At 42.1% G+C, this 229,752-nt stretch overlaps 7 protein-coding genes across 14 annotated transcripts; 3 read left to right on the top strand and 4 right to left on the bottom strand.

Annotated features, from left to right (window-relative positions):
- Positions 1-3,948: 3,948 nt before the first annotated feature.
- LOC105017168 (testis-expressed protein 264) lies at positions 3,949-84,656 on the bottom strand. Its single transcript, XM_010881555.3, has 4 exons — positions 84,096-84,656; positions 70,202-70,423; positions 17,161-17,353; positions 3,949-6,790 (listed from the first exon to the last, which is right to left on the bottom strand). The coding sequence occupies exons 1-4, from the start codon at positions 84,351-84,353 to the stop codon at positions 6,408-6,410; spliced, it is 1,056 nt and encodes a 351-aa protein (XP_010879857.1). The 5' UTR covers positions 84,354-84,656; the 3' UTR covers positions 3,949-6,407.
- An 8,023-nt stretch (positions 84,657-92,679) lies between these two features.
- fancd2 (FA complementation group D2) lies at positions 92,680-113,144 on the bottom strand. 5 transcript variants are annotated; one of them, XM_020055542.2, is made up of 44 exons: positions 113,108-113,144; positions 111,329-111,398; positions 111,030-111,167; positions 110,883-110,950; positions 110,689-110,795; positions 110,483-110,534; positions 110,309-110,361; positions 109,270-109,348; positions 109,016-109,140; positions 108,796-108,883; positions 108,455-108,559; positions 108,167-108,267; positions 107,922-108,033; positions 107,787-107,822; positions 107,517-107,663; positions 106,659-106,793; positions 106,404-106,535; positions 106,202-106,309; positions 105,748-105,857; positions 105,367-105,421; positions 105,112-105,231; positions 104,846-104,919; positions 104,287-104,436; positions 104,051-104,151; positions 103,532-103,647; positions 102,334-102,442; positions 102,064-102,165; positions 101,528-101,622; positions 101,280-101,432; positions 100,632-100,748; positions 100,411-100,539; positions 100,218-100,336; positions 99,540-99,650; positions 99,333-99,463; positions 99,151-99,250; positions 98,845-98,967; positions 98,244-98,337; positions 98,007-98,078; positions 97,579-97,617; positions 97,405-97,479; positions 97,105-97,179; positions 96,834-96,980; positions 96,516-96,605; positions 92,680-94,071 (listed from the first exon to the last, which is right to left on the bottom strand). In XM_020055542.2, exons 1-44 carry the CDS (start codon positions 113,108-113,110, stop codon positions 93,988-93,990), a joined length of 4,350 nt encoding a protein of 1,449 aa, XP_019911101.2. In that variant the 5' UTR covers positions 113,111-113,144; the 3' UTR covers positions 92,680-93,987. The 5 variants fall into 5 exon arrangements, with proteins under 5 accessions (XP_019911101.2, XP_010879860.2, XP_010879859.2 ...); XM_010881558.3 differs by lacking the exon at positions 113,108-113,144 and adding an exon at positions 112,370-112,445; XM_010881557.4 differs by lacking the exon at positions 113,108-113,144 and adding an exon at positions 112,025-112,149 and having other exon boundaries at positions 111,329-111,442.
- Positions 113,145-113,151: 7 nt separating this feature from the next.
- Positions 113,152-114,588, top strand: gpx1b (glutathione peroxidase 1b). The gene is made up of 2 exons (XM_010881560.3): positions 113,152-113,501; positions 113,862-114,588. The coding sequence occupies exons 1-2, from the start codon at positions 113,274-113,276 to the stop codon at positions 114,210-114,212; spliced, it is 579 nt and encodes a 192-aa protein (XP_010879862.2). The 5' UTR covers positions 113,152-113,273; the 3' UTR covers positions 114,213-114,588.
- Positions 114,589-116,599: 2,011 nt separating this feature from the next.
- usp4 (ubiquitin specific peptidase 4 (proto-oncogene)) lies at positions 116,600-136,521 on the bottom strand. Its single transcript, XM_010881561.4, has 22 exons — positions 136,321-136,521; positions 134,419-134,546; positions 134,053-134,183; positions 133,847-133,973; positions 133,598-133,743; positions 132,942-133,003; positions 132,668-132,814; positions 132,420-132,537; positions 130,796-130,969; positions 130,352-130,510; positions 127,767-127,991; positions 126,213-126,296; positions 125,817-125,911; positions 125,158-125,340; positions 124,604-124,830; positions 122,875-123,099; positions 122,679-122,749; positions 122,452-122,567; positions 121,905-122,054; positions 119,803-119,906; positions 117,748-117,836; positions 116,600-117,505 (listed from the first exon to the last, which is right to left on the bottom strand). Exons 1-22 carry the CDS (start codon positions 136,464-136,466, stop codon positions 117,377-117,379), a joined length of 3,036 nt encoding a protein of 1,011 aa, XP_010879863.2. The 5' UTR covers positions 136,467-136,521; the 3' UTR covers positions 116,600-117,376.
- A 330-nt stretch (positions 136,522-136,851) lies between these two features.
- On the bottom strand, positions 136,852-141,848 carry emc3 (ER membrane protein complex subunit 3). Its single transcript, XM_010881563.3, has 9 exons — positions 141,727-141,848; positions 140,970-141,126; positions 140,779-140,836; positions 140,598-140,691; positions 139,963-140,067; positions 139,573-139,654; positions 139,375-139,454; positions 137,993-138,075; positions 136,852-137,906 (listed from the first exon to the last, which is right to left on the bottom strand). The coding sequence occupies exons 2-9, from the start codon at positions 141,122-141,124 to the stop codon at positions 137,778-137,780; spliced, it is 786 nt and encodes a 261-aa protein (XP_010879865.1). The 5' UTR covers positions 141,125-141,126; positions 141,727-141,848; the 3' UTR covers positions 136,852-137,777.
- A 7,579-nt stretch (positions 141,849-149,427) lies between these two features.
- On the top strand, positions 149,428-151,057 carry LOC105017173 (probable protein BRICK1). The gene is made up of 3 exons (XM_010881564.3): positions 149,428-149,575; positions 150,546-150,628; positions 150,737-151,057. The coding sequence occupies exons 1-3, from the start codon at positions 149,458-149,460 to the stop codon at positions 150,761-150,763; spliced, it is 228 nt and encodes a 75-aa protein (XP_010879866.1). The 5' UTR covers positions 149,428-149,457; the 3' UTR covers positions 150,764-151,057.
- Positions 151,058-166,733: 15,676 nt separating this feature from the next.
- LOC105017174 (sodium-coupled neutral amino acid transporter 3) lies at positions 166,734-227,683 on the top strand. 4 transcript variants are annotated; one of them, XM_029114162.2, is made up of 18 exons: positions 166,734-166,999; positions 177,915-178,050; positions 188,694-188,974; positions 190,652-190,684; positions 190,941-191,025; positions 191,106-191,221; positions 204,056-204,129; positions 204,315-204,407; positions 206,257-206,338; positions 214,431-214,513; positions 215,288-215,346; positions 219,528-219,665; positions 220,337-220,416; positions 220,841-220,941; positions 221,577-221,701; positions 222,263-222,407; positions 224,239-224,342; positions 224,901-227,683. In XM_029114162.2, exons 3-18 carry the CDS (start codon positions 188,820-188,822, stop codon positions 225,003-225,005), a joined length of 1,578 nt encoding a protein of 525 aa, XP_028969995.1. In that variant the 5' UTR covers positions 166,734-166,999; positions 177,915-178,050; positions 188,694-188,819; the 3' UTR covers positions 225,006-227,683. The 4 variants fall into 4 exon arrangements, with proteins under 4 accessions (XP_028969995.1, XP_028969996.1, XP_028969998.1 ...); XM_029114163.2 differs by lacking the exon at positions 177,915-178,050; XM_029114165.2 differs by lacking the exon at positions 190,652-190,684 and having other exon boundaries at positions 166,735-166,999.
- The last annotated feature ends 2,069 nt before the right edge of the window (positions 227,684-229,752 follow it).

Genomic DNA, 229,752 nt, shown 5'->3' with positions numbered 1-229,752 from the left:
CAAAGCACGTGTCCATATAGCTCAGCAGGAGTGTGACCAAAGACAAGTTTATCAAACCTTCATCAGTATCTGAAAGAGAATTATCTTGATGGTAAAATCAAATGTTTTTGCCATCTGTAATCAAATTGATTTGGTTGTAAATTATATATTTTTCACCAGATCACTACATTAAATTCTGATTGCACAGTATCAGGATCACAGAATCCAGTTTTTAGTACTTTGAACAAGCATACACCTTGCCATCTACTGGAAAGGTTGTGATACTACTTCTTCACTGTAGCAGAAATAGGCAAACTATATAAATTACATAGAGCCAGCATATTCCTTTTTAGTACAGTATGCATTTGGCATTTATTTATATTCCTGAAAACGTACTTGTTCTGTGTCTAATTAAACATAAATCATTGTTTTTTTCAGTAAGAAAAAAATTACCTACCGTCTTCAATTGCTTTCAAACCTTTGGTTTCTGCTAAGTTCAGAGGGGAAATATATTTCATCTGGTTTTAAGTTTTAGCCATACTGTAGATACTGTTTACAATTTTGCTTTGTAAATCAGAAAGAACTGTTGTTGATATAGGCATTGTATTATAACATATTTGTAAATGTGTATTGTAGATCAAATTATTTGAAAGGCATTGTGTTATTTTGTCAAATGATAGTTATGTTTTATCCCAGAAAACCTTTTTTGTTTACCTATCCTCCGGCATTTTGATAAGGAACCGTATAGCTCAGTTCTGAATATTAATTGCAATTCTGGATCAGTTCGACATTAAAAGAGCTGCTGATATGTAAAATAGCCAAGGTCTTTCTAGTTTTTCACATCACAACACACCCCAGCTTTCTATATACAGAATGTGACTTAAAATCCCTCCTCAAAGGTCACACATTAATCAAGTGTAGTTTAGGGGCCTTGCTCCAAATAAAATGATAAATACTTATTCTCGAAGATACATGTACCATAATATAATTTAATTCATAGGGTGGCATACTTGACTTGCTTGGTCAGGTCAACAAAACGGGCAAGTAAAATATCTTTGAGTTTATAAATACATAAAATGACATTCAATCCTGATCAATAAAAGGCAGATTAGATGACCAATTCCTATCCTCAGAATTTATTTTTCTAAGATTAAAACTATCTGCTCCGAAAACTTCAAAAGCACAACAATGACATGATAATAACATACCCATTCCTTAGTCAGGGCTTTCAGCCTCCCTGGAGTATTTCATTACTGTTTGACGATTACACACAAGCTTAGCGCACCAAGCCAAGTGGAAGCAGATCCACCTAGATGCATCAAGGAGCAGGAGAGGACCCTCGAGGGTTCAACATGTGGCCCACTAAGCACTGTGCTATGGAGTCATGGTTTCATAGTCATTTCATTTTCCTTGGGTTTGGATTCAGTCACTGATATCAGAATTACACAAGATACGTTTGCTTTAGTTGTCCTGGATGTATGGCAAACTGTTTTAAAAATTATTCACATTTTAAACTAGTTCAAATTCCTATTGCTGATATCAACTTTTTGCATTCTTGATATCAAGATTTCGTGTTCTTGATATCAAGAAATTGAAACCTATGGCAAGCCATTTTATCATATATTCCATGAATAATTGAGATCAAATATTAAATTTTTTGAGATCAGTAATTTTTGAGATAGATAATTCGTATAGGGAAGCGGTTCCAGGTTCATGATATAAAAAATGCAAAATCTTGATATCAAGAATGCAAAACATTGATATCAAGAATTGGAATAAATAAATGTTAAAACAGCTTGCCATATTGATGTAAGGAGCTGAAGTAAAAAAAAAAAACTATACAGAAACTATTGAATTCCAACTGAAGTTAAACTGAGTAATAATTGGGGGACTCAATTCATAAGTGCTGTATAGATACATACCATGACTGAACGCATATGTTACTAATACGAGTTGAATGTATCACACAACCAATTCTCTGTTAACGGTACACTAATAATGTTGCTTGTTCAAAAATTCTATATTAAGCATGAATCAGAAAGATATTACCATCATTATTTCAGGCTGTGGAAGAGCTCAATACGAACTACTCTGAGAGAAGTTGTCAGGCAATCCCAATAGTTACCTATGGTCTCTTCAGTTCCAGATGTGCTAAAATGTAGTGCTATGGGAATTCCACTACCTCTCAAAGATGACATTGTGCACATTGATTTCCTCCTCTGTCATAAAGATATTTAAATAGGGTATTGAGACAAATGGCTCATTCACAAAAGGGTTGCATGGCAGACAAAGATGTGTTGTGGATATATCATACAGTAGGGAGAAAAAGTATTTGATACACTGCCGATTTTGCAGTTTTTCCCACTTACAAAGCATGTAGAAGTCTGTCATTTTTATCATAGGTACTCTTCAACTGTGAGTGACGGAATCTAAAACAAAAATCACATTATATGATTTTTAAATAATTAATGCGCCTTTTATTGTATGACATAAGTATTTGATACATCTGAAAAGCAGAACTTAATACCTTCTCCAAATCCTTCAGGGTTCGGGGCTGTCGCTGGGCAATACGGACTTTCAGCTCCCTCCAAAGATTTTCTATTGGGTTCAGGTCTGGAGACTGGCTAGGCCACTCCAGGACCTTGAGATGCTTCTTACGGAGCCACTCCTTAGTGGCCCTGGCTGTGTGTTTAGGGTCGTTGTCATGCTGGAAGACCCATCTTCAATGCTCTTACTGAGGGAAGGGGGTTGTTGGCCAAGATCTCGCGATACATGGCCCCATCCATCCTCCCCTCAATACGGTGCAGTCGTCCTGTCCCCTTTGCAGAAAAGCTTCCCCAAAGAATGATGTTTCCACCTCCATGCTTCACGGTTGGGATGGTGTTCTTGGGGTTGTACTCATCCTTCTTCTTCCTCCAAACACAGCGAGGGGAGTATAGACCAAAAAGTTCTATTTTTGTCTCACCAGACCACATGACCTTCTCCCATTCCTCCTCTAGATCACCCAGATGGTCATTGGCAAACTTCAGATTGGCCTGGACATGCGTTGGCTTGAGCAGGGGGACCTTGCGTGCGCTGCAGGATTTTAATCCATTATGGCCTAGTGTGTTACTAATAGTTTTCTTTGAGACTGTGGTCCCAGCTCTCTTCAGGTCATTGACCAGGTTCTGCCGTGTAGTTCTAGGCTGATCCCTCACCTTCCTCATGACCATTGATGCCCCATGAGGTGAGATCTTGCACAGAGCTTCAGATCGAGGGAGATTGACCGTCATCTTGAAAGTCTTCCATTTTCTAATAATTGCGCCAACAGTTGTTGCTTTCTCACCAAGCCGCTTGCCTATTGTCCTGTAGCCCATCCCAGTCTTGTGCAGGTCTACAATTTTATCCCTGATGTCCTTACACAGCTCTCTGGTCTTGGCCATGGTGGAGAGGTTGGAGTCAGTTTGATTGTGTGGACAGGTGTCTTTTAAACAGGTAACAAATACAAACAGGTGCAGTTGATACAGGTAATGAGTGGAGAACAGGAGGGCTTCTTAAAAAAAACTAACAGGTCTGTGAGAGCCGGAATTCTTTCTGGTTGGTAGCTGATCAAATACTTATGTCATGCAATAAAATACGAATTAATTATTTAAAAATCATACAATGTGATTTTCTGGATTTTTGTTTTAGATTCCGTCTCTCACAGTTGAAGTGTACCTATGATACAGACCTCTACATGCTTTGTAAGGCAGTGTATCCAATATTTGTTCTCCCCACTGTAAATATCTCTTACTCCTTCATTTAGGGTTTGGAAATTCACAAGAACCATGAATCATTCAGAAAAGAGAGGAAATGGAAGTCAAGCCGCTAAAATACAGATAAGTGTGAATGGTCATGAAAGCTGCTTGTATAGAAAGTGTTTTTACAGGTACTTTGTGTCTATTCATAATTTCTTTATGCACCCCTCCTTAAGACAAGCTCTTCCTTGGATCATAGAAGGCAATACTTTTATTAATTAAAAAGCCAAAGAAGATTAGGTTTGTAAGCACTGTAGCATGAGCAATTGCACATTATTTAGATTAACACTTGAAAAAACTTTATTAGAGACAGATTTCCCAAGGCATTTAACTAAATCCCCGTGCATCTTAAAGCACCCACCAGAAGATCAGTGACAACAACTCCCTTTGTCAATTTGATAGGAGTATTAACATGCTATACAAGAAGTAGTTATACCTAAAACAAATGAATACCTTAGTATATCCCTGATTCAAGTAAAAGAGTAAAGATTATATTGGTACACAAGACATACCGGAATAGTTAAACAAGTTGCTATACTGGAAACACATAGGCCAAAATAATAATAACCTTCTCCTCAAAGGTGAACATTTGACTTTGATTGGCAATGTTTTTATTTTGATTGGCTAACTATTACAAAAACTCTACCACATTAAGAAAAAGACATCTCAAAATTGGGTAACACATTCACTTGCTAAACGTTATTCCCATGTGGAACTACTGATTTTATTACACATTTTCTTGCTCCACTTGTAAATCTGAGCCCTTGATGTCTGAGTCTGAACTGACTTTCATCTGAAGTACCTCCTCTTACAGTTCCTTGGATAAACCTTCAACACTCTGTTTAAGTCTCGCCCCAGTTCCCAGGGGTCAAACCTATTCCAAAAAAAGGGCAAAAGCAAAATTATCTATAGAATGTTTTTCCCTGTTAGCAGATTATGCTTTATATACACTCTTGTACAATACAAGCCCTGGATTTGCTGGTCATTATGTTATGTGAGAAGGCATCATAACAGTACTCAGTAAATAGTTTAGTTCAAAGGTAGTTAGTATCTCAATTGAGACATTAAGATATAATTAGAAATCCTTACCTAAAACTAAATACAATGGATTCCTTCATATGTTTTTCAATGAGAAATTATGGCAAAATTTTCTATATATTTTCCATCCCCCAGAAAGTGGGGGATGGAACCGGCGTTCCAGTCCCCACGAAGTTAGTTGAACGCATAGAGAACGAAGCAAGTTGAACGCATAGAGAAAGTCCAATAATTATTTCAAGCAATTTATGAATTTAGACAAATTGTAGATATTCGTCATTAATTAATCCCCCCTAAGTATTCTCTTTGGACTCAGGTTCCACTAAAATAGCTAGTTTATTCTGAACAATTAGTGGTAGGGAAATAAACAGAGCATTTCTTTACTTACGGATGTATTGAAATGGCCTCATAGGTTTTTTGTTGTCAATACTTCGACCAGTTTCCTAGTAGGCTAGCTCTAGCTACAGTAGTTGAACGCTGGCTGTAGAGCTAACTTATAAACGAGAGCTCATCAATTAATCCATCGGGCAAATAGCGCATTTGATTTCACCGGCTTTGCATAATTTTCTACTAGTGAACAGCATTCTAGCATAGGAAACTACTTTGCCCAGGGGTTTGGTCAGCTGTCAACTGCTGTCTAAATCAGTCATAATTTGTTGTGCTGTTCTTCAAATAATGGCTTTTATAAGAGTTAGTCAAAATAGTTTTTCTAGGCAGAAACCATAACATTTTTAAGATGGGACGCCAGGTAACAAGAGCTTACTCCGACGTTTGTTCTTGTTAAAAGGTGAGCAAATAGACTAGCCTGGCCCCAAATGAACACATCCCGTGCGGCCAATTAATCTGGCCCTCAACAGCTAATGGCTTGAATTATAGTCCAGTGAGTTTTCTAGACAGTGAACATGTCGGGGTTAGACGTAGCAGCTAGCATTCAGACACGTGACTTTATGGGTAAGCTACTCTAGATTGATATCGACAGGTAAACAGGTTGTTTAGTAACGAATATCACCTGGTCAATCCATTTCATATTTTCCCATTTTAAACTTTAAACTGACTGACAACATTACAACTGTTTTGATTAGCCCCCACCTACGCCAACATTTGATCCAGAAAAAACCCTGTCTTACATCTAAAATGTGCCTACTATGGGCCTATTTACATTACACTACTTTTCCAAGATGTTAAAACTCTTTAAAACGCTTATTTTGTTGAGCAAAATTTGCAGAAACTGATAGCTCGAGACACCACCATCCAAGTGCGCACGTATATGCTCGATCTTCCATCGACTGGCGGCCCCAATCCCGCGTGGTACGTCTGGAACAAGACGGGGCAAATTGCTATGGAATTGATTATGCAAACCAGAAATTTTTGATTCTCTCTCTCCTAATGCAAACAAGCCCTATGATAGGAGTTGAACAGTTCTAATGGGTAAAATGTTATTAACATTTATATACTTCAATCAAATATAAATATGTCAGGTCTGTCATGATAAATAGTCTGGCAACAGATCCACCAACACGTTGACATTAAAGACAAATACAAATAGCGATATAGATCTTTCTCCCACCCCAAAATAATCAAAGCATGAAGTGTTAGTGTACATCTATCTCCCACGTCCTACTCCTCGCTGTCACACTTTTGCTCCCTCTCTCCAGCTAAATACTCTCCTGGGTCATCCTTGGCTCCGCCCCCCCACTGACTGTGGCCTTCATCCTCACTCCCTCCTGTCCCCAACTCTCTCTCCTGCTCCTCCACCAATTCAAGTTCCTCAAAGGAGGAGCCGCTGTCCACAGACTCGCTTGATCCCCTGTCCCCGTGCTCCTTGTTGCTGGGCTCCGTGTGCTCCTCGGCCTGCTCCTGATCGTTCCCGTCCCCTTGATCCCTGTGAGGCAGTAAGGTGGATGTGAAGCAGGCTGAGGGTTGGGCCTGGGACATCTCCGTGTCCTCAGACTGTGCCTGGACACTTGGCTTGGTGATGACATCACTCTGGGGCTCCGCACCTACAACCACAGCAAGAGAGGTCTGAGGTGAGACGGTAGACAGGTGTCTCCTCTAAATTCATAATATAACGACACAGAAAGGACAAGAGAAAGTAGTGGTGAAGACATCATGAATAGCAAGTGTTGTGACATTCTACTTTTCATTGTAATTGTAGACAAGTACACAAGAGGGAGAAAGAGACAAAGCGTAAAAAAGACAGAGGCGATAGAGAGGGGAAGAGTGAGGGAAGGAGAGAGAGAGAAGCTATAGGGAGGGAGGAGAGACAGGGAAGGGGGAGAGAGGCTATAGAGGGTAAGCGAGAGGGGAGGGTGCATGGCTGTGTTCAGTATAACTCCCTTATTACAGGGTGCATGGCTGGGTTCAGCATAACTCCCTTACTACAGGGTGCATGGCTGTGTTCAGTATAACTCCCTTACTACAGGGTGCGTGGCTGTGTTCAGTATAACTCCCTTACTACAGGGTGCGTGGCTGTGTTCAGTATAACTCCCTTACTACAGGGTGCGTGGCTGTGTTCAGTATAACTCCCTTACTACAGGGTGCGTGGCTGTGTTCAGTATAACTCCCTTACTACAGGGTGCGTGGCTGTGTTCAGTATAACTCCCTTACTACAGGGTGCATGACTGGGTTCAGCATAACTCCCTTACTACAGGGTGCATGACTGGGTTCAGCATAACTCTCTTACTATAGGGTGCATGACTGGGTTCAGCATAACTACCTTACTACAGGGTGCATGGCTGGGTTCAGTATAACTCTCTTACTACAGGGTGCATGACTGGGTTCAGCATAACTCCCTTACTACAGGGTGCATGGCTGGGTTCAGCATAACTCCCTTACTACAGGGTGCATGGCTGGGTTCAGTATAACTCCCTTACTACAGGGTGCGTGGCTGTGTTCAGTATAACTACCTTACTACAGGGTGCATGGCTGGGTTCAGTATAACTCTCTTACTACAGGGTGCATGGCTGGGTTCAGCATAACTCCCTTACTACAGGGTGCATGGCTGGGTTCAGCATAACTCTCTTACTACAGGGTGCATGGCTGGGTTCAGTATAACTCTCTTACTACAGGGTGCATGGCTGGGTTCAGTATAACTCTCTTACTATAGGGGGCATGGCTGGAGTTTCTGCCACCTGGCTCAGGAAATAAAAATATGTGCATTCATCACAAGGCTGGACACTTAGTGTAATGAAATACGCTGCACAGAATATGACAAACAGGCCCATGATGCTCTCAGACTAAAATGTGTGCAAAACACTGAGGTTGATTAGTCTGAGATTGCTAGTCCTTTCTAATGAATATACAAGACATGATATCCTCCTCAGGTTGTCATGATCCATGACATATGGGATTGGAGAGGTTTATTTGAGTGTGCATTTGTGTGTGTTTGTGTGTGTGTGTGTGAATAGGTATATTGGCCCTGAAAAGAACATTAATGAATACTCTTGATCTGATTCATGGAGATGACCCAATGTGAACTCTGCCATCTCCCTGTCTGTATCATTTTGGGGCAGGAGAGATGACATCCTGCCTATTGCGACTCTCACCACTGGCGTCTCAATTACCACTGGCATCTCAATTAGGCCCCAGCTCTGTGGTCATCCTGCAGAAATGAACTGACTGAAAATAGACAAACAACTGAATGAATATAATAAAGACACAGCAGGCAACAGTCTGAAATCCACAAGCCAAAGCACACGATTCATATCACTGCGACAGAACAGATCTATAACATAGGAGTGGTTTCCAGGTCACATATTCACAGAGATGAACCAGAGAATAGGTTTCTAGGAGAGGTTAATCCATTACAACAGATGGAGGATGAATCTCCTGTTAGTGTCCCTGAGGGTAAAAAGATGCTGTCCAAACCCCTGTTGGGTTCACACCCAAGAAAATGTAATCTGCACATCACACTGTGATGTCATGGACCTGCTAGAACAAGGACCAGAGTGCAATAAACACCCCCCCCCCCCTTCTGCCCCCCCTTCAGATGTGCAAATCTCACCCCACGTTCATTATCACGTCCAGTGTTTAGATTATCGGAGCTTGTCTGTAATATGCAGAGAACTTGTCTATATGAATAGTGTTCTGACTTATTTATGGCATATTAATTTACCGTAATATTTATGATGGGCCCACACGTCCATACAACACAAAAACCCTTCAGGTCTTACAAGAAAATACCGAGTTGTGACTTTCATGCCTGAGTTTTTTCAAAGGAGGGTTCCAAAGATTTGTCAGTGAGAGGGAGGAGATGGGGAAATGTGCATCCTTGTAGTAACTGTATACTGTATGTGATGTTTGTGCTTTAGATGTGTTTTTTCAAGCTGCTGGAAATGTCAATGCCAGGTATAGTAGTTCTCTTATACCAGCAGCTGCGCTAGAAAATAATTGGTATATTTTAGGTAATTGGGCAGAATGCCCCCCCACCCACCTCACCCCTGAAGAACTGGAAATAATTCATGACAAACCTCTCAAATTGAACCAGAGTATGCTTTGAAAAGTCTTTTAGATAACATTTGCCAACATTAGTTGCTAAATTGGGCCCAGTGGGATTATTAGCCACAGAATAAAGGTATTGTACTTAAAAAGGTTTGAAGAGAGGAGAGAGGATGGTTTTAGGAGGAGGAGAACAGGATGCAATTAGAGACAGACAAGACTCTGGCAAACTGCTATTTTTTTTAGGGGGGGGGGGGGGCTGTGACAGGAAATTAAAAAAGAGAAAAAGAGAAAATACAAATATTCTCTACCCACCCTATCCACAAGAGAATGCTGCAGGCACAGGCTGTTTGGTTTTAATAAGGATTTTTGATTGGAAATGCTGAAAATCTTAAATTTGCAATTCTGCTTCCATACACAATCTCATTGTTTCTAGATAAAAGAATAGTGTAAGGTAGCAAAACACCATGGGAAACAGGCATTAATATTGGTCATGGATTCTTAATGCACTGTTAATATTGGATATACCCCCTTAACATTATGGATTGTCAATTCAAAGGAATTTTCCCTGAAAATATTTTTCTTTTATATAGAAATGATAGAAACCATAAATGATAAACAGCCTAAATGGCCAGTAGATAATTTGTAATAGCGTCTTAAGGCCAACAGAGACACGTTTGCCGGACACTAACGTCTCAGACTGTTAACAGTCAAGAACAGCAGAATACTCCGTTACCTAAAGTTAAATAACGGAAGTACAACTGTAGGACTTGCTGAGAAAATGAATTCTGATTTACAATATATGTAGAGACATAAAATCCTATACTTAGTGTCTATTTAAATATGTACTCTATATCTCTAGTGATTTCCATAGCAGTGATAATCAGATTTTCATCATTAAGTATATACAGAACACGTTATTTGCATTGTCATTTCTCTAGTGGGACTTTAAGCTCAAAGTACGGCAGAGATGGGTGAACAGTGCTAGTACATCCACACCAAGCAAACCCATTCACAGCAGTCTGTTTAACTCACAGACTGGCTGGTCACAAAGAACTCAGGACTGACCATACAGAGTCTGAGCTGGCCACACAAGGAGGTCTAAATGGTCTGTTTGATTTATAGACAGGCTGGCCACACAGGAAGTTATGGATGGTCTGTTTGATTTATAGACTGGCTGGCCACAAAGGGAGTTATGGATGGTTTGTTTGACTTATAGACTGGCTGGCCACAAAGGGAGTTATGGATGGTCTGTTTGACTTATAGACTGGCAGGCCACAAAGGGGGTTATGGATGGTCTGTTTGACTTATAGACTGGCTGGCCACAAAGGGAGTTATGGACGGTCTGTTTGACTTACAATGAGGGAAAATAATATTTGATCCCATGCTGATTTTGTACGTTTGCCCACTGACAAAGAAATGATCAGTCTACAATTTTAATGGTAGGTTTATTTAAACAGCGAGAGACAGAATAACAACAAAAAAACGCATGTCAAAAATGTTAAAAATTTAATTTGCATTTTAATGAGTGAAATAAATATTTGATCCCCTCAGGGACAAGATTGTAGACCTACACAAGGCTGGAATGGGCTACAAGACCATCGCCAAGCAGCTTGGTGAGAAGGTGACAACAGTTTGTGCGATTATTCGCAAATGGAAGAAACATAAAAGAACTGTCAATCTCCCTCAGTCTGGAGCTCCATGCAAGATCTCACCTCGTGGAGTTGCAATGATCATGAGAATAGTGAGGAATCAGCCCAGAACTACACGGGAGGATCTCGTCAATGATCTCAAGGCAGCTGGGACCATAGTCACAAAGAAAACAATTGGTTACACACTACGCCGTGAAGGACTGAAATCCCTCACGATTTATCTTTGTTTCATTCTTTTACATCACAAGAACCAGGCATTTTAACTGTAGAATTTTTTAGATCCACTGTACTTCATTATAACATAAAAGCAAATTTACTCTTTCACAGAGATTAGCAGGCTTCTTGATGAATTGCACGCATCTTGATGACATTTGAAGTATTCATGAGCACTGCCTACTCTCCATTCCGATTGGTCAATCGCCTGAAACAATCACATTTCTTTCTGTACTCAAAACATGTCACAGATAAGAGCAGGTTCACACTGAGCACATGTGACAGATGTGAGTCTAGAGATGCAGTGGTGAACACTATGCTGCCTACATCATCATCCAGCATGACAGGTTTGGTGGTGGGTCAGTGATGGTCTGGGGAGGTATATTCTCAGAGGGTCGCATATACCTCCACATGCGAGCTGACTGCTGTTAGGTATCGGGATGATATCTTTTGACATATCGTCAGACCTTACGCTGGTACAGTGGGCCCTGGGTTCCTCCTGGTGCAGGACAATGCCTGGCCTCATGTGGCCAGAGTGTGTAGGGAGTTCCTGGATGACGAAGACATTGATGCCATTGACTGGCCCTCACATTCCCCAGATCTGAATCCAATTGAGAACTTCTGGGACGTTATGTATCAGTGCATCTGAGGCTGCCAAGTAGCGCCACAGACTGTCCAGAAGCTCACTGATGCCCTGATCCAGGTCTGGGAGGAGATCTCCCAGAACACCATCCACTGTCTCATCAGGAGCATGCCCAGATGTTGTAGAGTGTGTACATGCAGGTGGAGGAAATACACACTACTGAGTCACATCATGATTTGACGTAATAAAATTCACACAAGTTAAGAGCCTGTGATTTCATTTGTTTACTTTGATTTTCGATGTGAGTTTGAATCCAGCCTTCCATTGGTTGGTGTTTTTGTTTTCCATTACTGTTGTTACATAATTTTATTCTCTAGGAATGATACAATGTACAGTAAACATTTTGATCTTTAATATATTTAGTTCAAAGTGTTCCCTTAATTTCTTTGTGCAGTGTTCTGTATAACCATCATCCATATACATTCTATTATTTAGAAAATTTGCGATTAGGGGCCTACAGTGGAGAGATGTGGACTCGAGTCACAAATATGATGACTTTAGACTCGACTTGACAAAATCCAAAAAGATTAGCAACTTTACTTTGACTTTAACATCAATGACTTGTGACTTCACTTGGACTTGAGCCTTTTGACTCTAACTGACTTGATACCCTCCCCAAGCCCAAATACTAAAAATATGCTATTAAAAATGTGTGCAGCGTATCACCTCTTCATTTAATGTATTACAGTTTGAATCCGACAGCAGCCAATCGAAGTGTTCCATCAGAGAGCTCTTGGAAAGACGATACCCAAAATAAATTATTTTGGATATAAAGACGCTTTAGTCAACAAAAAACGGATTGCAACTTGAAAAACATGTGGGGATTACAGACGAAGGGGCAACAAGTTCCAAATTTGTTCGGCATTTGAAGTTGCACAAAAAACGGTAAGTTGTGGCTAATATCACCAAAACTTTGCTAGTGAGCATGTAGTCTAAAGTAACGTTAAACCAATGGGCCTCCAGTCAGTCAATGCAGGAATGTGATCATTGCAACCAAGATTGAGCTACAACTGGCAGGACAGTTGGTAGACTAAATCCTGTCTGACTTTACTGTTCTTAAAACCATTGACATACATTAGCTGACTGTAACCACATACAGGTAGTGTGTGGTGTGACTACGCAGCCCCATACGCAACAAACTGTGATGCACTGTGTGTTCTGACAGTACCAGCATATATTTTTTTCAGCAATATGAGCTACAGTAGCTCAATCTGTTGGATCGGACCACACGAGCCAGCCTTTTCTCCCCCCCGTGCATCAGTGAGCCTTGGCCGCCCATGACCCTGTCACCAATTCACCGCTTTTCCTTCCTTGGACCACTTATGACAGGTACTGACCACTGCAGACCGAACACTCCACAAGGGCTGCAGTTTTGGAGATGCTCTGACTCAGTCTTCTAGCCATCACAATTTGGCCCTTGTCAAAGTCGCTCAGATCCTTACGCTTCCCCATTTTTCCTGCTTCTAACATATCAACTTTGAGGACAGAATTTTCACTTGCTGCCTAATATATCCCACCCACAGGTGCTATGATAATGAGATTATCAGTGTTATACTTCCGCTGTCACTGGTCATAATGTTATGGCTAATTGGTGTAAGTTTTATTTGGAAAGTAATAAATATACAGCTCCGGAAATAACTAAGAAACCACAGTACCTTTTTCTTTCCTTTCCAAAAAAGCTGAAAAGGAAAGTTTTGAGTGAGGAACAGAAGCATTCAATTTGCAGTGGTCTCTTAATTTTAATCCTTCTGTTTGGGCAGCTATACCAATGGGCAGCTATACCACCTTCAAGAATTCAGGGCCTCATAGACAACTATTACAAAAGATTGCACGTTGTCATTGATGCTAAAGGGGGCAATACACAGAATTAATAACTAAGGGTATGCAGACTTTTGAACATGGGTCAGTTCATATTTTTCGTTGTTGCCATGTTTTGTTTTATAATGGTGCCATTCTGTTATGACCTACAGTTGAATGTGAATCCCATAAGAAATAAAAGACGTGTTTTGCCTGCTCACTCTTGCTTTCTTTACAAATGGTGCATATAGTACCAATTCTCCAAGGGTATGCAAAACTTTGAGCAAAACTGTATATATTTAAAACATTCATGATTTGCGTAAATGTAATATACTAACTTTAATCTTGTTAGACATATGAAATTAATATCAAATTTGATGAAGAGCACATTTTGACTTCTGTATGACTCGAAACTCAAAGTTTAGGACTTGACTTGGGACTTGTTGGTCTTGACTTGAGACTTGACTTGGGACCTGAATGGCATGACTTGAGACCAATGTTCCCTCAAATTTTTTATGTGTCTGGGCATACACACAAGCTCCCTGAGCACACTGTAAGCAACATCAGTTGTGCATGCTGTGGCCACACACCAGTATCACACCTGTTCAACACCTGGGATCATAGCAAGTTAGATGGCTTATTAAAATAATCAAATTCCATTCTTCAGGACATCTGAAGAAGCAATTTCCATTAGTTTACTTTTTATATTTTCGAGTGTTTACCACTCAACCACTGAGCTACCGGCTCTGGCCCACTTAAGATGAAAAAGACAAAAATCTTGTTGTTCTTGAGATGTGTAGTATGTTATATGTGAGAGTCCTGCTTTGGCCATGGGAAGAGTCCTACTTTGACCATGGGAAGAGTCCTGCTTTGGCCATGGGAAGAGTCCTGCTTTGGCCATGGGAAGAGTCCTGCTTTGGCCATGGGAAGAGTCCTGCTTTGGCCATGGGAAGAGTCCTGCTTTGGCCATGGGAAGAGTCCTGCTTTGGCCATGGGAAGAGTCCTGCTTTGGCCATTCACTTTTTGCACAATGACATGTGTGCTGTAGCTTGTGATACAGTGTAAATTCTTGTAACTCTTTGTCTGTAAAATAATTATTAGCATTTCTACTACCCATAAATTATCTAGTAGTAACAGCATTTAATGATTAATATCCATAAATGAAAAATCTTAATAAATGTCACTAGAATATGCACAAATCTGACTTAAATGTAACCTTATTTTTCACGTCTGTCTTTCTCACTTCGTTCGTTTCGCCATGGTAAAAGGTTTGCATTTGCGTCGCCGTCTCTTATCTCTGCCGCACTGTTGTTAGCTAGCTAACCACGGCGCATAGGGGCAGGGCACTTACACAAGCACTGTCAATGCTATGATTGGCTGCGTAGCGTAAGTGAACCGTATCGTATCATTGGCTGGACACCTGTCACTCACTGAGTCTATGTGCTGCATAGGGAATCTTGCTTAAGACTTATTAGGGACTTGCAAAACAATGACTTGGTCCAGCCTCTGCTACAGTGACATCGTACCCATGTTCATCACTTGCATCATCTCAAGAAGCATGGACACGATTTTGACCAAACTTGAAGGTCTTGCCATTTTTTTATCCACTTTGCATTGCACTGTATTTACTTAAATGCTGTATCAATATACTGCATTGGAAATGTTATATATATATATAGTTCAACCCAATAAAGGGAATCACAATTTTAATTTGAGGAACGATAAGGGAGAACTGGACAGGTTTGGAAAAAGAAAGAGTAAACTGGTCTTTCTCTATGCTAATGCAAACCCAAAATATTCAAATCAAAACTGCGTCATTCACATTAAATTCCACCAATGAAGACCCTTTCACCTCAATTCCGTGGTGTTGACACATTAATTCAAAGTTGTAAAAAGCACTAACTCTCAACACGCATTGTCACGTCCTGGCCAGTGAGATCCAATGCCCTCTCGCCCTCGTTTGGATCACGGACACTCATTCTGTTGTTTATTGCCCTCACCTGTTTCCCTAATCACTGTTCCTACTTAAGTTCCCCCTTTCTTGTCGGTCTTTGTTTGGCGTATGCCTTGTGTTTCAGTTTGGTCTTGTTTGTTGTGTTCCCTTTGATTATAGTTCTAGTTCTTTAATTAAATGTCCTCCGTTCTCCCTGCACTTGTGGCCTGCCTCATCAACTGTTAAAGAAGGACACAGCGGGTGAATGGAGGACCCGGGAGAGACCGTACATGACCCGGGATAGCTCCACCTAGTTATTTCCGGGGGGGGGGGGGGGGCTATGGCAGTGGGTGCAGCGACTGGGTTCGTCAGTCGCGGGGGTGCCCGCATCGTTGGAGACGATGAATGTTCCGGCTCCGGCACGGGACCCGCATGGAGGCGGATCTGGGAGAAGACCATTGGCCCAAGCAGCTGCAGAAGGGACGATGCACTTCAGATGCCCTGCCCCACTGTACAGGCACCGGCTCCGGTTCAAGGCCTCAGCTGGCCCCTTCTGGGTCATGTTCTGGGGGTTGCCTGTTCTGGTTGCTCACGGAGCCCTTTACTTACGACTCTATGAGCTTTGGCGGAGAACCGGGATTGACGGCTGCCACTTTTGGACTCTCCTGCCCTCCCCCCCTTCTCCTGTGTCTTGCGGGGGGGGGGGGGGGGGGGGGGCACTGTCACGTCCTGGCATGGCAGGATTATGCCCGTAAGTTTCAACGCCCTCTCTCCCACCTGTTTCCCTAATCACTGTTCCTACTCAAGTTCCCCCTATCCCACTGTATCTTGTCAGTCTTTGTTTGGCGTATGCCTTATGTTTCAGTTGTTCTGTCAAGTCTTGTTTGTAGTGTTTCCTTTGGTTATAGTTCTAGTTCTTTTATTAAACATCCTCCGTTCTCCCTGCGATTGTGGCCTGACTCATCAACTGTTACACGCCTCATGGATATAGAAACAAAGAAATGCCATAATCCAGGACATCTGAAGAACAGAAGAAGTGTAGTTTATGAAAGAGTGGTTAGATACAGACACTCTGTGATCCTTGGTCCCCATATCTTGTCACTTCCTCTCAGAAAACCCATCTCAGTTTACACCTACAACTCCAACCCACACTCTTCTCCAACCACACACAAATGTATAGATGCACACAGACACCACACTTCTTATACAAAATGATTTGTGCAGAGTCAAAGAGAATATTGCCGCCAAACTAACCTGAAGGCCCTTCTTACTTTAAAAGAGTAATGGCTGGTTGAAAAAACATATTGCGCTTGAAGAAAAATACTCAGTGACTCAGCTATATCAGCTGTTGAATCGCCTCAACGTGGTGGGGCACCATCTTTTTCTGGCTACCATCTGAAAAATACCTGTATCCAGATCCTGGCTGTCTGTTCTTTCTATCTCAAACAAAGCCTGAAGCCTTACCTTTGGACAGACTACTACAGATGTAGAGCTATATCTCTGCAAACACACTGAATGTAACAGAAGTAATCAGTGAAACGGTCAGGGAGAAATAATAAAATGTTTTGGTTTCCATTGTTTTTACTGGCCATGCAGTGCTTAATTTCAACTTCATTCATGTTTATTTACTGGAAATATAACGAGCTATAAAACAGTGTTATTGGTTGTATAGGGTGAGGAAGGGGCTTTGATTACCTGAAGTATCCATCTCTCCTGTCAGGTCTGAGGACTCCTCTGTCACTGGTGTCTTGGCTGCCGTGGGTGTGATGAGCTCCGGCACAATGAAGCCAGTGTGGCGGTGGTCACTTTGGGAGGACAGTGGAGCCATGTAATGGGTCAACTGCCCGGTATTGATCTCAATGTATGGCCAGGCGTGGAGCTGTCTCTCCTGTGTGTGAATGACAGAAACAGAGAAAAGGACACAGCGAGGGGCAAGATAGAGAGAGAGAGAGAGAGAGAGAGAGAGAGGGGACATTTAGTCTTCGTGTTTCATTCCCATTGACAAGAAGCAGTGTATTATGAGATGCCCTCCGGTTCAGCTGCTCTGAATCCAAAAAGCACCTATCTTAACAATGTAGTGTGAGGCACTGTAAAGAGATGATACGTCCTACTCTAAAGACAGCTGTTGCTGACCAGAAAGCCTTGTCAGTCTGACCACATCACTAAAGACTTCTCTCCTCTCCCAGTATGCAATACAATCTATACAAGACCATCTATACGAAACCATCTATAAAACACCATCTATACCATACCATCTACACTATACCATCTATATGACACCATCTATACCATACCATCTACACTATACCATCTATGTGACACCATCTATACCATACCATCTATGTGATGCCATCTACACCATACCATCTACACTATACCATCTATGTTACACCACCTATACCATACCATCTATGTGATGCCATCTACACCATACCATTTACACTATACCATCTATGTGACACCATCTATACCATACCATCTATGTGATGCCATCTACACCATACCATCTACACTATACCATCTATGTGACACCATCTATACCATACCATCTATGTGATGCCATCTACACCATACCATCTACACTATACCATCTATGTGACACCATCTATACCATACCATCTACACTATACCATCTATGTGACACCATCTATACCATACCATCTATGTGATGCCATCTACACCATACCATCTACACTATACCATCTATGTGACACCATCTATACCATACCATCTATGTGATGCCATCTACACCATACCATCTACACTATACCATCTATGTGACACCATCTATACCATACCATCTACACTATACCATCTATGTGACACCATCTATACCATACCATCTATGTGATGCCATCTACACCATACCATCTACACTATACCATCTATGTGATGCCATCTATACCATACCATCTACACTATACCATCTACACACCATCTATGCATCTTATCCAGCACACCCTGTTTAATACACGGCGGCGTGAGATGAGCAATCACAGCCACACAAATACAGACCATAGTGTAGGCTTGCACACCTGGATATAGACATTGGCATGTCATCTAACCTCACAAGGAATTCAATGAGGATTAAGATACAGATATACAGATGTATTCAAATGCATTAGCCAAGGATTTCTGTGTGAGATATTCTCGGCCAGTCCATTAATATTCCATCTACAAAAAAGACATGTATTTATTTCCACTCTCCTGGGGTGGGGGGAGGCGGCTGCATGATGAAAGAGGGGGAGATTATAAATAGTCTAGCACATTTACCCTAAAGAGAACATTAGACTTGCATATTTGTGCTGCCAGGCTTTCAATTCATGCCTAAGACATTCCAGAAAAGGTACCACTAGACCAGTATGGACTGTATGTTCCGGATGAACATATTACAGGACACATTATGGTTTGCATGTGCGCTATGACTGTGTAGAATGCAGAATCACAAAGCATCATCTCAGTCTGCCTCAATGGAAACCCACCTACAGAGACGCTGAATTAGACTGGAAATGCACTGCAAGAGGTCGACAACACTGAGACCACACACAGCATCGATGCAACATTTCCAAACATTTATATGGAAACGGTTGGTGAGCTTAAGATAATAATAATTAGAGGTGAGCGGTGAATATGTATTGTGCATGGATTGGCAGCTGATGTGCACATGGAACGTTTCCGTACAGTATATCTACATGTAGAGAGGTGAACACTGCTTGGAGTATAGTATAGTGTAGCAATTATGTTAACAGTGGGGAGGTGGAATCATGGGAATTTGTGTACTGAGGATAGTCCTATTAGTCTCCATGGGACAGATGGCCTGCTGCTGATGGCCACAGGACAGATCTGTTCAGGTGTGGGGCATTTTAGTACTGCCAGCCTGCCCTGTGCCCGTCTGAGGGTGATTTATTTTTGGAACAGAGAGTGACCAGGGCGGTAGGGTATCAACAATCCCTCCTACACGCTTCATTGCTCTGAAGTCAGGTAGGACCTCGATGGAGGGCAGCTCCATGTCACAAGGACTCAGCGTTCAGGGCAGGTAGGCTTCTTAAGGCAGATTCTGTGTTCAGTGTGCAGTGTTGGGCTCTGGTCTGTGGAGGTGGTGGTGGGTTGTGGAGGAACGCAGCCCCCTCTCCACTTCAGGAGGTGACAGAGGGGGAAAAACAGCACAGCGAGAGAACAAAAGGCCGGTGATCCGTTTCTTTTAAATCGGGTGTGGGTGGCTGTAGGAACGAGGCAGATTGTTTGACTTGGTAATCCTAGGTAAAGTAGTTATGTACCGAGCAAGATCCACACCACTGTTTTAGTAATCATACGATACATATGAAAGGTACAGACTATAATCTGATGATATTATAATGTAATAATACAATTTGGAATTATTTCAAGTGACTATAACTAGTAAGGAGGAATTTTACACTATTGCTGGAACTATATGTTTGTCGAGTCACTCTGTTTCAAATCGATTTGGTGCTACAGTAGCACTATCTAGCGTGGTCATTGTCAAGCAGCTGTTTAAAGTCTGACCAAAATGTCAGTCCATCCCAGGAAGGTCTAAGTCATTCAACAGTCAAGGTGAATCCAAAAAATAATGAATTACATTGGTTTACCAATATCCGAGGCAAAGAAAAAGCAGAGTTGATTTATACAATTACGGTCGGCATTTCCTAAATGTCACTCCAAATAATTTTTTATCACCCCGAGAGTGTTCAAACTAGAGGGCATCAATGTATTTCCTGGAATGTCTGAACATATGCTGCTGTAATGTCTGTGTTTCTGTTTTGTGACTGATAATGGTGACATAAAAGCTGAGGGATATCCTCTATTGAGGAAGAATGAACCTGCCGCACCTCCACAGCTTCAGGACACAGCACACCTCTATCACACTGCGTCACAGTAGTGCGTCACAGTAGTATCTACAACGCACCACGGGAATAGGACAGAGATGTCTTTGGGAAGATTGCCCTTTGAAGAGGTCGTTCCAGACGGGTTTCAGGGTCTGCACGTTTGGACAGCTTCACTTGACCTCTGCCCAGGGCCTTGCACTGTTAAATGTGCCACGTTCCGTATTATTAACTATGGAATCATTAAATAAGACCATGTGAATAATAGATGGCCAACATGGCACATTAGATTTACATCCCATCAGCACTCTGAGTGAGCCAGCTACGCACATCTCACCGTCCGACACGCCATTATTAATGAACTGATTTGACTGCCAAACGGAAACGAAGTTACTTCTCACATTGTTAACCAATGATAAACAGATCAGCGCATTGAATGTCTCTCTTCGGACATCTTCCGATATCTCGCTCCCACCGAACGAAGAAAAAAAGAAACGAGAGATAGATTAACCGGCCTGTCATAATCTAAATGGCGCTCCTGGCATCGATGATTTTAATTACGGCAGGTGGATGTTCGATTCCACCCCACTCCTGCCCTTTTGCCCATGTTGTAATCCTGCTAGCCCTCTACCTGGTTGGAGGAGATCAATTTCCTCCGGCCGACCATTCTGGGAGTCAACACGCTTCCACTTAACCTTCTCAGTCTGGGGGTGGAGGTTTAATCAGGGGCTGCAGAGAATGAGATGGGCTCTGCTCTCATATGGAGGACGAACAACAGATGAGGCCATCCATGTCCTACTAGATCCGATCAGGCAAGTCTTCCGGATAGGGTTACACTCACAAAAACCTCTATGATTCCATACTGTACTGAACTGCCCAACACGTTTAACTTAGCATAGATCAGACATACAGTATGTAAAATGTTGTCCAGTCCATGCTTTGTTAATTCAGGTATTGCAAATAGAGGAGGGCAGAAAATGCACATGTATTAAGTATTTGTATGTACAAGTTGTATAGATGTGCAATTAATGCAAATGTTTTTCATATGGCAATTCAAAATGTTCAATGGAAGCACATTATTATTTTTTTTTACAAGAATTAAAGTTCAGCAGGGTTACAGTAGATGGAAAGAAACTGTTTTCTGAGCCTGCTGGTGCGAGAATGGAGAGACCTGTACCGCCTGCCTGATGGGAGGAGGGCAAACAGTTTGCATGGATGTGAAGGGTCCCTGGTGATGCTGTGCTGACACCGCTGGTGCTGGTGGTCTACGATTGCGCTGGCGCTGCCACGCCTTTTTGACCAGGACTGACATGTTGAGGGACCAGGGACCAGGAGAGATCCTCGGAGATGTGGACACCCAGGAATTTGAGGCTGGACGCACGCTACACCTCAGTACCATCGATGAGAAATGGGGCATAACTGCAGCCTTGAGCTCCACAATGAGCTCTTTGGTTTTGTTTGCACCGAGGGCCAGGTTGTTGTCAGCACACCATGCCTCCAGGCACCAGACCTCCTCCTGGTAGGCTGACTCGTCATTGTCACTGATCAAGCCTACCACTGTGGTGTCACCTGCGAACTTGATGATGATGTTGGAACTGTGTACGGGAACGCAGGTGGTTGGGTGAAGAGGGACTACAGGAAGGGGCTCAGCACAAAGCCTTGTGGAACACCAGTGTTCAGAATCAGGGTGGAGGAGGAGAAGTTGTCTAACCTGACAGACTGGGGCATTCTCACATAAGTGTTGGTTTTGTCCGGGTGGGTCAGGGCAGAGTTTAAAGCTGTGGAGATGCTGTCCTCTGTACAAATTACCCTTGCTGTCCACTGAGATACTGCCCCTATTTTTGGGGCTGAATCACTGGCTTACTTTCCCTCAATTATGCTGTCCCAAAGAAAGGCTGTCCCAGGCAAGGCATACACTATCAAAGATAGTGGGCTGAGTTACTGTTTCATACCCTGCTTTGCCTCATGTGCTGGGAGACAACTCTGAGGCTATTCTCAGGCTTGTGTCAGGGTAGTTCGTTAGTGGTCTTTAGATGTTCCTTATGTCCCTTTGGAAAGTGGATGGTGCCACTTCCTGTCCTTGCTTTGCCCTGTCTGAGAATTTCTTAGGACTGAGTCACATTGTTCTCTAACCCCCTGTCTGCCTCATAATTGAGTTAGGAAAGTTTTTGTTGGGGTATAGAATCAATCTGTTCTGTCTGGTGTAATACTTTCTGTAAGTACAGGTGAGTGAAAGAAATACAAAAGGGCAGTGCACATGAAGCAGATCCACTGCCAGTTCCACAAAAGAACTATAAAAAATATGTTTGAAAGAAGGGGGCTACCTGCATCATTGGGACATGGTTATGATTCAAAAAGTGTAACCACAAACAGAAAAAAAACTCTTTGCAAAGTACTGTCAGGTGACAGTCGTGGTAATACGAGCCACCTCTTCCGTCACCTCAAGACAAAACTTCATCATCAACACACAATAGGGGTCATCATTGAGAAGTAGTAATGTCTGCATCAAAAAGCCACAACAAAGACAACATTGCCGAGTCAATAACCAAAAGTACTCCCCTTCTTGAATAATAAGAATTTTGTTAATTGTAGCAGCAGTTACTTGAAATCAAGTTGGAATACAAAATAATGTTGTAAGCTTTGTAAGAAAGAGGGAGTTACTCAGGGAACAGACTCGGAGCATGTGCTTATTGACATAAATAAAAGGGTGAGGGGAGGAGGAGAGGGAAAAATGATCAACGGAAAACGAACCACTGCGATTGGGTGGCATCAATGTCTCTGTGGCGGCCTCCCGGTGGTGTTTTGAGATATTTCGATCTTTCTCCCTTCTGGGCTCCCGCGGGAGGCAGCTGTGCAGGGGCAGGGCTGGCCATGATGTGTGCCCCTGGAAGCCTCCCTAAACTGCCCGTGTTCTTATGGGGGCGTTGGTGCAAACACAGCTTTTATATGAAGACCGTTATCTCTTAACTGTATTGTTCTGAGGTTTATAGTGGTAATGAAATGTTGCCAAATATACAGCATTCTACAGGAACAGCACTGTAGAAACCCATTACTTGCTCCAAGACATATGTAGTAACTATACTAGAGTCTTGTAGTCCTCATTTAAAATATTTCTTTATTGCAATTAAAGCCAAAAATGAATATCCAGTGATATGTATTGCTAACCTCTAAAAATGTCTAAATACCATAATATGATTTTTAGTGCATATCGCTCAGCCCTAACTTCGTCTAACTAACCTGAAACAACAACTGTCCCTGTCCAAAATACACCTGGACATGTTACTGATTTAGAGTAACACTTCCTGTTGGAAGTTCTAAAAGAATGATTGGGCTTTGTACAAAGGTTGTGTACTCATATTCTTCAAAGATTTACTCCAGTAATATAAATTGTTGGTATTGAGTCCAAAGTTTTATTGAGATCTTAAAAAGTTTTACACACATGCGGGACAGTCGAAAATACAGCTGCCTACGGACGGCCGCACATTGAGTAGTCCAAGTATTTGGGTACAGGCTAGTTTTGTGGGTTTCGTCACTGGGCATCACCCCTAAGACCATGCATTTAAGACCTTATAATGAAAAACCATACATCGTTTACTGACAGCCCACTCCCCTCACTCCTATTCCTTCACACTGAATTACAAACTTTTCACAGCAAAATGGTACCATAATAAAAATTATTATTGCATACTTAATATAAAGTAGTGATAACATCGAAACATTTTTGATTCTTACTTTCAAATTTCCATCAAATCCCCTTTGGACACTTCCACATTTTACACGAGTTATAACAATGTAGGCTAATGATAATGGATCCCAGTGTCATATCCACCTGGGACAGCCAGAAAATGACTGGCCACCTCAAATACTCTCTATGTTCCTTCCAAGGTTCTTGGATTTCTACAGAGTTTTGAATGTAGACACAATTAAGGAAGTATAGGTAAGATGGCAGATGGAAAGAAGCTCCCACAGCGCCTCATACAAAAACTCTGTGACCTGTCTTTAAACTGATTAACAGGACCCTTCTTTTCTGACGCTGTTCCAGCTGACAATCAAAAAACAAGAAAGGAGAATTATAAAATGTGTAGAGAACCACCACAGAAGAGAGCGAAAGAATCATGATCTTAGACAGATTGAAAATAAACTACTAACTTCAACGAATGACAATCTGGACAAACCCAGATTTTCAAAACATGAAAGCTTGTCTTGAAACGACTGAAGTCGTTGGAGCTTGACAAAGTAAATAACTGATTAACTGGCCGCAAATCAATACAAAAACAACAATGCAAGAATCAGATGTTAAAAGAATACTTGCTTAATCTAAAAACTAGGCCTATGTAAAACTAAGCAAGAAAGTAAAAAGGGAGTTAGGAACTTTCTGTTCAAAAAACCTACGGAAGACGGAACTGGTCTAGAATGTTTGTTTGGGAATAAAATGAATAACCATAATATTTAAAGCTAACCTTCAACCATTTTGGATAACACTCCCAATCATTTTGCAGGGAAGAGTAAATGTCGTCAAGATGTTTTTCTTATGCCCACTGGTATACCTTCCGTCCTCTGGTATACCTTCCGCCCTCTGGTATACCTTCCGCCCTCTGGTATACCTTCCGCCCTCTGGTATACCTTCCGCCCTCTGGTATACCTTCCGACCTCTGGTATACCTTCCGACCTCTGGTATACCTTCCGACCTCTGGTATACCTTCCGCCCTCTGGTATACCTTCCGCCCTCTGGTATACCTTCCGCCCTCTGGTATACCTTCCGCCCTCTGGTATACTCCATATTCATACTCCTTTTAACACACAGTGAACAGCATAGTGTGATGAGCACTACACTGACACTGTATTCTGCATCTGGAAGAAGTAAAAAAAAATAAAGCCTACATATATCAGTGCAAGCAGTTGTTCTGATTTCTCTGCTACATGACCCACTCCTAAATAATTCAAGAGCTCTGTAAAGCATTGATGAAAACGGAGTGTTTTTCTGGGTTAAACAGGCATTTAGGTGGCTCCTGTGCTTCACAGTAATTGGTCTTATTACTTTACTTTCACCTTGTTTCCTTTCATCTAATATGCATATGGTTCTTGGTAAGTATGAATTGTGGCTTTTTAATGGGCGTATAACAATCAACAGTGCAGCTGCTCTGCTGAGCTTCAGACACAGAGCTAAACTCAGGCTTTAGAGCTCAAGACACAGAGTTGTGTATAGCAACCAAGGTTATTTAAAGATCAAACAAGGTGTCTAGACACACAGATAATAATAGAATAAAAGCTCTCTCCATATGCAGCTGTGAAGTCTGAAACAGCAGTTCTACTAAAATGTGAACACCCGTCTACCCATTGCTGTCACATCCCATTTATTACAAATAAAACCTATATAATTTATTTAACCAGGCTACTATTGCTGATATTGGACTAACATCTACAACAACAGTCATTCAACATAACCTTAAAGTGTTTTTACATGACAATCTTTTTCTGAAGATAACTGAGACATGTTGCCGGAATTGCGTCAGATACACAATGTAAACAGGTGAACATATCAATTACATCCTTCCAAAGAAACATGGGACACTTTCCTGACAAATACTCCTGCTGGCTATTCAGGTCTGAAGACAATGTTTCGCTTAGTGTAATTGGAGTGGAATGAGTGGTGATGTTTGATGTCGATTCCTGCAATATACATAAACAGAATCAGATTTTGTTGTTGTTGGGAATCAACTAAAACAAATCTTTTGGACATAAAGCACCGATCTTGAAACTGCCGCCCAAATATATTAACAAGAGATTGCGCACAATGAAGGTAGATTCTCATGAGAAATGCTCTGCCTCCTGGATCGATTGGTGAATCCCTGACTACTTAAGAAGAAACCCTGAGATAGAAGAGCGAAGTGGGGAGTAGGGGAGACAAATAAGGAAGCAGACACCAATTGATCGAGGAGGGACATCCCATTGGTATGCAAGGACGAGGTTCAACTGCCTCAGTATAATTGGATTTTCTGTTCACGAAAGCAAACAATTTTAAGTAAGGAGTTAGTGTAGTTAAGGATAATTTGTTTAATCGGGAAGTTCATTAAGAGTTGGTGTGACTGGAGCAGGGAAGACAAGGATGATTGGGGGGAGAGTGAGAGAGAGAAAAAAGTATGGGTTTCGTTGGGGTTTGTCATGCCTTTGAGTCTATTTGGATTACATCAATAGTTGTGACAACCATTTCATTGAAATTACATTTATATAATAAGTAAATACAATGATCTATTCACACTCGCAACGATAAACTTTGTCCAGACCCATGACTCGGAAGGCGTATAAACTCACTCACAATGTTGTTTACCGGGTAACTCACATTGCAATCACTGTTCAACAAGTGTTGTTGCTGGTGATTGCAGGATATTGTAGGTGCCAGTGGGAGTTTCTTCAAAACTTTTTTCCTACGTCACGGAATATTCCACTCCATAACATATTGAGCGAGATATCGTGTTCAGGTTGCTTTCTTTACAACCCTACAAACCAAATTGAATTGTTAGAACTTCCCTGGAATGTCGGGAGGTTGTTTTAGTCTTTTGGACATCCTCAGGGATATAGGAGATAATGTCCCATTTGTACAAAGCTCTGACTAGATAAAGAGTTGACAACAGATAGGCCACGGTAAACAGCCTGACTGACAACCCATTGTTAAATAGTGTAGTGGTTAGAGAAACAGGCACCCAAACAAGACGTCCCACATTCAAATCTCATCACAGTCAAAACAAATTATGCATTAGGATGTTCCAGATAGACTAAAACTTCGCTGGCTGTAACCTTCAGTAGCTATGTTAGAGTAAGCCTAAAATAAAAAAATGTACGGTTATATTGCATATATCTTGGATGGATTATTGAAGTACGCTTCCGTGCATGCTTTTTGGGTCAGGATAGAAAAAACTTTACTGGCTACAACCTTCAGTAGCTATGTTATAGTAAGCCTCAAATAAAACTGTTAAGTGTTATATTGTGACTATTTCTGGTGGAATTATGCATTAGGATTTGTTCAGGATAGATAAAAACGTATTTGGCTACATGATTCTCTTGTCTTTTCACTTGACGAAAAAGTCATTTGTCATCACCTACTGTATATTGATAGTTATTCTATCAATGTCATTCACAAATTAAAGAAAAGTTTACGTTGTGCCATGAAATTGCTTTGGCAGTAAAGTTCATCTTCAGTCTCGCTAGCAATTGCTCAATTCTTATGACTATTCAAAGTAGTAAGTCAATAGATACTAGTAAGCCTGTTACTGGCAAATAAGCTGTTAAAACGGCCAGTGGCAAAAGACATTCACTGATGCTATTTGTGGTGGAGGTAAACGTAATAAGAAACGTTAGACAGTTTAGAAATGCTTAAAGGTGTCTAGCGAAATAATTAAACTTGGTGTGATGTTAAAGTGTGACAAAAACCTAAGAAGCTATACAGACACTCACCAAATGTATACTGTAGCTCTGTGGCGTAGGGATTAAAGACATAGCCTCTCACGTGGGAGACCCAGGTTTGAATCCAGTGAGGGTATCAACATTTCTCTCTTCTAATCAATCATTTATCTCTTCTTCTGAACTAGGTTCACCGGGTTTGTTTTCTGTACTTTTTTTAGGTCTTGCAAAGTGAAACAAAAACCTTAAACAGACTTGGTATTGCCATTTGTTCATAGGTATTCTGACTTCTAAAAGAGGGTCTATACTATTTTGGGTATAGGGGAGGGTCACTTATTTTGAGTATACAGTAGGGGAGGGTCACATATTTCAGGTATAGGGAAGGGTCACTTATTTTGGGTATACAGAAGGGTAGGGTCACTTATTTTGGGTATACAATAGGGTAGGATCACTTATTTTGGGAATAAAATAGGGGAGGGGGTAGCTTATTTTGGGGAGGGTATAGGGGAGGGTCACATGAAAGTATAATTGAAGGGCTATACATTTTCCTTTCAGGGAATTTCCTTTCTGGGAATGTCGTCTACATATTCCCTATATAAATAAAGCCACTCCCATACAAAAACTTTTCTGAATCTTCCTGTACATCTCTTTGATTGAAATGTAAAGTCAGAACACTGCAAGACCTAGACATTTTACTACTTTAAGAAAACATTTTACTTCTTTAAGTTTTCGATTATAATAAAAGAAAAAATATAAGGAATTCTGGAGGAGTGAGCGGTGCACTTACTTGTAACTCTATCAATCAAACAAATGTATTTTATAAAGCCCTTTATAGACCAGCAGTGGTCACAAAGTGCTTTTACAGACATCCAGTCTGAAACCCCAAAGAGTAAGCAACAACAAAGTTGATGTATAGTGGCTAGGAATAAACTGCTGTAGATCGGAATTTTGGAAGAAACCTAGAGAGGAACCAGACGCTGAGGTGTCACCAGTCAGGTTAATAGCTAGCTTTGCTGTGTTGAACATCCCTGGGATAAATCTGATTGAGGCTATTCTGTTTAGATGAGAGTCTTTGAGCTTGTTGTACTAAAAATTATAATAATTGTTGGGGCTTTTCCAAATGTTATTTTGTGGTTTTGATAAACCAACATTGGAGACAACATTGGAGAATTCTCCCGCTTCACTTAGATTTCTAGTTTGACAGCATTTAGGCTTTTTAGTAGAATACAATGGTAATGGACTAATAGTAAAAAAAAAATTATGTGACACTGCTTATCAAAAGTAGCATATGCTGCTGCTAACACCTCAAACATGTTGACACATACACATCACCCCAGTATTAATATCCCCAAACCGCAACCTAATTGAAAATGTTGAAAAACAAGAAACCAGGCAAGCCTAGTTCAGTCGGCCAGCAATAGAAAATGTTACCACCTCGAGAGTCAAACCTGGGTCTCCCACGCAAATGTCTGTGTCGTTAACCACTACACCACGAAGCCGTACAGTACAGTATAGCCTCTTGTCTCTATCGTGAACAAATCCTCTTTTGCCACTGGCCATTTTAATAGTTCACTGGCCATTCGTGAATGACATTGATACAGTTAAACTGACTAATGTTTCTTACTAAGTTTACCTCCACCACAAATAGCGACTATGTATGCCATTTGCCACTGGCCATTTTAACAGCATATTAGTCAGTAATAAGCTTTACCAGTATCTACTAACCAGCTGGAATAGTCATAAGAATTTAGCAATTGCTAGCGAGTCTGCCAAAGCTATTTCATTTCATGGCATAAGAATGTATTTTTTTATTTCATGGTGAAAAAACATACTTCCGACACAGGACCCAGTAGCAGTGGGCTGAGAACCTGTCCCAAAGGTCATTCCCAGCCATACGTACACACACCAGCTGCCTATTTATAGATGGACATTTCTCACCCAGGTCCCCAGGCAGACAGACAGGAAAATTAATACAAAAGCAAGGCGAGTTGTTGTGACAATTGGTGACAGTCCCCTGAGTTGCCCCTCTTTCCTGGCCTATTAACTGCCTCAGTAACACCAGAGAGCCACCCTCTTTGGTCCTACACCCCCACCCGCCACCATCACCCCCTATATTTCTCTCAGAAGGAAAGAGAGGAAAAACTCAATTTCACACCTCTATAGAGGTGTTCAATTTTGTCTGTCCCTCCCAGTCACACACTCCCTCAACACAAAGTATGTCTGTCCTCTTTTAGTTGCCTGTAGTTTCCACATCCTCCATACAAGCCCAGGCACAGTCACAGGAAGGACCTCTATCCATGCCTTGTTCCCCAGACCTGGACACCTGCAACCAGGCAGAAAAGGCCTGCGCCTGGGCATTGTAGTCACTGTGTCAGCAGCCACTGTGTTTCTCTCAGCATGCACAGGATCGATGAGGCAGGGCGGGGGAGAGGAGGGGTAATCAGGCCTATTGCACTAGCATGGATTAACCCTCTTCCTCTCACCTCTTCTACCTTTCCGTTCTCTGGAGAGAAAAGCTGGACGCTTCTTTGCTCCAAATTCAATTCTGATCCAGCTAATAACTAGGCACTTAACCGAAGACGACAACATGAGTTTTTCCGCGACAATGACATAGAGCCTACTATGAAGGTTACTACACAACAATCGTTACATTTAGCTGAACGGGACTTAAAGCCAGATTTGCTCCCAAGTATTTTTCTTTATAGTTTAAACAGACGAAAATGGCAACTGTCACACGTCACCTTCTGATGTAACGTGGGACACATCGTCCCATTCTCCCTGTGGCTACCTGAGGTCTGTGTTTTTGTGTGGAATTTGCTGTGACATAGTAAGCCTGGTTCTATAAGTCCTTCCAGCTCCAAAAACAGAATGAAACAAATGTACTAAAAACATCTCACACTGGCACCATAATTCTACTATCACCACGTAAACAATATTGTCAATTAGTTTATATTCTTTCCAGGTCAGTGGTCTGGCCATAGCGCTGCAAGACAATGTGTTTTGCCCTTTGGCACAGCGACAGTAAATCATTGCTAGTGTGAATCAATAATAGTATTTACATTTTATGTTAATGTTATTTAAATAAAATTACATTACAAGTCAGGGTTAGGAGTTGGGACTTATTTAAGATTAAGCATAAAGTTTAGGTTATTGAAGTTACATTTAGGGTAAAGTAAAGGTTAGGGTAAGGGTTAGGATTTGGGGATAGGGAACATGGATTTCAGTTCTCCTAGTCCCGGCAAATAAAGAATGTATGTGTGTGTGCAAGATGGTAGATACAGTGGTATGAAAAAGTTTAGGCACCCCTCTGAGGCTGCATAATAATTTACTCCGTTGTCACAGAAAATGATCACGGTGGCAGGCCATTCATTTTCTAATAAAAGCTGAGCACTGGGGTATTTTCCAGACAAAGATTTTTAGTGTAGCAATATTAAGTTGTATGAAATTAAATCAGATGTGAAAAACAGGCTAAGAAAAAATGTGGGCACCCTTGTTATTTTGTTGATTTGAATACTTGTAACTACTTAGCACTGATTAATTGGAACACACACTTGGTTTTATTGAGCTCATTAAGCCTTGAACTTCATAGAAAAGTGCATCCAATCATGAGAAAAGGTATTTAAGGTGGCCAATTGCAAGTTGTTGTTCTCTTTGACTCTCCTCTGATGCGTGGCAACATGGGGGCCTCAAAACGACTCTCAAATGACCTGAAAACAAAGCTTGTTCAACATTATGGTTTAGGGGAAGGCTACAAAAAGCTATCGCAGAGATGTAAGCTGTCAGTGTCCACTGTGAGGAACATAGTGAGGAAATGGAAGGCCACAGGCACAGTTCTTGTTAAGGCCAGAAATGGCAGGCCAAGAAAAATATCAGGGAGGCAAAAGCGAACGATGGTGAGAAAAGTCAAAAACGGCCCACAGACCACCTCCAAAGACCTACAACATCATCTTGCTGCAGATGGTGTCACTGTGCATCCTTCAACCATTCAGCGCACTTTGCAGAAGGAGAAGCTGTACGGGAGAGTGATGTGGAAGAAGACTTTTCTGCACACACGCCACAAACAGAGTCGCTTGAGGTATGCAAACGCACATTTGGATAAGCCAGCTTCATTTTGGAATAAGATGTTGTGGACTGATGAAACAAAGATTGACTTATTTGGTCATAACAAGGGGCATTATGCATGGCGGCAAAAGAACACAGCGTTCCAAGAAGAACACTTGCTACCCACAGTAACATTTGATGGAGGTTCCATCATGCTGTGGGGGTGTTTGGCCAGTGCCTGTACTGGAAATCTTGTTGAAGTTGAGGGTCTTGTGGAATCCACTCAATATCAGCAGACTCTTGAGAACAATGTGGAAGAATCAGTCACAAAGTTGAAGTTAAGCCGGGGCTGGATTTTTCAACAAGACAACGACCCAAAACACTGCCCAAAATCTACCCGGGCATTTATGCAGAGGAACAGGGACAGCGTTCTGGAATGGCCATCCCAGTCTCCAGACCTGAATATCATTGAGAATCTGTGGGATGATTTGAAGCGGGCTGTCCATGCTCGGCAACTATCAAACCTAACTGAACTGCAGATGTTTTGTAAGGAGGAATGGTCCAAAATACCTTCATCCAGAATCCAGACACTCATTAGAGGCCATAGGAAGCGTCTAGAGGATGTTATTTTACAAAAGGAGGCTCTACTAAATATTGATGGGATTTTTCTGTTGGGGGGCCCAAATGTATTCACCTGTCTAATTTATATTGATGCATATTGCACATTCTGTGAACCCAACAAACTTAAGTCCAATACTGAAATATTACTGTGTCCATCAGTTATTTGATAGATCCAAATGAAAATACTGATCCCAACACCTAATTATTTATAAATGAAAATCGTGGAAATTGTCGGGGGTGCCCAAACTTTTCATACGTCTGTTCACCTAAACCATTTAGAACCATGACACATTGACCAGTTACACACCAGAATTGTAGCAAAAAAAAAAAGAAAAAAAGAATTCAACATTCACACTGTGCTGTGAAACATAATTTCAAGGCGATAATTTAGTAGAAACCCAAGCCATTTAGAGAGCCATTAGTGTCTGCTTTGGGTTCAATTATTCATGGCCATTAAAGTTCCTCAAATCATCATGAAATAAGAAATAAGAGATCCTCCACAAATATATGAATATAAACAGTGAATACATTTCAAATTGCCTGCCCAATTCAGTCTAATTGAGATGTTAATCTGTAAGTCTAAAGTCAGACATTCACATCTGTAATCAAAATGATGGTAAAAGGGTCAGGGAGACTGGTGTATAAGCTTTTAATAGTCCCCAGTGCTTTGAACAACAGAACCTGGTTTAATGTACAGTATATCCCAACATATTTAGCTAGGTGCAATTAGTATTCCCTCTTCATTGGGTTCAAGCTAGAACCGACAGAAGAGGATAGGAAGAAATTATTAGTGCAGGCCTGGTTAGGAAGAGGTATCTTGAGCCTAGGTATTCAACAGGCAAGTCAATTAAGGCCACCAATTTATTATTCAAAATAGTGTCCTGCTCTATGGGTATGCTTTTTTCATACAAGCAAGTAAAAGCAGAATCAACACACATTTGACATTTAGTCATTTAGCAACCGCACTTATCCAGAGCAACTTAGTACCAAGCTGCATTTGTATACATTGTTACATTCTTCCAGTTTATCAACAATCTGTTAGATTTTTATCACACATATTCACCCTTCACTTAGCCCTCCATGAATAAACCACAGTGCCCAATCTGATACCTGGCATACAGGAATAGGAGCAGGAGTTGGGTCAAGCACAAACAAGACACAGAAACACACAGACAAGCTGAATGTCTCCTGGTCTCTGATGGTCAGACTGAGTCCATGTCCTCTTTTTTGGGCAAGCCCTTAATTACAATATTTCCACAAAGACCTCCTAATCCTCTCATTCCTAACTTTCCTATAGAATGACTTTGTCATTCTATAATTAAGTGTGGGACTGCTTGTGATTGTGTTGGAGAAACATTAAGAGTCCAGCATCTCACTTCGTCTTCCGCCGCCACTTCCTCCTTTTCCTCACCCTCTTAGCCTGCACTGAGACTGAGCTACGTGGTACTGAGCACTGGGCCTTCATAGACTGACTAAAACCAGTGTTCCCAATGGAGAGGAATGATGAAGAGTGAATATAGACGACGTAAAACACTTGGCTGCCACAGAGAACAGCGATCCGACAATAAGAAAATCAAAGGTAAAACTCAGAGGTCACAAACCAGGACTGTGAAAACGGTCTCAGTGAGAAAGAAACCACAGGCAAGAACAACAGGAAATGGCGAAATGACTCAAAGTAATCACACATATTTAGGAGACACCAAATACACCAATTTGCCTCAGCAAACTCGAAGGACCTCTACCCCGACCATTCAGCCTGTGCAAGAGGAGATAGGGAGGACGCTTCTGTGACCACCCCTCACTGAGCCTCCTGTTCCGGGTGGACAGATGACACCATGCTGCCCCCAACTACAGGGCTACAAGGCCACGGCGGAACCTCTATTAGAACACTGTCAGCACAGAGCAGGTCTAATGGTTAGAATTATCAGTCTGTTCGTCTGACAGAGCGCCTAATCTCCCTGTCACCTCATTGCTCCTCACCCACGTCCCCACCGCCCCCGCTTGCTCCCCTGTTCCTGTTCAGCCTCTAATTACTGTGATTTGGGTAAAAGACACAATGAGGGACAGAAGGAGAATGAGAGAGGGAACAACTGTGAGATGTGGCAAAAAGTGAGAGAAGTGAATAGAGAACAGAGGATTCGAAACTGAAGATGACTGAGAAAAAAGGCATATGAGGGGGGAGTTGTATGAGGAAGATTTGATTTACATGAAGAGAATGGGTGAGAGACATCATACGATGACCTGTGGGAAGGTAGAGACAGGACGTTATTTTCTAGAGAGTGTAAAGTGCAGTACATTGTGATGAAGATAGGGAGATGAGAAAGTGTCTCCTGTGGGCCCGGTACCAGTAGGTTCAACCATGTCCTTCTTATATTACTCTGCTAATAAGAGTTCTGAGCCTCAACAGCATGCTAACACTCCAACAACAACACACCTGCCTTACCACTCTTATTTTAGGAGTTTGTCAGACATTTAGGGAGGGCAAGGTTGCAGGGAGGGCAAGGTTTCCAGAAAGGAAATAGAGTGGTGATGAGGGCTTACCAAAGACACACAGACTGGTCTGTCCGATAAAGTGATTTTGTTCGCAAAATGTGCTACTGAATCTGAACAGTGTCAGTTTGTGAGTCAGTCAGAAAAATGTTACAGTTATAATCACTGATAATACAACCACTAGTTGGGTCCTGTTTATTGGATGCTTATGTGGTGAAATTTGATGAATAAACAGCACACTGGCAGTCTTGGGCGTGAATAACTAGTAGCTAGCATAATACTACAAAACTCAAGCCCCAACTTCTATTTTTCATGACTCTTCATTTTTGTCAGACACCTTGGTCAAAGTCAGGGGAAATCTGTTCTCTTAAACACATCCAGATACTGTCCTACATTGTCAGCTCTACAGCGCACAACGCAAAGTCCCAGAGGACACACATCTGAACTGTACCTTTGCCTTTCTAAAGCCCTAATGCAGTCTGGCCATACCTCACTTGCTCCAAATTACTCTTTGAATAGCCAAGAAAATACTCATCAGAAAAGGCATGTGAAGAAAGCCCTTCCATTAGCATGCCTATCTCCACCCCACCCTCTCCCCTCCCTTCCCTGGACCACCTGCTATTTATGGCCATCAGGCCAGGGTGTCTGTCATTCAGTCTCCCTGACTCCTTATACAGAGAAGGAGGGCACTCATTATTGTTTGCCCTTGGGCTAAAACTCTAACGTCTAACACCCTCCTCAGCCTCCTAGGCTTTTCACAACTGAGCAGAGTTCTTCTTTTTAACCACCTAGAGGAATTAAAACCCTCCCCACATAGCAAAAACCGACGAGCACTTTGTATTTGGAGTACAATGGCCCGGCTCTCCTCTAAATTCAACTGTGACTTTCGGAAAGGAGATGTAGAGGGGTTCAAAACAAAATATCTTATTCATATGTTGATGAAGCTGCAGTACACAATGATAATTGTCCTTGGTAACAACGGGCATCTCTCGGCACCCAGGCGCTTTTTGTAAGCGAAGCCGTCAAGGGGGAGATAACACAAATGGCCGCCACAGCATAACAGTGAGTACTTTGTTTCTCTAGTGGTGGTTATTATCTAAAGTGCTGTGTTGTTGTGCTAGGTGTTTGAAGTGGTTTTTGGTTGTTGTTTTTTTTTTTCAAGGTCCACCGCAAGTTTCGGACTTGCCAACAAATTACTAATTGGGCAGTGCACTCCCAGAGGAAAGTGTGGAGGGCTATGTCAGCAGAGAAGACCACAAAGAAAAAACACAGCCCCAAAGAAAAAACACAACCCCAGCCTACTCTTACTCAATTCTAAATGCTTTCTTGACATAACAAGGTACTGTACATTTTCCCAAAGAATACTTAAAAAATGAACCATTACAATAATAGTAATGAAGAAGAAAAATATGTAAAACAACTAAATAAATACTTTATTGAACTACACTGCTCAAAAGAATTAAGGGAATGTAATCATCACAGTATGAACCCAAGTCAATTAAACTTCAGGGATATAAATCTGTCCAGTTAGGAAGCTTAAGTGATTGTGAATCAATGTCACCTGTTTTGGTGCAAATGAAAGTGACAACAGGTGTACTGGAGAGGCAACAGCAAAACGAACCCAAAAAAATAATGATTTCACAGATGGTAGCCACAGACAATTGCTCTCTCTTTATCCTTCCTGACTGATTCTTCTGTGTTTTGCTACTGTCCTTGTAACTACTGGTAGCATGAGACGGTACCTGCAGCCCATTCAGGTTTCACAGGCAGTCCAGCTACTCCAGGATGGCACATCCATTCGTGCCGTGGCAAGTAGGTTTGCTGTGTCTCCCAGTACAGTCTCAAGAGCATGGAGGAGATACCAGGAGAAGGGCCGTCACACGGGGAGAGCTGAACAGGGCCGTAGAAGGGCATCAACCCAGCAGCTGGACCGGTATCTGCTCCTTTGTGAGAGGAGGAACAGGAGGAGAACTGCCAGAGCCCTACAAAATGACCTCCAGCTGGCTACTGGGTGTGCATGTTTCTGACCAAACTGACTCCATGAGGGTGGCATGATGGCCTGACATCCTCTAGTGGGACCTGTGCTCACATCCCAGCACCGTGCAGCTCGATTGGCATTTTCCAAAGAACACCAGAACTGACAGGTCCGCCAATGGCGCCCCGTTCTCCTCACAAATGAGGGCAGCTTCACACTGAGCACGTGACAGACGTGAAAGTCTGGAGATGCCATGGTGAATGTTATGCTGCCTGCAACATCACCAACATAACTGCTTTGGTGGTGGGTCAGTGATGCTCTAGGGAGGCATATCCTAGGATTGTTCCACAGACCTCCATGTGCTAGCCAACAGTACCCAGACTGCTGTTAAGTACCGGGAAGAAATCTTACATTGAAGACCTTACACTGGTGCAGTGGGCCCTGGGTTCCTCCTGGTGAGGGACAATGCCCGGCCTCATGTCGTCAGAGGGTGTAGGCAGTTCCTGGACGAGAAAGTCATTGATGCCATTGACTGGCCCTCAGACATGAATCCAATTGAGAACCTCTGGGACGTTATGTATCGATGCATCCGACAATGCCAAGTAACACGAAAGACTGTCCAGGAGCTCACTGATGCCCAGATCCAGGTCTGGGAGGAGATCCCCTAGGACACCAGACACCGTCTCATCAGGAGCATGCCCAGATGTTGTCAGGAGTGCATACAGGCACATGGGGGCCATACACACTACTGAGTCACATTATGAGTTGCTGTGATGAAATTCATGCAAGTTGAAACAGCCTGTGATTTCAATTGCTTACAGTACTTTGATTTTAGTTGTGGTTTCCATGTGTGCAGGTCGGTTCTATATCTCTCACCATATGAAAAAGAGCCTGACTAATTAGGGCTAACACTGCATTCCCTGGTTTCAGGAGATGTGGTCATCATGCAACTCTAGAACACATTCTGTTGATTCTGAGCCATCAGGACTAGAGAATCAATAAGTGCTACCACAGGCAGGTGTGCCCCAGTCATTCCATGGAGAGTGTTTCATTTTTGTTTGGTGTGCTTCTGATTTCTCCTTTCAGTTGGTGTCCAAATGAAAGCTATATAACTACGTGAAAGATTTGTAACCAGCCAGTGATCTAAATTTACCAAGGGAGAATTTAAAACCATCAAAAATGGGAGAATGGAAAACCATCAGACACACAGCACTATGTGGAATGAGTCTGAAACATGTACTCTAATGACATGTCAACCCAGATTTATGTAGGAGTCACAGACACACTTCGGAGAACTGTAGTAAAAATATTCCAAGTTTTTCCTACTGGGGGTGCTCCTCTGTCACAATGCTTATATAAAGTGAGCGGGTCAGACATGTGAAGTCTCGAGATCTAGGGTAACAGATCGAGTATTAGCTGGATCAAACCTCACAATTGTCTTAAACCTGTTTGATTTGAATGGCATAAATCATGCAATGCACTTGCAGTGTGATATGTGCTTCAAACAACTTTGAGAAGGTGTGAACACCAATTGCCACTGAAAGCCTTATAGAGAAGTCCCTTGAGCCAAAACAGGTCCAATATGCATATAATATCATGTATGTGCCGCCATGTCATCAAGAACACTTGCTTTCAAACTTTGAATTTCATGGATAACCGAAGTATGATAGGGATTAATGACAGATAAAGTAGGCCTCAAGACTGACCAGAATGAGATCTCTACGACAAGGCATGCAACTATTCGCTGAGCAGATGTTTAGAAGTGGTAGATGTAGAGAAGGCATTTACCTAAAAGGGAAGTATAGGTTGGTATCAATAAGGCGGTGAAGGATGCAAGGTCCATTTGACCATAGTGTAAATGTCACAGGGATGAAAGGGACACTGGCAACAAAGCAGAAGGCATTGAGATGAATTACATCTGAATTATAGAGGAGCTTTTAAGTAGCAATCTTGCATACTATGTCACCAAAGAATAGGACTAGCTGGTAGTCATTTTTACAAAGGTATCCATGGCATGTGTAAAGGATGCCTTATTGCAGAACAGGAATTCATTCTGGATATAATATTACAGCAAAAGTGGGTGACCATTTATATAAGTGGCAGGCAAATGGAAGTGGGTTCAAAAAAGGCAGGTTGAATGTTTTTAAAGCCTGGAAGACAGCACAGAAGTCCAGTCACACGCAGATAGTCTCATAAAGATGGATAAGGTGATTGAGGGCAGCAGGTGCACGATAAACACAGAAAGTGAGGTTGAACTGAACCTTGAGGATCCTCGAGGAATCTAGAAAATCAAATTCAATGGAAATGATTATTCAAACTCACAAATCTGTCTAGCATTTTATTCTGTCCTTCGTAATTTAAATAAGACATAAATAGGCCCTGCCAAAGAGTATATACAATACTGTTAAATACAACCCTGTTTCCAAAAAAGTTGGGAAACTGTGTAAAATGTAGCCTAAAGAAAAACAGAATGAAATGATCAGGATGCAATCATTTAAACCCTACATTCAATAGAAAATAGTACAAAGACAACATATCAAATGTGGAAACTGAGAAATCTTATGATTTCTTGGAAAATACATGCATACTTGGGATTTGATGCCAGCAACACGTTTAAAAAAAGCTGGGACAGAGGCACCACAAGACTGGAAACATTGTGTAATGCTAAAAAAAAACTAAACCTGGTGGAACAACTAATTAGCTCAACTGGAAAACTAATTAGGTCAACTGGAAACAGGTGAGTAACATGACTGGGTACTAAAAGATCATTCCAGAGAGGATGGGTCTGTCAGAAGTGAGGAGGGGGAGGGGTTCACCACTCTGAAAGACTGCACGGGCAAATAGTGCCACAGTTCAAGAATAATGTATCACAACATAAAATTGCAAAGAGTTTGGGGATCTAATCACCTACGGTACATAATATCATTAGAAAATTCAGAGAATCTGGAGAAATCTCTATATGCAACGGACAAGGGACAAAACCAATATTGAATGGCGGCGATCTTCGGGTCCTCAGGCGGCACTGCATCAAAAACAGACAAGATTCTGTAGTGGAAATCACTGCATGGGCTCAGAAACACGTCCAAAAACCATTGTCTGTGAACACAGTAAGTCACTGCATCCATAAATGCAAGTGAAAACTCTACCAAGCAAAGAAAAAAACATATATTAAACAACATTCAGAGAAGTCAGCACCTTCTCTGACTCCAAGCTCTTTTAAGATTAATTGAGGTGAAGAGGAAAACTCCTGTGGTCAGATGAATCAACATTTGGGATTATTTTTGGGAATCATGGATGCCACATCCTCCAGGCTAAAGAGCAGAGGGACCATCTGCCTTGTTATCAGCACACAGTTCCAAAACCAGCATCCGTAATAGTATAGGGGTGCATTAGTGCACATTGCATGGGTGACCATTAATGGTGAACAATACCATACAGGTTCTGGGACAACATATGCTGCCAAATAGACAACGTCTTTTCCAGGGAAGGCCTTGCTTATTTCAGCAGGACAATGCCAAACCACATTCTGTAGGTATCATAACAGCATGGCTCCATACTAAAAAAGTCTGAGTTCTAAACTGGCCTGCCTGCAGTCTTGACCTGTCACCCATTGAAAACATTTGGTGCGTTAGGAAATGAAAAATACGACAAAGGAGACCCCAAACTGTTGAGCAGCTGCAATCATATATCAAAGAAGAATGGGAAAACATTTCACTTCCAAAACTACAGCAATTGGCCTCCTGAATTCCCAAATGCTTCCAGAGTGTTGTTAAAAGAAGAGGTGATTCAACACAGTGGTAATCATGTCCCGGTGCCAACTGTTTTGATCATCAAATTCAAAATGGGAATGTATTTTTCCAAAAACAATAACATTTCTCAGTTTCAACATTAACATGTTGTCTTTGTACTATTATCAATTAAATATAGGGATAAAATGGTTTACACATCATTGCATTCTGTTTTTATTTGCAATTTACACAGCGTCCCAAATTGTCTGGAAATGTGGTTATACAATGAAAATGTAAAATAGTATAAGGATTGCATTTTGTAAATGTCACCAAGCCTTAGTAAAATCTGTAGAATTGCAGAAACATTGCTTTAAAATGGTTACATTTTCTTTCCTCCATGGCAAAATACTTTCTCTGTGGCCATGAGATCCTTTACAAAATGTAACTGAGTGGTTGAAAATGTCCCTAACATTACACAAACTCCAGCTCATTAATGCACACTCAATCACGAATAGTCTCTCTCACATACACAAGGACATACAGGACAGACTCTCTCAATCACTCTTTATTCTCACACACGCACACACGCACGCGCACACACAAATACTATGCTGCTTTGGTTATTCAGATCATATAGATTTCTGTATTTACAATATACCGGTTACTTGACTTAGCATTTAGTACTGTGGATCAATGTTCTCTACGACCTTTGGAGAAAAACACTCTTTCACCAAACATCCAGCAGCTTCAGCGCATGTGTATAAAAACCCAGCAGCCATCTCAATGAACATTCCAGAAATAAACACATGGCCTAAGGAGACAGGCAGAACATTCAAAGAAGTGCTCTTCAGCTCAGGCAATGATATGACATGTAGCATTAAGCAGTTTAAGCAGTAGGCTAGTGTTGTTTCTAGCATCACTCAGCATACCGTCCATGCAGAACAAACAAGCCCACTTAAACTCTAATAACCGGCTTTGCAGTCCCAGAGGGAAAATTGTAGGGTATACTAACTAGCCTACAGTACTCTGGAAAGAGCATATATAGAAAACAAAACATGCACAGAATGCGAACGGCCATGCTTAGAAGCTTCTGGATATTTATCAAAAGTAAACTTCAGAGAAAAGATGCATTCACAGACACAGCCTTTTTAGTTGTATTTGTAATTACTTACTGTTCTTGCGTGGACTTTCTCATTTTATATTATTATGTTGAATTACTTTATTTAACCACCTGCACTGTCTAGGAGTGGAGAGTGTATGTGACCAATACAACTTTGAAACATGAGCTTGGATCCCAGATCAGTGCCCGGTCACAGAAGAGATTCTCACAGAGTTGTGTGAAGACTGACTTTACAAGACTCCCTCACTTCTCCTACTGAGGTGTAGGAGGCTCAGAGTTCATTTACACCAAATCTATTGTCGTGAACACAATTTCATTTAAATAACATCAGCACAATATGTAAAGAGCATTTTGAATTCACACGAGCAATGATGAACCGTAAGGCGAGGTTCCTTCTCCAGACCCCTGACGTGGAAGTCGTATAAACTCACCGACAAAGCTGTTTACCGGGTAACTAACGTTGCACTCTCCATCGAAACAAGGGCTGTTGCTGGTGACGGATGGAGCTGGATGGACTTACAGAACCAGACTTCCTACATCACCGCTCATTCCACTCCAACGGACATTGAGCGAGAAGTCATCTTTAGACCTCACTAGCCTCAGGGAGTACTGGTCGGAAGAGGTGAGGGTGATGTGCGACAGTGCCATTTTTATCCGTTTGGACTGTAACATAATGTATCTCAGACACCAACCTCACATCAAGTCATGTTCATCTAAATATGTTTGTACTGTATTTAATCCCATGCTTCCTGCCTGTCCATTCCAATGCAGTCCAGTCAGCATTTGACCTTAATCAGGTATCTGGTTAGAGTAACTTTCCATAAAGAAATGTTTAAGCAGAAGTCCTGAATGGTAGTTCAACAGTGTCATTGCCACAAGGGATCTTATCCTGATTGCAATATTCCAAAACAGCAAATTGTCTTAGCGCTGTCCTTATCACACAGAGCAAGCAGTGCAATATGCACAGAATGGCTTGGCGAGATGTGAATCAGAGGACATGTCTCAATCTTCAACTCTACTATGTTCGCTTATACTATAAATGAGCTGGTTGCCAGGGAAACCGTCTCCACCAAATATAACCCCTCTCTTCCATTGAAATGGGATCATTTGATAATCCCAGGGATTGAAGGATATGAGAGTTGGTGGGAGTGAAGAGAGGAGAGCCTGGATGGGGATCTGAATTGTACCGATCATTATGATGATACTCTATACAGTGCTGTACCTACTGTCTGTTCATTCTGTACAATAGCTGTCCAACAGAAGAGCTGTCCTATAAAAGTCATTGTGCAATTCACAGAATTATTATAATTTAATCAAAAACTGTTTTTGATTACAACCACTGACTATTTTCTTGTGCCTGTTTCTCAACTAAGCCAATCCACCGATGATGACAATTTTACTTGTCTACTTTCTGCAGATTCTGTAAATTGATTGGAAAATTATAGTTAAGAAAAATTAAGGGGTTGTATTTTGGATTATAAACATGAACTGAAGAAACCCCCTGAAGGACATTTTACATTTGAGTAATTTAGCAGACGCAACCTAGACTGGACACACTGGACAGGCAGTGCTAAATGAACCAACCCATACTAGCTAGTCAATCATTGCATTTACGTCAACAAGCTTACTGTGTTCCACATCAACAATCACCTGTGTTGCCAGGTACTCAAAGCGCTGCAAGTTCCACCTATCATTACTAGTGTTCATAATGATCCCTTTTGTGGGGCATTGAAAGATGAACAACAAGGGGTTATTCAAATATACTTACCCCCAAAAAACAATATTGCTCCTTTGTTTACCAATTGGGTTCAAGGACATAGTCATTAGGCATGTACATTGGAGTTGAATCACAGCTGTAAAAATAATGGAGATGAAAGGACCAAAAAAAACTACTGATTTGTCAATTGGGTTGACAGAATATAATTTTTTTTCATTCCATTGGTGGGTAAAACCCACAGGACTTAGGTTGCTTTATGCAGGTTTACATAGGGTTGTCCAGTCCCAACTGTACCTTATTGTAACATTCCATCAGCAGTTGCAGTACTAGTTAAATTCCAGTTAATAATTTTGGATTAAAATTGACTAGGTTGACTGGTCAGCCCAATATGTAGCACATTTTATCCTGTTCATGTTTTTTTTTACAAACACCCATCCAGAAGGACTGACACATAGTAGCATATAGTCGTTTAATTGATCAGACTGAACAAATAACAATATTTGTTTCCTACAGCCCACGTGTATTTAATAACTATTATAATCTTGTATTCTTATAATCTTCACCCGGCACAGCCAGAACAGAACTGGCGACCCCTCATACTCTGGTTCCTCTCTAGGTTTCTTTTTTAAGTTCTGATCTACTAGGAAGTTTTTCCTAGCCACTGTGCATCGACTCTGTTGTTGCTTGCTCTTTGGGGTTTCAAGCCGGGTATCTGTAAAAGCACTTTGTGACAACTTCTGATGAAAAAAAAAATACATTTGATTTGATTTGCTAATGCTTCGGTGTAGGCTGTTACAGTTCTTTCAGTGATTTTTCTTGAGTCTGTTGGATGTGATGCGTTATCACACTTGCTAAATAAACAGGCTACCAGAAGAAAGTGGAGAGCACGCCTTGAGCTTGGTGTGTTGCGTCTGGCCTGGGCGACCTGCAATTTCCGCAAATCTAATTGGTCAAGACAGGCACAGAGCCGGCAGCTGCAGTCTGATGTGAAGTTCAGAGTAGTTGTGCACGAGGTTACAAATCATGAAGCAAAACCGGTATAAAAAAACTAACTTTGCCCCTCTTTTTATAGCTTTGACTGTCTTTTTATTTTAATTAAATCCAAGATTGAAAAGGTAGCGAGTTCTTCATGTAATGGAAGACAACTCTTCCAGGCTTTAACCACTCTATTATCATCTTCTGGTGAATGGAAGAGGGAAAGGTAAGGGTCTCGTCTTTCCAAAAGCTGTCTGTCGTCTACAAAAAATCCAAATCAAACTAGTCTAGATCTAATACTATTAACTGCAGATCGGCCTTTACAAATACATCTTAATCAGGTAGGGAGACTCACATCCAAACTCAGGGATAAAAACACTTGCTACCCAGATAGACTTTGTGTTGACAAATTCCACTCCTTTCATCTCAGTCACCTGGCCTTTTGTCAAAAGAAATCTGTCATGTAACATTTTATTTGATGAGGACCATGAATTGAAAATATGTCCCTGGCTTTATGAGATGAGAATATTTTCTGGCTTCATAACATCATCCATCTTTCCCTCACCAGAAAGGCTCAGGGAGCACACAGCTTGATGACTAGGAAAAGCGACATTTAATAATCTTAGGCTCTTCCACAATAACAGACCATGAAACATATTGAAGCGGAGAACAAATATACTACATGTTGTACTCAATTTAATTACAATGCTAGCAAGCAATGCAAAAGTAAGATTCCATTCTTATCAACAAACCGTTAAACACTCTTAACTAAAGGAAAGGACAACCATTGTATTCAGTCGGTTGGAGGTACAATATATCTGAATATAAACATATGCAAATGAATCATTGTGAGAACAAGAAAATTTACATTTCCTCCCGTTCTCAAAGCAAGGCAAAGAAACAATTTATCTTAATTTTGAAAGAATAAACAGAAAGTGATTGAGACGTGAAAATCTGGAGTACAATAAGCTGGGGAGGCGGATCCATATGAAAGTATTTCCTCATATCACAGGCTGTGTTACTGACAGTAGATGAATAGCCAAACAGTGGATTGTTGTGCTCTGGGTGGCGGCAAACTGATGGCATTATCCTACATTGTTAAAGTACAAGAGCAAATGAACAACCCAGAATGTCAATCAACTCTTTATTAAAGCTGTCTGTCAGACAAAGGAAAGAAGACAGAAAGTGAGACGGAAGGAGGTGACAAGTGGGGAGGAGAGAGGACAGTACAGAAGACAAACGAACTACAAAGAAAATCATTCTTCACTGTCCATATGGTCATCACAAACTAATTTAACATTGACAAGTGAGGATTTTTTTTTTATTATTATCTTACACAACCAACTACCAGTTTAGATATCTTGCTAGACTAAGTAACAATAAAATGTTTTAGTGGAGCTCCTGAATGCTAGTTTACCTGCATCTTTGTGAAAAGACTCCTGGTTGTAGTATAGTTAGACAGAGTTGCCTTGTCTGGTGGCACTCTGGTGGATGCTTGGGTGAGTCTGGGAAGCCTAGAAGCTCAACTGCATCTCAATCTTTGAGTGTCGCTGGGAGTTGTTGCAATGAAACAAGGCATATTTTGTGAATTGGACATAAAAAAAATTGGAAGGGGAGAAAAATAAGTATTTTCTAGAAAAGACACTGTACATTCACAGCAACCAGGAAGAGGTGACGTATGAGTCAATAATCTCATCCCCTACTAACCTCCACATAAAACCTGGCAACTACACTAATGAAGAGAAATTTGCCTTGTTTTGCATAATAACACACATAACACAGCAGATTAGTCACGTAGAAAAGGTTTTCAAGTTTGAAACAAGGCCCTTATTGGCCCTTATTAGTGTCCAGACCCATTTTCAGGAATAAGGTAGCCTACGTAGGAAAACTGAAGGTCTGGACCAATGACAGCATTTTAGTGCTGCAGGGTTGTTTTGATTGGACCTCCAGAGTATCACCGGTATTCAGACAGAAAAAGAGTCCAGTTCCAGATTATCATCGGAGGTCTGGTATTGAAGTTACGTGCAGAGCAACTCAGGCCCAAAAGCCCACACAAGAAATGGGTTCATTGACTATGCAACTGCTTTTAATCCCCAAATGCTAAGGGAAAAGCCCCTCACCCATTTTAAGTTGGATTTAAGCATTGTGGACTGAATAATGACCTTCCTCACCGACTGGTCCCAAAAGGTGACATATAATCCTGGCTCTTCCACTGGATCCCCACAAGGTCGTGTCCTCTCCTGTAAGGACTCTACACTTAACGAGTGTCGCAGAAAGTGTGAAAACAGACACAGTCACTATGTCTGCTGACGCACCTCGTCATCGTCAGCCTGCTAAATGACGCAGAGTCTGGGCATGGGACTGTGCTGGTTATCTTTCGTTGTGTGATAATAGCGTCTGTGTATAAATAGTCAAAGAGTTTGTTATAGCGCTCGCGTGGATGCACTGAGCAGGCTAGATACTGAGCCATGGGGAGCAGAAAAGAACTGCCAAAAGACCTGAGTAACAAGGTGATCGAACTTTATAAAAATGGAAAAGGATATAAAAAGATCCAAAGCATTGCAAATGCCAGTTAGTACTGTTCAATCTCTTATTAAGAAGGGGAAAATTCAGGGATCTCCTGATACCAAGCCAAGGTCAGGTACACCTAGAAAGATTTCAGCCAAAACTGCCAGAAGAATTGTTCGGGATACAAAGAAAAACCTACAGGTAACCTCAGGAGAAACACATGCTGCTCTGGAAAAAGGAAAAGGCCTTTACTGCGCCAATGCCACAAAAAAGCCTGGTTACAATATGCCTGACAACATCTTGACACGCCTCACAGCCTTTGGCACACAGTAATTTGGAGTGATGAGACCACAATAGAGCTTTATGGTCACAACCCTAAGTGCTATGTTTGGGGAGGGGTCAACAAGGCCTATAGTGAACATAATACCATCCCCATTGTGAAGCATGGTTGTGGCTCACTGATGTTTTGGGGGGGTGTGAGCTCTAAAGGCACGGGGAATCTTGTGAAAATTGATGGCAAGGTGAATGCAGCATGTTATCAGAAAATACTGGCAGACAATTTGCATTCTTCTGCACAGAAGCTGCGCATAGGACATTCTTGGACCTTTCATCACAACAATGACCCTAAGCACAAGGCCAAGTTGATCCTCCAGTAGTTACAGCAGAAAGAGGTGAAGGTTCTGGAGTGGCCATGACAGTCTCCTGGCCTTAATGTCACCGAGCCACTCTGGGGAGATCTCAAACATGCGGTTCATGCAAGACGACCAGTGACCTGGAGGCATTTTACCAAGAAGAATGGGCAGCTATACCACCTGCAAGAATTTGGGGCCTCATTGACAACTATTACAAAAGGCTGCACGCTGTCATTGATGCTAAAGGGGGCAATACACAGTATTAATAACTAATTATAATTAACGCTTAAAGTTCAACTAGGGAGCTCATTGCAAACCATAATTATATTTCAAGAAAGATAAAGACATGAAGGATTCTCACTGGCATCAAATCAATAAGTCTGTCAGGCCTAACAAAGACACACACACAAAGTCCTATATCCTCAGTGACTCCTGCTACAGTCAGTCCATGGTAACAGCAGACACAACCTTTCAGAGCAGACCTTGTCTGGTGTGTGAAATAGAAAGTGACTTAAACCACCCATAGAACAGGGACAAAATGTACACCCTCTATGGTAATAACTCACCTGCCTCGGTCTCCTGTTACTGTTCTCTCTAGAGTCACCCTCCAACACACTCTACTATAATCCCTATCACAGTCCACTTCCTTCCCACGTTTCTCCTCCACCCTCTCCTTCATCCACAGTGTCCATTCTCCCCCATCATTCACCCACAACTCTCCAACAAACACCCTCTTTACCCGGGACCATCAACACGCATGAGGAACCCTGGGAGATGAACGCGGATAACTTGGCCATTGCAATAAGGCTGGGCTGCTGATTGGTCCCACTGTAATCTGCATTATTAGGTCCCTTCAGACGGTCTGGCAGGCTGATTCAGAGGGCTGAACAGGCCATGGGCTCCTGGGGGTGGCGGCTGTCACTGCCCAGTTCGAGAACGGAGGAGAGGTGTAGAGAGACGAAGGATGAGGGGAGTCGTGGAAGACAGAGAGCGGGAGCGCTGCCTTTGATTGCCTTATCTTGTGGCATGCCGAGTGTTAAAGTCTCACCTCCGCGACCTTCCGAGCTGCCAGACCCTCCATCACCACCTCCACTCACATCTCCACTCTCCAATGCCTGCCTAGCCACCCACCCAAACGGGGTAACCGCAGGCTGGCGCTGCTTAATGCAGGACACCTCCGCAGGCTTTTAGGGCTGTCACTGGGAGTGCAACGTTTCAATAGGATAAGGAATTGCCACTCTTCCTCCTACCTGTGTGTTATTTTTGACCTTTTGTTGCTCGGGGGAAGGAGACTCCGGGCATACCGCCAGTAATGGCAGCCGGACCCAGTAACACCTCTACACTGTAACAGACTGGCCCGTCTCTGCGTTCACACCCATCTAGTCATGGCCAAATTCAACACACACCTGGACACCTACAAGTCCAACGTAAACAACCCGTGAGGGAAACTGGTTGCACCATAGCTGATACACTCGGTTCCAAAGCAATATTAAAATCAATGTTTAGATCCTGTTAACAGACAGGCAACACAAAGCAACTGGAATAATCTAAGCAATTAGTGTATGAAGCCCTAAGGACAAAAACTGCATTTTTACGCTGCTGAAAAACAGCAGAGAAATACATCAAGCACGTCAGGCCAGCAACCACAACAGATTGACTAGGATTGACTTGAAACTATTTTCATGGAGAGGTCACACTGACATATTTCTCCAATCCAAATGACACATTGGTCACTACTTTGTGCATCACTAGAACCAGGGGCCATAGTAAGTATGGCATTATGTAGGGAATAGGGGACCATTTGGGACAAAAACAGCGTCAGGTCCACAGACACAAGTGTTCATCCCCATCTCACTGATATTGTTGACCGAGACACATCGGACCTTTGATAGAATCACCTTAGAACCACGGTTCCAGTGAAAGGTGGAGGAGGAACCAGGGCCATCTTTGTGTACATGGGAACAAAGGGAACCGTGGCTGGCCGGCGTGCATTGTGGCCCACTACAATAGCACTCACCATCAAAAGCCTGCCGCACTCAGACCGGTCTCTCTAGCTCCGGTCTTTTTATCTCTCTCACTCTCCTTCTCTCAAAGGAGTGCTTCCATAAAGGTCTCCTCTATTATACGTGGTATCTGATAAGTCACATTGAAATTTAACATTTATCCATCGTAAATGTCCCTGAATTCCCGTGGCGCCAGAAAGAAAAACTTGCATAATCATTCTAAACAGTGACGGTTGCGGGCGGTGGGCTTCTCCTGCCTCTATGCCCTCTAGTTGCCATCAAACACCTAACCACCACTTATTTCAATACCTCACGTCTCCTTTATGGCAACATGAAATACGTCTTCAAACAGAAGACATATATTCCAACACCATCGCAATCTAACCCATTTTGGAGGAGGAGCCAGCTCAAATCCCAGTCCATTTCACAGCCGTTCTAAATCCTCACAAAGGCAATGCATAAACCATGACATGAGCCGGAATCCAGCTACAGGTCTGAGTGTCTGCAGTGAGAATAGGGAGGGCTGATGGCTCCAGACTAGTAGCTGTATGAGACATGCTAATGTGATATTTGGGGAGAGACGTGACACCAATAATAAATAACAGCCTCCTTATGACCCACCACCAGAATTACATCTAAACCAATTCTACAGCAGGAGAGGATCATATCATCCACACACGTCCGTCACACTCTCTGACTGAATGACGTTTTCATATTAGAGTGGGGCGTTAGCTTCTTTCCACTTTTGAACCATGAGCCAACTCATTAAACCGGAAGTCAGGGGAGAACTCTCTTTAATAGCATGAGTCCAAGATGTTGATCTTCCAATAGTTCTTACATGTTCTCCAACGATTCCAAAGTTAACACAGTCTTTTATGCCAGGACACATAGAAGTGGGTCAGTGATCCTAGCCAACCATTACACAGCCTATTATAAGAAAGGTTTATCCTACAAAATACCCTTGTATGGTATTTTCCAACCTACAGCCCAAGGGTCTATTCAGAGGCCTATGACAGTCACATACACAGTTCCTAGCAGGTGGTATGGACAGGGTGTGTGGAACCCATCAATAATCGGGCATCACATTTCCTACCTAGTGTCCTTCACACAGTTGTAAGTTAATACTCTCAAGCTTAAATGAATTACTCTTCGTGGCCATAATCTCACAGTGAGTGGTTAAAGACGATCTAGTCCAATCCAGGTCCTTAAATACACACTGACAAGTCATTGGCGAGTTACACTGGCGAGTTACATTGCCTTAATTGGCGACGCCTACATTTTCTTTATGCAACCCCATTTTAATCTCTTTCCAATTGTGTCACATCCAATTAGCAATCTAGGGACACGGGAGAGTCAAACATTGACTGAGCTCACAGACGCCCCACTAAAAGGACAGCCAACACACAGATATAGAAAACATGAGCCATCCAGCATACTTGTTTTTCTAATACTTGTTTATGTCATGTCCCCAGGGCATCTACCACATAGAGCAGCAGTCACATTCCCCTCACTGTCACCGTCGTTCCAGATGTTGAACGGTGCTCCATGATACTTTCCAAACGAGTACGGAACCTTTCCCATTGTAATGCTTTATTAACAAGAAAAGGAACCAGGCAAGTCTAGTTCTGCTGGCCCGTGATGAAAAGCAATGAATGTTGTTGTCCCTGGCTGGATTCGATCCATGGTTCTCTATGTGACGGACTGTGTCTTTAACCACTGCACTGTTTAAACAGCGGGTAGTGTTGCACGTGACACAAGGGTAAAGTTACGGTGTCTGTTTACTTTAGCATTGTCAAACCAATTAGTCGAAACTCCACGGTTCTCAAAAGGAGTTCCCTAACAGGGATAACAGGATCGCTAGACTACATTCAGCACCTTAAATTAGAAAGAGATCACTGTAGGTATCTAGCATAGCTATACAGTACCTATAATGAAAACAATGGCAGATGAATTGCAAACCACTATGCTATGCGAACTACCTTATCGAAATCGAGAGCAATATATTCGATGTTGGTGCAGTTCGTCCATCGCAAAATAACCATAGTTTACTTCAGGCTTACTATAATGTAGCCACTGAAGCTTGTAACCAGAAAAGGTTTAGTCTAGCTATACAGTACGTATAATGAAGACAATGACTCTAATCCCTCCATGACTGGTTTGTTTCTTTAGAAACCAATGACAGTTGAATAGCTAACCATTACCATTATGTGAACTACACTGTGTAAATCGAAATTCAGAGCAATATGTTCGTTGTCGATGCAGTTCGTCCATCGCAATATAACTGTAAACAGTTTTACTTTAGGCTTAATATAAAGTCGCTACTGAAGCTTGTAGCCAGCAAAGTTTTAGACTACCCTGAAGAAATCCTAATACCTAATTTATTTTGTCCGTGGCGAGGATTGAACGCCGATCCCCTACGTGGCAGTCACTAACCACTACGCTATTTAACAATGGGTAGTCAGTCACTCAGTCAGTCAGGCACTTGCTCACTCATTAACTCAATAAGAGACATTTGCTCTTCATTTAATGTTGTGCGCAAATTAACCACATGTGACTTTTACCCCAACAAGCACAGCAGACTCGCACAAAACCTGTCAACTGACGATTATATTGGACAGAAATGACAGATCTACTGCATTCAAGTACTTTATTTAGCTGAGCTCCAAATTCAAGCACTCTGCGCAAACCCAACTTTTAGCTGGGAGACATAATAGGAAAACTGGTTAGGGGAATTCTGACTAGTGATGCATGCCGGCAATAATGATTGACCACTCACCACTGATCACCCTCTACATTAAAGGCAGTGTAGAGGGAATGTTACACCACTGTTCTGACTCCGAAGGGGTCCCAGCTCCTAACTCCCCTTAATGACCATCCCAGTCCATCACCAGTGCTGTGAAGCAGCTCTGGCCTTCCCCTCTCCGCTAACACAACTGGTCGGCTGCTTTTCCCTTCCAGCTCAGCCCGTCCACACATAAATCCCAATCTGCACTGACTGCCGTAACATAGATTACATTAGCAGCTGAGTGATCAAATTAGGTGCCAGCACGCTCGCCCGCTTCCACATCAGTGCCACTTTCCCGTGTAGATGGTGCTATGCTCACAATCAATTTGCTGCCCTAATCGAATCGAGTGGCTCACACATCGCGCCATGTCACGTTTTCATTCCCAGCACACTCTATGACATGGAAAACATTAGCTCTCTGTGCTATCTATGACACACAGTGACATGCACCCATGAGACACACTGACTCTAATGCACGCACGTGCACACGCACACACACACACACACATACATGCACACACATACATGCACACACACACACACACAGATACATTCAATACGTCAATAGAATAACAAGCTTAGCTTCTGTCTGGCTCTCAGTGGTTTCTTGTTACCAGTTAGTTCAGACCAACTGTAAGTGGCTCTGCATAAGTGCGTCTGCTAAATGTTCAGATGCAGATTAGCTGCAGGGAGTCAGAGACAGTACTTCATGTTGTCATTGTCTGCGGTCTTAATCAACAGCATTCACCTCCCCGCCACGCATAGCAGAAGCCTTCCGCAGAATCAGACACGCAAGTGAGGAGATACTCAGGAGAGACCCGCACTCAGAGGAGATACCTGCACTGAGACGGATTGACAACAAGTCAAACACAAATCCTGAAAAGAACATCCTGCCACACCACTTGAAGCTTTGTGAGTCAGACCCCGATGGATGAAAGGACAACATCACATTCCAAAAAGCAACTGTTAGTTTAATCAAAGCCGAGGAGAAGTCTTTGATCATTAATAACGAGGGTAAATATGTAGCTAGATCTACAATGTCTCCCATCCTGTAAGGATTGAGTGAACAGAATCAATATTTGCTGCCCACAGACAATTCTCCAGTCCAAGGCAGTCTCCCATCTCATAATGAGGCAGTGCTGCCTTGTTCTGACACAAAGCTCAGGAACACAAAGGAACATGGGAAGGCCTGGATGAAAGATGGAGTGGTATGTGGTAAAAAAAAATAAAAAAGATTATAATACAAAGAGGTTATTTTGGCAGCCGAGATAACATGCAGCAGTTCAAGGAGTGTTTTTATACACAAACTTCTTCAGCATCTCAATATTATGCATTCATATCTCAATGTATCATATTCAAATGTGTCGAGAGAGGACTACGTAATTGTTGGAATTCCTTGTCCTCTGCTTGCAGTTGTTCTGAATTGTTGGAGTATGTTCACATCGACTACATTAAAAAGCACGAAGTGGCTGCAGATTCAATGTCACTGATATTTCTCCAGGAGCAAGATCCCAAAAACGTCTGGACATGTGCAGCTAGTGTGAATTCTCCACACAAAGACAGGGCTTTTTTCATAGAGCACAAGAGGTTCGAGGTTGTTAGATGAAGTCAGATCAAAACAGAATTGAAGTGCATGGCACAGGAGCCTTGCGAGGGGTTTATCCTTTTGATGGATATTTGCACACGTCTGCCCTAGAGGATTGTATTGGCCAGTCCTCCTGGACCATCAGCACATGCAACACACCACGGTCACAGCATCATTACATACGTCCCAAATCACTGTGAAACATGCAATACGACTGACGCCGTACACCTTAAATGGAAAAAAAGAGTCAACATAGTTCATATTCAAGTGCTGATTGGTCAATAGGCACGTTAAATAGTGTTATTAAACAAGTTCATTTTGAGATGCAAAGACCCAAACGGCATGGAAATATATAGTAGATTTTAGCTCTCGATTTCAAAGGCCTGTTAACAGGAACTCATTTCTGGAGAATTTCCTGTCTCCGAGCAGAGTTCAGTCAAAGTGGTTGTATTTTCCTTTTGGCTTGTTTTCTTGGTTTCCTCCAAGTAGTTGCTGATGCGTGTATCCTTTTTATCCTCAGCTAGTCTTTCATGTCCCCGGCCAGATAAAATACCAGTCTGCATCTCTAACCACTATGCTATTTAACAATGGGTAGTCAGCCAGAGACATTGGCTCTCCTTGCCCTTCTCTGCTTCTGGCAAAACCAGACCATTTCCAAAGTGGATCAGATATTAGAACTTCTCTTAACTTTTGCGGTCTGATTGATATCCTTCATGCTTATACTTACTGATGGTCAGACCCATAGAGTAAGAGTTCACAGGGAAACCAACACACACTGGGGACTGAGCTACACAAATGACAGGTTATTTGAAGGGTGACTGATTTCCTGCCTGTTTCCTCTGCACCTCAATCCCCACATCAGTGGTCATCAGGAAGCTTTAAGAGGGCAGCCCACTGAGAACAATTACAGCTGAAAGACCATTACACAGGGGGTAGCCACGACATAACCATCTAAAAAGCATCAGGTAGGAGGAACTTACCAACACAACACACTCAGGAAGTGACCACTGGGCTTTAGCAGCTCAATTCTACGCATAATTGACAAAATAACAGATTCACAGTAACAACTAGTGAGGCAGATTCACAGTAACAACTAGTGAGGCATTACATTTCTAAAAGGGTGGCATTAGGGAAGATAGCCAACGAGTCAATCTAGTCCATCTTATTGTTCTGTCAAAAGAGTTGCGACAGAGACATACTTTCCTCAGACCTGTACCAAAGTACATGCAACAGGTGTTCTTTCTATTTTACCTGCAATGAGCTTCTATTCCTGAAGACTGTTCGTCTTCCTCCCCATGTCATTGTTTAACTGGCCCTTAGGTGCCATATGCTGCATGTTGGTCTGTCTAGGGCCTGTCAGCACATTGCCAACCCACACAAACCAAGCAAATCTATGGTTCCCAAAGCCTCATTAGCAAACCTGACCACACGCTCTCCACTCAACTACAGTTGTCAAACATAAAGCGGTGTGATGTCACACACCCCCACACATTTTCCCAGGCAAAGTGGTTATGAAAACCCTTTGCTCTGTCCCTTCTTCCTTCCCATCTTCTCTTCACCTGCCCTATAGGGAAACAGGGGATGTAAGAGCAAAAGAGGATATGTCAAAAACGAGTGGTTGAGAGGACATGTCAAAAATGAGTGGTTGAGAGGACATGTCAGAGACCAGTGGTTGAGAGGACATGTCAGAGACCAGTGGTTGAGAGGACATGTCAGAGACCAGTGGTTGAGAGGACATGTCAGAGACCAGTGGTTGAGAGGACATGTCAGAGACCAGTGGTTAAGAGGACATGTCAGAGACCAGTGGTTGAGAGGACATGTCAGAGACCAGTGGTTGAGAGGACATGTCAGAGACCAGTGGTTGAGAGGACATGCCAACAGTGGATCAGTTTTAACACCTGGGTTGTGGGTGTGTTATCTGTGCATCTCCAATCATCTGATCCTGTAGGACTGGTTGGTGGAAAGAGATCCCCACTTGGAAATTGGTGTGTAATGACACTAAGGGTTTGGTCATTCATAGTAGATCCAGCACAAACTCCCAACAGACCAGGAATTATTTTATAGTAAACAAAAGACAAACTAGAAGTGTTCCCAGACTTTTTTAGATTTAAATCCGAGCAGAATCTTCTCTGTAAGATTCACTTTGTACTCCCACATGTCCCATTAATAAAAATCGGACTGGGATCGAAGGACTCAATTCATAATATCTCTTAAATTAGGTCAGATATATATCAGGCATAAATGTATTTAAAAGAACATCCTTTAGTTCCATGCAAGGCAGTCACATTTTATTTTTACTGGTGTGGAGGTGAATTTTCAGCATTTTCTTTTGTTTGGCCTGTCTAACACATGGTTTGTGTTTACGGTCGAGAGCTAAATATTTAATGAGGATATCCTAAATGTAATTTGTCAAGATAAGAAAAATGGTGTGTGCATGATGAAAATGCGCTGTCTTCTGATAATTTGTGAACATTCTTAAATAATCTATCTGGTCTAAAACTATAAGAAGTGTATATAGGGACCTCTTATCATAAATCTCTTAACTTACCTTTACAGCTGTGGAGCTTTTGAAAGTAAGTTTTACCACCTGAAAGGTAGCTAGATTGAGTCTGACACGCCCTGAGTCTTTGCTCAGAAAAGGTGTGTGGACATGCTCACACTTGGATCTACAAATGGATACCATGAGGTTTTACGATAATCATAAAATGTATTTCTCTCTATCTAAAGACTCTGATACTATAGCATTCCCTTTGTGATCCTTTTTTTCCCTAGGTCATAGAAGATTGGTATGCCTCCCAGGCTGCTAATCTTCCTGAGCTTCAAACTGAAATACAAAACACAGAACACTACATGAAAATATTAATAACAACACAATATATAGCCTAGTATGGCTATGCTAAAACCCATAATAAAATACATAATGCATAATAATATATTTCCAGAGTCCTCGACATGCCGCTAGCTGTTCTTTAATCAGTTTTTTTGTATTCTATTTTTATTGCTAGCTAGTGGCAGAGAGTTCCATGCGGTCAGGGCTCAAGTGCTGTTCACGTCCCAGCTTCTGTTCTGGACTTGAGGACTGTGAAGAGTCTGGTTGCATGACGCACGTGTGCTGGTTTGTGTTTGAACTGTGTGCCATTGTTGAACGGACAGCTCAGTGACCTCAACACATCTGCACTCCATACAAAGACCAACAATGAGGCAGTCAATCTCTCCACCAATCTCCCCTCAGCCAGAAGTGACAGAAATCTGAATTCATGACATGAACATTCAACCACAATGTACATCTAATACATGCTGGTCTGGACCAACTGCAATTAACCAATGTCCATGTTTGCTGCACTAGGCCACATTTCGGTTCATTTCAAGGGCATAAATGGTTTCACTGTTTCTTTGTGATTTGTTAAATTGGGTTACCTTTATCCACAAATAATGTACAATTTTAGCTCAATTATCAATTCCTCCAAATATGAAACAAAAGAAAAGCCAACCTTCCAGGGGATGTACTTCAACATGTCAAGGAAGCAGAGCACGGCCTCTTCAGAGATAGACATTATTCCCTATTAGCAATCATGAAATGTACAGTCAGGTCTGGAAATAATTGGACACTAACAGAAGTTTTGTTATTTTGGCTGTTTACTAAAATATATTATTTAAGTTACAGTTAAATAATGAATATGGGCTTAAAGTGCAGTCTCACAGCTTTAATTTGAGTGTATTCACATCCATAGCTCTATGTAGCCCCCTCTTTATCAAGGGACCAAAAGTAATTGGATAATTGACTCAAAAGCTGTTTCATAGACAGGTGTGGGCTATTCCTTTGATATTTCTTCATCAATTAAGCAGGTAAAAGGTCTGGAGTTGATTCCAGGTGTGGCATTCGCAGCTGGAAGCTGTTGCTGTGAACCCACACCATGAGGTCAAAGGAGCTTTCAGTGCAAGTGAAACAGGCCATCCTTAGACTGCAAAAACAAAATCTCCCAGAGAGATAGCAGGAACATTAGGAGTGGTCAAACAACATTTTGGTACATTCTGAGGAAAAAAGAAGCAGGTGAGCTCTGCAACACAAAAAGGCCTGGACGTCCACAGAAGACAACAATGGTGGATGATTGTAGGATCCTATCCATGGTAAAGAAAAACCCCTTCACAACATCCAGCCAAGTGAAGAACACTCTCCAGGAGGTAGGCATGTCATTATCCAAGTCTACCATTAAGAGGCGACTTCACGAGAGCAAAGTTCAAAGCATTCATAAGCCTCAAGAATAGAAAGACCAGATTAGACTTTGCCAAAAAACATCTTCAAAAGCCAGCCCAGTTCTGGAACAGCACTTTGGACAGATGAAACTAAGATCAACCTGTACCAGAATGATGAGAAGAAAAAAGTATGGAGAAGGCTTGGAACGGCTCATGATCCGAAGCATACCACATCATCTGTAAAACACGGTGGAGGCAGTGTGATGGCATGGGCATGGCTTCCAAAGGCACTGGGTCACTAGTGTTTATTGATGATGTGACAGAAGACAGAAACAGCGAGATTAATTCTGAAATGTATAGGGATATTGTCTGCTCAGGTTCAGCCAAATTCAGCAAAGTTGACTGGATGGCACTTCACTTTACAGATGGACAATGACCCAAAAACATACTGTGAAAGCAACCCAGTAGCTTTTTAAGGCAAAGAAGTGGAATATTCTGCAAAGGCAGAGTCAATCACCGGATCTCAACCCAATCGAGCATGCATCACTTGGTGAAGACAAAACTTAAGGCAGAAAGACCAACGAACAAACAACACATCACAAAGGAGGAAACCCAGCGTTTGGTGATGTCCATGTGTTCCAGACTTAAAGCAGTCATTGCCGGCAAGTATTAAAAATTAACATTGTATTTATGATTGTGTTAATTTCTCCAAGTACATTTGAGCCACTGAAATAAGGGGACTGTGTATGAAAATGGTTGCAATTCCTAAATGTTTCATAAGGTACTTTTGTTCAAACCTTTGAATTAAAGCAGAAAGTCTGCACTTCAATTGCATCTCGGTTGTTTCATTTCAAATCCATTGTGGTGGCGTACAAAGCCATAATTATGAAAATGGTGTCAGTGCCCAAATATTTCCAGACCTAACTGTATAATAAGACCATGTCAGATATTTATATTACTGTTAACTGTATAATACTGAGTTTTCAGCATACATAGACACACATGCTCAATTTAAAGGGGCAACAGATTTTGAAACACAAGCAAAAAGTACTAGTGGATCTTCAATCAATTTTTGAAGTTACGGTTCAAAATTATAACACTGATCAGAGTGCCAGGGATATTTCCCATTTAAACTTCTTGCCTTATACTCCCTTTATACACTCGCAGTACCATCCTTCCCACCCTAAACCAGCCTGGACCAGATAATACTATTCCGGTCGTGTTCGGTAACAGAAGACGACGAGGAGACAAGTCGTGTTATGGTTTAGAGGCAGGATTTTTCACAGTGCCCCTTTAAGAAGAAGGCCGAAGTCAACTTCCCTGCGATCCTCCTTTTTCAATCGGGTTAGCATTTGAACGGCTTTCATTCATATTTTAGTTAAGCAACTGTCAACCTGTCAACCCAGGTTGACAAACATGCACACACACACGTGTGTGACAGTAATAAGGAAACTTAGGGGGAGACACAGACAGACAGACAGGGAGAGGCAGACAGACAGGTAGATAGACAGGGAGAGGCAGACAGACAGGTAGAGACAGATAGGCAGGTAAATAGACAGGGAGAGGCAGACAGACAAGGAGATAGACAGGGAGAGGCAGACAAACAAGGAGAGGATGACAGACAGGGAGAGGCAGACAGACAGGGAGAGGCAGACAGACAGACAGAGGCAGAAAGAGGGGGAGAGCAAACCTAGAGAAAGGCAGACAGACCATGAGTGCCAGATGGAGATGCATAAGAGACAGCCTGAGAGCTGTGGATGACTTCAGTCATGTTTGATGTTTTGTATTCTATGACCTTTTTCTCTTATGGGGTCACTGGGGCAAGTTTCTATAATGTTGCAGAAGCTTTTGCTGTGCCATTCTCGCACATAACATGATCTAATCTCACGCATCACTGGAGGATACCATGCTCTTGTCCTGTGAACCCAAATCAACCCGACTGCATCCATTTCAAGCAGAATCAAATCTGAGCTCAAGGTTATTCTGAACCACTCCGTTAAAGGCCACAAACTTCAGTTTAAAGGTCAAAATGTATCAGCTTGGATTTGTCTGGATGGAATAGGCAGACACCAATTCGATGGAGGTGTCTGATATTGGATGAATGCACATCCTGCGTGTGTTAGCGTGTCCATACATGTGAATTTTGGGCAACAGAACTCTGCGATGGAGGGTTTGTCCAGGCCAGAGTGACAGGGAGCTCTGCCTACTGCTCAACCCTCCAAGGGGGGTATCAATGAAACCAGGACAAATGTCTTGATGGTAGCATCATTTGTTTTCCTTCCCCGCCAATGCATGGTGCTGATATTTGATCACTGTTTCTCTGAAGAGATGGACAGGAAGAAACCGGGTGTGTGGGTGCCAGAGGTGTAAAGGGGAGACTGACTAAGTGACAGCCAGACTGAGCCAGAGAAAATAAGAAGAAGCATAGTCAAACTGACAGGATTAAGGCGTAGTGTGAAAGGTGTATCAGACTATTGTGTGGATATAATGGGTGCAGAAAACTGCTCTAAAAACTATAATGACTGTTATAACTACGTCACCCCCAACCGTCTGTTGGGTGATTGATAGAATGCAGCGGAGGTTTTCAGCGAAAGAGGTTCTTGTCAGTCAGAGTGGTGACAGAGAGAACAGAAAGAGAAGAGTCAGACCACAGCACACATCCCTGACAGGGACTACAGAGGAACGAGGTAACAACAGACGACACACAGTCAGACCACAGCACACATCCCTGACAGGGACTACAGAGGAACGAGGTAACAACAGACGACACACAGTCAGACCACAGCACACATCCCTGACAGGGACTACAGAGGAACGAAGTAACAACAGACGACACACAGTCAGACCACAGCACACATCCCTGACAGGGACTACAGAGGAACGAGGTAACAACAGACGACACACAGTCAGACCACAGCACACATCCCTGACAGGGACTACAGAGGAACGAGGTAACAACAGACGACACACAGTCAGACCACAGCACACATCCCTGACAGGGACTACAGAGGAACGAGGTAACAACAGACAACACACAGTCAGACCACAGCACACATCCCTGACAGGGACTACAGAGGAACGAGGTAACAACAGACGACACACAGTCAGACCACAGCACACATCCCTGACAGGGACTACAGAGGAACGAGGTAACAACAGACGACACACAGTCAGACCACAGCACACATCCCTGACAGGGACTACAGAGCAACGTCACCATGGGGAGTACAATCAGAAACACAAACAATGGCCAAAAAAAGTCCTATCATTACAGCATCAGTGAACAACCTTGTTTAGTTAAAGGAAAACCCTCACACATATTCAGAATACAACCTCCTCACAGCAACGCACAGCCGGTTCTCTGTCAGTCCACTTGAAGGAGAGGGGTTGAGTTGGTTTTCCATTTGGAGACATCTGAAATCCTCTTGGTTCCAGCCCCTGCCCTCTCCAGCGCAAGTCCAGGGCATTAAATATAGATGACGTGGACAAGCAGAACCAATTTTCTATGTTTAATTCAACAAATAATAACATCAAAGGAGATAGAGAAGCACGGGGTGTAAATAAACCATGAGAGGACTGGGGCCAAAGGAATCAAATCTCACAGGGCTGAGCAGACCAGGAAGGTAGAACAGAGAAGGCAGAGAAGGCAGCACAAGAGAACAAGAGGAGCTGAACGGTCACCTTCGAATTGTCCTTTAACGCAACTGTATGCCAAATGCTAGGGTCAGCATTTGTGTGGCCTGATGAAAGACCCTGGCCCAGCATGCTTCTGCCTAACTTGTTGCCAATTAGGAAGAGTCTCACATCAACAATAGTATTGCATAAAAAGCACATAAACCCGGGGCATACATACATGGCTGACATTTTGTTGTAATTCTCATGTGTTTCCCCATTCTGTTGCTCCTCCTCTGACATTAAAACAGCAGCACACTGACTGATAATCAAGGTTGTGTTAACTCCGCTCAGGCAGTTACAGATTGACTTATTGGGAACCTGTACATAACCCATTTTATTAAAAGGTTAAGAATAACACTAAACCCTAGATCTCACAATATTAAAACATACAAAATGTTTAATGACTAATGAGACATTTCTCCACAAGAGACCTGGGCTGTTGAAGTCCGAGCTCTGATAAATGTATTACTAAACTGGCTTCTTTGGCTCGGGGGGACAGGTGAGGGTGGGTTTTGTGGAAGTGAGGGAGAGTTTTGTATGAGTCAGCCCTGGAAATAACATCCTGATGAATGTTCTCTTCCCTGAAACAGGGTCCTGAAAAGGTGCATTAACAAAGACCAAGCAGAGCCTGCTGAAATCCCCTTCATTTCATTCCACTCCTTAGTCCCCCATTTTTCTCATTTCACCATCAAGCCTTTGTTTTGGGAACTTTGCTCACACAGTCCCTGCAGTCCAGGACAATAAAAACACCCACTCGCGCACACAGCTGCTGTTTTTGCAAGGACAGCTGAAAAGGCAGACACACCAACCAAGACAAACAGAAGCAGGGACAAACACATGCCCCAACTGTAAAAAAATAAAATCTACATCTTTGGAAAATCACTGAACAACTGAAAATCTGAAATGGATTGCAATTATTCATCTTGGTAAAGGAGTTTGTCTGTGCTGCGCGACATGTGACTGTCCGTGGGTGTGGTAGATGCTTTCCCTGCCAGAGTTGGTGGGCGTGAGATTAGGAGGTCTAAACCAGCAAGTAGGGGGACAGTCACACCACGGAGCTCCGCACTTTGCTGTTTTTTTCTGATAGCCTAATGTAGCGTGGTATGTGGGAGCCTGGAGCCAACTGAGCACAGAGACTGAAGTGAGGCCAGGGCCCCAGGAGACAAACATGCATGCAGGCAGGCACGTGGCCAACGGAACAACACACGTATGTGTACTTGAGTGTGAAAGAACTCATGAAACCGGTCACTGTTCTGGACCGCCCACCTAAAACACTGGACGGTCATGTTTGCTAACGCCAGGACGCCTCTCGATGACCTCCACTGATTTCAACTGCCTTGAGGAGATACAAACGGAGCCCTAAACAAGCTTGGCTCTCACCCCAAGCTTGTGGCGTAGTGAAGTGAAGAACATAGCAGAGTGTGACAGTGAGTTGTGCTGTAGTAACAACTGTCCCTGGAGGCTACACCGCCTTTTCTCCCCGCCCTGCTCAATGAATCATCCAGCGCAGGCACAGACAAACACCTAAACTGCACTCCAGCCCTCTCTGCTTTACCCTCCATTATTCATTAGCCTAGCCATGGCCGCTACGCAGAAACCACACACGGCCCTTACCCCCCACTAACACAAGGTCTAACCCATCAGTCAGACGACGACTCCTCAGGCAGAGGATGTTAACGCTAGCCTGTCGGCGGAGAGACCGAGGCAGGGGGTTTAATGACCTGTGACAGGGCCGTGGTCAACTGCTGGTTAACTGCTGGCCTATGGCGTGACCCACCACCACTTTGTTTTTTAAGTAAGATTTTCTTGCCTGGACAATGCCCGTTAAAAGTTCAGTTTGATTTAACAATGAACATAGGCTGCGTCAGCAAAACATATTTAAAAATCGCAGAATTAGATCAGGAAAAGGGAAATCCTGGATTCCATATTTTCATATGAACACATCAACCTCACTCAAGCCATTCAGTAATCATCTGCAGGCGACTCATTTCGGCCATGTTTGATGTGCTGACAGAGCTGTATCGCTGTAGTGTGCAGCGGGCAGAGAGACTCGGTGTGCTGTCGTCGTGTCCTCTTCCTCAACGCCGCCCAACACACCTAGAACAGATGGAGGGCTCAACACATCAAAGTACCGTTCCCACGCCACATCAGAACTGTTGGCATCACCTCAGCAACTGTCAGCATAAACATGGTCCGTGTGTCCTAGGGGAAAACAGCCTGAAATATACTTCTCAACTACTAAACAGTTCCAGTGAAATGCACACAGACACATTTATATTGTATAGACTGGTCCCAGAACAGTGCCTTGAACCAACTCTTCCAACTATCGCATCTGTCATTCCAAAGGAGTCGACACACACATAGCCAAGTGGGCCACATTACCTTAAACTACCACATGACCTAAAACCCATTAATAAATCATTAGACCATACAGATTCTCTCTTCTCTCTAAAAAAAAAAAAAAAAAAACACAGTCAATATTTCCCAGATACAAAAAATATTGATTTTGGCTTATATTACAGCATGATAAATGTTTCTGATAAGAGAAGGGCAAACTAGATTTGAGCTCCACCTCTAACTTATCTGCCCAGCCAGAACTCCGTAACCTGAAGATGGAGATTTCGTAAACAAAACTACATTAAGCATATCAATTGTCTTACACAGGTCTATTTTTGTCAGGATTAGGCATATACTCAAATATAAAGTACCATAGGGGGGGCCCAGCTCAATTATGATTCTGTGACAACTAAAATCGTAGCTTGTCTTAAAGCAGCACAATGGCAGTCCCCTATGTCAACTAAAACTGGGCAGAAAATCTCATTTAAATCTAAATGACCAGATGGATGCAGCTGTTTTATCTTTAACATAATGGTTTTACAACGAGAAAACAAAACACCAAGTCTATGAACTAAGCAATAAACCTCAAATCGATTTTTTCCATCACAGCTGCTTTGTGTGTTCAATATGGTTTATGTGCTTACGGCAGTGGATCTCTACTGGGAAATAGACTTCTCTGATTGCTTGGCAATGTACTATCTTGGTTTTGAGAGTCTTTATATTTCTAAAAAATATTTGTACCCTAGAACCTAGACTGTGGTGAACAAATTGGCACTATGAAAGGGCAAGTAAAAACACATGCCACAGATAGCAAAAATAATCAAAAGTTTCTAATTTGTACCAGAAAACAAGCGGGTCCATTATGTGGATCCAATATTGGTTCCATGTGTCACTAGTTTTAAGACAATTATCACTAAGTACCTGCCAAACACTGCGTTTGAAAACACCATTACCAACATAACTCAAATTACTGCAGCTGTTAGTATGATGTCTTTTAACACAACCAGAAAGACTTCTAGACATGTAGTAAATGGAGCTTTGTGGTGATATTTCATCTTTTCTTTCCCACTCATACAAACACACGCACAATCACATAAAATCTGGGGCATTATGTATGCAGAGGGGGGCCCCTGAACGAATCCATGTGTATAAATGTCATCAGTGAATGTCAATAGCGTTTCTGGGGCCAAGCCTGAGGACAAGGAGCCGCAGCATCAGTGCTCTTAGGCCTGGGCTTCAGGGGCTACAGCTCTCTGTCTTTTCTATTGTCTTAGTTGAGTTTGCATGTTCGCGTGCAGGTTAATGGTGCAGATGTGATCGAGGAGCTACACGTAGGTCTTGATCACACCTTGAGCATCAATACGCATCAGACGTTCATTCATAGCCAATGAAACTCCACCCTTGACTTGTAGCATTGCTTTGCGGAGACAATTGTGGACAATTTTGTGGTGATTTATACACCATATGCAGTAACGTTGGATTGGCCTGGCGGAAGTGTTGGACACATTGCACACACGTTTATAGACTGACGCAGTAAACCCACAAACTTTTATGCTCGCATCGTCTTGGTGCGTGTTTACTATGAGTACACTAAAGAGATTTGAATGACAGATTTGACTGACATTAGACAGCACGATCACAGCACAATCACAGCACGATCACAGCACGATCACAGCCTAAATCCTGCCGATGGAAAATACAGCAACTAAAACACCACAGCACACTAAAATATATTATTAATGTTGGATCATTTTAAATTAACACTGGTTACATTTGCAATGTTATTTAACTGGTGTCTGGCTTATTTCATTTAATTCCCTTTAACATTAGACTGTCAATCTCTTTATGGAGGAACAGTTAACAGTTAACAAAATTAAATGATGGTATAAAATGTACATGATTGAAATGACCACACCGTTATTATGGATCAACTGGTCTTCTTTTGAACTTGATTGATTAATAAACTTTAATGAACTTGAACTATGCGCAGTCACTAAGCGAAGTTAGCAAACTCATACATTGATGGATCAAGCCTCCCAAACAGTTGCCTCAACATGCGCGTTGGATTCGGGCAAAGTGAGCAATCTAATGGCACCAATTGTTCAAAACACTATTTTCCTTCAACATCTTTGAAGGCTTGAATTGCAGCCCAAAAGCGCCAGTGATTTGATCCCTCGAAATGCTTGCTGATGCTTACATCCTGCACTAAAAAGCTGTCGATTGAGTAGGGAAAAAAAATATTTGCCCAATCTGTTAGTGTTTGCTTGTTGATTGTACACATCACAACTTTGGGCACAATAGTTCCAGTTTCTACAGCATGTTCATCGACTCAGAGGTAAACACATCTGATACTGTAATGGAACTTCTTTCATAAATTCCAAATACCTCATTGCAATTATGTTCCTCATTTCAGACATCAATTGCTATCTTCCAGATGTTTTAGAAATGACGTCCCTAGATCCGCATTCTGGGCTGATATGCCAGTGGAACTGAGGTCCAATTCCTTTATTAACTGTCAGAGTTAATTCGCAAAATGTTTGGCTTAACAACGCTACTAAGTGTCACCATGTGCAGTCTCTTGAGATCCTTAAACACAACCAGTGAGTCACCTGTTTCTAGCTGAAAATACTTGACATTAACATTTTCTATTTTCTTTCAAATAAATCTGAGAAAGTGTGGGTAGATGCTGTTGGCTTTGATATTGTACATACAATTCAAAATCCCTGCATTGTATGAGGTCTCTTAAATATTACAGTACTTGCACTGTCGCTTGGCAAGTCTTTCGGGTTAATATATAAAGTATCTCCCCTAACATTTTTGATATTTGATTATATCTTTTCATGTGACAACACTGAAGAAATGACAATTGTCAGTGTCAGAGTCTTGGCAATCTACTTATAGCCTAAGCCATCTTCATGTAGAGCAACAATTATTATTTTCATGTTGAACTTGTGACCAGTATGAGGGAGTGTGAGAGTGATAACAACAAATTTAACACACCTGCTCCCCATTCACACCTGAGACCTTGTAACACTAACAAGTCACATGACACCGGGGAGGGAAAATGGCTAATTGGGCCACATTTGGACCTTTTCACTTAGGGGTGTACTCACTTTTGTTGCCAGCAGTTTAGACATTTATGGCTGTGTGTTGAGTTATTTTGAGCAATTTTACACAGTTATACAAGCTGTACACTCACTACTTTACATTGTAGCAAAGTGTCATTTCTTCAGTGTTGTCACATGAAAAGATATAATCAAATATTTACAAAAATGTGAGGGTTGTACTCACTTTTGTGAGAAACTGTATACTCAATGTTGCTAGGGAGAAGTTGCATTGCCCCATTTGCAACTATGTCGAGTGAGTGAGGCAAACACATTGAATACTGGAGATTAGGCAGCTTTTGTTTCAGTAAGGTGAAAACTGAATTTTGTTTTCCATCCATGACACTAGCCCAATCAGTTGCAATCCCTACCAGGTATTTCAACCAAATGGGAATTTCTCCCATGAAAGCAACAAAACATTAGCTATGCTGTTAACATTAAAACCAAGAAGCTCCACAAGTCCAAGGTAATGGATGACAAACATGTGTTTCTTTGACTGGTACTGCACACACACAATTTTCTCTAAAATGTGTTTATAATTGCGGCGCAATTGGTGCTGTGCATTTTAAACACTCCAAACTCATCCTCTAAAATATCTAAAAAGTCTTCTGTGGCATTGATAGAAGGCTGGCAGACAACATAGGTTGCACTTCTGAATTCACAATGTTTTTGGTCATCATCAATGGCACCCTCTTCTCCTGTCTTCACAGGCACAGTGAATGTCTTGACACTTGCCACTGTACTTCTGTTATTAAGAACATTAAGATGGGTTCCGTGAATTGCAAAATGTGCAACAGGCTTTTAACTCATTGCCTGGGATAGACTCGATCTACGTTTATAACTTAGGGTCATTCTACCACTCTGATCATTATTATGGTATTTTCCCTACTTTGACATGAATGTTAGCTTTTCAACCACCAACACTGCACTGCCAGACCCAGTGGGGGGAAACATAATTTGATCCCCTGCTGATTTTGTACGTTTGCCCACTGACAAAGACATGTTCATATAATTTAATTGGTAGGTTTATTTGAACCGTGAGAGACAGAATAACAACAAAAAAATCCAGAAAACTGCACGTCAAAATTTTTATTAATTGATTTGCATTTTAATGAGTGAAATAAGAATTCATGCAAAACATTACTTAGTACTTGGCGGCAAAACCCTTGTTGGCAATCACAGAGGTCAGACGTTTCTTGTAGTTGGCCATCAGGTTTGCACACATCTCAGGAGGGATTTTGTCCCACTCCTCTTTGCAGATCTTCTCCAAGTCATTAAGGTTTCGAGGCTGATGTTTGGCAACTCAAACCTTCAGCTACCTCCACAGATTTTCAATGGGATTAAGGTCTGGAGACTGGCTAAGCCACTCCAGGACCTTGATGTGCTTCTTCTTGAGCCACTCCTTTGTTGCCTTGGCCGAGTGTTTTGGGTCATTGTCATGCTGGAATATCCACCCACGACCCATTTTCAATGCCCTGGTTGAGGGAAGATTTGACGGTACATGGCCCGTCCATCATCCCTTTGATGCGATGAAGTTGTCCTGTCCCCTTAGCAGAAAAACACCCCCAAAGCATAATGTTTCCACCTCCATGTTTGACGTGGGGATGGTGTTCTTGGGGTCATAGGCAGCATTCCTCTTCATCCAAACACGGCGAGTTGAGTTGATGCCAAAGAGCTCGATTTTGGTCTCATCTGACCACAACACTTTCACCCAGGTCTCCTCTGAATCATTCAGATGTTCACTGGCAAACTTCAGACGGGCCTGTACATGTGCTTTCTTGAGCAGGGGGACCTTGCGGGCGCTGCAGGATTGCAGTCCTTCACAGCATAGTGTGTTACCAATTGTTTTCTTGGTGACTATGGTCCCAGCCGACTTGAGATCATTGACAAGATCCTCCTGTGTAGTTCTGGGCTGATTCCTCACTGTTCTCATGATCATTGCAACTCCACGAGGTGAGATCTTGCATGGAGCCTCAGACTGAGGGAGATTAACAGCTCTTTTGTGTTTCTTCCATTCGTGAACAATCACACCAACTGTTGTCACCTTCTCACCAAGCTGCTTGGCGATGGTCTTGTAGCTCATTCCAGCGTTGTGTAGGTCTACAATCTTGTCCCTGACATCCTTGGACACCTCTTTGGTCGTGGCCATGGTGGAGAGTTTGGAATCTGATTGATTGATTGCTTCTGTGGACGGGTGTCTTTTATACAGGTAACAAGCTGAGATTAGGAGCACTCCCTTTAAGAGTGTGCTCCTAATCTCAACTCGTTACCTGTATAAAAGACAGCTGGGAGCCAGAAATCTTTCTGATTGAGAGGGGATCAAATATTATTTCACTCATTAAAATGCAAATACATTTATAACATTCTTGACATGCATTTTTCTGGATTTTTTTGGTGTTATTCTGTCTCTCACTGTTAAAATAAACCTACCATGAAAATTATAGACTGGTCATTTCTGTCAGTGGACAAACTTACAAAATCAGAAGGGGATCAAAAACAAATATTCTTCACTGTACAATGTTGATGATGAAAGTAGCTTAGAGAAATATGTGAAAAACATTTTATGCAATCAGAGGCAAGAGACAGGAAATTATAGAGGAATATTCTATTGACACACGAAAGTTTTGGCGAGTAAAGAAATCACCCACATTTTATCAATCTGCCCAAGCAACAACCTATACAGCTGAGAAATAAAGACTGTTAACAAAGAAAGAGTAGAATAGATAAGGAGGTCAGTGAATCGACATAAGACGACATAAGTGCAGTGAGCAGACATGAACATTATTATTAAGAATGAGGAACACACTTCAAGTGCAGAAAATACATATTTTAAACACAACATTTGGAGCAATGCAAGTGTGTGTCACTACATCCTACCCTTGTGACAAGAGAATATGAGGAAAAGGCGTTCCTGTTTAAAAAAAAATCAACAGCTACAACCTGTGGAAGCTTTGCATACCCAATACAAATTTAGGAGCAACCTCCAAGGATGCTGGGTGTTACATACCGTGATGTAGCTGCGGAGCTCAGGGTATACTCTGTATGGTGCCAGCCAGTGGGACAGTGGAGTGGTGGATGGGAAAGTGGTGGTCACAGCAAGGGGTACCTCAGGAAGGGACATCAACTTAAAGCCAAACGTTTCATAGAGCTTCCGCAACTCCTCATCAGGCTTCTCCTCTCCCTCGCTCAGGATACTGCCGACAATGTAGTGACACTGGTCCTCGGGTGTCTGGCGAAGGAAGACCAGGGGAAAAAGAGAGAGAGACCAGGACAGCGTGAAATAACAGGTGGAAGAGGGGAACAGAGAGTGATACAAAATGATAAATGATCTCTATTTAACCTCCCAGTTCTCCAACTAGACACATGAGGCAGTACACGAGGCAGAATTCCTGGACAAATCCTCCAATGTCAGTGTGTGTGTGTGTGTATTGGACAGAATTCTGTCAATCACACTCCAGTCTGGCTGCAGGCTGTCTGGTACTGTAGTTGGTGAGACAGAGAAATAAGTGACACCAGGTCAGATCTGAGACATTGGAATATATGCTGAGCACTGTTGAAGGCCTGTGACGGTATTCCTCCGTGTGGGTGCGGCTGCCTGTAGTGGCTGGCATGGCACTGGGCACAGATGGCATCCACTGCTACTCATCATCATGGGCATTATGGAGCCATTTGACTTGGTGAGTTACATTTTTATTACACAATCAGCTCACAAAACATACATTCACAAAACATTCAAATATTCATACTTTGCAATGCACACTGTATTTCGTGACAAAAGTCCCTGTATTAAGATCTTCAACCAAAACCTGATAGAAATGAAGGGGAAATGTGAGTGAACCAAAATATTTGTAGAATTCATTTATTGAAGGAACCAATATATGCAACCCTAAATTCCCCAGTGAAAACACTGCCACCTTACAGAGAGAAACTGGTAGCCCACAATGTCTGCAACCAATGCTTTCTTACAGATCAGTCTCTCACATCACTGTGGCAGAATTCAGCAATATTTCTAGGTTTTTGAACATGAACTGAAATTATTTCTGGCCATTGACTAAACTATTTCCAAAACTTGCAATCTACTGTTTCTGATGTGGACTTGCTTGAGATCTGGATAATTGTCACTTTAGATCCCTGAGCAAACTAAGTGAAAAATCTGTTGTGTTTTCTTTCAGCAGGCCAATTAACCTTAACCCTTCCAGGGTTGTCAAAAAATGGCCGATCCCATATCTGAGAGCTCGTTTTTTAAAGAGGCAATACCAATTAGATGTTATCACCCATTGTTACTGCAACTCTTTGTTCAGAGTCCCAGTGAACTCACTGACTGTGGGTGCTACTAAACAGTGTGTGGAATCACCAGCATACATTCCTATTCATCTTGAATGATACATGATAAGATGACTGTAAAAAATAAGGAACAATTTGCTATGAGAGACACTGCACTGACATTAGAGAAGATAAAGGTTTTGTTATTAAAGAACATCAATAGACCCATAATATCACTCATGCGCTCCGTAGTTATTTTGCGCTGGGTTTTATGTCCTTTATCTTAGTTTGGTTAAAAAAATAAATAATAATAATAATGTTTGAATAAAATGATGATTGGAATTCATAATTTAACAAACACGGCATCTGGATTCCCTGCATGATAACCATAAAACCAACAAACTTTCAAGTCTTCCTTTGAAATCATTTTGCATGATCTCTTAGAAACGCCTTTGGTATTCATTTATTTTTCTCATTAGTGCAGCCAAGTCATGATAACTGCAACCTTTTGTGCCACTGAGTCAGGCTGCAAGAACACTGATAACTTGAATTATGAAAATGATCGAAAAACCCGCAGAGGTTGTGTCTACACGAGTGGAAAGACATGCACAACTCCATTCTTCTGTACGCTACATTGAACTCCTGATTGGCAAAAGAGCACCACATGCATGCACGCCTAGATTATAGACAACACCTTGGAGCCATGATGACAGACGCTGAAGTGGAATCAGCATGACACGGGCATCTAAAGCAGGTTTGCCGTTGTCTGTTAGTCTGGCTTCATGGCATTAGTGGCGTTCTGAAGTAAGACGTTCATCTTGAATGCATGGTAACGACAGCAACTGCTCTGTCTTCTTGTGCACACTGATGTGTTTATAGTCAAACAGCACAAGGTACCTAAAAACATTAAGGCGCGGTGGAGTCCCGGTTCTAGGGAAGAATCAAGACAGCTGCCATGGCATTGTCATATATGGGCACGCGTGACACAGATACACTATAGCTCCACACACATTGGTCATAATGATTTGTTTACATGCTAGCGAGCTAACTCTTTACTGTGACACATACGAGATCAATGATATAGAAGAGATAAGGAGATGAAAATAAATATGTATGGATAAACTGCTAGATAGTTTCTTATGTGGTTTGCAACAATATACTGTTTAAAATAGCTGGAAACACAAGTGTGGGCACACACAATCGATGACAGAGAATACTTTTTATTTTTTTCCAAGAGTGTGTTAGTTATATTAGATCTACTGCTGTGCTCTAAAATGGGGCAAACAAAGCCAATCACAATGGCTGTTTTCCTAGCGGCTTAGTACACAATCAAAACCAAACGACCTATATGGATGCTGCATTTGTCCAGGCTATCTATGTATTTATACAGGGCTCAGCTATAAGAGAGACCTTGGCCTCAGTAGATTTCTCTGTATAAATAACGGCAAATAGAAAACACATTGTAAGTTCTTTTGTCTTGGCAGTTTGGTTGTGTTATCAACAGCACTTGTATATATTGACTTGTCCCTGTCAACACTGGCAGGATATGATAAGACCATGCTAGCAGCATGCATATAGATGACTCCTGCAAGTCGGTACTACTGTCTGTCAGCTTGTTACCCAAACATAGCGCTTGCTTGTTAATTATATCATTTAGGGCTCAGGGCTCCTGCTATCAGTCACAGTCCACCCTGCCTCCCTACACACACCCACACACCTGTGCGCTGACAACCCAAACAGACACAATTGCAGAGACAAACAACAAAACTGCTTTTCATCGCTCCTCCACTCCAGATCACACATCCCAGCGAGCCTACAGGCAATTAGATGAGATTCTGGGGTATTCTTTCCTCCTCTGACTCACGGTGTAAGGAGAATTCTGCCACTCAGTCTGTTCAAGGCAGACAGATGTGCTCTCAAAACCAACCATAGCTCTTTATACGGTTGGTCTGATGCAGAGAGCTGGCTTCACTGGGTTCCACGCTAGACATCCATCCACAGAAGAGGCTGCGGAGAGTTGACAGTGGCTTTTGATTGGCTCAGGCAAACCACTGGTGCGTTGGCTAATGGAAAGACAGTGGAGCTCTCTTTTCCTAAGCTCCATCACATCAGCACCTCCAAGAACGTCACCTTAGGTTTACAGGGTGACGTTCTTTATAAAGCACCAGACTCCCAGTCAATATTCGTCAGAGGTTGTCTTCAGAATGCGGAGTCGAGAATTGTATGTGCAGTCAACTTAAACAGTCATTAGTTCCTAATACAGACCGATCAGGCTGACTATAGTGCATTCAGCGCCCATGGGAATCAAAGATGGCTTCCTATGACAAATGGTACTATTCTCCTTTTTTTCCACCTGGTTCTTCTCCAAGCCATGTCTCCTGAGACCTGTTAGGAAGAAAAGTAATTTTTGAAAGCAATTCTTTGCTTGGAAGTGTGACAGCTTTTTCTGACAGATGACGTGTCTCCAACAATAAAACTACAGGGATGCCGGAGGTAATTCTTTATTAGCAGACACGTAATGAGGATTTACACTCCTCTTCCTCCCTGCTTCCAGGCCCTCTTCCCTCCAGGCTACACATTCTGGGAATACATTTTTCTCAATATCAGCCTGATGCCAATCGTTCATCACTGAAGCATTAGCGTTTTGGCTGGAATGGGGCAGGGTTCATACAACCCCCCCCCCCCCCCCCAAAGAAATTACCCTATGTATAAAAAAGATGTATAATTTCCAAATGAAACCATGATTCTTATTATTCTCAGGTCTATGAAGTTCTTCTTAGATTCCTACCTTTCTCTGGAGCTGGTTCCTGCCACTGTGCTTCAACATCTTATTGCTTGCTCTTTCAGGTTTTAGGATGGGTATAAGTATAGCATTTTATTGAGGTAACCAAGCCTCAAAACTGGAATGTGAATGAATCATATTTAATGGCTTTGAAAAGGGACTTTGAAAAAGGTTTCTACATTCACAGCTGCACCCCTGAGTTTCTTTCTTCTATGCTTAGACTATGTAACCAGATTAATTCTCAATGAGATCACAAACCCAATTTCCAAGACAAATCTGGCTAAAAGAGGAACACAAAATTAACATAAAACACAAAACCTGTTTAAAATGAAACTGGGTTAAAACAAACCCCATCGGAGCCTAAGGTTTTTCCTCAAGATTGTCTATCTGGGGTTTAACTAGAGACACTTATCAATCAAGATTGATATTATCATATCCTGCATAATGACTGTACATGGAAGTCTGCAGCTCCAGCTTAGTCTCTGTAAAACTAACTTCATTTTGACAGCTTTTATAAGAACTTGAAATTGGACAAAACAATAGTAAAGGCAAACTGCAGTTCCGGAAATGCCTTTTCAATGTAGCTTCAATCCAATAAACAAAAACTGTCATCCACATAAAGATGAAAAGTAGCACATTAAACATTTCTACCAACATTATTAATATGGATAGTGAATAGAGGGCCATAAACGTCTCTGTGGCATTTCAAACTGGACACAGTGTTTTCAGTCATCTAGCTCCAGAAACATGAGACTTCCTGGTCTTATAATGCTACATGTTTGCACATCTTTGAAACACATTACAATAGTCAACAACAACAAAAGCATTTGACAGATCTATGAGGTAGACATTCTGCCGTTTCCAATTCATGACATTAAGTCTGTCACTGACAGGTTTAGAAACCAGATAAAAATTGTAATACATTTAACTGACAGAAAACCTCACTGAATTGCTTAGATACTAGGGTCTCCAAGATTTTGGCTGAAACATTCATCTTAGAAATAGTCCCGTAGTTATTTAGGCCAGAAATCTTGACTCAGTGGCAGACCACAGACAGACATACATGCACTAAGGATTACATTTAGCTCAAGGTTGGCATTAAAAAGAGAGATAAGGTGCTCAGTTATAAAGTCAATAGATATGGACTCTGGTTGCCAGGACGAGCCGCTTATCTATGGTCAATTCCTTTCAATGCTTTTATGCAACTCTGTGGAGAAATCAACAAACGCATTATTATCCGGATTTGATAAATCTTAAAAAGAAAACCAGTAGAAAGAAAATTGTTTAAAACTGTTTAATGTTTCAGTTCTGTCACAGACCAGTTTCATTGTTTCAATCAGTCCCCAATGAAATTATTTTATTTCAACATTTTAATCTTAGAAATGTCATCAATATTCTTCGTACTAAAATACTTTGATTTAGCTCTTTTGAACAGTGTGTATATTTCTTAGGATCCCTAAACCGAAACCAATCACATTCCAAAAAAGAATAATGGATTACCTCAACCTTTAACTGTAGTGCAGAGGTTAACATAAAAATAATTCTCAGGGGTCCAGTTAAACTTGCTCATAGGACCGGAAGCAGGCAGGTTTGGTACAAAGCAACATTCGTTTACTGAAATATCAGTTGGAATTAGACAGTCATTATACTTTAATCTTCAACTTGAAACATTTCAATCCTGAATCAACAAAAAAACTATGTAAATGGGAATATGGAAACATTTTTACAAGTTACAGCGATAAGGATAGTTAAGAAAAAGCATATCAGAGAATGCACCATTTACATGCACTGATTACGATCCTCTCCACAACTCTGCCACTCTTCATAGTATGAGAGTTTTCTAACATAGCACCCATCCACATCCCTGAACTCTACCAGTCAGTGGGTGTGGGCTGTCTGTGCAGCTTTCCTTACCAAAGCTGGCCAGAGAAAGGAAGAAACAGGCCAATCTGACTAACAAGCTGAGGAATCACTGGCATCACAGTGGTCTACATGTCTACCTGTCCAGCCTGTTACGAGGTGGACCTCAGACCTGACCCGTGGCCCTGTGTGCTAATGAGATCAGAGCATTACGCCAATTAAAACAGACATTCAGAGACCTGCCTCCTGCCCGCCTGTCACTGGGCAGCCAGAACAAAGAGCCAGCCAGGCCTAAAGCTAATTGGCTGTCTGCATGCTGTCCGTGACTCTGAGGCCACAACATAGAGAGGTGTCGATGCCAGTCACCACAGAGTGACCACGGCCAACTAATAGTGGACAGACTGGCTATACAGCGGGGTGTGAGAGTTTCTACATTGTCCCATATGAGCCCAAGTATGTGCTGCGCTTTTCTGACAGTTGACTCATGCACTTTGACACTGATTGTCGTAAGAGGCCTGTAGATCCCCTAATGTTATCCTAGGGTTCTTAGTGACTTCTATTGGCATGTTTCGGTCAGTTCTTGGGCTGAATTTGGCGGGACGACTTTCCTATGTAGACTGTCAGTGCTCTGGACATTCCTCAATTGTACATCAGAGAGTGGAATTGTACATGGAATTGTACATCAGAGAGTGGAATTGTACATGGAGATGTACAGCAGAGAGTGGAATGGTGTACTTTGTATTGTGGGGAAATAGCTTTGTAACCCCTCCCAGACTCATGGGCAACAATAATCTATATTTTGACGGCCTCAGACAAGTATTTTGATCAAAAAATGATGTCACAACACACAGGGCCGGCCCTAGGCAGAAGCGACATAAGCAGCCGCTTAGGGCACTGGACTGCTAGTGAGCCCTGGACCACTAGGTGAGAGGTGGCCCCTCAATCAAATTTTTGCTTAGGGCCCCTAGGAGGCTAGGGCCGTGCCAGTGATGGCAAGACAGTTGCCAGAGGATAATGACTCTCTCAGGACCAGAGAGGGATACCTTTTTAGCAATAAAATAGTACTTGGTAGATATTAATTTTAGAGCACATTAACAATCTAGACTCTTCTTTAACAGGGAACTATAGCACACATCAGCTGTGTGAGAAGACAAAAGGCTAAAGACCAGGCTCCAACAAATGTAAATTAAATGAGTTAGTGAAACAGCATTGGCACCAGTGCTTTTGGTCAGATAGGATGACAAATGTAGCTCTATGTCAACAACAAAAAGAATGTGAGAAAATGTTTGGGTGCTCTATATGGTCACGTATTTGAATTCTACATTTAATACAGTCATTTTTGTTTTTAAAAATGTGTTTTTCCATCTCACTGTCTCCCAAATTAAGCTTCTTAGCTTAATAACAAAATCATATGCAATGCATTCAACCTGAATCTTGTTAGCTGTTAATAGTGTGTGTATGTGATCCACATTCATGTGTACTTGTGGGGACCAGATGTCCTCACAAAGAAAGAAAGAACATTGGTACCCACAAGTTTTGTATGGCCAGAAGGGAAAATGCCTTTTCCGCTTCAGAGGTTACATTTTATGAAAAACCTACAATTGGCCATAGTTTCAGCATTGGGGTTACTTTCAGGTAACAAGTTAAGATACTTTCAGGTAACAAGATAAGGTTGCGGTTAGGTGTTATGGCTAGGTTGGGTTTAGGCATTAAAGTTCAGTCATTGAGGTTAAGAATAGGTCCCCACAAGGATAAAAAAATAAATAAAAAAATGGGTGTGTGCGTATCAATACCCCTCCACATGCCATCACTGCCATCTAGTGGTAGAAAATATGCCATTACAAGAACAGACGATACATTTTTTACCCTTTTCATGTGTTCAATGTAATCAAGATGTGAGATGTTTTCAAATAATCTCTCTCGGTGTTAAGAGTTTTGCTACAGCCTCCTGACCAATAAAAAGCGTACTGCGGTTGGATCAACTTACCAACCCCTGTTTTAAGCTAAGGCTATGCAAGCCATGAGTGTCCGACAGCAGCTCATCAGCTGCTGGATTACACTGGAGCATTTAAAGGATGTCTCCAAAAAAATAAGGGGAGCAATTGAAAAACTGAGTAAATCCTTCTCATGTCCATTAAATGAAAGTTGGCCTGTAAAGACATGGTTTTGAAAACGTAGGGAGAGGAAGCGAGAGCCTCAAGCAGGCATTAGGAGATAAATCTGAATCCTTCAGGCCACCTTTCCTTAGGGAAGCCCGACAAACAGGCCGACAGGGAGCGCTGAGATTCCCCTGCTGGTGGGGTGGAAACAGACTTTTTCCTCTCTGCATTCTCATCCGTTCCACTTGTGAGGAGACATTAATTGCATACCCCACATGCATATTAATAGAGCCCTGTTTGACTGTCAAAAAACACTCACTAAAATATGAATATGTGTAACAGACAACGAGCAGCATATTGCACAGTCCCTGAGTTTTCAGATATTGTAATTCAGGAACTCATGCTGAGACACTTGTATTTTTCCATATTTGGTTAAGTGGCATTGGCAAACCAAGGATAACGTGTAAACAAAATGAAGTAATACGTTCATAAATCTTGAATAATGACACATAGCTGTGCACCACTGAGGGGTTTAGGACTGTAGGCTAGTGAGAGAGTGAAATAGCGGTGTTTTCATTTCAGGGCTATTGTAATAACCATGCAGCTCTGTCTGGCCACTCCAACATTACTAACTGAAGATTGTTCACACTTCACTGGACAGTATTCGGCCAGACACCTTATAATGTTTTGAAAACAATACCTATTACAAACTACTACCGTATGTAAACACACATTTACATTCTCTGTACCTTAAGGGAGTGCATGAGGAAAGACTATTGTTTTGTTGTTACACAAAACAACAGTCATATTAACTTAGCAATGTATAAGTAAAATGCATTTTCTTGAGCTTGACCTTCAATAACCTTCGACGTGTACTGCCAGACACATGTCTCAGAGTATCTCAAATTCAAGTTAAGGGTCTGCGGCTAGCAATCTCGACTGTAAAACATTTTTCATTTCGATTCTGTTGTGGAAATGGCTGGCTTAAAACACCATGGGAAGATGCTATTTTCCTGCCTAAACACACTTGAGAGACAGGGATCTGGCTGACTGTCTACTTTATTTTGTAAATGTTTGAGGTTTTTAAAAAGCTTAAAGAGGCCATATGTAAGATATTTACTATACTACTAGCATACATGACCAGAATACATCTGCAGTTAATACTTTAAGTTAATGTTTCAAATATTTTTTTCTATCCCCTCCACCCGCTATTAGCTAATACTATTCTGATCTCATTTGGTAATGGACGAGATGTGTTGTGGTTTAAACTCAGTGGTGTATACGTTTGAGACAGGGTTCTACACAGCCCTTTAAATGCTGATTCAGATGCTGGTAAATCTGTGCTAATGGGTCAGTTTGTTGCATGCTTTAAGCAAGATAAACATATCTGCACTATTCAGAATGTGGAGTTTAACTGTGAGATCTTTTCCAGTTAAAATGGGGGAGGGGAATCGGGGCACATCTCCACAAGGCAAACAAAACGCTGAAAAACTTTCTAAACTGTAATTAGTACTCAGATATGAAAAAAGATCAACTTCAGCGTTGCAGAAATAACTAAACACTACTTAAAAAGTTTATATTTCGGTGTTCTAAACAGTATTTCTAGAACATTCTTCGATTGCTGTTTTTCTTTCCTTTCACACAAACAGAAAGAGAGGGGATCAGTAATATGAGAAATGTTACTATTGATGTCCCTGAAGATATTTCCTTTGGATATCAATATGGTGTTGCTCAGATCCAAAATAAAGCCCTGGGTAGTTTAGACTGGAGAAGTAAGGCTGCATACAGTTTGAATAAAATATCACTCGTCACGCAGCAAGAGGCAGTTGATGAAAGGTTGGCTGTTGATGCATTAAATTAAAAAAATGTTCTTAGCCCACCAATTTATACATGAAATTCCATGTGAAAGCAGAGTTTTGATTGCCTCACTGCTGCTAAAAACCTATAAAGTTTTATCAAATGCTAATATCACACTCAGTCCTCTCTAGAACCACAACAACCTAACTGATGAAACTGGAAAAAGACCAAAATGTGTCAGACCAACAAACCATGACCAGCAATAATTCACAGCTTTGATAACCGTGTTTTAAATAAACAAGGCAATTACCCATGATCCAGTTGAGTGCAAGCTTTTCTTGCCATTTTCTCAAAATCATGATTTGCATAACACAACCAATATTTTGATGACATCCTAAGATTTTTATCCCAATTAAAGTTCACGTTGTATGATTTTTAAATAATTAATTTGCATTTTATTGCATGAGTATTTGATCACCTACCAACCAGTAAGAATTCCGTCTCTCACAGACCTGTTAGTTTTTCTTTAAGAAGCCCTCCTGTTCTCCACTCATTACCTGTATTAACTGCACCTGTTTGAACTCATTACCTGTATAAAAGACACCTGTCCACACACTCAATCATACAGACTCCAACCTCTCCACCATGGCCAAGACCAGAGAGCTGTGTAAGGACATCAGGGATAAAATTGTAGACCTGCACAAGGCTGGGATGGGCTACAGGACAATAGGCAAGCAGCTTGGTGAGAAGGCAACAACTGTTGGCGCAATTATTAGAAAATGGAAGAAGTTCAAGATGACGGTCAATCTCCCTCGGTCTGGGGCTCCATGCAATATCTCACCTCGTGGGGCATCAATGATTATGAGGAAGGTATCAGCCCAGAACTACACGGCAGGACCTGGTCAATGACCTGAAGAGAGCTGGGACCACAGTCTCAAAGAAAACCATTAGTAACACACTACGCCGTCATGGATTAAAATCCTGCAGGGCACGCAAGGTCCCCCTGCTCAAGCCAGTGCATGTCCAGGCCCGTCTGAAGTTTGCCAATGACCATGTGGATGATCCAGAGGAGGAATGGGAGAAGGTCATGTGGTCTGATGAGACAAAAATAGAGCTTTTTGGTCTATACTCCACTTGCCGTGTTTGGTGGAAGAAGGATGAGTACAACCCCAAGAACACCATCCCACCCGTGAAGCATAGAGGTGGAAGCATCATTCTTTGGGGATGCTTTTCTGCAAAGGGGACAGGATGACTGCACCATATTGAGGGGAGGATGGATGGGGCCATGTATCGCGAGATCTTGGCCAACAACCTCCTTCCCTCAGTAAGGTCTTCCAGCATGACAACGACCCGAAACACATAGCCAGGGCAACTAAGCAGTGGCTTCCGTAAGAAGCATCTCAAGCTCCTGGAGTGGCCTAGCCAGTCTCCAGATCTGAACCCAATAGAAAATCTTTGGAGGGAGCTGAAAGTCTGTATTGCCCAGCGACAGCCCCGAAACCTGAAGGATCTGGAGAAGGTCCGTATGGAGGAATGGGCCAAAATCCTTGCTGCAGTATGTGCAAACCTGGTCAAGAACTACAGGAAACGTATGATCTCTGTCATTGCAAACAAAGGTTTCTGTACCAAAAATTAAGTTCTGCTTTTCTGATGTATCAAATACTTATGTCAGGCAATAAAATGCAAATTAATTACTTAAAAATCATACAATGTGATTTTTCTGGATTTTTTTCAGATTCCGTCACTCACAGTTGAAGAGTACCTATAATAAAAATGACAGATCTCTACATGCTTTGTAAGTGGGAAACACTGCCGATTTTGCAGGTTATCAAATACTTGTTCTCCCCACTGTAGGTCATAGATTCACCTACCTGTGCACTCAGTAACATTCGAAGGGGTTTATCTTTATCCCCAATAACTACATCTCTACCACCCTCTCAAAAGAAATGCCAGACTATTTGAACTAGAAACAAGGCATTCCCATAACTCCATGGGCCTCACCACAAAGTTCCTCTTCTATGATTCACTGCCTGAGTTTCCACAAAAACCTGCACTTTCAAATTTCCAGACAGAGAAAACTTCAGCGAGGACAGGACAGAAAGAGGGAGATAAATAAAAAAGAAACAGACACGAGAAATACACTGGACTTCAGGTTGAGAAACATACCAGTTACCTAAACTAAATTTCTGATTATGTTTTCAGAAATTTCACCCAAATAAATATATACAGAGAGAGAGAACATTATACATATATATTAATTCATTAACATATTACTGTGCAAAGGTCTTAGGCCCACTTAGTCAGTATCTTGTGTGGCTTTAATTTGACTTGAAAAAACTAAGCAATTCACATAGTGTAATATTTTCCACTGGTCTTGTGGTAAATTCTTCCAAGCTTCTTGCAGGATATCCCGAAAGTTTTCTTTTTTCTACTGTGGCTGCTTTTTTTTTCTGTCCAAGTGATCCCAAACAACTTCAATTACATTACTGGTCTTTTTAGGGCCTGTTGTAGCTAAGAAACCATTCTAGTGAAAAGGCAACAAGAAGAAATGTTTGCAGGAATGGTTTCTTAGCAACCACACACTATACAACGCCATTTCTTGCAAGACTTCTCTGTTTAATCATGTACTTTGGTCCCACAAGAATCTGCCAGACGCTGAGATGGACTTCACCAGATTTACTCCTGTCGCTAAAGGAAGTGACCTTTAAGTGATGTTCATCAGTTACAAAAGCATTCTAGGTCTTTCACAGCATTTTCTATCTTCAACTTGCCCAGTTTCTTAAAATGACTGCATACTTATTCATTTTGATATCAGGTTATTAGTTCAATCCTTCCTTAAATGTAAATGAATAATAATGTAATACTCCACCAAGAAGATAAAGAAGGAAGAGTTAAATCATAATGTAGTGTTTATTAGATCTGGGATGTTTGCAAAACCTCCCATTTTGTCACCCACTGTTTATATGTGCATAATAAATAATAATCAGCAGAATTACTATTAAATCTCAGATAGACATGAAATCCCAAGTTTGAAAGAGAGCGGTATTGATGACGAGACACATCAGCACATACATAACATAGTACACCATTTTCACAGACCTGTTTTGGCCTGACAGCACCAGTTTTACAATGAGTGGCCATAAATCCCAGAATGCACCTTTAAGGGAGGTTCAGCACTCATCAAAACCCTCCTCAAACAGCCTATACACTCTCATTGTGCCAAAACAATACATTGTTCCATATTGAATTTGCTTTTTAGCACCTTTCCAACATAGAAATACGCCAAATCTGTATTTACCTATAACCTATCCAGCTTATCTAACTGTTAAACCAGAAGCACAACACAACCACAATGCCTGCAATCTATCCCACATAAACACCATCACCCGAGGGTATCGGATGTTTGCGTCAGATGAAAAACGGAAGGTATAACATGACACATTTAGCAGAACCTAAATTATGTCAAAAGGATTTCACATCAAGTATGTATTCATCAATCTGTTGCTTTTATAGCCGTTCTGTTCTTTTTACACTGTCCACCCAGCCTGTGATCAGCCCTACAGTGTCATCAAGTGCAATCTCAGTAAACGTTACTCTGCTGTGTGGCTGTTACATATTGTTGACTAAACACTCAGGCTCCAAGGTGATTGGTTACCTATTTATAATTGGTGCTTTAGAGTGGAGGAGGAAGAAGGATATGACCATGGTCCTCCAACTACTGTTGCAGCGTAAAGTGTATACAGTCTAAACAGTCTATTTTCACAGCCGATGCGTCAGAAGCATCTACCTCTAGGCACTATAAGAAGGCATTCATTCAACAGTCAGCTTACTGAAGGGGGCTACATTTACCATCATGTTGTACTTCCCGTTTTTCCATCTGACCCATGCGAGGGATAAGGCCCTATTTGCCCATGACACCATTTATGAGTCAGTGGAAGAGCTGACTGTGACAAAACATCTGGAAATGAGGAGTTTCTTGGTATCAGAATGTCACTTCTTTCTCTCTCTCTCTCTCTCTCACAAACACACACGCACGCACAAATAAATGTAAAGACAAACAAACAATGACAGGTCAGCAAGCCATTCACAGGTTGTCTTACCTCTGTGAGGTCATTGTATGACACTCGGATGGTTTTAAGCTTTGGTCCAATGCTAACAGCCTCTGTGAAGGCAGCGCCACAGTCTTTAGAAGTTCCCTTATGGAGCTTGTAGACAATGGTAACGTTTCTGATGGGAGGCGACCCTGTCTTGATATTGACTTCAGTGAGCAGCCCAGAGTACACAATAGCCACAACCACTGTAACAATCAAACACAAAATGAGAAACCCTATCAAAGATAAAATAATATAGTCAGGCATTGTCTCCAGTAACGTTGCTGCTACTGATGCAACTCAACCCTTTCCGAGTGAAACGCTCTGTTGACAACGTCAAGCACTATGAAGTGTCAGGAAGAAATTCCTCAGGATGGACGAGTTTGAGTCCACAAACAACTGAAAACGCAATGAATCAACTTGCCGAGATAAAGAAAACAACATAAAAATGGTTTATTTTGTTGTTGTTTTTTAAACGAGACAGAGAATAACTGCTGACGGTCACTTGTTTACAATCATAAAATGTCCCGTAATTAAAGCACACTCGCGCGCTGTAGGTCGAACTGCTTATTTCCCTAAACACAGAAACATACTTCCCGAATAAACCATCTACACATTTTTGAAGGGGTGTTCTATAAATATATATATCAAAAAATTGCATTTAGTTCCTCATAACAGTAACTACACAGAATTTGTGAACAGTGAAAATTATAATTTCACTTACGTACGTACTAGTAAATTACGTACTTACTTGTAAAACCATTTAGAAATATTGTCACGAGACTGTACCATTACATTCATATGTAGATACGGGCATATTTGAGGGGTATGATGAAAACGGACGAATATACGGATGTCAACGAGTGAAATTAAAAGAATTCCGACAAGGGCTGAATACTGTAAACACAGTGCCTTGCAGAAATATTCAGACATTGACCAATTATCTCATATTACTGAATTACAAATGTTAGATTGACGTTAAAACATCTGTTATTAAGCCACTTCTATGCAACTTTGGCGTACTGAGAGGTCAGTTTCCTCTCACGCTTCCTAAAATACAGTATTTCCCTTTATTTTCATCCATTCATTCTTTTTTACATTTCAATAAGATACCCAGTCTCTGCTGATAAGAAGCTTCCTCAAGCATGATGCTCCCATCACTATCCTTCACTGTAAGGATGGCTTGAGAAAGGGGCAGTGTTAGGTTTGCACCAAGCAGTGCTTTGAAGTTATGGCCAAAAATCTCTATCTTGGTCTAACCTAACCACGAAAAGTTTCCCATATCACAGCTGGGTCAGTCTCATGCTTTCTGGCAAACTCCAGATGTTCTCTTGGATAGAAATGGTTTCTTTCATCGCAGCTCTTGCAAAAAGGCCAGTGTTACGCAGAGCTTTGATATGGTTGCTTAGTAAACCATTATTCCACTCACAGCCACTGAACTCTGTTGCTCCTTCAAAGTGATTGCTGCACTGTCTGCGGCTTCTTTTAGCACTGAGTTTTGGAGGAACAACCTTTTCTTGGGAGTGACTGGGTGGTGGGTTGCAGCTTATATTTTCTGATTATTGATCCAACTGTGCTCACTGGGATATCAATAAGTTAAACATTTGACTTTATGTTGTTCCCTTTTTGCTAATCTATGCTTTTGTATTACTTTATTTTCTAACTTCTGCAAACTGCTCTTTGGTCTTTATTTTCCTTCAGATTCATAGCCTAAACAATGATCTTTCCAAAGTGTATTTCTTTTTTTTGTCCAGAAAATGTGAGACACACTTTAATGGCTCACAGGTGGAGGCCAATTTCATCAAATCTATTTCATCTATGTAAATGGGATTACACCCCAAGGAATGAATATTTAAGAAAGCAACATATATCTTTTTTTCTAACAAATATTTCCCAACATAAAGCTAATATAATTTTACAATAAGTATATAACACTTTGGCGACCCCACTGCATCCACTTACTTGACACATATTTGGACACTGACACAATTTTCATAATTTTGGCTCTGTATGCCACCACAATTGAAGTGCAGACATTCTGCTTTAATTCAAAGGGTTGAACAAAAACACCTTAAGAAACATTTAGCAAGTGAAATGCATGCTCGATCAGGTTGTGATCAGGTGATTGATTCGGCCACTGCAGAATATTCCACTTCTTTGCCATTGAAAACTCCTGGGTGGCTTTCGCAGTATGCTCTGGGTCATTGCCGATCTGTGTTTTTGTATTTTTTATTCAACTTTGTTGTCATTGAACAGCAAGGTTCAAGGTTCAAAAAGTTATTTGTCATTTGCAATAACAAGTTGCAGCAAATAAATGCTTGATTTTCCTACTCCCGACAGTGCATTTAAAAGTTGAAAAGTTACAGTAACTATAATTTAGAAAAATAAGATAACACAATCACAGTGTAACACAATCACAGTGTAACACTATACAAAAAACACACATCAATAATTATAACTTTACAACCGTAGTGCAATGTAAAAGTGACAGGTGTGCATGATATAAGTGGCAGATGTGTATGGACTATGGATGGAAGGGAAGAGGGTTTCCCGAGTTGAGCAGCCTTACAGCCTTTGGAAAGAAGCTGTCCCATAGCCTGTTAGTTTTGGACTGAATACTCCTGTACCTTCAGCCTGACGGCAGCTTGGTAACAGTCCGTGGCATGGGTGGCTGGGATCTGTAATGATCCGTTTGCTCCTCCTCCTATACCTCTCTGTCTAGAGATCCTGCAGGGATGGCAGGTCAGACCTTGTGATGCTCTCTGCTGTTTTAATCACCCTCTGAAGTGCTTTATGGTCGAGGGCGGTGCAGCTGCCATACCAGGCGTTAACACAACCGGTCAGGATACTCTCAATAGAGCATCTGTAGAAGTTGGTGAGTATCCTGGAATCCATGCCAAATCTCCTTAATTGGCGTAGGAAGAAGAGCCGTTTCCTGGCCTCCTTCACCACGACGTTAGAGTGATGAGACCAGGTCAAGTCATCACTGATGTTGACCCAGAGGAACCTGATGCTGCGAACTCTCTCTACTGCAGACCCATTGATGTGTATGGGGGCGTGGTCTCCCCGCCGCTGCTTCCTGTGATCAACAATCATCTCCTTCATTTTGCTGATATTGAGTTGGAGGTTGTTATCCAGACACCATGAAGTCAGTGACCTTACTTCATCTCTATAGGCTGACTTGTCGTTGTCATAGATCAGGTCTATGATGGTGGTGTTGTCAGCAAACTTAACGATGGTGTTGGAGACGTGAGTTGCCAGGCAGTCGTGGGTGGAGAGAGAGTACAGGAGCGGGCTCAGCACACAGCTCTGGGGGGAACCAGTACTGAGAGTCAGTGTGGTCTGCCCGTCAGGAAGTTCAGTATGCATCTGCACATAGAAGGGTTGTGACCCAGATCTCTGAGCTTAACCGCCAGCTTGTGGGGCACAATGGTGTTGAAAGCTGAGCTATAGTCAATGAACAGCATTCTCACATATGTGTTCCTCTTGTCCAGATGAGAGAGTGCAGAGTGGAGGGTCAGAGCGATGGCGTCCTCTGTGGATCTGTTTTGTCTGTAGGCAAACTATAGTGTGTCAAGTGTTGCAGGCATGGAGTCTGTGATGTGTGTTTTAACTAGCCACTCAAAGCACTTCATGTTGATTGATATGAGTGCTACAGGGCGGTAGTCATTCATGCTTTTTTGGCACAGGAACAACGATGGACTTTTTAAAGCAGGTGGGGACCACTGACTGACGTAGCGATAGGTTGAAGATATCAGTAAAGACATCAGCCAGTTGGTCAGCACAGACCTCGAGAACAGGGCCTGAGATGTTATTTGGTCCAAAAGGTGTTAATCCTTTTTAGGGCTTTACAGACGTCTGACCTGGTCATTTGGAAAGGGCAACCATCCTGGTCCGTTTGAGTATCCATGCCAGGGATGATGTTCTCAAAGCGAGCATGGAAAGAGTTCACTTCCTCTGGGAGAGAAGCCAACACTTCCCCCACACTACCTGTATTGCCAGCGATGGTTCTCAGACCACTCCACATGTTCCTGGTATTGGAGCCCTGGTAGAGAGATTCTACTTTGACTCTGTATTGACTTTTTCCTGAAATCATACCAGGATTTCTTATAATAACCACTGTTGACCCACGGTTTTTGATTAGGAAATGATTTTGTGGTTGTATGTAGAACAACATCGTCAATACATTTGCTAATAAAACCGGTCACTGACTCAGTGTATTCGTTGATACAAGTACAAGTACAGTACAACAAAATGCAGTTTGCGTCTAACCAGAAGCGAAAAATAGAGTGCAGAAAAATGTACAAGTATAAGCAGATGTATATACAAGTGGAATGAATAAGTGTGCAATTAATGCCAATGCATTACGTATGGTAATTCTAAATGTGCAGTGGAAAATTCACAATTTTACTGACAATGTACAGGTATTAAGTATAATGTATGTACAAGTGAGATAAATATTTGTGGACATTTTCAATGGCATTCTGAATGTGCAATCGAGGCAAATTGAAGGAGTAAGGTGACATGTGCAGCTAAAATGCAGGAATAGCAGCAATGAGGTTCCAGAGGTAGACGTGTATGTAACAAAGTGAAAATGCAAGGGTTACAGCGGCAGTTGTGCAGTGCAATGTGCAGTGAGCCCAGGGTTAAGGTACAAGTTTAAGGTGCAAGTCGGCATGTGCAAATGAAATACAGGAATAGCAGCAATGACATGTGATCTGACAAATCTTATCAGACTTGTCCAGTAGTGCAAGGGATGGGGATAGTTAGTGATGGGAAGTCACAGAGTTCAGCAGGGTTACAGCAGATGGAAATAAACTGTTTCTGAGGCTGCTGGTGCAAGAACGTAGAGACCTGTACAACCTGCCTGATGGGAGGAGGGCAAACAGTTTGTGGCATGGATGTGAAGGGTCCCTGGTGATGCTGTGCACCCTGTGCTGACACCGCTTGCGCTGGAGGTCTTCAATGTCTGGGAGCCTGGCACCCGTGATGTGCTGGGCGGTTTTCACCACCCATTGCAGGGCCTTCCAGCCGGCTACGGAGCAACCGCCAAACCACACTGTGGCACTTGGTCAGAATGCTCTCGATTGTGCAGCGATAGAAGACAGGCGGGCCTTCTTCAGCCTCTTCAAGAAGTACAGGCGCTACCACGCCTTTTTGACCAGGGCAGAGGGGTTGAGGGTCCAGGAGAAGTGGACACCCGGGAAAGGTCCTCAGAGGTCTGGACACCCAGGAATTTAAAACTGGACCCACGCTCCGCCTCAGTGCCACTGATGAGAACTAGGGTGTGGCTGCAGCCTTTAGACTTCCTGTAATCCACAGTGAGTTTCTTGGTTTTCTTTGCATTGAGACCCAGGTTGTTGTCAGGGCACCATGCCGCCAGGCACTTGACCTCCTCCCTGTGGGCTGACTCATCATTGACACCGATCAGGCATACTGTACCACCATGGTGTCGTCTGCAAACTTAACGATGATGTTGGAGCTGTGTACAGGAACATAGTCGTGGAGCGCCGTCCAATAAACTTTGTTGAATTTGGCTAAACCTGAGCAGATAATATATCCCTATACACTTCAGAATTCATCCTGCTGTTTCTGTCTTCTGTCAAATCATCTATAAACACTAGTGACCCAGGGCCACTGGAAGCCATGCATGCCAATGCTGTCACACTGCCTCCATCATGTTTTACAGATGATGTGGTATGCTTCTGATCATGAGCCATTCCAAGCCTTCTCCATACCTTTTTCAGTAACACTTTATTTGAAGGGGTGTTCATAAGAGTTACATGAAATTGTCATTATACTGTCATAGCCATGTGATGCGCTGGGCGGTTTCCACAACACGTTGTAGGGCCTTTCCAGTCGGCTATGGAGCAACCGCCAAACCATGCTGTGGCACAGTTAGTCAAAAACATAACCTGTCATAATCATGTCATAGCAGGCCTGATTATCAAACTTGAAGAAACTAGTTACAACTGTCATATGTGGTTGGTTTTTACATTGTTTGTCATGAGACCATTATAATTGTGTCATGAATACAGTGATACAATTTGGACTTGTCTTAAAGATGTCATGAAGTATTTTAACACTGTCAAATGCTTTCATAATAGTGTCATTAATATTTGTCTTGACCTCAAGTACAGAGGTACTATTTGGACTTGTCATAAAGATGTCCTGACGTGTTATAACACCGTCAAAAGCATTCATAACAGTGTCATGAATATTTTTCTTGACCTCAAGTACAGTGGTACAATTTGAACAGCATCTGGACAGACAATAGATGCCCCCTATGCAAATACCAGCTCCCCCACATTCCTGAGGAACAAAAGACTGACACTCTTCTTTGTCTAGGCAGGAGGACATGGCCCAAATACCTGTTAATCCTCTGATATTATACAGACGTGTCTCACAATCAAAGTAAAGATCTACATACCAGCCAAATGGAAAGACAGACATTTCTCAAATGTACCTTAGTTCAAAATTACCATAACAAGAGTGCCTGCCTCAAGTGGAGGAGTTTAAGTATCTAGGGGTCTTGTTCACGAGTGAGGGAAGGATGGAACGGGAGATTGACAGACGGATCGGTGCAGCTTCTGCAGTAATGCGGTCGATGTATCGGTCTGTCGTGGTGAAGAAAGAGCTGAGCCGCAAGGCGAAGCTCTCGATTTACCGGTCAATCTACATTCCTAATCTCACCTATGGTCATGAGCTTTGGGTCATGACCGAAAGGACAAGATCCCGGTTACAGGCGGCCGAAATGAGCTTTCTCCGCAGGGTGGCTGGGCGATCCCTTAGAGATAGGGTGAGAAGCTCGGTCACCCGGGAGGACCTCAGAGTAGAGCCGCTGCTCCTCCACATCGAGAGGGGTCAGCTGAGGTGGCTTGGGCATCGGTTTCGGATGCCTCCGGAACGCCTTCCTGGGAAGGTGTACCGGTCCCGTCCCACCGGGAGGAGACCCCGGGGAAGACCTAGGACACGCTGGAGGGACTATGTCTCCCGGCTGGCCTGGGAACGCCTCGGTGTCCCCCCAGAAGAGCAAGAGGAAGTGTCTGGGGAGAGGGAAGTCTGGGCATCTCTGCTTAGACTGCTGCCCCCGCGACCCGGCCCCGGATAAGCGGAAGATGATGGATTTTTGCACAACAAATGTTTCCAAAAAAATAATTACTTTCAACAATCCTACTTTGGTATTACTTTCCGAAAAGTTAACATGAACAACCGTTAACAAATGCTGTAGTTACCTTGAATGAACATTGATGACAAAGACATGAACAAACGGTTAATGATAACCCTTACTTTATTAATGGTTTACAAATGCATTAAATAACAGAGTGTGGTGTCATTTGTTCATGTTGACACAGGACATAAGCTCATGTTTTTTGCAAGAACACACAGTTTGTACTGTAATTTTTGAAGGTTGATACAGGACATCCATTCATATACAGTACCTAGTTATTTGCATGAACAATATAATATATATTGGCACCCGCAACATGACCACGTCAAACTGCCCCCTATAGGCCAACCGTAGTAAGTGTCCTTCAATATAAAACTGTCCTTCCAAATTCTATATCAACCCCAAATGCGACCATACATTTTGTACGCGTCACACCTATTTGAAGATGCAAGTAGCCAGTCTACCATTATAATGGGGTATGGCTAACCAGCGGTACCACTCCATCATTTTGAGGTGAATCTTCAGTGACTCACGAGTGCAAAAAACTACATGACTCCATATTTTCATTTCCATGCACGCACAATATGCGGAGTATAAGCACCAGTATCAGGCCCATGTTTATGACAGGTTATGTTGACTCAGTTAATGTCAAGTTGTCTTAACAAAGACATTGGCATGTTATGTTGTCTCAGTTAATGTCAAGTTGTCATTACAAAGACATCCCAAACAATGTCAACCTTGCATAAAAAAATGACAATCAACCGAATGACACCTAATGACAACATTCAAAATGATTCCTTCGTGTCATGTCATGGTTATGACAATGCCATGTCACTCTTAAGCACATCCCTTCAAATAAAGTGTGACCCATTTTTCTTATTCTGGTACAGGTTGATTTTTGTTTCATCTGTTCAAAAATTGCGGTTCCAGAACTGTGCTGGCTTTTTTAGATGTTTTTTGGCAAAGTCTAATCTGGCCTTCGTATTCTTGTGGCTTATAAATGGTTTGCACCTTGTGGTGAACCCTTTTTGTATTTGCTCTTGTGAAGTCTTCTCTTTAGGGTAGACTTGGATAATGATACACCTGCCTCCTGGAATGTGTTTTCATTATTTGGCTGGACTTCTTTACCATGGATAGGATCATACGATCACCCACCACTGTTGTCTTTCATGGACGTCCAGGCTTTTTTCTGTCGCAGTGCTCACCAGTGCGTTCTTTATTTTTCTCAGAATGTACCAAATTGTTGTTTTGTCCACTCCTAATGTTCCTGCTATCTCTCTGATGGAAAAAGAGGGGCTACATATTAAAAAGCTGTAATTCCTAAACCCTTCCTCCAATTTGGATGTGAATACCCTTAAAATAAACCTGAGATACTGCACTTTAAGCCCATATTCATTATTTAACTGTAACTTGAATATAATCTTGGTAAACAGCCAAAATAACAAAACCTTTTTTGTAATGGATCTATTCAACCGGAAGAACGAAACATAATGAAATGGCTTAGGACATACCTACATTTACCCTCCCTTTCTGACTTGCATTCTGATCTGCAATGCACTTTCAAAACAACTGCCTCTGTTGCGTGTCAGTAAGGGTTATGTGACTAACAAGACTTGGAAACTTCAATTTGTTCAACAGCAGAAATTATTGTTAGTTGCAAAACAAGAATGTGCCAAACGGTACAAACCTAACAGTGGGTGTTTTATGTTCCTCTCATTAAGGCTGTGTTCAAGACACAGTATTGTCCAACATTCACATATAAACGTATTGTGGCAATAAAGTACTCCCTCCATATCAGCGTCCGGCCAACGCCCCAGGGAGAACCACAAGGCCAGGCCCCTGGAACGCAGTTTGGCTGCCGCCCATTGACAAGGCACACCAGTCCCCAATGAGGACTCATCAGGGGGTTCTAAAAAGGCCCCCAGGAAAATAGCTCCAAAAAGCAGAGAATGGAAGTGAGAAGAGAGGGATGCTGTTCCCTCCCTTTTTGTTGTTTTCAATTTCATTGTTTCTTCCCGTTTTTATTAAGAATGCCCGCTAGAGCCCAAAACACTGGCACTATGTCTGTTCTCTGAGTCTCTTCCCATTAGTCTACAGAAGAGAGATCTTAGTTCCTAATAATAAGAAAAAACCTAACAGAAAAAGGAGATAGGTAACTGCTGGGCGAAAGTCTTAGGCCTCTGGCTATTATTTCTTTGATGGTACTGATCTGGGAAGCTTAACTACACACTACACACACCCCTCCAGGAAAAAATTAAGAGACCACTGCAAATTGAATGCTTGTTTCTGACTCTAAAATTTCCTTTTGAGTCTTTTTGGAAAGGAAAGAAAAAGGTGCAGTGGTCTTATTTTTTTTGCATTGACAAAAACCTGATAAAAAACACAACTCATTATTTATATCGAATTTAAAGAAACAATGTGTCCAGTATATTTTAATAACAAAAACATTAATATATTGTAATATATCTTCAAGACACATCAAACTTTTCTGCACACAAAATCATTACGCAACATCAGATTTCCGGTCTCAGTTAGTGTTCGAAACAGTTCAATAGTCTGCAGAGCTTTTTAAATTCACTAACAGTGACCCATCTTTCCCCAAAAATCCTTGTACATTCTCTCGATTGAGCAAGGCACCAGGAGTCCCAGACCTATTCCCATTGGAGCCAGCAAAGACTGTCACCAAAAGGTCAAAATGTCAAAGAGTCAACAGTATTCCCTCTGGGGGTCCTAATCAGTAGAGTCATCTGTGTTTTCATCATCTTCGCCCTCTTCCTTCCTGTTGCCATTTCTCCTCCCATCAGAATCACTCTCCTGGGCCAAGGAAAAGGATAAACAATTAAACAAAACTATGCCTGAGATCTATAAATCCCTGGTGGGCTTGCAAAAGCCGGAAAACATCTCCCTTTACAAGCAGAAAAAGCTGCCAAGTAGCACTGTCTGAAACTAATCAGGGTTTCATAGGGTTACTGTACAGCAAATCTACTTGACATAGCTCATTCAGTATCTCTTTATTTCTTATCAAGTCCCAGGCCAGAACAATCCCTGTTGTTGCTGTTGTCGTCCTGTCCCCAAGACCTCAGAAAGACAAATGTTCTCTGAAGTAAAATCACAGTTAATGTCAGACGCTTTAGTCTAATCAGAATTCCAACTGCCTGTTTAAAAAACGAATTAAAAAAAGACATCAGTAAATCCACTGCCTTTTAATACACCTGTTTCTTTACAGCCAGGCTGTATGTTCTTTTCAAATCATGTATGTCCCGATGTGAGTACAGACAATGTCAGTGTGTTTTGCATGTGGTGGCGCAAACTGCCTGGCCTCACCGCAATCAAGCAGAAAATACACATGAAATCCCAGTCAAAGTAAACGTTTACTGTATCAGTACAGGCATCTACGGAAGATTTCTGCATCTACTTAGTTAGCACAGCCTTAACAGTCTCCATGGGACAGATGGCCTGTTGCTGAGGGTCACAGCATGGGGAAAGAAAGTGTTTAGGTGTCTGGATTTTGATCTTCATTTCCCTGTGCTGCCCGCTTGCTAGAGAATAGATTCTGAAAGAGTGGGTGACAGTGGACAGGGGTCAGAAAGGGTTTTAACTGCATGCTGGCGAGAAACTCCTGCAAGACATTTCCCAGTCGTGACTCTTCCGAGCCTGCTCGGACTTGACTTAAACTTGGGAACGGAGACAATGTCAGCTGCTAAACTTACGGGAATTTGAAATAACTAAATGTATACAAAAAAGAAAAAGGCAAAAGGCAATGTTAAGGGAGCTAGCATACACAGCTAGCATATAACATTTCTTTTCTATAACGTTTGTTAGCTTTGTCTGACACGACGCCCAGACTGGAATCCTTATTGTTTTAATGCAGTGCTCTGGAGGCCCCTGGACCACCCTGGTCCACCACACGCCTTTCAATGCTAGCATACAACAGGGACCCCATGCACAAGTACTGCTCCCCATTGGAGACCTGGGTTCCACCCCTACAGTCACCACTTCCCTCTACATCGGTCTCTATATCTAACAGTAAATGAAAAATATTGGAATAAATAAGCAGAATGAATTTGCACAGACCGCCTGGTTGAGTGGGCAGCGTGATAGGAATGGTGCTTCGGAAGACACATCACAACCTCAGCTGTTCCTAGTCCACTGGGAGTTGCTTCAATGAAGCATGGCCTCAATTATGAATTGGGTGTAACCAAATTGGGGCTAACATACATGCATACCAATGTCAAGGGAACTAGCAAACCCACATTTTAATGTTGAGGGAGCAAGCAAAATACAATAGTTGCTAGCAATACAATAGTACTACTAGACAGCTAGTCTATAACAGTAGAACCTTTTCTTGGATCTTGTCTAGTCTCAAAAACCCAAGCCTGAGAAACGACGACTAACGTCTAGTTTAAATTATGTTTGCTTTTGGCATTCAAAGGAACTACTTCAACTATGTCACTATGTTACCTTCTTGAATAATATATAATTTTTTTTAATGATTACCTTCTGCTCCTTATTGAAGTTATCAAACCAGACAGTTTTCCAGAGTAGGGACTCTTTACTAATTTTCTTTACTAATTTACTGATTTTGTCAGCAAACACTAAGTCAGAAAAATACAAACAAGAAACATTGACTGGAAAACTCCTTATGTAAAGAATCCATTTGTAAGATTTCCATTATAGAAAAGGAGAAAAATAATAAATATAGGGTACTGGGGAAAGATGTTATTTTACATTTGGAATACTTCCAAAAGTGTGTTATTGTCTGCATATTCACACTCAGTAGATTTGGCGTCTTATTGATGCATTTCTCTTGTTTATAGCCCTCTGTTGTGTAGCACAGACAGCCGCCAAAAAATTGGGAAAAGCAATACCTGCTGACGTGGACGTGGAAAGCTACCCATAATTCTCTTAGCAGCGCCACTAGCCGAGGACACAGAAAAAGTTTGCTTGCCCTGTTATAATTATTCCTGTGTAAGTTATATAAATGAGAATTCAGAACAATACAATGCAATCTATTTAGCTTCTAAGGCGATCTACAGTCATAAACACATTGGTTCTACTATTCCACTTGTGGATGCTAGAGGGCTGAATATAGAAATATCTCCTTCAAAGAATAAATAATAAAAATACATAAATAATAGCATTGCACAAAAATAGCTTCTGTCTCACTCATATACATTTTAATGTTGTTTCCATCAAATATGTACTTTCAAGATATTTTAATCAACACAGAAGCTTTAAAAGTTAATTATGGCTAGTACCTCATCCTCTGAATGCTCATCAGGCATCAGGGAGCCTTCCTCTTCTTCATCATCACTCCCCTGTGATTGCTGAGACAGGATTTCCTGACCCTGAAACACAAAGGAATCTGTCTGAGGCTATTATGGAAATCCCACCCACAGACACACAGAAAACTCAATGCTTGAGGGGACACAAAAGGCTTCTGCTATTCAAATTCAAATTCCTTAGCCGCTAACCCCTATTGTAACTGTTCTTGTGGGGAACAGCCAGGTTAGGTTCAAATAAATAAATACATTAAAAAACACACACAGTCTTAGTGTGGCAGGCCCGCACAGTACCTTGAGGTCTCTGTTTTTGAGGTTGCCCAACCAGAAGGCCTCCTGACAGTGGTTCAGGGTGAGCATTGCCTTTACTCTGTACACAAACTGCTCCAGGCTCTTCTTCAGAGCTGGCACGTGGTTTGTCAGGGTGGTGTCCTGGCGAATCTGAGGAAAACCGGCACAAACAAAAACATTTTGTTTTCACACACATAATGAAGACCACACTGAAACATTTCCATCCAGGTAGGTGTTGGTGGAGAGGACAGCAGAGCTGGAGGCTGGCTGGTACCTTAGAGTGTCCACACAAGTGGTGGAGCTGCCTCGTGCTAAGCTGGAAGGTCTTCAGGAGGCTCTGAACATCCTCCTGAGACAGTCAACACACGCACACGCACGCGCACAGCAGGTCTGTTTTAAAGTTTCACTGTATTGTGTTATGTATTTATGTATTATGTTAATTACATTTTGTAATTATGACAACTTCATAATGCAGCATAAGCTGCTATGACACCACCTCCTGTTGCCTTATTTAACTTGAAACAAACCATTCTATATATACTGTAGATGATATATGTACACATTTAAATTGTACCTTGTGCTTTTTAAAACTAAAATCCAGCAGTGGCATCCCCAGCTTCAGGAAAGACTCCAAGAAAAGACGTCCATACTAGCAACAAGGAGGTGAAAAACAAGGTTGTTATAATAGTTGTGGATTGAGTCTGACAATGTGGCAGGCCCAAGCCAACACCAATGTACCGAGACTCACCTTCAAGCACACATTGAGCACGGATCTGTTGTCAAACACCTGGAGAGAAAACGGAGGAGGATAAACACATCACCTCTTAGTTTCTCACTACCAAACTGAATCCAAATGTGCCTTCACACCTACCAAGACACACAAACACACACAGACACACACACACACACACACACCCCCCTGCACACACTGGGCACAGACCCAGCCGAGCGTGACAGATGCCTTAATCTCCTTCCATGCAGAGGGTGACAGTCTGTGTGCTGGAGAGGCGCAACACCCGAGGGACAACATGTTGACACAGTTCCCCTGTAGCGTGGGCACAGTACCTGAACTGCTATTTCCAGGCACAGAGATTTCTTAGTGAACGGAACAATCTTAACACACAGCAGACACACCATGTGTTGGTGACCAGCTCTCAGTGTAAACAGACTCCGTACCTTAACCAGGTTGACAAGGATGTGGAAGTCTCTGACTGCCATGTTCCATGTCAGCAGCTTCTCACTCTTCACCTAGGCAGAGCATTTCTAGTGTCCCATTATAAACCTCACACCCATATTCGCAGATTGTGTCACACAACATTGGCCACTGTATCATGGCTAGTTTGCTTCCACCTGCTCTCCTGGCAGTTCCTCTGTGCCTGGCAGTACATGCGTCCAGTTGGTTTAACATTGTACCTCAGTGCTGTCACTGTGTCTGCCAGGGGGTATCTTCCTCACTGCCTTCTCCAGCTCTCCCATCATCCCCTTATAGAACACCAGGAAAGTCAGCCTAAAGAGAGGAAGAAAGACAAAGTAGACCAAGTTGTTTTAGAAGTAATAGTAGTAGAACAACAATCTGTGAAGAGTGGGCCTTGTTCTAGAGCTAATGGAAGTACCACACCTACCTGAAAAGAGTGGGCCTTGTTCTAGAGTTAATGGAAGTACCACACCTACCTGTTAGGAGTGGGCCTTGTTCTAGAGCTAATCGAAGTACCACACCTACCTGTTAGGAGTGGGCCTTGTTCTAGAGCTAATGGAAGTACCACACCTACCTGTTAGGAGTGGGCCTTGTTCTAGAGCTAATGGAAGTACCACACCTACCTGTTAGGAGTGGGCCTTGTTCTAGAGCTAATGGAAGTACCACACCTACCTGTGAAGAGTGGGCCTTGTTCTAGAGCTAATGGAAGTACCACACCTACCTGTTAGGAGTGGGCCTTGTTCTAGAGCTAATGGAAGTACCACACCTACCTGTGAAGAGTGGGCCTTGTTCTAGAGCTAATGGAAGTACCACACCTACCTGTTAAGAGTGGGCCACGTTCTAGAGCTGGCGTCTTTGGCTGCGTTGAGAAGCTCAGGAATGCCCTCTCCAGCGATCTCCTCCACTGCTTTCAGAACATCATCGGTGTGCTCCAGGTAAATACTATAGAGGACAAAACAATATTACCTCACATAATGTTATCATCATTCACCTTAGAGCCAGTGAGAGCATGGCAAGCACAATGTCAGGAGAGGTGCTACAAAACATTAGAGAAATGAAGCGGTCCAGTGTAAGGAATCCAGGCCCGCCATGTCCACAAGACCCGTGAATCCCAGTGTGACACACCTGAGGAGGGTCTGGAGAGTCTCGTTGTGTTTGGGTCCTTTCTCTCGGTCTCCGCTGGTGGTCACCCACTCCTGGCACAGAAACGCCCGGGCAAGCGTGGCTAGAGGGGGGGGGGGGGGGGCGGTTACACACCTGCACTGATCCTCGATGAAAGAAAGGACCTGTTTGAGTGCACGTCTCACCAGTCTGCTCCCTGTATGTAGCGTGGTGGCCTCCTCTCCCAGCCACGGTGATGAGGAGCTGGGATAGACCCAGGGCTATGCCGAGGCTGGGCACGGTGCTGCGGAAGTTCAGTAGATACTCGAAGCTGTGCCTGGAGGCCAGAGAAATGGGTGAGAAGTACTTTACTATGCAACACACATGCCATTTGTTCTGAAGCATTCTGTTACCTAATGAGCTGTTCCAGGGTCAGTTCAGCCCCTTCTTCCTTTAGACGGCCAGCCAGAACTCCCAGGGCTTTCTTCAGCAGGCCACGGTGCTCCGGCTGGGAGAAACCAGACCTGACGCACACAGTTACTGACACCTTAGACTTCACAGCCAGATCCCAAGATGAGAAAATCTGGGTAATCTACCAAACCTTAAACCTAGATATAACCACACACTTAACCCTATGCCCAAATCTAATCTAACATGATGACTAAAAAGCTTGTTTTTGGATGCAAATCTTAATTAGCGGCAATATAATCTAACAGAAATAGAAAGTGTGGCTCTGGAGTGTGTGCAGGCTTTATTATTGATGAATCAGGTGTGTTACAGCTGGACTAGACAAAACAAGCCACGGCAAACCTCTACGGGTAACCTTTATCCTTAATATTCAAGGCATTAACACCCAAACATGCTAAATTGGTTCACAGTTGCCAAACTCTGAGTAGTTCTCATTTAATTGAAGGAGAGGTGCAGTGATAGCATTGTCCTGAACAACAGGAGTGTGCAGGCAGCGTTGTGAAGTTGTTTGTGGACGTTCTGATTTTCTATTCCTTCTCATAACGCGTACGTACAGGAACCTAAAGCGAACACTGTGTGCAAGACTTGTGTTGTGTGTCAAGGTTCATGGAGGTGTGACCGACCAGCTGAAGATGGTGTGCAGGACCTGCAGGAGGAGCTGGTAGGCTGAGGACAGTAGCTGATGCTCCTTCACATCCAGGCCCGGGGCGTCCACAACGCCCTGGTTCTCAGACAGCAGTGTCTGCACACAGCAGGGCAGAGAGTCATGAAGGAAGACACAACAGCGATACGTGAAGCGTGTTTGTGTGTGTTTACCTGGAAGTGGTTGTGGCAGTTCTCCAGGTGGGTGCAGAGGGTGGGCAACAGCAGGACACAGCGCGAGGCAAGGTCCACAGGGCTGGTCTGCTGAAGATGGGAGAAACCCACGCTCTTGTCTGTCTTTCCCTGGAGACAGGAGATAGCACGGAAGATGACCATTCACTTACATACAATGTGTTGTGTCTGAGTGTGCGCGCACGTGCGTCTGCTCGTTTTACCTTAAGGAAAGGGGCTCTCTTGGCAGGGGAAACGGTCAGTTTGAACTCCAGTTTGCGCCACATATCCTCCAGCAAGAAGACTAACTCGGCTGGGCCCAGCTGCACCTCCTCCCGCACCTTCACAACACACACAACACACACACGGACGCACACACACACGGACGCACATTAGCTGGAGGGATTTCAGACAGTATAATGTATACAGGGTACTTATTTGATCACATTCTCCCAATAGATCTGTGTAAGGCAAAAAAAAAATCACTACTATTAAATCTTTTTTTAATCAAATTTGGGGTAGAAAGGTACTCTGGCCGGATTATGACATGATTAGAACATTATAACTTAACTCAGTTCCGTTCTCCTGTTTGGTTCCCTAACTTGTTTGGGGATTACTGCAAATACCTGTGTTGCAAATGTAATGTATTACACAAGCGTTACATGTAAACTTGGTCATAACATAAAGCACTCCACTGTCAGGGAGTAGAACCTTCTTTCCATTTGTGCCAGAAGGTCATCGTTAATTGTTGGAAGACAGTCGGTTTTGATAATTGTTGATTTCTTCCAAAAATTCAAAGGGCATTTCAGCCCAGCTGTGAGGAAGGACTGGCTGTCTGATGGCTCTAGGCTCTGGGCCGGGCGGTGTCCTACCTTGCTGTGGAGCTCACTGTCCAGCACAGAGCGGGAGAGCAAGCCACACTGCAGTACACCGAGCACCTCCATGTCCAGCTCCCTGAAGAAGGGCCGGTAGGACACAAGACTGACCGCTGGCTTGCTGGTCTCCTTGTCTTTCTCTGGGTGGTCCTACAAAAGGAATTTAAAATGGAACTCCACCCATGGTAAAGATAGTATTACATGTAGGAGACATCCTGTGAGGTAAAAGGTGTGTGTGTGTTAACCTGCTGGGTGTCCTCTGCCTCAGGCAACTCCTCTAGCTGAGAGCTGTCTGCTGAGGAGTTCTTAGGAGGGGTTTTCTTTTTCTTACCAGCACTCTCTGCAAGACAACCACCACGTCAAGTGTTACACGTCATCTATTGAGAAAGGTGCTGGTGAATCCCCAACTAACAACAAACATCTCACATTTCCAAGAAACCATTCACTTAATGTAAAATACAAATGTTTACAACAACATGTTTTGTGGGATATTGGAGTTTTTTAACTAACCATAATGCGTAAGTTCTGCCAGAGTTCTGCCAGACATTAAAATATTGTTTTCCTCGCTCTAATGACAAAACCAGCTAAGTAGGTTCTCAACCAGCTAAGTAGGTTCCCAACCAGCTAAGTTGGTTCTCAACCAGCTAAGTTGGTTCTCAACCAGCTAAGTAGGTTTTCCCCCTTTGGGGCGGTCAACGATTCTGAAAACGTTCTACTCTTGCGGGAATGTGATGCCACTTTGACATGAGTTGTATCCCTCCCAGCTTTAATGCCTGCACACCTTTCTTTCCCTTCTTTGGAGCAACAGTGGAAGTAGACAAGGCAGTTCCCTCTGTACTTTCCCCATCGAAGTTGGCTAGAGGAGGGGAATAGCCTGGGGTAGCTGAGACAAAACAAAAATGCAAGGATTGTCAAATTGTCCACAAAATGTTCACATTTTCAAAAGCAAGTGATACGAAGCAATGACAACTTTCGTTCAGAATAATACTTAAAATCCAGTTGACAATTTCTGTGTATTTTTTTCTAGTACCGTTTCAGCACAGTATAGTACCTGCTAAAATCTGCTCCAATATACTCTGGAGGTAGGTGATGTTCTGAAGACGAGTGACCACTTTCATCTTCATCTCAGGGTCTTTCTGACCGCAGAATGCATTCACAACCTGCAAACAAACGCACACAAACTTAAGGCATGTGCACAAAACAAATTGGTTTTGGCATATAATGAAGCTATTGTACACAAGAGGATAAGATAAACAAGGATCATTTTAGATAATCTCTAACAATATCAATGTTTTGTCTTGGAGTTCAGTTGAATTACAATGATTTAAATCCTGGAAATCATAGGGAATTTGAGATAGAATACTTTAAAAGAAACAACAGTAGCAGTTCAGTATATTAAGAATAAGTCAAACCCAACTGGTGCATGCTTTCAATGGTGCTGTCCAACACCTGTATAGTGGATTAGGGGGTACCATGACTTGGTCTAACCCGGGTCTCTGTGAACAGTTTTTTCTTGAGTATTTCTACTCATTCAATTCATAAAAAAATATCTCACCTTACTATTTAAATAGACAAACTTGTTAAGCAATTCAATTTGTATGGCCTTTGTTTGACAAATGTATTCATACTATTTCATCCTTCCACGAGGGATATGTCCTGACACAAATATAGCACCGCTACCTAAGCCACCTGGATGTTCTTTTCATATGCACCGTTATGTTCTGTGTTCATATGATTAATTCTAGTTGCTGTGGGTATTGGGCGGTCAGCCAGGCACTGTTGACAGTGATAGAGCTGTACACGGTCCTGAATTTAGCACATCACCTGGCTCATCAAGCAAGCGGATTCACTTTATATGCTACATCTGTACCCTACCTGTTAGACCATTTAGGATGATGGGAAATTATTGAAATAATGACTCTGATTTATTTAAATCAGGTAATAGACAAGGGGTGAGAAAAATGTTTTGACTTGACAGACAATTTTTATTTTTTAGGCAATTTGTTTGATTAATTGTGGAATCTACACCAAATTCCAGTCTTTCTACAGGTGGAGACTGTACAAGGTGGTCCATTGGTGAGAGTATCTGACCTGTAACCTAAAGGTTATTTTCCATCCCTGGGCATGTCAGTGAACCTTAATTCAGAGAGGTCTGGTTGAATTTAGAAGATAAATCTCAGTTGGTCATGATGTGCAAACGGAAAAATATCAAATGTTCCATGTCAAAGTTGAGATATCCCTGTAGTCACCTCTCTAAACCAGTTGATGGTATAAAAGAGCAGACCACAAAGGAACTCTCTCTCAGGCCTGGATAGGCTCTCTGACTTATTCACCACATCCATGTCAGTCAGGATCAGAGGGCAGCCTGCAAAAAGACATAAAGACAAAAAGACAATCAATTCAATTCATTTTACTAAGCCCTTTTTACATCAGCAGTAGTCCCAAAGGGCTTCTACAGGCACCCGACCTGAACACCCAAAGACTAAGCAACGACAGGAAACTGATGCACTATGGTCTAAGAACACCCTCCAAGTAGGGTCTGAACCAAGGATCAAATCAAGAGACAAGCCAGACCCTAAAGGGTGTCCCCTTCTGGCTGAGCCAGGTGAAGATTATGACATTGACAGAACCCCCCCCCCCAGCCCCTTCACTGTGTCCAAAGCCCCGTCGGAAGCCACACATTAATCCATCTGTAGTGTTTCATTTCTATCTAAAGCTGTTAGTGTTCCCACTCTATCAGACAGAACGTCGGCGTTCGACCTCCTCACCTAGCAGAGCATCTATCTCCTCCAGGTCTCCATGGCGCTGCTGCACCTCACACAGCCTGAGCAGTCTGAAGAACGGGGCCAGGCACAGAGGAGACACGCGCCTACCACAGAGGGCAGACACACACCGGTCAACATAGAGTACACCCGCTGGCCCGCTCTGCCACCCACCACAACAACTACAACCAATAACCCACACTGGTTCTGAAAATACATTAGAGATCAGTGAAGTGGCCAACCTCTGGGTCTTGTTGTTCACAGTCTGACTCCACTGCGCCCCCTTGTGTTCAAGGTCGTCAGACAGGAGCGGCAGCAGGTTGATAGCAATCCCCACCTGACTGTCCTCCTCATCCAGGTTGTACATGGCACATACTGGGAAGGGAAAGGAGCTGGGGCACAGCAATGGACAGCATAAGGTTACAGCTAAGCTTCTCCCTGACCATAGACCTCCTGGCTTTCTGGAAACCTAGTTTTTATTCATATAAAACATCTATTACTAATAGATTCATTCCCATACACCTCCAAAACTAGTCACCCTGATAAAGATAATCAAATAATGAGGTAGGAAATAAACAACACAGATAATAGAGTAAATTTCCAACACTAAACCAAAATAAGTTACTCTAAAATTTTAGATGTATTTCATTAAGCATCCAAATTATTGTTGTCACCCTTATATTTAGTACATTCCACTGCACCTCTTCCTAGTGGTTTTCTTAATGATTTGGTGTCACCCATATGTACCCAGTTGTCCCATATTAACTGTCACCTGGGACACTAGATTAACCACTCACGTACCCAGTAATCTCTGGTCCCACATCCACCACAAAGTCCTCCTGGAAGTCTTCCAGCACACTCTTCCCTATCCAGGCCTTAGTCAACACACCAGATCCCAGCAGAAAGGTTTATTAGTTAACCTTGTAAAAATGCCTAGCGTCCTAGTGTTCTTAATGCATCTGCAAAGCTGCAACAAAGGGTCCATTTGGGAGAGACAGGGGTGCAATTGAAAAGGACCGGAGCAGAGCCGTGTATATGTGTATATGAAGGGCGCATCAGAGGCAGACCTGCACCAGAGGGTCCAGAGTGCAGGTGAGCACCAGGTTGGATAACTCATCATAGTAGAGAGCAGCCGCCTCAGAAGAGCTGTCACTACATGACCGCACCAGCTCCAGCAAGGCCGTCACCTACAGACACACATCAGATTAACTCTCTGTACAGTCTGAATACAGTTTATCAGCACCGTATTCATACTGTACAGAGGGAGTTAATCAGTCCTGTATTCCAACTGTACAGAGAGTTAATCAGCCCTGTCTTCATACCTGTCTGTATGTCTCCTTAGGCAAATTGCCACCTTGGGGATCCCCACCTACAGGCCTAGTTATCAAATAGACAGATTAGATTAATAGACAGATAAGAGATAGAGATTCATAAAGAGAGAGATAGAGGGTGTAGAGAGACGTACTGGAGAGCTAGATTAGTGATGGAGGAGACATAGAAATGAATACAGACTGTAATGATTTAATCTCCATGTAAAAACAACAATGAGTCTCACCACTGAGCAGAAAATACTGTCAATGTGGGGATTAACAGTTCTAAGTCAGTAAGGAGAACAGTACCGGGTCAGTGAGGAGAACAGTACCGGGTCAGTGAGGAGAACAGTACCGGGTCAGTGAGAGCAGAGGAGATGTGTGAGGGCCTACCTGTACGCCCCCATGCTTCCAACCACCCTGACAGCTCCAATGATGCCAATGCGTTTGTACTTGAGCACGGTGCTGGACAGCTGCTTACGGATCACTATGTGCATGTCATCCTGAGACAGAGGAATAAGGAACATCACAGACAGTGGAAACAGGCATGTGGAATAAGGAACATCACAGACAGAGGAAACAGGCGTGTGGAATAAGGAACATCACAGACAGAGGAAACATGCGTGTGGAATAAGGAACATCACAGACAGAGGAAACAGGCGTGTGGAATAAGGAACATCACAGACAGAGGAAACAGGTGTGTGGAATAAGGAACATCACAGACAGAGGAAACAGGCGTGTGGAATAAGGAACATCACAGACAGAGGAAAGTCCTCTTCCCCAGTCACACCATCCAGACATCTTCTGAGGGAAAGGCCATAACTTCCCCAGTGTCAGACCTGCTCACCTGGATGTGTGAGGCCGGGTGATGCTGTCTGAAGGCCATGCTGCTAAGCAGGTGGAAGAGTCTGCGGATCTGCTGGGGCGTCAGGTTGTCCATATAGTCCAGGACACCCTTCACAACACCGGACAGGGGTTAGGACAAATCTCCGGAAAAAGAGACCCCGTTGAGAAATTCAAGACGTGCTGACATGTCCAGGCCTCCTCACCTTGACGAAGACGGCGTAGAGCGCCATCTCAGCGGGTTTCTCCGTCACCAGGCCACAGAGCAGCTCCAGAGCCACATCCACCTCCCCGCCCACTCCGCTACACACATGAGTCACCAGGGATCCCACCACCTCCTAGACCCACAGAAAACACCCCGAAAGACACAGCTGAACAAACAGGGACAGAAAACTCAGGAAATAACCCAGAGGCCAGAAGGCCTCCATTACCATAGTCGTGCACGTCCCCGACACCCGTACCTGCTGGCAGTAGGAGTCGAAGGCAGTGAATGAGTGTCGGTACATGTGTCCACCAAATGCCACCATGCAGGGGTCAGGGCAGCGCAGCAGGGTCTGGGCCAGGGCCAGGATGGAGGGGAAGTAACCTCTCATCACCTAGAACACACAGAGATCAGCAGGCTTCCTGTCCATTCTACATCCTCACCTCCAGACTCATCCCTCAGCTGAGCACCGGCGGGAACGGTGGCACTCGGGGTGGTCCGGGGGATAGTGGTGCCGGCTCCGTGATCCCACCGGCGCTAACAGCCCGGCCTGGACGTTCTGAGGCATGTAATTCTGACGTTGTGCCACAAGGTGGCGTATTTCACCTTCTAATCCCCGCACTGACAAACCCGGTGGCGGAGGTTCGAAACGGCTGTTCTCCAGACTGACATTCACCCAGGCGCCTCGTCTAAAAGGTCTGAGGTATTGAGAGGGTCCTTGAAGGTTGTTGAAAAAGCCCCTGTAACTGTTGTCTGTTTAGTTGTAAATGGTGCTGTTGAAAGGGGTTTTCGTCTGGCCGAAAAACTCCATGACCATATTTTGCTCTTATTGCCTTTTTTTAAATTACCTAACTTAAATCCTTCTTGTTCCGCTTAAACCCAAAATGTTTCCAAACAGAGAAGTGTAATTGATCCATTTTCTTCACTTGCAATGTCGTGATGTGATTTAGCAAACAGTGCACGTTTGCTTTCACAGAGCGTAAACGGAGCACAGAAAGCTCTAACCGTACTGAAAACCAGACCGACGGCATTGTCCCGTGTTCGGGTTTTACCACCCAAGCCTCCTTAAGACCAGCTTCAGTCGGAGAGACACACGACTAAGGCACTGCTGTCTCACCTGTGAGTGGCCCCTGAAGGTCCTCTGTAGTAGAGCCTCCTGGATCTGTCCGGCTCTCACTTTGACCTTCAGGACCTTCTCCGCCCCACGTCGACTGTGGTTGGCATTGGTGGAGTGTAGGATGAACAGCACCAGCAGGTCAACGGCCTTAAATCGGCAACACGTGGACACACACAGAGCTCAGAGTGAGTATAAACGAGTCATCTGACAAGTGTGAGCAATCGGAGGAGAAAAGAAATCGGAAAAACTAGCGGAAGGCACGGGACCTACCTTGTGACCCTCCGCGGCGTCGGCATTCTCTATGGCCTGAAGAACCACAAGGGGGGGGGGGGGTCAAACAGGGACATGATACTGAGAATTTACAGGCTGCTGACATACCTGAATGCCCGGAGCTACTCAGCCTACCTTGAGCCAGGCTTCAGAGATGGTCTTCTGGAAGCGCACTGCAGATTTGATGCTGTCCAGAACCAGGGCAACACTGTCCTGACTGCTGCTGGGCGCAGAGGTATCGGTCGACCTGTTGGCAACATCAGACCAGAAACGACAACAAGTGGCCTCTATAAAACCCCAATGAATGTGGTGTTCTTTGGTCTCACAACAGCATGCACAGGTGCTCGGGGAGGGAGGAGTGTGTTGGGGCAGACTCTCACCCTGTCAGGCCCTTGTTCTTCACACGGCTCTGAGAAGCCTGAAGCACTGGAGGGAGAACACACAGCTCCAGCTCCAGCTTCCCACGCAGCTCACACACCACCTGAAACCCCACAGAGAACACAGCAGCGCTTAGTGGGACCAACAAATCATCATCGTCATCGTCGTCGTCAGGCCGTGTGTAGCTCGTTAACGGGTGAAACCGTAGTGTGGTGATCACGTACAAAGAATTTGTGATATGTTCAAGGCTTTGTTCTTGTTTTTAGAAATGCCACTGTGTGACCTCTGACCTCAAGGGCATCTGAAGAGGATATGGAGTGCAGGATGAACTTGACCACAACTGGCAGGTCCTCCAGTTGGACAGCAGATAGCGTGGCCATGACCGACGCACGCACCTGACACACACCACCAGAGACAGCAGACATTTTAGGACAAACGTACACGATGGTAATTACCTGTGGTAAACCAAATGTAGTTGCAAAGCAAATGTATGTGTACATAACAGGCAATTTAATACTGTCTCATTGAAGAAATTAACTTCACTTTAAATACAGAGTCAACATAGAGTCACCGCTGGAGGGACTAATTCTGTCAGTGCCGGGAGGCAGGAAAACCAGTCAGTGCCTGTTACCTCAGTTAGCAGTGTGGAGCTCAGATTTAAGCTAGAAAGGGCATCCAGGATGGGCACAGTCAGCTGAGTGTTTTCCTGAAGTAAGACGCTACAGCAGAGAGAGAACAGAAAAACTGTTGAACTATTCATTATTGGATCACATATCAACACACACACACACACACACACACACACACACGACTGCCTTTCATTGGGCCGCCTCGTACTGCCCTCTACCCACTTGAGTTCCCTGGCGATGTCACTGTGTTGGGAGTCCTCTAGGATCTCTGGCAGACTGGTGATGATGTCCCGTTGAATCTCCACCGGAGCCACAGAAACCAGCTGCATGAGCTTACCCGCTAACTCCTATAATGACAGGTTTCAGTGAGGTCAGAGAGGAGACAGGCAAGCCCTGCTAATTAGTGACAGTATAATGTGCAGGCAAAGTTAGTCTAGTATAAAAGGTCAGATCTGCCGTCATAGGAATAGGAGTACCTTGCTATCTTTGACTCGGTCTAACCACTTCAGCTGGTTGACAATAACATGCGGGATATTGAGTCCATCCTCTCCAGCACTACAGGGAATAGTTTAAAAAAGTACAAAAAATAAAAGGGACATTTTGATTATTGATGAAAGTATAGGAAAATGTTGGAAGATATGAACTGTCCCTGCTGCAGTTAAAGCAAGATTCCAATAATTTGACATATTAAATATAAAAGGTCATAGCTCAGCTTCTGAATTTCAAAGAGAAAACCAAGATATTTCCATTGGCATCCACTGGATCTAGATACGGCTTTTTACAGCTTGTTTTTAAAAGCAAAAAAGGAACCTCTGGGGAAAAAGGTGCGGAATCCCTGGTCTAGCACATCTAAACTCATATTTCTCAGCATGCTTGATTGCAGTTTAGCTTTTTGAATACTTAATTTTAGCATGATTTTTTCATGTATATGTATGCATGAATTATTCACACAAAGATAATGAACAGAATATTCTAAATGAACCCAATTGAGTTATCAGACTCATTACTAGAATGATTGATTCGCTTTCAGGTTTTGATAGTAAATTTACATTTTCAGCCAGGCAGTCATTCTATATAAAGATTGTGTGTGAATAAATGTTGGATAAGGTCCCATTCTAATATAAATAAAACACCTTTTTAAGACATTATACTGTACATTTTTTGCAGGTTTTGACAGTGAGCAGCAAAGCATTGGTATGTTGGTGACCAGCAACAACAGGGTACAAAAACACAGCAGGCCTGGTTACCAGTCCAAACACAACAACGGTTGGTCAACAGAGAAAACACAGCAAACGCAACAATGACCAGCCTATGATGATAGTATGCTGACTGGCAACATACCAATTAGGAACAAAAAAAGGAGGTCAAATCATGAGGTAACGAATTGTCAGTTCAGAAAATATGTGCTTCAGGATGAACCCACAGTTTTCAACTTGTTTTCCTGTTTTTAGGCAGTGCTTACAACAACAAGTCCCACGAAAAATCTAATAGCACTTTCAGATAGAAGGTACTTACCCATCAAACATGAACTCAGGAAGCTTCTCAAACAAAGTGTTAATGACCAAAGTCTACAACCAAAAGAAAAGATGAAAGGTTTTATCAAATGGTGGACATATGAATATAACAGTTGAGAGACGAGGCTCCTCAGGCCAATGTGTTTCTACATGGGATTTACAAAGGTTGTGTTACCTGCAGCATCTCAATCCCCAGTAGCATGCGCAGCAGGCTCTCCTGAAATGAACTGCCAGAGCACAGCCACAGACAGGAATTAAACATTTGACATTTGTTTACATGTAACAATTTGCCTATTCTATACTGTCACTGAGCAAAAGGGTAAGAGTATTCAATAGCTTCTGCTGAGACAGTTGCCCTGCTGCCCGTTTGGCTGGGATTACCTGGAGTCCCCATCGGCCAGGCAAGGTACACAGGGAAGAAGACAGTTCCTGAACCTCTCAGGATCCTCAATGTGAGACTCTAGTCCCGTGATAAACTCCTGCAAAACCTGTTGGCCACCATGTTTGAAATATCACACATCAAGCTTTATAGAATGTGCCATACCAAAGGTGTAGTATGGAAATAGTATACTCACACCAGGGTATCTGGGACTCTTTTTCAGTTGTTGCTGCAGTCTCTTTTGAAAAACCACTTGGTCCACAGCTAACAAAGCAATAGAATTACGCATTAACCACCGATTGTCCCATTTAGAACTTTGTTTATCTTTGTGTAACTTGCTTACCAATCTCATTGGCTGTACTGCCCTGTTTTAAGATTACACCAGACTGGCGAATAAATTGGCCAAAGACGGAGTCATTACTGGTGTCCTCCTTCGCCACGGCCTTGGCCTGACGCCCAGTGGTCCTACTCTTTTTGGACACTGAATTGGGGGATGGAGACAGATACTTTCAATTGATGGAGCCAAAAACAAACAAAAACAAAAAAAGCATGTAGCTAGTTCATACTTTTGACCCAAGAAATTCCCTAGATACAGCCTGGTTTCCGTGCTTGTTGATTAGAAAACTGTATAAAGTCACTTACTTGACATTTCTGTTGGCATTGCATCTTTGCTTATGTCCACAGAGGAACGTCTCTTCTTTCGCATCATCTTCTGAAAAATTTTATGAGGAATGTAAAGAGGCCACTGAGCTATACCTGCAAACAAAAGTAACTTCTTTACAGTTAAAATTCACAAACGGAACACATTCCATCTTTAAAATGTATAATGTGTTTGGCATTACGTTTTATTTTAAACCCACGTTACTGAGCCAGAACATAAAACAAATAAAGATTGGATTCCATTACAGTAACGGAGAATAGTGTTCTTTTGATAGTTGAAACTAATATATAATTCAAATATTCCATTCATCGCAGTAAAAGCTACAGCCATACACTTCTCTGGCTGTAATCAGCTGATGACAGGACTCCGTAAATGTAACATGTCCAGGCATTGAAACATAAAATAACATATTTTGAGAATTTGTATAACATGTTATTTATTACATACCTAGCCCCTCTGGTAAATAGATTATCTACAGTCAGACATAACTTTATAACCACTCTCCTAAAACATTCGGAATGGATAAAACGGTTGGACTGCTCAATCACACTACTTGTTTCAGTCAAGGAAAGTTAGCCAACCGCTAGTTCTCAAACTTAAAGACAGTAATATATATCACTAAGCGAGCCCTATGTGTACAATGTTGTTGCTTGCATCAATTTGTTTATTTTACTTACTTGGCAAAGATGTCGGAAAATTAAATACTATAGGATCTAATGAGAATTATCTAAGTAGAGCACTCTTAACTAACAGGATAGTTTCCCGCGCCAATGTTTCGCAAGTCAGTAAGGGACCTTCTATAAAGTCTGGAGACCAGTGTCATTATAAAACCCTGTAAAACTCATGGCTGCAACACTACTTTCAACGTCCACTGGATGTGTCATAACAAAATATTTAAATGTCGTTATCTACACTTCGTGCACATACTATGTGGTTATTTGTCTCGTACCATATTAATACAACATATCCCCAAATTTTTAGACTGTTTCTTAATGTTCCGGAAGTACCTCCCATTACTGTACCTTGCCATTGGTGTATTAATTCTGCAAAATGTTTCTTAAACGGAACATAATCGAACTTGAACTTAACAAGGAAGGGATCTACCGTAGAGAAGGTTAGAGAACGCCTCCTAGTCCTTATATTGGTTTATTTGTTATTTTATTAAAGGCATCGACCATTTGAATCTAGCTGCCTACTAACTTCGTTGTTCTTGATGTCCCGGTTTGACACATGTCCAGTCGGATCATCTGGTGACTTCAATGTTAGACTTAACTCAAATACGTTCCGATAAGCTTGTATTAGGGCAAAATATGAAGTTACTTTTGTAGAGCAAAACAGAAGTATTAGTCTCAGTAAAATTAATTAGGCTTAATTATTACATGCATTCGGTTGTTAGTAGCTATCTGTTAGTATGTGCCCTTAAATGTTTCCCACATTGTGTGACATGAAATCAAATTGGATTTAATTAGAAGGTTTTGCAACCGATAAAAAATAAAGTGAAAAATAAAATCTAGAAAATGTGCAAACCTTTCCTTGTTATTATTATTCAAATCCGCGGTGGACCTGAATAATGCGCTCTCTCTGTTTCTGCAATCCCAATGAAATATATTTAGTGAAACATTTTTAACGTAATGATTGTTTTGAATTACAAAAAGTATTCAAGTTCAGGAACAAAATGTACGCATGTCACTAATGCAATTCGGCTCCCGAAGTTCACCAAAACATTTTCAAAAAGAGCCGTGTGGTCGTTAATAACCCACCATTTGGCTCGTTCTTGGCTCTGCCCACCTCCTTGCAGGTTCTGCCCACCTCTTTGCAGGTTCTGCCCCTTTGGCTTCACTGCTATCAATAGCCAACACCCTACATATAAAAGTCAACCCATCGTCCTTTTAGCTTTTAGAGGCAGTGGCGGCATCAACCAGAAAAATGTCTACAAGCAAAAGTAAGAAGTTCTACGACCTGGCAGCAAAGCTCCTAACCGGAGAACCTTTTAATTTCGCGTCTCTTCAGAATAAAGTGGTGCTTATCGAGAATGTGGCGTCTCTTTGAGGCACAACCACCAGGGACTACACCCAGATGAACGAACTCCATGAGCGATACGCTGACAAGGGGCTGGTGATTCTGGGAGTGCCCTGCAATCAATTCGGACATCAGGTAAGGCCGGGGGTTTATACACAGAAATGCACCTGTTAAATGCTGTAGTTCATGGAACGTGTGTGTGTGTACACGAGCTGGGGCTAATTGGTCGCTGCGCAAGTGTAAGCAATCTTTGGGGCCATGTTCTATAATATTCCACAAACCTAAATTTACAAATATAGAGGACCGATGGAAAATTAAGAGACATTTATTTTTTTTGTTTACTGAGGGATCTGGCTAGTGGTCTGCACGAATAACTTTAGATCGATGCTTATGTCAGTATTAGACCATGTTTTTTAATTTTTTTAGTTAACGTTTACATTATTGTTTTGAAATTGCTGTCCAGCTGTATGTTAATTATTGTTCTCACTCCTCCAGGAGAACTGCAAGAACGAAGAGATCCTGATGTCCTTGAAGTATGTCCGTCCAGGAAATGGCTTTGAGCCCAAGTTCCAGCTCCTTGAGAAGGTTGATGTGAATGGGAAGGACGCTCACCCCTTGTTCGTGTATCTGAAGGAGAAGTTGCCGTTTCCAAGCGATGAGGCCACAGCCTTGATGAACGACCCAAAGTGCATCATCTGGAGTCCAGTTTGCAGAAATGACATCTCCTGGAACTTTGAGAAGTTCCTCATTGGGCCAGACGGAGAGCCATTCAAGCGCTACAGCAGAAGTTTCTTGACCAGCAACATTGAGGGTGACATTAAGAAGCTTCTAGACATGGCAAAGTAATCCATCCCAGTGAAAATCAAGACAATGAGTTGTTAGCATTTCAAGCTTGTCACACCTTGGAAAATATGAATTGGCCTTAATACAAAGCAGACTGGACTTTCCACTGCAATTAATAAAATAAATATCCTCATGCAAATTTAGTACCTGTGTGGTAGCAGCACTAGCATCCATTGTCCTTTCAAATCATATGCCATGCTCTTAATGTGCAAAATGCTGCTGTGTTCTGAACTTTTATTAAATGAAGACATCCTTTGAAACCAAACCTTTTGTGAGAGGGATATCTGATGTAATATAAAAGTCTTAATAATAGTTGCACTGGGCCATATAGAGCATAGCTGTGTTTTACAAGTTGACCAAATAAATGTTCTTGACTTTATTTGTATTTGTCTGTTTTCATAGTATTTTACAGTAGTTTATTATAGGTAATGACGGTCCACTCTGAAACAAGTGTAACCATGTGAGCAAAAAAGTAAGCTCAGACTGTCTGACGATAGTGATCATGGGTCAGTTTAGCCTTTCCCCCACTAATGGTTATGGTTAGGGAAGTTGATCTGTACCCCAGGGCCAAAAACACTGACCGGCCCTTAAAATCACTTAGATTCTTTTAACTCAGTCATCAGACCAGGAAGTACAAGTTATTTCAATAGGCATTACTTGGTTAATGTTTCTGTATTGAGTCACTTAATTGTGAATGATTAAGGCTGATTTATAAATGGTTAACTAAATTATCTGACCAGTTAGAAAATGCTAGGCTGAAGCTGTATGAACAGGCAGTATACTTTGAACATATTTTTGAAAAGCTTAATTTGCATTTTCAGGTTGCACCCTGTACTTCCTTAAGTTTATGGTGTAATGCAATGAACAAGTATTTTAATCTGAAGTGACACTAGCACAATCTTTGTTTTTCTATTATTAAACTGTTCTTAAAAGCAACTACTCCAAACAAGAAATCATTTTAGGCTTCCAGTCTTTATTGTATTTCAATCCAAATTAATCTCCATTAAAAACAATATTGCAGATATTGGCAATATGATAAATATTAGAACACAAGTTATGTACCTATTTTTGAAATAGTGTGATTATTTACATGTATTTGATATTTGACAATTTAAAACTTAAATGGCTCATAAGGATTCTAAAGAAATACTAACTTTAAAATCCAATTTCTGTTTTGCACAGCTAGACGTAATTTTCACTTGCTATAGAACAATATTATATGATGTAGGTAAAGCTTTTCTATTCATTGGCATAAATATGGTTATATTAAACATATGATCATCTCAGGAGGGCATAATAACATAGGGACCAACCAGCAAATAGGACATCAGTCCCAAATAAATGTACATGCTGTTGTGCCACATGGACAATGCACAAAACAAATGCAGAAGAGCTAGAATTTATCTTACGGGAAAAGTATCTGTGATTAGCTACTGACAGAGCCATTTACTCCGGTTCGCTCTGGTTTCTGGTATCTTGCATTAACCTCTAAAAAACACGTGGCAACATAGGTAACTACTGGGTGTGTTTTGAGTCTAGGGTAGGTAGTAACAGACACTGGTTCCTGCCATCAGGTGTTGTGTAATCATCATTAGCCCTCACAAGTTGACCAGCTGCTGCTGAACACTACTAGCACGCAATAAGACACGTTAGTGTCAGCGAATTATATACTGTAGAGGTAGTAGCAACAGTCCAACCGCATATCAACACATTGGTTTGTAAGTGTCCTTATTCCATCCACTGACAAGCAAGCTCTCTGGTCACCATGATGTATTTTATTTTACAGCTGATTGGTTGTTTGAGTCCGTTGGTAGGAGAACACATATCTACAGTCCTTAACACACTGAAGACGCGTTTAAGTTATTGCTGTCCAAATTCTATTTGAATATGTGTTGGAGGCTTATGAAGAGCAGCAATTTCAAGTTTCTTAAATTTAGCACCACTTTCATAAAAGTCATATTTCGCTTCACCCAGTGTGCTTCGAAGAACCAAAAAAAAAAAAAGCACTTTCAACGGCAGGCTGTTAAATCATAGATGACAGGTACCCCAGGGACAGGTTGTATCAGGCAGACACGAGGACCGCTCAGTCAGCCGTCAACTGCCTGAAAGCGCAGCCATATATTATCTGGACATGTATGCATAGTCAGGGCCATGTCATACATATTTATTATTCAGATGCAACTAAAGGAAAACTCAAAGTGCCTCCTTCTAAAACAGGTTGCAGGATTAAAAGGCAGCTGTTGTTTTGTGTGATGGGGAGAGCAGCACATCTTTAGCAGGATGTGAATGGTCTCAGAGGGCAAGTGGTAAGAGAGAGAGAGACACTTAGCATGCTGGAACTCAGAAGAGCAGACACTATGAGGTCTGACGTATGTCAAGTCTATTAAACAAATAGCCTCTGCCACACCTTACGTCAAGTCCCAGTAAACACCACCTACTGTGGACAAAGGCCTTGCAGGCCAAAACCGAGGCAAGCTAAAATGAAGGAGTGCGTGTGTGTGCGCATGTGTGTGTGTGTGTGTGTGTGTGTGTTTGTAGCAAGATCTATCCATCACAGGAGGCCAAATGTCACATGATCCCTCGGTATCATGTGCTGAATTGTGTTCACATCTCAATGTAAAATAAACGTTGCATAAACCCACCTCTGCACTGGAGAGTTATTACAGATCCAACTGAGACCACTCAAGGATGTTTCTCTTCCCAGGGCTTTTCCATGCACATTTCTTTACGATGTTCAACTTGGAACGCTTTGGTAGAAACAAGATGTGCATTTGGCTTTTTTTTTTATTTGTGACTTTTCTAGTGGGTAACAGAAAAGTTTGCGATTCCTATGCATTTTAGGGCACTTCTAACATTCTGTTTGTCCAGTGAGAGGATTCTCTGTCTTTTTATATTCCTCTTATTTTTTTTTTTCTCAAACTAGTAAACTAGGTTTCACACATCAGCAGGCCAACAGATCCGGGGATGAAGTCTCTTGGGTCACACATCTAACAAGGCTTTTGGCTCTTGGTAATGATGTTTTAGCAAAATAAAACACAGGGGGTTTTGGGGTGTGGGGAGTTAATATTGACTCTGAAAAGTGTTATGCCACTGAAGTAGCTTGGTGTGCGTCAAAGTCTCTCTGGTCTTCCTTCGCTTCAGTGCGAGTCTATGAGCCTCAGTCCCGCTCAGTTGATGTCCATGTGATCATCGGCCACATCAGCAGTGGCGCCCCCTAGAGAGGCGGAGGGTGGAGGCTTGGCGGGGACGTCGCCTGCGTCTCTGCGTTGGTAAAATAACACGTAGGCTGCTTTTGTCTGTGAATGGAAGAGGGGATAGAGTTACACTCCAAGACCACTGACACTCAACATCAACATCAAGCGTTCCCCCCCCCCCTCCATTACTGCTAACGCTATTAACATTGAACACACGGAGGATAACGCATGGAGGACTGGTCCTCAATCAGGTAAGTACAGAGTCCAATGTTTATACATTATCACAGTTTAGAAAACAAAGTAATATACAGTCGCACGTTAAAGTTTTGATTAATGTCCCTCACCACAATCTGATCCTCTGAGGCAGCAGAGACACTGTTGTCATCAAAATAATGCCACTTCCCGTCAGCCTTGTTCTTGCCATAGGCGGTGTCTGCAGGTACAACATGTTGGAGCAAAACAGTACTGTGGTCAGGGAGGTCAGAAGTCCAGCTATCGGGAGTATTTTAACAACTAGTTTTCACTAACAGCCAGAAATGGAAATTGATATTGAAATTGACACTATGTGCTATTTAAATGGGAACTAACTGCCTACATGCTGTTGATTACAAACAGTTTCCATTGAAACAGAGCGGAAGCCCGACACCATCGGTTATCATATACTCTATATAGGTTAACAGATACGAAAACAAATAGATATCAGAAAATACACTACTCCAAAAAATTAAGGGAACACAATCATCACAGTATAACACGTCAAACTTCAGGGATATCAATCTGTCCAGTTAGGGAGCATGAGCGATTGTGAAACAATGGCACCTTGTTTGGTACAAATGAAAAGTGACCACAGGTGCACTGGAGTGACAACAGCAAGACAACCCCCAAAAAGGGAATGGTTTTGCAGATGGTGGCCACAGACAATTGCTCTCTCCTTGTCCTTCCTGACTGTGACTCAAGTTTTGCATTATACTAGTATTCTTGTCACTACTGTTAACATGAGGTGGTACCTGCAGCCCATTCAGGTTGCATAGGTTGTCCAGCTCCTCCAGAATGGCACATCCATGTGTGTCGCCGCAAGAATGTTTCTTGTGTCTCCCAGTACAGTCTCAAGAACATGGAAGCGATACCAGGAGCTGGGCCGTTACACAAGGAGAGATGGACAGGGCTGTAGAAGGGCATCAGAGCTGATATCTGCTCCTTTGAGCGAGGAGGAACAAGTGGTGCACTGCCAGAGCCCTACAAAATGACCTCCAGCAGGCTACTGGTGTGCATGTTTCTGACCAAACTGTCAGAAACAAACTCCATGAGGGTGGCATGAGGGCCAGACGTCCTCTAGCAGGACCTGTGCTCACAACACAGGACCATGCAGCCCGATTGGCATTCGCCAGAGAACACCAGAATTGGCAGGTCCACCACTGGCATCCCGTTCTCTTCACAGATAAGAGCAGGTGCACACTGAGCATGTGACAGACGCAAGTCCGGTGAACGTTATGCTGCCAGCAACATCATCCAGCATGACCGGTTTGGCAGTGGATCAGTGTCGGTCTGGAGAGGCATATCCTTGGAGGGCCACACAGACCACCACATGCTAGTGAAGTGGGCCCTGGGTTCCTCAGGGTATAGCACAATGCCTGGTCTCATGTGGCCAGAGTATGTAGGCAGTTCCTGGATGACGAAGCCATCGATACCATTGACTGGCCCTCACGTTCCCCAGACCTGAATCCAATTGAGAACCTCTGGGACGTTATGTATCGGTGCATCCGAAGCAGGCCAAGTAGCGCCACAGACTGTCCAGGAGCTCACTGATGCCCTGATCCAAGTCTGGGAGGACATCCTCCAGGACACCCTCCACCGTCTCCTCAGGGGCATGCCCAGATATTGTCAGGAGTGCATACAGGCACATGGGGCCATACACACTACTGAGTCACATTATGAGTTGCCGTGATGAAAGTTGGAACAGCCTGTGATTTCATTTGTTTACTTAGATTTTCAGTGTGAGATTGAATCCGGCTCTCAATCGGTTGGTGATTTTAGTTTCCATTGACCTGTGTTACATCATTCTGTTCTCAAGAATAACGCAATGTACAGTAAAGATTTTGATCTTTAATATATTTCCTTCATCGAGACTCGATGTGTGATATAAGTGTTCCCTTAATCTTTTTGAGCAGTGTAGTAATGCAAAGGCAGCAGGAATAGTTTGAAAATAAAAATTTTTGCCTTATATCAGCACCAGCTCCCTTTCAACCAAGCCTTTTCCTGTATTTTCACAGTTTAACAGTAGTTTACAACAAAGTGAGAGCAGACTGTGTGGAAAATGTGGGTGAACCATGATGGGTTCTGGACTAGGGCTTATTTTAGATACACCTGGCGTGGGTGTTACTGGTAGAAAAACGACTCACAGTGGCCTCCTCCCATTCCCCCGTAGTGGTTGGAGACAGCGATGAGGTCATAAACATAGGGGCAAGCCTTGGGGTCACACACAAACTCCGACATGTTCAGGTCCCTGTATGGAGAGATAAGACATCAGCCAAACCAGAGACCAGAACTAGGAATGACAGCTAGACACAGCAAAGACATGCTTCCTTTTGTGATTCAAAGACATGTGATCAGCACTGAAGCCAGGGTGGGGGATGGTGGTCAACAAGCAATTCAACTGAAACATTAGTTCTGTCTGTCGTTCTGCCTGTCTGTCGTTCTGCCACTCTCCTAATAAGGAAGTATGAGTCAGGTTCTTGGAAGGCTCAGGGCCGGTCAGTAACATGTAGGTCTGCTTCCTGTTGGATAATGTAACTCTGTACAGATCAGTAAACAGCCCAGGGAGGCTTTCAGTCATTCAATCCGATGACATCCACACAGGTAGCGGTTATATTACACTACTTGCCACCACCTGGGGAATAACCTGTATATTTGGCTGAAGGAAAATACATTTAGAGGACTTTGGCTTGTTTACTTAAGAATTTTAGAGATTGTGAAATCCTCACTGTGATAAGGTAGACCCTGATATAACTAAACCAACAATGCTAATTGTGTCTGTTGGAGCTGGACGTCAGTTTCCTTGTCAGTTTAGACACTGTAAATGTGACCATTATTTTCTCAAATAAACAAAAGACCTGAGGACTCTGTCACACTTAAACACAAATTTGTTCACTGCATTTGTTCTCTTGCAATTATTCTATTGGCCAGGTTATCATTGTAAACGAGTTTCACAATCGTCTTACCCAGTCAAATAAAGTTAAAAAAATTAGTTCTTCTTTGGGTAAACAATAAGTGGGATCATTTCCACGCAAAGTATGAGATTTATCAATATTTACATTTCGTATGTTTGCAAATGTGAAACAATGTGTACACAGTGCAGAGTGGTGGAATAAAGGGAATCTAGTTACTGGGGGAAGTTGTTTTGTGTGTTCCCATTGTGAATTTCTGAAACATTTAAGATTCTGACCAGAGTTTGTTCATGTTATACATATGAAGAACAGTCACTAGCAACATTATGGGCACCTTTGGTGAATAAAACCGTTGTACAATAATTATAGTGGAGTGAGATCATGGGAAATTGAATGGGAGATGGCTGATCTTAGAAGAAAGCATGTATTTAAATAGACACACATTTTTGCCGAATGAAAGGATTGGCACAATATCTATCATTTCGCAAAAAAAACTGTTCAATAGGACTTTTTTTAAATGCACTTTAGAACAGCGATTTCACAATTTTGAACTAGCTCACCAGAAACTGTGGTCAGCTTGATAATTAATTAACGAGATTATTCAGAGAGTTTTTGAATAAGACTGCTGGCCTTCCATAGCTCAGACCATGGCAACCACTACGTGTGTAAAGTGACTTCCTCATGAGGTTGGTTGGGAGAATACAGTGTGCAAAGCTGCAATCAAGGCAAAAGTGGTTACTTTGAAGAATCAAAAATATTTGTATTTTATTCTCTCTTTTTTTGGATTGCTAAATTATTCCTCGTGTTACCCATTGACATTCCCTCAACCTCTGACACTATTTTTTTTGCACTACATTTCTTTGTATTTTTTGGTTAGGGTATAGTATATCAGTGTACACACCACATAGACTCTGAAGGGATCCTTTGGACCATATTTTGTTCATTACGGACGTTTGGAAATGCAAATAGCCAAGGTCGTGCATGAGCACAAAGGCTAAGAATAATTAGCTTTTATGAATGGATATCTCAGTGTCTGTGATATCCCAATCATAGGATTGTTCAATTAATCACTGTCCCACTATAAATACCATTTGTAACTACAATCTCAGAATGGTGTTTATGCAATATCGATAAATAAGGGCCATAGTGCTGGGTAACTAAGTTACCCATCGATCTACCTACGCCCTCTACTGTAAGAGATGTCAATATTCTGGCTCCATAAAAGAGCAAATAAAGAAAAGCAAGACATTGCTGAATGAGGAAACTACTGAATGAGGAAACCAGAGGCCAAGTATTTGGCAGGTCAGTTCCAGCTCCTGGCATAGTGTTGTCTGTACCTGACAGGGAAGTCCACCACTGTGTCTAGCTTGTCCCTCCAGCAGCGGTTATAGGAGAAACGCTTCAGGTGGACCACCAGGATGCGAGGCAAGGACCACAAGTCAAACTTCTTGGTAGCCCGTTGGTGCTTCTTACAGTTGGGGCAATACCTGTGTGGGCGAGGAGACGCATTGTCGGGATCAGTTAAAAACACACCAAAAAAAACCTGTCAAATGGAAAAGCCGCGCCCTCCCTGTCGTCCATCGGCATTTCTAAGAGACGTGTTCATCTGCCCTCAAGCCCAAAAACGGACAGTGGTAGTGCGAGGCAAGCTAAATACCACTGTAATATCCTGGTTGCTGAAATTCTCAACAGTTGCTTGATCCGGGGTTACTGTCATTCAGCTAACGTCCGCTAAGGTTCAGCTAAGGTTCTAAGGACACCCCCTTTTGGAAACCCCACCCCTTAACAGCCCTCCACCACAGGACGCAGGGGTTTCATTCATTGAGTGAGTTAAGTAATGTATGCCTGTTTGATCTTGCACAAGTCCAGTGAGAGGTTTCTCACCATGGGTCATGCTCTCCTAGCGTCTCCATGGTGGTGAAGAGATCTATGCATTCCCTCAGAGCCACTGTGGCCTTCTTCTTCTGGGCCTGGAGCATGCTCTCGTGCTTCTCATAGGCCTACAGTAAAAACAGAGGACACAGTCCTGACAAACAGACATAGTCTGGTACCCAACTGTTGACATGCTTAAGAGGCTTTGGATCGAAAGGATCAGCTGAAACTGTACCGACCTCTGCTTCTTGATCGTCGTAACATAGTTTCTTTGTGTCCGAGTCCCAGTCGATTGCCACTGTGGAATGTGCTGCAGAAAAGATGAGGGGCTTTGGTCAGCTTTCAATCCATTTAGAAAGTAAACACCGGGAACGTTCATTTATGAGCCATTGAAACACTCAGAAGCCCCTCCCAGAGGCATGACTCCATACTAACTATTGAGTTTGAGGATGTTTCCGTCGCACGGCAGCGGGCTGATGTTGGCTGTTCCGTACGAGTTGACCATGCTGAAGGAGAAGAGCTTGGGCGGGGTGCTGCAGCACTGTTTGGTTTTAGGGCCGTTCTCCAGGTCCGAGGGATCCTCCTCCCCTCCTTCCCCCTCATCTGACTGGCTGTTCTCTGCCTCTGGGCTCACCTGGTGATCCATGGCCTCCTCATCACCTGGGACAAACACAAGTCTGACATCACATTGTTCCAACACAAGACATGCTAACCTGTAGCAACCAACGCTAAAGGGACGCAAAAGTGGAATGAAGTGACAGAACGTTTGTGAACCACGGATTTCCTGAATGTCTACACACATGAAGACATAAAATGGGATCGGATACCCTAGTCCTAATAATAGATTATATATACCTGGTTAATCCGTCAAACCCGAAATTATATTTCTGACCTCTCAACAATAAATATTACCCAGGGACAAAGGAACAAAAATGCTTGAGGCCGGTCAACTTTATGCGGTAGGCCCTAATAGTGAGGGCTGGTTTAGAAAGGTCTCACTCAGACAAAATATGAAAGGAAAATCATTCATTTGATTGGACACAATGTTGGGGTAGATACGTCTGGCCAGTAGAGAGACTGCAGTCAGAGACGTCCACTTGTATGTTATCATCACCAAGCACCAACATGGAAGGTAACCAGAGGGTCCACAGTGTTAGCAGTGGATATAGTTCAGCAAGAAAGTCAACACAGCCAGTAATGTTGAAGGCCATGCATTCGAAACACAAGATCACTTGTGTCGGAGCAGATATTACAGTGCAGACAGTCCTGAAGGACAATGCACCACCCTGATCAGATGTGTGTTGTCAGGAGTGCCTTTGTTGAGGGATATGATACTGATATCATGTCTAGACATCTATCAGTGATAATGGATCAGTAAAAAGCCTTTGTTCCGTTTTTGCATTTAAAAGACCCAGCTGAATTACTTTGCAAGTTGCGTGAGGGGCAGCCTGTAGAGCTGGCCAGTGTCCAGTCATTCAACTCTGCTTTGCATAATGTTGCCCAGAGTTTACATTATAGACTTTGTTGATTTGTCTGGTCCTACCTCACCAACTGCATTTTGTTGATGAGGAAGAAGAAAAAAAAAAACTTTCAGTAGCCTGAGCTCGCACATCAGTTAAAGAACGTCACTCTTCCAGCCATTTTCATAGTTTAAGGAGCTACACAAACAAAAAACTAATGATTATTTTCCTTTGTTGAGCATATTGATCAAATATTAAATGAATAATCTCAATAACATCAAGTGTATTTAGTAATGCAAGGGCTACATCAAACTCTCCAACACCAGACTTGTTGGACGTATTTGCAGTATTGCATTGGTCAGGTTTTGGATTACATTTTGGCTAACAGTAACAACATTTAATCCTGTTCGAGCAAATCCAATATGAGAAGAAAACAGCAAATGCAGGCAAGAAGTTCACGGTGCTACAATCAATGCGAGGAACATGGGACGAAATACTTAATTTCACTACTTCAATATCATTTATTTAAAGAGTTATTTAACATACTTTTTCTGCAAAAAACAAAAAACAATAAAAATAAAACTACAGTTTGTGTTATTTGTTCAGTCAGGATCAATATTATTAGGACATAGATGAACATCTGATCCCACTTCAGGCCAAAGGAAAAGAAACCTTCTCTCTCCACGGTCCATTATGGTACTCACCCTCACACAGCCCATTCCCATTGGGCCTGCTGGAGGTCCCGGAGGTGCTGCTGTTGCCATTAGTGGTGCTGCAGGAAGCCCCTTCTGACAGGGGGCTGCAGCTCCCACTGGTCGCTGCCGCGCTGTGATTGGAGGACGCCGAGCACTCGGCCGCCTGGCTGCAGCTGGCGGTGGAGACGGAGGCCCTCCCCTCGCTGGCGGAGATCTGAGAGCGCTTCACGTAGCGCCTGTGTCAGGGGGGGTCAATATCACGTTAGTGTTTCGCCACGTGCTAACACCACATTTAGACCACTAAGTATTTGCTCCCTTTTCCGCCTCTCCCTAGAGTGAGCATATCAATCACGTTACACACAAGAAACAAGAAACGCATCATATGCGGTGGTAGCAACAAGACGGTCTCATCGCGGCAACGCCCAACCGATTCGGGAGGTGAGCTCTGGGTGAGGAATCGGGGCCTCAGACTTCTGCGGCCCTTTGGTGGGCCCAACTACGTGTAGGTAAAAGATACGTCTCTTCGGCAGAAATAACAGCCGGCCCTCAGGCAGTGCACCCACCCGATCCTCTCCAGAACCTTCTCGTAGAGCGTGTCAGCGGCCAGGTTCTGCCGGGGCACAGTGATGAGGAGGGGCTGGCCAAACAGCATGGTGCCCGTGGTCCCGCCAGTGTGTTTGGAGTGGCGCTCCCTGAAGTACACCGGCAGGTTCATCTTCTCGCCGTCTTCCTCAGCCACCTCATACCTGGACAACAAAACACACGGAGAAGTCGGCCTTTTCACTCTGATACGAAACAGCATCCAAACCGGGACGGGTGAGCCCATTACATTTGGATCCCATTTGGTCCAAGTTGACGGAAAGCATACCAGTCTGGAACCTGAAAATACCTTAGTACTGTTGGTAAAGCACACTAAGGGCCCGGGGATTACACCCGGGGTCCATTATATAAACTACTTGAAGCCCAGTTGATAACTACGGGCCAACAGAAACCAGCAAAGCAATCTGTCACAAGAGGTAGAGCTATTTTGGAAAAGCAGTGTTCACTTCAATTTGTTGAGCATGTGCCGTAAGTGATGACCAACAGAGTTGCACAATTTTTGCAACCATTGCTTGGTTTTCCTCGATTGCACATTCGTATTAGTGTCGCAATGTGGTTCTTTAAAGACTGCAATAATGACTGTTTGACGCTTGCTCAAACCTAGAGAAGAGACTAGGCTTACACAAAGATGTCATCTTTTTCCATGATTTGGTTGAGGCCGTCGTCTCGTCTGTAGATCTTGTGGAACCGGTGATTGTAAACATCAGCTACCACCATCTAAAATAGAAAGCATTTTTGGTTTCCTCTCAAATGGCTTCACTCAGTCAAAATCATTAGCGTGTCAAAAAACATTTTGAATTGTGAGGATCAAGTTAACCCAGACACCAAATCATTACCCTTTTCCACACAATTAGAGGCTGATCATTTTAATCCTATCAAGTCGCAAGAGCATTGTCATATTGTGACTGTGCAGAAATATAAATGTCTTGGTGCCAATGCCAGGCGGGGCTAGTAAAGAGGCTAGAAAAGTGGAATGGGCCTCATTCAGTGAATAGCACGTAAAGGGTAAAGCTCTTACATTCTCAGCTGAGATTCCAGAGAGTCGGGACAAGGCGCTGCACAGGTCTGTCACCATGCCAAGCTTGGGGACCACCACTCGGTACTAGGGAAAAGAGGGATGGAGACAAATATTTAGACTTGTGCCTATATAAACATTATAACTCGGTCAATGAACCGTGGCCGACTCTGAAACTGAAGACAGCAAAGCACCAGGCACAGACAAGATCTCAATTAAAACAGGTTTGGTTCAGACAAGCACCTCAATGCCTCCCACAGACAACAAATACCATCTTACACTGCAGACATCACAACGACAACAGAAACAATATTGGCACCACTTTATCCAATTTTGTCTATTTACACAGCAAATATGAATGAAATTCCCACACCCAATGTTCAGCCAGATTCATGTTTTTGGTCCTAAACCATTCTAAATAAAATAATAGTTTGACATTTTGTTGATGAGGCCATCTACATCAACAATGTAAGAGTAACTTCATGTAGACACAATGTTTTTTTTTTATCTGTATACAGTTCAAACTAGGATTAGCGCAATGACTAGAAGTCTACAGGATCTACCGCATATTTACAATCCTAGCACTAAGGCTAGTTATCATGGCATCACGAAACCACCACTTTATATTGAACACAAAAACAGTTTCCAAAACATTATTTTACTTAGTTAGATTAAAGGGACACATCGTCTTAAAACGGTAGTTCAGGAATTTGGCAGTGTCAAAACTAGGGATGTTATGATTAACTTAATTAGCTTGCTGTCAAAAATACATTTTAGACATACATTCACAGTCATGTGGAATACATTGGTGCAAATGAAATGTCATTAAACATCATGCATCTTGGGTCAACACAAAAAGTATTTGTATTATATTTCAACTCGTAATTGAAGTATAACTCCAATTTTGCATGGTAGGCAGACTGTTTTATCATTTTATCGACACCTACTTCTCTGCAATATGAACCAGAGATCACTAGCCCGTTTGGGAGTAAACCATCACGTTGATGGGGCCCACTGATTGGCCTCACACAAGAGTGAATTAAACAACATTGGGTAAGATGCAGTAGCCTACTTCACTAGCAATGCATACCAGTGCTACAGTCATGTTCCCCCACCGTCACATGCACTTACAGAAACACCTTAAACAGCTGCTTGTTTTGGTGTTCATCAACAACTTAATCCAAAACAGCAAAAATTCCCTCCCACATTTTCACTCAAATAGCGACGTTGTCAATGATTCGATTGGCTGTGTTCATTGGCCACAGAAAGTGGCTTCAGGACCGAGCACCACGCCGCTTGCAAAACTGCTTGCGTTTTGCCGCCCTACTCCAATTGAAAGTATATGAGACCGTCACTGCAACCCGTCTCTATGCGCCTTTAATTAAGAATGTCTGCCATTTGCACATATAACATGTTCCTGTTGTTCAGATTTGGACTATGACTCCCCATTTACAAACTGACTGTCAGTTAGCCGCCATCAATAGTGACTGAAATGTGCAAACCTAGTGGAAATACACTGAGGGGGACAGGCGCATCCATCCCATGTGAGTTTGTCACCTGTGTGGGTCTGGACTGCGGGTCCATGCGGACCAAGAACACCTCCATGGTGCGGTCCTTCTTCATGGGCAGGGGAAGTGTGAGGTAGCAGAATGGGTCAAAGGTCACAGAGACTTTAGCACACTCAGGACACACCAGAGTGGATTTGAACAGGCCATGGAATATGTCCACGATGATGGAGTCATTGCGCAGGCGATGGTTAGTCCAGGCTTCCTTAGCTACAATCTGTTATTCAGAAGAAAAAAAAGAAAAAAAAACTCAAAATCTTGCTAAAACTATATTTAAATACTGCCCATATAAAATACTAACATTTTGGATATTATTTAAATATCTACATTAAAATGTGGGAAAAATGCACAAGTCGCTTTCAGTGCTACGATCATTGTGTCCAGAAGAGGGCAATGTTATGCAACACAAGAAAGGCAATTACGATAAACATTTGATATTAGTTTCATACTGTGGCACCAATTATAAAAAGTATATTTAAGCCAATGTGCTTTAAAGGTCAATACGCAAGGCTTTTTTTTTAAGAAAAAAAGAATAGACTACACATAAGCACCATGGTTTGAACAAGTGTAAGGCAAGCATTGCCCCACAATCTGGACAGATCTACCGCTACAGGAAATGTATTTGCTGTCCTACAGAAATACTACATATAAACTTGTTTGATGCCGTTTCCAACTTACAATGTGTCCAGCTATGGAAAACAGTACTTAAACTCTTAACATATCTGTGTACAGAGCTTGGTAAATCACTGTTGAATGATCACGAAGTTCCAACTGATGTGGCATTATTTTCTACTACTCCATCTACAGTGGATATAAAACGTCTACACACCCCTGCTAAAATGCCAGGTTTTTGTGATGTAAAAGAACGAGACAAAGATAAATCATGTGAGAACTTTTTCCACTTTTAATGAGACCTATAATGTGAAAAATTCTATTGAAAAACAAACTGAAATAATCGAGGGGGAAAAATAAAAACCTTGTTACATTAGTGTGCACACCCTCTTATATCAGGGGATGTGGCTGTGTTCAGAACTAACCAATCACACTCAAACTCATGTTAAAGAGAAGTCATTACACACCTGCCATCATTTAAAGTGACTGATTAATCACAAATAAAGTTCAGCTGTTCAAGTAGGATTTTCCTGACATTTTCTTTGTTGAATCTCAGAGCAAAAGCCATGGTCCGCAGAGAGCATCCAAAGCATCAGAAAGATCTCATTGTTGAAAGATTGCAGTCAGGAGAAGGGTACAAAATAATTTCCAAAGCATTAGATATACCATGGAACACAGTGAAGACAGTCATCATCAAGTGGAGAAAATATGGCACAACAGAGACATTACCAAGAACTGGACATCCCTCCAAAATTGATGAAAAGACTAGAAGAAAACTGGTCAGGGAGGCTCCAAGAGGCCTACAGCAACATTAAAGGAACTGCAGGAATTCCTGGCAAGTACTGGCTGTGTGCTACATGTGACAATCGCCAGTAGTCCTCATATGAATGGGCTATGGGGGTAGGGTGGCAAGACGGAAGCCTTTTCTTACAAAGAAAAACATCCAAGCGCGGCTGAAGTTTGCAAAAACAAACTTGTTTTGTGTTATGTTCTGATGAAACCAAAAGTTGAACTTTTTGGCCATAATTCCAAAAGGTATGTTTGGCGCAAAAACAACACAGCACATCACCCAAAGGACACCATACCCACAGTGAAGCATGATGGTGGCAGCATCATGCTTTGGGGCTGTTTTTCTTCAGCTGGAACCCAGGCCTCAATCAGGGTGGAGGGAATTATGAACAGTTCCAAATACCAGGCAATATTGGCACAAAACCTTCAGGCGTCCATTAGAAAGCTCAAGATGAAGTTCACCTTTCAGCATGACAACGACCCAAAGCACACATCCAAATCCACAAAAGCATGGCTTCACCAGAAAAATATTAACATTTTGGAATGGCCCAGCCAGAGACCAGACCTGAATCCAATTGAACATCTATGGGGTGATCTGAAGACGGTTGTGTACAGAAGATGTCCTCGCAATCTGACAGATTTGGAGCACCTTTGCAAAGAAGAGGGGGCAAATATTGACTCCTACCCAAAAAGACTGAGTGCTGTAATAAAATCAAAAGGTTCTTCAACAAATTATTAGTTTAAGGGTGTGCACACTTATGCAGCCAGGTTATTGTGAGTTTTTTATATTTTTCTCCCTCAAAGATTTCAATTTGTTTTTCAATTGAATTGTTCACGTTATAGGTCACATTAAAGGTGGAAAAAGTTCTGACATGATTTCTTTGTCTTACTTCACAAGAACCTGACATTTTAACAGGGGTGTGTATACTTTTTCCATCTACTGTATGTACCAGAGACGTCAGCAGACTTTATGCAGCAGTTTACAAGCAGTTTTTAAGTTATTTTGACCATTGAACTACCATTATACTGGAAAATAGCTATTTAAACCCAGTTAAAATGATTGTTCTGCTATCCTATGGTGATAGCCTACATATAGAACTTGTATTCAGAAAAAAAATTAAAAAAAATAAAAAAAAATAAACATTTGCTATAACAGCCGTGTGTACGAGTACGTACCTCATCGGGCCGGCCCGCTGCATCCTGCAGGGCCAGGTAAGGCTTCTTTTTGACGCGGTTCAGGTCTTCATGGAGCCCATCTAACAGAAAGGCCAGCAGCTCCTGGGAGTCCTGCTGCTGGTACCCAGAAAACTGGGGGGCAAAACGGCCTACTTGGGTCTGTAAGAGTTGAAACACAGTGTGGGGTTCAGTAGACGGCACCGTTTAATGCATTATACAAGTACTAATTGATCATTTTGTGCACATCGCCTGGCTAATGCGTTTGTACAGATGGGTGACAATTTACATAATTTTTTATATTAATAGTATAGTTGTTTTTTCTTTAACGTCACCCATCTCTACATCATAAATGGAAATCTACTGGCAAAGAATTGGATGAGAAAATTGCACACAATAAGACATTGCAGTGGCCCAAGTACATAAACTGTATATGGCAGTCCTTACTTTGAAGGTGCGTGGGGCTACGTAGCTGCTCCGGCTGAGCCACATTTGCTTAACCAGGTCTGCATAAGCCTCTGCAATCTCCCCCCTCATTCCTAATGGATTCTCCCGATTGATCTCCGCCTCATACCGGTCATCCAGGAAGTACTCAGTGAGAGGGGAGGCGTTGCTCAGGCACTGCAACAAAAAAGTAAGGCGAAGGAGGGAAAATCGACAGTTCAAACCCTGTTAGGTGCGAGTGTATACGGTGGAGCAGCCAGAGTTTCTCTGCAGCCTGCTGTTCCATACCATCAATGTGTTTACAAGAGCAATGATGGGATGTCTTAGGCATGGGGATTTATGACCTATACATGAGGTATATTACCAGTATACAGTATCTCAAAAAAAGTGAGTACACCCCACACATATTGTAAATATTTGATTATATCTTTTCATGTGACAACACTGAAGAAATGACACTTTGCTACAATGTAAAGAAGTGAGTGTACAGCTTGTAAAACAGTGAACATTTGCTTTCCCCTCAAAATAACTCAACACAAAGCCATTCATGTCTAAACCGCTGGCAACAAAAGTGAGTACACCCCTAAGTGAAAATGTCCAAATTGGGCCCAATTAGCCATTTTCCCTCCCTGGTGTCATGTGACTTGTTTATGTTACAAGGTCTCAGGTGTGAATGGGGAGCAGATGTGTTAAATTTGGTGTTATCGCTCTCACACTCCCTCATAGTGGTCACTGGAAGTTCAACAGTGCACCTCATGGTAAAGAACTCTCTCAGGATCTGAAAAAAATTATTGTAACTCTACATAAAGATGGCCTAGACTTTAAGAAGATTGCCAAGACCCTGAAACTGAGGTGCAGCACGATGGCCAAGGACATACAGCGATTTAACAGGACACTCAGTTCCACTCAGAACAGGCCTCGCCATGGTCGACCAAAGAACTTGAGTGCACGTGCTCAGCGTGATATCCAGAGGTTGTCTTTGGGAAATAGACATATGAGTGCTGCCGGCATTGCTGCAGAGGTTGAAATACTGTATATTACCAATATACCACGGCTAAGAGTTGTTCTTAGGAATGAGCTGTAAAAGGTAATATGATATTACCGATGGTATACAGGCTCATCTACCATAGCTACTACCCAATTATCATAGACATTTCAAATCACCCGTTTTATAAGAGACTACCACGGATATGACAAAACGTTTATTTTACTGTTCTAACTGCGTTGGTATGAAGTTCGTAATAGCAACAATATGCAGGAATGAGTGGTATCTGGCCAAGGGCTGTAACCAAGAGCTGACCTTAACTGGTGTATAATGACCATATCACAATTCCCCATGCGTTACAGTTTAATTATACCATTTCAGTGTTGAATATTCATTTTGGATAGACTCTAGGCATGCGTATCCATACAACGCACATTATATTGGCACTGGAGAATTAAACTACAATGATGGTTTGGTTAGCTAAGCTAGCAACCCGGTTTACCAAGGCAACTAACGAGGTGAGCCAACTCCAACACACTGTGAAACACGTTCCACACACTGCGTCATTTTGCAGGCAATGGACCATCATCTTATATACCAGATACAGATTTTGTGCTCAGACCTAGTGTGAGCGTGTGCTACCTGGAGAGCAGAGTTCATGAAGCAGGTGTTGCCTAGGTTACTGAGACCACAGAGGCCAGGCTGAGAGGGTGGTTCTCTGTAGTTGTATGAGGAGCTGTATGAACTGTAACCTCCCAACCTGCAGAGACAAGGTTGAATTCAGTGTAACAAATCAAACATCAACCGACTTAATAAATATTTTCAAACACTTGAAATCCAAGTGACTTAGCATAACTGGTGGCATAGGGATGAAATCCAAGTTTGCTTGCCTATTTCCAGGGGAGGTGCTGTTGTTCAGTGTATAGCTAGAGTTGCTGCTGCTGTCCCCATTGGTTACTGTTGAGGAGATGGTTGCTGACGAGTTGGAAGAGAGCTTTGGGGAGGTAGTAAAATTTCTAGATGTGGCAGTACTGGACCTGAAACAGATGCATATTACGACATCATCTTGTGCAACCAGACATAGAACACTGAATTTTGATTGCAATTTTTTTACTCGCAAGTAAGTCTTAGAACAGAGAAGACAGTAACCAGGGATTGATTTACTTTGGATGGGAGGCTTGTCTGGGCCACGTGCCGTCCTCGTTCTTGCGTTCAATCACAAGCACCTGTGAGGGCAAAATGCCAGTTAGAGCTGTGCCTCTGAACCCAACAGACCTCAACGACACTGTCCCTACTAGGAGACGGAGGGTTTAATTTACAATTATAAACATAAAAAAATAAAAACATGTGAATGCAGTTGTTGTGACAGTGCCTTGACAATGCTAGGCAATTAGCCCTCCAGACTTTATGGTGCTCAGTTTCGATAATACTAAAACAGGTCAGAGCAAAACACCCCAAGGAAAACATTACAGAACCAGCGGTATTATGTTGAAATGTGGACTTGTCCTTTACTGTTAACTAAACGACAAGATGAAAACATGACAACGTTGTTGTCCTTTACCATGAACACATGCACTTTCAGAACGGTCCAGAGTCAATAGAAAGGTTTGATTTATTTAAACATCCAGGGGACATTTCAATGTTTTTAATTAAAATTATGACATCAGAATAACTTAAATAGGTGAAAGTGTACTTTGTGTATAATGAATGTCCAAGCAGTCAGCGAGCAGTCAGCGAGCAGTCAGCGAGCAGTCAGCGAGCAGTCAGCGAGCAGTCAGCGAGCAGTCAGCGAGCAGTGTTTGGGGGAGACAGTACTCTACCTGGCCCTGGAAGAGACCAGCATCCTGCACGGTGCTGTCTGGCTTGTTCAACTGTTCATAGGTGTTGCTCATGTACTTGTTCCATAGTCGTGTCTCCTTACAACTTGGGATCTCAAATAGCGACCGCATCTCCTTTTCTATGGTGTCTGTGGGTAGGGCACAAAATATTTAGCTAAACAGTGGTTGAAAGATTATATGAATGTAGTTAATTGCTCATCATACAACACACAAACCCAGTCTCTCTCTCACCTATAGTATCAGCTTTACTGAAGTGACGAGTCACTACATTGTCCATGTTATCGTTTTCACACAAGTTGAGCTCCAACAGATAGACCTCGACTTTACAGTGCTTGACAAACATGCCGTGTTCCACCACCTTTGGAGGGAAACGCCCAGGTTAAAGAGTAAGACTACATAGTTTAATGGCTAAAATAGACAATGTTTAATAGTGTCACCTTTCTGACAATGGGCTGCTGGCCTTCAAGGCATCCATACCAGCTGACAAGCTTGTTCCACACCTCAGTGGGCACAAGCACATAGTCCAACTCATCTATAAGGTGCTCCTTCAGGGTCTGAGTCTCAGGGTCTGACAAATGGGAAAATTAAAAAGAAACACAAATAAAACATGATGTTAATCATTTTAAAGTGATCAGGAATTAATAGAGCTTGTTTATGGCTAGTTCCATAATTATTGCAATTGCACTGACAGAGGAAAGTTACAGATTATTGACAAAACTTTAAGGCATACTAATAGATTTGAAAATAAACTGGTTGACATCGGGTGTACAAACATCTCACAGTGCACGAGATTCCTGCATTACCTGACAACAGGCCAGAGTTGTCAACCGGGCCTGGATATAGACTGTGTTCTCCAACATTATACATATCCCAGCTGTCAAATCCCACATACTTCTTCCACTGCTTGAACCACCTGCTATCAATGAGAAACCTGCAAAAAGAGGTGCCTTTGTGAGACACTATTGAGTGGAATGAGGACGACAATGTGCAGGTTATAATGAATCTAACATAGTATCCAACTACCTCAAAAAAGACAGTGTGCTCTAGGTCACTTTCAAATATACTAACAGTGAGCTAGGATGTCTTTAATCTCATCTCAAGCAAGAATCCCTTCCACTGCATAAGCTTGTTAGCAGGATATCACATGGTACAAAGTCCAAGCAGGGTGAAACTTTATTTGTAAGGAATGGACATATTAGAATTGAAAAACAAGGCAACAGTAAACATCTAGACTTAATGCGTCATGCCAAATAGGACCAATGGCGATAATTCTGTGCAACTAACAAAGCGGTAGCTTACCATAACTCCAGGCAAGGGACAAAACTGTGATTTTGTCAATAAACAGAAGGATTCATTGCCTCTAGTCAATTAGATCTACTTCACAACACGCTGACTAACCTTAAAGATGTTGTGTACCTCCAACAACAGTGAGTCAATATCAGTCAAAAGAATAAATAATAAAAGGGACTGTTGATTTAGAAAATATGGACTTCAAAGTCAGGTACACAGTTACAGTGGACAAACATAGCTACACAATTTTTTAATGCTATAAACGTTTCAAAGGGTTGATCTTTAGAGACCTGGTGTTGAGGGAGATGCTGTCCACACACTTGGGCCTTGATGTACTTAACATCAGATCTTAATGTTAAGTACATCATGAAAAGTTGAGTTTAGTCAGCCAAATTCAAGAGACATCTTGGCACTGCAACTAAAGCATTTAGTTGGTGTCCATCTAGGGTGGATTCAACATAACAGTCAGTCAGATGCCTAGCAGATATCACCCTGTTTAGCCAGAAGAGGCCAACACAATGAGCGTTGTCCCAAGTGTTCCAACTTGTCATCTATCCTAACTAAAACGATAGCTCACATGTTTGATTAAACATGTTGTCAACCTGTCTGGATGCAAGAACCATACTGTAACAGACAACATAACCTTATATGAGACAGGTGAGTGCAAGTTTGTGTTTAGCCTAGCTGGGCCAATTAGTTATTTCCCCTCCCTGTTTGTCAGTACTGATTTTGGCGAGCTAACGTTAGCAGAATGGATAAAACCGTTTGGTTCGGAAAGTGAAACCTTCGTAAACATCTTGCTTGGAAGCCTGTGGCCTTGGCGACGGGATATCTGTGAGGACCAGCCGCTGGGTTTTATCCAGTTCCAATGACAAAGCATTAGCTAGCAAGCAATAACAAGCTAGCCAAAACGCTAACATAAGTTCGCAATCAGCCCAATGAGTCGCATTGAACTAGGCCCTTTGACAACACCTCGTCATCTCGTGCTAGTTAGTTAGCCGGACAAAATTTGACCAGGCAGAGCTGACCTGCGGAATCCCTCGACTTGGATAGTTTTCTGGCTAGCTAGCTTAATGCTAGTTATCAATTACAACTTAGTTACCAGATTAACTAACATAACGGGGTGTTTAAATAACATTAGCGCCATATATACTCTCTGAATTTCACAAATCAAATCATTTCCTCAAACATAGTAACTTCCTGTGCAGCGATAACCGGTTTACCCGTCCCTCACACAGGCCCAGCTATGCTACTTGTTAGCTTGCTGGCTAACATTAGCTAGCCAGCCAGTTTCCATAAACGGAAAGGGACGTCGCAAAAGGTACTATAGCTAGTTAGCATAGCCGGCGTTACTGTAGCTATTAGATTGCCATAGCTAGCTTACTGCTAACGTTACATTCAGTACTCCTCCTTACCACTCGTCGCCCTTTCGTAGAGTTGTTTTGAGAAGTGTTCCAATACTTTGCTTTTGACTTTCTGTTGAAGGTGTAGGTGTTTGAGTGGCTACCGGCTCCGGGTCTGCCGCGCTACCCGACTCGGGTCCGCCTCCCTCGGCCATCATGCAGTGAGTGAGTGAACCGAAGTCGTGAGCGCGCAGTAGAACGGCGGATGCACGCGTAGCAGTGTAGATGAGAAACTTACATTTTCCGTGATCGCAATTGCACTCATGTCTACGACCGTTCAGTTGGGGGCAGAGATACACTTTTACGGTAAATTGCGCTTCAAATTTAGGGACCTAACATTACAACGCCACGTGTTAGACTGCAAAACTAAAATAGCATTATTTACTAGTTCATATCAAAACAAGCTGCAACTATCATTAATAAATGGTCCCAACTTGTCAGGTAAGTACTGTAATTACGGCCAGTGTACACTGCCATTTTACAGATTAAAGTGCCATTACAACTGGGATCCACATCTGGAAGGGAATAACTTTTTACACAACGATTTGTCAAAACAGTCTTTATACAAAACACAAGGAAATGTTACAAAATAAATTGAAATAAATAAAATGATACAGTAGATTTCTTGCACCCAATTCCTAGATTCACCAAATATCACAAATCTGATAATGCTGCACACAACTGAGAGGGGAATGATGCAATGTTGTTAAGTTGCCTTACATTTCTCAAGTTCTTCTGTTAACTTAGATCAGTCTCATTATCTCAGAGGAATTCCTGATGACCTGTCCTTTACATCATGTGTAACCCAACTAAGCTTAACAACAGGGTTTTACTCAGCAGCTTAGGCCTACCATGTTTTTAGTGAACCGTTACACCATTTATTTAAAAAGATCAACATGGAAATACATTATCAAACTAGTGTCATAATCCTTGATTTTAAATGCATTATTCACATGGTCGGTTATTCAATTCATTGAACATGACTAGTTATGTTCTTAAAAATAAAATAAAAAGCTCACAAATAACAAACAAGTATAAATAAAATAAAAACTGATGGCAGGAAGGTGTAATCTCATAAAACAAAAAACAAGATTTGAAAAAAGTGGTGGTACAAAACACATTGACCTTGTATGCTCATTGACATGTTGTTTAGATTTTAACAGTAAAACATTTCAAAAAATTTCTCATTCCTATACTATCTTTTTCTCATACATTTTACATACTTGAATCTTCAAATTTCAATACATTAATTGATCTTGGTACTTTAATGTTTTATGTTAATCTAATATTAATTTCTACATTGGAATGGACAGTGATGGCACTGAAATTAATGTCAAAATCAGACCTCCATTTAATTCCAAAGCTCAGCTTATTCCAATTTCTAAATAATGTTCCAGAGGAACTCCAAATCAGGAATTGTAAAACTCAATTTCTGCCCTGCAGCAGATTCTTTGCAGTAAAACTAGCAATCAGAAGATACCCGTTGGTAACTCCCTGCTGAACATTCCATCCAAGTCTAGTTCCCTACTCATCAGCTCTTCCTCAACACTCTCCAGCGCCCACTGGTGGTCCGTTAGCTCAAGTGCCTCCCACTCAGCCTAAAAAGAGAAAAAAAAACTTTGTAAGGCAATGCTGACTCAAAGGAGAGTAGGTAAATATGTAATCCAAGAGTAGACACCTTTACCTTAAAGGCTTTGTTGGTGTCTGCAGGCATGGCCATGGCAGCACCACTCATCTGCTCTTGCATGATCCTAGACTGGTCTGCGCCTGCGTGAGTCACGATTTGGTTATTGAGCAGATGCCATTTTCCACAGTAATTAGTGTTACCACATTGGTTACTTCATATCATTTTGGTGACAAAACTAATAAAATGGAGGCCTGCCACTTGAACATAGTCCACATGCTCCATACACTTTGCTGACATTTATCCATTATTTAGTAAGTCACTAGAGAAACAATGTTATTCTGCAAAGGCAACCTGACCAAAGGCATTCAAATAAAAGACAGTAAACAGAACAAATACTGTAAAAATACATCTACAAATAAACCTTAAATTATAATGCAGTGGGACACATACAGACAGGAATAGGGGATAGAGCAGGTGCAGTGGTCAGATTGCAGCTTGCTTATTTTATTTTTAAAGGAGTAAGGTGAGACATGGGTGGCGTTGAGCTTTATGGTCTTTGGGAACTCATTGTGGTCATTGGCAGAAGTGAAATGAAATGAGTGTCGACCAAAGAAGTATAGGCTTTAGGAGTGACCACAGTGCAGGTTACTATCATAGTGCCAGGTGTTAAGTAGTGAGCTGAGGTAGAGAAGGTATTTACTTGAAATTGGGGGTCAATAAACCAGAGTTTAAAGGTCATAGTAATGTGTAGAAGGAGACAGGTCACAAAGAAGATGACTGAGTGATAAATGACATTAAGCTTTTTACCAGTAGGCCTAAAGATTATGTTGCCATAGGGGCTGGTTATTTGTTAGTCTACAGTGTGCGCAAGATGCCTTATTGCGGAACAAAAAAACAATTCTAGATTTTAGAAAGCAGGTGGGTAAAATGGGTATTAAACAGGAGTTAGCAGTCAAGCCTTAAACCAAGATATTTGTAGGTGTTGCCATAATCCAATTCAGCCCCATTCAGGGAGATGATGTAGGAGGACAAGCAGGTTGTGGAAGACTTGGATTTAAAAAACAACTTTTTTTTTTTGTATTAAGGAGTAGATGGAGGTCCGCAAAGGCATGTTGGATGTTGAAAGGTGGACAACAGTGCACATTGAGGGGCCAGTTGTGTACAAGATAGTGTTGTCGACATAAAAGATGATAGGAATGACACTAAATGGTGGCTGAATTACTTATCAAATCAAGGCACAGACTAGGCCACCAAAAGTCTGGTTTCTCAAAGTGGTGTTGTTTGCCTCATATCAGGCCAATATAATGATATGTTCATTGCTTTTGATAATTAGTACTGCTGTAAGTTGTTTACAAACTACATCACAGCTAGTTTACAGAAACACATTCAGCATCAATGAGCTTTGTAAGACTGAATCATGAAGCTTGATAAAAGATTACCATTGTCTTGTCCTAGAATTAAGGAGTACATGCTTCGCAGCCCAAACACATTCAGGAAATACCACGATGCTGAGCTCACCCTTAAAACAAAAATGCAAGTGAGGTTTCAATCAATGCTTACAGTAGCACTCAGAAACAATACATCATAACATTCACAGAACACTGATCATTTCGACAGTATCTATTAAACCAACTAACCAGGAAGCATCAAGTGAGAGTAACTCGATTCCTTGTTGCAACATGGGCTTGAAGCGCAGGGTCAAAGGAAAAGGAACCTTAGCTGTATGGAACAAGAAAAGAGTTGAGAACATGATTAGTGTAGTGGGTGTGGCTTCTCTTTGACCTTTTACCCCAAAGAACCTCCGGTGCATAAGACGTCAAAGCTTCTGCCCATGTGCAGGTCCCTTTATGTACAAGTACAGTACAACCAAATGTAGTTAGCATCTAACCAGAAGTGCAAATAGAGGGCAGAAAATGTAAAAGTATATGTATATTAGGAGTGGAATGTGTAGATGTACTATAAAAAGCTTTGATTAATACTCCTCCAAACAGCCCAGTCTCAGTGTAAGCCAGGAAGAAGCTACTTACTTGTGACAAAGCCAGAGAAGGTCCAGTTGATCCAGCCTCCAATGAGGATCATGGGAAGCACATTAGTCACATTGCCTTTCATCATGTCTGTCAGCATGCTGGGGTCTGGACAAAGAAACAGTTAGCACAGCAGCGTTGCAGAGTGCCCCTGATAACAGACAGCAGCGTTGCAGAGTGCCCCTGATAACAGACAGCAGCGTCTTGAACCCATTATTTTAGAGTGGGCACCAATGTGGTAGTGGTCCACAAATTGAGCAACTTCAAATTCTACAAAATACCTGAAACATGTTCATGCAGTCTAAAGGCATAATCACTACTCCTAATCTTGCATTTTGCTCAATGCACCTTAGGAGGAACCACTTACAATAGGGAGCAGTTGTGGGGTGGTTACTCTTAACATGATTGTCAGTTTGCTCCCACTGTAAAATGTTGCATTCAGGTCTATTCACAGGTAACTATAAAAAGACAAAACCTTCTGTGTGCTACTTCCAGATATTAAATAAAATACTTATTACATTTCAAGCTGACATGCAGCAATAACAGTGCACAATCAACAACATGTTCCATGTCAAGGGTCAGTACAGTGACACAGTTCTATACGTTTAAGTAAGTAGGCGTGTTGGCAAGATCCTTACCTGTCATTGGGGAGGGGGGGACAACCTTCCTTTTGGTCTTTTTGAAGAATCCATCTTCTTGATTATTGAAGTAAAACTTCCTCATCAAGAAAGACTGAAAATAAGGAAGTCTTAGTTGTGGCAAAACTAGCAGAAAAAAACTACAAGTGGTGTGTTACGGTAAATCCAACATGGATCTCACCTGTTTCGGAATGTATTTTCCATTCTCTCTGAGGATTCTGCTCCTAATGAGAACCTGGCTGAATATTTAAAAGTAAAGTAAAAAACGAATGGTTAGATATCAACTTGAGTCAGTTCATCAGAGCGCACAATCACTTCATTAATTGTCAATTATGTCAGCCTACCATGGATACATAGTACCAATAACCTTACCTGTCGGACACCTGCTCTAATGTCAACTTCTTGTCACTCTGAAGCAGAATGGATACATAATGACGTATCACCCCAACAAGGAAAGTGATAAAGACAATGGGCAAGACAACCCAAAGTCTGATATTTGAGTCCAAGAGAAGCTCCGGTTCAGCCATTTCTAGTAAAATTAAAGGACAGAACGAGGAGAGCAGGCATTGGAAAAACGTCAGATGAAAACATCTAAGAGACAAAAAGACTCATATCAACACATAGCTAGTTTAGATATAATAAGTAAATGAAGGGAACATGAATTTGGGGTTCTAACAAACCTGACTGTGTTACAACTTATAGTACTTATTAGTTTCGTTCGATAACTAACTAGTAAATACAAATAGCATTTGCGCTTGAAAAATAAACAACACCAGCAAGTTAGCGGTAGATGCTGCTGCTGTTACTACTACTACTACTACTACTACTAATAATAATAATAATACTAATAATTGTCAGTTTACGGTACAGTGGCTATCAATTTGGGCCCAACTATAGCTATTACTATACGTGCGAATAGACATGATCTAGCTAACTATTATCTACTGTCTCGCCCGCTGATGACGAAAACAGAGCTGACTAACTTAGCCTAGACGAGATGAGGAGGTTGAAGAATGCTAGCTAGCTATTTAGCCAATAAAATCACAGATTACTCGGAGGAGCTTTATAATGTTAATACACAATAGAAATGGTTCGGGGAAAACGCTACAGTATTCAATATGCATCTTACCAAAGGCAGTCCGTTCAACAAAAATATGCTTGTCCTGGTTACAGAACTTACTGAGGCGATGCTATGCTAACATAGGCAGATTACTAGCTCGCTGGTCCAGCATCCATTTATGAAGAGACGGCATCAGCGTCTTGTGAGCAACATTAAAGAAACACTTCCGGTTCGCGAAAATCTTGAATCTTTCAAAATAAAAGAGACCAACGAATTACTTAAAAACGGAGATAAATTGAGTTTATGAATTGTTTGAGAACATGTACATCTTAAAACATTGACAACAATTCAAATATGATCATATTTAAGAGTAATTTCGATTAAAAGTGGGTGTTAAAACACGTTCCAAGGGTAAAATTCAGACAATGCCAATGACAGAATATGGAATACATATTGCCTCATAACTCATGGGGAACGGTGTGCTACATCTAGCAACACAATATTTCCACACCCTCTTTTTCCACAATGTAACTTAATGGATATGAAATACATATTGACTCATACATAAAAAACTATTCTATACACCACAGTGAATGTATTGTAGGAAATATATAGGCGACTAAATAGAGTGTTTATGTGCAAAAGAAAACAAGGGGCACTGTGTATTTGCAATTGTTGCTGGCATTTTACTCCACCCATACCATTGGCCACACTCCAAATTGCTGAATAGCCTTTAGATCCATTATTCCTTTTGTTAATGGAGGTGATTATCACCACTTGGTGATTACCTAACAATTCAGCCAATGTCTAATGTTGTTGTCAATGACATATATTAACTGGTCATTAGCCTGTTGTACTACCTTTAGAGATGTAGATGAGTCTAAAAGACCATTTACAGTTTTATACCTTTTAGAATAGCAAACATTTTTTACAAATCATATCATAACCAATTTCCAACTATTACATACTAGAATAAGTTCAACTTCATCAACTCTATTAGATGGATATATTTTATTGCAACTACATTCCAGCCTTAGCTTAATTTGAGAGAAAAATATGTATTTGTCCTTATTTTGAAAAATACATGTTTTAATTGAGACGTATGAAGGCTTGTATTGTACAGTGAGGAAAAAAAATTGTTGATCCCCTGCTGATTTTGTACAAAAGACACCTGTCCACAGAAGCAATCAATCAATCAGATTCCAAACTCTCCACCATGGCCAAGACCAAAGAGTTGTCCAAGGATGTCAGGGACAAGATTGTAGACCTACACAAGGCTGGAATGGGCTACAAGACCATCACCAAGCAGCTTGGTGGGGAAGGTGACAACAGTTGGTGCGATTATTCGCAAATGGAAGAAACACAAAATAACTGTCAATTTCCCTTGGTCTGGGGCTCCATGCAAGATATCACCTCATGGAGTTACAATGATCATGAGAATGGTGAGGAATCAGCCCAGAACTACAAGAGAGGATCTTGTCAATGATCTCAAGGTAGCTGGGACCATGGTCACCAAGAAAACAATTAGTAACACATTACGCTGTGAAGGACTGAAATCCTGCAGTGCCCGCAAGGTCCCCCTGCTCAAGAAAGCACATGTACAGAACCGTCTGAAGTTTGCCAATGAACATCTGAATGATTCAGAGGAAAACTGGGTGAAAGTGTTGTGGTCAGATGAGACCAAAATCAAGCTCTTTGGCATCAACTCAACTTGCCGTGTTTGGAGGAGGAGGAATGTTGCCTATGACCCCAAGCACACCATCCCCACGTCAAACATGGAGGTGGAAACCTTATGTTTGGGGGATGTTTTTCTGCTAAGGGGACAGGACAACTTCACCGCATCAAAGGGACGATGGACGGGGCCATGTACCCTCAAATCTTGGATGAGAACCTCCTTCTCTCAGCCAGGGCATTGAAAATGGGTCTTGGCTGGGTATTCCAGCATGCCAATGACCCAAAACACATGGCCAAGGCAACAAAAGAGTGGCTCAAGAAGAAGCACATTAAGGTCCTGGAGTGGCCGAGCCTGTCTCCAGACCTTAATCCCATAGAAAATCTGTGAGCTGAAGGTCTGAGTTGCCAAATGTCAGCCTCGAAACCTTAATGACTTGGAGAAGATCTGCAAAGAGGAGTTTGAGCCCCAGCACAACAAGGTCTAGTTGTATCGATTACCTGTATTTCCTTAAACAAAGTGTCCTTGATCAGGGTAGCCATAATTGGCGTCTCAAAATCATTGCTCAAATGAATCTTTTCGGCCACTGCACATAGGACCCGGAAGGCCCTGGACGTCTCCCATCCATATGTCACATCCAGATCCCATGCTTGGGTTTCATACTCCAGGGCCAGTAGTTCTTGGTAATTGCCAGGGCGATGGATGGGCTGGCTTCAAGATTGTTACCAGGAATGATCAGACACACTATGACTGGGACGAGGCCTCTGGGTAACACCTCCCCACGAACATCTGCCATCAGATGTGAAACTCTTGCTCCAGGAGTGGACATTAAGCCAAAAGTGATGGTAGATCGACCAGTGGAATCAGCCTGATTTGGCATGGGGACAATGTTATCCACTAAGGCACGGAGATGAGAATTACCAATGACCAGGACAAATTATAAAGAAAGAAAGTTAGAGATTTATCCCAATAATTACGTTTTATATATATATATATATATATATATATATATATATATTCTTTTTTTTTTTTTATATTTGCCCATCCTAAAACCTTCATAGTAAATTCTGAATGTGGGCTGTTAGGTTTTATCTAAATACAACTAATATGGGGCATTACAACTCCAAACTTACATCAAACAACATGCAATATAAAAGATGATGTACTAAATCATAACAGGATAGGGTACACAGTACATATAGTTAATCCAACCAGTTACTCAACTTTCTACCCAAGTTGATCTCCTTCCGTCCTGGCTGTCTTAGTGTTTATGATGCTTAGGATGGGCATTGTATTACGAATGTGGCCAATTCTTTGCAGTCATGACATTCCTGTCATGACTGAAGAGTCAATATTATTTATTATTATCTAGAACGAGAACATGTGCTTGGAGATAAATATATTACAGGACTGCACAATGTTGGTCCTGGAAGGGCAAAACACTTTTCTGTTTTGTTTCTTAGAAGAAGTTAGCACTCAGACCAACTCAACTGTACTCAGATGGTATCCCCGCTCAAAATAAGTCAGTAATATGAGAATGAAGACCTGGGTTTTTTCCCTAGGCGACCAACATTCAGGGCAGACATATGCTATAAATTTATTAACATAGAGATGTCCATGGTGCTTTAAAGACCTCTCTGGGAATTTTGCTATGAATACTTTTTAAGAGTTTTATTGTAAATAATCTAAATAAGCCAATAAGGAGAAGCTGTGTGTATTGATTTTCTGTCTTAACATTTGGCTATAAAAATCATTCAATAAATGAGAATTTTGCTCAGGCAAATGAAATTAACAACATATGCATACCAACATGAATCAAACAGCAAAACCAACAAATTGAGAAGAAATTGCCAACCTGATGAAGAAACGAAGCCTCTTAAAAAAATGTAACAGTGATTCAGTACAAATGTAAGCTGATCCAAGCAGAGTCCAAAAAAGGACTGTCTGCAAATGGGGTTGGTCCTAAAAACCTGGTTATATATTACAGGCGGTGTGTTTGGGATCATTGTCATGCTGAAATCATCTTCAATGCCCTTGCTTATGGAAAGAGGTTTTCACTCAAAATCTCACGATACATGGCCCCATTCATTCTTTCCTTTACACTGATCAATCGTCCTGGTCCCTTTGCAGAAAAACAGCCCAAAGCATGATGTTTCCACCCCCATGATTCACAGTAGGTATGGTGTCCTTTGGATGCAACTCAGCATTCTTTCTCCTCTAAATACGAGTTGAGTTTTTACCAAAAAGTTATATTTTGGTTTCATCTGACCATATGACATTCTCCCAATCCTCTTCTGGATCATCCACATGCTCTCTAGCAAACCTCAGATGGGCCTGGACATGTACTGGTTCAAGCAGGGGGACACATCTGGCACTGCAGAATTTGAGTCCCTGGCGGCGTAATGTGTTACTGATGGTAGCCTTTGTTACTTCGGTCCCAGCTCTCTGCAGGTCATTCACTAGGTCCCCCCGTGTTGTTCTGGGATTTTTGCTCACCGTTCTTGTGATCATTTTGACCCCACGGGGTGAGATCTTGCGTGGCGCCCCGGATCGAGGGAGATTATCAGTGGTCTTGTATGTCTTCCATTTTCTTATAATTGCTCCCACAGTTGATTTCTTCTTCCCAGCCTGGTGCAGGTCTACAATTTTGTTTCTGGTGTCCTTTGACAGCTCTTTGGTCTTGGCCATAGTTAAGTTTGGAGTGTGACTGTTTTAGGTTGTGGACAGGTGTCTTTTATACTGAAAACAAGTTCAAACAGGTGCCATTAATACAGATAACGAGTGGAGGACAGAGGAGCCTCTTAAAGAATATGTTACAGGTCTGTGAGAGCCAGAAATATTGCTTGTTTTTAGGAGACCAAAAACTTATTTTACAGAGGAATTTACCAATAAATTCATTAAAAATCCTACAATGTGGTTTCTGGATTTCTTTTTCTCATTCTGTCTCTCATAGTTGAAGTGTACCTATGATGAAAATTACAGGCCTCTCTCATCTTTTTAAGTGGGAAAACTTGCACAATTGGTGGCTGACTAAATACTTTTTTGCCCAACTGTAATTACATGTTGGTGTTTTCAGTAGTAAAAACATTTGGTACTGTTCTGATGGAGCTAAAAACTGGAACAAAAACAAAATTTCTTACAGAGAAAGTATGCAAACATACCCTTTCTTTTCAGTATCACATTCACACATTAAACATTTATTTTATATTTTTACAGATAAAATCCTACATCTACATCTCTAAAGGTGATACAGCAGGCTAATGGACAGTTAATATAAGTAATTGACAACTACATTAGATCATTGGCTGAATTGTTAAGTAATCACCAAGTGGTGATAATCACCTCCATTAACAAAAGGAGTAATGGATCTAAAGGCTATTCAACAATTTGGAATGTGGCCAATGGGGTGGGCGGAGTAAAACACCAGCAACAATTGCAAATACACAGTGCCCCTTGATTTCTTTGCATATAATTATTCTACCCACTCTCCTGAACATTTCCTACAGTACATTTTTACAATATACACTAAGCAAAGTGTCAAAATTGATACATTTAATATTATTAAAATCGCGTTTTACCGCAGACTTCTATTTTGAAGGCAAAATCCGAAAACCGGAAGTCTTACTGTTGCTACGGAATCTCTAATGTTGCCAGCATCACGCTAATAGAGACAGCAAAAGAAGCACGGTTAGCATCGACAAAGCAAATTATATGAACAACGTGCAACAGTGAGGGAAATATATAGTGCCATCTGCCGGTGATGAATTAAATATCAGGCTGACCAGTTTATCCAGACCAAGAGAGTCCAAATCGCTTATGTCAGTTTATGAATTGTTTTGTTATAATTAGGTTATTCATAAAACCATTTGCGGGTTTAAAATATTACTAAAAATCTCCCCCAAAGACGGCTCGTTGGATTGTGCAATAAGCATTAGCCTTAAATGGAGATGTAAGAAAAGGTCAACTTAAAAAAAACAGTGTCAGATATTTATCAAATAATATGCATTTGTATCAGAATCAGAAAGAGTTTTATTGCCAAGCACGTTTCACAACAAACCAGGAATTTGTTCTGGCGGTTGGTGCAACAATGAATACAAAAGGTACAAGGAACAAGTAGAAACAAATAAGAACAGTGGACTGAGCATAAAATTAGTAGATTGTGCATTCATAAATTACTAAAAAAATAACTAAAAAGTATATGTAAGGTGCAAGATTTTGTCCAGTTGAGGGTTGTGTGTGTATGTTGGGAGAGGGCTATAGCCAATTTGGTTCCACAGGCATGTTCATGAGGCCTACTGCTGTAGGAAAGAAAGGCCTCAGCCTTCTACCAGAGGGGAGAGTACTGAATAGTCAATTTCTGAGGTGAGAGGGATCAGCCTCAGTCATTGCTGCTCGCCTCTGCGTCCTGGAGGTGAGTAGGTCATGTAGAGATGACACGTTGAAGCCAATCACCCTCTCTGCAGAGTGGATGATACGCTGTAGCCTGCCCTTGTCTGGCAGTGGCTGCAGCGTACCAGACGGTGATGGAGGATGTCAGGATGGACTCTATGATGGCAGTTCAGAAATGCACCATCATAGTTGGCAGTTTGAACTTTTTCAGCATGTCGCAGGAAGTACATCCTCAGCTGTTCTTTCTTTGTAAGAGATGTGATGTTCAGCACCCACTTGAGGTCCTGGGCAATGGTGGTGCCCAGAAAGCAAAAGGACTCCACAGAGTTGACTGGGGAGTCGCACAGGGGAATCAGGGAAGGGCAGCTGGGCTTCTCCTGAAGTCCACTATCATCTCCACGGTCTTCAGGGCGTTGACCTCCAAGTTTTTTTGACACCAGATGATCAATCTCCCACCTGTAGGCAGACTTGTCTCCATCAGAATTAAGTCAGATGAGGGTGGTGTCATCGGCAAACTTCAGGAGCTTGACAGAGTGGTGACTGGAGGTGTAGCTGTTGGTGTACAGGGAGAAGAGTAGGGGGACAGGACGCAGCCTTGGGGGGAACCACTGCTGATGGTCAGGGGGTCAGACAGGTCCTTCCCAAGCATCACAAGGTTCCCTTCTGTTGGACAGGAAGGCTATGATCCACCTGCATGCGGACTCTGGCATTCCCAGTTGAAATAGCTTGTCCTGGAGCAAAGCAGGAATTATGGTGTTGAATGTGGAACTGAAGTCCACAAACAGGATTCTGGCATAGGTTCCAGGAGAGTCTAGATGCTGGAGGATGAAGTGAAGAGCCGTGTTGACCGCGTCGTCCACAGACCTGTTGGCTCTGTAGGCAAACTGCAGTGGGTCTAGTAGAGGGTCAGTGATGGTCTTAAGCGTATGACAGTACAAGGCGCTCAAATTTCTTCATGAAACCAATGTCTTGCATACATCTGTGCGTGGTGGTTTTTGAAGCACTGACTCCAGCTGCAGTCCACTCTTTGTGAATCTGCCCTACATTTTTGAATGGGTTTTGTTTCACAATCCTCTCCAGGGTGCGGTTATCCCTATTGCTTGTACACTTTTTTCTACTACATCTTTTCCTTCCCTTTGCCTCTCTATTAATGTGCTTGGACACAGAGCTCTGTGAACAGCCAGCCTCTTTAGCAATTACTTCTTTAGTCAATGGTCATCTTTTGGACAGCTGTCAAGTCAGCAGTCTTCCCCATGATTGTGTAGCCTACAGAACTAGACTGACATACCATTTAAAAGCCTTTGCAGGTGTTATGAGTTAATTAGCTGATTAGAGTGTGGCACCAGGTGTCTTCAATATTGAACCTTTTCACAATATTCTAATTTTCTGAGATACTGAATTTGGGGTTTTCATTAGTTGTCAGTTATAATCATCAAAAGTAAAAGAAATAAACACTTGAAATATATCAGTCTGTGTGGAATGAATGTATACATTATACCAGTTTCACTTATTGAATGGAATTACTGATATAAATCAACTTTTTGATGATATTCAAATTATATGACCAGCACCTGTATATCGACATTTTCCTCATGTACATTCAAAACCCTGTACTTTCACATTTCTTAATGTAGGGAACCTTTATGTTGAAGGCAAAACGTAAATACTTATTTTCTGACAACTATCGCCACCTGCTGGTCACTTAGTGGCGGTGACACAACTTCCCCAAAACAGATAAAATGGCCGGCCAAGAAGATCCTGTGCAGAGGGAGATCCACCAAGACTGGGCAAACCGAGAATATATTGAAGTTATCACGAGCAGTATCAAGAAAATTGCTGATTTTCTAAATTCCTTCGGTATGTAATTAACGAAGATGACTTAGCCGCACCAAAAAGGATGTCAATGTTAAGTCCTTAATCCTAGCTAGGTAGTTACCCTCTATACTCTAGTTAGCCCTTCGTGGCTGACGCGCTAACTTGGTTTTATCTAATAAATATATCAATAATGCAATGTATTATCTAATTACTTAAATATCATTTGGGGGTGAAATGAACTTAAAATGAATGTCGAATAGCGCTAACTTCTGATGGCTACCTACTGTACAATACTGTACTGTACCTACTGAGCTAGCTTTTTGACAGGATTTATGGGGTAAAGTACTTCATAAACTTGTCTCCTGGTCCCAAAGTCAAAGCTTTGGTGTACGGGCTCATATAGCACATATTTTTGCATTCAGAATTCAAACCACCCAGTGTAGAAGTTACGCTACGAAGGTCGTGGTATGTGGCCTATACCACTGCTGTTCTTGCATTGCGGAGTGCCAGGGCATAGCGTTTAGCTGTGGTATATTGACAATATATCACTAATCCCTGTGATGCCTTATTGCTCCTATGTGATGTCATACTCTTGGTAGGCAGGCTGTTATAAAAACAGTGGTTTTAAGTCCTGAATCCTGGTTGGCTGATAGTCGTTTCCCATGGGTATGCCATCACATCACTCTTTACTGCTCTTATTGAGGTGGGAACTGGTTTATAAGAGCAATACGGCATCTTTGGGCTTTGTGGTATACTGTCAGTGTACCATGGCTAAGTGCTGTGTCCAGGCACTTTGCAATGGGTCTTGCTTAAGAACAGACATGATATATTGGCCAAATATGTCATTGCTTAAATGCCACAAACCTCTGAAATGCCTTGTATTGTTATTACAACAGTTAGCAACACAATACAACAGTAAAAGTGATGTGACATCATACATGTTAATGCAAAATGCACTTGTTTTTTTGACCCAAGGAAAAACCTTTCGTTGGTTGTATTTTGTTTGTTTTAGATATGTCCTGCCGGTCTCGTTTGGCCACTCTGAATGAAAAGTTGACCGCCTTAGAAAGGAGAATTGAGTACATTGAAGCAAGGGTAAGTGCAATTGTATTGCTATTCAAATTAATATTTTCCTAGATTGCATACCCTTTACTGAAATGAAGGTCATCATGTTGTCTTCTCTAAACGTCTTTCAATGTGTAGGTCACAAAAGGAGAGACATTAACCTGAACCTAGGTATCCCATACTCTATGGGCCCGTGCACTGGGTGGTGCAGTTCTGAGGATTGACAACATTTGTGTTCATTTCCATCTGTCGTTTTTGTTTGTTTTTAACAGTTTTTTTTAAACAGTTTTGTATTTGGTCTGTGTGACCGCAAAAAACCCTTTTTGCACAGTATTCTAGGACCATGGTTAATGGAGAGTGAATGTAATATCCCACGCTGTGTTACAGTGGCTTCATCACATGGTATCTTGTTGTATGTTATTATCGGTTAACATAACTAATATATTAAAAAAAAAATTTGTTACCAGATTAATTGAAAAGTGAATAATGTGAATTTCTGTCTCACCCACATTTTAAGCATATGCATTGCAGAGATGGCTTTCCTCTGTATTGGCCAGGATGATCTGAGCATGGTGCAGGTTAGAAGCCTCTACTGATCAAAAAGCAGTTTTAGCATGGGAATATATATTGAAACCATTCACCAATGTTATTTAGTCAGGAGGGTGGGGACATTCAACTTCATCCGATATGGTTTGGCTTAAAAATACACAAACTGCTTCTCCGATAGATTCCTGATATAGGGGATGTTATGTCAACATCTAAAAGTGGTGTGCCGAACTGCCTATTAAAGTCACTACTTTGATATAAAGTTGTTTATATCAAAGTAGTGACTAGGTTGCAATGCTAAGTCTGAAAACTGTGTCAAACTGTCTTCCCGACGGATGACAATATCCCACCAATTGACTACATCAAATTAGCATATGCCTTCAGTAGTAATGTCAGTGCCCTCACATACTCTATAATGGGAATTATGTAGGGATTCTTTCTCTAAGCTATGGATTTCTGCCACTGGAAGTGCCAAAATGAATAGTCAGCTCTTTTATGATCTTTCTACTTATCCATCCCTTTCAACTTGTGTTCTAACCACTGCGTGTTTCTTTATTGTTAAAATGTAATAAACTATTTAAAAAAGTTGTCTATCATGTGTTATTTGTTCGAGTTGTTGCCATAAGACTAAAATGTGATCTATTCCCCATGTAGCCTTTCCTGTTAGTAAAAATAGAGTTGAAGGGTTAATCCACCCAATGTCAGTTCTCTAATTCTTTTTGGAACACATGACTACATGTGAATATTTGACATTATGTGCATTTTGCACTGCTGGATCATCATTCTTTTCCTTCCGCTTTTCCGGGGCCGGGTCGCGGGGGCAGCAGTCTAAGCAGAGATGCCCAGACTTCCCTCTCCCTAGACACTTCCTCCAGCTCTTCCGGGGGGACACTGAGTCGTTCCCAGGCCAGCCGGGAGACATAGTCCCTCCAGCGTGTCCTAGGTCTTCCCCGGGGTCTCCTCCCGGTGGGACGGGCCTGGAACACCTTCCCAGGAAGGCGTTCCGGAGGCATCCGAAACAAATGCCCAAGCCACCTCAGCTGACCCCTCTCGATGTGGAGGAGCAGCGGCTCTACTCTGAGCTCCTCCCGGGTGACCAAGCTTCTCACCTATCTCTAAGGGATCGCCCAGCCACCCTGCGGAGAAAGTTCATTTCGGCCGCCTGTATCCGGGATCTTGTCCTTTCGGTCATGACCCAAAGCTCATGACCATAGGTGAGAGTAGGAATGTAGATTGACCGGTAAATCGAGAGCTTCGCCTTGCGGCTCAGCTCTTTCTTCACCACGACAGACCGATACATCGACCGCATTACTGCAGAAGCTGCACCGATCTGTCTGTCAATCTCCCGTTCCATCCTTCCCTCACTTGTAAACAAGACCCCTAGATACTTAAACTCCTCCACTTGAGGCAGGCTCTCTCCACCAACCTGAAATGGGCAAGCCACCCTTTTCTGACTGAGGACTGTGGCCTCGGATTTGGAGGTACTGATTTTCATCCTGACCACTTCACACTCGGCTGCAAACCGTCCCAGTGCATGCTGAAGTTCCTGGCTTGAAGGGGCCAACACAACAACATCATCCGCAAAGAGCATAGACGAAATCGTGTTGTCCCCAAACCTGACTGTTGGATAACAAAAGAAATATCCAGATATGGCAACACAGTGGCTAGTGATGTCATTGATGGCAGCATGAGAGTATCACAAACTTTATAGTTCAAATGAATCATTTATGTTTTTCCCAAAATATTATTTTAAATTGTGGCCATGTTTGCCGTTTGAATTGCTAACGGTGGTGTTAAAGATGGACAATGAGCCAGCACAACCACTTTTGAGGACACTATAGACAGACCTCGCTATCGAAGATTTGTGCACACTGATCAAAATAGAGGTGGAAACAGAGTTGCACTTCTTAATCTACCAAATGTATGAACACCACGTAGACACGCATTTACCACAGACTATACAGACACTCAATCATTTAAAATCAAAATGGATAAACTCCTGGTTCAGTTAAGATTGGTGACCTGGTACTAAATTTATAAAAAAGGGCATTCAGTGGAGCCCACAACATTTTAAACATAACAGAGCATTACTGTAGAGAGAATGTCTCTGTCCCTGAAGTACTTCTACTACTTCCAAGATCCACCACTACTTATGCTGGAACAGTAAGAAAATAATTTACATCCCTGCAGCAGCAGAACTGGGCTCAGAACAGACTTCTTCAACATAAAGCAAAGTGTCCAAAGAGAAGGAATACATTTTTTCAAGAAAAGAGTATACAGTGAGGTTAAAAAGTATTTGATCCCTTGCTGATTTTGTACGTTTGCCCACTGACAAAAAAATTATCAGTCTATAACTTTAACGGAAGGTTTATTTGAACAGTGAGAGACAGAATAACAACAAAAAGCATATTACTCCCTTTAAGAGTGTGCTCCTAATGTCAGCTTGTTACCTCTACAAAAGATAACTGGGAGCCAGAAATCTTTCTGATTGAGAGGGGATGAAATACTTATTTCACTCATTAAAATGCAAATCAATTTATAACTTTGTTGACATGTGTTTTCTGGATTTCTTGGTTGTAATTCTTTCTCTCACTGTTCAAATAAACCTACCATTAAAGTTATAGACTGACCATTTCTTTGTCAGTGGGCGAACGTACAAAATCAGCAGGGGATCAAATACTTTTTCCCCTCACTGTACCTATTGTTATTCCACTCCTTACAGACACTTTGTGTGTATGTACATCAGTTGTTCTGTGATACGTGTCCCAGTGAAGGATGCTTACCTGTTGTGCTGATATGTGTTTTCTTGGATGGTGGAGCTTTTGTTAACCAGCCACTGGTGAAGAATGGAGAGTCAGAGTACCCCAGCCAAGGTAAGGATGTAGCCGAGAAAGCACTTGTGAAACACTTAGAATACTTGAAACCATTAGCAGCTAAGATTGGAAGTTGGAATCTGCAATTCAGTGCTGATATGTGGTGTCAACCATGTATCTAGCCCAAAGTAAATGTTAGAAGATGCATCCCTTTATATTTCACATTATGTAGAATGGAAGGGCATGGATAATTGGCAAGGAACACATCAAGTGTTTTATTGTAGACCAGTGGGTGGAAACACCAAATTCATTCTTCAAATTGAAAGTCCCACCTAGTTGGCCAGGTCATCAGGAAAAATGAAACTGGAAGTCCTAGCTCCCTATTAGTCATGCTAAAATGGTCCTATTGCAAAGCCCCGTCCTTGCTTCTGGGTGGTTTGTGTGTTACAGTTCATAGTAAATGGTGTGTTTGTATGTTGCAGAGTGGCCAGGTGGGGAAGTGACCCAGTGGTGGCTGCCGACCCCGAAAAGGGAGGAGGGGATGAGGGGTCAGACAAGTTGACAGACTGGAAGAAGATGGCTTATCCGCCCTGTGTCAGACAGTTTCCAAACACGGATGCCCTGTTGTGCAACCAGCAGCTGCCAGACCTGCACAAGGTAGGACACCACTTTCTTCTCTGAAAGTAAGTCAGAGTGGAAATATTTTGGGTTGTTTTTGTCTCTGTCATCTGCATAGTGTGTTTTTTTTTTACCTTCAGCATAAGCAAGGTGTGAATTAACATTTTGTGACAATTTTCCATAAAATCTGGGCATTGCATTGTTCTGGGGAGTAGTAGCATAACCTCTTCTTTTTATTATTTTTTATTTCCAAAACCTGGAAATTCATAGAAGATCTAAAATATCAGATTTACCAGACACATCTCTGATTGATATCTGAGCAGAATGCTTAAAATGACCTGTAGTTCTATGTCCAGGGGCTGTTTTCTGGCAGATGGGGTTGGTGTGTGGCGGTGTGTTGAGTTTATAGGTGTAGCCAATTAGCAGGTGTACCTGAGGGGTCCCTGACCCAAACAGTTTGTTTTAATAAGTGTCTACGTGCCCTCCCCCCACAGGCCTTGTTACCAACCAAAGGCACAGGCCTGGGCATTAAGGGAAGCATCTACAAACTTCCCTTGGATCAGCACCTACAAACGGCTTCATTAACATTGAATAAAATAGAAATACAGCTGTCCAGTTTATCGTTTGCGTTCAACCAAACCTACCCATTATCCTTGCCACTGTGAAAATTACAAGAACATGTCGGGTTGTTATTTAAGAGGTTTTTTGTTTTGTTTACTTCATTTTTCCTCTCTGTGACATTGTAAAACATCTATAAATAATGAAGATATCAGGAATTCAATGAGACATTTTTCATTTTGTACAGAATACATGAATGGATGAGCTCCTCTGGTTGTCTGTCTGAGAGATTACATTTAAACATCACCTTTCTCACATCTCCCTCTCAAATACTTTTTAAACATTGTTTTATTACGTGAACAGAGATGGCAGGGTTAGGGAGAAGTATGAATAACAAATGGAAAATGTACGCACTTCTGTACATTGCACTGTAAAAGTCTGTAAATCGAGTGTCTGCTAAATTACTTGAAATAAAATGTAGTAGCCTGATCCAAGAGGTAACATCGGTAGCCAATCTGTTCATCTTTGTATCACTAGGGGGCAGTATCAGTAATAGTTGCTTTCCTCACTGTTCAGACTTAAGCACAAATCTAAAGTCTGTTGTGGAGGGACTTGTATATCCTACATTAATGTTGGGTAATCCTGAAAGAGATATTTATAGTGCCATAAATACCATACCCCCAGGAGAGGTCATAAAATGTGTAAAATTGAAGAAAATGTGATAGAGAACTGTGCCAATTCCTATACACCCTGTGACAAAAAGTGTCGAATAAGAGGATACAATCCTTGTTTGTTTCCAAGATTGGGGTTCCTCCAACTAAATCTCACACTGGGCCCCCAGAAGACTAGGGTCACCCCTGACACTCTTGCAGGTGGAATGTTTAATGTAGCATGTTCATGCAAACACCTTTCCATCAGAACTGCCTTTTGACGAGGATTCCGTCCTGCTAAACAGTTTCCTACATGTGAGCTGTCATCTTCTAAGCTTCCTCATAATGTCCTACTGCAGAACATTACTGGGAAAATTACTGCTTACTGTTATCTGGATATATGACCATAAGCTTTGTGGGGTTAACCAGACAGATGTTCTAATGTAGGCAATTATGATGATAAGACAAGCAACCTTTTCCTTCCGTTTTTTCTCCCTTCGTCACATAATTCTGATCCATGACAATATAGTCAAACTGGACCATAGTCACATAATGGTGATCCATGACAATATAGTCAAACTGGACCATAGTCACATAATGTTGATCCATGACAATATAGTCAAACTGGACCATAGTCACATAATGCTGGTCCATGACAATATAGTCAAACTGGACCATAGTCACATAATGCTGATCCATGACAATAGAGTCAAACTGGACCATAGTCACATAATGCTGGTCCATGACAATATAGTCAAACTGGACCATAGTCACATAATGCTGGTCCATGACAATATAGTCAAACTGGACCATAGTCACATAATGCTGATCCATGACAATAGAGTCAAACTGGACCATAGTCACATAATGTTGATCCATGACAATAGAGTCAAACTGGACCATAGTCACATAATGTTGATCCATGACAATATGGTCAAACTGGACCATAGTCACATAATGCTGGTCCATGACAATATAGTCAAACTGGACCATAGTCACATAATGTTGATCCATGACAATATAGTCAAACTGGACCATAGTCACATAATGCTGATCCATGACAATATAGTCAAACTGGACCATAGTCACATAATGCCGATCTATGACAATATAGTCAAACTGGACCATAGTCATACTGGTGTGCTGTCAGTGGGAGGGGAGGTCAGTAGAACCAACTGTTACTGGGCTCTGTTGTCCGCTGTCCTCCGTCAATCAGCACCACCAGCCCACCGGTGACCTGGCTGTGGTCCAGTATCCCTCCTGGGTCGAGTGGATTAGTGTGAAGCGTGGCGACATCACTGTTTTTTGTTATTTTTTAAGCAGTGGAGCATATGTAGGGTCTTATTTGAGTCAGTTTAATTTATATATGAAAGGCCAGTGGAAAAAAGCTCTGGCAAATCCTTGCAGGATTTCATACAATCACATTGGGTGGTGTGTGACTGGATTTGCTTTTCCCAAGTTTCCTCTCTGATTGACAGAGACGCAGTCAGGCCTCGACAGATTAGGTGACATTAACAGGCAGCTTTCATCTCCTGGTTGATTAATGACACAGCTACCAAATGAGACTGATCTTTTCCCTCTGCAGTGATAAAACGAAGTGGAGTTAATGGTAGCCACTGTGGGACAGCTGGGCGGGGAGGAATATGCTGGAAAGCTTTTCATTTTACAGGGCATTTCTTAAACTTTTACAGATGTACAGTCGTGGTTACAATAAAACTGTAATGTTATAAAGTGATTTATGAAAACCCACACACCCATCATACAGTCTTCAAATTTAGCTGCCTTAATAATAAATCTTAAAGGGTTGACATTAAAAAAAAATCCACTACAGTTTTACAGAACCTACCCTATATTTTTAAGTGAAAGACTACATACAAAAAATTATTGAGAAATACAAAATGAGGAATTATTGATAGTGTATGTTTAACTCCAGCTGTGAATCATTTGCAAATATAATTGACCTAGTGTCTACCACTCTAAAGGCAACACAATGTATATCAAGGTTTGCTTTGTCAGAATTACTCCAGTTCAGTTAATTTTGATGGATAGCAATATTTTACCATTCAGGAACATCTCTCAGAAAGCCATTGTGGTGTTCCTTTGGCATTACAATGTGTGCAATTACACCTCTCCCAGGATTAGGTTTTCATAAGACAAAGGCAGATTTTCCTCTATCTTTAAACATGAGCTTGGCTAATCAAAACAACACAACATAGTGAAACCCCCTATATTTTTTGTATTGTGGGGCAACAGCATTTCATGCTTGCCATCAGCTGGGTTTGGGGCGTTATAGGATCAAAATGAATATAAAATGAGCAAAGAATTTCAAGGAATATTTGAGAGACAATTACTCTAGCTTGTTTACAGTTGGTTACAATTACTCTAGCTTGTTTACAGTTGTTTACAATTACTCTAGCTTGGTGACAGTTCTTTAGTGTTCCTATCTCAGTCCAGACTTAAATGTGCTTGAAAGTCAGAGATATCAGTGAATTATATCAAAATGTCCAAAGTACAAAGATGTTGAGCTAAGAGTGGTTCAACATTTTTTATTTAAATGTATTTGCAGCTTTAATTGCTACCGAAGGTGCTTCCTTCCAGCTGTGATGTGAATATATACTGTAAGGTAAGTATTGAATATATACTGTTTGGTAAGTATTGGGAAATTGGGAAACTTTCTGAAATATTTTTTTATTATGTTTTTGGATACATGAAAAGATTTCAAGCAGAAACGCCTAGCTGTCACATTTTGCTACTTGTCCCATATCAAGACAACTTCATTTTTATTACATTTCATTTAAATGGAAAATGTCCTGTAACATTAATTGCATTTTAGTAAAGAAATTTGTGTATAGGCTATTCCGATCTTTCGTACAATAGTCAAATGTAATACTTTTAGGTTTAAGTATAAAAGAGAGTGACTCAGCGTAGACTTTAACTGGCCACGGTAGAAGTCTGACATGTCATATTTAAGAAATATGGCAAGAAGGGTGTGGGTGTGGCCAGTATACCAGTGCCTGGACCCAGCACTTAGCCATGGTATAGTGACCATATCACAATCCCCTAAGATGCCTTACTGCTTTCATAAAGTTGTTACAAGTGCAGTAAAAAATTATGTGATGTCCAACTTGTGATGAACAGACTCAGATGCCAAGGCTGTCAGCCAATCAGCATCAGTATTCAAAGCACCTATTCATAATTTTGTTTGGAACCTTTATTTGACCAGATGATGTCTAATATGACTTCTATTACTGATTCTATAGCAGATCTGTACTGATTCGTACTGCTGGTTGGTCAAAGCCTACAACCCATTGGCAATGTGTCTCCCAGTAAAGTCCACCAAGATTCACTATGTAATTCAGTTTAGTTACTAAAAATTAAGCCAATTTACTTGAAGAAAACACATTTTGTTATAAAAATATGCATTCAAAGAAACATACGTATGCAAGTAATTCTCCAGTTTGGTCATCTTGGATTTATTTAAAAAACATTTTTTTTATTAAGTGGGGTAGTAGAAGAGTAAAAGCTTTGCTTGGTTTTAGCACATGAGACAACTGTTTCAGGTATACCCATGACTCCATTCCCACAATACAAGCATGTCAAGAAGCATATTTCAAAGTTAACCGGTCACCTAAATAACTCTTACTAGCAGCAGGGACTTTATTCAGTTTTCTCCTGTGTCCTCTGGTGACCCTGCTGACTGTCCTGGTGTGACTCACCTTGGTTCTCCGGCCCGGGGGTCTAGTGGGACATCATTAGTACCTGATATGGAGGTTTGTTGTACCAGGCAGATAGATGCTGCTGGTCAACGTAACATTTTTTGCCATGACATACGGCCATAACAGTATTTCAGGCGCTTAATAGTGTTTTCCTCTATGTTAATTCCTTAATTGGAAGCAATAGGCACCTACCCTTTGGGAATATTTTCCATAATGCTCACCACAAATGACAAGCTGATCTTTAGTAAAGATTTTACAATTTCAATACTAATTCTGGCTGGTTTGGTACTGTTTCATCATGAATTATAGATATCATAAGAGACAGCAAAATAAATACATGAACAACATGGCCTTCCCCAATTATGGTAAACTAATTAAGTTACGGTCAGTGGAATTCTAGTCCTCATTTTACTGAAAGCATTTTGACAATTATTTTCTTCTGTGACCTTGAGGTAAATACAACAAAGCAATTCTTAGAAGAAATACAATACAAATAGAAAAACCCACTGGTAATCCACATGTTTCATGCATCCAGGCAAGCCCCTTCTAAACAGTCTGGCCAGCTGTCCAAACACCAGACATCTGAAGTCAATAACTGGAGAGCAGTGACCATGTCATGGCAACTTGAATTTGTACTCAGCATTCATATTAGGTAGATAAATCTTTTTCATTCTTCTCATTCTTCCTCCCTAAAATATGTATTTGTTTTATGTCTAAAATAACTTTTATGAACTCTGAAACAACAAAGAACACATTCCAGTTGGATTTACAGTTGCACTCCGATGATACGCTGAATCGGTATGTACATAAGAGAAACGTTATAATTCCATGACAGTAGATAGTGTTTAATGCTTCACACCGTACACTATATCACTGAGTCACTAGGGGATTAGATTAGGGAAATTCTGCACAACTTCATCATTATTTACTGATGTACTGACACACTGTATGGATTATAACAATCTTCATGCTCGCTTTTTCTCTTTTTCTCGTTAACTGTCTCCCCATTTTTACTATACCCAATTTGTGATTAATGGCATGCTTCGTCACAGCATGTGCAAGTGTACTGCCGATTGTGATGTGTCCTCCAAAGCACATCTGATGCTGTTTGTTTTCTTATCACACTGTTCAGTTAACCAGACAAGAACAGAACCCTTGAGCGCTGGAAGAGACACACTCTGCCGACTTCTAAGTTGATTGAGCTCACAGGCACCCATGACACATCAATGCAATGCTAAAGCACGACAAGGCATCTGTGTTTGAGAACTAACCCTGATAAATCCTGACGGTTGGCCCAGCCTCGATGAGCTCATTTGTGAGCAGGGTCTAAAACCTGGTCGTACAATAACACGGCTACTGCAAGGCAGTAACATCACCGCTGCGCCATTCAGGTGCCCTTGCTATTGTTCCTTTAAACATCAGAGCACTACTATTGTCTCTGACTATTTACAAACAACAGCAAACCTATTAACCATGGATGTCCACACCCGAACAAAATCAAACATTCTTTGTACAGTGTCAGATCCATTTCCAAGTTGTTACAGTATGGTGACCAAAAGACCAGGTTTACAATATAAATGCAGTTTGGTGTAGTTGGAGATTGCAGCTTGTGTGTCAGTCATCCATGTCCCGTGGATTCCCGGCAATCGTGCTCCTGCCCCTTTCAGTTGTTGTTGGCAAGGACAAGACAAGCATGCGGTCTGCTGAAATTCCATTCGTACAGCCCACTGTGCTCCAACTCCTTCATATGGAGAATGTGAGGAACTCATTGAGAGAAGCTCTAGCAAAGGGGGGTCTGTGAAGCCATGACACAGAGAGGTCAGTGAGTGCTGTGGTCCCCTTGTCTGGGGACAGATCGCTGCATGTGATCATACAAGATGGGTAACTTATGTTCTTCATCAGAAGAATTCTATCACATCAACACACGTGCACATAGAAACTTCAGATAAGAATCTTGAACAGGATATATGCTTTTTCCGATTGTAGCAAAGACTGACTAAACTAATAGAGAAATCACAAGGAATTGTGAGATTGTGGTTTCTGGTATGTTTTTGAACTTTGATCTCGTGTGTACAATCATTCCTTTCAAATACCTATTGATGTTTAATTTCAGTTCCACCCCCACCATCCTCTCTCTTGGGGCCTCGTCCGGGTTCTCCTGGAGAGGCACCTGGCTTCTCCCTTCGTGGAATTCCTCCTGCAGAGAGGAACAATGCTCACGGGTTCTTTGTTTCCAGCAGAGTGTGTGTACCACAGCGCAGGTTCTCTGTTGGCCTGAGTGGGCGGGGCAGGTGCTCCCTATGTGTGTGTTTGTGTTTGTGAGAGGGGTGCTCTGTGAACTTGCCCTGTGAAAACTTTCTCTGTAGCTTGAAGTCTTTAGGAAATAACAAACAACATTTCAGGGGTATAACAGATGTCTCCTGTTGATAAACGCTTCAGAGAGAAGCGGATTGTAAAATTACCACAAATGCTGCCTAATATTTTACCGCTTTTTGTTGGTGTCACTCAGACAACTCTGCTGGACCATTCAGTTGTCCATGATAGCAGCACGAATGAGCCCTGCTGGATTTCTGGCAGAGATCTCGCACACTTTGTACTTATTTTTAAATGATTTTCTGACTAAACCAAAATGGCCTAGTAGTCACTAGCTGTGTGGGTCTGTTTGCACATGTGTGTCACTGCAGCAGGCTCTGAAATTTCACATCACATCAGCTTCTAGAAGATACAGCCTTCACTGATCTAACGATATCAGCATTGCCACACAGAGGAGGCTTGGGTGTGTGTGTGTGTGTGTGTGTGTGTGTGTGTGAGAGGGAGAGAGAGTGCGAGAGAGGGAGAGTGAGTACGTAAAAGACAGAGGGGGCATGGATGGAATAAAGATATTATTTGAGCACAATAGGTCTTGATTGGTATTCGCATACAGATCCACTATTCACCAGTCAGCAACATAATGCTCTGCACACGCAACTATTACAGCTACAGTTTTATTCCGGATGATTCAAATTACTTTTGCATTCCTACACTGGTTGCTCAATTCTTCTGGTATTAAAACTATGGAGATCGGATGTCTGCATGGATTTTATCAGTGGAACCAATCTAAATCAGTTAGGAGGCAGTTTACCTGAAGCAACCAGTTCTACATGTTCTATACTCAGCTGTGGCACTGAGCTCTTTTGAGACCAAATTGTGCTTGATAATTAAAATCACTAAGAGGATGAAAAAAGAAATGGGACCCCAGCCAGTGTTTTAACAAAGGAACTTAGAGGAAAACAAAATAATGATTTAAGGTTTTTGGGAAGTCTTGTTAAGATTCACATAGGGCCTCATTAGACTTCACAGTGAAGGTTCCTGGGAATATCACAAACTTTTAGAGTTATTTGGCATGCATATAATGGGTACAACACATCAGATATTTTCCATCAGAAATGTTCTTCACTCTTTAGGGTCATCATATTCCTCTATGCAATAAAGAATTTGAGAGATCATTAAACGGTCTCAATCAATTAACAGGGTTGGTCAGTTACTGGGAGTGCAGAGATGAGTCTTGACGGTACTGTATCATCAGAATCACAGAATGTCGTAATACAGTATTTACTTATAATTCTCTGAAGAAAATCTCCAGGATTTTTCATCTTATGACTGTGACCAAAAGTTAGCTTTAGAGATGCTTCCTTCACACACCTACAGTGGATATAAAAAGTTTACACACCCCTGTTAAAATGCCAGGTTCTGTAAAAAAAAGAGAGAAAAAGATAAATCATGTCAGAACCTTTTCCACCTTTAATGTGACCTATAATGTGAACAATTCAATTGAAAAAAAACTGAAATCTTTGAGGGGGAAAAATCGTACAATAACCTGGTTCCATAAGTGTGCATACTTTGTTGAACCACCTTTTGATTTTATTACAGCTCTCAGTCTTTTTGGGTTGGAGTCTATTAGCATGGCAATATTTGCCCACTCTTCTTTGCAAAAGCTCTCCAAATCTGTCAGATTGCGAGGACATTTCCTGTGCACAGCCCTCTTCAGATCACCCCACAGATGCTCAATTGGATTCAGGTCTGGGCTCTGGCTGGGCCATTCCAAAATGTTAATCTTCTTCTGGTGAAGCCATACTTTTGTGGATTTAGATGTGTGCTTTGGGTCATTGTCATGCTGAAAGTTGAACTTCCTCTTCATCTTCAGCTTTCTAATGGACGCCTGAAAATGTTGTGCCAAAATTGCCTGGTATTTGGAACTGTTCATAATTCCCTCCACCCTGACTAATGCCCCGGTTCCAGCTGAAGAAAAACAGCCCCAAAGCATGATGCTGCCACCACCACGCTTCACTGTGGGTATGGTGTTCTTTGGGTGATGTACAGTGTTATTTTTGCGCCAAACATACCTTTTGAAATCAGGGCCAAAAAGTTCCACTTTGGTTTCATCAGACCATAACATATTTTCCCATGTGCTTTTGGGGGACTTGATGTTTGTTTGTTGTTCAATTGGGCTGGGATGTTTTTCTTTGTAAGAAAAGGCTTCCGTCTTGCCACCCTACCCCATAGCCCATTCATATGAAGAATACGTGTGATTGTTGTCACATGTAGCACACAGCCAATACTTGCCAGAAATTCCTGCAGTTCCTTTAATGTTGCTGTAGGCCCCTTGGAGGGATTTTGGAGGGACGTCCAGTTCTTGGTAATGTCTCTGTTGTGCCATATTTTCTCCACTTGATGACTGTCTTCACTGTGTTCCATGGTATATGTATTGCTTTGGAAATTCTTTTGTACCCTTCTCCTGACTGATATTTACAACACTGAGATCCCTCTGATGCTTTGGAAGCTCTCTGCAGACCATGGCTTTTGCTCAGCGATGCAACTAAGAAAATGTCATGGCAGCTGAACTTTATTTGTGATTAATCAGAGACACTTTAAATGATGGCAGGTGTGTAATGACTTCTATTTAACATGAGTTTGAATGTAATTGGTTAATTCTGAACACAGCCACATCCCCAGTTATAAGAGGATATGCACACTTATGCAACCAGGTTATTGTAAGGTTTTTATATTTAATTTCCCCCTTTGAAGATGTCAGTTTGTTTTTCAATTGAATTGTTCACATTATAGGTCACATTAAAAGTGGAAAAAGTTCTGACATGATTTATCTTTGTCTCATTCTTTTACATCACAAAAACCTGACATTTTAACAAGTGTGTGTAGACTTTTTATATCCACTGTATGCAAATTATATGGTTTCAAGTGTCATCACTGTGGGTTTAGTGATCTGTGAGGGGATTTCTTTTCTTCATGCCCCTAATTACATGCATGGATAGGACTGCAAGGAGAGCCAGATGAGGGGCACTGCATGTAGAGGGTTAATAAACCTCATGGTCACATCCAACTCCACTGGGCACAGACACACAGGGTTGACTGGACATGTAGATGTAGTCCTAACAGACTGAGAGCAGTTGTGACATTGCCGTTGTGCAGTAAAGCCATGCTCCGCTGAGGTATTTTCTGATAACAATCCTAAACAATGGACCCACTCTGTCCTTATGGGCTCTTCAGTAATAAGCGTTATATGTGTATCAAGATACAAAACAGCCCTGAACAGATAGAGAGGGGAATCTGATGGTTCACAGTGCTGAAGGCAACAGATAGGTCTCTGAGGATGACAACAGTTAGCTTGTGCAGTGTGAAGAGCATCTGTGACAGAGGAGAACAGTCTATGTGGAGTGTCCCCATGTAACTTGTTTTGTATTACAGTTACAATATCCTATCTGGGCTAATTGGTAAACAGGCTTGGACCAGTCTACTAATTGTCTTATGTTACTTATGTAAATGTAATAAATAATTGTATCCAACAGTCATGCCTTTCTCTGCTCTCTCTCTCCCTCTCCCTCTCTCTCTCTCTCTCTCCCTCTCTCTCTCTCTTTCTTTCTCTCTCTCTCCCTCTCTCTCCCTCTCTGGTTTTCCTCTCTCTACATCTGTTCACTCTCTGGTCTCCCTATTTCTCTGTCTGCTCTCGCTTTGTTGCTCTGTCTAAAGCAACATTAAATGTGCCTGGGGAAGAATTTATTGTAAAAGGAGAGTCTATTCTGCTAGAAGGAAATAATAACACTAGGAAAAAACCAGTTACAGGTGTCCCCTTTATTCATCCTGTCTGAATCTTCTGTAATTACATGATAAAACAATTTAAAATGAAAGGCAAAGTGTGTATTAGGTATGAAAGGTGCATATTTCAAGTGTCCAGAAGTAGGCTCAAGGTTGAACAATTACAAATGGATACCGTAAACCAGCAGCTCTGTAACAGTGTACATCTGCTTTGGTGCTCCACTGACCTTTAAACTGTGCATGGTTCTATATCCATGGACGCCCTGAATACAACTGCTGGGCATTTAGATTCCAGAGGTCTCCAGCACCATACTAGACCTGCCGTCTCTCACATCTTCAAAGGAGATGGAGTGGCTCATCCATATAGAATTGAGCATGGTATTTGTATGTGCAGCGCCACAGGGAAGTAAAATAACCCAGCTGTAATTAATTCAGACAACTATATGCAATGGTGATGAGATTTCACTTGTGGTGATGAAGTGACGATCATCCTCCTATTCAGTTACTAGAGCCCAAAGTGCTCTTTGGAGACAAACACAGAATCAGAGAAGAAATTAGAAAAAGCTACTTGTAAGACATAGTAGGTAGGGAGCTTCCTTTGCAAACATAAAACGATAACTCAAGTTGTATGACATCATTATGCACTCTCATGAAAAGCTGATGGTCAGTGACCCAGAACTTGTGTATGTGTTTGTAAACAAAAGAGAGGCTTGAGACTGGCAGATGCTTTAAAGCAGGTCACCGCAAGTGGCAGCTTATTCCGGAATGAACAGGAATGAATGGAACAATTATGTGAATTTGAAGAATAATAATGTATCAATAAACGAGCAACTTTAAAAGGAAACAGTGTCTATTGTGTCACATTATATCTTACATATTATAGTTCAAATTGTCCATGCTCCAGTAATCATGCATATTTGTCTGGATTTTTGCCTACATTCGTGAGAAAATGGCCTAGGAAAATTTATGAAATCTGTAGTCGACTATGTACTTACAATACAATTCTAGTGGATGTCATGATTGCTGCATATTTTTAATAAAATTCAAGTGCAGAACAAGAAGCATTGTGCACGTATTTTTCGCGTTTGGAGAGAGCGCGTGTCTCATGGAAATCGCACCCTCGCGCGTTCTGGAACGGTACAAAAGAACCAATTGATTGGAGTTTGCATGCTGTAGGCGGAACCTGGACCTACTCGACATCCCACTTTCAAGAGATTGATGACAATTTTACTCGTGAACACATGACATTTACACGGCAACAGAGAAGGAGCGCTCACGTATCACATTCAATATTTATTCCGCAGGTAGCAAAGAGGACAAGCCACGAGAAAAAGGAAAAACTGTAAAGAAGCGGGGACAAGATCTGTGTGGAGATATTCGGAGTTCACCATAGCACTGTAGTTTTGTCTGGTAAGATTATTATTTACTGTAAATAACCAGTGGAATTTGTCTTTTCATATTCACGGTCGACTGTTCATTGTCTTCTTCATTCCCAGTGGGGTCGAAATGTCCGATATTAATAGACTGTCATTAATAATATCTGTACCAGTTATCGAATAGTATTGCCATCAATGGTTTCTTGAATTCAAATTATACTGTGAAACATATTCTGAAATGTAAGACATATCTAGAATAGAATTATCACAAAGAGCGCTGTTAAATTATTATAAAATTTTTATGTTGTTCAGTTGGTGTGATTGTAACGATTAATGCACGTGAAATCTTCCTCTTGTTCAGCTGACTACTTACGCTGCTACACTGGTCTGGGGATCATGCCATGCCTACAATTGCACATCGTAGTTCACAAAAAAGGCAGCTGTAGTGATCTTCTTGACTTTATTTACCATGTTAAACAAATGTCTGCAAGCTGCGTGTTGCTATTTGTCACAGTTCTTCAACATCTCAATATATTCGTGGGCCTTTCACATCATGATAGACAATTCTTAAATGCCACTTAAAGTTAACATATATGACATATTATTGGCAAATATGATAGTGTCATCTATTATAGTCCAAAAACGTTCCCTTTGCCCTTTCTAAATCAGACCTATGGTATTGACATAATATACAGCAGTGATTTTAGGACCACGTTTTTATTGGGTGTGTTCATGTGTATTATTTTCTGTACACTTTATAGTTACAAGCATTTCTAGAGACACCTGGGTTGCTGTGAAGCCCTAGAGTACAGAGCCCATTCTGAGAGCTATTTGTAGGGAAGGCAGCAGGTGAGACTGTGTCTGGTAGACCTGACAGGCGGGAGCAGACAAGAGTTCCTGTTCAGGACTGTTCTGTTGCTGCTAGCCTATATTTGAGCGCTGGGCTATCAGTGAACCATGCTCTGTTTTACCACCCCCCCCCACTCCAGAGCACTGGTTTACGGGTGAGCGTACTGATGCTCTAGCCTGAGCTGTATGTTCTTAACTGTAGATTCACACAAACAATATCCATGTAACATACTGTATACACATCATGTATACTGTAACAATTAAACATGACTGAAAACATGTGCTTTCAGTGGTATTTGTATTTCCTAATTTTGTCATATAATGCAAGTATTGTTATGATGAATTAGTACTTAGTGTGTTCATAGCAACTGATGATGCAATTATTGTAGATAGTCCAAATAATGTCATCTATTGATTAAGGCATCACATTTTTCACCAATAATCCAGTTTACATAAACTTTTTAATTTTCAAATATTAACATACCATACTGGAGAGAAAGGTGCTTTACCGGACTAATATCATTCTCTGCCTACTGCCGTTATCAGTTTAATATATTAATTAGTAATTAAATGTACTTATTGTCTCAGAGATGCTTGGTCATGCTGACTCTGAAACTCAATTGGTTCATGTTGTTCAAGAACCCCACATTACAGCTCCTAGTATCATCTAGTGAGCGAAGTAGAGGTGTTCACTCTACTGCTACCTTATTGGATCCGCATTTCATCCATTCCTTATATATCACCCTCCTGCCTGCAGGCATTGCCTTAACTCTGTAGGAATGAAAAGTCAACATGAAGTGAATTCAATTTTAGACTTTTGAACTTACAGCAAAGTCTGCAGTCCCCAGCCGAGACTTGAAATATGAGAAAACATAAGCCACTGACTTTTTTTCATGCTCTTATTTGTTGTGTCTTGCTAGAATAATGAACTGAAGGGAACATCTTTGAAATAAATTTAACAACTTAATGAGTTTCTTTCCCCACAAAGATGAGTCCAGCCACTGCTTCAATATGTTCTCTTGAATGCGAATCAGGGGCTTCCGAAGTGTAACAAAAAAGGAATACCTCAGGACAGTATATTTGATCAGACAGTAGTTCAGGAGAAGCAAACAAATCCTCAACTATGTAAGCCCTAACTCTTCCAGAAGTTCTGTTTGCAAATAAGTTGTCTTGGAGGAAAAACTGTAGTCTAATGTAGTCTAACTTTGCAATGCCTATAAATACTGTACTTTTTGGTTGACTAGTTTTAAACAAGTGAAGTGAGCTTTTCTTTGCTCATGACATCAGTGTGGCTTTGTAAGACCAATCACTCACAGATAGATTTGGCCTTCGTTGAACAGTTTTTAAATACGGCTTGATACAGTCTTTCACTGAGTCTTAGAGTACCCAGCATTCACCCAGATCACATTTTGAGTTGCTGAAGAGAAAATTAGGAAAACCTAAAGACCTGAAATGTTTAGTGTCTAATTTTGTGGTGAGAATTTGCCTCCAGGTCCACCACACAATTCCACTGCTTCTATTTTAATATGCTTTAAACCACAGTTCATAACCAAAGTGGGATGTATATAGACCAGGCTGAGTTTTGGAAATCAGTACTGCATGTGTTTGTTACAGTTTAAGAAACTTGTTTGAACATCTCAGGTTGTGTTCAAGGCTTACAGATACAGTATCTCAGAGGAAGTGCATAAGGGAGAGCATTGATGGAGGTCAGCCAAAGTCATGCTCTTTTACTGAGTTGTGATCAGGGTGTCTGTTAGGCATATAGGGGGCAGGATTGGAACTAGAAGCATGCCAGATTCAACTACATTCAAAGAGCCCCTTACCCCTCTGCTATCTCAATGGCCTTACTGTGTCATCAGGGTGGAGAGGTAGTAATATGTTTCAGAACAGCTGATTGGAAACACAGCCCTCCTATTGGCTGGTATTCACTTTCTGAACTGTCAGGATTCAGGATGACCTTAACCTTTTTGAATGCTTCATTCTTTCCTCAATCAGAGATGTCCATTATCTTAGCTGTACAAGGGAACTATAAATGCTTTTAAAACATTAGTTGTGTACGCGTCCACAGCATTGAACCATAGTGGAGGCAACTCGTGGACAAAGGCATTTCCAGATGGATGGTTGCACCTGTAATGAGCTCTCTCCTTGTCCATGTGTTGGGGAGGAAGGGAAGAGAAAAGAGCTGGGGAGCTAGGGGAGGATGCTGCGTTGTCTGGGGACACACAACTGAGAAAAGCAGAGCTAGAAGCCTGTGCTGATAACGCTACACTTTTCACAGCAGAAACATTAGATTCTATATACTTTATTCCCCATTTACATTACATATTTGTAAAAGCCAGCATCCAGCAACAAAAAACAAATAGCCAACATATTCCTCACAATGTAAACTCAAACAGAAATATCTTCATATGTAATACTTCCAATATAACTAGGCATTTGTCCTCATTTTCAGCTGACTTCAGCCAACTTCTTGCAAATATCTATTGTATTGCTATCAAACTATCCTGCAATCAAACTATCCTGCAATCTAAGCTGTTTATGTTAGCACTGCATTACTCAGGCAGTGGCTTTCAACAAGTATCTACCTATTTGGCATCTACCTACTGTACCTAATTGATTTACAGCTGCAAAAGGGAAATATAGCCACACTTAATCAAACATTAACATTTTAAAATAGCCTACATTATGCCATCTAACCGATTGTATGCAGTTATCCTAGCCAGTAAGTGCAGTTATCCTAGCCAGTAAGCTAACCAGCAATGCAACTTTAACTATTTAGCTGGCTAGCTAGGCTGGCAAAACACCATGGTTTGCCAGTTCCTAGCAACACAGCTAAATCTCCAATCCTCTGCTAGGAGATAAGAAAAGACACAGATTGACTTACAGATTTACTGCTAGGTCCCCTCCAGTGATTAAACAATTGAGCTGAGTAAGCTACCAATAGTGTCTCAAGAGGAACCAACTTATCTAATTACATAATGTGCAGCCCAACCACTGGCGGATGGGCAACCCCTGCAGCCACCATCTGTGTTTATTTCATCAACAAAAATAGTGATTAAAATATTCATTAAATATCAGTGGCTGTTGACGACACGATAACTGACTAAGTAGAAAAAGAAAAAAAAGAAAGAAAATAAATTAATTTTGTTTGACCAAAACGAGACTAGAAAACGAGACTTTGTGACAATAGTCAAATATAAATACCATAGTTGGATAGGAGTATTTTGGAAGGAGAGGTTCTCTGTGCTTTTTCTATGATGAGATTTCAGATGTCATTAAAAGACTGTGAAAAGCGCATCATCCCAATATGTATGCACAGACAAAGACTGTGGTGTGGTGCCTGAGACGTGGGTATTCCCTAATTTGTTAACTATCAAAACATTTTTGAATCTTCTGTTTTCCCCTTGTTCTTACATTTCAAACTGATATTTCCATCCATGTCAATTAAACAGCTCGAACAATAACGCGTGTCCAATATGCATTTTCCACTTGCTAATTACCTTTAGTAAATTTCACACTTACATACTGTGTACAATGCTGCACCTAAAATTGTAATAAATAGGCCTAATAATAGGCAATATCAACATTGTAAGCGAAACATAATGATTTGTTCCATTGGCTTTATTTGATATGGTGATATGTTTAGGCTACTATAGGTTAATGAGGTAATACTTGTGATTGGACAAAAATGTGACTAAAACTTAAGGGCATTTTGTTAACTAAAATGGCCCACTGTTTTCGTAATTTTGATAATAACTAAATGAAATCATTACACAAATGATATACAGTTAGGTCTGGAAATATTTGGACACTGACACCATTTTTATAATTTTGGCAATGTACGCCACCACAATGGATTTGAAATGAAACAACCGAGATGCAATTGAAGTGCAGACTTTCTGCTTTAATTCAAAGGTTTGAACAAAAGTACCTTATGAAACATTTAGGAATTGCAACCATTTTCAAACAGTACCCTTTTTTTAGGGGCTCAAATGTAATTGGACAAATGAACACAATCATAAATAAAATATTCATTTATTGCCGGACCATGTAAGCGGAGCCGGCCAAAAAGAGCGAATGTCTCTTACTGACTGACTGACCTACCTTGTTAAATAGCGTAGTGGTTAGAGAAGCCGACCTGCAAACTGTAGGTTCTCTGGTCGAGTCTCCTTACAGTGAAAACAATGTATGCATTTAGATTTGTCCCAGATAAATGGCTATAACCTTCAGTAGCTACATTATAGTAAGCCTAAAATAAAACTGTTTATGTTTATATTGCAACTGTTTCTTGTGGATTTTCCAAGTACACATCCGGGCATGCTTTTTGGGTCATGATAGACAAAAACTGGCTACAACATTCAGTTTCTACATTATAGTGAGCCACAACTAAAACTGTTTATGGTTATATAGTATTTGGACCATTTCTGGAGTATTCCATGACTCTCTCCTATTTTCACTTTACAAAAAAGTCATTTATCATCACCTAGTGATGGCCATTCGAGGCTTCATTAGCGTTATTTTAGCAGCAAGATATTATGCTGGCAGCACTCAGATTTTTCTTTATCCCAATAAAAGCCATCATTGAAATGTATAAGGCAATATAGTTAACACTGTAGTCTGTGAAAAAGAACAGACAAGAATAACATTGGAACGGACATTAAAAATAAAATGTACAGACTAGATTGTTAATTATTTTACCTTATATATTTCAATGATGGCTTTTATTTTGAAAAAAAAAATCTGAGTTAGCACTGCTAGCATAATATCCTGCTGCTAGAAGAATGGAGCCTTGAATGGCCATCACTATCATCACCTATACTGATAGATACTGTATCAATGTCATTCTCGAATGGCTAATTAGCTGTTAAAACGGCCATTGGCAAAAGAGGATTTGTTCAGGATAGACAAAAATTTTGCTGGCTAAAACATTCAGTAGCTACGTTTTAAGCCTAAAATTTAACTGTTTACTGTGATATTGCGACTATTTCTGGTGGATTTTCAATGTCATACACAAATGAAAAAGTAGAATTTTCATCAGGCTTTGTTTTTTCATTTGCAGTATTAAATTTGCAGTATTCAAATAACAAAAACATTCTATTCTGGACCCCCAACCATCAGCTATGTCAGATATCAGGCCGTGACTGTGTGTAGTTGCTTACGTGCGTACTAACTTGGTAGATGGCATTATGTTAAGCATAGCTTGTGGCTTAATTTGTTATTGACACTGTACATTTCTGAGCTACTTTCTCGTGTTGGTAGCGACTGAGTCATACAGTGTTAGCTTACTTAATGACTGTTTGAATTGCAATTTTGCACCTTGGTTTGTGACAGTAATTTAATTGTTTTGTATTTGCTTGTAAGTCGGTAGAATATTGTATTGAAGGCGTTAGTAATGTGTTCACACAATTTGTTTTCATTTAAAATAATACACTTAAAATGTAAAATGTCATTCTATGTTTACATTTTAGGAAATAGGCTGACTGGTGTTCTCCAAATTATGCCATACTCTTCTTACGATCTTTTGGCATTACTCCATGAATTAGTCTCTCATCTCTCATCTTCATCCACTTATCCGGTATCGGGTCGCGGGGGCAGCAGCTCCAGCAGGGGACCCCAAACTTCCCTTTCCCGAGCCACATTTGCCAGCACTTTTGCCAGATGCCCGAACCACCTCAACTGGCTGGACGGATCTCGTCAATCCCCGGAGCTTTGCCACTGTGGAGTTGTTTGACTTCCTCAGTGACTTCTGCCATGGAGATTGACGGTGCTTCCCCATCAGCCTCCAGCTCTGCCTCCACTATAGAGGGCGTGTTAGTGGGATTTAGGAGTTCCTCAAAGTGTTCCTTCGATCGCACAATTACCTCCTCAGTTGAGGTCAACAGTGTCCCATCCTTACTGTACACAGCTTGGATAGTTCCCCGTTTTCCCCTCCTGAGGTGGCGGACGGTTTTCCAGAAACACCTTGGTGCTGACCAAAAGTCCTTCTCCATGGCTTCCCCAAACTCCTCCCACACCTGCTGTTTTGCCTCTTTCACAGCAGAAGTCACAGCCCTTCGGGTCTGTCGGTACCCTGCAACCGTCTCCGGAGTCCTCCGGGATAACATATCCCTGAAGGCCTCCTTCTTCAGTCGGACGGCTTCCCTGACCACCGGTGTCCACCAGGGTGTTTGAGGGTTACCGCCCCTTGATGCACCTAAGACCTTTAGACCACACCTCCCCGCCGCAGCTTCGCGGCAATGGAGGCTTTGAACATCGGCCACTCAGGTTCAATGCCCCCAACCTCCACAGGGATGCCAGAAAAGCTCCGCCAGAGGTGTGAGTTGAAGATCTTTCAGACAGGGGCCTCCTCCAGACGTTCCCAGTTCACCCGCACTACCTGTTTGAGTTTTCCCGGTCTGTCCAGACTTTTCCCCCACCCCCTGACCCAACTCACCACCAGATGGTAATCGGTTGACAGCTCCGCCCCTCTCTTTACCCGAGTGTCCAAAACATGCGGTTTCAGATACGATGACACGATCACAAAATCAATCATCAACCTTCGGCCTAGGGTGCTCTGGTACCACGTACACTTATGAGCATCCCTATGTTCGAACATGGTGTTCGTTATAGATAATCCATGACTAGCACAGAACTCTAACAACAAACGACTACTCGAGTTCAGATCAGGGAGGCCGTTTCTCCCTATAATGCCTCTCCAGGTGTCTCCATCATTGCCCACGTGTGCGTTTACGTCCCCCAGCAGAATTATGGAGTCCCCTACTGGAGCCCCATACAGGACTCCATTCAGGGTCCCCAAGAAGGCCAAGTACTCCGAACTGCTGTTTGGGACATATGCACAAACAACAGTCAGAGACCCCCCCCCCCCCCCCACATCCACTGGGGTAAACTCCAACATAGCGGCACTCAGCCGGGGGCTTGTGAGTATCCCAACACCCGCCCGGTGCCTCACACCCTGGGCAACTCCAGAGAAGAATAATGTCCATCCCCTATCCAGGAGTACGGTTCCAGAACCGAGACTGTGTGTGGATGTAAGCCCCACCAGATCTAACTGATAGCGTTCCACCTCCCTCACAAGTTCCGGCTCCTTCCCCCACAGAGAGGTGACGTTCCACGTCCCCAGAGCCAGCCCCTGCCACCCGGGTCTGGTCCATCGAGGCCCCTGGCCTTCACTGCCACCCATATGGTAGCGCACCCGATCCCAGCGGTTTTTCCCATGAGTGGTGGGCCCATAGGATGGACGTTGCTTTTTCGGGCTATGCCCGACTGGGCTCTGTGGCAAACCCGGCCACCAGGCGCTCGCCGGCGAGCCCTCCCTCTGGGCCTGGCTCCAGACGGGGGCCCCGGGCTTCCTCCGGGCAGGGTAACTCTTCCTCGTTTGTGCATAGTTTTTTTTTTAACCATTCTTAGTCTGGCTCCTCCCCTGAGACCACTTTGCCATGAGAAACCCTACCAGGAGCACTAAGGCCCGGACAACACAGCCCTCAGGTTCATAGGAACACACAAACCTCTCCAGCGCAATAAGGTGATGGCTCCCGGAGAGGTCCATGAATTAGTCAATTTTCCAAATTCTGATTTTAGATGATTAGTCTGAAAATAGAAAACTTTGGACTGGGACTTTTTAATGTACAGATGTACAGGTAAGTCAATTGAAAACCAGTTGTTATTTTCAAAGACAAAGTGGTTATGTGCATTCGGTTGTTAGATGACAAGACAGCACACAGAACTACATAAAGTAAAACATAAATGACAATAATTCAGTTATGATTGTACCTGCAGTATCATTCCCACACCTGTCTTCTACATCCTGAACCTCATAACTAGGCTTCCTCTTACCTGTATCCTCCTCTTCCTGTTTGTGTATTGGATTTGGCTGTGCTGTGGCCCTGTTACCAGTGTGGTGTAGCCTTCTACAGTATCAGAATGTTAGCTGGCGTGACAGGATTTGATGCAGGCTGCTCTATAAATAAGTCACATTTTCCAGTGAGTCACCAGTCCTGCAGTTCCCACTTCACGCTTCTCTGCAAGCCAGCCAGCTAGCCAGAGCTAGCTGTAGGACACCGGAATTTGCTGCTCCTCCACACTGCATTAAATGGATGCTATAATTCAGTGTCTACAACACTGGCTTTAACACTGCCTATATCTTTCTATATCATTGTTTAGAACATTGTATATAACTGTCTACATCACTGTCTTAAACATGGTCCACAACACATCTTGTAACACTGTATATAACTGTCTACAACACTATCTTCAACATGGTCTACAACACTTCCTGTAACACTGTATATAACTGTCTACAACACTGTATACAACACGGTCTGTAGCACTGTCTATAACATGGTCTGCAACACTTTCTGTAACACTGTATATAACTGTCTGTAACACTGTCTTCAACATGGTCTGCAACACTTCCTGTAACACTGTATATAACTGTCTATAACACTGTCTTCAACATTGTCTGTAACACTGTCTTCAACACGGTCTACAACACTGTCTGTAACACTGTCTTCAACATGGTCTACAACACTTCCTGTAACACTGTATATAACTGTCTATAACACTGTCTTCAACACTGTCTGTAACACTGTCTGTAACACTGTCTTCAACACGGTCTACAACACTGTCTGTAAGACCATATATAACTGTAAATAAAACTGTCACACACATTGTAATTGATGTATGTAGTGTTTGTTTACCAGTATTTGTTGAGCATCTCAGGCTGACAAGCAAATCGTTGCCAGTTAATCTCCCATTCACCCAGCTGGCTAATCACACCAGGACTCAGGGTTCTGGAAGTCCACCAAGTGCCAGAGAGCAAAGACAGAACAGGAGAGGATAGAGAAAGAAGGGGAAGGGAGAAGATTGAGACTACATTGAGAGGGGATTCAGTACTGAGTAAGGAGAAGAGATTAGGAGGTAATGTCTCCATCGTGCCAGTAGCCATCAAATGTGGGAAAACTTTATATCTTTTGATATACTACCACACCAATGACCAAAATGAGAGGGTGCTCTGTGACTGACAAACTAACATGAATAAAATGAACCTCCCACACAGGCCAATGAAAAGAGTGGAGGAAGATTGTACAATAATTAATTTCACGCTGCATATTGGATGGTAGTACATAAATCCTCCGAAAAGCCCAGTGGTCTTTTCAGTTAATGTCTGTGGACTGTGCAGGCTACTCAAGTGAACTGAACTCGCTGTCATGTTCCTGTAACCATTCTGTGACAATATGTGTTTTATGATATGGCACAATATTTTTCTAGACGTTTTCATGTGACAAAGGGTAAACTGTAACCATGAAGCAATGTACCTGATCAGCAAAAATGTTCAGATGTTGGTGTCAAGGCACCTTAAGTGTGCCAGGAAAACATTCCCCACATAATTTCACCACCGCAACCAGGCTGTATCATTGACACCAGGCAGTTTGGCTCCAACACTCAGGCTTTTCATGCCAAAGCCTGACTGCCATCATCTTGGCAGAATGGGAACTGGGATTCCTAGGATAAGGCCCAGTTTTTTATTACTGAATTGTAAATTATTGAAACTAATTCTTCCTGTTTTTAGTTGATGGGAGTGGAACCTGGTATGGTCATCAACTACAATAGCCAATGCGTGACAAGAGTTGTGGGTTCCGTGATGCCATGTTAATATTTTGCTGTTAGCTTCTTCACTGAGTTGGGGACGCTTACTGCTATTAAGTTGCGAAGTTGTCCCACTTACCTATCTTAAAACGTGTGTTCTAATTGTAATTCGCTCTGGATAACATTGTCTGTAATGTCTAACACTGAGCAAAATGTAAAATGTAAATGTCAAATTGAAATCCTAGGAGGGCGGATATTTCTGCAATACTGGAATTTGCACGCTTTCCCTCACAATCCTACCATACTCAAGGTTTCTGCAATCACTTGTTGCTCATTCTGTTGTTCATTTGATCAGTAATGGAATGCTTCAATGCCTGTCTGCCTGCTTTATACACAAGCAATTGCCAGTACGAGTGATCCAGCTTACCAACGAATTGGCAGGTCAGGTGACAGTACTAATGTTTTTTCTTGCCCATGAAGAATTAACGTAACTTTCTTCTATACGTTTCAACTAGCACTGTGTTGCTGTTGTAGCCAGCTGGCCAGCATGAACTAGATTGAAAAGGGATCAACAGGATGACTGACTGACCTCACTGAACCAAATCCATTCATTTCGACACTCGGCTGCTGGGCATACAGTATCTCACAAAAGTGAGTAGACCCCTCACATTTTTGCAAATATTGATTTTATCTTTTCATGTGACAACACTGAAGAAATGACACTTTGCTACAATTTAAAGTAGTGAGTGTACAGCTTGTATAACAGTTTAAATGTGCTATCCCCTCAAAATAACTCAACACACAGCCATTAATGTCTAAATGAGTACACCCCTAAGTGAAAATTAGGGCCCAAAGTGTGAATATTTTGTGTGGCCACCATTATCTTCTAGCACTGCCTTAACCCTCTTGGGCATGGAGTTCACCAGAGCTTCACAGGTTGCCACTGGAGTCTTGTGAACCTTACTGGCCATTCAGTGTATTGATCTGTGACTGAATGGAAGCAATACAGTCTAGGCACATGAATATAAAGTATTGCTAAAAGGCCCCTCATGTAGCTTGATCCAGTAATGCACCTGATTTAGAAGTCCAGTCACAAAAGCATGATTATACAGCTGAAATAAGGCCTAGTAGTAGGCTGATTGGGACAGTTGGTGCCTGTGCATTCCCCTCACACTAAAATGTTTGTTGAATGAGATGCATGAAGCACTGTGGATGAGTGTGAAGAACACCCATGTTTGATTGCTCTGTGGGTTTAACCAGAATAGACAGATGGCATGTTGGCAGACCTTCTGCAACGTTTACCAGCATATTTCGTAAATAACTTCACCAGACAGGGTTATTTCAGGAGGCTGCTTCATCCATGCATCCAGCCATCCTTCTATTTACATTTGCTGCTGCTATTTTTGAAAGATAGCAGCAGCAAAGGTTTTTTACAGGTATCCCGCTAAGAGAAATGCAATATACAGCTTATAAATTACGTGTTTGGTGTTAGAACTAGGGCAAGTTTAGGCATCAAGTTTAGGTTATTGTTAGTTAAGTTAAAGATTACATTTAGGGACAGGGAATAGTGAATTTGGATTTCTGGATAAGTGTTAGGTCTCAGGTCCCACAAGAATGGAAAACAAACTCTATGTATTGTGAGTTAATGGACAGGGGCATGCAGGCAGAACCTATCTGGGGTTCTCAGGGTACATCAAAGTTCCTCAAAAATCCCCCAGAATCAATTTTTCCCTGGAATAAATGATTACTAATAATTACTTAAAACCCTAAAAACCCTAGAAGTTATTTGGCTCTCGATCATCTGGCTCCCTCCCCTAACAGTATCTCCACAATGACTGACTGACATGTTAATCTATGAGCGGTTCATGACTTAAGTGTCAGTTCTTGTTTTTTGTGTTTTTGTGTACATGAACTGTTCTGGAACTCTGTAATGCTTTTTAGCTACTATTCCATCAGAGTATTGAAACAGGTGCCAGTACTCCATTACACTTAAGGTCCTGCCCTAGAAAAGCAGTGCAAAAAATGTTTAATTTGAAAGGGAACTGTTTACATTTCAGTCAAAGGCGTATTCACTGAGAACCACACTGAACCAAACGAGGCGACTATGAGTAAAACAGGTTTTAAAGGAAATTTAAAGGGCACTGTGTAGAATCCGGTCTCTAAACAATAACACGACTTGTCTCCTCCTCGTCTTCTGTTACCGAACACGACCGGAATAGTATTATCTGGTCCAGGCTGGTTTAGGGTGGGAAGGGTGGTACTGCGAGTGTATAAAGGGAGTATGAGGAGATTACCAGTCAATGCAAACTGAAAGTTTAAATGGGGAATGTCTCAGGCACACAGCTCAGTTTTGTCGAAAAATTTAATTTGACATTTTAAAATATTAACTGTGGATGTGTACTTTTTGTTTGTGTTTATCCTAGTAGTACTGTAACAATCTTACATATTACCTTTTTAAAGGACATCTCTACAAATATATATATATTTATTTAATGTATGTATATATATATATATAAATGATTCTAGTTTTCCTTTCCGGTTAATCTTCAGTATAGAATCGAGTGGTGTATATTGGTTCTCAGTTGCTCTGAATCAAAGCTGGTCAAAACTATCTTGGGGTATATGGGGGTTCACTTCAAACATAATTCTGTTAATTATTATATTATATATTATTATAAAATTATCATCTGTAGATGCTCTTTTATCAAACAATTCTCAAAAACAAACTACTAAGGTTAGGATTAAGGTTAGTTTAGGAATAAGTGTTAGGGTTAAGAGTAGTTAAGGTTGGGGATAAGATGAGGTTTAAGGTTACAGTTACTGTTGGTTGATAGTTAATTTAATAGTGAATGTCCTGAAATGGCAGCAGGCTACACTGGAACTTCTCCTGCAGTGTAACATGTGCACTGGAATCAGTAGCTGAGACTGCTAGACTTCCCCAGGCCAATAAAAGGGTGCCGTTGTAATACAGACTAGCTTAGAACACACAAACATGTTCACATTTCCCAGTGGATTATGATAATATTTAGGTAAAAAAAATTGAGGTGCAAAAACATTTATTTGCACCATTATTTTGGCAGCTGTTTGATCTGATCTGTTGGCCAGTGTGTGTGTGTGTGTGTGTGTTTGGCGGGGGAGGGAGGCAAACATATGAGGTTAAACCATGATTTCCTGCCTGAGAGAAACTGAGTAATCCAGTCATCCTAGGGAGTGACTGCGAGACAGGTTGTCAAAGCCCCAGACACTCCAGTCTTGAACAGTTTTCACACAGGGAGACACTTATATTACCAGCTGATCAGAGAAATTGTGTGGGGTACTGTATAATCTTTTAATCTATTGGAAATCCATCTATACTGAACATTTAGCATGCTAGAGAGATGGGACTCTGACAATCAGCTACACTGAGACATCTGTAGACACAAGTGACAGTATATGATATTTCCTCATTGTAGCCCAGCCAATGTAGACCGGCCATTTGACTGTAGTGCTCAAGCCTTGTATGTATTATATTGCTGAGGTGAGGTCTACCTCAGGTAATGTCCCCAGAATGGATTTTAGTGGTTCATTGAAATACAATACAGGTTGTGCGCATATGTCCTGCAATTTTCATGGGTGTGATGTTGTAATTGCAAGTGTAAATCCAAAATAGTATTTCCATATAATATGAATGTTATTTAAAGAAATTATTGCAATGGATAATTTCTAAGGAAATCATTAATTCAACGCTTTGTAGCTATAAGGATTTTGAAAAGGTAAAGAAATGTAAGGTAAAGGTAAAGATATCAGTTGTACCCTTTCAAGTCGTGGAGAACACAGGAGGAATCAGCCCAGACAGTAAAACTGAATTCCACTCGTCTTGAAAATGTATTTTATCCAGTAACACCTGCATACACTGTGTGTGGTGTAAAATGTAAATGTGTTTTTGCAAATGCCAACACCCACCGAGTCACTCTCTAAGATTGGAGTCAGGTCATTGATCAACCATTTTTTTAAGTTGGTCTTCACATTGTTTATTTTACATAAAGATTGCTGTTTTCCAATGTGCCTGCTATTCACAGTCCCGTCCTCGGGTTGTGGGGACAGCAGCTCCAGCAGGGGACCCCAAACTTCCCTTTCCTGAGCCACATTTGCCAGCTCTGACTGGGGGATCCCAAGGCGTTCTCAGGCCAGTGTTGAAATATAAAACACTCCACGTAGTCCTGGGCCTACCCCAAGGTCTCCTCCCAGCTGGACGTGCCTGGAACACCTCCCTAGGGAGACGTCCTGGGGGCATCCTTACCAGATGCCCGAACCACCTCAACTGGCTCCTTTCGATGCAAAGGAGCAGCGGCTCTACTCTGAGTTCCTCCTGGGTGACAGAGCTTCTCACCCTATCTCAACATGACAACATCATCCGCAAAGAACAGAGACGAAATCCTGTGGTCCCCAAACCTGACACCCTCCGGCCCCTGGCTGCGCCTAGAAATTCTGTCCATAAAAATTACGAAAAGAACCGGCGACAAACGGCAGCCCTGCCGGAGTCCAACATGCACTGGGAACAAGTCTGACTTACTGCCGTCAATGCGGACCAAGCTCCTGCTTCGGTCGTACAGGGACCTGAGAGCCCTTAGCAAAGGACTCAGGACCCCATATTCCCGAAGCACTCTCCACAGGATGCCACGAGGGACAGTCAAATGCCTTTTCCAAATCCACAAAACACATGTGGATTGGTTGGGCAAACTCCCATGAACCCTCCAACACCCAGTAGAGGGTATAGAGCTGGTCCAGTGTTCCACGGCCCGGACGAAAACCACACTGTTCTTCCTGATTCCGAGGTTCTACTATCGGCCGTATTCTCCTCTCCAGAACCCTGGCATAGACTTTCCCGGGGAGGCTGAGAAGTGTGATCCCCCTATAGTTGGAACACACCCTCTGGTCCCCCTTCTTAAAAAGAGGGACCACCACCCTGGTCTGCCATCTCAGAGGCACTGTCCCCGACCTCCACGCAATGTTGCACATGTTGACACGCGTCAACCAAGACAGCCCCACAACATCCAGAGACTTGAGGTACTCCGGGCGGATCTCATCCACCCCCGGTGCCTTGCCACCGGTGACTTCAGCCCGGGTGATGGACGAGTCCACCTCTTAGCCCTCATCCTCTGCTTCCTCAATGGAAGACGTGACGGCGGGATTGAGGAGATCCTCAAAGTACTCCTTCCACCGCCCGACGACATCCCCAGTTGAGGTCAACAGCTGCCCACCTCTACTGTAAACAGTGTTTGTAGGGCACTGTTTCCTTCTCCTGAGGTGCCGGACGGTTTGCCAGAATCTCTTCGAGGCCAGCCGATAGTCCTTCTCCATGGCCTCACCGAACTCCTACCAGGCCCGAGTTTTTGCCTCCACAACCTCCATAAATGTCACAGCCAAATGAATATGACAATACAATCGGCCTTGTCTGTGTGACTGTTTCAACTAGTGACAACCTGAGTTGGCCTTTGTTAGGGGTTACAAAAAGATGCCATTACTGTTGTTAAAATTCAGGCTTAAATATGTTACTTTTGTTTTAAATTGACTTGGCTTTACTCTGAGAGCAGGACATCCTGGTCATAGCACAGGAGCCTGTCTTAAATATTGAATGCAATCAATGCTAACCTGCTTCAACCGTAGTGTTCCTAGGGGAGAAATAAAACCTATTCACAGACTATTTCCATGAGATGTTGATGTAACAAGATGTAAGCAGGTAACCCAGCATTTAGAGCTTTGGGCCATTTACAGAAAAGTGGTTGTTTCCCCAAACTGACAAGGTACAAATAAAGTGATCTGCCCTTGAGCTAATTTGGTTCACTGTCAACAATGGCTCAGCCACAGAGTTGGGTGCCCCATATTTATTACCTGGCTACCCAAAGCCTCTTCTCTGGCCAAGCTTTATGCTATACACACTGACATCTCCCCAATGGACAAATAGAAGACAGATCAATTTGATTGGTCCAATAAACTGATGTATTCTGTTAGACTGAAACCTATGGGTGGTCCCACAGCTTCCACACAGTGGGAGACATAGATTAGATGACATAACATACATCTTTGGCCAACTAAGGTATCTTAAACTTCCTTTCTTGGAGTTTTTCAACATTATAAGTTATTGTTTATGAGTCACTCATGATAAGTATTTATTTTTGGTTATTCAGGCAGAAGTCTTAATTTTTACATTTACAGTGTTGTTTGTTTGTAGCCATACTACTTACATCAGTCTTAGAGCATATTACAGGCACCTTATTATCTGTTTTTTTTAAGAACTAAGAATTCCAACTGAGTTTGTTGCAGGCTACCTTTCTGTAGTCCAATTTATGCTATAAAAAATATTGTTGTTCATTAATTGCATCCAATTGTGTAGCTGCTCCTTTGTTGTAGTTATTATTAGTTGTGAATAATACTGGCCACTTATATTTCATTATGCAGGTCCTTTAGTTCTTTTTTTAACCAGGTAAGACGATTGAGAACAAATTCACATTTAAAATGGTGGCCTTGCCAAAGGCATACACAATCAAAAATACATTATGTAACATGGAATAAGCAAGAGGTTATTACACCAAATGAGGTGATTCATATTTACACCTGGAAAATAAGCACATATCAGCATATGTGGTAATACTTGAAATTTAAAGTATAAAAAATAATATGAAATATGTGGCAAATGCTGCTGGTTAGTAGGTGCTGTGATTAAAGCAGCTGAGACAGTTTCATTTTGAGCAAATAAGCGGTGATGAAATTGTTTAGTTTGAGAATCTTTTGCAATCTTTCCCAGTCATTGGCAGCAGAGAACTAAAAAGAGTGACGGCCGTCATTGATTTTAGGGGTGACTGAAGTGATGGATCTATTAGACCTCAGCGTTCTGTTAGGTTGGCTGATTTAGAGGAGTGATCTAAGATAAAGAGGGGATTTACTAAATATGGACTTGTAGACACACTGGTACAAGTGAATCTGAATCATGACGGCCAGTCAACCAGAGTGTAACGATCACAATGATGGAGTGTTGTAGGAGGTCACCGATACTCAGAGGCACATGGCAGTAGCTCATGATAGTTCCAGTTCAGCTGCAGTTGAAGACAGATTTCTCTTAAATTAGGATGTTGGCCATCTTGTGATTATTTCAAAACCCAGCCAGGTAAAAGCTGCTTTATCCAAATAGCTTGCCATTTGCATTTTTCTCTGTGACCAGAGTTTTTTTTTTGTTGCTGATATGTCAGTATACTGTAATGGGGGATGGACAAAATTAATAGACCAGATTGGTGTTATCTACAAACTAAGGAGTATTCCACAGAATCTGAACAAAACTGGTATTGCAAAAAGAAGAACAAAATCTTCCTGTGTTGGACCGTGTAAAAAGAAACAAAAAGGGTAAAAACTTGGGTGTTTTCAATTACAAAGGGTAAATACAAATCAAATAAAACAGACTGTTCTTGTTATTCCTATGCATTACACTGGGGGAGAGTAAACCAGACTAAAGCTACAATTAGAGAAGAGATTAGCACTACTCATAAATTCCAGAGTTAAGGCGGCTTGTTGTCTCCATGCAACGTGGCATCTATACTCCCGTGTCAGCTTCACAGTGAACTCAATAAGCCTGCTTAAATAGGGTAAAGACAAGACAAGTTAATGGATGAAAAGTATATAAATTGTTCTATTCCCTACTCACCCATCAGGCTTGGTTCCCCCTGGGTATTCAAATCCCCAGGATGCCTTTCCCTCACAATACATCTAAACAGCTTATAAACCTGGAAAGTGGGGTGTTGTAGCAAAAATGAGGGTATTTGACCAGAGATATATATATAAAAAAAAAGAAAACACATCCTTTTCTTTTTATATTGAACTAGTTGCATAGCTAGCTTTTATTTAATTTAATTTCCCTTTAAACGAAAGGGAAGTATTGACAGTCAATAGAGTGCCAGCGAAGAGTGCCTTGGACCTCTGGCTTGGTAAGCTACTCTAGCCCATCAAGCCCTCAAATGGAAACGAAGGGCTGTCTGAATGGAAAGCATCAGCGTTTGGGCTGCTCCAAAACAAATCACACTGTAGAGGCCTGATCTGTGCAGCATACGTCAGAACAGCATCAGCAGCACAGCTGCTGGTCTGAGGGTGTGAAATGAAAGGCTTTGGGGGGGATCAGAGCTCCGCAGAGCTTGGATAAACAGCTAGATTCTGACAGATCGGACAGGGAAGGAGGACATCGATTTACTCCCACATGAAAGCATAACGATGTGTCACTTGCTCTTGCATAATTCCGCCCCTCCACCCCCACCTCTGTACGGAACAAGCTCCTTTCCTCTGGGGACACGGCTTTCTGTCTCCCTGAGAGAACACAACACAGCAGTAGTTCAGAAAACCACCGCATCCAGCGACGTCCACTGTCTTAGGGAGCAATGGATGGATCTCTGCCAAACGCCTTTCTAGCTCTCCCCCCTCTGTCAGTCTTTCCATATATTAGTGCTGCATGCAGAGCCGGAGCAAATAAAACCCACCTATTAATAGTTATTTATGAGGGAGAAACCTTTAAAAATAACAGCATGCAGAATCTAATTAAACATCTAATCTTGGTTGTAATTACTTAACGCCACATGTGCAACTCCCTGAAGGTGTGAAGGCTGCGTGACATTCAGACTGGTGTACGTGTCAAACTGCTCACCAACACCCTTTTTTGAGAGCCAATCTGGGAAATAGAGGTGTTGGGCTGGCAGGCTTAGTTAAAGCTAGTTATGTAAGGAGGGGATGTTATGATGGCATCGTAACCTACGTTATTCACAATGTGTAATATGTTACTGTGTTATGTTTTATACTGTACTGTGTAACAGTACATACTGTGACTAATGTACTGTTACTGTACTGACAGACTGTCAGTACTGCTGTCTGTGTATATGAGAGATCCTGATGAGAAGTCTCCCAATCCTTCACATGGAAATCAGTGTGTAGCACTGATGCTTACAAAACACTTCGCCTGTCCTGGGTGCGCCACGGTAATGGTCCTCATCTTCATCGCCACACAAGGACTTTCCTCATCAGTGGCTCACACTTTGATGCTTGACAATCAACTAAGTATTGACATATACTGTGTTTGTACTGTTTGCCCTGTGTCTATGGCTAGGTGTCTGCCAGGCATGCTTGCTGAATGAAAACACACTGTGTTTGTGTTTTCACACCCAGCTAGCGGAAGTCACATGTCGCTTTTGTTCATTTATAAAACCTTTATCAGCGATGTGATTCTGCCCAATCAGCTGTGTGCTGTGGGGAAGCCTGTAAGGTCTTCCCAGAGATCCAACGCGTCCTATCCGATTTAGGTGCCCTCGGCACGCCCACCAGCCTGTCTGTGAATGGTGGGCCGGTTGAGTGAAAGACTCATCACTCGCGGAGTGGTCCTAGTATGTGTGTCACTGCCCTCTGCCCATTCCCTGCCACACATGTGCTTGAGCGCCAGGCCCTGGCAGCCCCCGAATTCAAGGTGGCGTCTTTTCAATTAGGGCACAATGAATTACCATTTCAGCTCATCAAGTGGTCCGGCAAGCTGCAGCCAAAGGGGCCCTGGTGGTATAATGATGCCTGGCACAACAGCACCACTGTTCTCCGGATCGTTCCCAGGAAACCACACAACATGTGCTATTGTGTGCTGTCTTTTGCTGGCCGGCCACGTTGCCCGGCTTCAGCCGGAGAGACAGAGAACACTGGCTGTGCAGTTAGGCTCTGATCACGACGTGGTCGGTGGAGGCTGGTAACACAGGCCATGAGGGGCTTCAGCTCCATGGAGACCCAGGGTTGGATGTGCTACAATAATTTGACAAAAATGTGCAACATTTAAAATGCAGCAGGGTTTTGAGGGTGTGGGTGGAGCAGGACCAGGCCTGGCTGATGGGACCAGGACCATTGAAGGGGATGGAGGGACTGAGAGAGAGCACTGCCGTACGCTAAGCTCTTCCTAATTAAAGACAAAAAGTGCCAAGCGAGAAGGAAAACAATTGAGGCACAAAGAGGGCCAGAACTGGTTCTAAGCTGGTCGTAGCTAGTTCTGCTGCCATTGATCTCCTGCGAGTCCCACTGTGTGTGCCACCTTCTCTAATTCCCCTCCAAACCCTAACCCTCGATACCCCCATACTCCATCCACCCTGTACCCTGTTCACGCTGCATAGCTAATGGGGAAATTTGTGGTGGTGGCTTTCAGGAACAGCCAGAGAGGGAGAGCACGATATCAATGTCATAGGAGCCTTTGGAGGGCCTTTCAGGGCCCCGAACACCAGCAGCTCTCCTTAGACACCACTGTGAGGGACCAAGAACACAGGGGCACTGAGCATGGGGGCCTAACCAGCTCTCACAAAGACTAGTGTGTCTCAGCTAACATGGGCCTTTTCTCCTCTGATGAAGAAGAGAGGAAAATACCTGTCAGCTGACTACTCAATAACGCCTGAGATTCTCTCTGAAAACAAAGGTTGTTTATCTACTTAGCTTTCCGACTTCAATGGGGGTGGCTGGTGTTTTTATCTTATGTTTGACAAATTGACAATAGGAGGTGTTTGTGTTGGGTTGTCAGCTCCTCCAGTGTTCTTAGAAAGTGCTATATAACCCAGGAACGTTCCCCTGGGGCCTACCAGGAAGAGACACACAGACTCAATATAACTGCCAAGGGCCGGAATAATTTCTCTTTCAGCATGGTTGCCATCGACTCATTTGCATATTTGAAGGTGTTTATAAGGTCACCACATTGGTTCCTTTGACTGTATGCAATATGTCTAGTACACCCACAGGGAGCAATGGAAAAAAGTAATAGGGTCTGATGAGTCATTTTTCACCCTATTTCCTACATCTGGACGGATTTACGTTTGGAGAAAGCCAAAGGATGCCTTTAGCCTGCCATGTCTGCTGCCAACTGTTAAACATGGTGGGAGATCTGTAGGGGATCAGCCATCTTCTTGAAGAATGTAGCAATGTCCCACTACACACAGTTCAGGACTTGTATGACAGCATTCCAAGATGGATTTGAGCTGTTCTGAAGGCAATGGGTGGCCCTACTCCTTATTAGGTCCTTGATATTAATATAATGTTATGTATTTCCCATATTTTGTCCACCCCCTGTACATAACAAAGGATAGCTTAATGTATTATTTTAATACATTTGTATTGAAGATTCACAATTTCTATTCTCACTCTGGAAATAGATGGCTGAAATAGACATGCAAGCTTATCTGCATTTAATGAGCTGTGTCTGTAAAATTCCAGTGATTATGAATATGACTCCATGCTTTAATGATGTGTGTTTATTCTTACTTTCATAGACTCAGGAAGGAAAAGAAGACTCCAGCCACAGCACTCAGGCGCTCACACACACACGCACACACACACACACACACACACACACACAAACACAAACACACAAACACATACATTAGCACTGAGCCAAGATGAGTGAAGATAAAGCAGCTGAAGGCATGGAGCCTGCTCCTCAAGCAGCAGCACCACCAGCAGAGATTAACACTATTCCCAATGGGAAAGGCCACGAGGCTGGGGAGCAGACAACAGCAGCAGCAAAATCTCCCCCAGGAGACACCTCAGAGCAGTAAGTATGCATTCAGGTACAACGTAGCAGACCACAGAAGTACTAAAGTACAAGCAGGCTTTGATTTCCAGTCAGATACATGCCAGCCACATCCCCAGGTTCAGTTAGAATGTATTGTTCAACAGAGAGGCTGGTGGACAGAATTAGATAGTAGCGATTTGTATTAACCAGGACATGAGGCTTCATTCACCCCAAAAATGATAGAACATTTTGATCCCAAATGTGTCTTTGTTCAAAATGCATAAAATAAATCTCCAATGTGAAGAACTAAAAGTAGGCTACCATTAAATCAGATTATGTAATACAGGTTCAAATAGAATGCGTTTTTACCTGGCTTTATTAATAAATGCCAAACAAAAATAAAAAGTTCACATAATGCAGCTGAAAGCATGAGCATGGAGCAGAATGATGTACTCTCCCGGCTGGGTACTGCTTCTACTGTGAGAATACACATTCTATTGGGAAGTATTTTGAAACGTATTTGCAGCCAATCACTACTATGACAAAAGCAAAAAGAATGAAAATCAGGGAAATTAATTAATACATTTTGCAGTGCTGATTGTTTCCAGACGTTCTCCAAAAAGAGCAGCTGAAAAATTGCTTTTTGTTCATTACACCATATTGACAAGAAACCTTTATACAGTATACATCCATATACCAGGTATTAGACTGCATATTAAGTTAGTTAAGTAGGAAACTGTTACTGTTGGCTGTTGTGTTCTCCCTAAACGAGTATGTTCGAGTCAGAGAGGTAAGCTCTGATATTGGCTGCCTTGTCCACCAAGCTATGCTTATGACCTACTATTCTCTTACAGTGTCACATGTCTCCCCTCACACACACTGCCCCCACCACCACCACAACAAAAACACAGCCTCTTTGGAATTAAACCTGATACTATGTGTGTGGAAATGTGTGTCAGGTGTCCATAATCCTGCCAAGCATCAGACACAGCATACCTTTGACCTGTTCCTCAGTCACAGGGAAAAACGGCAACTGTTTATCATGTACAGTGTCTCCCCATTGATACATTTGTTTATCACGTACAGTGTCTCCCCATTGATACATTTGTTTATCTCGTACAGTGTCTCCCCATTGATACATTTGTTTATCTCGTACAGTGTCTCCCCATTGATACATTTGTTTATCACGTACAGTGTCTCCCCATTGATATATTTGTTTATCACGTACAGTGTCTCCCCATTGATACATTTGTTTATCATGTACAGTGTCTCCCCACTGATACATTTGTTTATCACGTACAGTGTCTCCCCACTGATACATTTGTTTATCACGTACAGTGTCTCTTCATTGATACATTTGTTTATCACGTACAGTGTCTCCCCACTGATACATTTGTTAATCACGTACAGTGTCTCTCCATTGATACATTTGTTTATCATGTACAGTGTCTCCCCACTGATACATTTGTTTACCACGTACAGTGTCTCCCCATTGAAACATTTGTTTATGACGTACAGTGTCTCCCCACTGATACATATGTTTATCACGTACAGTGTCTCCCCATTGATACATTTCATTATCATGTACAGTGTCTCCCCACTGATACATTTGTTTGTTGTCATTGACTCCACATTGACTGAATTACCAACAGTATGTTTATGTTGTTTTTCTTTGTGCTTTCATTGGATGTTGGATGGACTCTCTCAACTTTGTAGAGAAATTGTTCCCAATAGTTCCCAAAATGTCAGGTACGTAACAGTGACAAAGAGTGGTTAACATTCAGCTGTACTGTTTGTCTCACCTGGGTCATTGCATGATGAGCTGCGTCATAAGTGACAAGGAAAGACGTCACACCATTCTGCCTCAAACTCCAATGGAGCAGAATATTCTTATCCCATGGAATTCCTTCATTTGCTCAGACAGAGCAGGCTTAAGTTGTGATTCTATAACATTGTTCGTAAACATGCTCTTATGACTGTGCTTTCTTTCCTTGAGTTCCCACAGAAGTGAGGATCTGGAAGCAAAGCGTGCTGAGAGTCAGGAGTTCCTGTCCAGCATTGAAGACAAGAAGACCACACGGTTTACAGATGTGAGTTGAATCTATAGGTGGATCAGTGGAAGGTTCAGATTCAAGGACCAAACTTTACCTCTTTGTTTCTTTCTCATTAGTTTGAAGGGAAGACCTCTTTTGGAATGTCAGTGTTCAACTTGGGTAACGCCATCATGGGAAGTGGAATTTTGGGATTGTCGTATGCCATGGCCAACACAGGAGTCGTCCTATTTCTGTGAGTCAACATGGATGGATGGACGTTAGGAAGGAAGGGTGGGTGCATGGATGGGTGGGTGGAATGATGGATGAATGGAAGAAAGGAATAATGGGTGGGTGCATGGATGGGTGGGTGGAATGATGGATGAAGGGAAGAAAGGAATAATGGGTGGGTGCATGGATGGGTGGGTGAAATGATGGATGAATGGAAGAAAGGAATGAAGGGTGAGTGCATGGATGGAAGGACAGCGGTTTGGTCGTTTGCCCAACATTATTCAATGTGTATTTGAATTATTTATTTTTGCTGCTGGTGACTTCCTTAATTTACCTAATGCCAATGATACTCTCCTGTATACAACTACCCCTTCAGTAAACACTTTGCTGTCCACTCTAGAACATAGCTTTAATCACTTTTCTTCAACACCCATATCAACCACCTGCATAACCTTAATACTCTGGTTTACTGGCCCTCTGTACATACACAACGGCAGACTCCCCGGTAACGACTTATTTGCTAGTCAGCTCACTGCTGTTATGAACCTGTGCTGGGTAGATTTCAAACTTTGGTCACTCAGAAATCCTACACTTCCTTTGACACTTTCATTACACCTCACTCCTCAGAAGCAAACTGAACAAGTTGCAATAAGATCAATCCACCTGCTGACTCTGGCAAACCAGAGTAATTTTATGTTTATTGTCTATTCCCTTGTACATAGGGCTTATTTCATCATATCTTTACATTATTTATGTGGTTACTTGTGATTTCTTGTCTGCTTGCAATTGAATGCCTTTGGCCATGTAGGTCGTCATTGAAAATTGACATTTGCTTCTCAACTGAATTAGCTGGCTATATAATGGTTGAATTAAATAAAGATGTTCCTCTGGTTAAATGTCATTTTTTTAAAGCCCAAACAATATACAGTGGGGAGAACAAGTATTTGATACACTGCCGATTTTGCAGGTTTTCCTACTTACAAAGCATGTAGAGGTCTGTAATTTTTATCATAGGTACTCTTCAACTGTGAGATACGGAATCTAAAAAACAAAAATCCAGAAAATCACATTGTATGATTTTTAAGTAATTAATTTGCATTTTATTGCATGACTTAAGTATTTGATCACCTACCAACCAGTAAGAATTCCGGCTCTCACAGACCTGTTAGTTTTTCTTTAAGAAGCCCTCCTGTTCTCCACTCATTACCTGTATTAACTGCACCTGTTTGAACTCGTTACCTGTATAAAAGACACCTGTCCACACACTCAATCAAACAGACTCCAACCTCTGCACAATGGCCAAGACCAGAGAGCTGTGTAAGGACATCAGGGATAAAATTGTAGACCTGCACAAGGCTGGGATGGGCTACAGGACAATAAGCAAGCAGCTTGGTGAAAAGGCAACAACTGTTGGTGCAATTATTAGAAAATGGAAGAAGTTCAAGATGACGGTCAATCTCCCTCAGTCTGGGGCTCCATGCAAGATCTGACCTCGTGGGGCATCAATGATCATGAGGAAGGTGAGGGATCAGCCCAGAACTACACGGCAGGACCTGGTCAATGACCTGAAGATAGCTGGGACCACAGTCTCAAAGAAAACCATTAGTGACACTACGCCGTCATGGATTAAAATCCTGCAGCGCATGCAAGGTCCCCCTGCTCAAGCCAGCATGTCCAGGCCCATCTGAAGTTTGCAAATGACCATCTGGATGATCCAGAGGAGGAATGGGAGAAGGTCATGTGGTCTGATGAGACAAAAATAGAGCTTTTTGGTCTAATCTCCACTCGCCGTGTTTGGAGGAAGAAGGATGAGTACAACCCCAAGAACACCATCCCAACCGTGAAGCATGGAGGTGGAAACATCATTCTTTGGGGATGCTTTTCTGTAAAGGGGACAGGACGACTGCACCGTATTGAGGGGAGGATGGATGGGGCCATGTATCGCGAGATCTAGGCCAACAACCTCCTTCCCTCAGTAAGAGCATTGAAGATGGGTTGTGGCTGGGTCTTCCACCATGACAACGACCTGAAACACACAGCCAGGGCAACTAAGGAGTGGCTCCGTAAGAAGCATCTCAAGGTCCTGGAGTGGCCTAGCCAATCTCCAGACCTGAACCCAATAGAAAATCTTTGGAGGGAGCTGAAAGTCCATATTGCCCAGAGACAGCCCAGAAACCTGAAGGATCTGGAGAAGGTCTGTATGGAGGAGTGGGCCAAAATCCCGGCTGCAGTGTGTGCAAACCCGGTCAAGAACTACAGGAAATGTATGATCTCTGTAATTGCAAACAAAGGTTTCTGTACCAAATATTAAGTTCTGCTTTTCTGATGTATCAAATACTTATGTCATGCAATAGAATGCAAATTAATTACTTAAAAATCATACAATGTGATTTTCTGGGTTTTTGTTTTAGATTCCGTTAATCACAGTTGAAGAGTACCTATGATGAAAATGACAGACTTCTACATGCTTTGTAAGTGGGAAAACCTGCAAAATCGGCAGTGTAGCAAATACTTGTTCTCCCCACTGTAGCTTCTCCATTGGCAGAAATAGACATGTCATTATTTAACAGCAGTTAACCAGCCAATATGTGACAGCCCTAATTAAACAGTCGCTGGACGGAGGCTGACCAGAAAATATGGCATCACTCCTGTGGTAGCTATGTGACACGCTGGTGGTGTGGAAACGCCGTCATGACACACGTCTTCACTGAGATGAATAGGGGTTTCAAGCCATGTGTAATGAAACGTAATTGGGCCACTTGGTGAGTTCCCATTACTCTGCTAATAGCAGTGCTGCGCTGCTGTGTTAAACCAACACGATTACAATGATGGATGATGGAAGTAACATCAACATGCTTGCATCTGCCTGTCCTAGCTTGTGCTGTGATTGAATGTGTAAACAGAATGTACACAAATGTTCTCAGCCAGGGAACTAGGCCGGGAACTAGCCTGTGGTAAGCGGTGGTACGTTTGCTGTCAGGATGAGTCATCCTAGGGAATTTAGGTTCACAGCTGTCACTTTGATCATGAAGAGGTTATGTAATGTGTTTCTGGGTTTAGCACCCCATCCCTAATCATTTGGTGCTGATCTTCGTGCCATTGTATAATAAGACTACAAAGGGAGTTTGAAGCCAGGAGAGGTCTCAACGCCAGTGGGGAATCAGAGGTGGGATGAAGGAGCAGGGGATGTTCAGATTTTGTCAGATATGATTCGGCAGCACAAAAAACACTACAGTGGGGAGAACAAGTATTTGATACACTGCCGATTTTGCAGGTTTTCCCACTTACAAAGCATGTAGAGGTCTGTAATTTTTATCATAGGTACTCTTCAAAAATCCTGAAAATGACAAAGTAATGAATTAGCATTTTATTCCATTACATAAGTATTTGATCACCTACCAATCGGTCCACAGACCTACTGAAAAAACACTATTATCTGTCCACAGACCTACTCAAAAAACGCTATTATATTTCCACTGACCTATTGAAAAAACGCTATTATCTGTCCACAGACCTACTGAAAAAACACTATTATCTGTCCACAGACCTACTCAAAAAGAGCCAGGAGGTCTTGGGATTTGAGAGGGGAGGTGGGTTTGAAAAGACTGATTAATAGAAGAATACTTTTAGAGTACTGACATGCATCCCTCCTGTCTGTCAACCCCCCTGACAGTCTAATTCTGTTTAATACAGTATTAATTATGAGGTTATGGGTCTATGAGCTTTTCAGAAGACACATCCCGCTCAAGTTTCATGTTGTTAATCTCACCCATCAATCAATGACAAATGCTACAAAATCCACACTGCCTTATATTTTTCCTATTACCATCAAACACCTCCTCAACCCTGAAGCAGAGAACAAGCTGGCATAAGCCATGTGATCTGAGTTCATAGACTTGGCAGTAGTCATGTGATCTGGGTTTGTTGACTTGGCGGTAATCTGTCTTGGTACAAGGTAACAGTAGTCATGTGATCTGGGTTTGTTGACTTGGCAGTAATCTGTCTTGGTACAAGGTAACAGTAGTCATGTGATCTGGGTTTGTTGACTTGGCAGTAATCTGTCTTGGTGCAAGGTAGCAGTAGTCATGTGATTGGGTTATTAAAGTCTTGTTCCATGAAAAGCAATGTGTGCTATAAGCCCTCATCATCCTGCTTTTATTGGAATACTCTACCAGCCCCTGAGGTTTTTTTACCAAGCAATCTTGGATAATATTACAATAGCTCCATGGCTGAGGGGATAGGATTTGATCAGGGGGTGTTGAGAATGACCGAGTGGGAGTCAGTATGCAACCGTATCAGACAAAACGTGCTCATCTGCAGTATTGACATGTGTCTCGCAGACAGACAAAATACGAGCACAGATCATTTGGGGTCAAACTATAAAAAGGAATCCATGTCCGACAGCTTTCAAAAGCTGTCTGTCTACAATAGATCCACAATATTTTGGATCAATACATATATATAGGGTGTGAACAAAATAATGGGAACACCAAATAATATATTAATATTAAGGACCTAATAAGGAGAAGGGCCACCCATTATTGGAATGCTGTGTGAATGTGTGACAAAATCTGATTTACTTTGAGAATTTTCTGTTATTTATTGCATCATTTTAGAATTCTATTGGTGTCTAAGGGGTTAAAATTTCATTTGAGGAGCAATTTGTCTGCTTGAGAGTGTCACATGACGAATAATGATAGAATATTCTGATGGATTTGTTTTGATGTGCATGATATATTATTTTAGCAAGGATTATGCTAAGCGGGCAGAAGTGAAAAAGAAAAGTTGTTCTCAAAATGTTTTTTTTTATTTGAGATAGTATGACTTCCTAACTTTAGTTTTTCTTAGTGGTAACATGCTGTCATTTCTTACCAAATGTGACTAATATTGAGCATTCATTCTCTACCATAACCTACATAAATATTATTCAAAGACTGTATCCAGACTTTCTGCCTATACCCTCGAGTCATGTCTAAAGGGTTTTTCCAGCTATTCATTTTGAGCTGGGTGGCGTTGACTGTGGTTTCTAAAGGTCTGTGGTCTGATTTGGACTGGTCTGAACCAGCTGAACTCTGGGTTGTTAAGCTACACTGTCTGTCTCTGTCTCTCATACACCTGGCTGACTGTACAGCTCAACTGCTCCTGTGCAACATAAAACATGGCTGTCTAAAATCTCATATGGAATGAAGCAAATACAGTCCCTGAAATGCCAGTATGTATTTCAAATATGGACAGTATGACACAGATCCACATGCCTCAAATAGTTATGTTCTCTAGCACCCACGTTGATTGATAAGTTATTGTAGTAAACTAAAACTCTAATCAAACATAGAACAGGAAAAATGGTTTAGTAAACAGAAATATACAAATATTGGTAATATTGGGAAGGTTTCCCATTTTTAAATGTGTCGTTATTTTCACTCGTTATGTGTGTAGTTGTTTCCCCAACACATAATTTTGTTTAACATTTTTGTATGTTTTGTTGCAAAGAAAACACATTAATCCTTTTAAAACCCTGTTTCCAAAAAGTTGGGAAGCTGTGAAAAATGCAAATAAAAACAAAATGCAATGATGTGCAAATCATTTATTCCAATATTTAATTGAAAATAGTACAAAGACAACATAGTAAATGTTGAAACTGTGAAATGTTATTGTTTTCTTGGAAAAATACGTGCCCATTTTGATTTTGATGCCAGCAACATGTTTCAAAGAAGTTGGGACAGGGGAATGAGTTGTGTTGCATTACCTCTTCTTTTAACAATACTCTGTAAGTGTTTGGGAACTGAGGAGACCAATTGCTGTACTTTTGAAAGTGAAATATATTACCATTCTTGCTGGATATAGGATATCAGCTGCTCAACAGTTCAGGGTCACCTTTGTCAATTTTCTTTTTCTTCCAGCCCCAAATGTTTTCATTGGTGACTGGTCTGGACTGCAGGCAGGCCGGTTTGGCGCAGTTTGGCACCCATACTCTTTTACTACGGAGCCATGCTGTTGTAATACATGCAGAATGTGGTTTGGTATTGTCTTGTTGAAATAAGCAAGGCCTTCCCTGAAAAAGATGTTGCGCTGATAAGAAGCTGGAAGGTCCCTCTCCTCTTTAGTCTGGAGGACCCGGCGTCCATGATTTCCAAAAGCAATTCCAAATGTGAATTTGTCAGACCACAGGACAGTTTTCCACTTTGCCTCAGTCCATCTTAAAGGAGCTCGGGCCCAGAGAAGGCAGCTGTGGTTCTAGATCTTGTTACATGGTTTCTTCTTTGCCTGGTTGAGTTTTAACTTGCATTTGTGGATGCAGTGATGTACTGTGTTCACCAACTGGTTTTCGGACGTGTTCCTGAGCCCATGCAGTGATGTCCACTAGAGAATCGTGTCTGTTTATAATGCAGTGCCGCCTGAGGGCCCGTAGATCACGGCCATCCAATATTGCTTTTCGGCCTTGTGCCTTGTATACAGAGATTTTTTCTGATTCTCTGAAACTTTTAATGATATAATGATACACATTTTCCAGTCTTTTGTTGCCTCTATCACAGCTTTTTTGAAACATGTTACTGGCTTCAAATTCAAAGTGGGCATATTTTTTTGATAATTTGTCTTTAGACTATTTTCCATTGAATATATGGTTTAAGTGATTTGCACAGCATTGCATTCTGCTTTTATTTACATTTCATGCAGTGTCCCAACTTTTTTGGAAACAGGGTTGTGTTTTATTTGACCTTAATAACCTTCCTGGGATCACAGATGCGAGAGTGTGATAGAGAAGAAGAAACATGTTGACTGGGGGACTGCCAGTCCTATCAGTGGACCACTGTGTCGTGTGGCAGCCTCCAGTGTGCCACTACCTCTCTCTATTTCTTGGCCATTGTACCATGTCAGTCTGAATCTTAGTTTGTTGTTCCCAAAGGGGACATCAGAACCAAATAGCAATGGCACATTGTTTCTCTAAACACAAGAAAACTATAGGAAAGTCAACAACCCAGAGCTAACGTCACAACGATACGCTGGCATCCCGTCCTTTTAGAACAAGTGGGTCTAAGGCTATGTTGGGGGATGTGAGGGTCTAAGGGATGTGAGGTTCTAAGGGATGTTAGGGTCTTAGGCTATGTTTTGATTTGGTGTCTAAGGCCTATGAAGATCTAAGGGATGTGTGGGTCTAAGGGATGTGAGGATCTAAGAGATGTGTGGGTCTAAGGGATATGAAGGTCTAAGGGATGTGTGGATCTAAGGGATGTGAGGATCTAAGAGATGTGTGGGTCTTAGGGATGTGAGGATCTAAGGGATGTGTGGGTCTAAGGGATGTGAGGATCTAAGAGATGTGTGGGTCTAAGGGATATGAAGGTCTAAGGGATGTGTGGATCTAAGAGATGTGAGGGTCTAAGAGATGTGTGGGTCTTAGGGATGTGAGGATCTAAGGGATGTGTGGATCAAAGGGATGTGAGGATCTAAGAGATGTGAGGGTCTAAGAGATGTGTGGGTCTAAGGGATGTGAGGGTCTAAGGGATGTGAGGGTCTAAGAGATGTGTGGGTCTAAGAGATGTGTGGGTCTAAGAGATGTGTAGGTCTAAGGGATGTGAGGGTCTAAGAGATGTGTGGGTCTAAGGGATGTGAGGGTCTAAGAGATGTGTGGGTCTAAGAGATGTGTAGGTCTAAGGGATGTGAGGGTCTAAGAGATGTGTGGGTCTAAGGGATGTGAGGGTCTAAGGGATGTGAGGATCTAAGAGATGTGTGGGTCTAAGAGATGTGTAGGTCTAAGGGATGTGAGGGTCTAAGAGATGTGTGGGTCTAAGGGATGTGAGGGTCTAAGGGATGTGAGTATCTAAGAGATGTGTGGGTCTAAGGGATATGAAGGTCTAAGGGATGTGTGGGTCTAAGGGATGTGAGGATCTAAGGGATGTGTGGATCTAAGGGATGTGAGGATCTAAGAGATGTGAGGGTCTAAGAGATGTGAGGGTCTAAGAGATGTATGGGTCTAAGGGATGTGAGGGTCTAAGAGATGTGTGGGTCTAAGAGATGTGTGGGTCTAAAAGATGTGAGGGTCTAAGGGATGTGAAGGTCTAAGAGATGTGTGGGTCTAAGGCTATGTTGGGGATGTGAAGGTCTAAGGGATGTGAGGTTCTAATGGATGTCAGGGTCTAAGGCTATGTTTTGATTTGGTGTCTAAGGCTTATGAAGATCTAAGGGATGTGTGGGTCTAAGGGATGTGAGGGTCTAAGGGATGTGAGGGTTGCCAGTTGGTTAACCTACAAGCAACCTACTGGCAAATGTCCTCAACATTTCTGGCCCGAAAGAAACACAGACAGTGCCCTTCATAAGGGGACAGTAAAGTCAAAACTGCTGTTTTGCTATGGATTCACAACATATAAAAATATGATTAAAAAATGAACATGAGGCAAAACATTTCTAAAACATTTACAGCAATTTCAGATATCCATCCATCCTTTTTGTGTTAGCATAATAATTAAGTAAATTCCCTATGGTTTTATATGCCTACATTCTTACTGGATATTGGTATCATGGGTTCATGGTAGGCTTACCAATACACAAAAATGTGTTGATCTCCATACATCTTTACTGTAGTTCCAGGGATATTATGCATTCCTGTCTGTTCCTAGGCAACAGTATGCCTGTTCAACAGAACGGCTTTTGGGATCTCTTTTGTCTCAACTGTTAATTTAATATTATAGCATTGAGCCCATTAAAATTGGGTTTCAATTTACAGTTGAAACCCAGCTGAATCCATTATACCACAACGCCGTCATTGTTCCTTATTTTCTTTTGACCTCACCTAACACCTCCTCTGCACGTCGGAGCATTACAACACTGACAAGCATTCCAATCATCCACTGTAAAGGTCCTGCAGTCTGCTTTCAGACCTGAGGACACACATCTGACACCACGCATCCTGTGTGCATTTTGCTTTGTAGCTTAGAGGGCCACAGCTTCTCTAGCCTAAAGCCTCCACGGGGCCCAGTGACGTTTGTACTGAGATTAGTGTTTTGTCGAAGGAACAGGGTCGTACCAGAAGGAGTCAGAGGGCTTCTGATTGTAAAACCTCTGGGACTGACTGTCATGTGGCCTTAAACTGAACAAAGAGGGTGTTCAGAGGCTGTGATCAGTGTTTTGGGTGGTCGGTGGCTGAGGTCAGAGTTTTGGGTGGTCGGTGGCTGAGGTCAGTGTTTTAGGGTGGTCGGTGGCTATGGTCAGTGTTTTGGGTGGTCGGTGGCTGTGGACTGGCCATTATTTGTGCCCTGGTCTGCTCAAAATATACTCAAAATCCACCCCTCCAATATATTGATATATAACGTAATATTCTGACTTTCACTGGGGAAACCAACTAACTACAGGTCAGTTGCAATGATGGTCCTGCAGCAACATTAATTATGATGTTGTAGGAACAACAACGCGGCGATATCAGATTGTGTAAATATTTATGGTTTATGTTGACTCCATGGTTACAGCCTTGCCTTGGAGGTCGGAAGAATTCTTGTCAATGAGTCATCAATGATGCCGGTTCCCTCAACATCCTGATTCTCCTCGACCTGAGTGCTGCCTTGGACACCGTTAACCACAAGATTCTGCTCACCAGGCTTAAGGGTCTGGGCGTTGATGGAACTGCACCCGCCTAGCTGAAATCCTATCTCACTAACCAAACCCATTTCCTCCAACTCAAAGGCCTAAACTCAGATTCAGCCACAGTCACTCAAGGTGTCCCCCAGGGTTCAGTACTTGGTCTCCTACTCTTCATCATCCACATCCTTCCCCTTGGTCAAATCCTCCGTCACTTCAACATTCTGCTACGCTGATACACAAATATATCTAGTCACCAAGTCCCTCACCAACCCACCTCTGACCCATTTTGAATCCTACCTGACTGCAATAAAAGCATGGTTGAAGGACAACTTCCTCAAACTAAGCAGCTACAAAACAGAACTCATACTCATTGGAACCAAATCCACCCTCAACAAAACTGGCACTTTCACTCTCAGCATCGATGGCACCGTTGTTTCTCCATCCCCCCACGCATGTAACCTTGGCGTCATTCTGGACTCTACACTTTCCTTTGATAAGCACGTCAAACAGACTGTAAAATCTTAATTCTTCCATCTTCGCAACATCGCCAAACTCAGAAACTTCCCTCTCCCGTCCTGCTGCTGAAACCCTAATACATGCGTTCATAACCTCCCGTATTGACTACTGCAACTCCATACTTACCAGCATCAAATCTACATCCCTCCATAAGCTCCAAATGGTTCAGAACTCTGCGGCCAGACTACTGACTCACACCAAGTCCAAGCAGTACATCACCCCTATCCTCTGTGAGTTACACTGGCTTCCAATCTCCCAACGCATTGACTACAAGATCCACCTACTGACATATAAAACCCTAAACAATACCGCCCCTGCCTACCTGTCCAAACTTCTTCCATATCAACCAACACACACTCAATCTTCGTTGTTTTCTCCTAGTATTTATTTTGTTTCTGTTTGTTTTCTGTTTCCGTGTCACTCTTCTACAGGATCTTTGGGTCCCTGAAAAGCGCTATATAAATATAATGTATTATTTATTATTATTTTTAATTTTGTATTTGCATAAATGGTTTGAATGGACCACTGAAAATAAGTGTGTAGCTTTTGTAACTGAAGTAACAACATAGTAGTTACATAGGTAATACTATGTAACTACACAGTTAAATGTTTGGTGCGGAATCAGTTATTAAACATTTGTAACAAGGAATGTGAAATTATTTACTAAATGATTGATAGACTGGTTGGTAAAACGAGCATGGAGTGGGAAGCAAAGAAGTAGTTCAGCTACTTTTAGGGAGATAGGAGACCACATCGGAAATCCTTATTAACATGCGTTGGTATTATTTTCCATACTTTGTCAATGTTGTTTAACGGGATTTTGAGACAGTTAGATTAGCAACCGCATGATGCAGCATGACAACCTGAATACAATTGGTTTACTGTCTGCTGGCAGGAGGGTTATACCTGCCTCCACGCATTGACCAATGTGTTCCATCTCCTCTTCTCCTTAATGTATCTGGCTTTGTCCACATTTTATGCCAATGCCTTGCAATGCTTGCTGGGTCCTGACCAATCACAGGTTTTTAAAGGTGTCCAACTAGAATGACTTCTGTTATGTCAGACATTTTTTAAGGGGTAGGCCAGCCTTTGTAGCTTTTTGTGTTAGCCTACATCCATTTGCACTGCTTGCATCATTTCGTATCCCCTTTCATCCTCTTTTCTTCCCTTCACCTTCTTGCTGAGTCCCTGATAGTCCACCAGTTAAAAAAACATTTAAATAATGGTTCATTGAGTTCACAGAGCATTTCCCATCATTATTAGATCTACAGTACAATACAGCTCTATATACAATGTTACCAGCAACAAACCACAGTCACCCCATACACCCCATGATAGAGCTATACCAATGACTTGCATTTAACATATTTTCATATTACAGTAGAGACTTTGGCTAGTAATTTGGCAGACACAGAAATCTCAGTTGGGCCCTGCCTTTGGCCCTGGGCTTCAAAGGAATGCAGTGGGGGAAAGTTGAGCTGAACAGCATACATAGTGTCTTTCTCTCTGCCGGCCTTTCTTTCCTCCTGTCTGTCTATATGCCTTTCTTTTTCTTTCTTTCTTCCTTTCCTTTTTTCTGGCCTTTCTCCCTGTTCTGTTTTTTTTTCCACCAAGCAATCCGAGACAGACTAATTTGAAACTAGGTGAACATGCACTTGGCCACTCCAACACAAGCCCAGTTCCAGTTGCCAATTGTAGAAAATGAACAAAAGAAGTAAGCAGAAAGATGTTGGCCACTGGTGGCTGGAGCTGTATTTTGAGACATCCTCAACAGGAGAATCATGGATCCAAGGCTTGGATGATCAGAGAGTCTTGGATCACAAAGTCTTGAAACAGAGAGTCTTGAAACAAAAAGTATTAGACCAGAGAGTCATGGACCATAGAGTCTAGGATCAGCGAGTCTTGGATCAGAGAATCTTAGATGAGAGAGTCTTAAGCTGTTCTTCATTTTTACTCTGTGGTGTATCCTCAGCTTGGTATGTCAGTGTTGCATTCACCCAGGATAACAGGTCATGAACTCCTTAACCTTAAGACCTCATGACCCATGTTGTAAACTGCTGATGATATGTGGTTTGGACACACCTACTCATTCAAGGGTATTTTTAATTTACTTTTTTTTTTACTTATTCCAAATTATAGAATAATAGAGCATACATCAAATCTATTTATTAACCCATATGGAATCATGTAGTAGCTGTGTGTGTTCAACAAATAAAAACACATGGAGCATGTGTATACATACTACTGCAAAATGTTCTACTACAATACTTAACAAAGGAGCTAGTCACACACCTGTATAGATTCTTGGGCAGGCGTGTAAGAGAAAATAACATAAGTAAAAATAGAAAAAAAAAAAATAGAAAATATGTTTATGAAAACTATCTCTCCTTACAATCTAAATGTATTCCAAAATATCAGTGCTTCACAAAACAAATAAAAAGGCAAATATGGCTCCCTGACAATGGTATAATTTTTTCCCTGTGCTTTATTTGCCCCTCACTAAACAATGTTGGTATTCGCTCAGGCTCTTGTATTCCCATAACCCATGATCCCAAGATCCCAAGAAACCTAACTGTACAACCAGCTGAATCAGTGGTTTTCTTTGTCCGCTAACAGAGCCAAGGATTAGGACAGCTGTTTGTCAGATGTTATCAGAATATGCAGTCCACTCCTAAAGTTTAATACAGAGGAGGACGATGATGATTGACGATGAGGATGGAGGTGATGGAGGTGATGGTGCTGACGATGCCCTTTCCTCTTGTCTCCTCTGCAGCGTGCTCCTGACGGTCGTAGCGGTCCTTTCTTCTTACTCCATCCATTTGTTACTCAAGTCTTCTGGCATTGTGGGTATGTCATCCTCCAACTAAGAGCACAGCCTGATTGGAAACAGCCCCTGTCAGCATCTTCTCTGTGGCCAATAGACTGGTCACTAGGAATTAAAAACCTCTCCCAGTGTCATGAAGTCTGATGTGCCTTTAAAACATGTCAGTGCTGCACAACTCAACTGTATTTTAATGGGCTTGGTTCCTCAGGTATCCGAGCATATGAGCAGCTGGGCCAACGGGCATTTGGAACCCCAGGCAAGATGGCCGCCGGCATTGCCATCACACTGCAGAACATTGGAGGTGAGGGCTTACACACAGATGCACACACACACACACAGAGTGTTTCTCGCATCATTACATAGTCTTGCAAGAGAAGCTTGGATCTATGGCCAATTAACATTTCACCTTTCCCTGATATTAGATTAGATTCAAATTTACTGTCATTGAACAGTACGAGTACAGAACAATGAAATGCACTTAGCATCAAACCAGAAGTGCAAATAAAAGAGGGCAGAAAATGTATATGTTACAAGTATATGTATGTTAAAGTAGAATGTATAGATTTGCAAGGCAAATGCAGTATAAATGGCAATACTAAATGTGCAATTAGCCTTCAAATAGCCTTCTAGATGTGCAATCGAGGCAAATTGAAGGATTAAGGTAGCATGTGCAACCAGGATGGAGAGATAGCAGCAATGAGGTCTCCGAAGTAAAAATGCAAGCACAATGGCAATTCTAGATGTGCAAAGAGTCAAATTGAATGTGCATGGTGCATGTGCAACTGAAATGCAGGGATAGCAGCAGTGAGGTTAACGTGGTAGACACATACCTGTAACAACTAAAAACATTGCAGACAGACTTTGCAAGGCAGTGTCAGAGTAGTACAAAGGGAGTAGTGCAACAAGGACCTTGAGAGGCAGGGGGAGGGTATGTTTAGTGCTGGGTAACAGAGTTAAGCAGGGTTACAGTAGATGGAAATCTCAGAGTTAAGTAGGGTTACTGTAGATAAACATTTCTGTTTTCTTGCATTATTTATTTTTTCTCTCTCACTGATGTGTATATTGAGAAGGTGAAGGGCTTCTGACTGTAATTTGAGGGGATGCATTCAAGATCAGGCAGAAAACATAGCAATAATTTCAGTTGGCAATGTTGTGAAATTACATTAAACAGCGCAACACAGATATTGTCAGAGAGACTGAATGCCTCAGCTTAATTGGATTGGACATACTGTGTATGTGTGTGTTTGTGTGTGTATGTGTATGCTTTCATGTCATTGTGTGTTTTAGGATATATTTAGATTTGCTGGAATATGATTCTCTCTTTACTTTCTCCATGTGGTGGAACTTCGACCCTCACTAAGATTTATATTGTGGCTGTGGGTGGAGGCTAAAAGGATGTGGGAATTTTGAAAGTAGGTTGCTCCTTCAAGTGCCACGTGGAGCAGGCTTTTACACGAAAGCTCCTTGAGTACCAGCCCCTCTCGGCCACGTACACAGACTAGCAGTGCGTCATGTCCACATTGCTGGTCAGCCAAAGACAAAGGCTGTGTGGTTATCCTGGGAGGGCTGGGATTCAGCTATCATGGGCAGCCACTCAGCAGGTGTTGTCTGTACCCTGGAGCATACATACTGGGACCTTTGACATGCTCTGTGTATTCCTGAAGTGTACATTTGATTTCTAGATCAAAATCAAGTATTTAAAACATATATGTGTGGTATGAGTGTGTGTATACAAGTGTGTTTCCTGTTTTCTGTAAATGTGTGCGTATACTGTGTGTTTGTGTGTGTGTATATATACAGTGTGATTTTGTGTATTTGTGTGTGTACAACAGGGGTTCCCAAACTTGTTTGCTCTGTTATTCGACTTTGATAACCACTACTTATAAGTCTGATTTACTGCCTAGCCCTGCCCAGAATGTTCTGAAGGTTTTTTGGGGGAACAGAGTATACTTAAAAGTTTTATCTTTCAGGAACGGGGCCATATTTTGTAGCTTAAACCATTCAAACCTTGGAGCTCTATTTGTAGGGAGAAGACACAAACCGCTTTCAGGAGTGACTCCTGTGATCTGATTTTCAGGTATACATTTAGTATAAATTGCATATGCCTCATGTGTTTTTAATGGCTGTTTCTCTGTTTGCTCCTCTCACAGCCATGTCCAGTTACCTGTTCATTGTGAAGAATGAGTTCCCACTGGTCATCCAGGCCTTCATGGGGATCACCAGCTCATCAGGGTAACATACTGCCACTGTTCTAAAACACTTCTGAAACGGTTCTGAAAATGTTCTGAAATGGTTCTGAAACCGTTTATGCATTTGCATTTGTGAAAAAGATCTGAATGTAAGACGAAGATCGTATGTTCATCCAGTTGGATAGACATTAGAGATGTAGATGTAGAGCATGTGATTTCCTGATTTGGTAATCATTGATAATGGAACATTTTCTTTTTTCTTGAATTTCTTTTGTCATTATATCACTGTATCTTAGTCATCCGTAAGTACAAGTCATCCGTAAGTACATTACTTAAAATAAAAATTTCCAGTTTTCTGTAAGATACAGTGATATAATGACAAAAGAAATTCAAGAAAAAAGAAAGTGTTCCATTATCAATGAATTGGGTTTAAAGTGTAACTGACAGGGTTTTAGGGCTAGTGAGTCTGACGAAGCCTGGTTCATACACACCCCAGGAACCTCATGTTGTCTGAATAAGACTGGTTCATACACACCCCAGGAACCTCAAGTTGTCTGAATAAGACTGGTTCATACCCCCCAAGAACCTCATGTTGTCTGAATAAGACTGGTTCATACACACCCCAGGAACCTCAAGTTGTCTGAATAAGACTGGTTCATACCCCCCAAGAACCTCATGTTGTCTGACTAAGACTGGTTCATACACACCCCAGGAACCTCAAGTTGTCTGACTAAGACTGGTTCATACACACCCCAGGAACCTCAAGTTGTCTGAATAAGACTGGTTCATACACACCCCAGGAACCTCAAGTTGTCTGAATAAGACTGGTTCATACACACCCCAGGAACCTCAAGTTGTCTGAATAAGACTGGTTCATACACACCCCAGGAACCTCTAGTTGTCTGAATAAGACTGGTTCATACACACCCCAGGAACCCCAAGTTGTCTGAATAAGACTGGTTCATACACACCCCAGGAACCTCATGTTGTCTGAATAAGACTGGTTCATACACACCCCAAGAACCTCATGTTGTCTGAATAAGACTGGTTCATACACACCTCAGGAACCTCATGTTGTCTGACTAAGACTGGTTCATACACACCCCAGGAACCCCAAGTTGTCTGAATAAGACTGGTTCATACACACCCCAGGAACCTCAAGTTGTCTGACTAAGACTGGTTCATACACCCCCCAGGAACCTCAAGTTGTCTGAATAAGACTGGTTCATACACACCTCAGGAACCCCAAGTTGTCTGAATAAGACTGGTTCATACACCCCCCAGGAACCTCAAGTTGTCTGAATAAGACTGGTTCATACACACCTCAGGAACCTCAAGTTGTCTGACTAAGACTGGTTCATACACCCCCCAGGAACCTCAAGTTGTCTGAATAAGACTGGTTCATACACACCTCAGGAACCCCAAGTTGTCTGAATAAGACTGGTTCATACACACCCCAGGAACCCCAAGTTGTCTGAATAAGACTGGTTCATACCCCCCAGGAACCTCATGATGTCTATGACTGGTTATATATATTGTGAAAAGGTTCAATATTGAAGACACCTGGTGCCACACTCTAATCAGCGAATTAACCCAAAACACCTGCAAAGGTCTTTAAATGGTCTCTCAGTCTAGTTCTGTAGGCAACACAATCATGGGGAAGACTGCTGACTTGACAGCTGTCCAAAAGACGACCATTGACACCATGCACAAGGAGGGCAAGACACAAAAGGTCATAGCTAAAGAGGCTGGTTGTTCACAGACCTGTGTCCAAGCACATTAATAGAGAGGCAAAGGGAAGGAAAAGATGTGGTAGAAAAAGTGTACAAGCAATAGGGATAACTGCACCCTGGAGAGGATTGTGAAACAAAACCCATTAAAAAATGTGGGGGAGATTCACAAAGAGTGGACTGCAGCTGGAGTCAGTGCTTCAAGAACCACCACGCACAGACATATGCAAGACGGGTTTCAGCTGTCGCATTCCTTGTGTCAAGCCACTCTTGAACAAGACAGCGTCAGAAGCGTCTCGCCTGGGCTAAAGACAAAAAGGACTGGACTGCTGCTGAATTATGTTCTCTGATGAAAGTAAATTTTGCATTTCCTTTGGAAATCAAGGTCACAGAGTCTGGAGGAAGAGAGGAGAGGCACATAATCCACGTTGCTTGAAGTCCAGTGTAAAGTTTCCACAGTCAGTGATGGTTTGGGTTGCCATGTCATCTGCTGGTGTTGGTTCACTGTGTTTTCTGAGGTCCAAGGTCAACGCAGCCGACTACCAGGAAGTTTTAGAGCACTTCATGCTTCCTGCTGCTGACCAACTTTATGGAGATGCAGATTTCATTTTCCAACATGACTTGATACCTGCACACAGTGCCAAAGCTATGGCATCCCTGTTCTTAATTGGCCAGCAAACTCGCCTGACCTTAACCCTATAGAAAATCTATGGGGTATTGTGAAGAGGAAGATGCAATACGCCAGACCCAACAATGCAGAAGAGCTGAAGGCCACTATCAGAGCATCCTGGGCGCACATAACACCTGAGCAGTGCCACAGACTGATCGACTCCATTCCACGCCACATTGCTGCAGTAATTCAGGCAAAAGCAGCCCCAACTAAATATTGAGTGCTGTAAATGCTCATACTTTTCATGTTCATACTTTTCAGTTGGCCAACATTTCAAAATATAATTTTTTTGTATTGGTCTTAAGAAATATTCAAATTTTCTGAGATACTGAATTTGGGATTTTCATTAGTTGTCAGTTATAATCATCACAATTAAAATAAATACATTTGAAATATATCAGTCTGTGTGTAATGAATTTTGAATGTTTTGAATGGAATTACTGAAATAAATTAACTTTTTGATGATATTCTAATTTTATGACCAGCACCTGTAGATGTGCCATAGCCAATTAGAGGTTTAATAGGCTAAAGACATTTGCATATACCACATCGTCATAATCAAAGACCACATTCATTGGAGCACATTCATATACTGTGAAAACTAAAATAAACAACATTCATGGAGAAGTTGGAATAGGGTATTTATTAAATTATTATCCAAGACAATAATGATACACAGTTCTGGCGTATGGTTCTGATAATGTAAGAGGTAGCCTAAACCCATTGCCATCCTCACAACCGTGCAGCTGTCATGACAACACCGGCATAACGAGATGGCAATGCCAGGCAGGCATGCCAACCCCCCTGGCAGAACCTATAGAAAGAGCAAGGGTGGATGGGAAGAGCACAAAATAATTGATGACAGCTAGTGCCCTTGCCCTTTGGACTTAAATACCTGTGCCCTAAGCATTGTGGGATCAGCTGAGCTCGTACCCTCCCTCAGCTAACCGACCCCTCCTCCTTAACAGCCGCCTCCATGAGTTGACTTAAATTTTTCATTACAATATATATCTGAAAATGAACCTACCTAAAAAAGCACCAGTCACTCTGCCCTGTGGTTGACCATTCATTTGTCTGATTGGGATATGTTCTGAAAAGCTTGAAATAGAAAATATTAAAAACAAAATTCTTTCAAAGCTGAAGGCCTACAAAAGTATTTCTTCACTTTTTCCCTAATTTGGATCTTTATTTTGGTATTTCTACCACTTCCCGGGAAGGCGTTCAGGAGCCATCCGGAACAGATGCCTAAGCCACCTCAGCTGACCCCTTTCGATGTGGAGGAGCAGCGGCTCTACTCTGAGCTCCTCCCGGGTGACTGAGCTTCTCACCCTATCTGTAAGGGATCGCCCAGCCACCCTGCGGAGAAAGCTCATTTCGGCCGCCTGCATCCGGGATCTTGTCCTTTCGGTCATGACCCAAAGCTCATGACCATAGGTGAGAGTAGGAACGTAGATTGACCGGTAAATCGAGAGTTTCGCCTTGCAGCTCAGCTCTTTCTTCACCAAGGACAGATCGATACATCGACCGCATTACTGCAGAAGCTGCACCAATCCGTCTGTCAATCTCCCGTTCCATCCTTCCCTCACTCGTGAACAAGATCCCTAGATACTTAAACTCCTCCACTTGAGGCAAGAACTCTCCACCAACCTGAAGTGGGCAAGCCACCCTTTTCTGACTGAGGACCATGGCCTCAGATTTGGATGTACTGATTTTCATCCCGACCGCTTCACACTCGGCTGCAAACCGTCCCAGTGCATGCTGAAGGTCCTGGTTTGAAGGGGCCGACAACATAATCCGCAAAGAGCAGAGACGAAATTGTGTGGTCCCCAAACCTGACACCCTCCGGCCCCTGACTGCACCTAGAAATTCTGTCCATAAAAATTACGAACAGAACCGGCAACAAAGGGCAGCCCTGCCGGAGTCCAACATGCACCGGGAACAAGTCTGACTTACTGCCGGCAATGTGAACCAAGCTCCTGCTTTGGTCGTACAGGGACCTGACAGCTCTTAGCAAAGGACCCAGGACCCCATACTCCCGAAGCACCCTCCACAGGATGCCACGAGGGACACAGTCGTATGCCTTCTCCAAATCCACAAAACACATGTGGATTGGTTGGGCAAACTCCCATGAACCCTCCATCACCCTGTAGAGGGTATAGAGCTGGTCCAGTGTTCCACGGCCCGGACGAAAACCACACTGTTCCTCCTGAATCCGAGGTTCTACCATCGGCCGTATTCTCCTCTCCAGAACCCTGGCATAGACTTTACCGGGGAGGCTGAGAAGTGTGATCCCCCTGTAGTTGGAACACACCCTCTGGTCCCCCTTCTTAAAAAGAGGGACCACCACCCCGATCTGCCATCCCAGAGGCACTGTCCCTGACTGCCACGCGATGCTGCAGAGGCGTGTCAACCAAGACAGCCTCACAACATCCAGAGACCTGAGGTACTCAGGGCGGATCTCATCCAACCCCGGTGCCTTGCCACAGAGGAGTTTCTTGACTAACTCAGTGACTTCAGCCCGGGTGATGGACGAGTCCACCTCTGAGCCCTCAGCCTCTGCTTCCTCAATGGAAGACGTGACGGTGGGATTGAGGAGATCCTTGAAGTACTCCTTCCACCGCCCGATGACATCCCCAGTTGAGGTCAACAGCTGCCCACCTCCACTGTAAACAGCGTTGGTAGGGCACTGTTTCCCTCTCCTGAGGCGCCGGACGGTTTGCCAGAATCTCTTCGAGGCCAGCCGATAGTCCTTCTCCATGGCCTCACCGAACTCCTCCCAGGCTTGAGTTTTTGCCTCCACAACTACCCGGGCTGCAGTCCGCTCGGCCTGCCGGTACCTGTCAGCTGCCTCAGGAGTCCCACAAGCCAACCAGGCCTGATAGGACTCCTTCTTCTGCTTGACGGCATCCCTTACTTCCGGTGTCCACCACCGGGTTCGGGGATTGCCGCCTCGATAGGCACCGGAGACCTTGCTGCCACAGCTCCGAGCGGCTGCTTCGACATTGGAGGTGGAGAACATGGTCCACTCGGACTCAATATCTCCAGCCTCCCTCGGGATCCAGTCGAAGCTCTGCCGGAGGTGGGAGTTAAAGGTCTCTCTGACAGGAGACTCGGCCAGACGTTCCCAGCAGACCCTTACAGTACGCTTGGGTCTGCCGAGTCTGTCCAGCTTCCTCCCCCGCCATCGGATCCAACTCACCACCAGGTGGTGATCAGTTGACAGCTCTGCCCCACTCTTTACCCGAGTTTTCAAGACATACAGCCGCAGGTCAGATGAAATGACAACAAAGTTGTTATCGACCTACGGCCTAGGGTGTCCTGGTGCCACATGCACTGATGGACACCCTAATGCTTGAACATGGTGGACTAGCACAGAAGTCCAATAACTGAACACCGCTCGGGTTCAGATCAGAGGCACCCTTCCTCCCAATCACGGCCCTCCAGGTGTCACTGTCGTTGCCCACGTGGGTGTTGAAGTCCCCCAGTAGAACGATGGAGTCCCCAGTCTGAGCACTTTCCAGCACCCCTCCCAGAGACTCCAAGGAGGTCGGGTACTCTGCACTGCCGTTCGGCCCGTAGGCACAAACAACAGTGAGAGACCTATCCCCAACCTGTAGGCGCAGGGAAACGACCCTCATGTTCACCGGGGTAAACTCCAACACATGGCGGCAGAGCTGGGGTGCTATAAGCAAACCCACACCAGCCCGCCGCCTCTCACCATGGGCAACTCCAGAGTGGTGAAGAGTCCATCCTCTCTCAAGGAGTGTGGATCCAGAGCCCAAGCCGTTCGTAGAGGTGATCCCGACTATCTCTAGTCGGAACCTCTCAACCTCACGCACAATCTCAGGCTCCTTCCCCGCCAGCGAGGTGACGTTCCACGTCCCTAGAACTAGTTTCCGTGTCCAGGGATCAGGTTGTCGAGGCCCCCGCCTTCGACTGCCACCCGATCCTCTACGCACCAACAGGTTTTGTCTAGATCTAGTTTTTAATATCCATGCTTGGTTCTTATGTGTAACTATGCCCCTGCATCACCTTTGTTCGTACCTGATTTCTGCACCACCTGTTCCCATCATCTTTTGCCTATTTAGTTCAGTCCTTGTTCTTATTTTCTTGGTGAGGTATTGTTTGTTCTGACTAGGCTTTACTATGCCTTTTTGGCATATTTATTCGACCCTTAATATACGGACCTGTTCCTGCCAGTTTACCTTAGACTCTGATTCCTTACCTGTACCGTACAGAAGCAGTTTTGATATTCAACCCGTTTTCTGACTACTCCTCTGGGAATGACCTTCTGCCTGCCCTATGACCAGGTTACCAGCCTCCTCGTGTGGTACTTCACAAAATAAATACCTGCACTCCATCCCCCATCGTATTCATTACAGTCAGAAGATCCTTTGTTTTCCAGTGTACAAAGGACACCAAAGTACACCAGTTATCATTTTTGTTGGCAAGTCCAGGTGAAGACGCTTCACTTGAAATAAGTTGCCCATTACAACAAGGGTCTGACCACCAGTATGAGCGACCGGTATACTGTTTAGATATCATTCCCTTTAAACAATTTCAATCATTTTGACTGTAATGGGATTTGTGATTAAAAATCAAGTATTCCAAATATGTATGCGTGTGTATATGTGTGTCTGCCTGTTTTGCCAGGCTGTCTACCTGAACTGTTTGTGTCTGGATCTGTGGTGGTGTGTTTCTCTCTGTGTGTATGTTCTTTCCTGGTTGCCGGTGAAGGACAGACCTCCCCGTCTGATGATGCCAGATTGTGTCACAGGGCCAATTGGGCAGATGGTTGGCTGGGGTGTGTATATTGAGGCATCCCAAATTGGCACACTGACTGCAAAATAAACCTACAGGATACAACGACTGAATACAGATGCTGGAGTTCTCTGTCAGATTAATCTCCACCACGGTCTCGGTCCAAAAATAACAAGTAAACCCATGTCATGCGTGGGATTTTGTTAGCAATAATAATTCAGTGTATTCTGCGCGTCATACATTGGCCTGTTCAGCTTGTAATCTCTAGTGTTGAGTCTCTAGACAGCAACACCTCGGGTGAAGTAGACTACGAAGGGTCTGCCTCAGTGTGCTAAGGGCATGTGGCGTACACGCCCCCACTGACTGTCTAGTGACGATGCTGCCAGGTCGTGAGCCCGCTTTCTCACCCTCGAGCACCGTCAGCGGTCAGAATAGGGCTGTGTGAGGACTGCTGAGGAAGGATGACCATATCACTGAGGCATCCCTCTCTTACTATTCTCTCTCCCCAAAACACACGCCTGCCCACGCACAGACACACACGCGCGAACACGCTCTCTTTCACTTTGATTTGAATGTGCTGGGTGTGCTGTCCATGTGCTTTGAAAAGGGATTGCCTGGAGAGCTTTGTTTGCTGTGGGTCTTTGCAGAAAGAGGAATAGCAGGAAAGCTTAAGAGCTTTAATACACTGATATCCCTCTTATACCAGTGCCAACTGGATTCAATATCTAATGGTTCTGGAAAGATGTGTACATTTTCACATTGAAGTCAATTAGACTTTCTGTACTGATTGCAAACCTTTTTTAGCTTTTTTTCTGGCCCCTGGTGTGTTTTAACAGGGGTTATCAGTTACTGAATGTCCCTGACAAATCAGGACCAAATATGTAGTAAATGATCATGTAAATATCTTACATATTTCTCTCTTCTGCTCTGCCCCTGCCTTCCCATTTCTCTTTATTTGTCATCCCCCAATCCAGTGAGTGGTACCTCAATGGAAAGTACCTGGTTGTCTTGGTGTCCATCAGTGTTATCCTACCTCTGGCTCTGATGAAGCAGCTAGGTGAGTTAATGTTAGCTGTCTCAGTTAAGACTTTAATAAAAGAAAATAATTTTATCTATTATAAACAGTTTTTTTGTTTGTCTTTTGTTGCGTGGCAAAAACCTCCTGATTGTTTTAGGTAGGGCTCTCAGTAGATCTCTGTGAGGCCTAGTTGTGTCATATGAAATAAAGTTTCTGTCAGCTCTTCTACGAAAATGTTAAACTATCTGGCTTAGAAATCCCTGCATGGCATCAACTCCATTTAATGAGAGCTCTCGTTTAACAAAGAAAAATGTCTACAAAGCTTTCGTCAAATGACAGTGTTTCTCTCCTTGTTGTCTCATTGTGTCTTTCTCTCATACAGTATGATTTGCTCTGAGTAAGTAAGCGAGAGAAAATAGGCTGGGAGAAAAGTCCTGACCTCTTAATCCATGTTTCTCTCCTGATGAACATTTTGTCAAGAGATAGACAGACTGAGGAGTGACAGACAGACAGACAGACAGAGAGAAACACAAACAGACTTGCTAGATAGCCAGGGCCCAGTAATTAGCTCTAGGTCTCAACACTCCACATCTAGTCCACAGGGCCCGCTAAGGAAATACATATCTAGAGTACAGTATGACCTCATGTCACATTGTCATGAAACTGGGATGTTTGAATGTATACCCTATAATCTGCTTTGGGATATATTAAAGGAGAGAAAAATGGAGGTCATTCTTGCTTCCCATGGCCCTTTTCGTAGAGGTGTGAAGTGTAAAATGAGTGGTTCTGATCTTGGTTTCTGCTTTGTTTCAGGGTACCTTGGTTACACCAGTGGCTTCTCTCTTTCCTGTATGGTGTTCTTCCTCATCTCGGTATGTACTGTCATGTTATACAGTAAACCTCCAACTGTTATGCAGCTATACAAAAGAGCGCCATCTGTTATGCAACAATATAGTAAATTGCCACATTATTATATATATTAGACATACCTGTTATGCAACTAGATTAAATGTACACCTGTTTTGCAACTAGATTAAATATACACCTGTTATGCAACTAGATTAAACATACACCTGTTATGCAACTAGATTAAACATACACCTGTTCTGCAACTGGATTAAACATACACCTGTTATACAACTAGATTAAACATACACCTGTTATACAACTAGATTAAACATACACCTGTTATACAACTAGATTAAACATACACCTGTTATGCAACTAGATCTCCACTTATTATATATAGGTGAAATCAAGGACATAGGATTGGGTTTCATATTGGGGAGACATCTTTAAAAAGTTTGCAAATTGTCCTTATTATTCTGGGGGGGATTTTTCTGCTTCTAACATCGGGGGGAACACACGGATGGACCAATTTATCTGTCCCTGCCCTCCCCCCACTCATACGCCCTTTGTTGACATCCATCTCTTATGTAACTACACAATAGACCTCCTGCTATACATCTATATAGAAAACCTCCCCTTGTTATAGAATTAAGTAATAGATCTCCATCTATTATAAAGTTTTTCAGTAGACCTCCACCTTTTATACAGCTTTACAGTATACCTCCACCTGTTATAAAGCTTTACAGTGGAGCTCTACCTGTTATAGAGCTTTATATTTGACCTCAACCTGTAATAGAGCTGTCTAGTGGATTGCCATGTATCACACAGACAAAGGGTAGAACTCCACTTGTTATATGCTGCGGCTATGTAGCAATATCTCCACCTTTTATACAGCTTTTACAGTAGACCTCCACCTATTCTACAGAATTTCTGTAGACCTCCATCTGTTCTACAGATTTACAGTAGACCCCCACCTGTTATACAGATTTAAAGTAGACATCCACCTTTTATACAGCTTTACAGTAGACTTCCACCTGTTTTACAGATTTAAAGTAGATCTCTGTCTGTTCTACAGATATAAATTAGACCTCCACCTGTTATACACATTTACAGTAGACCTCCACCTGTTATACAAATATACAGTAAATCTCCAACTGTTCTACAGATATGCAATAGACCTCCACCTATTATACAGATATGCAGTAGATCTCCACTTGTTATACATATTTACAGAAGACCTCCACCTGTTATACAAATATACAGTAGACCTCCACCTGTTATACAGATATACAGTAGACCTCACCCTATTATACAGACATACAGTAGACCTCCAACTGTTCTATAGATATATAGTAGACCTCCACCTGCTATATAGATTTACAGTAGACCTCCACCTTTTTTACAGATATACAGTAGACATCCATCTGTTATACAGATATACAGTAGACCTCCACCTATTATACAGATATGCAGTAGACCTCCACCTGTTATACAGATATACAGTAGACCTCCACCTGTTATACAAATATACAGTAGACCTCCACCTGTTATACAGATATACAGTAGACCTCCACCTATTATACAGATATGCAGTAAATCTACACTTGTTATACATATTTACAGAAGACCTCCACCTGTTATACAGATATACAGTAGACCTCCATCTGTTATACAGATATACAGTAGACCTCCACCTGTTATACAGATATACAGTAGACCTCCACCTGTTATACAGATATACAGTTGACCTCCACTTATTATACAGATATACAGTAGACCTCCACCGGTTATACAGATATACAGTAGACCTCCACCTGTTCTATAGATATGCAGTAGACCTCCACCTGTTATACAGATATACAGTAGACCTCCACCTATTATACAGATATGCAGTAGACCTCCACCTGTTATACAGATATACAGTAGACCTCCACCTATTATACAAATATACAGTAGACCTCCACCTGTTATACAAATATACAGTAGACCTCCACCTGTTATACAGATATACAGTAGACCTCCACCTATTATACAGATATGCAGTAAATCTACACTTGTTATACATATTTACAGAAGACCTCCACCTGTTATACAGATATACAGTAGACCTCCATCTGTTATACAGATATACAGTAGACCTCCACCTGTTATACAGATATACAGTAGACCTCCACCTGTTATACAGATATACAGTTAACCTCCACCTATTATACAGATATACAGTAGACCTCCACCTGTTATACAGATATACAGTAGACCTCCACCTGTTCTATAGATATATAGTAGACCTCCACCTGTTATACAGATATACAGTAGCCCTCCAACTGTTCTATAGATATATAGTAGACCTCCACCTGCTATATAGATTTACAGTAGACCTCCACCTTTTTTACAGATATACAGTAGACTTCCATCTGTTATACAGATATACAGTAAATCTCCAACTGTTCTACAGATATGCAATAGACCTCCACCTATTATACAGATATGCAGTAGATCTCCACTTGTTATACATATTTACAGAACACCTCCACCTGTTATACAAATATACAGTAGACCTCCACCTGTTATACAGATATACAGTAGACCTCACCCTATTATACAGACATACAGTAGACCTCCAACTGTTCTATAGGTATATAGTAGACCTCCACCTGTTAAACAGATATACAGTAACCCTCCAACTGTTCTATAGATATATAGTAGACCTCCACCTGCTATATAGATTTACAGTAGACCTCCACCTTTTTTACAGATATACAGTAGACTTCCATCTGTTATACAGATATACAGTAAATCTCCAACTGTTCTACAGATATACAGTAGACCTCCACCTATTATACAGATATGCAGTAGACCTCCACCTGTTATACAGATATACAGTAGACCTCCACCTATTATACAGATATGCAGTATACCTCCACCTGTTATACAGATATACAGTAGACCTCCACCTATTATACAAATATACAGTAGACCTCCACCTGTTATACAAATATACAGTAGACCTCCACCTATTATACAGATATACAGTAGACCTCCACCTATTATACAGATATGCAGTAAATCTACACTTGTTATACATATTTACAGAAGACCTCCACCTGTTATACAGATATACAGTAGACCTCCACCTGTTATACAGATATACAGTAGACCTCCACCTGTTATACAGATATACAGTAGACCTCCACCTGTTATACAGATATACAGTTGACCTCCACCTATTATACAGATATACAGTAGACCTCCACCTGTTATACAGATATACAGTAGACCTCCACCTGTTATACAGATATACAGTAGACCTCCACCTGTTCTACAGATATACAGTAGACATCCACCTGTTATACAGATATACAGTTGACCTCCACCTGTTATACAGATATACAGTAGACTTCCATCTGTTGTAATGCTCTCAAAATTGACTAGAAATCTGGGCACAACAAAAAAAACATTTAATGCAAATCTTCCAAATTCCTTTGCTACACACAGGTCTTATTTTCATGGTTTAAAGTGGGGACAATATGTATGTGTATAACTAAAATATAGTATTCATATCCACAGTGATTTTTACGTTTTGGCTTTCTTGCAGAACATGTATATGAATTCACTACACTGAGCTTAGTTTCTGTTGTGCCCTGCTGTTTCAGACCTGCGTGTGTTTTTTTCTCTGACCTAGTTTTAGTAATCCATGCCTATTGCCTTCTCTCTGTCCCTGGCTGAGCCTGCGTCTCTGTGTAACAGTCTGAATGCACGCCGTGTCCTCCATGCTCCTCCTCTCATCACGCCAACTCGTCTCTGTGTAACAGTCTGAATGCACGCCATGTCCTCCATGCTCCTCCTCTCATCACGCCAACTCGTCTCTGTGTAACAGTCTGAATGCACGCCGTGTCCTCCATGCTCCTCCTCTCATCACGCCAACTCGTCTCTGTGTAACAGTCTGAATGCACGCCGTGTCCTCCATGCTCCTCCTCTCATCACGCCAACTCGTCTCTGTGTAACTGTCTGAATGCACGCCGTGTCCTCCATGCTCCTCCTCTCATCACGCCAACTCGTCTCTGTGTAACTGTCTGAATGCACGCCGTGTCCTCCATGCTCCTCCTCTCATCACGCCAAATCGTCTCTGTGTAACAGTCTGAATGCACGCCGTGTCCTCCATGCTCCTCCTCTCATCATGCCAACTCGTCTTTTTGGTCCTCAGGTCATCTACAAGAAGTTCCAAACCCCGTGTCCCTTTACAGACTTCACCTTGAACAGCACAGCTGTTTTGACTGCTGTTACCAATGACACACATTACAACCCATCCTGCACCCCTAAAATGGTCAACCTCAACTCACAGGTGGGTTTCCGAAAGTCATATCTGACTCTGGCTATCTCTGTAGCCACTATCTCCTGTCTAGGACTATTGGTTTAACTACAGTCAATTGTAAATATTGTACATTTATACAGTAGTTTAACTGAAGTCAATTGTAAATATTGTAACATTTATACATTAGTTTAACTGTAGTCAATTGTTAATATTGTACATTTATACAGTAGTTTAACTGTAGTCAGTTGTAAATATTGTACATCTATACAGTAAATGTATACAGTTCAACTTCAGTCAGTTGTAAATATTGTACTCAATTGCCACTGTGTGTTGTATGATTGCATCAGTACTGTCAGTAATAGTATGCAGTAATTGTATTGCTGTGTAGTCACACAGTAGTTTGTATTGACTAGTACTATAAACCCTATTATGTCTTTATCAACATCCCTAAAAGATGTGTAAGATTTCCTTAGTTACTCAAGCTAGTTGGACCAATCCCTGCTGATCTGCTTACAGCTCAGGAATCTCTAAGCGGGCTAAAAGTTGGTCAGTAGCCAGGTTAATCACAGGGAAACAGTTAGGCCTGTGTGCTGTGCTTCAAGGCATTAATGACCAGTACAACATTAGGTTGGTGTAAGATGGCTGAGGCTGGTACCGCTGTATCCATGGTGATTTCACAGTGTTCTGTTTTTCTCCTCCAGACGGCCTATACCATCCCCATCCTGGCGTTTGCCTTTGTTTGCCACCCTGAGGTCCTGCCCATCTACACTGAGCTAAAAAAGTAGGTGCCCCACTTACCCAGTATGCAACACTGCTGCTGTTTAATTTTGGACCCTGAATTTAGTTCACTCACCCCGAAGATAGGAAAATCATCATGTCAGTTCTGTGCTCGGCTATGCCAGTGTCACATGCACGCTGCTTTGCCGGTTCTCTGTCGTGTTGCTCTCAAGGCTAGCATGATGATAATCTGAATAAACAGTATCATCCCCTGCCTTGTTGAACCCACTGGAACATCTTTCTATGGATCAGTGTTCCATTCATTTGTAGGATTCTTGTTCTTCTTGATCTTATGTAACTCCACAGTATGACAACAACAGGAAAAACTGGCCTTTTTTATGTGTGTTTGTGGAGGTATTGGTGTGTGTTGGTGTGTATGATGTGTAGGCCTGTGTGACATCATACCATTCAATATTTTCTGATTACAGCCCCTCAAAGAAAAGGATGCAGCATGTGTCCAACATCTCCATTGTAGTCATGTACACCATGTACTTCCTGGCTGCTTTGTTTGGATACCTAACCTTCTATGGTGAGGCCCGGTCACCTCCATGCCATTGTATCTATCTATCTGTCTCTCTCTCTCTCCCTCTCTGTCTGTCTGTCTATGTAATTTTTCTTTCTTTCTCTCTTTCTTTCTTTCTGTCTCTTCTCTCTCCCTCCTTCACTAACATGCCTCTCGTTGCTAAATTGTTCACTATTTTTCAGTCTATTAAATTGAAGCTTGCGTTTGCTAACAGCAAAACCAATTCTCATGTCTGCAATTCATTTGCACTGAAAAGCTGAGGCTTCAGAAACTATTCTAAAATCAGTCTCAGATGAGAAGATGGGTCATGTGGCTGCAGTGGTAGAAAAACATCATGAAGTTACTACTCCTCCTAGAGGCCAGTGTTAATGTCAGACCAGCTTGTAATATCTGAGTGAATCCATGTTATTCAACTGTTATTAGAACAATAAGTGCAGTACAACCATTGTATATATATAATTATAAGGCTTTGAGATCAATGTGCTGTATGTATCATATGTTAACAGATATCATTTTAACACATCTACAAAAATTCATTCATGTTAATAATATATTGCCTATTACTTCTATTGCATGTTAGTTGGTGGTTGATGCTTTGCTAAGTCCGCCCCCCCCCCCCCCCACGTGTCTGCCCCCTATAGGTGAGGTGGAGTCAGAGCTGCTGCACACCTACAGCCGTCTGGACCCGTACGACACACTGATACTGTGTGTGCGTCTGGCCGTGCTGACCGCTGTCACACTCACTGTCCCCATAGTGCTGTTCCCTGTGAGTAGTCACCTCTTATCACACACTGTCCCCATAGTGCTGTTCCCTGTGAGTAGTCACCTCTTATCACACACTGTCTGAGGTGACGAGGTGCACTAGGAAGTTTGAAAATGCACGGGCTGCTACTAGGCATATATTTATCTGTTCATTTGGGGATGTGTTAACAGTCATTTGTCCTGTTTCTCAGCATTTCTTTATTACATTTCATACAAATGTAATTTATTACTTCAAGCAACACAATGATATCTCAGGGGTTCAACAGAGGACGTGCAATTGGCCAGCACTGTGCAGAAATGGGTTTGACATTTAACGTGGTTGTCTTGCCTTGTTGCACTCTAGCGACTCCTTGTGGTGGCTTGGTTGTATGTCGAGATGGAGTGACAGAGTGCATTCCTTACAGCCTGTATGGAACCCAGTCTAGACTTCCTAGTAGAGCTGCATGATGAGAACCAGAATGGCAATGGATGTGCTTCAGAAGACACATATCTCGACAACGATGAGAGTGTGTGAGTGAAAAAGAATAATCTTATATCTGCGCTTGTCTCTCTATGTTGTCCTCAGGTAAGAAGAGCAATCCAACAGTTGTTTTTTCCCAACAAAACGTTCTACTGGCCCCGCCACATTGCCATTGCTGTTACCCTGCTCACCCTCATCAACTTGCTTGTCATCTTTGCCCCAAACATCCTGGGCATCTTCGGCATCATTGGTAGGAATGGAATCACATACTTCAGAAATGATTAAGCGCCTGTATATCTTTGCACAGAAAAGGGCAAGGACTATAGGCAAAAGCTTAGAACTGTTGGTGATTTGCACATTATTTAGTAATGTCTTGATTTATATAATTTTCTCATCATCCCATGCCCCTTGTCACCTTTAATTTAATAAAAAAATCTAAATAAGTAAAAAAGAAAAGACCAGTTAACCAATTTACTGCTGCCCAATGTCACACATATCCCTATCAATGTAGACAAGGATAAGTAGAAATCTACAAGTTTTTTCTATTTTCTCAAACTTAAATAAATGTAAGTACATCTAGAAGAAGGTATACTCTGATTTTGCCAGTGTTCTTCCAAAATTGCTCATCTGGCAAAGGGAGAGAGATTCCTGTGTAAAAATAATTTGTTGAGAAAACAGTGATATGCACCTAAAATGATCTAAAAGAATGAATCCTGTTTTGTTCTTTCAGTAAGAACAACCAGTCTTTTTTCCAGTCTTTCTGCAAGGCAGTTCACACAAAAGGCTTCTGGGGGCTCATTATGGAAGCTCCCCACACCTCTACATTTTCTTCATTAATTTCTTAACATTTTAAAGTGTAAGCCTAGGGCGTAAGAGCATGGGAGACAGGGGGCACATGCCCCCCCCCCCCCCCCCCCCCAATGTTAGAAGCAGATAAATTGGTCCATCCCACAATAGTAACAACACTTTAAAACTTCTTAAATGTGCACCCCCCAAAATGAAACTCACTCTTACATCTTTGGTATAAACAGAAAATACACCTTTAGGGAAATATTTTATAGACACCTTCTTAATTGCGCTATGCTGTTTTATTGGTTTTCAAAACAACAATATTGGATTGTATGAAAGGATTACCCTTGTTAAAAGGATTTCCCCTATATGTATCACACAATAATTCACTCCTTCAGAAATACTGAACTCTCTCCATGAAACCAAGTGTGTGCAGTGCACATCTCCTCATTACTTTGAAGGTATACATGTGTCCCTACCACCACAAAGCTGCACTTAATTATTAATATCTGATCAACACTGTAAGCCAAACATTCTGATATGTTCCACTAGCCTTTTTAATTTACACGGGGTATAGCTCTACTAAAATACATAGAAACGTATCCGTGTGGATTAAGTGATGTGAAGTGGGTATATGGCTTATGTCTGTGTACAGCCCCACTACATCACTGAATGCATATTTAAATGATGTGAGCTACCTCAGGTCATATGGTGGGATTAGGTATCTGGAAGATGTCCCTGCTATCTGATCTAAGATGATGATGTGAGCTGCTCCACTGTTATAATCACTTTGAGGTGATATCGTTGTGCAGACAAAGGGAGGTCTAGGGTCCTCTGGTATCTCACAGTGAACTCAGAGCCCTCACAGCTTCATGATCATAGCCTCTTTCATTTACCCACAGTCTCTTTGATCCTATATGCTTACAATCTGTAATACTGTACACGCAGTAACAGATTGGGATCCATAATAGGGGAAAGCTCTTAAATCAGCCCAGGAATGCATACTATAAACCTTAATCAAAGTCTTGTGATCTTTAGGCAGCTGAAGCATTCAATCATTTACAGAGGGTTATAATTCGTTTTACACGTCTTGGTTTTAGCGGCTTTCATCACCCCACGTGTGTAATTTGCCAAAGTGGTGTGGGTTAAACAGTCAAATCTGTCGATATCTGCTGGTGTTACTCTGACAGAGAAGGACTGTTAAATTCAACTCTTTTATCCTCCAGTTCTGTGGAACTCTTTTTTTTGTGTTGAGAAAGTGACTACGGTGTCTTTGTCCTCTCCACCCTCAGGCGCCACATCGGCCCCTTGCCTCATCTTCATTTTCCCCGCCATCTTCTACATCCGTATCGTTCCTAAGGAGCAGGAGCCCATGCGTTCCACCCCCAAAATCCTGGTGAGTCACGTCCGCTAGCAGTCCCTTTCGTCTCACTGCACAGTTCACTGCTGGGACTCGGGCCTGTTACTGTTAAAGGATTGTTAAAGAAAATGCACATGTGACATGTCTTTACATCATGGTAGAAATGAACATAATGAGAGAGGCCCATGAGATCTCTGTATGCCCAGGGAGAGTGCCTGATGGGTGTGGGCTGAAGCAAGGCTGGAAGTGCTAAATATAGACAATGTTTAATTCACTCATCCGTTCAATTTAGTATTATTTGCTGAGTGAGTAATGCAGTTCTAAAGTCATGCCTCTTTAATATCATAATTGCATTGATACATAAGCCCTGGACTGCAGTAATGATGGTTTAATCACTTTGGGCACATTTCCTTGTCGGGCTAAACTCAATAACATCATCGACTGTGTGCATTATTCCTCTGTTTCTTCCCTTTCTCACTATCTTCTCTCTCGCTCTCTGATCTGACTCCCTCCCTCTTCTCCTCCCTCCCTCCCTCTTCTCCTCCCTCCCCCTTTCCTCCCTCCCTCTTCTCCTCCTCTACCTTTCACCCACAGGCCGCCTGCTTCGCTGGAATAGGCTTCCTATTTATGATCATGAGTCTCAGTTTTATCATCATTGATTGGACGTCTGGGAGTAGCAAAGGCAACGGTGGTCACTAAGCTGCTTCAACCATCCTCAGTTTTTATATTGTGAATCTAGACCTGTATTGTATTTGCTCTGTGTTGTCATGGATATATTTAGTAGGGCGCGCACTATCTCTTCCTACAGAAGGAGTGAGCCACGGTGTCTTCGTGGTCTGGAAGTTTCCGCTCCAACCCTGGACTGCGGCTCACTCAGGGCACATTGAACTAAAGCCCCAGCCAAACTGTGTTGAGGGGGCAAGGCCAATATACCTTCTGGCTCAGACAATAGTGCATTAAAAACAAAACGGTAACTGAAGCTAGTTTTCTGAATCTGCCAACACCTGCCATTCCAGCCCTGCCCCAAGATCTGACCATCTACTTCAGTCGACCACCCTATGCGTTCCTCAACAATAGGGGGGAATAGAAAACACAAAGGATGGTAGGTCAAGTTGTGTGTTTACTTATTCATGTAAATATTTCATGGCAATATTCTGTTCATTAGCTGTGGAAATGTGGCATTAAAAGCTATTGGACTTAGATTGGCAGTTAATGTGGCAACGTCCAGTGTTCCGTGCTGCTGTTGTCACACGGTCAGCCATGAGATGTCCTACTAAGCACTCAGCTTCACTCCTCATATGAGAGGATAGACGTTGACTCTGCCACTACAATACAGGAGGATACATACAAAGCTATATCTTTTTCATAATTGTTATTTCATAATCAAAGACAGGATGTAGACTTTGGAGTCTATAATCAGAAACAGTATCAAGGTTATGTGACATAGGTGTGTCTGTCTCGTATTTGGCATAGTTCTAAAATGGAAGTACAGTTTGGCTATGAGCTGTCTTCTCAGCTGGGTGTTAAAGAGGTGTTGGTGGGTACCGTTAACCCTTGTCATTGGATCTTTAGAATTGTATTTCTAAGAGGATAGTTGCAGAGGATACTTTCTACCTGGGCTGGTGGTTGTGGTGTTTCTGAAAAAAAATGTATATTTCTTGAAAGTAATCAGAGATTACCAAAAAATATAAAGATAACTCACAGGGTCAATTCAGTATGTGGAGAATCGAGGATGGCGAGAGCAAATGTTATTTCCAGGACAAGCCAGTTCTATTGTTGTTTCTTCGTCACTAACTAAAGTTCAGTCTGTTGACATGATGTGGTGTCATTGTCTCTCTAACATCCCTGTTAAGTAAATGGTTAGTTATAGCACTTTCAGCTGATAAGCACAACCTCTTCCTATAATCATTAATCAATTGACATGCAAACAATTTATTTGTAAGATAGGTATGTTTTAAAAATATGATTTTATAGGGTTAAGACTGCCCTTTGTAATACTAATAACAATATCTGAAACATTCCTAAATCATACCTGTATAATCCAGTGTGTTACATTACAAAAATATATGTATGTAAGGTCTAACATGGTACAAGGATGTTTCCTCCAACTACTTGAAGCTCTTTGTCACCTGTTCTGTTTCTACATAGTGCTAAGCAGCCCTTTACTGTTTAGTGTGAACATGGTGTGTGTCTACTGCTTTGCTGTGTGGAGATAACACAACTATGTACAGTAGATGTACTGCAAGGATTGTGTGTCGATTTTCTCAAAATGAAACACGGCTCTACTGTATTTGAATTGTGGTGCTATTGTATTGTGAAACGATCAATAGATACATTAACTTTATTTGTTATTAATGTGTTGATCTGTTATCATTGATACATGGGCCGTTATACAGTATTTAATCTAAGTCTTGGACTTCTTAATCCTATTGACTCTTCCTAAATGAGTCGTATATAATTCAGAAGCCTGGCTGTAAAGTTTTTTCAGGTATGAGTGGTATGGTATTTCTGATTTGTTTTTAAACATCCTTGTAGCTGCTTTTGGGGATTGTTGGCCAACTGAGCAGGTTTGATAGATCAGATGTTCAAGTCTTCTGTCCCTCGGATGTTTCCCTTGTGATGCAATTTGCGCACTATAGTGCTGTAATATTGTTTATGAGTATTGTATCATTGTTCTGTCAAACTTGGTTCAGAAGCACAACAAACTCCTCTTTTAATCAATAACTGACACATTTTTCCTCAGTGAATAAAGTTCCGTCTGAATTAGCCAGTGTACTGAGAGACTTATCAGAATCAGCCAGCTCTACAATACACTCTCTATCCAATTGTCAAATATTTTGTAGCTTAATAGATTCATTTTTTTCTATTTAGATAAACTTCAGGATTTAAAGTTATACATTTTAACAATATGTCTGTGTCGTTTTGATGTCATCTACAATTGGTATGTTATTTTCTCTAACGTGTCAGCCCTTACAAATACCATGTATTAGCACCAGGGGGAGACATTGTGTTAATGTTGCTAATATGATACCTCTAACTGGTAACTGGCACCTGGAGTACCAGGTTTGGCTTCATTAAATTGTTATATGGGTTCGTAACAACTTATATGAACTATCGACTTCAGCCAGCTTTTATAAATAATGTATATAAATGTAAACCCTTTATATTCAATATGCATATCTAGTTTGTATATTGTAAATAGCAGGTACAGTTTTAGACTGATGAAAAGGTAAATGTAATCAATTTTAAGTGCTTTTAAACCCTTTTTGCCCCTCAATATATGTCTTTATTTTCTTGTATCTCAATATATTTGAATAAATTCCTGGCAGTTATTGTACTGTAAACAATATTGCAATAAAAATAATAAAATAACATTATTTTGAGATTTTTGGTCATGATTTTGGAACTCCTAAATCTGTTTTATTACACCACATACAGGGCCTTCCACAAGTATTCACAGCCTAGGCACATTTTAACAAAAAAGGCTGTGAGAAAACATTGTCAATCAGCTAAGACATGAAGTACCATATTAATTTAATTGAGTGGCTAGATGACTGGGACAGAGCATCTCCAAAACTGCAGCCCTTGTGGGGTGTTCCCGGTCTGCAGTGGTCAGTACCTATCAAAAGTGGTCCAAGGAAGGAAAAGCAGTGAACCGGCGACAGGATCATGGGCGGCCAAGTCTCACTGATGCACGTGGGGAGGAAAGGCTGCTTGTGTGGTCCAATCCAACTGACGAGCTGCTGTAGCTAATTAAAAAGTTAATACTGGTACTGATAGAAAGGTGTCAGAACACAGTGCATTGCGGTTTGCTGCGTATGGGGCTGCGTAGCCACAGACCAGTCAGGGTGCCCACGCTGACCCCTGTCCACTGCCGAAAGCTCCTACATTGGGCACATGAGCATCAGAACTGGACCACGGAGCAATGGAAGAAGGTGGCCTGGACTGATGAATCATGTTTTCTTTTATATCACGTGGATGGCCAGGTGCGTGTGCGTCGCTTACCTGGAGAACACATGGCACCAGGATGCACTATGGGAAGGAGGCAACCCGGCAGAGTCAGTGTGATGTTTTGGGCAAAGTTCTGCTGGGAAACCTTGGGTCCTGCCATTCATGTGCACAGGGTCAGCATTGTTGCAGACCCTGTGCACCCTTTCAAAGCAGAAATGGTTCAGCAATGGTTTGAGGAACACAACAATGAGTCCAAGGTGTTGACTTGGCCTCCAAATTCACCAGACCTCAATCCAATCGAGCATCTGTGGGATGTGCTGGAGAAACAGGTCCGATCAGTGGAGTCCCCACCTCGCAACTTATAGGACTTAGAATGATCTGCTGCTAACGTCTTGGTGCCAGATACCACAGCACACCTTCAGAGGTCTAGTGGAGTCCATGTCAGGACTGTTTTTGCGGCAAAAGGGGGACCTACACAATATTAGGCAGGTGGTCATAACGTTATGGCTAATCAGTGTATATGAGGTGGCAAACAGGCTAAATTCTAGCTGTCCATCAACAGGGGAAAGGTCAGAGAACACACAAACGAAAGGTTGGTGACCTTCAAAGATCAGACACTGGCTTTAAAAAGATAGCATCACACCTGAAAATATGCATATCAACTAATATAGGGCAAAGGTCACAGCTGGAGCCGTGATGAACCTGCCTGGAAGAGGATGCATTTGACGGCCCCTCCGTGACAAACCGTTATTTGGAAGCGTTTACAGGAGAAAGCATCTGCTGTCTCTAAGCCAAAAATGTAAGCACCTAGTTTGCTATATGTCATTAGAACTTTGAGTGTAACCAGGTCATGTGGTCTGATGACACTGAAGTGTCGCTTTTTAGAGAAGTGTATGGAGCTGGAGGCAGCAGCAGCAACGAAGGTGTGAGAGCAGGTTGTCCCCATTCTGCCTTCACCGTCGTTTGGTTACAGAGAGACAGGAGCCCTGGAGGGGCAGCCAGGGGAAGATGGGTGAAAAAGCCCACCAAGACATCAACTGTTGATGGCCATTCCTCCCAAAACGCCACCAGGTTTGGGAGGAGGATGTCACAAAGATGATCGCACTACTCATCACAGCAGTTTATTTTCTTTTGTTTTCTCCTTTACCTACACCCTTTCCACTTCTCATCTCTTTAATAAAACACCCACCAGGGCCATACACACACACTCAACTGTTTGAAAACACTAGCTGGCCTTTTGTAACTGTTACTATATCACTAACAGGACATATTATTATCAGGTTTTAACTGATGTTTAACCCACTCACTTGTCAAACCACCATCAATCAACAAACACACTTGTGTTCAGAAGCCATAGAAATCCATACATTTGGAAAAACAAGTCTGTTTATTCCTTTGATGTACAGTTGCAATGACTTTTTGTCACATACTGTGTAATGTATTTTGTTCCTGTCAGATAGCATATGTTCTTAGATAACATAAAGAGACTCTTTAC

This window comes from Esox lucius, chromosome 17 (assembly GCF_011004845.1).
Source record: "Esox lucius isolate fEsoLuc1 chromosome 17, fEsoLuc1.pri, whole genome shotgun sequence".
In the NCBI taxonomy this organism is placed as follows: domain Eukaryota; kingdom Metazoa; phylum Chordata; class Actinopteri; order Esociformes; family Esocidae; genus Esox; species Esox lucius.
This window is presented reverse-complemented; position numbering and strand designations above follow the sequence as displayed.

What these genes read in the sequence shown, in the direction of transcription:
- fancd2 (XM_020055542.2), bottom strand. An exon ending in ACTGCCACAACCACTTCCAG is followed by an intron (nt 100,337 to 100,410) that starts GTAAACACACAC and finishes TGCTGTGTGCAG; the next exon opens with ACACTGCTGTCTGAGAACCA. An exon ending in TACATACAGGGAGCAGACTG is followed by an intron (nt 99,251 to 99,332) that starts GTGAGACGTGCA and finishes CCCCCCCTCTAG; the next exon opens with CCACGCTTGCCCGGGCGTTT.
- LOC105017168 (XM_010881555.3), bottom strand. Translation starts at nt 84,353, where the DNA reads ATGCCTGACTATATTATTTTATCTTTGATAGGGTTTCTCATTTTGTGT. An exon ending in CATACAATGACCTCACAGAG is followed by an intron (nt 70,424 to 84,095) that starts GTAAGACAACCT and finishes TTCCTTCGCCAG; the next exon opens with ACACCCGAGGACCAGTGTCA. An exon ending in AGGAGAGATGGATACTTCAG is followed by an intron (nt 6,791 to 17,160) that starts GTAATCAAAGCC and finishes CTGTGGTTGTAG; the next exon opens with GTGCGGAGCCCCAGAGTGAT.
- LOC105017174 (XM_029114163.2), top strand. Translation starts at nt 188,820, where the DNA reads ATGAGTGAAGATAAAGCAGCTGAAGGCATGGAGCCTGCTCCTCAAGCA. An exon ending in CCAGGAGACACCTCAGAGCA is followed by an intron (nt 188,975 to 190,651) that starts GTAAGTATGCAT and finishes TCAACTTTGTAG; the next exon opens with AGAAATTGTTCCCAATAGTT. An exon ending in GGCTCTGATGAAGCAGCTAG is followed by an intron (nt 214,514 to 215,287) that starts GTGAGTTAATGT and finishes GCTTTGTTTCAG; the next exon opens with GGTACCTTGGTTACACCAGT.
- emc3 (XM_010881563.3), bottom strand. Translation starts at nt 141,124, where the DNA reads ATGGCTGAACCGGAGCTTCTCTTGGACTCAAATATCAGACTTTGGGTT. An exon ending in CTTCTCTGGCTTTGTCACAA is followed by an intron (nt 139,655 to 139,962) that starts GTAAGTAGCTTC and finishes TGTTCCATACAG; the next exon opens with CTAAGGTTCCTTTTCCTTTG. An exon ending in AATTCTAGGACAAGACAATG is followed by an intron (nt 138,076 to 139,374) that starts GTAATCTTTTAT and finishes TGACTCACGCAG; the next exon opens with GCGCAGACCAGTCTAGGATC.
- LOC105017173 (XM_010881564.3), top strand. Translation starts at nt 149,458, where the DNA reads ATGGCCGGCCAAGAAGATCCTGTGCAGAGGGAGATCCACCAAGACTGG. An exon ending in TGATTTTCTAAATTCCTTCG is followed by an intron (nt 149,576 to 150,545) that starts GTATGTAATTAA and finishes TGTTTGTTTTAG; the next exon opens with ATATGTCCTGCCGGTCTCGT. An exon ending in TTGAGTACATTGAAGCAAGG is followed by an intron (nt 150,629 to 150,736) that starts GTAAGTGCAATT and finishes TTCAATGTGTAG; the next exon opens with GTCACAAAAGGAGAGACATT.
- usp4 (XM_010881561.4), bottom strand. Translation starts at nt 136,466, where the DNA reads ATGATGGCCGAGGGAGGCGGACCCGAGTCGGGTAGCGCGGCAGACCCG. An exon ending in AGACAAGCCTCCCATCCAAA is followed by an intron (nt 132,815 to 132,941) that starts GTAAATCAATCC and finishes CATCTGTTTCAG; the next exon opens with GTCCAGTACTGCCACATCTA. An exon ending in TCATGAACTCTGCTCTCCAG is followed by an intron (nt 130,970 to 132,419) that starts GTAGCACACGCT and finishes TTTTTGTTGCAG; the next exon opens with TGCCTGAGCAACGCCTCCCC.